The 228729-nt window shown below is 44.9% G+C and overlaps 6 protein-coding genes across 13 annotated transcripts; 1 reads left to right on the top strand and 5 right to left on the bottom strand.

The window, feature by feature from the left end:
- Positions 1-1064: 1064 nt before the first annotated feature.
- Positions 1065-22126, bottom strand: EOGT (EGF domain specific O-linked N-acetylglucosamine transferase). The gene is made up of 17 exons (XM_055805667.1): positions 21846-22126; positions 21328-21374; positions 20302-20526; positions 19346-19446; positions 18662-18770; positions 18476-18570; positions 17209-17313; positions 15960-16066; positions 14278-14381; positions 11604-11696; positions 10786-10857; positions 10160-10246; positions 8946-9014; positions 7576-7637; positions 5706-5825; positions 4631-4733; positions 1065-4250 (listed from the first exon to the last, which is right to left on the bottom strand). The coding sequence occupies exons 3-17, from the start codon at positions 20509-20511 to the stop codon at positions 4104-4106; spliced, it is 1584 nt and encodes a 527-aa protein (XP_055661642.1). The 5' UTR covers positions 20512-20526; positions 21328-21374; positions 21846-22126; the 3' UTR covers positions 1065-4103.
- A 2293-nt stretch (positions 22127-24419) lies between these two features.
- Positions 24420-42111, bottom strand: TMF1 (TATA element modulatory factor 1). Its single transcript, XM_005229962.4, has 17 exons — positions 41857-42111; positions 38135-39375; positions 36355-36458; positions 35360-35486; positions 34300-34405; positions 33508-33650; positions 32764-32930; positions 32408-32564; positions 31818-31910; positions 31027-31183; positions 30102-30294; positions 29693-29762; positions 29521-29613; positions 28354-28464; positions 27570-27716; positions 26988-27113; positions 24420-26149 (listed from the first exon to the last, which is right to left on the bottom strand). The coding sequence occupies exons 1-17, from the start codon at positions 41996-41998 to the stop codon at positions 26006-26008; spliced, it is 3321 nt and encodes a 1106-aa protein (XP_005230019.2). The 5' UTR covers positions 41999-42111; the 3' UTR covers positions 24420-26005.
- A 566-nt stretch (positions 42112-42677) lies between these two features.
- On the bottom strand, positions 42678-58389 carry UBA3 (ubiquitin like modifier activating enzyme 3). Of its 4 annotated transcripts, none has more exons than XM_005229961.4 (18): positions 58320-58382; positions 58142-58183; positions 55111-55231; positions 54037-54117; positions 50954-51036; positions 50299-50379; positions 49621-49664; positions 49268-49332; positions 48268-48423; positions 48042-48144; positions 47433-47546; positions 45901-45954; positions 45437-45473; positions 45276-45357; positions 44268-44368; positions 44078-44141; positions 43905-43959; positions 42678-43463 (listed from the first exon to the last, which is right to left on the bottom strand). In XM_005229961.4, the coding sequence occupies exons 1-18, from the start codon at positions 58337-58339 to the stop codon at positions 43375-43377; spliced, it is 1392 nt and encodes a 463-aa protein (XP_005230018.1). In that variant the 5' UTR covers positions 58340-58382; the 3' UTR covers positions 42678-43374. The 4 variants fall into 4 exon arrangements, with proteins under 4 accessions (XP_005230018.1, XP_013158952.1, XP_005230017.1 ...); XM_013303498.3 differs by having other exon boundaries at positions 58309-58363; XM_005229960.4 differs by lacking the exon at positions 58142-58183 and having other exon boundaries at positions 58320-58389.
- Positions 58390-59560: 1171 nt separating this feature from the next.
- ARL6IP5 (ADP ribosylation factor like GTPase 6 interacting protein 5) lies at positions 59561-69636 on the top strand. Its single transcript, XM_013303512.3, has 3 exons — positions 59561-59804; positions 67364-67581; positions 67899-69636. Exons 1-3 carry the CDS (start codon positions 59629-59631, stop codon positions 68069-68071), a joined length of 567 nt encoding a protein of 188 aa, XP_013158966.2. The 5' UTR covers positions 59561-59628; the 3' UTR covers positions 68072-69636.
- Positions 69122-78119, bottom strand: LMOD3 (leiomodin 3). The gene is made up of 3 exons (XM_005229959.3): positions 77695-78119; positions 74518-75876; positions 69122-72073 (listed from the first exon to the last, which is right to left on the bottom strand). The coding sequence occupies exons 1-3, from the start codon at positions 77983-77985 to the stop codon at positions 72047-72049; spliced, it is 1677 nt and encodes a 558-aa protein (XP_005230016.1). The 5' UTR covers positions 77986-78119; the 3' UTR covers positions 69122-72046.
- Positions 78120-89623: 11504 nt separating this feature from the next.
- On the bottom strand, positions 89624-226803 carry FRMD4B (FERM domain containing 4B). Of its 5 annotated transcripts, XM_055805444.1 has the most exons (24): positions 226474-226586; positions 189674-189960; positions 154174-154239; positions 153334-153428; positions 151014-151106; positions 146355-146439; positions 133723-133779; positions 132712-132734; positions 118694-118777; positions 117431-117496; positions 116318-116375; positions 115299-115385; positions 104776-104852; positions 103594-103732; positions 102940-103081; positions 101979-102112; positions 101769-101888; positions 100290-100518; positions 97016-97072; positions 95513-95660; positions 94184-94309; positions 92250-93055; positions 91555-91687; positions 89624-90098 (listed from the first exon to the last, which is right to left on the bottom strand). In XM_055805444.1, exons 3-24 carry the CDS (start codon positions 154237-154239, stop codon positions 89978-89980), a joined length of 2946 nt encoding a protein of 981 aa, XP_055661419.1. In that variant the 5' UTR covers positions 189674-189960; positions 226474-226586; the 3' UTR covers positions 89624-89977. The 5 variants fall into 5 exon arrangements, with proteins under 5 accessions (XP_055661419.1, XP_027648866.1, XP_055661421.1 ...); XM_027793065.2 differs by lacking the exons at positions 189674-189960; positions 226474-226586 and adding an exon at positions 226785-226803; XM_055805446.1 differs by lacking the exon at positions 189674-189960 and having other exon boundaries at positions 226474-226517.
- Positions 226804-228729: the final 1926 nt, after the last annotated feature.

Genomic DNA, 228729 nt, shown 5'->3' with positions numbered 1-228729 from the left:
CCTCTCATTCCCCCCGCGCATCTCCCTCCCCACCTCCACCAAATGCTTTTATCAGCTGCACTATTTGAGATACTCCTACCATAAACTGCTCAATGCCACCAACACAGAGTTACTAAAACTTCAGTCCTGAGCTCACAGAGATTGGCTTGGTCATTTTCTTCCAGCTCTAGTTTTTTCTAGGTTAACCCAACTACAACCAAGACCCATTTACCTGCTTCGAGGTACTGCTGCACCAGATGAGCGGCTCACGTAGCCATCCCTTACACCACTGCAAGAACAAGCCTGTAGCAAACAGTTTAACCCCGTGGGCTTTTGCTAAGGCAGCTGACCTTGGCTGAAAGGAGTTCGAGAGCCCTCACACAAGCCGACGGACAGAGTCCGTAGGTGGGAGGAGCAGCTCCCGTTCATATTAGGTCCGTAGCTTCAGTAGCTGCAGGCTTTGCACCCTCACACCCACACTGTGAGGGGAGACACCAAAATGCAAGAAGGATGATCAGAATCCATGAATGAATAATGAAGATCCAGACTACTTTAGCCATTTCAGGGCCAGAGCCAGAAGAGTATTTAAAAGCAGTGCTTTTACTTCAGATAGAAAGCCCAATCCATGAGGAATGTGTGCTCAGGTGTGGAAGTAAGAGCTCAACTTCAAGGCAAACACTGCAAATTGAAACAATTATTCAATGTTGAAATCAAAGAAAATTATCCACTCACATTTCACACTTCTGAACAGATAAAAAGCTCTCAAGGAGAACATTTCCTTCAGTTTCTCTCCTGCTTAAATAAAAAAAAAAAGATTAAGAGACATTCTAAACCCTGAATTATCTCATTAACGATACAACTGGTAAGAGTAACAGCAAAAATTAAGCAATTCCATTATTATTTAATTGCTTTCAAAAATGTATTGCCTTAATATTTATAATTGTCCTCTTAAGATTAATACTCCCGGTTTCCACCACCATTACAAACCATTTCTCACACTTACCCAACTTCCACGGAAGTTCACAAAGAAAAAAATTGGAAATACAACTTTGAAGACTTCTGAAGTAAAAAGGAAAGACACCATGTACATCCATAAATTATTTATTTCAAATCCTCCTCTCAGTTTACATTGTACATGAAACACAGACAATCCTGTAAGCATTCAGGATTGGCAACGTCCATTACGTCCAAAAACTAAATTCATCACACTGACACCAACATGCCAGTTAAACACAAGTAAACCGGAGAGACCCATTAAAAAAAAAACCCAAAACTAAAAACAAAAACAAAAACCCACACAGAAGTAGCAAGGAACAGTATTGCTGTAGCCTGCTAGGACAATATAATCCAGAGCAATACCCTGCCTAAAGAACAAGTAGCCCAAAAGTCTCACTGATTCCCTCAAATTCCCATCTCCGAGCAGAAAGAGATGGCCCAGATCCTCTCTTTAAGAAAGTCAGGAGCCAAATCTTTGCTGTTGTCCAAACTCTCTCTCAGGATTTATTGGCAAAATCCCATTAATCCAACTGAACCTCCTTCTGCTGCCAAGATGATTTTGCAACTGTTTGTAAAGCTAATCAACCAAAACAGTGTCTTCATGCCAGTTACATTAAGCCATAAATGCTGAAGAACGTGTTGGCTATCAACTGTTGACACGGCACTCAAATGTGCTGAAACTGGTGAATGTTGGCAGGATATTTTGCCCTTGGATTAAGTCCCCACAGCCTCTCCTCCACACATTCAGGCGTATGTTCGACCACTTGTTTTAATGAGTCCTAACACAGCTTGAAAGAGAAGCTCCTCATTAGGTCCTTCTGTACAGATTCAAGCACATGCCTGCATTTGCACACATCCTCTGCAGCGCACAAAATTAAACATACACAAATGTTTTCACAAACCAGCCTTAAAATGCCTGGCAACAAAGCCATCAGTGCAAGATTGTCTCTGAATGATTCCCAGATAAGTAAATTAGAGTATCAGTTTGGACCTCAGAACTTCAGGTTGTCGTGGCAGGAAAAAGCGAAGACGCATGATGCTATGCAGTTAATAGAGTAAATCAATTTGCCTCTAAAACCTGGCAAACTATGACCAAAAATTTAACACTTTATTAAAAACATTATCAAATATCTGAGCACAGTTCATAGTTAAATGTCTTCTTTATTTTGAGCTGGTTTCATTCAAACTCAGACATTGTATTGACTTAAGTTTTACAGGTTTTTTTTTCTTAAAAAATCCTGCAAGGTAAAAAAAACCCGACACACACACAGACACAAAAACAGGAAACTATTTCTGGAGGGTTTTTTCCCCCCTTTGTCAAGAAGTGCAATTTTGCTTGTATGGTTCTTTAAACAGTTTTATCCATCAGTAAACCAATCCACTACACCAGGAATTGCACCAGATACATTAAGGTATCAGCTCTATCTAGCTTTTCCTATACACTGCTTAAGGTTATGAGAGATCTGTATGAAAATTATCCTTACAGTAACTCATCTTCACCAGTATAGGCAGGTCAGTAAACGTACCTACACTCTGTGAAATTGCCTACGACTGCTGGAGAACGGAAGTCAATAATATCTACAATTATACCAGTGAAATGTTTACATTTACTGTAACTGTCCAGCTTTTGCATACAAACGTATGTTCTGCTTCAAGCCACTGAGACTGTATGATTATACTGAAAGCCTATCATGGGAATACATTCTGAAAAAATTCCATAATTTAACACAGAACTCTGTTTTTTTATCTCACTGAACTTGACTCTTCCACACATCCTCCTGCACCACTTAAGACAACAGAACTGCTCCCTTCCCCCCCCTCCCCACTAGCACCAACATGTCAGCTCCAGGAGGAATTTCATAAAGAACTCACCTTTGGCTTAGTATTTCCTTCACTGAAAACCGTGAATTATGCTACCGGCTTTGGAAGGATTTTCAAAAGTTTTCTAGATTGACTCTTCAATATTTTGAGAAAACAAGAATATTAACAGATTAGGCTTTTAATAACTCCAAGAAAAGGGTTTCTCACAACTCTATTTCCTTTCAGCTGCAACTGAAAGACACCCTGTACATCTTATCATTTGCCACAAAAATCTGGAAGTCTGTTCCCTTTAGCGTCCTCAAAAAGACTCGTTTTATTCCAATTTGCTCACGTTTTCCATTGCAGAGTGCTGATTTATGTGGAAAAGTAGGAAACACCCAGATTACATGAGTTTTTTAGTATTCACTAGTATTTACCTGCCTTGAGATAGAAGAATGACCTAACCTACTGAGAAGACTTGTTATATATTAGAATTTAAAATGACACGGAGAAGAGTCAAAGTTTGTATTTAAATGCAAAAACGTTAAGACACTGCTCTCTAACTTGAAAACTTTCAAAACTTGAAATACAAGTTTGCAGTGTCTGTTGAATCAAACAACAAAAGTTAAAGCTTGTTTAACCACTTTGTTCTTACAACCACTATTTTACGAAGGAAAATCTTCAAACAGAAACAACACAGGGACAAGCACAGCAATGACACGGGTGGTGGCGGAAAGGAACTAACAAGCCACCCTGGAACCACTGCATCATGTTGCAGTGACATACTGGGCAGTGTCTTACAATAGGAAGGTAATTCCTATTCAGACTTTTACTGACAGGTACAGGACTATCGTACAAAAGCATCTAGCTTCTTAAAAAGAGGAACTGAGGAGCTCTGATACACCCATTTCATTCCCAGAAAGACTATACTGAGAAATGAGGCTGTAACACTGTCCATCCTCCAGCATTTCCTCACATAACAATAGGCATAAATTATTACAAGATTAGTATCTACCCCAGAAAAATCTTACGTGAAATGCATGGACATATCTTTGCATGAAGACAAGTATTTCAGAATTTGTAATGCAAAAAATACAGCGCAAAACCCAAAGAGAGTTCTGAAAAATAGCTTTTACATATCAAAAACTCCCGGAATTAAAGAGGGATTATAAAGATAAGGTATGGTGCTAAGAAGTGATTTGACAAATTAATAATGGGTTATTTCCCTCGTAGAGGTTTACACATCTCACACCAGCATTTTGCTTTATGTTGTTACAATATTTTTATGGAGCATTATTTAAAAATAATATTTCAGTCAGAAGTCTAATTCAGAATTCATCATGTTTTACCCTAAATGGCCACTTGGAATGCTGTGAAACATGATTTGCAGCCAGAAGCACCAAGTACATAAATTCTTCCACATCAAAGGAGTAGTTTGTAAATTTTGGATGTTCTCCAAGTGTTGGGTGGTGTCCCTAGAAGAATGAAATAAGGCCTTTTAGACAGAAAAGAATTTCAAACCATCTTCCATTCAAAAAGCAAGAAAAAAAATGAGCATCTGCCATTTTAATTCATTATATCTGATCCACCGATCTGCTCTGAGGCAAAAGAGTTAGAAAAGTAACCACGTAACAGCAGGGCTATAGATGGCTTGGATTAATGGCCAATTAATTTCATTTCTCGTCTTCCCTCAGCCATTAACATCAAATGATTTCTTAATCACAACAGGGAAGTTAATTTGGTCTGAAGAATGAAAATCATATTTCAAATATCAGAACATAGATAGGTAAAGCAAACTAACTGTTAAATGCTTCAAGTTAGAGCACCCCACCTTTCCAGCAGTGGCCATTTTTACCTGATCCTGAGGGAATACTTTATTCCTTTTTCGCCAAGTGATGTAGTGAATGCCTCTCAGCCTTGCCAAATCCAGATAACAACGTTCATCTTCACAATTGTACCTAGGGTCAGGCACAAAAATCATATTTACCTACAGAGATTATACTGAAGTTTACCAGTGAAGCAGGAAAAACCTGCAAGCCAAAACGTTTGCTGTCCAGTCCTAAGGCACTGAAACCATGGACAAATTCTGCTCCAATGAAAACAAGGGCAACTATCTGTTCTTAACACGCGCCCTGGGAGGCAGTTTGAGGCACATCTGCACATCAGACATAACCCTGTCCAGCTGCAGCAGCTCTTGGACATGTAAGAAAACCCCAGGTTTCTGAACTTATTTGGAGACTGGACAAAACACTTTCAAGCCAAGATTCTGCTGCAAGGCACCAGCTCCCTAGCCTTCCCACAGCAGGGGCTTTAAGCAGAATTTCCCAGGATGGAGAATTCAGCGCTCTCCTGACAAGCATTCTGCATTTTTGTTTAGTTCTATAGGAGTGTCTGTTAACAACCATACTTGGTGTTTAAAAGGAAGCTGCTACAGAAATTCAGGTAAAACAGAATGACACATAGCTGAGCTTGGCCAGCAAGCTGGTGCTCATGTCCTAGGCGCAGAAAGGAGTACAAAAACCTTCAGGGGGATCTTAAACACCCTGGGCACACACTTTATCTAATCAATTCCCTTGGATTGCCAAAATACTGTTAGATCTCACTCACCAGGCAGAATCTGACCAGTGAGGCTTTCTTGTTTTTTTGCTATTTTCCCCAAGCAATTGTTGCCGAGGCTGCATTTTATTTGTACCACAGCATCTTAAGAAATCACAGGCTAAACTTGTATGATGTAGCGACACTGTACTTTATAAAGAAAGCTTCCTCATTTTTGATTCCCAGAAAAGAAGGCTACCAAAAATGAGGTCTAGATGAGGATGCAAGACAAACGTTCATAGTCAAACACTAGCAAGGGCGAGTGCTTCATTAACCCGTAAGAACAGATGTGAGCAGTTGTGAGTATAATAGAGGGAAAAGAGAAACAGACTTACAGTTCAAAAACAACAGCCCAGTCTGGTAGAAAGAGCAGATGGGTAAGTCCAGCTCCATGCATCCCAATGAATATATCAGAATTGTGGGTGATTCTCAATTGCTCTGAAAATTCAAGTTCCCTACAGACAACACAACAAAATGGTGATCTGGCATGCCTATCCATCTCAGCAAGAATCAGCTACATGTAGAAAAGCACAAAATTAACTTAAGGGAACACTGAAAGGGAGAATTGATTTTTTCAGGGAACAATACTAAGAATCACAAATGCTGCAGCCAACAATAACTCAGCATGGAATTAAAAGAAATGCAGACAGGTTTCAAAACTTCACAAGAGTCTGATCCAAAAAATTCATATTTTTTTCCCCCAGTTAAATTTTTGGGTGTTTTTGGTTTGGGTTTTTTTGGGGTTGGTTTTGTTGTTTTGGTTTTTTTGTTTTTTTTTTTTTGGGGGGGGGGGGGAGTAACTTGCCTTTAAAAAAAAAAAAAAAAACAACAAAAAACCACAAATCCCCTTTAAAAAAAAATCATCATTAAAAAAAAAAAAAACAACCCAACCACCAACATAAAAGACCTAAACTGTTCTACTGTTCTTTACATAATGTAGAAGTATACAATTCCTGCCTAAAGATGGAGATATCCAACCTGAACTTATGCATAGAGCATCAAGCAGAAATAAGGAGAGCAGACTTTTTTCAGCTCCTGGAACTGTCACTCTCTCCTATCCTCTGACTGTAAGCTCCAAATAAAAGTATTAATTAAATTATCAGGTGTTCCCCGAGCACAAAAGGGAAGAATGGACTAAAAACACTTAAATGTAAGAGAAGACAGACAACTGGAAAGGGAAATTACAGCAGGTTTCATTTGCGTATGAACAGTTCATACATTGAAAAAGAAGAGAAAAACGTCCTCTCAGACTATTTGGAACAGAGCAGAAAGAAACTGGCTTAAACTGCAATAAGAAAGTTTAAAGTGCTTGAACTGCTACAAGGGCAGACACCAGGGAAACCCTTCTGCCTATGACGACAGCAACGCTGCAGGATAGCTTTGGAAATCTGTAATGCTGGATGGTACTGCAAACAGTTGACAAGCACAGGAATTGTGCAAGTACCACTTGGTCAAGCTTTCAGTATCCACTCACTTTTCTGTTATTAGACTGCTCAAGTGCTTTCACCAACAAGGGAATCTGAAGCAACTCTTAACTTCCTCATGCTGTCTCTGCTTTGGTCAAAACACTGATCTCTTGCTGCTGCTTCAGTTTCTCACTCTTCCTGCATGATCCATGGCAGCAACACTGAGTAGATGGGAGCTGTTACCATTTGGCACAGGCGTACACCACTTGGAAACTTCTTTTCTTCAAGCTGTGTCTTACTGGCACAGTGCTTAGTACATCTGGGCACCACAAATTGACTTCCAGTGGAGTCTTCGGGGGCCACCAGAGCAGCAAATAAGCTATTATTCACTATTAAACTAAGGGTCATATAAAATAAGACACTAGCATCATACAAGAGAAATCCCTGTTGACCCACAGTTAGTGCAGAGCATTAGCAAAACCAAAAGGGTGATGGAAACACAGCTGGTTTTGGGAGAGAGGACAAAACAAAAAGAAAAGTGATTTCAAAACTTGTTCATCATACATTAGCTTTAACCTGAGCCTACTAACTCTAGAGATTCATTCCTAAGTAATGCATCATAGGATGGGAGCGCTTAACTAGCTCACCACCACTCCCTCAGTAACATCCTTACTTTCTTAACAGTTCTTGGATTTTGCAAAGGTTACACATCAAGGCATACACAGCGTTGCCTGCAAACGGCTTTCACCAGCAACAGGCAGCGTAAGATCACACTAGTTTCTTCTATCAACTTACGTACTTGTATTTGTAGTCTACCACTCTGACCTCCAATGTCGATACTGTTTTCAAAGCATTCACAAGCTAAGGAGAAATATAAAAAGACAATGACTTGGTGTCCTCCTTCCATTAATTCCTCCCTTGCTCTCCTGACCACTTTACACACTCCTCCTCCCCACCAGGAATTACGACGAGTAGACAGAACATGCTGTCGCTGCCACACAAAGGAGCAGTTCCCCTCCTTTTGTGCCTTCCCACACGAGATACATACGTCATTCCTGGCAGAGCACCCCTAGAGAGGAGATTCGCCTTCACTCTCAGAGGCTACTGTTGACCTTTAAATGTGCCAGGACCCAATCCTAAACCACTTAAACTAGTAGTTTTGCCAGGAATAGAGAAAAAAATGTGGTTGGATTTCCAAAAGATATTCCAATACCTAAAAAAGCAAATTGGTAGCAAGAAGGATTTTCAAGAATTCCTTAGAAGGTCAGACTCCTACTCCCATGAGAAGGGGAACCGGGTTAGAGCCTAGGCTTCTCACCTAAATGGGCTTTTTGTAAGTCTCCAATCCATAAGCCAACAGTAGAGGGAGAAGCTATGTATTTTCTTTTACAAAAGAGCAGTAAAGATAAGGTTAACTTTTCCCTTTCTGCCATATACTCATTATCAGAAAACACACTACATGTAGCGGTGTGTAGGCATGCACTGTGGACAGCCTAGCAGATAAGGCACAAATCTAGCCACCTGCACACTCTCTATTCTGCCACTGAGCTATTGCACCAAAGCAGCCCCAGTTTCTCCCTACATAAGGTGGGGATGATAACACCAATTCATTTTTGTCAGGCACTATGAGCTATGAATGAAGACAGGTTTGAAAACACTAGATATTATTGTTTTACCACAAGACAAGCTACACTGCAAGTCCACCAAGTTGCACAATTTGAAAATGTGACTGAATATGAAAATTCATGAAGTTTTGAAGACACATACTCAGACACAATAGCTTATGCATTTTAATCTGCAAGCGTAACAGGTTTTTGTTAGAGGCTTCAGTGCTAGGGATACTATAAATAAAATAGATCATCTGAAAGCAAAAAACCCTAATTTTATCAGAAGCTCTGCAGTGCCTGTTAAGAGGAAATACTTTTAGTATTACATCTGTAGTCTTCTGCTGGATATTTAAAAAGGGCAGCAAGGTTCAGTGTCTGGTGGACAGAAACGAAAACTGGGTAGAAGACATATTAGAAGAAATTAATATTAGCATTAAACATATTTGTCCAAGATTTGCCAGCAGATAGATGTCTTGGCTGTAGCTGGAAAAAGCAAAGAATCAATTCCACAAGCAAAATTTAACTTCTGATAAATTTGTTCTGAAAACAGAAAGGGCCACACCTCATTCTGGTTTAATATTTTCCGGTAATCTGTACTGCGTGCAAGTATTGTGACTCGAATTTTCCCATCCTGAAAAGAAAAAAGCACCAGTGTATTAGCTATGAGGCAGATCTCACAAAAAAACCCCCAAACACTTCCATATTTACTTTGGCAATTATCTGAGCAACTAAATATATTCCTTCTCCATGTAATAGATGATGTAACCACCTTAAAATTCACATCATATTTCCCAAGAGATTAAGTGTCAAAAACTTTGTGAAGGTCTGACTATTAACAAAGAATAAAACATTTTCTGAAAGATTTATGTTGTTCAGTACAAAAAAAAAGCCTTTGTATTACACATTATTTGGCAGGTTTTGAATGTAGGAAGGCAGCTTTCAGGATGCCTTGTGCACAAGATCCTTGGAAAAAAAATATTTTACTTCTATAACAGTTCCTCCTTTTACCTCTTTAAATTAATTGTACTCACAGGGGTAAGTGTTCCAAGTGAAATAAAGAGATTTAACTGCATGACTCCCATTAGTGTCAGCAGGAGAAGCGTAACTAAATGCCTGTGCAGTGCTTTGGATGTGTGCCCCTCAGCGATAATATGTAGGCTACTCTCTAGCAAATACTTCAAGAAGCCCAGAACTGCCTTATCCATCAATGCAGCCTCTGCAACAATTTGCAAAAACTACCAGTGTGTACAAGAGAGAAGCCCAGGGCCAGACAGACAGTACCGGGCAAGGGTCGGAAGGACCAGGCTCAACCATTTCCTTCTCTGATCTGGGCTCAACGGTACCCAAGAGGGCTGATAAAGAACAAGCCCACTGCATTGCTCTGTGGGATCCCCTCTGCTGGGCCCAAGGACAGCACCTTGTCAGCCTGCTCCAGAAGGGACCACGTGCCATGTACCTTGCTTAACTAGGAAGGACACAAAGGCCTGGAGCACAGAGAATGGAGACAGGGAAGAGATCCTAGGCTTGGAAGGAGGATGCTCTAAAGTCTGTCCTATGGAAATAAGACATGAGGGTATCTTTCACAAACATACACAAATGTTTGCTGAAGACCTTTTATAGAACAGGCTGACTTACTGGAAAAACAATCCCAAGCAACACAGGCAAGGACAAAAAGCGCATGATATGCTCTTATTCCCCACTGGGTCCAGCTTGCTAATGCTGTTTCTCTAATAAGAGCCATCAGTTCAGTATTACAATTTTGTTTAGTTATCATACCTTGGGTCCTTCTTGTGTGATATTTAACCTGTGTAACACATGCTGAGAAAATGCTCTAAATAGCCCCGTACCACGACAGCCAGATATCTGAAATTAGAAAAAAAAGCAGCTGTTAATACAAAGTTATTTTGCTCAGAAAACCTCTCTTTGTGATCAGTCTTTTGCCATTCTTATGGAAAAAAAGCCTAGTATCATGCATTGTGCTAAGCATGTCGCTATTCACTGTGACACAAGTGGCACTTTCATTTAGAAAGAAATATAACTCTCTCTAAAGTGTTACAGCCTGAATGCATGAGCTAATACCCTCGGGAAAGTCTGTCAGTGTACGAGCTCTTGTGCTCTGCAAAAATATCGGTAAGTTCACAGTGCCCACCCATTAAAGAGGGATAATATGCATCTCATGAGCTGTGACATAGGAGATTGCACATAATCAGTTACTATCAACACCTAAAGTAACTTCAAAATCCTGATCTTTATGGAAGATCATTTCATTCGGGATTGCACAGACCTTCAACGCAGTACATTTCATGATAACTCAGCTAGATACTTGAAAGATTCATTACCTCAGGTTTTATACTGTCACACATGTATGTAGTTAACACAGTGGATGGAAAAAAAGGACTCACCAATGGTGTGTTATAAAACAAGCCATATCGCATTCGAGGCAGTAATGAGAAGACTGCTTCTTTAAAGCATACCTGTAAAGAAAGATCACAAGAAGTTACACTGTGCTGCTACCTTCCACTGACAGCTGACACATCCCCTGCTCATTCAGTGGGATCTGCTTATAATGAGCTAGCAATTACACGCTCTTGCCAAGAGCGTCCTCAGTTCCTTGACTGTGCAAATGAACAGAACAAAGACAATCCTGATCCCAAAAAAGCTCTCACTTAGGATGCTACAGCACAAGTGTAGGAAGAGGTAAAAAAAAACAAAAACAAAACCAGAACAAACATGAACTAAATAAGAGGAAAATCAGTTAGAGAGTAGAGAGTTTAAGACAGACTTTAAAGGGATTTAAGAAACTAAAATGAGCTCTAAATGAAAGGTTACATTTATGGGTTGGAGTAAAAATTCTTTTAATAACAAGCAGCAGGTATACTAACAGTTGCAGGGGAAGATGAGCACCTCAGTAGGAATCAGAAGATTTAGAAAGACAGTATCATTTGAAAACCCTTAACTTCAGTAATGGGTCCTGCAGAAGTGAAACCAATACATAAATACCACCACTCAGAAGACAAAAAGAGTTAGGTCAATCTATATAAACCATAGACATGCCACAGAATTTGGTTACAGCTCTGTCTCGTTTGTAAGGCAGAAAATTCTTATTACGCAAATTAAACATGCTTTCCTCTGAAACACCCATACCCACAAGCAGCTTGAGAAGCTGTCATACTCACTACCTAGTAACTATGAATTAAAAACAAAATATAAAATTTCATACCCTTTTGGAGTCAAAGGTTTTCAAGTGTATTATTTCATAGTCAGTAAATGCCTTCCACGTCTCACTGAACAGGTCACCGTAGCCATAAGAGCTCTAGGAGGAAAGGAAAAAAAACACAAGGGCATAATGATTACATAAACGCATACAAAAACTCTTTTCATGCTTTACAAGTGCTGTATACAAGTTTTAATACACAATTTTTATGTGCATCACCACCACAGGACCTAAGACAGCCTCGCACAGAACACAGACATTACAGAACACCTAACCCTGCGTTTACAATGACAGTCAACTCAAAGTACCTGTCAGGTAGTTAATTTTCAAAAACACAGTTCTATAAATTAGCAATCTAGACAAGTTCTTCAGCAGTAGATTAGAATTTCTGAATTAGGAGAAAAGACTACCTTCTACTTCTGCCAGAGACAACAGAACACAAGTTAAATTTGAAGTAACAGAAACACAGGGATGGCAGAAGGCATGAACCTCTACTCCCAAGACTAAAAAAGCCACCTGGGAATTCAAGCGCAGCAGTAATGTTTGAAGTAAAAAGCCACAACAAGCCTGTTTCACATTTGCCTCTGTTTTGGGATAGTCACTGGCATATTGCACATGTATCACAAACTGAAGGCAATAATCCAATTTGATGGAAGAAACAGCCAGGAAACTATGTTTTGCATTACTCCGACAAGCTACCAATAAGTTTCTCTACAAGGCAGCATAAAACTTGCCCCTTCGCAACAAAACTCCGTGGAATGCTTGAAGAACCATGTACTCCCTACAACACTGGCCTAGCAGCAGGGGCTCTTGCCTTCAAATTTGTAACATTTCCTACACAGAGGGCAAAGAGCTCTTGCTCTCTGAATGTAATTAAACATGACCTCAGTAGCCCTGGTGCCGATTCTCAATTAAAGCTTCCTTTCAACTCTGGAGCTGTTTCAGGCTGCTTGGAAAGTTATGTGGAAACATTCTCAACAAGAAATTTGGGAATAAGACTACAAACGAACACAGAAACCAGCAGATATCTAGTGAAGTGTAAAAGAAGCTAAAGGGCACCAGATTTCCTTCAATTGAAGAGGCACTTCCTTCCCTGTCCTTTGCCGTTAAGTTTTCAGGAATTTTACAATCCATTCTACTTTCTGGCCATCTGTATTACGAGAACTGCACTTCCAGGTCAGAAGCAGAGAACTGATCTTCAAAGCTGAAAGTACTATTTTGTAACCCTATCTGCTTTCCTTGAAAGCGCTTTATAAACGTTGCTCTCCTCCATTTGCAGAGACAGTCTGCAAATTAACACCCAGTGGATTCCCTGCTCATCTTCTGCTTTGCTTAACCTACATCTAAGGGCATTACTGTTTAATAAGAGCAGTGCACTGATTCTACAGTACCTAGAAAGTATGGCCAAATTAATTACATCAAGGAAGAGGGATGAGCTCACGTCCATCTTTCAATCAGCACAGAGCTCATCAGCAGTTAGTTGGTGCCATCACCTGGTTGTACATGGTCATGAACTCAAGCTGTCCGAGCAGTTCAGGTTCATTTAGAACGACCGTACTGTGACAGTACTTACTTTGAATGGTACATTTGAACGAATTATTTGATTCAACAATGCGATAGAAGACAAAGAGTTGCTTTTCAAAGTAATTTCCAATGCTGTCTGACAACTGATTTTACAGGAAACCATCAGAGCTGGATTAACAGGTCCCTGTATAGCATCTAGAGAGCTTGCTTATCTGGCAGGTGCATTTATTTTAGCTTTCAAAGTGTAAAAGAACTAAAAAAAAAAAAAAAAAAAGGGTCTCTTCTAGCCAAAGAGGCTTCTCATTAAATAGCAAGCAGAGGATATTTGCAGTTCTCTATTGAACATTAGTTGTCCTAGAAAACTCAGAATTGTATGAGAACAAGATAGGAGTGGGACAACGTCATAGTCAAGAACTGTGTTATTTCTGGACTTGATTATATGTTATCTGGCATACTACAAATTGCTTAGGTTTTCATTATTTAGTTTAAGGCTCTCCTACACAACTTAAACACTGGCCAGTAAAACTAATTATTACACTTAAACACAGTCATGGTTTCAACTCAGCAGTACAGCAGAAAGAGCTCAACTTAAAAAGATGTTTTGCACGTGTCACAGCATTCTAAGAGGTGATTGAGAGAAGGAACTGCAAGAAGGCTATTTAAAGGAATTAAGTATTAGACCCACTTTTGACAGATACATTTAAGGATTTCATGTAGTTTTCTTTATTACAGGCTGCACATTGCTGATTTAGAAACATGCAAGGCTGCATGTCCTTTTAAATACAGAAGAAACAGTTTTGAGTAAATCTCCTTTCATATTCTCAGAGAAAAAAAAGACTACAGAAAACAGCATAACATGTTGAAATACTAAATATTAGAAATACAGATCATGCTTTTTTTGATATCACACCAAAAAAAGACATAATTATGTACTCACAAAGATGAGCTATGGGAGTAGAATTCAAACAGCACATGGTTTGTTGTAGAAAACCTGTTCCCGAACTATTGCTCGCACGTCTGTATTAACAGGATCCAAAAACTTATCAGTTCCACACGGCTAAGCCCACAAGAAAGCTAAGGATTGGCTACTAAACACTTCAGAGTCTCTACAAAGAAGAAACACAACTAATTATAAATATGTTAAAAGCAGACTTACAGTGTCCCACATGACTATGTTGACATCAGTACTGAAGGAATTATTGATGTGCTGTGTAATATAAAGATTGACGAAATCACAGAAGTGATGGTACATATTAACACCTGAGAAAGAAAGAATAGTTAGCAAAACACCAAATTACTCTCCGCACTTTTTATTGGTTCGTGCATTTTTTCCTTAGTAGTATGCTGCTTTTATATTAGTTTTCCCCTGCTTCTGACTGAATACTTCTTATACACCCTAAAAAAAGCAAACCTTTATAGGGAAGGAATCAAGGTAAGAAATCTGAAGTAAAACATGTTTTTAAAAAGTTCAAAGAAATTAGAAGAGCAGCCAAAAAGACAGTGTAAGAAAAAAAATAAAAATAAGCTTCACATGCTATTTCTCTTTACAGTCTGCAGCTGCTTCCTGATGCATATGAAAGCAACTACCACTTTAACAATAGCTAGACATACAGGAAACGCTAAAAACAGGCCTTGGGCACTGATCTTAGTTCTGCTTTATTTGGGTTAAGGGAAGCTCTGTCTGCAGGACTGCAAGACAGAACTTGTACTTGCACATGAGCCAAAGCCCAAGCAATTCCGTAGGTTTTTTCTCAGAGTGTTCTTGTTCATTCTTGGTTCCTTAAGCTAATACCTTAAGACCACGGTGCATAAAAAATTTCCATGAAACAAAGGAAGGAACGTAGCCCAGTTTTCTTGCTAGTGAGGACCAGATTCAAATTTTTGAACCATGTGCACACAGCCCCTGTTTCAAAGCTTCTGACCAAAAAGAGCTGTCACGACAGGAACGAGCTGCCAGGCTTCCTGTACTGCTAAAACAGCAATCTTCCCACACCTCCCCTAAAACAAAGGAGCCGCACAAAAATCACCTCCTGAGCCACTAGACCACCCTGCTCAAAGGTACAAGTTGACAGCACAGCAACTCTCCCACAATAACTGTTCAGGGGCCTGCAACAACTCTGCTTAAAATACAAGCTACTAGCCTGCAGGGGAAGAGGGGTAATCCAGTTTACAGTTGCAGTATCACAGGGTCAGAATGCTGCAGACAACTATCCAGTTTAAACCACAGCTTCCCGTGCAGCAGCTTGTTTGTATGTCTACATCCTGAACACCCTCCTTCATTAACATTTGTCTGCAAAATATGCTGCATGAACAAAAAGACTGATGAACTTCAAAAAGGGCCAGATACCACTGGCTGATTTCTAAAGATGCTTGGTGCTGCCCCTCTTTGAATACCACTTCTTCAATACACAATGAGCCCTCAACTACTGAGCACTTACTACAAGACACCCATACCTTGTGTTTCACGGTATGAAACCGGACATCTAGAAACACAGCCAAAATCAAACACACTGTACAGAAGTGTCTTTGGCACAAAGTCAAAGACTGGAAAAACACAGTCAAGAGAATGAATGTGCACGACAAGTGGCAGGAAATTTTTCTGATTTATTTTTTAATCATCTGTGGGAAAATGTAAGAGTTTTAAATTTAAGTTTCCAAGTTCATCAATGGAACTATAGGGAAAAAAGGAATTAAAAAGTCACACCCTTTTTTTAAAAAAATCATTATTTCTACAGGTGAACTTGACAATCACAAAGGCATAACGCAGATGGGCAAGTTGGATACAGGCTTTTTTTACTGCAGTACTGCAGGATGAAAAAAACTAAGGATAACAATTACCTGCATCTAATTTCATGAAGTATGTTGGCTTTTCAACAACAACATCACACTTCTCTTCTTCTAGGGGCTTGAAGTCTAATGCAGTAAATGTCTGGAGTTCTGCAAACCTATAAAGATTCAATCATACAACATTATCACACTTTAGATGTATGAAGTACATTTGTTTAAACTTAGTAAGTGTTCACTCAGTCCATTTGATTTAACAGCACTGCTGAAAGCTGGCAGAGTCTTGGCAATGATTTGAAATTGTAATGGAAGATTCTTCAGGTTATGAGCTTCAAGAGGTTAAACACCACCTTTGATCTCAGGAGCAAACAGCATCTTTGATCTACAAATCAAGGCAGAGGAGATGTAACAAAGAGCCTTAGAGCCTAGATCTGTGGGTCTATCCAACTTGATCTGCATTGCCAAAGACACTTCAGCAATATCTCCGTTGCTTTGGTCAGAATAATGAATGTAGATGCAGTATTTATTACTCCTGATCTAAACAAGGATGAGCAGTTGAGATGACAATAGCAGGTAAAGAAGAAAAGTCTTTTTCTCCTCTGCAGGTATTCTTAACTGAAATTGACCATCAATGCAAAATGAGGGGGGGGGGGGGGCAGAAATGAAGACATGAGGAAAGCACAAAACTTAATTTTTAATATGGACCTTAATGGCTCCAAATCCTTCAAGTTTCATCAATTAATGGCAATGCAGCTTTGAAGTGCCAACATGTAACCTGTGACACTTAACCAGCTACCATAAACCACCCTCTGCACTGCCTACTCAGCCTGTAGACTGTCGCCCATTCCACGTTCCAAACACAGGCTCCCTGGGAACACCACGTGAGTGTATCCAGTTCAGGTGCTGCACTGGCCCCAGCATCACCAAGGACTGTGTGAACTAGCAGACAAGTGCAAACTCCAAGGCATTTCACAACAAAACAACTGTCTCCTCCTACAGGCAGACTAGGTGTAGAACCAACATCTTGTCCACAAAACATCTAAGTGTTAGAACTTCACAAGACATTTCAGATCTTTTGCTGCTCTAAATTAGGCAGGACAATTACTACAGACAGCATAGTTCAGAACATTCTGCATAGACATAATTACCTGAAGTATCTACTATGAACTCTCAAATTGACCTCAGCAAGGAGCAACTATCTCCTCAGCATGAAATCCCCTACACAAAGCTGCTAATGCCAAAGAAAAAAATAAAAAACAATCAGTAAGTGAACTTGGAAGCAGCCTTGACAAGTGATTCTTACCAAGACTGCAGCGGGCTCTTGCGCTGACCTTCAGCCAAAAATCCTTGAACATCGAGGGTGCAATGACCTCCAATTTCCCCCTTCTGGAAAAAGTCTTCTTTGAACCTAATGCAAATTAGTAAAAGTCTATCAGCTTTTGTGCAACTGTGCTACAAATGCTTTGCAATTTCAATTACATACTTGAGCTAGTGCTGGTTAGTCTCAATGCAGCAATGTACTTTGTACATATTTAAAACCTAAGTATTTTCTTTAGTATAAATCAAACATTTCCCACAATTCCCAAATACAGCGGTGTCCTTGGAGTTCTACACATCAATTTAGAAAACAGCAGTAATCCACACAGAATGTTATTAGGAATCATTTTCACACACCCAAATGAGTAATTTGGTTAGATTTTGCTACACAATTATACTTACAGGAGCATCATTAGTTGGTGGTTGGGGTTTTTTTGTTTGGTTGGTTCTAACAACAATTCTCACCAAAATCCACCTCAGATTCCACAACCCAGTTAGTTATATAAAATTATTGTATTACATGCGAAGCATGAAGTGCAAGAACAGGCTTCATGAAATCAAATTGCCAACTAAAAGCACTGTCTAAATTAGCTCTTAGGACAGACTGAAAAGATGACAAAACCCATTCTGAAGGGTGTCAGCATCACAGTCATGAACCAGCTCTTATCAGGCCATGTGCCCAAGACACTAACTTGAAAGAGAAGGCAGAATGAAAAACGAGTGATGCCAGCATCAGTGGTACAAGTTTTTTTACCCGGTTTTCCACTATGTAGCATTTTAATTTGGGGTATGGAAGATCCCGGATCAGATCTCTCTTCAGTCTCACCGTATCTAAAAATGCAATTCCTGGTTCTGATATGAAGGCACCTGGAATAGGAAAGGTCTTCTCCGTGCCTCATACAAAACCAATTCTGCTTTGCACATCATCTGATCAAGGAAGGATGTGACTGAAGGCACAGAAAGGATGAGACTGATGACACAGAAAAGTCTTCCTCTCTTTCATCAGAAGGGAGGATTTCAATCACCCATCATCATTTCATAAAACCAAGAGCTTCTGTTTTTAAATAACCTGTACTGCTGACAGCAGCAGCAGAGAGTAATCAAGAGGTGTAGATCTCAACAGGACTTCAGCAACATGTCTCTGGTCAACAGTAAAGCCCACGGCAACAAGCACACCAGCTTTGTAAAACAAACTCTGAAGTCCTTTTCCCCGCTATCCTTTGGTTTTACTATAACACAAGCAAATCAGAGACCTGTCATGGTTTCTCTTTACAGTTCGTAAATCAATGTACAAGTTTGTTGCTCTGCAATGCTGGAGATACTGAGAACAGGTCAGAGATGAATCTCCCTGTTAAGAAAAGAACAAATAAGACTTCATCAATAAGAAAAATCACATTTAAAAACAAGTGAAAAGTATTGTATTTATCAGAAATACCTACTCTTGCTGCAGGCTTACAATGGGTTTTCATTTCATTGAGCCTCTCTTGAATGTAACCGAAGTCAGCTTGTTTCCAGAATATCTGTTGGGCTGTCTCAATGTCACTTGCCCTGATGTATGCAGGAGAGAGGGGAAAAAAATATCAAGGTCCGTTGCTCAATTCTAGTAAAAACTTTTAACGGATAACATTTTTCCCACTGAAAGCGGAACAGAAGAGCCAGACAGTTTTTTATTGACATTTAAGATGAAAAACAGGAAGCAACTTATCAGCTACATGTTAAGTGAAAACATCAATGAAAAATTAAAGCTATTCTACTGTAAAAGGGTATTATTTTTAAAAAACTTTTTTTTCTTCTGTTTTTAAAGCTAAGAAAGGAAATCCAGTTATTTTAGGAATCTGAATTCAAGGCTAAATCAGAATAATGAAAACATTATGGCAGGAAGGATTTCAAACTGTGTTTTCTTCCTTAAAAAGTTAAATTTTTAAAATCATGTTGGAAGATGTATGTTATGTATAAATACACACATATATCTCCATCACATACATATAAATATATGCACATATAACCACAAAGAATCATCCTTTAAACTCTAGATATCACAATAATGTTAAATTCACAGCTAATACGAAAGTGAGCAGTATACTTTTTTTTTAACATACTTTAATCTATACAATGAAACTTACCATCCAGTTTCAACATAATCACACACTGGGTAACTGAACCTGTAATCTGATTTGCAAGATTTCTCATAACCCCAGCAGGATTTTAGCTTCTTCAAGTATTTCTGTAACACAGAATAACTGAATCAAGTTATGCAACAGCAAAATGGGAGACAAGTTAGTTGTGAGCTCATAAACTACCTCTTGCTAATAAATCTTGCACAAAAGGCTTTTGGTCTGATCTGTTTTCAAATAAGAGTTTCAGAAACAACACCCAGATTCTTCATGCACAACAGAGGCTTCAAAGAGGACACACATGCGCAGCAACATTATCTTTGTCTTTAACACATCTGATCCAGGCCGAGTGTACCACTGCTCCCACGCAGACTTTAGAAGCACTGGCTTCTGCAGTGTTGCAGAAAGCCAGAGAAGGGGAGCATAGCTCCCACCCCCAGCTCTACAAAGCAGCTCCAGCCGAAGACCGTAGAATTGCTCCCCAGCCACATGCAGCACGGATCCTGCGGTTCACTGTCCCTGCTTCGGGTGAGCGAATTAAGTGCAACCACAGGATAAGATTAAATCAGTTTTTCATTGATTTGCCTATACTCTTGACACTTCAACAAAAGTACTACAGCATGCTAAAAATCACAGGCCTAGAAATTACTAACTGCACTTCGTTCAAACGCCTTTCATGTGTGCAAGTCATTCAGATTAAGATCATCATTTCAAGTCTGTAATAACTAGAAGAGAGGGTATAAAAATCTTGCAAAACAGTATGTTAAAAATCCAGTCCTGTGACGACATCAGATCCAGGAAGAGGCCTGTACAACTGCTTCAAAAGCAACAATTCCAATTCCCAGTGGAACTGACTAATTGGTAAAGAGACCAATTCATCACCACCTTTAACTGCTATGACTCCAAGAACAAACCACCCCAACATCACATTTGAAGAAACGAACCGAAAAAAAAAGCAAACTTACTTTATATGGGCAATGAGAGTCCTGCTTACAGATGCCAGCAATATGCTGATTATTGTGTAGAAAATACGGAATATGCTCATCTGGTAAATTGATAGCTTTGTAGCTATATAATGGCTCTTCTCGAATGCTTTTGAGTTCAGTAACGTTTGCAGCTTGGGAATTTGCCAGAATTTCTCCCAGTAGCAATCCAAATACAAGCAACATGAACATGGCAACCTATGAGCTCTGGATTTATAAAAAAAAAAAAAAAAAAAAAAAAGACACAACGTATTTGCAGCATAGCACATTTCAAGTATACAAGACATCATTCAGCCAAAGTGAGTCACGTACTCAAAGAATATGTACTTTTATTTCTGGGGTGGTTTCTTTTTCCCATGAAAAGTAAACTTTCACTAAAAGACTAGACTGTACAGCCTCAAGATTATCTTTGAATCATTAGTCATTGACGGTTATTATGAACCACCAACTCACAGTCAAACTAAAATGGGTGTGTTTACTTTAGCTAAATCCCAAGAGATCCTGAGAGTTCAGATGTGGAAACTAAGTATAGAGCATATAACATGCAGTCAGCAGGAAGAAAATGTAGAAGTGTTGGGGGGGAGGGGTGAGAAGCAGAGGAATTTTAGTTTAAAAGTAAGTATAATACATTCTCCACTTTGGGAGAAACTAATCATTAGCTATGCGGTCACAGATAAATGGTCAAACTCCAGTTGGTTTCAAGGCTTCTTGTTTTTAGTAGTTAACACCATGATAAGGAAACTTTGAATACTGAGTTATATACTTAATTATGGGCCCCCACACACCTACATACTCTAAAGCAGACTGGATACCTTTCTGATAACACAGCCCCCTCGCCAGGCACCCCTGCTTTGAACCATTAAACTTCGTGAGAAAAAAAAAAAAAAAAAAAAAAAGGGATGGCCTGTATCTAAAAGACCTTTTTTGGCATTATAATTTGCCAGAATTTGCATGCTTGCTTGCAAACCGAAGCCCTTAGCAATATTCCTACGACACAAGTCGTTTTACCTGTTTGGTTTGAGGAGAACTGCTTCAGATTTCCCAAGTGCAGAAACCTGGGGGGGGGGGGGGGGGAAAGGAAAGCGGAGTCAAACACATCCTGCCGAGGGCGGCTCCTCGCAGCAGCCCTGCTTCCCGAGAACCGCCCGGCGAGGGGAGCAGCCTCCCTCCGGCTGCCCGGGAGCGCCTCGGCCCCGCCGGGATGCGGGGATCCCCGCACGGAAGCGCTCCCCGTTCCCAGTAGCACAACCCGCGGGGACGGGGGGATCCCACCGTAGGGACGGGGGGGGTCCCGGGGGGACCGCACCGCGGGGTCTAGGGGAACTAGGGCGGATCCCACCGCCCCGCAGCCCAGCTCAAACCCACGGCAGCGCTGCGGCGGCCGGCTCCCCATCCGGCGCTGTCCCCTCGGGAAGGCGCCCGGCACCCAGCCCGCTCCGGACTGGACCCGGCCGCCGGGACCCGGCGCCAGGCCCGCAGCGCCCCCCGCCCGACCCCCCGCCCTGAAGCCGCGGCGGGCGCCTCACCTCAGCTCAGAGCCGCCGGCCCCGGGGAGCCCCGCGGCCCATGGGACCGGCCGCTTCTCCCGTTACGCGCTCGCCGACGGCCTTAATCCTCATGCCGCCGCGGCGGCTGGCGGCTGTGCGGGGCGGGGGCAGCGCGCACGGCCCGGCCCCACCAGGCTCCGCGGGGGAAAGGCGGCCGCCGGGGGAGGGCTGCGCCCCTCCTTCACACCCGCGGGGAGCGGAGCGGGGCGGGCGGCACCGCCACACCCCGTCCCGGCCCCCGCCGCGGGGAGCGACCGCGGCCTGAGGGCTGCCGCGCCGGGGCCCGCCCCACCTGGAGGCGGCGGGAGCGCCGAGCCGCCGGGGAAGGAGGGAGGAGCCCGGCCGGGCCAGGCCGGCGGCGCCGCTCGCCGGAAACCGGGCGGAGAGCGCGGGCCGGCCTCCGCTTCTCAGCGCCTCGGCCCGGCAGCCATCAGCTGGAGCCGGGGGGGGGCCGCCAGCCTCGCCGCGGCCGGGCCGTGCGGCACCTGTCCGGGCGCGGCCCGCAGGCCCGGGGGGGGCACTGGGGCAGCGGGGCGCCTTCTTCCCGCTGCCGGAAACAAAGCGCTGCCGCCGCACCGGGAGCGGTCCGGGGCGCGGAGGGAAACGGCCTTTTCCTGCCGCCGCTCAGCAGGAGCCCCCCGCCTGAGGCGGCCCCGCGGAGCCCGGCTGTCATACGGCGAGCGACAGCCCCGCCGCCGTCAGAAGCGATCCTCGCCCAGGGTGGCACGGCCGCCTGTGCCCGGTCCCCGCTCTGCCGCCCGGGCACGGCGCCCTCCCACCGCAGGTGCCGGGGGGGGGGGGGGGGGCCAGCTCTGCCGGCGCCCCCCCCCTCGCCTGCCCCGGCAAAACGAATTCATCCCAGTTCCGCGTTATCTGTAATCCCACTGCTGCAGCGCATCCACCGGGAGCCAGCTCCCGCGCCTCGGTGCCCACCACGGCGCAGGACTTCAGCTGGCACCCGTAGCTCTAAATTCAAACTACAGCTGATGTACTTAAACTTCAGCAATATTTCCCTTTCATACCAAGTGGTTCGCACGCACCCACCCACCACAAAACTATTTTTAAGTATTTTCTCAAAGAGAACCAGAGCATGCTCTTAGCACAAAATTTTATTTCACCCTGACCCAGGCTTTTTACAGTTTATACACATTTTACAGCTAAAACCCAAGGGTTCCAGTTCCACCCTGCAACAACCCATTCCCTTTCATATTCAGGATCATTATAGCCCTTAATAAAACAGATACGTAAATTTCAACAGACGTGTAGCAAGACAAGAAGAATTGACAGAACTAACCTTAACTAAATGGACACCCAGGATCCTGCACTGGTGAAGGATGCAAGGGGGGGAGCGAGCGCCAGCTCAAACAGCCCCTCATCCCAACCCACCCACGGAGACCCTCGTCACCTCCCACAGACTAGGAAATGAGCCCCCTCTGTGCAGTATGCTTGGAGTAAGCCTTTAAAGAGCATTTCTGCATACTTGCATATGCAGTGGAAATGAGGTATGTTAGTTGCTTTCAGAGGGAATATCCACAAATAATAAACAGAAGCGGACGTTAGTATTCCAGGTCCTTTCATTTTGCACGTTACTCTTCTAGGCAACCTCAGTAATAGCAATGGACTTAAGGTGTCTGAGCAGACATTGATATTTCTTCAAAACAAACATACAAGATTTAGACCAAGGATGACCATACCAGAATAAAGTCTGTTATCTTCTAACAGCCACTTTGTTTTCTAAGGCTTTGATGATTAAGACACGGTAGGCCATCCGATTCTCATGCAATCATAAAAGGTTGCACTAAACAGGAATAAAGAATCCAAAAATAGTCAATACAAATATTTACATCCACTTTTGTAAAATTTAAAAATCTAATACTCTTGACAAATGCTTTTATATCTAAAACAGTTAATGCTGACATGTTAACATTTCCCATTTACCTAAGCTCTTCCAGAAAACCCAAGATAGTCTGTGACATACTCAAAACTGCACCTGTCTCAGCCCTTCAGGAGCATCTACTCACACATTACACAGCAAGTGTTGCCTTCAGAAGCATTGGCAGAAATAGGTCCAAATAAAAGTTCAAAGGATTTTTATTTTTTTTTAAGAAAATGCTGCATGTGTCTACCAAAACTATTAAAAAATGGTGAAAATCAGAAATTCATTGATTCAGTGCAATAGATAGAAGCTGACTAGAATCTCTAATGCCAGACCCTCATTACAAATTTGGGTTTTTTTAGAAAAGGCTGAACTTCTAACATTTGCACATCATCATTTTAACTTACAGCAATTCCAGTAAGTTCCAACAAGTACTTTTACACAGTTTCTATTTGGGTTTTTGCATGGGTTTTTGTTGGGTTGTGGTAGGGTGGGGTTGAAACTTAGACCAACCAAACATGCTTCAATATCAAGGCAAAGTGTTAAATTCAGGTTTTAGAAGAAAAAAAGAAAAAATGATTTCACCTTGGTTCCCAAAACTAAAATGAAGACAGTAACAGGGCACTTCTTTCCCCGCTCCCCATGAAAAAAAGAAAAAAAAAAAAAAAAGAAAAGAAAAAGAAAGAAAGTCTTTTATTTTATTAAAGCAATTAAAGTTTCTATGACAGATGGGGATTTAAGACAAATTCTAGTGTTCTTGCTCTGTGGCTTTATTGAAATCCTCAGAGTAACTGCTCGAATCTCAAACTGAACTAGGCTTTTCCATGAACATACTCTTGCCTGTGTAACTTCAGTGACTAACTGTTCTCCCAATGAGGAATACATCTCTTAACACCCACAGAGAAGTCATATTACTGAAAGGCTTTTCTCCAGAAGCAAGTTCTCATCATTCACATCATTTCTCTCTCTCAGGCCACTGAATACACAAGCAGGAATTGAGCTCTCTAACACAAACGACAACATGCGAAGATGTGAAAAAACCCTCTCTCAATAGAGGCAATGGTATCACAAGCAAAGAAATTCAACTGCCGAGTTATTTCACATGAATAACTATCACAGCTACAGTTCTGAGATGTAGCAAAAATATCTGCTGTCTGGAATGCAGAGAGGAAGACGCAAGCTTCTTCCCCCGATTCTCAGCATTCCCAAGGGTCCAATTCAAACATTTCCTCTGACATTACCAAAAATGCAGCTAAACTTCAAGCCATGTGGATGCTATTTGACCAATACCTTGCTTAAGGAATGACATGAGAAATACTCAGCAGCCACTGGAGAATTGCTTGAAAACTATATTAAGTCACAGTACAATTCTGCAAAAAGTCTAACCCTTGCTACTTATATACAAGGAACCATGAGAGCAGCAGCAATTTATTTAAAATAAAATTAAAAAAAAAAAAAAAATCAATTTCCAGCATTCTTCTGAACTGTTTTAGCTACTATCAAAGATCAGTATCCAAATCTAGAACAAATATTGAATAGTTCAGATTTCTGGTGTTAAAAGTTAAAGACATTTAGAATTATGAGCAGAGCTGCTGTCTCCAGACAGCTCATGAGAACGCAAGCAGTACACAAGATGAAGCTGTTCAAGTCTTATCTGAGTCTCACACTCTGCTTTAGAAGACTTAGTGTAAAATAGTCAGACTAATCTGATTTGTAAGAATAGAGAATTATCATCCTAACAGATTCAGAAGTTGCAAGTACAAATACCATTTTCCCATCATAAAAATATCTAACTATGCCTCAGAAAACAAGACACTGCTATTGTTATTAAAAATTAACGAACTGATGAGATTTTAGAAAAGCTCATATTAAGAACACTTAAGAAAGACGTCTAATGTCATTTTCATAGGCATACAGAGTTTATGAATCAAGGGCTGCTTTAGTAAAACTCATGCCTTCCAGTGCTGTCTCACAAGGTACAATCATCACTTCTGCTACTGTTTACAAGTAAAATGGTCCATCATTTAGCAAAAACTTAAATAAAGGGATGACTGAAAAAAAAATTAAATATTGCACAAATAACTTAACTGCAGACAGTACAAGACACTTAAAGCATTGATTTTTTTGTCAACATATGAACTCTATTATATAGTCACATTTTCTATAATACAGTTATTTTTACAAGACATTTAAATTCAGCATTTACATAAACCATTATCTTTACAATCTGTTATCATATAATGTTAAAGAGTTCCAGCAGGAATTAATTTTGCCTTTGTTTTAAAAGTTCATCTATCTGAGTCTTGTACATGTTTTTCACATCTTCAAGATCTAGTCGGAGCTCTTCCGCTTCCTCTGCTTTCTCTCCATACATCTGAAGAATTGTATTGTATCTTTGATCCAAATCCTGTAAGGACACAGTTTGTTACCTGACTGGTTTTCAACTTAAAAAAAGTTGCTACTAGGATAGTGTTTTACACTGTTAGGGAAAATGAGTATAGCATTATCTTATCAAAGTATAATTACTTTACAGTGAAGCACATAGCAGATTTCAAAAATATCTCATGCTTTGACTTTCTGAATATGGCCAGATTTATACTCTAGATAGAAAAGGAAGATGTTCCTAAGACACAGACCCTTGACTACAGAGAATTGATGCTGGCTTCAGAGGACGTACTGAAGCACCTTGAAGTTAACTGCTACAAGCATCAATTAGCAAACTGCACTAAGTTTCACTGCAGGAATGACCACAGTTTAATGTTTCATTGCGAAATTTAACAGCCTGTATTTACAGAACAATAATTTCCAAAATTATTCCCAAACTATTTGAATATTTCAATTTACTTTCTTAAACATTCAGAGGATTAAAACAGTTGTCCCATTACTTGTATCACTGCTGCACCTCATTCAGCTTCTGCATTAGACTCCCATAAATCCATGCTATGTATCAAAACACCTCCTTTACTAAAGACTACTTCCAGACAAGCATCTTGAATGAGACAAACAAAAAAAATGTTCTTTCCCTGATTTAGCATGCAATCTTATGCACCACACATTTCTAACAACTAAGTCACTACCTAGTTATGGAGTAGGCATTTTCATATTCTACTTTATATAAACATCACAGGCTCTTTGGTCATTTATGATTAGGGACAGATTCAAATATAATCCTAAATTGATAGGCATATTCCTAAAAAACCGCAAATATGTCAATTTTATACCAGTTGCAACAGAAATACACTTACCTTTAACTGTGTACGTAATTTTGGTATTTCCTTCACTTTTTCTTCAAGTTCATCATTTTGATTTGTTAATTTAACCAGTTCTTCTGCCATTATTGATCGAGTTTTCTCAAGGTTTCCAATTTCCAGCTAAAGGTAAACACTTTTAACAATTAGGAGGAGGAAAGAATTTGGTGTATTTATAAAACACCATATTAAAACACTCTGATATAGTAATTAAAGCTTTTTCTAAAGCCAGACTATGAAACAGCACACCTCAGATGCACCCTCATTTTCTTCACAAATCTAATCAGTGGTTTGGCTTTGGGGTTTTTTTCTTTTTCAGATAGACAACTGCAGTTGCCTGGATAGGTCCTTGCCAAAACAAGAAAGGCAGCAACAAATCCTTCTCTTGCTCATCTCTACATGTACCTCCAGGGGCTTTTCTGGTTAACAGAACTGTCATGAAAGGGGAAGAGTGAACGCACTCTGCTGTGAGGAGAGGGACCAAGCTTTTTGAATATAAACCCACTAATATAATATTGATTGCATTAGCATTTATACTTATAAATGCTGTGTTTGGTTACATAAGAGTAACTACAGTACCTGTAGATGTGAAATCTCTCCTTCTTTTAATTTTAGCTGTGATTGAAGATTTTCAATTATACTTGAACCTGCTCCCATCCTTATAGCATCATAAAGATTGCTCCCACTAGTAGCTATTGGCCCAAGTGAGTGATCATGAGGATCATCCTACAAAGAAAAGGTTAGAGAAGCTTAAAACAAGACAAAAACATGCATACTTTACAGTCTTCACTCTCCTGAAGTATTACATCATTTAAGGTTTAAAAATATAGTTATCAGGAAAACACTTCAATGCTTAAAGTTTTTTAACTTCAACATTAATATTTAACATAAAAACAAAAGCTTCAGGTGAATACAGTTTGAGATAGCTCCATACTGGCAAGTTCTTATGTCACCTATACAACTGCCATTTAGCTTGGACATCAATAACCATAACAGACCACAACAGTCAGTAATACTGCCTAGGGAGCAGGGTTGTGCCCTAAACCATGATGGTTAGTAAAAATAAATCCTAAATAACTAGTGTTATTCAACTCTTCTAGATGAAATTAGACCTGTGAACTCAGCACCAACACATGCATAATTACTCCGCAATAAAAGCTGTAGTTTCACATTGTCTTTCACAGTTGTTTTACAATCATAAGACATCTTGTAAACAGGTTTCAGACATTTCTGCACAGGAATTACTTTGTCTAATGCAAATATGTTCTTGAAGAGCAATTTTCTACTAATGAAACTTCTTGAAGAAGAAAGCAAGCAAGCAGTCTATCAAAACAAAAAGGCCAGTATAACTGATCTACGATACCTGCGAGAGGAAAGATGTCTGAAGACCTGCCATGTCAACTCCACTTATGGAACTAGAGCGTGACATAGTTGGAGTACTTGAAACAGTTTCAACTGTAAATGACTTCCGGTCCTTAAAATAAAAATAATAAAAAAAGAAAATGCATACATCATCACCAGTCAGGTAAAGAAAAAAGTTTTCCAGGTGGCAAATGACAGATTCTGTAAAGAACAAACTGCCCTTTTCCACCACCAACCATAGAACAGTGTGACAGATAACTCTTCCCCTCTCCCTCACCACTAAAACATATGAAATTCCAACAATGAAGAATTTCTGTGCTACTAACACTTATGGCCTATCTTCAAGTTCTCAAAACTTTTCACGAAACAAAGACAGAAGTTGCAAGTTACACCAAAGGAATGTTTCTTTCAAGTAGCCAAAGGAGAATCAGAGGCAGTTTTGTGTGCCCAAATGTATCACAGGAAGAATATCCTAAATCTAAAAGTATGTCTCTTTTTAGATGCATGTTAATAAATTAAAAAAAAAAAAATCTTCTTCATTTTCCACATGCTGATACCTTACTGATGTACCTTCCAAACAGGCTGACCTTTTTGTACAGGCAGCATCTGAAAGTATGCTAGCCTCTGAACAATAAAGCACTTGGATTTTAGAACTGGAAGTGGTAAGAAAGCAGTAATAGAAACAGTTCTACTTGAATGTTAACTGCTAATTAGAAGTCACAAAGCTACGGACTATTAGGGACCGTTCTGTGACTTGTGACTTAAGCTGGAAAGCATGTGGTCACATGAAATGCAAAACAGGAATTCAGTGGAAGCAATGCTAAGTAGCCTAAGCAAAGAAAACAAGTAGGTCCAGAAGAAAAAGAATCCAAGAGCATTCAAAAAAGTCAGAAGATTATAACAATCATTATGCATATTTTATCCCTTCTCAGGTTAAATAGACTATTACTCAAGACTCATTTCAGCGAGTGTAACACAAGCACTTCTTTCACTGGAAGTAAAAGGCAGTCACAATACAGAAAAAACCAAGTCTCTAATGCCTGGGCTGACAGTATATACTGTGTGGCTCTAAGTCCACTTTGTTGCTTACGACAGTTTCAGATTCTAGATATCTACTAAAATAATTATAGCATCATTAAGACTGAACAGAAATATTAGGGTTCAGTACCTTCTCCTTTGCTGCTTCTTGCACAAAAATTGCCTTCTTTCTTTCCTGTTCAACTTTCATCTTCTCCATTTCTAACTGTGTAGCTAGCAGTGTCTACAAAAATAAATACAGGTTGCTAATCTGATAGCTCAGACTTCAATAATAACATAGTTAAAGCTGAAGTAGGCAATACCTTTTCTTTCTTTGCATCTTCCAAGGTTTTTGCATATTCATCTTTGAGCCCTTCTAGTTCAATCTCATACCTACATTGAGAAAAGAAAGAGGTAGGGAAAGTCACTGAGTACCCCGTGTTTACACTGGATTCATATGCTTTTAAACAAACATAGCTTCAAAGGCTTTAGAACATTATGAAAGTAACAGCTTCAATCTTTAGAAGGAAACAAAGCAGCCTTTACAAGCTGGGCAACCTTATCAATTCCTGTCAACATTTGCAACATTTTGTCAACATTTTGCTCCTCAACACTCAAAAGAAACAAGTCTTCCCGCTTGCACAAAGATCTGCTGCAGATTCTTGCCTTAAGAGATAGCTTACCCCCTTTCTACAATTTTAAAGAGATACTGTTAACCAAAATGCAACTCACCTACTGTTTTCGTTTTCCATTTTCTTCAATCTGTTTCTCTCCACTTCTAGCTGAGCCTGAAGACGTGTATTTTCTTGCCTTAAAAGACTATTCTGAGACTCAGTAGAAGACATCTGAATTTTATTAGAAAGAAGTTCTTCTGTAGCAGCCCGTTCTCTCTCAGCAGCTGCTGCTAGAAGAGTTTGAGACTCACCTAACATTAAGTAAAGAAAACCATAGAATTTAACTTGTTTTGTCAAGCATCTGTAAGACAGGCCATTTATTTATGCATCAAAATATAATTTGAGATTTTTTTAAATATACAGCTAATTTTTCTTTTTAAAAATACAGCTGGTTTCTATTTAAATAGAAATTATTTTCTACCATACAGTTAGAGGATCAAAGCAATGCAGAACAAGGAGACTTCATATTCACTTCTCCAGAACGCAACTAGATTGCCTCCAGAAAGGAAGCAAATTCTCTGGGTCCGTCTTTGGGCATTTTATGCATTTTTCATTTAAAGTAATAAATTACTACTGTATCAACAAATGTATGTCTCATTACCTATGCACTAAGTAAATGACTCCAGCCTTTACAATATAGCACATAAGCACGAGGCTTGACAACTGAAAATGCTCATATACTTTCAGTGTCTCAGCAGGCATCCTTCCTTTAGATGCTGTAAGGACATGTACACCTTAACACCTCCACTGTGCAATCATGTTACATGGCATTTTCGGGGGTGTCAGTGAATTATCTGTCCAAGAACGTTAGCTGAATACTCCCCACACCATTTCATTTCCTTACAGGAAAACATTTTGTGCTTACATCTCCTGATCCACTATCTATGCTCTGAGCAAGTATCAAACCCTGTTCATTTACCTTCAGCCATCTCACATCTTCATCAAGAGCCTCACAGTTTAGTAAAAGCTAGAAACCCTCTTACCAAGTCTGTCAGAAAGGTTCTTTTCCAGTTTTTCCCATGCAGAGGTCTGTGCTCCCAGTGTGGCTTGCAGATTTTCTATCTGTCGGAGAAGTGGCCGTGTAGCAGATGTAACGCTTTGACTTAGTTCTTGATTCCGGCTCTCTGCTTCTTGGAGTCTCTAAGATCACATATTAAATACAATTAGGCTTTACAAATCATATAATGGATTGAAAGATTAATATAGAATTCAGCTAAACACATAGCAGTTGGCTTACATTCTAAAATTACTGCATTACTGTTGGTTTACATCCTAAAATTCATGTGTTCAAAGTCACAGTAAAGTGTGAAATTCCAAAATAGAAGCCTAACATTTTTAGATACGTGATAGAGGAACTGCCCAGAATTGTCCAGCCCTCTGGACATCACCTGAACCATTCTGGCAACAATCTATCTTCTGGACCTTAAGAACAATAAAAATATTCTCAAGAAGCAGCTAAAGAGCCATTCAAATGTATTTGCTAGCAATTTTACAGGACTATCACAAACTTAATGGCTGTACTTTGTCTTATACTAAAAGGACAGTATTCCAATTACGAGGCACTATAAAAAAATGTGATTTTGTTTTCAATATGTGATTGAAAAAACCCACTTCCTTTAATATTTTTATTGCTGTTCTACACAGGACAAGTACCACAGGTAACCAGGAAACAAAGCCTTTCTTTCAGGCTATTAATGTCATGATAGCATTTTACTTTCAGTTTTTAAAAGCCCTCTGGCACATACAAGTTGGCATCATCTATTTGCTGCAGTACCTGTTGTAATTCACCAATTTCCTGGCGTAAATAGTCTTCTTTTCTTGCTGCCTGCTGTTCTGCACGTTGCAGTGCTAGCCTCAGGTCCGCCACCTAAACAAGACATCATCACTAATCTCCTGTCCAGTTAACAGTACCACCTTATTAATTGTTACAGTCCTACACCATTTTTAAACACTGTTGGAGAGGCTATGTCTGTTTACAAGTTACAGGCTTAAGTTCTGCATGCACACAAATAGTTACACTGATCTATCTATCACTAAAAATTCTGTCCAACTATATTCCTTGAACTTTGCTTTATGCTAAGAGCGCTACAAACAACACAGAACCTGTCAAAAGTAATTTCATTTAAATAAATAAAATTTGAAGTATTATAAAACAGAATTGGGATTTTAAAGCTTAGCACAACTACCACTAAAGACTGAACAAGTTGACAGAAAAGAAATCCTTTGGGTATTTGCTAAGTACACAAAAATGAGTTCCACCTTATATTGCAGCTGGTTCATTATGTCAGATGCACATACCACCTGAGTGAGTACATTTATTTGTTTAATTAAAAAGGGTTTTTTTCCACCTCATCTAAGACCCACCTGAATAGCCAAAGCTTCTTGTTGCTGCCGAGCCTCATCCTGCGCTTTCTCCAGAGCTAACCCAAGCTCTTCCTTTGCCTTCATTTCCCGACTTAGGGCTGCTTCTTGTGCCTCACTGTCCTTTGTAGCATTAGCTTTATGAAGATCTGCAAGTTCCCTAGAGGAGGAAGGGGGGGGGCGGAGAGGAGAAAAATAAATAAATAAATAAAGAGTAGTTCATTTACAGTTACTACAATGGTAACAGAAACTTTGCAAATAACTTTTGTTATATATTAACATTTCACAAGCATTGCACAAGAAATAGACACAGAAGCTGAATGTATGGTTGAGTACAGGCACACAGGTTATCTGCTTACTTGTATGCACTGTCAAGTGCTGCCTGAACACTTCTGTTCCGTTCTTCAAGGTCTTCCACTTCTGCCTGAAGTTTAGCAAGATCCTTTTCTTGTCGCTCTACAACACTGTTCAGTTGTTTAATGCTGTCTCGATGCTGCTTCTCAAGGTCTTCCTTGCCATCAAGTACCTATCAGAGCACAAACAAGAAGCATGAGACTAATCCCAGCACACTTGGTAGACAATGCCATCCGAGGACAATGACAACTCCGGCAACTAGTTAGGATGAAGTTACACAAACGACTAAACTGATCTAACACTTCGCCAAAGAGAAAGGTTTTGCTCCCCCATCTTTCCCAGGGGAGGGGGGGGAGGTCATCATCACAGTTCCACATACTTCCTCATACTGGGTCTGCTGCTTCTAAGATCTTGATTCAATCACTAACCGAGGGGGGGAAGAAAAAAAGGGAAAAAAAAGCCCAAATTTTGCTGCTATAGGTTTTCCCAGCTATAAATGTAGCGCACTGAATTTTGTCAGCCCATCTGACAACCAGCAGTGCAGGTGCAAATAAGCAGCTGGAAAGATACCTGACCATAATTTTAAACTGTTCTGAGAACACACACAGAAATCACACCTCAGTATTCCAAACACATGAAATAGAGAAATGTCCCAGAAAAGAAAAAAACCCCAGACTATCTAGAGCCTCTCTAAAAGGCTACTCTGCAGCTAATGCAAAAAGCATAAAAAAAAATTCCAAACATCTCACCTGCTTTAAATGCTGTAACTCCTCTTCCAATTCCTTAATCTTTTTATTCTGTTTTGTGTTAGTATTTTCTCTCTCTTTCTCTTTGGCTCTTAATTTCTTAATAATGTTGGAATTGTGCAGCTGCTGTTTGGAAAGCTTTTCTCCTGTGAAGAAAAGGAACATAACGCTAGTGCACATTGCTGTTACTCTGTGAACTCTCTATTCACATCTCCCCCTGATCCTCGGTTCTGTGAAAATAATAATCAAGTATGTATGGAAATGCTTACTCGTACATTTTTTTCATGCAAGCTCTTAAGTTTTAAAACTATCTTATCCCTCAGATGGCCTTGCTATGCTAAGCTATAGTGAGATAGGGTAGGCAGTGAAAGGCTTTGAAAGTAAAGCAAATAAGCTCATAGTATCAGGGAAAAAATACCAAAATAGTCTGTTAATTTAGTAACTATATTACACTTCCAAAATTAAAAAGCAGTAACGGAGAAACTGTAGAAATGGCTTGAACAATGCCCTAGTTAGACTTCTGCCAAATGGAACATGGAGCATGGTTCTGCACGTTGCTTTTACCTCACAGCACCTTTCAATGCATGCTGCAGAAAGTACCCCGCTAGCCACCTGTATTTGACTGATCCCTCCTGCTGCTCTTTGCTCTTAGCTAAATGGTTCAATTGCTCAGAAACATTGAACATGCTTCAAATGTTGTATTTTTTCCCCACATAAAGAAGGCTCTATGTGAAGGCAGTATGTTTCAAATTATTCTACAAATTTTCACTATTAAAAAAAAAATTTAATTCTCACCTTCCTCCATTAATCCTTTGATTTGCTCTTCTTTTTCTTTCAATAATTCAGCGGTTTCATTGGTATTAAGTCGAGTAGCCAATTCTTCTTTAACAGTCTTTACTTCCTAAATAAAAGGATAAAATACTTAGGGACTATTTATTAAAACATACTTGGGAAAAACACACAGTAAGTTACACTGATCACCTTTTTCTTTTCCCCTCCCTTCCTCTCAAAAGGCTTTTCTTTGAAAACAATTTAGGTTGGAAGGGAACTCTGGAGATTATCTGATCAAATCAGATTGCTCAAAGCCTTATTCCATCAAGCTTTAAAAACCTCAAAGGATGGAGACTCCATAAATTCTCTGTACAATTTCTTCCAACTCCTCCTTCCATTTAATTTTCTATACTTTAAACTTTTGCAATGTAATAAAAATAAACTGTTGTATTCCACACTGGTATCCAATAGTTTTTATATTTTGAATTACTACTGGGCCAATGCTGTGACATGCACAGTGACAAAGTAACTGTGAAGAGTATTTTTTTTTCTAGTTACAGATTTGAGTTTACTTTTCACAAACTAGTAATAAGCTAGGGAAATGTAATTCTGCGATACCAGGTCAAGAACATTTAAACTCCATAAACTTTGTTGCTGCAGACTTCTTTGCTCATTCCAAACTAATCTGTCATCAGTCCTTAACTTTCCTACCAGTTAAAACTCTAATGAAGCCATTCCCATTCTTTGCCACTTCTCTTCTCTAGTCCATTCTTTTCCCTCACACCAATGCAAATGCATATATGGGTACAAGGTAAATGACAGGAGAAGTTAAACCTTTTTTTCCCCAGACTAACTTTAACTTAAATGAGTTCCCTAACTTGGTTCACAACACAGCTGCAAAAATACATGGGTCAACACCAAGCAGCCTGGGAGGCTTGAATCATCTTATTCTAGTTACTAATACCATGAGGTAGCACCTGTCAGTCTCACGATTCTTCTTAGCTTAATTTTTATGAATCTACCCCAAGAAATTTAATTGTGTTCTAAACCAATAAACATTAATTTCACTAAAAAGCCAGACTACCTTTTTAGCTGCGTCTCTTTCTTTGCAGGCTAGCTGGAGCTTCTTTTCGGCATCCGCAATTCGCTGAGCAAACTCCTCTTTAAGAGATGAAAGGCTACTGCTCTCTTCTTTCATTCTAAACATTTCACTACATTTAAAATTAACATTTCAGAACAGTTGCATAGTTATGTGACATTCCAAGCAGTTTGCAACAGGTTGTTTTAAATGCTTTTAAAGGGGGGGGTGTTGCTTTTTTTTTTTTATTTTATTTTACTTCACATTATCCAGAAGGCCAAAAAACCACATCTATATTAGAAGTACTAATCAAAGGTCTTTATTAATTCAGTAATTTACCCATGAAAACCATGAAATGCAGATTTACCCTAAATGTTTTGCCCTTTTTAATCAAGTTCTTTTTGACAAGGAAAATTGATTAAATGTATTTTTAAGTTAAGACCAATTTAGTTACTAATACCTCCACATATTATCTGTAAATTTTTTAAACTTGATATTTGATCAGTAAACTGGTAAATCCAACTTTTCTTTTCTTTTTTTTTTCTTTAAACTGAATTAAATAATGAATTCAGGTTTTTCCTATAACCAGACCTTTTACCACACTTTCACAGCCTACATTTCAGTCAGCAAGTAACTTAGTAAATCAGGTTCACCCATCTGTATCAGCAAAGCCAGCCTCCCTTAATAGCTGAATCCAGTCTTCTAACAAAGACCTTTATTAACAGCCAAGTCTGACTCTACGTTTGTCATTCCTACTGCTTGCTTACTGAAAAGTCTTTGACTAGCCTCTTCCCAAAAGAGATTTGGCCCCAGAAATAATGTGTCTTTAAAATAATACCATCACAGCACATGCAATCATTATTTCCACCTTTCCCAAACAGTGCACATCCCTTGCAACCTTTGTTCTAGTTATAAAGCTACTTGTTTTACAATATTGTCTACGGATTGTATTACAGTAAAGTTACAGTTACACCCACTACTGTGTATATTTTCATACTTACTCTTTTAGGTTATCATAAGCTTCTTCCAGGCGCGCCTTTTCTTTACTAGTACTTAATAACTGTATTTCCCTCTTCTCCAGTTTCTCAGTTAATGAATCAATCATCTGGACAATGTTTTTACAGATAAAGATCAGATGAATGGGACAATTAAAACACAGGAGGGGCAGGCTTCCCCTTTCCCCCCACCATTCCCTCCCAACACTATTTAAAGCTGAACTTCTCAATGTTTTTAGGAATTTGAGGTAAAAGTCAGTGAAAATTATCGTGTTTCTGCCACATTAATTTAGAACTAGGCAATATTTAAACCAGTTTTCTACAGGTGTGGAAATCCTACTAAGTAAGCACATGTTGCCTAGCTAAGTTCCTCAACAAAACCATCTATAGTTAAATCTGATTATAAATTAAGTTTTTAAACAGAGCTGATAGGTCTCTTCTGTGAAACGTTAGCACAAAGCAGCAAAACAGCATCAGATAAGGGAAGAAAACCGTCAGGCAGGGTCAAAATCTCTTAGCTCACATCATCAAAATATTTTTGTAATACCAGATTTCAGAAAGGTAAATGTAGTGAAATAACACAAACATACATGCAAATATAAACAAATGAAACATATTCTATAAGTGTAATTCAACACAGCCAATGAAAGACAAAATCTGCTGTGGTCCATTACACTATTACCCACATCGTATAAACATTTAAGTTAGGAAAACTTATGGATAACAGTCCACAGCTTTGGAGTTCTCTATGGAATTTACACTGACATTCTGTAAAATTTACACAAAAAAATGCTTTCCTTAAAACACAGATTACACTGGGGTTTTAAGAACTTCCATAATAAGTACTGCTTTTCCCATATTACTAACAGAAACAGCATCAGTATTGCAAACATGCCTACAGGGCAAGGCCATCTACGTTTGGCACATAGACTGTGAGCAGAGCAAAACCCATGTCAAAGGGGCTTGGAAATTAAAAGCAATAGTAAAGGGACACTAAGTTGGCAAAGGAAATGGAAAAAAGATAGTTCATACAACACACTGGCAGAACTGGACAAAACACACTGCTTCAGAGCTCCAGCTCAGCCTTCCATATACTCGAGTATCCTACTTTGTCACATCTCCAGCCATTCTACCTATCTAAACTAGCCACACAAAATTCTTTTAATATATTCACTATCCATAACTATGCTTATCTTTTTCATTATAAAGCCTAGTACACCTTCTTTTCAAAAGTAAAGATAATTTCTGTTAAAACCAAACATTAATTTATGTAGTAAAAAGGATTTATTTACACTAGCTACTGCTATCCTCCAAGAACATGCATAATGCTCCTGGAATATAATAAAATTTTGACATTTTATAAGTCTGTAGAAAAAAACACTTTCAAATTATTATCTTGATTATTGCTCAAATATTAACAGCTTGTAGTTTCATAATTCAAACCAAAATACTTCAGGAAATCTCTTCCACCTTTCATGGGGCTGGGGGGCCCACCAAAGAATTAAAAGTAGCACATTTGACCTATCACGGCTTCCCATTTGCTAGCACTACTCACACTTCACAGTAATGATAACTAGGTGGATTAGGTGAAACCCAAAACTATTTGACCTGAGATTTCACCAGGATTATCCCACTGCAAAATATCAAGGACAGTTTTCTACAAGGTAAGGTAGTTCAGCATCAATTAATTCAATCAAATAAGGTGAATCTAATACCTATATAAGGCGATGATAGGAGTTTCATTTGTAACTAAAGGGTGTGTTTACAAAACACATTTTGCAATTACCTTTTTAAGCTCTTGTTTTTCAGTGTCCTCTTCTAACATTTTTCCAACGGCATCCTGCTGCGCCTCAGTCTCCTCTCTCACAATCTGTTCTTCAGCAGTTTGCACGGCAGCAACCAAAACATCTGGCTGCTCAGAATTAACAGGAGTTGCACTTCTCCCACTCTCTTCCATCTCAGCTTCCTCAGCATGTAAAACAGGAGCGTCATTCAAGTTTTCAGATTTATTTTTCAGGGCATCAACCGTTTCTGTCTTTGGCGCAGAAGGACTGACAGCAACAGATGCTGAAGCAGAAGCCCTGCCTGATAACTCATCATCTGAATTTATTTCACTTACACTTCTACTATCTAAAGACTGTACACTGAATGAATCAATTCTTTCAAAAGCATCAGAGGAGCAGCAGCTCTCGGTCAGTTTTTGGAAGTCATCTAAACGATTATAATCTGCACAGGCAGATGTAGATAAGAGCTGAAATGACGTCTGCATTAGATGAAGACTGGATTTTGAATCTGCAGCTTCTTGTCTTGAACCCACTGAGCTCTCACTTATTACACTTTCATGGTCCAGAACTTCAATATCACTAGTTGTGGATGTCCCCGAGGAGAAAGTGCTAATTGGAGGTGATGGAGTATTGCTTTGCCTGTCCTCAGTCTTTCTCTCCTTAGTTTCCAAACCCACGTCTTTTGCACCTGCATTAAGAGACTGTGAAGTGTTATCCAGTGCACCTCCCCTTCCATTCCCTCCTGCACTGGATTTTTCATTAACAGCGTCTTCAGGTACTTCCAAATTTAGAGCAGACACCTTTTTGTCAGTGACTTCATTTGTGCTTTCTTCATGCTTGGCATTAGATTTAAGCACAGAATTCTCTTCTATTTTCCCCTTGGGAACATCAAGGTTTTTTAAGTCCACTAGGCCAGCTACAGAGCAATCCTTTACCTCTGCCTCTGTAGGCACTGGTACTTCCAGCTGACTGGGGTGTTGAGATTCCTTTAAAGTGCTTTTCACCTCCTCTTTGGGTCTCTGTGATTTGGTTGGAGGTTTGGATACCACCGGATTTTTCTGTATACTCTGAACGTCTGTTGGAGAGAGAAAGGCACTGAAGAAGTTTTCAGATTCATCTACTACCGTCCTCCTCACCGGCTTAGTGATTGCTGTTGGCGATATTGGCTGATTCTGTGGTTCTGTATTTGAACTTAAGCCCCAGGAAGATGTATCCCATCCTCCACTTATGAGAGAATTTGTTCCTAAAACAATAAAAAAAACAGAGAGGCAAGAATACTTCAAATGTATTCTTTTTCAGTATTTGTCTTTTTAGATGCAACAGTTCAGAAAAAATGTTTTCAGTATCATGTAACAAAGTGAATATTATACATGATTACAAACACCACCACTTTCATTACTACTTCCTTACAAAGCTTGGAACCGATTTTTAGACAAAGCAAAAGAAGCTTGAGGAAGACATGAAGTAATTCTCAAGTAAGACTTAAGGTGGACACAGACACCTCTAGAAAGTAGGAGCACCTGAATGGAAACAACTTGCTCCCTCCCTGTTTAAGAGTAACTTCAGCAAAGGCAGCAAGAAACCACACCCAACTTCCACCACTAATCCAAGAGAGAATTTCAGAAAGGAGATAGAGGGAAGTGTCTGGGAAGGGGACACAAGCTCACACAACATTCTAAAAGCTGTAAAGGCAAGCGTGAAGCCTGTTTGGGCACAAAAAGCAATCATTTCCTTTGAAAAGGGAGCAAGCAAAGGGGAATATCGCTGTCTGCTTTGTATAGTTATAGAAGGCTAAGCAAAACAATCTGAAAAACTGTAGTTTAAAAGCAGAGAATTAAACAGATTACAGGAGGATGAAACAATTACTAGGTCTTGAAAGCCATCTGCCAAGTAGCACACAAACACTGCATGCACCATTGCAAAAAACTGAGGGAACAAGCTTTTAATATTTGTAGCATGTACACTGTAAGAAGGGTTCTTGCCCTTTCAATTTGTGAAATTTGCAATTTCAATTTTCCCTCAGAAACCAAACAACAGCATGAAGCTGACAACACACGTTGTCAGCAGCACACACAAGATCATAGTTTTCTTCTCCTGTGGTGAAATACTGAATTGATTAGTTCTGAAGCTGCCCTAAAACATCAACAGTTCCTATTATTGTATTTCTTGCAGGTCTTCCAGGACTTGTCAACAGAAAGAATAATAAGAATTTCAGCATCAAATTTCAGCATCCCAAGTAAGAAAGATAAATCAAAAAAATAGTATTAAAGTTGATTTTAGACCTACAAACATAATCTGGATAACATAACTATTTCAGGCTACTTAAAAACAAACTCACTTGATAAAGCAGCATCTGTTAAAAAACGCCAAGTTATAATATTTAAAGCAAACTACCACTTTTAGAAACTGTTCATAGCTGCTGGCCTCAAGATGTCAAATCAGATAATTACTGCTCTCATTGCCAAAAATACAACAAACATCTGATTTATTACTGCCCTGTCCATGATTCAATAGCTTCAGAAAAAGCTCTGCCAGTGAACTGTAACATTCAGAAAATATTTTGACTTCTTTTAAAAACAATCACATTTTCCTCGAAAAACATCTGCAGGCTGATCTTTGCTGCTTTCCTGATGAATTACAGAACTACTATAAATACTAAGATATAAAATAAATTTTTAAATTCTTTGGGCAAGTCTGAAGTTTTCATAAGCACGATGCAATCAATCTTCTACGAACAATTAGTATCGTTTAAGGTGACACTGGACTACTTGAGCGACTGCCAAGCCCTTGCTGCTACAAAAGAGAAAGACACGCAAAACTGACCCTACACTTTGCTGAACAACCAGCCTAGAAACGCTTTCAATAGTTGCAGATTTTGATTCTCAGAAATCCAGTTCTGCTGTGTGTATAGCCCGAAACAACCTCCTCCTACAACTACATGTCTTCTAGATATGCTGCACTGCACACTGTAGCAGGACGCTGTTTCCCGATGAGCTGTTTCCGACCCTTTTCTTTATCCATTCCTATCTGTAAGGCATTCTTTAGGGGGAAACGGGTTTCTAAGCAGAGGGCTCCTTTTTGCGCTTTCCTTTCCAAACAGCAGCTCGGGCCTGGTGGCTCTCAGGTCCTATGTCAGCCCACGCACAGCGGAGCCACTTCCCCATAACCGAGCCGGGACAGCCCTGCCACGGCCCCGACAGCCCTGCCACGGCCACATTCCCTCCGACAGGCACCGGGAGGTGGTAACTTGGCGCCGCAGCCAGCGGGCACTCCGTGCTTTGCGTGGGGCAGGCTTCAGCTGCTCCTCCGCAACTCTGGGGCAAAGGGAGAACCCACGCGTGCCTCAAAGAGAACATAACTCCCCCTTTTTGGCTACCTGAGAGGTTTTGTCATCTATTAGCGTCTCGGCAAAACAATAACGCCGTGAGCAGCACGGGTAAGGGGCGCAGTACCACCCTCCGCCGAGGCTGCCCGGCGGTCCCCCCCCCGCCTGCCAGGGCCGTGAGGCGCCGCGCAGGCCTCGCAGGCCGGGCTTGGGGCGGGGGGACGGCCCAGTCTCCCCGGGGGTCACCCCCCGCCCGGGTGAGGGGGACAGACCGGGCGGGGGGGACGCTCCGCCCCGCGGCAAGGGCCGGGCCGGGCCGGAGGGAGGCCAGGGCGGCTCAGCCCGCCCCGCGGCCGGCGGCACAGGGTGGGGGGGCGGCCCGCCGCCGGCCGCACTCACCGTCACCGTAGTCGGGGATGACGGCGTCGGGCCAGGGGCTCTCCTCGGCCTGGATGTCCAGCACCCGGTCGATGGACTTCTGGGCCTGCGACAGCGCCTGCTTGGCGAAGCTGGACAGCTGCGAAGCGTTGAACCAGCTCATCCTCCGCGTCCCCGGGCCCGTGCGGAGGCAGCGGCACCGGGCACAAGCAGCGGAGGCGGACGGGAAGCCCAGCTGCCCTCAGAGCCCGCGGCCCGGCGGCGGGGCCCTGCGGCGGGGCCCGGCGGCGCTCGGCGCGGCGCGGAGGGGAGGGGGGGGCAGGGCGGCCCCGCGCCTGCGCACGGCCGGGCTCCACGTCGCAAGCGGCGCCACGCGCAGCCGCCCGCCGGCGGCGCTGAGGAGGCGGGGCCAGGGCCGGGGCGGCACGGCGGGGTGGCGAGCACGGCCGCCCCTCCCGGCCTCCCTCGGCCTCCAAGCGCCAGCAGCGACCCCCGGCCCGCCGCTGTGCCGCCCCCCCCCCCCCGCTTGCGTGGGGCCTTTTAGCGCTTCCAAACACGGGGTGGTTAAACACTACCCCATTAAAAACTGCAGCGAAGCCCCCCCCTTCGCTGCGGAGTTCCAGCGCAAGGCTGGAAGATGGGAACTTTAATTGCACTTGGTAATTTAAAAGACACGAGGTTTACACGCAATTGACACCCCTCAAGTAAAACCTTGACTGCCAGTGAGCTATCCAGCTCGGCTTACAGAAAGGCCTCTGACTAAAGCAACCAAACGATGCCCTACATTTTTTAATCGAGGTTATAAACACTCAGAATGCCGACTGACAAGCCACAAACGAAGGTGCCTTTATGACTTTTTATTAATAAATACCTTAACAGCACCAATGATCCTTGAACATAATCCTGCAATGCTGCGCACAGCAGCTGCTCGCGGACAGGGAGTAGACGTGTCCGTGTTTTCATGTACAGTTGAACGTTTTGTCCTTTTGTGTTTCCTTGTAAACAAAGTAATCTCTTCCATATTTAACACCTTTCATAAAATTAACTCAATCACTACCAAATAACAGGAAAACGCTCATTTAAATCTACAGCCCTCTTGTTTTTAAAGGTGACTCAGCAAGTGTACAGGAGTGCTGCAATTGAAAACCAGATCACTGTGGTTCCTTTTTAAAGAGTCTGCTCTTTGCATAAAAATATGTGCACACATGTTGAAAACAAGACTTATGGCCACCTTGGAGCTTCCATGTGTCTGCAAGTATATTAGCATTAACATTTTGACAACAAAAACTGGGGGGGAAAAGTGTACTCCTATACATCAGAGTTCTGTACATTGATAAGCATTTATACAAATATAATCCACCAAATATTGGCTTCTACATACAATTCTGAAATATGGTGATTCGTTTGGATTACCTAACCTTCAACAACGCTAGTACTAACGTGAACATTTCAGGCTATTTAACACCCACAGAGGACGTTTGTTTTATGAAGTGGGTAGAGATTTCTCTCGCTGTATGTGCGGTTTACTTATGAATAAATTTAAGTGGTGAAATGCAGCTTGAATAACATAGTTTGTGGTGTAGTAACATCAGCAACTGCAAGTTCTTGTCCATCCACAAGCCCCAATTCTGAAACAGAAATAAAAGTTTAAGTACAGCAAAACGATGTGGTTTGTCTTTTTTATATAAATAAAAAAAAAATGCCACAAACCATAAATACAATGAAATAAAGCTGCAAACAGCTCACTAGGTAATCTAATACTCATCTAATTCAACCAGGAAACTAACAGACCTTGTCAAGAAATACATAGAACAAGTATGTTTAATCTACATCAGTTACCACCTTGCTTGTTGCAATGCCTTTCTCTGCATCTGCCAACACTTCACATTTAAGCAATTCAAAACTCATCCCTGACACACCTGACAAAGGTGTATTGCACATAAAAGGACAATGAAGCACATTCTACTACATAGTCCAAAATAAAGCTAAATATGCAATACAGAGGGATGAAACTGGCTTTCTGTTTAGAACAGTATCTTGAAAATCTACACGTGACAACTGCGTGGTACCTTTTAGTGTCTTGGAAAGATTTGGCCTTGTTCGTTCTTCAATTGAAGCTACTGTCTGAAAAAAAAAAAAAGAAAAGAAAAAAAAAAAAGGCCACAGCATTTCCTTTCAAATTCAGGAAAGTAAATTTAAATAAATTAAGATTATTAAAGACAATTATGTATGTTCAGATTACCTGTAAATAAAGTGTTTTATTTCCCCCATACATAGTTGCTGTAATTGCAGGAGATTTCATTTGCCTATATTTAAAAAAAAAAAAGCAAAACAACAACCAGAGAATCAGGTAAAAATACATTTGGAGATTACGTTTTTAAATACTGAACTATCAAAAATTATCAAGTCAGTCAGAATAGCTGCACACTTACAATGAAGCGTTATTTGTCAAGTAATCCAAGATCTCCTGCAGTTTAGCTGATGGGGAAATCTCTATGTTTTGGGGAAGTTGGCTGCAGGCTGGACAGTTCTCCTACAACAAAGTAGCACATGAATACATGTTATGTTAAATATGAATCTTAAAATGCTGCTAATAAAGTCTCAAAACTATTTGTGTTTGCTTTTTTAAAAGTTTTAGCTCTAGAAATATCAATACTGTTGCAAATATTAATTACAAAACCCAACTCTTCGTGAAGTCTGTCACTGTTCAAAGCAGCAAAGTGTTTATGAACTACAGATTTAATCTAACAAAATTTAATACTACAAACTTTCAAATCAATTTTGTCATAAGCGTATCTTTCAAAAAGAGGTTATGAGTCCCTTATTTTGTAAAAAACATTTCCCGTATTACAGGGGAAATCTGCACGACTCACTTTCAAAAAAGTACTGTTTTCCTCTGTGGGTAGCATAGCAAAACAGTCGAGATACCAATGTGGCACCAGCAGACACCACAGAAGTAGCTGTCTGAAGGACCTCCCTATACCAGAAGCTACTCTTCCAAATACTAAGAAAACTTGGCTAAAGAAGCAAAACTTAAAATATATGCTATTACATATACTATGCAATAATTTTTGGTAAACCAACGGGTAGAAGAAAAGGTTTCACTACTAGGACATAAAATACAGCATCTGTTGATCTGGAGATTAATGGTCCTGCTACTCTACGTGGACAGTCTGACACTGTCATCTCTATTAGACTCCAGAACTACAGAAGCTAAAAAAACCACACACACACCCCCAAAACTCTTACATGCTAAAAACAATATTCCAGAGAAGTAGCAGACTAGTAAAATCATAGTTTCTGCTTTTAAAACTACAGAAATATTATTATTCAGGGCTAGGGGCTCAGAGATTCAATACTGGGTTTCAAAAATACACACAAACTCTGTAAATTCAAGAAAAATCAAGGAAACAACCCTGCACGCCTTTAATGGCACTAACCTTTCTTTCAGCTTCAAATGTGTATGTGTATAATCCATCCACATCATTGAACACCAAATAGTTGTTAAGAGGAATGTAAGCACTGTAATGACAAATATGTTAGTGTTAATACATGTAATTATGTCGCAAATCATGTATGTTATTAATAAGAAATGAAATACCTTGTGGCTATTTTAAAAACTTCAGTGGCGCAAACAGCTGGAATGAGAAAAAAAACAATTTCTTCGCTTTCTAGCTCTACCTCAGAACATACAGACATTATTGCACAGAGTTGTACCAAAGAAGTGACAAAAGAAAAAAAAAATCAAGTATAACAATTTTTAAAGAGAAAAATAAAGATCTGAAGGGAACTGGCAGTTCTGTGCATTAACACCATAGATTCCACACAAATCTGAGACTACATTAAGCTTATATACTGTGTTTTCCAACTATTTTTTTTCCTCAGTCTCTTCTACTCCCTCCCACAGTCATACCTCAGCTTAAAATTTATAGAGTCACATCCAGTTTCTCTATGGAAAACAGAAATGACACTGTAAGAATCAGTCAGACTCCTTTAAAAATGACTGTTGCCTTACAAAACTCTAAAGTCCATAAAGCAGAAGTGAGATAAATTCTTCCAGCATACCTGCAATTACTGCATTTGTAGAAGCTACTGCTGGAATAATGCGTTTAACCACCCCTGTAAAAACAAATGACACAACTTAGTCTTTTCCAAGAAACTATACTGAGACACAACTTTTAGCCAGAATAATTACAGAAGGGTGTACCGAAAGGTACTTTAAACTTTCCAGGAATTTCTGTAACAATAAGATAAATGGCCTGCTGTTCGTGCTGCTCAAGTACTTCGCCACTTTATTTTAAAAATGGATCAAGCACATTAAGAAAAAGAAGGTATCACATGAAGAGAACTAGTGAACAAATTTTAAAAACATGTATTCTGTATTTAGCACTGAGTATTAATTTAAAACTCAGTTCTATTCCTCCTGTTCAACTGGAGAAATTCATAAAGGAAAGATGGTTGGGTTTGGTCTACAAGAACAGGCTTGCCAAACTGTACTGGGAACTTCATCCAACTCTTCTTATGAGCCCATCCAGTTAAAACAGCATAGCACATACAATGATATACAGGAAGATTTCCTACACATTGAAGTATGTATATTGGGAACAAGGAGGTTCACTCTTTTTTAAGGCCTGCCAAAAAGACAGCAAGTTCGTTAAGTAGTCTGAAGTTCCTCTGGCTTCTTACTATTGGCTTGTATCCCTCCATACCTGAGAAAACATGCACAGAACTTTTATCTTTGCCTTCTGCCTGCTATGTACTTTATAATGAAGCCATCTTCTAATGCTGAAAACTGTGCAGCCATCTGCATGTACATAATTATATTTTGGAATTGGAGTTCACATTTACCTTAACCAAAAAACCCAAAAACCTACTAAAGAAGCTAGTATGAACTGCTGCAAAGAAAAAAGACTATCTGCAATACACTAGATGAAATCTAATGAAGATACAGAAAGAATCAGTTCACCCTTTTTTGACAGAAAGGCACACACTGAGGTCCAAGTGAGGCATTTCACGTCAGCATTTCACAAGCATTATCAGTACTGCAAGTCAAAAAGAGAAGTTACACAAATTCTGGATATTCTGTATGAGATTCTCCACTTCTTTTTTATTTACTTAGTGTTTAAAATGCTGATTAAATGAGTGGCAGCTTTCCGCACTTGCATTTGAAGAGGCATACACAGAAGTGAAGAACAGATGCTACAGCCTTAACCAGCCTGAACTGGCATAAAGTGCTGCTGTTGCTAAAAGAGGCAATCATGTTCTTTTGTTCCTGCTCTTTGACCCAGAAAAAGTGGTCACAGTGTAATACAAATTGTGGAGCTGCTCCAGGTTAAAAATAAAATGGCAAAAAGAATGTTCAGTTTTGTCCCAGATAAGTTCCTCTGATTCATCATGAATGCCTAAACTTCTGATTCATCATCAAAATATTTGTGCTGGCACAGGAAGCAAGCGCTTGTTTCTGTTTTAAGGTGTTAAGGGAGGAAAGAACTATTTCTTCCTCAGCAGAGCTGCTAGCTTAGTCATTACAAATACAAAGAATGCCAATCCAGCCTAATTACAAATGCCACAAACTCAGTGAAATGCCATACCCTTACCTTGGGTGAGTCTGTATGTAACACCTTTAATATTAAACTGCGATGCTCTCTCTAAAGACTTCTGGTAAATCCACTGTATATGCTCAGGATCATCTCCATCCAGCGCAACACCTTCTACAACAAAGTTAAGAATTTACAGGTAAGTTACAGCTATAAGAATTCTTCAGAGATGTAGCGTTCTTTTTGTCTAAAAAAAAATTCCTTTGCTTTAACTTTGGTTAAAATGAATACCCCATTAAGCTATTAAAATGTGACCGTTTAAATGATCAAAATATAAATTCTACAAACATTGTAAATTTTAACACATTCTATATACAAACTACCTTAACTTCACAGATTTATAGAGCTGTTACAGGTTACATTTTAAGTCAGGAAAGACACTGTGAGGTATGAGGGAGCAAAACACACTAACAAATATGGAACTGAAGAGTAAGCTGAAGAGAAAAATCCATCATCAGCTTAAAGGAGGCTTAGAATCAACACAACAAAGAGCCACATATGGTTAAAAAGTAGGATTGTTTTGTTAAAAGTAGCTGTGCATACCTAACTCAAAACAAATGAATTAAAAGGAGAAATGTCCATTTAGCACCAGTGCGATATACTAATTACCTCCAAAAGGTTGCTCCTTTGGCCACTGCAATATCCTGACATACTCAATACAATGCTCTGGTAGTCTGGGCATAGATGCAATAGTACACATGGGAAAATTGACCTGGTGTGGGCAGGGGAAGAAAACCAGAAGAAAGCATGTAATACATTATATATAGTACTAGGAAAAGAAACAAGCAAATCAGAGGAGTAAAAAAACCCATGAAATATTACTGGTTGCAATTACCTGTGGTGGATAAAGCTCAAGTGTGCATTCAACACATGCTGTCATACCAGGAATAATCACACGAACGTTTCCTTTAAAACCTTCAGTCCCTCCATCTATTAAAGGTATGATGGAGCTTGGATCCAGTACACCATCTTCGTAATGTAAAAATGACATCTAACAAATAAAGGGGGGGAGGGTGTGTTGGTTTCTGTTTTATGAAATATTCTTTTTTTAAACAAGTTGCAGGAAGAATAAAGAATCCTAAGGTTTTTTATTCTTAATGGTACACAAGAGTAAATGCTTAATATACAGTTTATTTGAAAGGCACATAGTGTATAAACCACTAATGTGTCAGTGCACAGGACTTCATCTACCACCTTCATCCTCCACCTCCTCCTCCCCTTCCCCTGCGATAAATGCTATTATTTCCTCATAGTACACCAGAACAAATGGTTGGTTGGTTTGGCAATTTGGGGGTTTGATCCTTGGCTTGTTGTTTTGGGTTTTTTTGTTTTTAAATACTGGTAAATACTCAAGATCATTATTTTATAATCAACTTTGCAGTGATAAAACCACCTAGTTCAAGGACCAGCTTTCTGCTACTTTGTAGCAGCGGGATTCCAAAAGATGTCATTTACAAGTTGCAGCAGGGTAAGTACTGTTTCGGATAATGAGAAAAAACATTCACAATGGGAGCATCCAGACAGGCTGTGGAGCTTCCCTTCTTGTATTTTCAAAAGCTGACTGCACAAGGCCACAAACAACGTAATCTCACTTTGAAATTACCCCTGCGGGGCACTGCACAAATGTTGGCTAACACTCCTCAAGAAAAAGGCCGGTAAGAGAGCATGCATTTTATCCTGTTCACAAAAAGAGGAAAGAAAACAAATAGACACAGAAAGCTGAGCGTTTAAACAGCCCTGATTTCATTTTAATGACGCATTCTGCACAAATCTGTTCAATTTTAGTTATCTATACTCAAGGAATAACCAGGTTTTAAAGAGACCAAAGACTTTACCAGCATGCCATTTATCCATCTTCTTGCAATTATAGAGTCCAGCCCACAAACAATAATATGAAACTCTAGAGGGGGGAAAAAAACAGTATTTGAAGTCTATACTAATGCATACTTCTTAAGACAAAGTATTCTGTCCATAACAGTCCAGAGGAACTGACTAGTCTAACTATCTCCCCTAGATTACCTATATGATAGACGCATTTCAATTTTGTCTATTTGTTACTTCTATTTCCAGTATGCTGTAGAAGACTAAATTAGCAATCTCACTACCAGGAAAAGCAGTGAGGAGCAACAACTGCAAGGTTCCCCTAAAGCACCAGTGGGTGTTTGGCAGGCAAAAAAATACCACTTACGTCGATAGAAGCTTTCATCCATGTCTTGAATCCTTTTAAAATATCTGAGTGTAAGCCCAGTAAAGGAAGATATTTATAAAGTAGTTAAGTTTACTGTCTTCTATTTGCAAACATAAAAGCCAAAACATTATCTAATTTATTACTATAATTTTATGTGACACTTTTTGAAAAAACCTAAGTGATTGAAGGATTTGAAATTCCCATAGCTGTAGCATCTGACCAAACAAATAAGGGACATAATTAATAGTCATACACGTGAGAAGGCTCAGCAGGCAAACTATTTAGGCACTCAAATATATGGTCTCACAAATTCCTCCATCACTAAGTGTTGTCCTATGTTTATAAACTAACGTCTCCTACCAGTACATACTCAAAACACTCTGGTGAATACATCTGTAATTCTAACATATAAGTGAAAATTTGAATATTGCGTTTGAATAAAAAGACTCAGTGGAAACGTACAAAATACTTTCTTAAAGCTTAATCTTCTTTCCCCGTGCATATTTCCTGTATGTTAATGTCACTAAGAAAGAATTCTTAATCACCAGCTGAATGAATCTGTTCTTTACTGCACGAAAAACAGGATGGCAGCAAAATACTTTAGATAGTCTTACCACCTACAGAGTTTTGTAGGTTTTTGGAAGCCTTCAGGGCTACTACTACTCTATAAAAGGATACGCTACGACAGCACAGTTGGGAATGCGGCTGTTCAGGAATTCTGCTGCAACTTCTGCTTTTGGTCGCCCCACATCCTTTGGTCTGGGAAAAAACCGAAGTGATTTGAAAGGCATTATTTTAGTAGATTGAATCTTTCCAGACTCTATGTATTGCAATACTGAATTAAGTGACTAATTGTTATCGTAGGACAATTTATTGATATGGATAGTATTAAGGCATCCCTGTGAAGCATCAGATATGAGAGCCCCAGAGTTATCTAAATATGTCCTTGTAACTACAGTTACCAGCGCCAAAAAAAATAATTAAAAAATCCAACAAGTTATCATTTTGCTTGGGAGAAAAGGGTATCAGAAAAATTGATATCTCAATCTGTGTCCATTATTCTTTGGTGCCACATTTTCCATAGTCATTAGCTGTATTTGAATGGTATGGAATATATGTTAATTTTCTTCATGCTCAAACTATGACAGCACAGATCTCAAAACCAGAGGGAATCACAGGCAACATTCAGTTAATTATGAGTACTGCTGTGATCTGAAAGTTCAGTCACCTTTAGCGACAACTTGTTCAACCAAAACAATGATCATATTCACATATTTTTTTAGGCACATATAAAAAAAAAAAGTGAAAGCCGAATTGTGAAAATATCACTTACCGAAACAGAAACTGTCGGTTAAGATTAGAAACATCTATAGTATCCATGTCAATAACATGGATCTGTCTAAAGCCAGACAATGCCTGTGAAAAGAGATAGCCAACTTCATTTAATAGGAAATTAAATCCTTACAGTGCTCCAGAACTCATTCCACGTGCCAAAAAAGCAGCCTTTGGAGGAACAAAGGTATTTGCTTTTCATTCCCTGTGCAGACAAGTATATTGGCATTCTTTGTTAAAAGAATGGTCTTTGCTGGGTTGCTAACAGATGGAAACACTAGTATTTCAATAGTCAAAGACAATGTTCTACTGAATGCAATATTGCTTTAGCCTACCTAAGCATAACACAGGGAAGCCAACAGTAGACTGAACCATTAGGGGAACTTTCAATACTCCCTCACAACTGGAATAAATCGAAAGCATTCATTGGGAGGAAAAAAATGCAGAATTTGAATAAATACCATAAGCACTTCTTTGCTTGCCAGGAATAGAAAAACAGAAGTTTAATTCCTCTACAAAATTAAGTATTTGAACATTCACCGTTTTTCATAGTTGGCCTAAATGAGTCTGGTCTATTCACCCTCAAATCACAGTTCAAAATAAGCCAGCATTCTTCACCATATTCAATGCTGGAACAGAACGCAAACACAAGAAGTCACCTCACTATCTAAGAACATGCTAAACCTCTTGCAGGAGTTCTACCGGATCTCTGCATGCAGGAGATCGCTACATTTGGCAAATAACTTTAAAGGAGAATTGTTTTAAAACTGTACTGCGGGTCTGATCTGATAAAAGTAATAGCATCTGTCACACACAAAAAACCAATGTGAATTGTGTTTAAAGGGAAATAAATGTTGTAAAACACTGAGATTAGAAAAAGGAAACGTGTTACAATGTTCTGAAGTGACTCCAAACAAATTTGAGTCCTGTACCCCATGTTTTTTTCTTTTAAGACTGAATCTTGACATATATATATATATATATATATATATATATATATGTAAAGACTTTCAAACTTTTCATTTTACATTTTCTGAATAAACAGAGCCATCCCATTCATAGCAAGTACTGAAAATGCTATATCGGGAAACTGATTAAACGAATGAACAACAGGACTAAAGTATCCCACAATATGAATTAATTTCTCTAAGAAAAGCAGGAAGAATTTCTGTATGTCATCTTGGATACCCCTGGTGCTGAACAAACGTTTTGTTTCATTGATAGATGCTCAATATTATCACAGCTGACTGGGAGAGCCTGCTAAAGAGAAGAGCAAGCCTGGGACATCATGAACATACAGATTGAAGTCTTTATCAAATTTATATTTGTTGTCCCAAAGACATGAATCCATGTGAAGAGAATCTAGATTTACTTATGAACATACCTTTCTGAAAATGATAAAAATAAATCATGATAACTTAAAACTTTTTTTAAGGGATGGGAACTGAGCACACACAGCAGACTTATGAAGCCCCTTATTCCATACAAATCCTCCTTCTCAAGGAGTTATCAACAGACTGAATTTGTTATGTCCCAATAAACCCATAAAACAGTAGCTCTGGGCTGAGGTTAAATTCACCAGCACTAAATTCCCAAAGAAAGAAAATTGCCTTGGAGCTGTCATAGTCTCTTCAAGTAAAATCCTGCTTAAGCACTGCAGTAACAAACCAGCAACCAGAACAAGAGTATATACAAGTGCTGGAACTAAGTTCCTAAGATCTGGAATGCGTGGCTTTAAATGGGGCTACTGATTTATCAAGCATCTCAAGCTCGGAGGTAATCTGTGGAAATACTGAAACAGCACTACATAAATTCTATAGTAAAATAACACTTATGCGTAAGCGTTGGTATTATGAAATAACAATTTCTTTCTTTTATAAGTTATTATATTAATCCACACATTTTCCAGGGAATCCCTAAGGACAGAAATTCTTCTTATTAAATAGAAGCATGGAAAAGTAACGTATTAGTCTAAGCTACCAAACCCAAATAGGATGGCAACAGTGATGCATTGTGATAAATACGAGCATCTGTGAGGATAAAACCCACATTAATAGGATAATTACATTCATACACATTTATTGGGTAAAGGTCTGATAGCAAACGATCCCATGCATTTTAAACACTTTAAAATTGCTTTTCAGAACACATACTGAGAGAATCCATTATAAGCTACAAGAAAACTACAGAATACCTTCTGGTAATCTGTACACCAGAGAAGTACTGTAATATTCCTTCCCTGTTCTTACACTATTGCCTATTCCTCCTTAGCCATTTCAATACAGAACAGCGTGAACTGGCCTGACTCAGTAAAGCTGCCATTATACAGGTTGAACTCAGGAATACAGATCCAACTCTTGAGTGTTCAGACTCTGCAAACAAGCTCCAATTTACTGATTTTGAGTAACCAGAAAATCTAAAACCCACTACTTGTGAAGGCCAAACAGACATGAAAGTCACCATAGACAACCATAAGTCTGGCTCTACTAATTTCACTATGAAAGAACAAAAACAATTCCAGCAATTCTAACCTCACTTCAAATTAATCCAAAGATGTAACATAAACTGAAATTAAATTCAACTTTGACTCTTAATACTGAACTTTGCACTAGCTACTTAGGGCAGTTTAAAGTATTGCTTTGCATCTGAAAAGATACATTTTAGCCACTGTATTCCAAACAACACTTCCTTGTATTATTATGAGCATGGCTTGTTCATGGTTTCCCTCATTTCCCTAGATCTGGTAATCAGGGGAAATTACCAACATTAGACCATACGCTGCAAGTGAATTTTTGTCTACACTTTATAAACAGCACCATGTCATCCCTCATGACAAACTTTGAGATAGCTAAATAAATAAATAATACATAAGGTATTAGACTACCACCTGTCAAGCTTATTAACAAAGTGTATTCTTCAAGTATATTGTCTGTATCGTCATGTATTTTATACATTTTCAGGAGAACTTAGAAATTTAGTAGCTATATACAATCAAAAATGCCAAATTAGCAAAGTAAAAAAGATAATTTCCTCAAGGAAAAGAAGAAGACTCTAGGAATCAAAGGGTGAAAACTGAGTAATTACCAGGTTTTTCAGGAGTTCGCATCCTAATCCTCCTGCTCCAATAACTAGTACTTTACATGTGCTTAACAAAAACTCAAGAGCCTGTGGAAAATATAAAACAAAAAATTAATACACTAAATAGGAGAAAGCACAATTTGTCCTTTGCTTCATAACCCTTATAAATATGTTACCATACATTTTCAGTGCCTAGTAAGTTTCACATAAAACAACCTAGATCAATAAAACAGTTTGTGCTTGCAGGAGTAATTTACATATCGGACTTTAATCAGCTGTTGAGTTAATGCAGTTCCTATATACCAATTTACAGAAAAGTAAGACCTCTGTAGGTATCAGTATTCTCTTTATACTCATTTTAACCGTAAAAAAAAAAGGCCCACCCTTATAATTACTCGGTTTAAGGAGTTAATGTTTTCTTCCTCCAAATATTTTACCGATACATAATAAAAAATAAATCTAAACAGGCAGACAACATTGCTGGCCAAAAAGAACCCAAATTTTTCACTATATAACTGCTTTCTGTGAACTGTTTTACTAGACCCCAGCCTCAAAGTAGTAAATAACAGAACAGTACATTAAAAAGGTAACAGTAAACTGTTTGTACAGAATTCAACGGTAAGGTCTGAAACAAAATGTACCAAAAAAGGAAAGCAGAATAATTAATGGAGTCTAAATTTTGCTTTTCCCTACTAAACATCTTTCCCAATTCTCCGAGTACTCATATTAACCTCAATCCCTTCTTTAAGTACAAGAAATTCCTTACTCTATCTCGTTATTTAAAAACAGAGAGACAAATGCTGCTATTTTTCATGTGGAACTCAAAGGCAGCATAATTCATATGTTGTTGTATATTCATATATACGATGACAGCAAACTTGTAGTTGACAGTGTAGAAATACAAGTTTATAAATAAGAATACAGTATGCCCTTCTAGAATCACAATATTCAATTGATTAAAATAAAAGCTTTTCATGCAGTTTTAGTATTCATACACTGCTGGTGGTCAATTCATGAAACTGTTTACATTAGTTTGCAACACACGCTACAGATTTTTTATTTAAAGTAAGCATTTCTCACTTGAGTGCCTGGCTCGAAATCAGGATGTGTGAATGGTCCAGATCGCTCGAGGAACTTCCTTACATGGTTCCAGCGACCTTCCCAGTCTCCAGTGTCCCCACACCCACCATCAACAGCCATTCTGCACAGAACACAGTAAATTCAGCTGCAAAATCATAGAAAAAAAGGCACACCTCCAAAATGTTTTTTTTTCCTTATATATCTTAAATATACCTAAATTATTGACCATTCATACAAATGCATCGGCATATTCTTTATGCATTTAAGTTACATGCATGAACATTTGCATGAGTGGGTTTTATTTGTGGAACTAGAAAGCAATAATACAAATATGCATAGAAGGGGAAAACCCCAGGCATTTCAATAAATCCCACTGATTTAGCTCTGTTACTAGTAAAAGTTGACCTGAAGTGAAAAAAGGGTCTAGCCTTTTTGCTTTTATTTCCCTCCTATTTCAAGACAGAGGTTATCCCTTTAGATTTTGAGGGTGATGGTTTTTTCATCAGTCAAGTATCCTTTTTTTGGCAAACTTTTTAAGTTCATAAATTGTATTCAGAATTATCAGTATGCAACTGCAGTTGCAAGGCACTGAATAAGTAACAGTAACATGCCCCAACACTGTCCTCTGAATCTTCATAGTAATTTATTTAAACAAGAGTAAAAAAAAATACAAATCCTGAATGCTCTTCACCCTCAGTTGGAAGTAATAGAATGTAGAACATCCCCATTTTTCAGTCCCCTCCTGAGCTTGTCAGTGGTAGCAGTCTCACTTGGAGAAAACAATGTTTGCAATTATCTCTTTTAAATTTTCAAGACAGAATTTTATATCAAAGACTCCACTACCCTTTTTCTGCTTTTGCAGGTCACTTTTAGTAGTACATAACTATAAATTTAACCTGTTAAGAGACTTACTGGAATAGTTCAAAATCAGCTTTCAAGTAATTTTCTAATGTAAGCTCATCAGCTACACAGAAAAAGCCCTTCTGCAACTGAGCGTACTTCCCCTTTTTAAATAGGAGCTCCGCTCAATATATATTATGAACGATTGTGCTCTACATTAATACAAAACTAAGCTTGTTATGAAAGAGCTCTGCCACTCCTGTGTATGAAAGGTTGTGTCATCATTAATAAGAAGCATTATTAGCTTCCTCCTATGAGGTAATATGAAGAACGCCTGTATCAATAACCATTGGGTAATGTTCAGATTTTATTATTGCTACCTGGTGATTCATCTCAAAATAAAAGGAAAATGTAGTGAAAACGTCTAGACAGCAAATGCCTTTATCCTCACATAATTCAGAAGATGGACAACACAGTACGTCTGTAGTAACTTTAACTTGCAGGCAATTAATTTTGCAAAAGATTTTCAGTAACAAGGAAAAAACTTCACTGAACTACAGGAATAAACACATCATAATTCGCCTATATTTTGGCTGCAGATTGAACTCATTCCTGGTTAAGTGTTGACTTTAGGTAAGCTACTGTATTAGCAGTTAAGTAAAATCTACAAGATTTATTTGAATTCATAAGTCTTTTGACCTTTGACTTGCACTTTTGTACCTCCCCCAGTTTTCACAGTAATTTGAAAACACATTATTTTGGGAAACAGCATGAAGAAATACAACACTCCCTCTGCTGAACCCTGGGCTCATCTGTTATATACCAGTTTTCAGGATGTGCATTAAGCACTAACTTAAGCAAATAAAATAGGTCAACATACATCCCAATGATTACTTCATGGATTATACTAGGAATTTTAACTTTTCTGGAAGTATGTACAGAAACTATGCTTGGTGACATTAAGAACAACTTTTTAAACCCTTTTATATAGTCCATATAAACAGCCATTAAGCAGCAGTAATCCTTTTCTGTTTAGATATGTATTTTTCTTTATATGTGATAAAATGTAACATCTAGTTTCACTTTTGACATTATACTACATTTTGGTTTCTACTGGGTTGGACATTGTGGAGATCTGAAAAAAAAATCAATAACTCAACCTAAGGTTTTCTGTTTAACTTCAGATACAGGTTTTTTTAAAGTATTTATTTTTGCGTTGCTACAGCATTACCAGGTATCTGTATTATGAGAGTTTAACAAAATTCTTATTTATTCCATCAAATTAGTTTTAAATTTTGTTTAAAATATCCGAGCACCACAGTCCTTATGTTGCTTTAGGCCCAGACTTTTCCCTGCCACCTCCCCATGTCCAAAGCTTCATGCTTTTGAGGGACTTCGCATGCACCCTCCCCATCCAACATGCCCAAGGACTTTTGTGACCCTCACCCCGACACACACATGCACTGCCTGCGAGTCCACTGCTCGAGCAGGCAGGTCTGATTTGCGATCTTTGGGAAGAGGGACACAAGCAGATGGAAGGGAGTAATTAAGGGATGGAAGCAGATGAGGTTAAAGATTTCCGAGCATTAGTTTTCAAGGCCATTAAGACAGATGTGTAGAATTTAGGGTTTTTAATAAGCAGAGGCAACAGTTCTGTAGCCTGAATTTTTAATTTTCAGCCAAAATTTAGTCACCTGCTTCTAGCCTAAAGGCCCTCCCCAGGTCCCTGACCGGCAATGCAGCTTTTTCCACTCCTGTCACAAAGCTCTTCAGCACACCAGCCTTTACTCATGCGAAGCTCCAAGCCCGCAACTCCCATCCCCGCTCCGGGTGAGCCCCTTGGTCCTCTCCCCAGGAGATTCCTCTTCCCCAGTCCTTGCTGATCAAGCACCCTTTCGCGTGCCCCCTCCTCACACTGACCGACCTAACACCTTTCCTCCGGCTCCCGGTCCCCGCCCGGGCCCTGGCCTGCGCCACCCCCGCCCCTCTCCGCCTGCCAGGCCCCGGGCCGGCCATGCACGGTCGCCCCTGCCAGCGGGCCCCGCAGCCCTGAGCTAACCCGCAGCCTCCTCCCAGCCCACACCTTTCCTGCGGGGCTGCGGCTCGCCCTGACCTACCAGCCGCCCCTCAGCAAGCGCTGCCTGCCCCTGCCCCGGGCCAGGAGCCCGCTCGCCCGCAGCCCCGCACTAACCCATCCGCCAGCAGCTCCTCTAGCCTCCTTCTTTTCTTCTCCCTAAAAGAGAGAGAATAAAAGAAGGGTCAGTATCGCGCTACAGAGACCGGGGAGGAGGGAGAAGGGACCCCGGGGCCCACCCGTCCCCGGGAAGCAAGGGAAGGGACGGCCGAGCACACACATACAGGGCACTTACGGTTCCTCACCATCCGCCATATTTCCCTCTGCTTCCCACGATGCCCCGCAGCGCCTCTATAGGCGGTGCTTTCCCAGAGCGCCGCCACTGTTGCAGGCCTATAGAGTTGGGGAAGGCGGGATAGAGCGTCCGCCAGGGGCGCTCATCACCATGGCAACAGGGAGGCGACACCACCACCCCTCTCGGGCCCCACCGCTCCCCGAGCCCCGATGGCCGCGGCCTCGCCTGGGCCGGAGAGCCTTCGGAGCCCCAAGGGGCAGCCCCAGCCCGCGGAGGGGACCTGGCCACCTCCCTCCCTCGGCCTGGAGCGCCCGGCCGCAGGTTCTCCCTGTGCCCAGTTCCCTGATGCTTCCCGGGAGCCTCAGGGGCACAGGCTGTGGCCATCGCGGCGCTTTAAAGCCCCCGGGAAGGCTAGAGGCCAAACGTGGAGGGGGGGGCAAGCCTCAGGCTGCGCGCTGCCCACCAGCACGCTGCCTTCTCCGCCTGAGCTGTGTTTTCGGTTGTTTTTTGTGTTCTCAGCGTGCCCTGGGCAGAGCCCAGCCTCACAGGCCGCCCTGAGAGCACACACAGGCCAGCCTCTACCTGCCGGAGCCTTTGCTCTAGAGCTGATGAGAGGAATGGTGTCTAAGCGCAGGGCAGGAGGCAGAGGAGCAGGGCTGCAAAGGCTGTGCCTCAGGCTCTTAAAACTACAGGAATCCAAATCTTTCCCACTTGAGCTGTGAGAAGCAGCTGCCAACCTCTGGTGTTGCGGTGATGCGTGGCTTGCTGCTGGCCTCCATTTTGAGAAGGGCTTTGTTGCCCGCCATGGCGGTCCGGTGAGGCTGGGACCTTGCGCCGTGCACGTGTGGACAGCGTGTACCGGAGCCGTGGGGAACAAAGCACCGAGAGCAGCTGCCCTCGCCTGGGCTGCGGGAGCTCGCCCCGCCGGGGCTGCTGGCACCGGCCGGCCCCCGGGCCGGGGGCTGCCCCTCGGGCAGGGCCTCCCTGCCATGGCTCGGCACCCCCAGCGCCCCCTCGGCCGGGGCAGCCGCTCCGCGGGCCCCGCCGCGCTCGCACCCCGACTGCCCGTCTCACAGCTGACGCAAGCCGCGTCCGCCATGCGGCATTACATGGCCGGCATCCTTCGCTGAGGGAACAGGGAGGAAACAAGGGCTGCACACCGCCCGCGGGCAGCCGCGCCGCGCCCCCCTGCCAGGCCTGTGACGGGCTGGCGGCGGGGCCGTTCTGGCGGCGGGGCCGGGGCCGGGAGCCGCCCCGGGGCGGTGCCGCGGAGCTGCTGGGCCTGCGCGGCGGCGGGGCGGCGGCAGCCATGGAGGTGCAGGTGGCGCCGCTGCGGGCCTGGGACGATTTTTTCCCCGGCTCGGACCGCTTCGCCCGGCCCGACTTCAAGGACATCTCGAAATGGAACAACCGGGTGGTCAGCAACCTGCTCTACTACCAGACCAACTACCTGATGGTGGCGGCCGCTGTCGTCTCCATCGTGGGGTCAGTGAGTGGGCCTCGCCGCTACTGGCCGGGGAGGGCCCGGGGGGCGGCGAGGCCCGGGCGGGTGGTGCTGCGCCTCGGGTGGGGTGCTGGGGGTGATGTCTTCCTCTGCCTCTTCTCAGACCTCCGATTCACCGGGTGCCGCTTAAAAAAGGCCTAGTTACACCTCCCTTGTGGAAGGGGGGGGCTTGTTAGGTTCGGGGTGGGGTTTAGGATTCATTTGTTGGGGGTCTGAGCCACCTGAGGACTCCCCCGTGCCCCCCCATGGCAAGCCCCCTGGCCCAGGGGAGGGGGCTGCAGGCACCCAGCTTGTCGCGGGGCTGTGTGGTAGGTGTCACCGCTCTGAAAAACCGAGCGGCGTCCTGTGCGGTGATGTGTGCTTCCTCGCGCAGTCTGGCCAGTGTGAGTGCTCAAGCTGAGATAAGCTTCACTTTTAATTAAAAAAAAAAAAAAGATTAATTTGGCTCTGTGTTACAGTTCTAAGCTTATGGCCAGGGGACAGAGCAAGCCTTTTTTATTTCTGAGCTACAGCATGTTGAAAACCTTTAATATAAAATAAATAAGGCACCCATTCATTTCATCTTGGTGGGCAGGATTGAGACCTTCGAGGCAATACCATCTGCTGGGATGATGTTCTGTCAGGCTCAGCTTTCCTGAAGAGAATTAGGAAATAACCTTATAATCATGTTTTGAATCAGTGCCTGTGTGACTCTTCTTCAAGTTTTGCTTTAGGGTCTTTGGTCAGAAAGCTCTTAAGCAAGACACGCAGCAGAGGCTAGCGGTTAAGCTTTTAATGTGGAAACTGGAATACTCCACCTTCACAACAAACAATGCGCAAATGCTTAAATTGGAGAATTGCCCAGCCACCAGGCCAGAGTGGTTTGGGCTGAAGCGCATCTTATCTTGTATGATGCAGAGATTTAAAATTCTTCCCTTAAATATATATTTATTTTTTTTAATTAAGCAGTCTGCATTGTTAGGGCTTCTAAACCTGTTGACCCAGCATCTAAGTTGGTGAAGATTCTCAGTGTTGCAGAGATCTTTGGCCTGTGCTCTGTGAAAGTATAGGCTGAAAACCCTGCTTTTTCTTCCTGATGTATATGATGGTTAGAGGTTTGGCATAGCGGCATAGGCTTTCTTAATTTTGGTGGGGATAGGTTGCAGTCAGCTAAATAGACTACTAGACTGGTAAAATGAGATTACCACCTTGGTCTAAACTTCTGTGTTCATCTGTCCTTGTTTAGCAGTGGGATGCTGTAGCTAGCCATAAATAAGTAGGTAGATCTTAGTGGCCCTGGAGAGCAGTGGGACAGCTCTTCTACCCAAAAAGGTGGGGAAGAAAATGTCAACAGTTTTGATATCTCTGGCTGGAAAACTGGGATGGTAGCACCTTTTACTAAGTCTCCTAAATTATGTCTTTTGAACGCTGATCTTTTTTTCTTCAGATCAAGGCTGGTATATATCCCACTTATTTCCCAGTATTTTGCTGGGGTGGGAGGTGGAGAAGGAGGGCCACAGGAGATGAAGATTACTATCAGAACTGCAATTCTAATATCTTAACACTAACTGGTAACCCTGTGAGTTGAAAACTTATGAATGAGGCACATCTAGAGTGGGATCTTGCTCTTAAATATTCTTTTATTGCATGTCTTAAAGCCTTTGGTATATGATGAATCTGATTCTTCTAACACTGAAGTAAAAGAGGACAGGAGAAGAACTCTAAAGGAAACAGGAGAACACTTCAATAGAGGAAAAACTTATCAATTTCTTTCATTAAAAAGATTTTTTGCCTGGCCAGACTGTGGTTTTATGGGAAAGTTATAGAAAGTTCTCCTGATAAATTTAAATTGATGACTAAGTTGTTGTCTTATGCTCCATTCTGCCAAGGGCAGGAATGCCTGAGTGATAAGTGATGAATCATGGCTTTTTAGGAACTCCAGGGCTGTGTACAGGCCTAAGGGCAGGATTATTGAAACTGCTAATGTAGTGGTCTTCCTGTGATCAAAACTAAACTTAGCCCATGACCAACTCTACCTGTTGTTAAACCATCTAATTATATAGACAGACTTGTAATGCAGAGATGTATTTTCAGCTACTGTAATACCTGGTAGCTGTGGTGGTGCTGAGCTGACATGGAAATTGTAGCCTAGAGCTTTCTTGATACAGGAAGTACAGTGCTTATTGCCATGGCTTCAGTTTACTGGCTCTTGTTCAACAAGGTTGACCTCTCCAGTCTTTTACCATCTCACTACAAGGTACTGGAATAATATTACTGTGAACGTAGTGGAATTGTAATGGTCTCTACATCATCATTTCCTCGCCTTTCTTCTTCCATTTGCCTTCTCTGATAGCTACTCTTACATGTAAATGATCTCTGCTTTGCAATAAACTAGTTTTACTTTCAGCCTATGGGACTAGATAGAAAATAATAAATCAGTGAACAAGAAACTAAAACTACTGAGTTAGTGCTGCTCTTCTAATGCAGGCAGGTGGTAGCAGCCTTGTTATCTTCCACCCTGCTCTGCAAATTCCTTTAAGAATTAATCTGGACTAGTGTGCTTGCCCAGCCCTGCCGCCAACCCCACACCCCCCCCCCCCCCCCCCCCCCCGGCCAAAGTGTGTTGCAGTAGACTGCTGATGAAAATGAAGATCTTCACTAAATGAAATTGTGCCCTTTCTCCCAGTTGTATAGGAACTGGACTGCCTGTTCTTACTCTGAGCCAAGGTCCTGCCGTTGAGTGCTGTACAGATATTTATTATTAAAATCAGTGCCTCCCACAACAGCTTGCAACTCCCCTCAAACAATCAAGTTTGTTTAATAAGTGGAATTTGTCTGTATTTTCACCTACTCCAACAAGGCTTCTCTGTCTTGCAGTTCAAACTTAACTACTTAAACTGAACTAATTTCTTCTAGGCCTTTGTTGCCATGTGCTTGCTAAAAATTGGTTTCTAAATCTAACAGTATTAAAAGCTGTACTGGATTTCAGAGTGCCACGTCTAAGAGAGTCTTCAGCCTCTTTGGGCATAATGTCTTCCCTGCAGCTTGAGGTTTGATGTCTCTTTCCTTTATCACTTCTTCTTTAAAACACCTACTGCCCATCTGCACAACCCCAGCAATCAATGTGTGTGGTTGTTTTGAGTTTTCTTTCTCCCCCCCCCAGACCACTACCCTAGCTGACGTGCTTGCAGTGATTGCCTTGCCAACATGAAGACTTCGGAGCAGCAAAATGCTTAGTTTCTCTAATGCCTAATGAAAGATTAAGCACGAGCATGCAAAACACATTATGATGCAACATATGTTTTAAAGCAATGTTAATACATAGCTTCATAAAGGTCTGGCAATTCTGAAGAAATGAATCTGTTTCCTGTTCTCAAAGCAATGTAAGTGAGCAATAGTAAGTAAAGAAGCATCATTAAATCTGCGGATGCTGAGGGCTGTCACCTGGGACAACATGCCATATATAGTTTTTAAGTGCTGCTTCTAGCTACATCTGTATAAACTCAGTGAAGCTGGAAGTATGGGAAGAGGAGACTCAGAACTTTGAAGTTATTTAAATCAATACAAATGAGGAAGGAAGCATTTAAAAGTTCTAACCTGCCCACCACTTGGAACATGATGGAGCAGAAGGTCTTCTAAAAGGGAATTTTCATGCTTATTGTATGTAATGGCCTAACTGAGCTGCTTCAAGTAAAAAAATGTTCTCAATGACTGCAAGTCTGATGCTTAGTGCCTTTGTTCAGGCTTGCCTGGTCACGTGCAGAAGAAACAGATGTGACAGCAACTGCTGAATAATCACTCTGAGACAGTCATCTAAAATGGAGATGACTTAAGGATGAAGCTAGCTTGCTTTTGCTTTTTATGTGGCTATCCTATTTCTGGGCTCATGCTGCTAGAAGCTTCTTGTCTCACACAAAGGATGCATCTTGACCTTTTTTTTTCCCTTACGCTTTAGCTGTATATTCTCTCAGTAACCGCTCACTTCTGCTATAAGGCTGTGCACAACTGCAGATAGGAAATAACCTGACAAGAAGAGGTGATGTAGTAAGTCACTGGAAGCAGAGCTCTTTGGGCTTTCCTTTCTTGTGATGCATGAAAAAGAAATGTCATTTTTATACCAAAGAAATGTGAATCTGGTAAAAAAAAAATACATATATATATATAAAACATATTCTGCTTTTTCTGCCCAGAGGTAGCTGCCAGTACTACTTCCCACAGAACTGCACCCCCAGCTGCTGGCATCTCAGCTGTATTCTGATACTACTTCCACAGATAGTGTCCAGTGGGGACATGTGGCACAGGACAATGCCTGTGTCCTGCAGCAAGGCAGGATGTTTAATGTTCTTTATTTTTCCCATCTCTTTACTTTGTATCAAAGCAGATGTTGAAGGAAACCTGGTCTCTGAAGGGTGGTAGGAGTGTGATTGCATGTCAGCCTACAACACTGCTGGAACTGAATCTAGGTGACAGCTTTTTCTTGCCAGTTTGTCCCAGCTGTAGTGAAGGTCGCAGCATCCTACCAGAGTTATACCTTGTTCATCACAGAGAGCAATGAAGGACATAATCTGGTTAAGGTGCTCTGGGTGACTAGCACTCCCAAAGTGCTATGTAGTCCTGCTGTACTGACTCCTTTCAGGGTTGCGAAAGTCAGTGGTTTTCTTCTCCAACCCCCAAAAGAGTTTTTCTTCCCCTAAGTCATCTGAGCAGTGTAAACTCAAGTTACCTCACTGCTGCCATGCTAATAGTTCTGTGCATTACGTTTTTAGGTATTTGAGAAGTCTCATAAATCCCTGCTAAAGGGAATTATATTTAGAAAGTATCTTGTAACATACTTAATGGCTGGTCACTTACCTTGTCTCCGCAGCTTTGAAAGATTTCCAGCCTGAGCATGAATTTGGCATATTGTGTTCTGATCTTTATGTAAATAAGATCAATATCAATGTTAGTGGTTCCAACTATAACGTGACTTCTAGGGCTGTCATACAGCCCTTTTTTTTTTTTTTTTTTTTTTCCCAAACACTAGTGTTCTAAAATAACATGTCTGTGTTTTTTCCTTTTTAGTCTTTAGCTATTGTGTTAGCGAGAGCAGTGTGCCAACAGATCTAAGCAAAACTGGATAATGGAGGTCTGCCTTCCTGAAAAATGGCTTGGCTGGAAAAGAAGCTTCTATGTACAGATTTCTCAGAGAGTCTTTAGATAGTGCTGTGGGCGAGTCAAGCAATAAAGGGGAGCTTGGCATATGACACTCTATCCAGTACTGTAATCAAGAGTACTGAAGTCTGTGGACACATGGCTGATAATTTGAATACCAGTTTTTAGTAGCAACTGCTATCCCCATCTGTTTTCATGTGGCTCTGAGTGACTTCATGTGATACTTATGTTCACTGTTTCCTTGTACGCGTTGGAATGCAGCCCACTTCAGAAAACATGTAATTCAAATAACTTTCCCCAGGGAAGTGGGATCTTTTGAATGCTTTTCTGCTCCCCCCCCGCCCCCCCTCCCCGGCCCCTTCATATCCCTTACAGCTAGTCAGTTACACAGAACCTGTGTAATACCAGAAAGTGCTATAGAGCAGAGAAGTCTTTGGTCTTTTCCTCATAAATATGGAGGCACTGCTCTTCTGTACCGGTTTCTGAGGTTGTAATGAAAGTAGAGGGAAGGGTAGGGAAGATAGAGCTTTGAGAGTATTTATTAGACACATGAAAAATGTAGAGCAAAGCTCTGCCTAGCCCTTTGTTAATTGCAGGAGTATCTTGTCCATAGATTTGTGGTGACAAAAAATTGGTTGCTCTGAGGTGTCTGAGTAAGTTTGGTCATTTCTGCTGCAAGATAGCTGTGATGTGGAGGTAACTTCTACTTTTAAGAATCTCCTGTGTTCAGTAGTTCCTACGCAAGCCAGTCACTAGTGCAGTCCAGTCACCCTTCTCCTGCTGCAAAGGAGCACAAATTAAACTGATTTCCTTCCAGAGCAATGCTGTTCACATTTTCCAGCCTGGAAACTTTAGATTGACAATTCAGAGCTAAATATATTCTGGCTGGCTACAGGGAGTGACTCAGATGCAACAAGCAAGTCTGCCCTATCACCACTTCCAAAAAGCCCTGTTGGCTTTTCAGCATGAGTAGCAGAAGCAGGTGGGGAACTGGTCTGAATTTTAATCTCTTTTCATCCAGTTGTCCCGTCTCTTGTTGGCACAACTGACTTGAAAGAGTCAAGAGCCAGTGTCTGCTCTGAAGTAATTCTTGGGGGTTCTTCCTGCTCTAGGAAAATACTCTCTGGCACTACAGGTAGAGTGTTGGCATACCAGTCCAGCAACAAATTTCTTCTGCCTGTGCTGGATGTGAAGCACAGACCACAAACCATAGCATCCTCCTCAGCAGTGGGGTGGAGTGGTGAGTCATTGTGCCTGTTAGCTTTGGAACAGTAAGACTGACTGCAAAGCCTACGAGAAGAAATCTTGACTACCTCTGGCTTTATCATGGCAGTTATGCTGCTGTTGGTTGTAACAGCTCAGCCCTCAGCTGCTGTAATTAGATCAGTGCACGTACAAGCAAGTAAATCAGAATGTACATGAAGTGACATAACTTATTGCTATACAAGTGAAATATAAGAGAGCCTGGACTTTGTGCATGTACAGAAACAAACCAAGCAAATTTTATTGCTGAAAGTCTGACTCTAAACAAGCTCTAAATACTTGGGAAGGTGGTTTGAGCAGGTGATGTTCTTGCCCTGGTCCAAAAAAGGGACTTACTGTTTATAGTCCAAAGCTGATCCACTTGATGGCTTGGTTTGCTTGGTAACTCTGATAACAGTAATAGAACACAAACCTCAGCAGTGACTCTTGCCAGGCCTGGCTCTTCTTCCTACAAGACCTTTATCCCATACTCTGGTTCCTTCTGACTCTCAAGGCATGCTTCCTTGAGCCTGGGCTTCCATCTGTTGTGCTGATGGTGGTAAGCTCCTTCTGCAGGTACATAAAATTATTATATTTGGGTGTAAACCAATAGAAAAGTTAAATAAGAAATAGTGAAATAACTTGCTTTACTCAAGGTTTTCCTACCTTACCCATTTTGCAAACCTAGACAAGATAATAAGAAAAGCTAGTTCATCTGAAGGCCTAGACTGAGCCTGGTTTGGTCGTGCGTAGGGAAAAGAGCAATCCCTTGAGCAACTAGTTATCTCCATCTGCTCTTGGGATTTTCTAACTCTGGGTCTGATATCGAATGAAAGTACAGGTAAGGGTCCTAGTGGTAAGTACTTCTGTTGATGAGGTGCTGCAGGAATTCTCATTATCCCAAGCTATGCTCAGGAAGAGACTGTAAAGACAATGATTACCTGAATTCACTGCTAAGGGTTGCTTGTTCAGTTGTACTTGCTGCTTTATTTAGGTTCTGCCTAAAAATCTGAGGTTGATAAAGGTCTTGACAGCAACAACTGAGTTTTTAATGCCTTACCTTCCTAGTAATGAGTTACCAGTGAGCTAGATGTTTGCTATATGGACACAAGTCATGAAGGCTCTTAAATGGGGTGCACTTTTTTTTTCTCTCCCCCCTTCTCTCCAGATTTCTGAGTCCCCTGAATATGCTTATTGGTGGTACTGTGGTGGTGCTGGTGTTCATGGGGTTTGTGTGGGTATCACACAACAAGGATATACTCCGCAGACTGAAGAAGCAGTACCCAACCACATTTGTAGTGGTCATCATGCTGTCTAGCTACTTCCTGATTTCCTATCTGGGAGATGTCATGGTGTTCATGTTTGGGATCACGCTTCCTCTCCTCCGTAAGTATTTTTCCTCTCCTCTGGGAGGCTAGGGCCATGTGACTTGAGCTTTGTCAGATAAGTCTGCAGAGTCTGAACTGGTGGTTGCCTTTACTATCTATTTAAATGATCCCAAAACAAAACTGTGGGGAAGGGGGCACAAAACAGCACAAGCCCTCTTTAACGTTATTATTAAATGGGTACCTGTGGTTACTTAGGCAGTCATTAAGACTTCTTCCAGTGATGTCATGGCATTAGAGTGTATCTTAAGATGAATGCTGCAAAAACTATGCATTCTTTGGGCATTAACAATTAATAAGTGTGTTTCTGTCATGCAGTGATGTTTGTCCATGCTTCTCTGAGACTCCGAAACATAAAGAACAAGCTGGAGAACAAAATGGAAGGAATAGGCTTGAAGAAGACCCCAATGGGCATCATACTGGATGCTCTAGAACAGCAAGAGGATAGTATCAACAAACTGGCTGACTACATATCTAAAGTGAAGGAGTAAGCAGCTGCAACACAGCATTTTTACCTGTTGCAGGAGTGTAGTTGCTATTTACTATTGTTCAAGCTTGCTTTCAGTTTGTGTACAAAACAGGAAATGCACGTGGTACAGATTAATAGTTGCAGGATACAGGTATTCCAAGCATCTTCAGGGCTCCTCTGAGAACATAAGAGCAGCAACTTTTTCTATTGTATAGCAAAATGTTCTGGTGTTTACACAAATACATACTAACTTAAACGTGTTTGCTTGTCTCTTCTTGTGGGGGGTAGAGGAGGAAGAGATGGAAACCTTTGGAATGCAATCTCTTAAACTGTCTTGTAGCAAATTTGTCTATTAAAAGTAACACACCTTTCATCTCAGCTCTACAAGGTGGCAGTTTAGCAGTTTATGCTGGGTAGCACCCTCAGGCTGGCATCGTTCAAGGTGAGCTGGGATGTATCAAAAGTAGGTATCTCTTGCATCCTCCACATCCCTTACTCAAGTGGTCTGTATTGAGACCACGTTTGATAGCTTAATTGGCAAGCAGTAAAACTGTGCAATACTTGTAACAAATATGAGTTCCTGTCCTCACCTCACATTCCTCCTTTAGCAGTCGGGAAACAGTCTAAATAGATCTAAGCATGAAGAATATACCTGGCACTGTGCCTCTGTCAGTTCCAGTAAAAAGCACCTTTGGTCTCTAAAATCTTGATATAGAGGAACTGCTCCTCTCTGCGGGAGAGTCAAACTTCCTGCATACTAGTGTACTGTGGCCAAGCATGGAGAAATAAAAAGTTTTCAGATATGTTGGATGATCTAGGTTTCTACCCTATTGATGTTTTTGAATACTGCTACTTTAGGACTTACCTTGTTCTGCTTTAGTCTGTATAGGCTGTTTTGTAGATGGAGGTGTATGTGTGTTCTCGAGCGTGGGTTATCTTTTTCTTTCTTCTGAACCAGAATGCAAAGGTATAAGTAAAACATGCATCTCACTGACTCTGTACTTCTGACACCCTTCAAAGGAATAAACTGGATTTCAGGTTTACAAGTAAAAGCAATAAATGTCAAGATGCAGTTCTTGAAAATCCATTTCAAATTCATGAAGATATTTGCCTGTAACAACCAAAAGTGGTGTGGGGGATTCTTTTATATATATATATTTTAACTTAACTGCTGGCTCTGATGGAATAATCTTGATAACAGGAGCTTACCAACAACAGGGAGGGAAGAAGTTGTCCAGGTGACACTCCATTTCAAATGTTCTTGCATTTCTCTTTTCTAACAAAGTAATTAGTTGAACAAAAAGGCAAGGATCCTTAAAGTTGAAGCTTTTATGTAACTTACCATGCTGTTTCCATAGTGAACTCTGTAGAAATCTGAACATGTCATTCCATTAAGTGTTAAAGTGATCAGTATTTATTGAAAATGTTTGTATATTCCAGCTGAAGAGTCAATGGGCTGTTCCTCACTTGTAGCGCATGGTCTTTTTTGAAAACTGTTTCCACACTTAAAGAACGTAGTAGCTTATGACTTCATCATTACTGTAGAATTTTAAAAACTGCACAGTTAAAAATAAATTCTAATGGTGATTACTGAGCGCATTTATTTCAGGTTGGGGAAAGGGGTTGGAAGCTTGAGCTGGTCTCTGTTTGTACGGTTGGTGGAAATCCCTGGAGTGGCGGTGGGAGACCTGTTGTCACCCTGCTGCAAGCCCATGCTTGAGATTAAGCTGCTCGCTTTGAGCGCTGAAGTGTCTGAATTGACTTTGTTGAGGCACGAGGGACCTCTGAGCTGCAGGAATATTACAGCCTTGCTCTTGCTCCTTACAGAGGAGTAGTACTTAAGGCATTTGCTCATGCTCTTTCCGTCTCTTATATAACTTTACTTAACAGGGATTTTTCATTTCTTTTAATTACCTGAGAGGGATTTCTGCTTCTAGGATTACTGGGAGCTGTGCCTTGAGCAGTACTAGGAAGCCAGCTCTGCTGCAGTCAAACTACTGGTGTGATCTCTTACTGAGCTGCCTCCCTCCTCCTGCAATGGCTCAAGAGGCTGCTGGGTGGGAGCACGCGGATCAGAGCAGGGCTTCACAGGTCCTGCTGTATATTCCCTGGGAGTACCTGGCAGCTGCGGCAGCACTGCTGCTTTGGCTGCTTCTGCTGTAGCGGTAGTTTGCGCCTGGCAGCTTGAGTTGGAGATTATAAAGCACTGTATTATACTTTCCTTTGTCCTTCCGTGTCCCAGCTGCACTAGCCTGGCCTTGAACCCAGTGTAGAGCAGTGTGCTCAAAGAGCTCTCGGGGAGAGGAGAGTTGCTTATTGCACTTGTCATTTGCTGCTGTTCTCCATGCGAGGGCTTGGATGGAAGTACCAAGTTCCTTCTCTTTCCTGCGTTTATCCTTTACGAAGAGACAGGGCTGTATGAAACAGGTGCAACGGAAATGTTACTTCCCTTTTAATGACTCTCCCCTCCCCCTTATGGGATACTGAAAAACTTACTTGCTATGTGTTAGACAATACATCAACCAGGTTTCCCAGGTTGTTACAGTTGCGATGTTACAGCTGCAGACAAGCAGAGCCGAGAAGGAGCTTTACAAGTTTGGAAGATGGGAGATTTGAAAGAAACCAAGTAATAGACACAGAAAGGGCAAGGACAAATGAAAATTTGAACTAACGATAGTGGAGTCCACCTTGCATTCAAAGAGGTCCCAGACATTGCTGATACTACAGGACTATTGTAATAAACATGGGATGGGGGAGCAGGGTAGGACTGGGATTTAGCTGCCAGGGGAAGGTTGCTAAGAGTTACAGGCAGGAGCAACTCACCTGAAAGAAATCCTGCTGGGAGCTGCAAAGATGTGCCTTTTGAGCATGTGTATCAACCACTGGAAGGCAGGGCAGCTGCATGTTAGCAAAGAGAAAGGCTTTGTTCTTTCCCTGTGCCTTTAGCTGTAAAAACCAAACAAAACCCCAAAACAAAGTGGTCTCTCATGGATGTGTTCCACAAGAAGGTGACTTACCTGTAGCTGCTTTATAAAAAAAGTTTGCAGCAAAATATCTGATGTGATTAAAAGGGAAGGAAAACAATTTCACAAAAATCAAGGAAGAACTGAAGTTGTGTATATGCAGGTTTAACCCCACCCAGCCCTTTTAGAGGTGAGACATGCTCTTCACACCCCGTACTAGGACGAATGATGCGTTTCTTAAACCTCTGGCAGAGAGAGGGGGAAGGCTTATCCTCCTGCCACATGAACAGTGTGGAGAGAGACCCGAAACAACATTTCAGTGAGCTCCAAGGTCACTGTAATTAAGGAATACATCATGGAGAGAGATGAATCTTGGGGAAAGATATCATTTATATGCTGATCAGGTACAATACCAACTTGACTATGTTCTGAAACAGAGGTAGTTTGAAACCATCAAGCCAAGGCGTTTGATGTACCAGAGCAGCTGTTCTGTTCGGTGAGCATCTTGTTAGCCATGGAAGTGCTGCACACAACTTAACGAGAGAGCTTTATTTTATTTCTGTTTCCTTAGCCTAAAAAATGAAGCTGTGTACATGGAAACCAAATACATTTCTCATGGACAAGAGAAGAATAAGGGAGCATGTGTGTGAAAAGAAAGATAAGATAAAGCACAGCATGTTCCTGCAGAATCTGGCAGCAGAAGGACAACGTGGAAGCAGAACAGTTTGCTGACAAATAGAAAGACAAGGTTATTGATGCCTCTGAGAAAATACTCCCACAACAAACTGGAGCCTCAAATCCACTTGGCAGACAGATGGCAGCGGGATTGTTTGATACCTGATGGAAACACTTAGCACTGACTTTTCCCATGCCAGCCATTTTCACCACACTTACAAAAGTGTGTATTGCAAGCTTTGTTCCCAAAGAGTCGTATATACCACCTGGGTTCTGCAGAAAACATCTGCTGAAACAGTTGTAAGCAAAACTTGAATAGTCTTTATTCCAAGTTGTTTTATCCGGGTCAGTCTGGTCTCTCACTCCAGCTGCTTTGGCAATGGCACCTGGACAAGGACACTAAGTATTAGGAGGAGGAAATTTCTCAGTCTTATTTCCCAAGCCAATTTAGTTTAATATAAACCTTCAGAAACTGTAAAAAAATCAACAGTATAACAGCTGGGAGCTCCAAAGGGCTGCATCCGTTTGGGAATTTATTTTGGGTTTAGTTCCCCATTTGCTGTTTGTGATGCTTAATGCCCAGTAAATCAGTTTTCAAGCAGCAAGTCCTGCGACAGAGCGAATAAATGCCCAGCTTGGCTCAAGCAGTAAAACCCCATTTTAGAGATGAAGCTGAGGATATCGAGGGAAATAAGGAGTTACCACATAAGGGGGAGTTACTGCAGGCAGGCGGGAGTAACACTGTAATGCCCCAAATCCAAGCCACGTAGCCTGATGACAGAGGACAGAAAAAGCCCCAAAAAAGCCCAAAACCAAAAAAAAACCCCAGCAACCAAAAACCAACCCCCAAACCCCACTATGTGTCCATTGCTTCATCTCTTTGTGGGCTGTGATAGCATTGTTATCTAGCCCATTTAGGATGGGCCATGAATTGATCCCTCTGCCCCAAACCCCACAGCCCTCGTTTATAAAAGCCTCCCATGGTTTTGGGGGGGAATGGCTGGGGTTCACTACTGCTCCCTGGCAGCACCTGGATTTCCTAATCGTTTGCTGTGCAAAATGAAGGCTGTGCCCAGCAGAGCACCACAACCCCAAAACTTGGTTTAGGGGCGGAATGGTCATGTTAAGGGTGGACCAGGGTCAGAAGGCACTGCAGAACCTGCCCCTGCCAACATTTCAGGACAAACTACTCTCTCTGGAATTACTGAGGGAATAATTATTTCTGTGTAGGTATAAATGAAAGCAAAATGTGGCCCACTGTTAAAATATTAAACAAAATATGAATTACAAAATACTACTTGACCATTTTTAATTGCAAAGGATTTTCTGCCCTGTCCCTCTAGTGTTAGCAACACAAACACATGCATCAACTGCACTAGCTACGAATAGATCTGTCAGCTTTTAGTATTTCTTGAATGATGGTACAATGCAAGGAACTATAACACTTCAGGAAAACAAAAGGTTAAATCTGGTGGCCAGCATTTTGAGAAGTGGCCCATGAATTTGGTACCCAAGTAAGAGCCAGGCAGTTATTGCAGTTTGGGACTTGGATTCTCAAAACCACAATGATGTTGAGCTCACATTTACACTGGAGTTGTGACCACTGAGCACTTTCAGTGGCAAAGATTTACTTGAAAACAAATATAAAAAAATGGTGTGGTATAACTACTTTCTTCTTATAACCTTGCTCCACCTTCACCGCTAATGGATCTAATTTTTTTCCTGTTAGCACTAGGCTACATTTCAGGGTGGGTATATCTGTGTGCCTCAGGTAAATTTAGCCCCGATCCTCCCTGCGTTTTATCAGCTTATTGACAATTTTTTCAACCTGGTATTTTTAAAAATAAAAAAAAGAACACCGTTTGGGCCTTTTGCCACCAAGAAGTATTTCAGAGGACCAACTGTTTTATCTGAAATGTTTTTAGGCAACTGTAAATATGCGTTACGTCTTCAGGCAGCTGAGAAAAAGCATCTTGTACTGATCCTGTTGTTGCAAGTCGAAATGTAAGGCTCAAACACACAGAAAAATATTGTAGCAAGGGTTTTTGGCAGTATCACCATTACAGATAGTAACTCTATAGAAAGAAAATAAATCTTAAAGAAATATACTAAATTTCCCCTCACACTAAAGCTTTTAATTTCATGTAAAGCAGCCCAACCACCAAAAGCGGTCCCGGACCACGACTGTACTGCAGAGCCTTGCCCCGGCGGGTGGGCGGCAGCGCTGAAGGAGCCTGGCAGCTCCAGCATGATGCTGGAAACCCGGCTCCTGCCTTTGTGCAGGTTCTTAGGTGACTTAGGGGTTAAGCTACGTTGCTGCCAGTGTTTGGGTTTATCATTTATGAAATGGGCTAAGTGATGGTGCTTTCCTGCTTGTGAGAGCTGAAGAAAAACACAGCTACTGAAAAAAGAAACATGGGTTTTATGGGGGACTGAGAACAGACTAATGTGAAAAATAGTACCTGTTACTCTCCTGAAACAAACATCTTATAATGGCACTTGCCTATCATAACTAACAGGCTATTATTAGTAGCTAACCTTGAGTTTCTGTGGTTTATCTCCCAAGTAAATTTCCTTTCTTTCACTTTTACGGATGTCGACAAGGATGCGCGAGGCCCTTGCTGCCATTTCTGGGTGCCAGCTGTACCCTAGTTTTGCCCGGGGGAACCACCACCTGCATCCCAGGGATGGCAGCCTGATGCAAAACGATGACAAGGCACATCGGGTGCAGGTGCAAGCCCCCCTGAACAGTCAACATTACAAACGCCAGGTCGGGGGCGCACTGGGCAAGCGCGATTCCCACCCCTCAGCACCACCGCCGAGCACTCACCGGTTTAAGATAAGCGACGTTACTCTGACGAATGTCATTTAGTAGCTGATCTCTTGGGGTTATTTCAACCAGGGGAGGTGGCCTTCTCCTGGGAACGGGTTTAAGTGTTTTGATGACATCTCTGAGGTTGGTTTTCTCAGCAGGTTCAACGTACTCCGGCACAGCAGGTTTGCGCTGAATCTTCTTCAGCTTGACCACTTTGAAGCTGACGGGCTTCTCTGTGCACGGCTGCTCAGGGGCTGGCTGCCTCGCGCTCTCCTGCCTTTTGCTCAGAGACACAGCTGTGGGGACGGGAGGTTTGGGGGCTTGCGGGGGTTCGTGCATCCCCAGCTGGGGCAGCGGTCCCCCCAGCATTTCCCACATCCCTGGAGGCAACCCAAGTCCATTTTCCAGCATCGCTATCAACTCTCTCTGCTCTTTCATTTGCTGCTGCCGTTGCTCCTCTTGCCTCTTTTGCCTCTGCTTGTCCAGGTTTCTGCTGAGCAGGTTGGTCACCACCATCCTGGGCCCCGGCAATTCAAAGTGATAGCCCATTTTAAGGAGGGTGGCATTGGCTTTCAGCAGCCTGGCGATCTCCATTTCTGCCTGGTGGCCCAGCATGCTCCGCTGGTTGTGAAAGCGGAGCTCCGTCAGCGTCTCGTTGTACTGCAGGCATCTCATGATAGCAACGATCCCTTTGCCAGAGATGAAGTTGGAATCGATGTTCAGCGTGGTGATGCTCCTGTTCTCCCGCAGCATGTTGGCCAGCGCAAACGCCACGTTGTCGTCAGCCCCTACATTGGCCAAGCTGAACGTTTTTATATTTTTATTCTTTTTCATAGCATTGACAAAGTCTATCAGCATTTCTTTGGGGATGTTTTCTATGTTGTTCAGGTTGAGCTCCTTCATGTCTGGGTTGTTTTTTCGGACTTTCTCCAAACTGTCTTCTAAATTGGTTTGATTTCCTGAAGGCCTGGCACTTAGCTTCATGAAGCTGGTATCCAATGCTAACTTTTGGGGGATGTTTAATTTTGATATTTTCTTTTCATTTTTATTTGGCTTTTGTGTGATTTCTCCTGATTCTGTACCTGGTTTCTTACTTATCCGATCGCTGTGACTGTTCTCATCGGTGCAAGTCTCCTTTGTTTCCAATTCAGGCTCATCTTCCTTTTCCTCCTCTTCCTCCTCCTCTTCCTCTTCCTCCTCTTCCCCTCTCTCCTTATCACTTCCATCTTTCTTTGCACCCCCAAACTGTGTTCCTGAGTTGGACAAGTGCTCATTTTGGTACCGTCTCTCTTTTCCCTCTGCTGCTGGCCCCCTCCCGCCGGCCACCTCACCGCTGCCGCCGGCCCTTCCTTCCACCTCCTCCGCAGCGCTTCTCTGAGGAAGACAAAAACAGCTGAAATAATTGAACATGGCTTTGTTACATTAACTTTCTGCTCAAATAAGCATGTAACGGCTGGATTTAGATACCTCTATGCCCATACATTATAGAATAACCCTCAAAAGTGTCATTGCCTGTCAGCCAGGGCTGTGCTGGCTTGCCTGGGAACACAGGGACAATTGCTCTTAAAGCAGCTGCAAACCAGTTTCTCATCTTTGCCTTTAAAATTAAATCCTGACAATTAAGTCCTGTACATATTTAATGCTATGTTAAGGTGGTTCTTGAACCCTTCTGGGAGTTAAGAGTCTCCGATCCGAAGTGTCTTTCTGGATTTTGCATAATTTTTATTGTTTCCTCGACAAAAGAGAAAGTTTTATTTCCTATGCTACAAACCACTGCAAATCATTGCTAACTGCTGGCTGTTTGCTCAGCCCCAGGAGGAGTGAAGGAGGCACATTGTAACAACAGTGGAGTCATCAAGCACATGAGACAACAAGGCTCTGGTACCTGCTGGAGCATCACAGCTAAAGAAGCATGTCAGTGAAGATAAAGCAAAACATTAGCTCAGTTTTATTTTGGGTCCAGAGGTAGGGAACTGGACGCTAAACACAGCTGTTGCAAGGCAGCGGGGCTTCTAGCATCAAAATAAAATTATTTGCAAACTCCCACCAGCTCCAGAGACCTTCCTAGCTGAGTTTTTTTTCAAGCATTTTTTTGCAAGTGGATCCTCCATCACTGAGAAATACGGATGAAGCACTAATAAATAATTTTCCCAAAAGGTTTGCACTTGTTCGGGCAAGGCAGTGTCATAACTTGTGGTTCACCTACAGTCAGATAAGACTGTGGCAGTCACTTCTGCCCTCGGGGCTGCGGTTCCCATTTGCTGTGGTAGTGGCTGGGTTTAGCACCCGATCACTTGACCAGTTGCAAATGCAGCAGGCAGCTCTACGCTCACATTCCAGGTTTAACCTCAGAAGTGTTAGAAAAACTTGTTTCTTTGAGGGTAAAAGTGTTGCACGGGAGGGAAAAAAACACAGATTTCTCCCCCTCCCCAGAGGCAGCCCATGAAATCTGCCCTGGGAAGTCTGTGATGAACTGTGCTGCTGCGTAATAGCAAAACCATTAGTCTTTAAAAAAAAAAAAAAAAAAAATCAGTTATCTTAAATTCACTTAGGTTCAGGTATGGCTTGTTTTGTCTGGCCATATTTCCATTTTATTAACCTGTTTTAAAGTGTGGCCTTCATCATGAAAAATATCTAAGTATGACCTTCACTTTATTTCAAAGTCATAGGGATAGTAGAATAAATTTAAGTCCTGTATTGAAAAGGGTTGCACTAGTTTGTGGAGTTTGCATGCTTGGTCATTAGTGAATGTTTCACATTGTTAAACACAGCGTTTTGGGGTTTTGTCCAGTATGACATTAAATTCTGTCAATTAATTAGTTTAATACATATGATTAACATAGTCTTCTATGGAAAAGCAATATGGTGGTTTTCCATACGTAAAGTCAAACAAATCTGAGTTACATCCTCCAAACCGATTTTATGACAATTTCTCAGTGATTTGCTTCACTGAAAGGATTTAGGATTTTCTTATATTAAAAAGTTAAGTAAATATTTAGGCAAAGCCATTTAAAAATTGCTAACTCTGACATCAATCCAAGCTGCATCCTGCCACTGCTGAGGCTTTTAGGATGGATTTGAATTTGTTTTCATCCCTTATGTAAGGTACGGTACAAACAGAGGCAGGTTAAAGTATTAAAGCAGATCCCACAGCAGATGCATAATAAATATTTGTGATTTTTAGCTCGTTACCTCAGAGGGCAGGAGAGTGACGGGAACTCTTTCATCCTCGAGCATGCGTCTGGATGCCTTCTGCCAGTACAGGTAGTCAACCAGGGACCTGTGGTCGAAGCTTCCCGTGGGGGGTTTCTCCGTCTGATCCCTCTGTATCATCCCAGTTGGGACTTCAGGGTCTGGGGCCATGACTTCCATCTCACTCTGCAGCTCCTTTAGCTCCTCAGGGGACAGGTTTGCCAGGATTTCATCTTCATCAATGTCCTCAGGACACACTTCTTCATCAGAGTTTTGGCCGATTTCAGACATGTTCGTTCTTCTTGTATTATTTTTTAAACCTAAAGAGAAAGATCAATGTTAAAGGAAAAAATTCTTTCCCCCCCCCTCACTAGCAGTAGTTCAATCGGTTAAATGGACGAGTTCATGTTTTGGTCATGAGCTGTGGCAGCTCTCGATCTCAGTGCGGGAGGCAGACCGCGCAGCTAAGTCTATATTAAGCTGCACTTGGCTGGATAAAGAGAATTTATGGCGATGCTGCCATGCTCCATTTTCAGCAACTTGTCAGCTGTGCAAACCCCTCTGACATTTCAGTGCAGCTGGTGTGTCCCCCATTGAGTAAGGCGGGAGGCAGCCATTTTCTAGAGGATTCCCGGGGCCCTGCGCCTTTGGGCGCTTCACCCCACGCTCCAGCTGCCGTAGCGGGGTGGAGCGGCACTAGCGGTGCCTGCAAGGTGTGTGGGTGAAATCCTGCACCGTGGGAAGAATCGGCACAAGGTCTCCATGTCCATAACATCTCGGACAACTCAAAAGGGCTGGGGACTGCAGGCCCTTCACCACCTTTAGCCAGGGCTAAACCCCAGACGTTGCAGGTGGGTTTGGTGCGGACACAGCCATTGTGCCATTGATGAGCTCTCCCAGACACCAGATCCTGGTTAAAATACAATCCTCCAAGATGGAAAGAGGCAGGGGAACAGTCGGTACAACACGGACAGGGGTCCATGTGGGGACGGGCAGCAGCCCTTTGAACCAGCCCAAGTGGTCCCGAAGGGAACATTTCCCACAGCACATCCATGCCCTGCTCCCAGCCAGCCAGCCCAGGGGCAGTGCCAATGCCCTGTTTCTTGACTGGTCTGCCTCTGTCACAGATGTTATTTGCACTGTCAACAGATCTTGGCTGACGGTTCACTCTGATTCATCCTTTTCCTAGATTATACCATTTTTTTACAAAATTAATAAGCAGCGTCAAAGATTTACTTTGCTAATGTTCATAGAACTGATGTAACTATAGAAGATTAACCAAAATATATTTTTTTTTCAGCAAGAGACCATTCCGTCTAAGAAGTATCACATTCTTTGTTCAGAATATTTTACAGGCTTCTCAATTTAAACAGCACACCAGTCTCCAACACCACTGTGCTCATGGCTGCTTTGTAAAAGCAGTGTAGCATGGGCAGGTAGTTTCTCCAATACGGTGCAATTTCAGTACACCGCAGTCTGGGCTGTTCATTGGATTAGGAAGAATACCTCTCAATTTCAAATATTCTTCACAGGGGGTATCAAATCAAATCCTCACCTTGCAACTGCATCTTTCCTAGGAAAGAAACCACAGGCAAGAGGCTGTGAAATCAAGCCCCACCAATTTTTAAGTCATATTTCTTGTTACAGTCTCAACTGCACTCTGCTGGAGTTTGCCAGCCACAAAATAGTCTCTGCATGACAATGCTCTCTCTTTGCTGTGTTTTGTAACAAGAAACATGGTGTTCAAAGCTCTGTTAACCTCTATTAAAAAGCCATTATCCAAAGGTCCTCATTTAATTAATGCTGTTACACAGCAGGGAAGGCAGCAAAAATTTAAGAACGAAATAAGTGGTAAAGGAAAAAACAACAAACCTCCAAGCCAAGAATGTAACAGCTCCATTTGGTATGTCAGGGAACAGCCTGATTTTATATTTTGCAGTAGCAAGCACAACAGCAGACCCACACATCAATCTATCTGGTCTAGCAGTTTAACCCCCAGCAATTGCTGCCCATAATAGAGTCCATAAATGGTTTCCTGATGTTATCATATAAATCAGTGCTCTCTGTAGCTGGTATGTTATTCTCCCAAACGATGCTGTTTGGGTCACAGAAACTGTCTATCCAGTGGTTACTTATCGCTTGCTAATTTCTTGACTGCAAAGCCCCTGGCCACCTTCTTGTATTTCCATGATCTTCAGCCAGGCCATCTTGGGCCATGGTCTTATCAGATCTGCTAAGTTAAGTAGGGTCAAACCCATGAAGTCCTCTCGAGAAGGAAAACAGGGATACTGAGAACACTATCAGGTATTTGAAAAGCAAGTTTTCTTCTAAGTAGAAATATATCACTTGTCAATACCATGATTAGGAAACACTACACTTCTGGGAGCAATGCCTTCTCCATCAGATGCAGAGCGAAAGGCTGCCTGGGTGACACCTCTCCTGGTGACACATGTGCTAATCCCCCAGATTTCCAAGGTGGGTATCACATTTTGCCTACTTTAGGTCTCCTCCATAAATTACCTCGAGTTCAAGATTCACTTCCTTTTCTAATACGTTGCTTAGTGTTTCGGTGTGCTGGAAACGGCACGTTAAGGCAACAAACACCACCCCCCAGGCTGGGGACACACTCATGGCCAAATCTAGAAGTCTTTTCCAAGGCAAAACTCCCATCTTCTTCTGAATAACACTGGCAGGTATTCCCCTCGGAGTTTTGTAAAATAATCGCTCGTTCCTCAACCTTCATTAAGACAGGAAAGCCACTTCCATCGGTAGCACTTGCTATTTTCACACCAATTTGACACTTGCTCAGGAATCTCGGGCTAATAAGCTGCTGCAGGAGGTGCTCTGTTACGCAAAGGCAGAGAGCTGTGCCAGCCAGCAGCCACGTTCAAAGGAGAAAGAGAAGACAAGAGGTACCTGCAAAGCAATTCCTATGGGTAGCAGCTCAAAATTCATGCAAAGTAGGTACCTAACAAGTGTTAAATAAAAGCACTTTATCAGCAAACTGGTAGAAGAAAAGGTCGGCCCTTGGTAATGAACAATTCCTACTTATTGCTTACTGTTTCTAAGGGAGGTACTCGCATGTGGATGAACTCTTGCGTGAAACCCAGCAGGCTCTCATGCAGGATTCTTTCACTCCGTTGGTTTTGCTTATTTGTGCATTTCCTTCAACACTTGGAACCTATGTCTCTCGAAAGCAAAAGGATTGACAAGTTTATAACTCAAATATCAAGAGGGGCCGACCCCTGTGACACCATTTGACATGAAGCAGGCCATCAAACCATGCTTCAAGTGCCTAAAATGTCTTCTGTTTTTAAGGTAATTGATGGGACACATGCTGATGCCAAATCCTTGAGAGCAATTTCTATAATGTTTGCTTCCATTGTTTTTGCTTATAAAACCCACATGTTTATTCCCCTCTATTATGAATCCGTGGCATTTCCAAGGGCCAAGGCATTAGCTGGAACGAGCTGCAGAATGTGCCTGTGTAACCCAACCTTGCATCGCCTTTAAGAAATGCATAGGCTTGATGGGGCAGTCTAAAATTGACAAACAGTAGCATACACCAAGCATGTCCAGCAACGCAGTGTAACGCAATACGGGATTATAAAGAGTCAGATGATGGATCTCAACAATAACAACTACTAAGTAATGAAAGCAATCATAGAGAGACACCCTGTGGGAAAAACACCAAGGATCGTCTTGGAGGGGAAAAAAAACCCCAACCCACCACACCTCCAAACTGTGACAGATATAAACATATCAGATTAAGTTTGTTGCTTAAATAGAGTAAGGACATTTGACTTTCAAAGTATTTGCCCAAGTTGCTTGATAGGGAGCTGCAAAGCCAAGCCCCCATGTGAAGGTCAGGCACGTTGGTGGCTGGCCTGGGGACGGGATGGAGCGGCGGGGACAGGGGTGTGAGCCCCTTGCCCCTGCCCCAGCCACCACCAAATCACTGCATCTCACTGCAAAGCAGCCTGGCAGTTTCCTTCGGCTCCAAGAGGAGCAAGCACAGCTGCATCTCCTGTTTCAGTGGGACCTGGGTGCCTCTAATTGGGCCCTAAAAAAGAACATTGTGATTTTTAAGATTTTTTCCCCAGTTTCTATTTTCAGAGAAGTCTGAGACCAGCTACACTGGGTCCTCCCTGCATGGTAGGAAACCACCTCTGTCATCATCCACATTCCTTATTACAGGGAAAAGAAAATGTTAAAATGTCTAGGGAAAAAGGGGGAGCATGAAGGGGACTTTGGCCACATCAGAAATTAAGGAAACAAAATTTCAGACTGGGGCAGGGTCCAAATGATCCCGCAGGGAAAAGCACAGATAAGTCAGATGTGTGTGCCTTCGTTTGCATCAAGAAGAGTTAAATAATTAGCTGATGGATTTCTAAACCATTTCAAGTGTTTTAACCTGTTTTAAGAAGATCACCCCAAACCCCATGATTTTAGGGCAGGGCACAGCTCCACATATGAATGCTGACAGTGACATTTTGCTGATGGGGGGGCTGTGGATGACACTGAGAAGAACTGAGCTGGTCCTGGGGGTCTGGGCTGAATCAAGGCAAATCTCTGCCTTGTTCAGAGCCAAAACACATTCCAACTTTCACCCTAGAAGCCCGTGTTTCAGTGTTTGCCTGCCAAAGAACAACACTACACCTTACCTGCCACCCTCCCTGCCAATATACATATGTGCTTTTTTTATTTTTTACTTTTTTTTACTGACCATGTTTTAAAGTGCTTTGAGCAGCAGCCCCAGCACAGTCAGAGGACACACAACGCCTCTTTGCACCGTGCTCATCAACAAAGCAGCAGGGCTGGGGCCAACGGAGGAAGCTTCTACTCCCAGATATCATTCATTGCACGGTCACAGGCAAAACGCTGAAACTTTCAGCACTAGTTGCATCCCTGCTAACGCGGTATTTTACTTTCCCATCTTGTGTTATTTACGTGACCTTGGTAAAGCACTCGCAAATACCTGAATATTTTCATCCCTGGGTGGTGGTTTGTGGCCTCATCTTCCCAAAGCAGAGCACCAACAGCTGCCAAACAAATGTAAACCAGCCTGTGGTGAATGAAAACGGGTCTGTGAGAGACCGTGAGCGATTTTGTTATTTTATGGGGAGCAGGTGATTCATGAGGGGATGCTGAATGTCTGACTGCGACTTCAGGGACCAAGCTACAGCTCTGCTGGGGACTTTCCACCAACAGGCAAAACCAAAAGGTGCCCTGAGCTGCCCCAACGTAGCTTCATGTGGTTTGGGACAGAGCTGAGGCTAGTTACAGCCACTCGAGGGGGACACTGACCCCCTGTGCCAGTGACCCCCTGCCCCAGGGCAGCACTGGCTCCTGTCTGACAACCACAGCTTGCCCGGACCACAGGGCAGCACAGGCAGGCAGCGCTGAATCCCACACTACCCACGGGCATCACACAGTGCATTTACCCAAATATTTACTATTATTCACCAAGGGCTTATTATTCCAAATCTGTGTGCAAGACAGGCACAGGCTCAGAGGTTCAATACTTTGCATCAGAAATGCAAGCTCAGACCTTTGGAGAAGATACTCATTCTGCACGCAGTCTGCATAAGAACCTACCTGTGGCAGCATATACAATTTAGCATTTACTACTAACTCTGCCTTTATTCTGATGATTTATCTATGCTCTGGGTTTGCACGGCAGCCTCAGGAGTTACAAATACCTTGCACTAAAACCAGTAACTATAATTAAACTTTAAAATGCCTTTTCCCTTTTTCAGCCAAATTTATATAGTTTCCCTCCAAGTGTTCTATGGCAATACTATTAAATCAGAACCGTAACAACACAACACAAGGACTCTTCAAGGACTGACAGCCATCAGCATAAGCTTTTGAACGAGCTAACACCTCCAGGTTTGTATGAAACACTGAATTCAGCACAAGCCAGATGAGATAAGAAACAGAGTCATTCTAGGAAATAGTATCACACTTCGCATTAAAGGCAGGGCGTATCTTTCTTTTATAGCATCCAAACCTATCGCAGCCCCATTCCTCCTATCATCCCGCCACTAAAACGTGCTCGCGGGCAATGATGCCAGCAAGGCCACATGGCAATTTCGTTGTGCACACATGGGGCACGTCCTTCCCTAACCTCAGCCCAGGAACAGGTGGAAGGGTTTCTTCTAGAGTTACTCCAGCTGAGCCCTGGCTGGCTGCAAACTCTTCTTCATCTGTAGCTCTTCAATGACACTCTAACAATTAAATATAAATTGAGACCCATGCCTGCCACACTTGAGACAGGCAGGAGATGCCCTGGGAGACAGAGTACATCTCTCTGCAGTCAAGGACTTGCTGAAGAATTTATGGTGATTCCCTTCATGAGGGACAGACATGGATAATGAAGTTGGATGGATGGCAAGGAGCTTCCTCTTAAAGGTCTTGCTTCTCTTTCATGAAGGCCCTGACATCTGTGTCCTGTCTCCTCCCAGGCTACAGCACTGATCACAGCTCACACCAGCCCTTCCTCCGAGGGGCAAACGTCACATCAGTTTTGACTTGCTGCGTCAGAGCCTGCAGTAATTGCCTTTGATGATAAATCCTGCTGCAGGAGATGATCCATGTGGTCCTGAATCTGTGTTTAACAGCTGTGAGGGGAAGGGGAAGGTCCTACCAGGCAAGGCAGGGGGTTGTGCATCAAGACAGGGTGCCACCAGCCTCACCCGCTGGCAGTGTGGGCATCACAGCAACACCGGGAACAGGAGAAAGCGTCTGCTTTGGAAAGCTCAGCCAGGCATTGCAGACATACCGTCCTGGCACGCAAGGGCGCTTGGCCAGTTTGTGACAGGACAGGGCAGGTGGAGGAGAGAGCTAAACAGGGGGGAAAGAGGGTGGATGACAATACAACAAATGTAAAATTGCCTTTTTCCTCTATCCAGGTCTACGGTGGGATCACCCTGTAGATGCCAACACTGGTGTCAGAGAGCAACCAGGATTTCCAAAGTCCCAACCATGCATCAATGTGGGCAAGGGACATTACTGGAACCAGCAGCCACAACAAAATCCATCATACAAAGCTCACACCTGAAAACACAGATGGACACCACGCATACGTCCCTTCCCCCAGCAACAGAAGGTCCATTTTCTCACTGCTTGGTGAAACAGCAAACATCCATATGTGCAGAGTTACCCAAGCTACATAAATCCAAATGGTAACTGATTTTAATGCGGGCTGCCCCCACATTAGAGCTGTAGGTCCCCTTCCCCTGGTCTACACGGACACCAGGTTCATTACTTCGCTTGACTGAAAAGCCATATCATCCCCAACCGATCCAAGGAATGACACTGGGCTCTCTGGGCAGTCAGTGCCAGCAGCCTGGACTTCAACATGAGAAGAACAAGGCCAAGAGCAGGGGACGTGGCAGGAAGAGAGACGATGCCCAGCACAGTGCAATGAGAAAAAGCATGCAGAACTGTTTATGTCTTCACACATTTGCAAAATATTTTTTCCCCCACCATATTTATCTCAAACAGCTGCAAAAATAATCTGAAAACTACTGTAGAAAGTTTCTATTACCAACAAGATAAAACACTCCCAATGACACAGAGTTATTCCCCAAACACAAGTTCCCTAGGGAAAAAAATAATCCATGGAAAACAGATAATTTGACTTAAATGAAATAAGCACAATTAAAAGTTTGCTTCTATTTGGTTTAACTTGATCAATTTCAATATTCGTGTGAGGTCCTGCTACAGCTAAAGCTCTTAGCTTTCTTTCTTAGAAATGCATTAAATATGATAAAAAAAGCACAAAGGAGATAAAAAAATAGTGTAAAAAGCAGAACTCTTCCTAGCAGAGGTGTTAACTCATCCAGAAAGTGCCACGGAAGTGCAGTGACGGGGCGCTTCTCCCCAGGCTCAGAAGCTCCTGTAGGAGCAGCTCTCCTGCATTAATCCTCATAACCCAGGAGATGGAGCAAACCTTCAGCCCTTGTAGGATTTCCAACCAACATCTGGGGACTGGCCAGGCCATGGTGAAGGCTTCTCACCCCACACCCCACCCCCAAGAGCCAAGCAGCCTTGCTGCGTACAAAACATCGCTGCAAATATTGCTCACGTTTAAGCTGAAGAAGTCCAACATCATAAATGAAAAGTCAGCAGAAACCTGCAGGAGTCACGTCATGTATTAAGTCATTTTGGCCAACAAGTTTCGCTTGAGTATGCTCAGGTGAATTTTAAAGATTTTTGATCTTTAAACGTTTACCTGCTCTCGGGCAGGGGGCTCCTGGCCTGAGCCCTGTCCCTCCCCAGTCCCGGTGCCAGAGGAGTGTTAGACTCCAGCAGGGCTTGCAGCATTCGTCTTCCCACATCTCAGAGCATTTGTGTTCAAAACAGCGGAGAAAAAGCAGACAGTAACTAAAAACATCAAGCACAGCTTATTTTAGCACAGTGTCCTAATGTGTTTTTAAGGATTCCTGACAAGAACAGCTTTTTCCTCTTCACGCATCAACTAAAAAGCACCCAGAAATGCTCCATTACGTACAGCTTCATGGGGGTTTTCATTTCCCATCTGCACACTCATCTCAGCAGCAGCAGCTTCTACCTTCTAAAGAGAGATGTTTGTGACGCTAAAATTGAACGCTGTGGGTGATTTGCACTGGTGTTTCACATTGTTCACCTCTTGTCTTTGTTCTGGATCATACTTAATGAGAGTTTCTAAATACTTCTTCAAACTGGAAGGGGCAGGGCGGATTCCGGAGGCTGGGATGCTCTCCTCTTCACTACGGCTGCTCAGGCACTAGATGTCCTCAGTAATCCTGCTGAGGAAGGGCTGCGGGTAAACAGCAGAAACACCAGACAGGTAGGAATTCAAAGCAAGAACAGGGAATTTGTATTTCAGCTGTGAACAAATGCATCAATTACAAGTACATCTGTTTTACCTCTTCAGCTGCATTATACAGGCCCGGTCTCTGAGCAGGCGTACATACATGTCAAAACATCGCTCCACAAACACGGTGCAACAAAGCAAGCTGGAGGTCTGCAAAAGGCAAAGTTAAGGGTCCTGGGGAACAACTGGCAAAAAACAGGTTTGCACAAGCTGCACAGCATCACCAACTCCCTTGCTGGCCATGGGCAGAGGTCCCAGGGGACGCTGTGCCCTCCCTCTCCTTCCCTAGTGCCACCCATAGCTGACCCCAGCCCTTTGCTACCTGCCCCAGGCAACAGCTGAGGAAGAGAAGCTGGATCTCATTCTCTCCTCTTCTGGGCCTCCTTCCTTGGCTCTGCACTCCCGCCCTTCACAGGCATTTCTAAGAGTGCCCCTCTTGCAGGGCCAGGCATGCGGAGGATGCCCAGAGGGGTGACGAGCACTGCACCTGACGCCGTGCCAAGCTCTGACCTCCTGGGAGCTGCAGCCAGGCTCTGAACTCCGGCACTAGAGATCTCATACCCAATATCCCCAAATAGATTACCCCAAACCCATCTCAAATCCTCATCTTCTCAACAACATCACCCGTGCTGGTCCTGTCCAAGCACGCCAGGAGGCCAGGCTGAGTGCCAGCGGTGTGCCAACACGGATGTGGTAGCTAAATCCTGAACGCAAACAGAAAAGCCAATACAAAACTCAATGGCTACAGCATTAAAATAAAGGAATGCAAACAACGCTTCAAATGGGGCACAAACTTTTTTTTTTCCCACCCCCCACACTTCATTTCCTTTCTTAAATGAAAAGCTTTGAGTGCTGATAAATAACCACCAGCCTGTGCTGATACCATTCGTCCTGGGTAAGGTATTGGACTTTGTACCAATTGGCTTCTTGCTCAAAACACCAATGTTTTGTAACAGCAGCAAGCATGATTCAATGAATGAAGAACTTGCAAACAAACCTTGAAAACTACTTGGAGAGATAGCAAAGTATGACAACGTGGGGGTATTTTTAGTAGGCATGTCTGCAACTTTGTGTTAATACCTATTTTTACCAGGAACCTGGAAAGAAGCATGAAATTCAGTGGGGGTGGTGAAGCTTATGGATGCCACAAAAAGTAGGAAATGACAAAGCGCTCTTCAGAGAGGAGAGTGAGACTGAATTACCTCCACTACTTGTGCCCAGGGTACAAAAGCAGTTGTACATCCAGAAGCCAAGTCACTCTTCCAGAAAGGTGGGCATCTCAGAGGACACAAACTCAGAAGAGGACCCAGCAGATGAGCAACACAAACCCCAACGGTCACACTCCAAATCGGAAAGGCTGCAGCAATTTTTAGGTGCAAGGAGAGATGAGCAAGAAGTATTTCCAGAAACACAAGGCCACCTCTGTGTATCGCTGCTGGGCTGAGGCTGGGCAGCAGGTCCAGGGACAGTGGCCCTCCAGGGATGCTCAATAAGCCCAGCTCGGCTCCCTCAGGGCAGCAGTGCCAGACAGGCCCCTCAAAGGCACCGAGTCCACCTCTCTCTCTCCCCTTGCACCATCAGAAATCCAGGCTTACAGACAAGTTTTGGGAGGGTCTGATCTGCCTTGGGCCAAGCTTCCCCCAGCCAAGGCCACTGACCCCCGGCACCCAACCTAACACCCCAGGCCAAAAGCAACCACACCAGGGTGATTTAGTCTCTCTTATTTTAAAGCTCTGAAATAACACACACTGCACTTTTCCAAGCACTCGAGTAGAAATAGAAGGAATGCTGAAGTGGTTTTGGTAACACACTTTTTAGTTTATTGACCTATACAAAATAATAGGTCTAAAAAATTCAGAAGTAGTAAAAGAATAAGCAAAAAGAGCTTTCGCATTTCTAGAAGGCTATACAAATATGCAAAAACAAGGAAATAAGTTATTTTTTATTTTGGTTTTGTTTGTTTAATTCCAAATCGCGACCCTAATAATACAAACGACTAAGTACCAGCTTAACAAGTGTGTCCTTCTGTATATATTACATGCTCTCGAATATTGGTAAAAAATGTCAAAAAAGTTTCAGAAACTTCTCTATTCACAATATGAACAAGGAGTAACTAATCCTTTGTATAAAAGAAAAAAAAAGAGCACCATTTATGGAATCCTGAAGCACAGTACAGCTGAGAAACAAGAGAGATTTTACTGTACGCAAACGAGTCATCGGAAATCACGCAAGATAACCCATGCCATTGTGTTCCTACAGATGGATGACGTGAGGTAGGTTTATCCCTTAGATCAAGACTGCAGTCGCTTTTTTTTTTTTTTTTCCTACACAAATGGTTTTGGGAAAATGCTGTTCTGTCACTTAGTGACTTCGCAATGCACCTGGCAGTTCAGATGGACTTGCGGTACAATCCTAATGCCCCTCATTTTAAGGCACCCGCTTGGCTGTTTGTGTTTGCATCCACCTGAAAATACTGGCCGTTACACTCGAGTTGTTTGCTGTGTGATCACTGGAGCTCCCCACTGCGGACCCTCGGTTGACTATGGCAGAGCAAAATGGAATCGTCACCCGATGAATGGGGGTCACCGTGCAGCCACCGTGAACATTTGCCTGCTCCTCCACACAATGAAGTTGTACCACGGAAAGGTCATTAAATGGGAGGTTATTAATTACACTTTATCATGGAAAAGAGAGTTCAAAGTTTACTGCTTCTGTTTCCAAACTCCACAACCACCTTTTAGCTTTACACAACATGTGTCAGCAAATTCTTTTCTTTCCAGAACAAACTTGTGGTGCTAACAAACACTCTTAACAACACCCCAAAAAAAGGATAAACTCATTCAAACCTCCATAATAAAAAAAATAATAATCCAGCCTTCCTTCAAGTAATGTTCCAATACTGATTAAGTCATCCTTTGCCTCACTCACACACACAGTATCTATCCTTCATAAGCTTACGAAAGTCCTTCCAGGTCATCATAAGCCATGGCAGAATAAATTTTCATTTCTTCTTTCAGACATCAGAATTGTGCTCCTAGAATTCCTGGTTTTTCCATAAGAGTCTCCTTTTTGCCTTTTTTTTTTTTTTTCCCTCTGAGGTTTGCCTTCAATACCTTCCAATCTTCCCAAAAAGTGCTTGCTAAATATAAATACTTCAACCAAGTGCTGCATCTAGTCATCGATTCGACTGTGGCTTGCTCTTCCTCGTGGAGGCTATCTGGATTCAGAAAGAAATGCCGGTCATGGTAAGACTTTGTCATTTTTTGCTACAGTCCCTCTTCATGCTGAATTTCATCTTTCCCAGCAAAACAGCCTGCTTCCTCTTCTTGTTTGGTTTGGAAGTTCCACCCGAGACCTGCCTGGGACTCACAGCACTTTGTGCAAGGCACACAAGGGTACGAATGGGGGGCTGCAGGCAGTCTACACGAGCGTCCCGGGCTTTGAATCCTCGTGCCAGAATAACCTCTGCTCGTTGTTGTGCAAGTCGTCTTCCAGCCGGCTGTCCTCATTGCCACCCAGTTGGCTTGGCTCCGCGTACACTCTGTAAGAGAGACAGGGCATCAGGGCTCCGCGGGAGCAGAGGGTCTTCCCCAGGCCCCCAAGTGCTCCACCAACTCACACAGCTCCCTCGGGCTTGCAGCAACACTGGCTACTGTGAGTTCACCCCAGCGCGATCTGGATGCAAACACAAACCCACTTTTTGTGCTGTAATTAGTAAAATTGTGCGCAACGGGAACTCAGCTGCTATAAATTGTCAAAGACTGTAGGGCGCATTGATTGCTCGTTTGCCATAATCACATTAAAATAGAAAATAAAAGAGATGAATGATCAGACAAGCGATCCAGAATATGGAAAATTAATAGCTAATAAACCTAATTTAGATAAAGCTGCCAAAATAAGCAGAGTTTCAGAGCTCGATTATAGGAAATTAAGAAATTAGTAGAAACTGTATTTTTAAATGCTGTTACTGTAGAGCTTTTAAATCACTGCAATAGAAAAGCCCATGCCGTTAAGCTTAGAAACAAGGATCTAGCAGAAGCTTGTATATATTTTCTTACACTTCCATTTATTTTAAAACAAACAAAATAAAAAATTCAGTAATTTCACACGTCAGCCTGGCAGCAAGTGCAAACTGCAACCCACAAAGCAGGAGGCACACATGTGGGGTACTTACTACGGCTGGCTACATTAGCATAAACGTACTGAAACGTGACAGCATTTGTGGGGCAGAGCCATTCCCCTGGGCAGGAGGTCACTGTCCTCACTGCTAACAGCCAGCCAGTGATAGCAGGGGGAAGAAACCTAAAACATCAAGTAGAAGTAGCGAGAGACTTGCAGGAATTTCTGCAAGGCCAGTGTGGACCCTGGGCTCCCTGCAGCCTTCGGGAGAGCCCCCATGAGCAGGGTGGCTCTGCAAGCAGCTGCACAATCTGCCTGGTGCTCGGGTTAAGCTCCCAAGCGAGATGCGCTGGTAATGTCATATCACCTTTAAACACCAGCGCTCAGACACGAGGTTGAAAAGAGGTGCTTCTTTTCCTTGCTTTTTTCCTAAAGTTTATCAGCACAGGCACTACAGCTTCAGAACCACAACAGGACTGTGTCCTGCTGGACTGCTGATGGGGCACAGGAGAAACCTCCTGCCACTGGGGGTGAGAGGGACTGGGTTTAGCGGGTGCTCTGTTCACAGTGCTGCTCCGAGCATTGCAGCTGCCAGGGATGCAAGATCTTCGATGGTCCAGCACCAGCCAGAGGAAACTGCTGTGCAACCAATGAGTTCATTCATTCATTTGACTGTTTCCCCCTTCCTTGAATATCAGCAGTACAGTTAGTGGTGGTACAACTGATCTACTCCACACAAAGACAACTCGCTCCCACAAAGTCAATCTTATAATTACTCTTCATCCTGGCCCTTTAGAATCAAGCTGATTTTCTCAGAAGTTTCAACAGCCTGTGGAACGCAGACAGAAGGGCAGGAAATCTCCATATACTCTACTTACCTGCTCTGCAAAGGAAGGTTGCCATAAACATTCGCGTAACAGCTGGCATAAGAGGAATGGGACAGCGTATCATAGTCTGAAAGTCCCAGTGCAAGTGGGTTTCGCCAGTTCCCAGCAGTGTTTGCAGAAGATGCTGGAATTAAAAAAATAATAAATTACAGCACATTAGATCTTTCTCCAGCAAAATCAGCTGAGACAAGTGAGGCAATTCTCATGAGCAGCATCTATGCAGACAATGCAAACACAAAACATGATTTGCAAGCCCTGTAAGGGAGGAAAGCACTGTGCAAGTAGTATTTTGGAGCTAGGGAATCTCTTCAAAAAAACTTCACGACCCACTCAGTGATGCTCATTGTACGGTATTTTGGAAGCCATCATGGCAACTGCATTTAGATGGCATGAAGTTTTGCACATAGCTTTAGTTGGTAAATACACTTGTTTAAAACCTGTACAGCTCTTTATGCTCCTTCGGACTACTGCACTTGCAAAGAGCAAGTGGTTTTACCCACAGAAGAAGCGAGTCTTCCCAAGCATGGAACACTGAGCTCCTGTTTGGTTCCTCATCTACCTTTCAGGACAGAGCTCTACCCTTGCTTTGACTCTGCTGACTTCATCAAGGCAGCAGAGAGGGGCAGAATTTGATGTGTAGCAGGGGCTTAGAAATAGCACTCAGCAGAGAAGAAACAGGACATTACCCGAAGAGAAAGATGACACCCGACTGCTAGGAGAGCACGGCACCTGCAGACCAGCAAAGCCCAAACTCCTTTGAGATCCTCTGTCAGACTCAAAGCCTGCCTGCAGGCTGTGACCCTGTTCCTTTTGACTGGAGGCACGTTGGTACCAGCCGCGGAGATGCTCTGCTACTAAGGCCTTGTGAATGTTTTTGGTTATGTGCTCCGTTTTAGCAACTTGCTTCCGTGGAAGCCTTAGGGTTGCATATGGGTTGTGCGGTACTCTGTCCACCTCATCCTCATGGTAAGACCTGAATTCCCTGTAACGGTCATATCCGTAATGTGCTGATGAGCGATAGGAAGGATTGACGCTGTACTGTCCCTCTGTATCACTCTCATAAACATATCCTCCATTGTAATAAATGTCAGATTCGGTGTATGGGGAATATCCAGAAATATAGTAACTAGAGGAAGGCTGTTCCTGACTTTTGTGGTAGACACCATTGCGGACATCCTTCTGGGCAAGATTTGGCATACTTCCTGAATTTGCAGCAGAAATGTTTTGTTTCTTTGACCGTCTTCGACCCCTGGTCCTGTTGTCGAGTGTCTGAGTAGTATAATACGGATTGGGAGTAGGTGTCACGCAGTAATACTCTGCACTTGACTGGCTAGTGTAGGATGATCCATCATCGAGGATCTCTGTGCTGCTGCTTCGCTGGGACTTTGAGAGGGTGAAGGCTGCCTTTTCAGCAGGAGCCTCGGACAGCAGGTGGGTTTGGGATTCGAGACTTCCACTGCGCTGCCGGCAATGGTGCGGGGAAACATCTGGCCTGAAACAACACAGATGTCAGCTGGTTAAAGGCAGTCACACGCAAATGTACACACAGAACTGGAGGGAGCACGCACAGGCAAGTCAGGCATGCCACAAACCCAGTCTTACGGTTCCACACAGAATATCTGCATCACAAGAAATTCAGCTTGGCTGAATTTTAGATTTGCTCCATCAGTAGGAGATCTCTCATAAAAATCAATCATGCTGAGTAAGGTTAATCTGTGACAGGCATACATACAGCAAAGCTCACAAACTCACATTCTGTAATGACTTACAGGAAGGTGTTCTCAGTTTTTACATAGGTAAAATGTGTGCAAATAACCGAGCTGGGAGCAGAACACGGGAAGATGGGTTTCCCGTGGCTCTGTCTCTCCAGGCTGCATCACCCCAGCCAAATAAACCATGAGCTCTTCACAACATTATCAGACTTATAGCATCTCCCCTTCCCCAGCACGGATTCTCAGGTGACTAATAATACAGGTGAGCTCACGTTGCAGCTCTCTTCCCATAGCAAGGGCACTAACTGGGTGCTCTCTCCTCTATCTGTATGCTTTTTCAGGAAGCTTATAGGAACATAATCCACAGCAGACAACTGTCAGCTTGTGAACAAGTTTTTGTGGGGAGATCACTAGCTGACACACAATACAATTTCATAAGCCTCACTTTGTTAGAAAACGAGGCCACAAAGGAATTGTAAAAAATTCTGGCTATCTTATGAGTATTTTACAGAAACCTTTTGAACACTCATTATTTGTTAAAAGTCCCTATGGGGCCTATCTGGAAATGACCTTTCTTCTCCTATAGTCTTTAATGATCAGATAAGCAATATTTGTGTGCCAGGTTCCATCTCACTCCTGATTTTGTGGACACCCATTTGTGCATGCTGCTGTTTGCCCAGACAGGGTTTGTGCTCACATGAACATCCTCGCTCGTGTGTCACAAAACTGGTGCAGGACCGTGCCAGCAGATGGTGGCTGATACTAACCTTGTGCCTCCAATACCCAGCAATGACATTTTAAGAACCTGACCCTGCTGTGGGGAAAGCTGTATGGCCAAGGACCCTTTGCCCTCTTAACACCATTTGCTTTTATTCTGCTGCTGCCTAACACAAAGCTCCCTTACTTACTGTAAGTGGCTGCTACTGTAAGCATTGCGTGTGAGCACGGGGGTTGTAGGCATGCTTCTCCCCCCATGGGGCTGGGGTGGCCGGTCCAGGGTTCGGTAAGGACTGCTGTGAGTCGAAAGCAGGTCCCTGTAACGAAGGAGACAATCTCAGTTAGGTTAAACCCCATGCAAGTCACAGCATGTGGAATAGATGGACCATAAGCCTTGAAGACTTAAAACGAAGGGCACAGACCCCAGGTAAGGGCATAACTGCATGTGCTTCCCCCTATAACTACAGAACTGTTAAACTGGAAGAAAAATCCAACCCTTTCTTGTGGTTCAGGAGAGGTCTTCACAGGATGCCCAGGACAAAAGTACGGAGCAGAAGAGACAGAGCAGATAACAGAGAAGCAAAGGAATCAGGTTTTAAATTAGAGCACATCACAGCTAAATGGTTACGTAAAGCTGTAATTCAGCTTCTGAACTTCGTGCAGAGAAGCATTCTGCTTATCTTGAGCGACAGGCAAGAAAAACACAAAGACATGACATTGCCCAAAACTTTAACACATTTTTAAAGCATGCCTTCGACAGCCTGCTCATGCAAGGCACAGTCCAAGAAGTATCAAGATCAGTGGGAAACCTTACACTGAGAACAACTAGCACCAGATGAGACCCATACAACGTGATCACACAACCATCAGCAGAGCTACTGCTGCCCACGCGCTCCACAGAACTGTTGTTTTAGCTCAGAAGTGCTTAATTTCCACAGATACATCCAGGAACCTCAGTCAGTCACTGCAGCTGGCACTATTGATGATAGCTGGCTGAATCCCAGTAACTCCGCTCTTACACAGGGAATTGCTCATCAGGACTTAATGCGAATTCTGTATGCTTTGACAGCATACCTGCTGAAATACTGATACCATCGGGAGGAATGGGTATGGTTTGGTGTTACCTGAAGCCACTAAGCACAGTCATCAGGAAAACTACAAGTTGTTTAACTAATACTGAAGACAAACCACAGAAAGAAACAAAGGATGACAGTATTGGTGAGCACGAGCAATTCCTTAAATGCAGCCCTTGCTATTCAATTTCTCACCCGTCTCAAATCTCTTCACAAAGACTACACCACCTGACAATTTCCGAGACTGTGACAACTATTTATACACACTTACAGACACTTTGGTTACTAAGTGGGAAATGTAGCTCCCATCACCGAACCTTGTAACGGCAGAGGAGTGGAGGCACCAGGCTCCACCGGAGTGCCCGTAGTCACAGGCACCATGGCAGGGGCAAGATGGAGCTCCTGCCAGCAAGGCGGTGAGCACGGCGGCAGCAAGACATGCCCTACCTGGAGTGCCTGGTTTCCAAGAGCTGCTCGTTGATGGATGACTTTCTGAGATGAATTCTCTCCACCCCGAGGGACTTTGGTGGAGGGAGCCTTGGAGAAAGCTGCGCAGAGCTGGGTCTCTGTGCTGCCACAGGAAGCGATTCACTGACTGTCGGAAAGAAATCGGTCTTTCGTTAGCAAAATCCTTGATATTTTTGGTCTGTATGCAAATCTGTGGCCCCTACATCAAAAAAACTTTGCACTACAGAGACCACAAGAGAAGCTGTGAATGTAGAAAGGCTCTCCTGCCTGCACCCAGCTCTCCTCCAGGCTGACAGGACACTGCAGAGGCTCCTTCAGATCTCAGCAGCCCTGGCTCCCATGGAGATTACACCCAGCTTGGGGCTGTGCCAGATCACAGAGTGGAACTTCCTTGGGAAAACACCTGTTTGCACACAATCCTTCCCAGAGCCCAGCAGGCAAGCTCAGCCTCTGCAAAGGCCAGTTCCTCTCCTTCACCTTCCAGCTCTTTACTTGAAAATGACGTTTTAAGAATTAGTTTTGAAACACAACCTAAAAGGGACTGACTTCAAAAGCGACCAAATGAGCAAAGACAACGGAGAGACACATTTGGCTGAAGGCAATTGGGAAGGCGCTGGTTTGATCCTTGTTCTCATTTTGCTCAGGGCACAACCCAGGTCCCATCAGAGCCAACAGGAAACTCCAACACACACATATAAATGCAGGACGAGCATCACAGAGAACGCGCTCACTAGCCAAAGCCCTGGCTCTACTTCTACTTGTAGAAGCAGGAATCAGGTGTAACTCCATTTTAAAGCAACAGATGGGTTATATCAGTCTAAAACTGGGACAAAGTGGGATGGGAATCAGGCCCTAAGTGAAAAGTGAGCAATAACTTAGATAATGTTTGTCCCCAAATAATGATTACCCGGTTTAAGGGAGAGGCAAACCAAGTCCTTTCCACCTTGTGGAACAGGGTGTGAATGTGTGTGTCTGTGGGCGTGTGTGTAAAATGAGTAAGCTGAACAAACACCGTACCCATGTGAGATGCAAGCTTACTAGGTAACAGACAAACGTAAACAGATCGTTAATATCTGTGACTATTCTGCTTTTTTGTAAGTTTTATAGTAGCTATGAGGACAGAAGGGCGGGGCAAATCCTCCCAGCTCATTAAGTCCTCCAGCTGCTCATCCATCTCTGGCCACTTCCAAGGGATGAAGGATTTGACATCCACAGTGCCCTCAGCCTGCAGGCTGGTCACCTTAAAACCAACAAACCAATCACCTTCTCTAAAGGCAACTGGGTTCAGCTTTCAGGGCAGAAACTTTGAATAACAACTAACCCATGATGAGGAAAGACATTCCTCATTAAGCTCTTTTTTCCTCTGCTGTAAAGTAATTTGTCATCGAAAGCCACCAAGACAGTATGCTAAGGGACATGGCAAGCCAAAGGAATGTCTCTGAACGGGCACACTTCATAGGAAGAAAAGGATAAGCAACATACCATCATCGTAGGTGGTTGTATCGGACAGGGAGCTGCTCTCAGATGGAATTATGTCATCTGTGGATGAAGACAGGCACTTTAAGCATAGGAGACCCAACATCCATTTCCAACTATCACATATGGTTTATTTTCTACAGCTTCAGAGCCAGATGCTACTTGTACCGCTGCAATCCGTATACTTTAGCCCTCCACAGCCTGAAGACAGCCGTGCTTTGGAATACAGCATGACTTGTTATGTTCACTGCAATTCCGCAAGCTACCTGGGTAATTATCAAAGGAGATTTTGTTCAGCTGCTGCTGGAATCAGGCCAAGATTTACCAAAGTGTTTTCCCCTCAACTTCCAACAGATCTCACAGGGTGTTTTGGTGTTTCAATAGGAGTCAAGAGCCTACAGACATGTAGATCTTGGCTGCTAGCATCTAATCTCCTCCAGGTATGCCTGAAATCCTACCACGTAGGTACAAAATGCCTTTTGAAATTTGGCATTCACTTTTGAATGTTTCATCAGCATACAAATTCTGTTTCAGTTACATTCATGTCAATCCAGAATAATTCCACTGATTTCAATCAAGGTATTGCAAATTCCGACAGCACAGGGAGCAGTAACTGTTGTAAGGATGTTCAAATTGTTTCTGTTTCCTTTGTATTCTGTTATTTATTCTAAGTGCTTTACTGCACCTACCTGGATACTACTCAATACTAGCACTTGCTCAGAAACATCTTGTCCTTGCTAAGGTTTAGAACCGATCAGCAGTAGCAAAGAAATTAGGCTGGTGATAAAAAGCAGCAATAGAGACAATTAACCCAGAGAAAAATCTGTTCCTATGCTGTTTTGGGCAAGACAGTGCTGGTGGATAAAAGGTCTGTGTGAACCTCCATGCACAAGGGAAAGGAAGCAACAACAGTCCACAGTGGCAGCCACTTTGTGTGTGACACCTGCTTCTTCCATCAGTCATCATGAACACATGCACCCTATGTTGCTCCCTTGCTGTTGCGCTTTGCTGGGAGAAAAGGTCTGGTTACAAGAATTGAGTTCTCTTCAAGAGCAGCCAAACATCAGGGCTGGCCCCTGCCCTGAAGGGACTTGTCAGACCACCGAGGATGCGCTACAGCTCCGCCTGCAACCGGACACTGGGAAAAAGCTGCGGGGGGGGGATTATTCACATGAATTTGACCATATGGTGGTGAAACAAGGAACTGGGCCCAGTGCAAGGAGGCAAAAAAAAAATTACCTGGGGGGAAGAAAAGGAAAAGAGGGGAAAAAAAGCCAGCCAAAAGCTGCACTGCTGAATGCCTGTGGGGTCTGCAAATGCTGACAACATATGGGCGAGCTCTGAATTTAAATCCCCAGTCTGTGAAAATCCCTGCAAAAGGGAACAAAACTCTGGGCTAGAGAGGAAGCAAAGGAAAGGGTGAGCAGAACACAGGGACCAGGAGACAGTCCAGTATGTCCTTCATCTCCCATCCCTTAGGGGCTGGGATGAAAATAGCTACAGTTTGATTCAATAAATCAATGTTGCTATTTAACATGTTATTTCCAACGAGTCATTCCCCAAATTCACAGGACACAAACGACTCATCACTGCTTAGCCTTCTGAAACCGTGTACCCTTAGCCAGAGAGTACCGTCAGTGATGGTGAAAAGCTTACACATAAAATCAGTTATTGAAGCAGATGACAGTTCTGCTTCAGGTAAACAAATACATGCTACAGTGCAAGCGTCAGGATCTGGAAGGGAATGCAGTTAACTTACTGCTGGCTAAGCACTCGCTGTCTTGCAGTCCCTACCTGCAGGGAAACCCTCCAAGACACAGAGTCTAGTTCCTTCTGGCTACATCCACCTTCTCAGGCAGCAAACAAGGATGCCGTGTACCAAATGTTGCAAAATGATGGGCTAAACGTTTAAGGACCGACTCCTAAGTTGCTTGTTTGCACAACAGGACAAAAACCTGCCTGCAACAACAAACAGTGACTGTGCACGGATGCTGCCCCATGGGGCTCTCGCTGCTCACTAGCCTTCAGCAGCTCCCTGGTTATTCCTACACACCACGTGTCCCAGGTAATACAGGGCCTCCCATGATTAGTATCCAGATTGGTGAGCAAGAGACTGGAAAAACAGATGTTTTCCTCATCTCTGTCAATCAGGAACTAGCTGGGCCACATTATATAGCAATCATCAACCTTTTAGAGTAAGCACTTTGTGATGATGGATAGCCCAGCGCTGCCACGGTTGGTGCTGGGTAAGGAGCCAAATCAAGCTCTCAACAGGAATGGGACATGGCAAAGCTTTCCCCAACAGAAACCTGGCAGTGCAAGGGAGAAAGGTCTCCTTCAGGGAGAACATAACGTTGGCAAAATCTCTCATCTCAAGGGTCAGTAAGAGTGTATCAATATTAACAACAGAAAAATTTTGCATTTTCTTTCCCACCTTGTAATTCCCAGGAAAAAACCCCACTAACCTCACAAAACAATATTTTCTCTGGGACAAAGAGGGAAAAAAAGAAATCAGCTAAACATTAACAATTATCCATAGATATTTTCCATGGAGGGGAGAGGTAAAACATGTCCTGAAACTGTTAACCACTGTAGAAACTAGAGGAGCCTGCAATACCTATGAGCTTTTACTACTCCCAAACGCCTTCAGTTGGCTCGGATATTAGCAAGTTTCCATGCTTTATCCTAAGAAGAAGCAAGGATCTCACCTCCCTTAGCAAAAATCGCACTTTCAGAATGGAGGGGGCCAAGGGTGTCTGCTTTCACTGTGCTCATTGGCGGCAAATGGATTTAGTTAAAAATCTATTTGCATCCATAAACTCTTGAACTTCACTTATGTCTTCCTGGAGATCAGTAGGTTTTAATCAGGTAACAAAGTCTTTGATCCTGTAGAAGAACTGCCAGGCTCTATTTTTGCTGGAGCAGAAGCACTGCAGAAGGGAGAGAGATCTCACACGTGGCAGGTTAGACAGACAACTGCACGCCATGCACTGTGAATTCACACCAGTTGTGGCTGAGATGCTCCTGCCAGCACCTTCAGTCTGTGCCTGGTGCTGGAACCTGCCTGCACTTGTTCCTAAAACTGCAGCCTGTTCTGCCCTGAGCCTATAAGCACTGCATCTAGCGTATCAGATGCAGCAATTTCACCTCATTTTTCTTAGTTAGCTACCTTGGAGAAGATAAAAACCATATAGAAAAGATGTAAACAAAACTCGTAAGTGATCCAAATAACTTTTTTGTGCCCTGTTTTCATCTGAACACAGGGAATTCTCTCGCTTACCTGGTAGAGTAAGACTTGATTTCTGGGTTGGTTTTTTGCCACACTTGATTCTATATTCATTTATGGAATTTTCTATCTCTTGCAGCTTTTTCACAGCATCAGCATACTCCTGCTTTCTTTTCTTCTTCACGTTTTTGCAGAGGTCAGGCTCACTAGCAAGTTTCTTTGCAGCTTCCACCAGCTTTTGCTGTATGATAAAATTGCTCTCCAAGTCCTGCAAAGCAGGATCCTGCAAATTTGTGAGATCAGTTATTTGCTTGTACTCTGGGTAGAAATTATCAATGAAGGTTATTGAACAGAAGATCAATTTTTGTGCTAAGGAAGTGAAATCTTGGGCGCAAAACAGAGAAATACCAAAGTTTATACACAAGAATGCTAGTATATGAAACTCTTAGATCTTACTTCTCAGACTAGTGTAAGATTATGAGATCTCTTGAGAAAGGTCCAAAGCTCTCCAGCCTGGGTGACGAAACAGACACCTAAACTCAGGTTTAGATCACTAAACCTCCTGCCCCGAGTCCAAGCCTGAAAATGTCTGTTCAAAATCTCTCTCTACTTTGGCGAAAATAAAAATGGGAATTAACATCGCCATACCTACATAACAGGGAGTTGGAGGCTTTAATGAAATGTTTGTAAACAGCTTTGAGAAGCTCAGATGAAAGGCACTGCAGAAGTGCTAAGCAACACATTACTAAATCCAGTCAGCAGAATTTTGTTTTAATAGCATTTGAGCAGTCCACATAAAATCAGTTTGCTGCAGACATGGATTACACCAGTCCTGTGAGCCAAGGCGGTGAGTTTTTGGTGAACGACAGATGCAAAGTGCCCAACGCCTACTTACTAGTTGGATGATAAAGCTTGTTAACAAACCTCACAAGGACTGAGGGGAATGATACATGTCTAGAAACTTGATATTGAATTATCGTATCTCCTGAGTCAGTCTCTGCCAGCAAAGTTCGTATTAGCTTCTTGAGCAATAGAGAGAGCTTTTATTTAGGTGGAACTTGCATTCAGCAAGAGATAAATCTCTGTCACCTGTCACACAGCTATGCTCATGGAGAGATGATTTTGCAAGAGGGACAGCGCACACCTCTGCCATGTTGGGAGTTTGAACACAATCTGAACGTGACACAAATCAACGCTCGAGAAAAGCTCATAGCCATGGGTTGCCAAATGGTGTTATGCACCCACTCTTCTCTAATTAGCAGCAAAATGCCCATTAGAATTCAAGCAGCATGCCCAAATCAGGGGTTCAGGTTAGGAAATTTTAAGGTCTTGAAACACCCAATTTCCTGGTCGTTTTGAAGGCAGCATGGCTGAAATGGGGGCAGTGCCCTCCTAAATGCCCCAGCCTATGCAAGTGGCTGTCCCAGCTGCTTCCTCTTAAACAATCAGGGAAGAACTGGATTATTTACAAGTGGCTTTGGCCACCGGTCTGGCCACCCCACCTCTGCTGTGAAAACAAACTGCAGCACTCACCTCTTCGCTGGGGAGCAGGTTGTCATCCAGCTTGAACGCTGTGCCAACACGTCTCCTGACCTGGGGAGGATCCTCCCCGGCGCTCAGAGGGTACTCCTTGGGCATCTTACCCGTCAGCTCCTGGGGAACAGAAGGAACTCCACGTGAAGGTCCCAGAGGGACAGAAGGGCTCTCACCCACCCCGACCCCAGCACAAGGTGCAGTTCTCACCGCCTCCCGCAGGCAGATTTTCTTCAGCTCCTCAACTTTCTGCAGCAGTTTTTCCTGAAGGAGTTTCTCTTTCTTCTTTAGTTCCATAATTTTCTCCTTCTTCTGTTCTTCACTGACCTCTGAATCCTGAGAGCCTGAAAAATACACTTTCTATATCACAGGTTTTGCATTTAAAAGCCTTTTCTATCTGGTTGAGTAAGCTGTGATCTACCCAAAGCAGTCCAGCCCAGCAAAACGACACGTTATTTTAAGTGCAACATCCAGCCCTCCTGTCATCCAGCAAGCAGGCTTTCAGGAAATTAGCTTTTTCAACCCCCCAATGTATATATTTGCATGGCAAGTCCCAAGTATACAGCCCAAAACCCCACCACCCAAAATATAAATCATTACATTAACAAGATCTACAATATAGTTGACATTTTGGCTTTGGCTTTGCTTTTGAGACAGACACCGAGGGTCCTCACTTGGGCTTCACCTTGAGGCATTGAGGTGCAGTAGCCAGGCTTCTACCTCCCACCTTTGCCCCTCCTCCACAGCCAAGGGAGAGACCTGAAGTCCACTCCAGGGCTGAGCTTTATTGGGAAGCATTTATCTTCTCTGCTCACGTTTGAGGAAGTTCAGGGCAATTCAGCTCCCAGAACAGGTGCTTCAGGGCAGCCTGGATTGAATTTCCCCCGGACTTTGAGACTTACACTCATGCAAGGACTGACTGGTAAACTGATATCAAGTTATTCATGGACCAAGAGTACACGGGTGCTTATCCATCTAGCAGATTTTTATTTCCGATTTAGTTATGGAGGGGAAACAGCAGATCATACCATCGATACTACTGTTTCAGATACATAACTAATACATGCCTTCACATGTGTCACCGTATTTATGGCCAGCTAGCCTTGCTTTCCCTCTTCACATACACAAGCCCCACTGTACTTCACTAGGTTGCATTTACATGAAATATTACCTGATGAGATCAAACTGCCGTTGCTGGCCATAATAAGTTGGTTCTTTGCCTCCAAAGTCACTAGTTTTGAAACTTTTGGTGTTCCCATCTCCGTCAGATCCATGGCGATATCATCCAAACTTCTGGCTGAAGGAATTTTTGCCTGAAGGAGTTAAAAAAAAAAAAAAAAAAAGAAAATGCAGCCTCATCAAGTTACCTCTAATTAACTTCAGAACCAGGGGGTCACAGAAGATGATGTTTCACACCTCATCTCCCACAAGATTAAAGGCTAAAGCAACAGCATCAGGGAGCTCAGTGTGCTGGCATTCCTCTCCCTTCTGCCCCCAAAGCCTGAACCATCTCCCAGTTCCAAATCTCTTTGCCGTTTTCACCATGTTCAAAGTGAACAGGAGAAGGAGACAAAAGAAAAAGCAGGTTAAACACTGAGATGTGGGAATTCCCTCTTCAGTGATTACAGTTCCATAGCCCTTAATTGCACACAGGCTAAGATGGATCAAATAACAATACTGTTGCTAATAGACTGCTCAAAAAGCTGACAAAAACAATGTGTACTTTTACTCTGGAGAGTAGTTCAAGCTAAAGAAAACATACAGTGAAGGGTATTCCGGAAAGGTGTTGAAACTTATGCCCACAGTAAAATGCCTTATAACTTACTTTGCTTTGCTTTCTGTCCAAGTAAAACTGATGTTGACTGATGGCCATCACCCAGATGGACTTGATCAGGGAAGTATTTGCATACCAGGTTTGCACTACCAATCCACTCTGACCAAAGGTCCTTCTTGACACTGAAATTCTGAAGTGGCAAAGATAAACGCAATTTCAAGACAAGTCCTTGAGGTTTTAATGCCCACATGCCCCTCTCTCCAGATTTCCTTCTCCCCACCACCCGGCACTGCTGCCTTTCTTCCCTCCTAACCTTCTCTTACTTTTACAAGGTTGAAGTCCCTCCTGGTCAACCTTTGCAACGGGCAGCAGTAACAACCGCTGTGCCTTTTAGCTCAGCAGCATAATTGTGGCTAATGAGACCAATGGTTGGGTACACTATAAATGCAGAAAGGGCAAGCAGACTGCCATGGGATCCCGAAAGGAGTGACCAGGCAGGATAGGGGATCTGGGGGGATCAGCAGAGCATCTCGTCACTCCCCCGGGCCCAACTGAGAGGCACAGTGGTCCTGTGCCAGAGATAGAAAGGATGGCAGCAGGAGAAGCAGGAAGGAAAGTGGAGTCAGAAATTCACCCTGGGCAAAGGCTCTTTCTTCTTAGCACAAGGAAAAGAGCCCGCGGGCGAGCTCCCACCCAAACTGGCAGGGCTCCTCTGGGCCGCTGGAGGCTCAGGCTCCGAGGAGGGAGTATTGCTGCCAAGGCAGGGGAGGGAAGAAGGTGAGCAAGAAAGGCATGTCTGGGTCCTGCAGGCTGCATTCCTGGGTCTCCTGCTGCACAGGCACGTTACAGTGGCCTTTCGGGGAAGGGTTTTATACAGTGAGCAAATGTGGCCATGACAGATAGCCCTCCCTCTGCTCCAGGAGCTCCCCTGGGGGACACATCTGAGAGAAGAACACCCAGAGCTGTAACACAGGAACAGTCACTCCAGGTTGCACACTGTGCCTGTACCTCTTCAACATCACAGCGCCGCGTGTCCATCACCCACAGGCTGCATCCAGCCCGGCCACCCTGCCAAGTGCAGGATCAGGCTCAGTGTCACAAAGCCCACAGTAAACTCAGCTCCGTGTTAAACTTGGAGGCACCCTCCCATCCCCATCTGCTAACAGATGACGACGAATCCCCAGGCTGGGTAACGACTCATCCCACTGCTGCAACCGCTTCCCCCAGCCTTACCTGCGGGGATCATGTACTTCCACAGCAAACTTCTTTTCACGGAAATAGAGATTTTCCAGCTGTTTCCATTGAAATAGCTAGGAGAATTGCAAGAGAGAAGCAGAACACTGTCACTACAAGAATCACCAGGCTCCTGCCCCCAGGGTTATGCAATTTCTGCAAATTACAATTCCTGTGTATCCTCAGCTATGCATGGGCTCAGCAACAACAACATTCATAACATCAACTAAAATAAGTACATAGATACAAACATATAGGATGCCTCTCAAGTGATTTCACACTCTTACAGACAACGCATTGCAGATTGAGGATTTTGCCTGTGACAATATCTGTTTCCATTAACAGCACATTTAATTTCACTGCTAGAGGTTCACAAAGAACTTGGGAGGGCAGCTAAAGCTGCCTTCTCTCTGATTAAATGCAAAAATCTCTATACAAAGACACCTACAGTCTCTTCCCTCAGTCAGAACATCCCCAGGGAATGGCAGCAGCTCAGGGCAAACCAAGACTTTTCTCCACTGAAGACACTGGGTAAGAGGTTCAGCATGACATTTTGGAGCAGGGGTACAACACATGCAGAGAAAGAGCAGCTGCAGGAGGAAGGCACCCCACAACACATACTCCTGTAAGGAAACCACAGATTTCCTGCAAAGTGCCAGCTGAGAGAAGAGATCAAAGTCAACCAGGGCTTGGCAGCTGCACCCGTGGGATCAGAATTTCATACGAATCCGCTCTCCCTTTGCACCAGCATTAGCCACCCTCCGGGTGGGATCCGTCAGGGGCTGCATTTGGCCGAGCTGTTCCCTGGCCCCTCAGCGCAGGTTTCTGCAGCTCCACCTCCTGCCCCCCCCAGCAGTGCCAGGGTGCGTGGGTGCACACGGAAAGCCACACAGGTGTCCCCAGGGACATCACCTGAAGATGACAGGGTGCACAGGTGCGGCACACACGTGCTGTAGTTTACAGCCGGCTGCTTTCCAGAGCTGCAGCCCAGGCGGAGGCAGCCGAGGTACTTCCACCCAGGCAGGGCCAGCGTCCAGAGGGAGATCAGCTGGCAACCTGCACGATCCAGCCGAGGCACCTGTGCCATTCCAGCGACCCCCTCCTTCCCCACAGGAGATTTCCAAAGCCTCCGAGGGTGCAGCCACCCCACTGGCAGTCCCCTGGACACGCGACATTCCCGCTGGCCTCTGCCACAACCCGGCACGCCATGCTCCGACTACGGAAGAACTTTGAGTTACAGAAAAAAATTACTAGTTACACCACACTGTGCTTGAGATATTCTTAACACGGATCGTAAATGAAACAAAACCCAGGGCATGCGCTTGCGGGGAAAACGCTGGCGCTCTCGGTGACCTTTCCCTCTGTTTAGTTAAAGCTTTCCTTTCTAGTACTACAATTTATCATTAGACCCTGCTATGTGAAAAATGCAGCAAGGGGAAATGTCATTTACTTAAACTAATCAGTCATTTCCCAGAAGACTGTGGAAGTTTTACCCTGATGCTTAAATAAGTTTATCTTTGTATTAAAAGCACCCCGTCCAATCCATGTTGCTTTCAGAAGAGCCCTCTTTATAAGTTGGCATTGAACTGTTAAATAAATACATTTTTCAAAAGTTCCAACAGCTCACGCAGTGTGTCAGGATGTTGAGCAATAGCACCCGTGGGTGCTGCAGTGCGCAGGGATCCCCAGCACGACCCCGGCCGCCCACCTCCCCTCACAGCCGCCCCCGGCACTCACCTCCCTGCAGCACCGGCCCCTTCTCCCTGGTACCACCGGCCACTCTGGGAAGCATCAGGGATATTCAGGGGTGACATGGGAAGTGTGGAGCAAGAGGCGGCCACGGTGCCATCCCTCCCCACCGGTGCTCCACCGGCTTCGCCTCCCACTGCTGACACACGCCTGACATCACCGCCGCTCCCCGCGGCAGCGACGCCTCCCGACCCACCCTTCCTCCCAGATAAAGGGAAAACCCAACCGAGGAGGGAAGAGAAGGAGGTTTCCACCGAGGGGCTGTGCCCCTTCAGAGCATGCTGAGCCCTCAGCGGGGGGCTGTGGTGGGACCCGGCATGGTGAGGGGCTGCAGCAGCCCCCCAAGCCCCCGTGGTGGCCGAGCCCCGGCCCTGCTGGCATTGACTCATGCCCGAGAGGCAACAGGTTGGACCAGAAGCATGGTGCCCTGCTCCCACGCTCGTAACAACGATGGGCGGGCTTTGACCCTGACCTCTGGGAAAAACCACTTTGCTGCCTCTTATCGGTTGCAGGTGTTGACTCCCCATCCCCTTGTCCCCTTTATCACTTCCTCTGGGTTTTCCACCACCGGACGCACTCGGCATTCCCGAGGGCTGCGGGAGAAGGGGTTGCCTGCCTGTGGGGCAGCGGGGGTGACAAGGGTCACGTCTGGCAGGGGGACAGCGTGCAGCTGCCTCATGGCCTTGAGCAGGCTCCTGCCCGGGCAGAGGGACACCAGCACTCCGAGGGGCTGGGGGGACCCTCTGTGAGGAGCAAATCTGTCAAGTGCAAATCCAACACCAACCTTGGGTGAGATGTACCCCTGATTACCTTTGGTGCTGAGGCAGGAGAGCAGGGAAAAAGAGGAAAAAGAAAGCAAAAAGAGAAGAAACACAAAAAAAAAAAAAAAAAAAGTCTTTGCCTTTTTAAAAAAACCTGCGTGGTATTGCCTCAGGGTGTGGGTAGAGCTGTGCTCCACTTCCTCCCCACCCTGTGCGATCCATCCCAGCCCAAGCGGGAGCTGCTGGGCGCCCGATGCACCGGCACATTCAGCGCAGACACTCGCCTCCACGGGGCTGTGGCACCCACGGCTGTCCCTCTGCTGCTCCACCGGGCAAGCCGGGTTCAAAATTCCGCACACAGGGTGCATTTGTGTTCCTCTGGACTGAGAAGCGCCCTGTTCAGCCATCTCACTTCAGAACAACATGAGCTCCTTAGCAATCAGCTCCTCCAACAAACCCTCCTGCAGTCAGGTCCTTAAACAAAAGGCCAGTGATTGTATGAGTAGCTCCAGAATAAGTTGTGGACTAATAATATTTATGTAGGTGCACTTAAAAATAAACATGGCTGGATTCATGAGGACAAAAAGAAGGAAAAAAGGTCTCAATACAACGAAGGGGGGGAAAAAAAGGAATAAAAATAAACTATAGTACACCGAATGAAATTCTATGAACTCCTTCAAATAAAACTTTTCTAAATTGTGGTCAAAAGGCAATACTCAGGAAACCGTCACTGCACTAGAGTCTTCCTGCTCTTCAAATACTCCCTAACTCTGTAGAGACACGTTTCTAAATCATTCCTAATTTCAATCCTACCTAAACAACATGCATATTAAAAGACAAAAGAGTTGTAAAAAAAATAATAATAATCTGGAAATCAAACTGGTTTTTGAGGGCTGGAAGAACAATTAGGAATAATTAAAATGTTTTTGTGGAAGTTTTGCAATGCATGTTCTCTTTAACCAGACGATTAGGTCCACCTGAGCTAATGAATGTTTTCCTAATAGCCTTCCCATCCATTTAGATTGCCTGATCCTTAAAAGCTCCTGAAAATTGCAGGGAGTATGGCAAGGGCTGCCTGACCATACAGCCCTATCCGACTACAGGCTGAACGTAGCCTGGCTGAGGTTGGTTTTCTGGGTCTTTCTGGAGAAGGTGGAGGGGCGAAGCTCCCTGATTGCACCTCCTTACTCAGCCCCCTCCATGCACCAGCCAGGTTCCTGCCACCCAGCTGCTGCTTTTGCCAGCCCATGACTTTAAGCTTCCTGCATTTCTGCTGCGATCCTCTTCCCGATACTGCAGAACATCCAACAAAAAGGTGTCACCCTTCTAACCTTCCTTTCCATGCAAAAGGAGCTGTAATTGTAGTCTAACAAGACACAGAGCAGACACAGACTGCTTAATAGGGAGACACCTTAGTAAAAGAAGCAACTTTTTCCCCACCCCTACCTGGCTGATTTTACATCCAGTTTTGAATAAAATGCAAGTTTGTCTGGGCCTGACAGCAGGAGCTCACTGGCTCGGAAAAACGGCCCCATCAGGATCACAGGCAGGAACTGGCAGGGCCCCCACCTTGAGACACGCCAGAGAGCTGCTCAGGGGCCCTTTGCTTAATATTCCTATAGCCTGATGCATTTTGTTTACCTTTTTTTTTTTTTTTTTTTTTTTTTTTTCGCAAGGGGGTGAAAAACCAAGAGAGAAGCTGGCTGCACGGGTAGTGCAGCCAAGTGCTGCTGCGCCAGCCCTGGGCACAGCATATGCTGGCTTTGCAGCCAGGATGTTTCCCACTGAATTTGATGGCAAATCCTGACCACAAGCTAAATTACCCAGACCTCTGAATTTCTGAATTTCCACCCAAGGGATCATTGAGCATGGAAGTGCAAACCACACTACAGTGTTAGCAGCAGCCTTCCCCTCGGGAAGCGCTTTCAAAGCAACTGGTGGTACGTGCAGAGCCTGTAAGGAGGTTCAGCAACCAGCATCCCAGGAACTGGCTGGGAACAGCAATCTCCAGACAAATCTGGCAATTCAGACCATGGAAACATAAAAAGATTTCTGCCCACAGGAATGCACCCCACCCCGGTGAAGGAAATTACCACCCTGCCGGCAATGCTGGAAGAAGGGCTGCGTTTCAGCCCCTCCGTTGCAGTTTGCTGTCTGGCATACTACCCTCAACTGAAATCTTTTTGTTTTAAATTGCTTTTCCTGGCCAGGGAGGGAAGCATTTGAGGAGATGGCACAAACTGCTCCACCTGCAGCAGCTTCTGAGAGGAGGCAGCAGACTGCTCCCACCTGTGCCAGCATAAATTGGCAGAGCTCACCTGAAGGCATCCTTCATCTCGTACATATTAAGCCAGTCCTATAAAAACCTCTTCAGTCACATTTTTTCTAACATGTGATGATCTGACCTTGCCCAGCTCTCACTGGCATTGGCATTAGTAAGAATGAGAGATGCCTCGACACCAAACACGTGTGTTTTGGGGCAGGCGATGCTCAAGCAACTTTCTGCACATCTGGAAGGAACTGAATTTCAGAGTGGTCTCATCACAGCTCTGTGTTTATTTTAAATCATCTGCGAGCTTAGCCTCTTAGGCCTAAATCAATGGCTTCTACTCAGTGAGAAATAAACACCGTAAAAGAAATCTCTCCCTAATTAGATCCGCCTGCTGAGAAGCCCGTACAAACGCCATTGTCTTCTGAACCACTCCGCAAAGCAGGACAGCAAATTTACATTAAGTAAATGTTCCACAAGGGAAAACTTTCAGCATCAGCTCTTAGTGTATGTTGAGTTAAAAGAAAAATATCAAAACATGTCCCTCCTCCAAGCTCAGGAGTGATGCACCCCAACAAAGAGGGAGTCAGGCAAAACCACCAGGAGGCTGCATGGATGAACATGCAGCTCGTGGACAAAAACACACACAAAAAGGAAGCAAGGACAGGGAGCCTGGGAAGAAATACAGAGAAACTGTCCAAGCAGCCAGGGATCAGGTCAGAAAAGGTAAAGCCCTGACAGGATTAAGTCTGGCCAGGGATGTCAACGGCAACAAGAAAAGCTTCTTCTATAGGTTGGTGATAAAAGGAAGACTAGGGAAAATGTGGGCCCTCTCTGGAATTAAACAGAGACCTGGTTATCCAGAACATGGAGAAGCCTGAGGCAGACAACTTTGTTTCCTCAGTCTTCACGGGCATGTGCTCCAGCCACACCGCCCAGCTCACAGAAGGCAAAGGCAAGGACCAGGAGAATGAAGAACTTCCCACTGTAGGGGATCATGTTCAAGACCATCTAAGGAACCTGAAGGGGCACAAGTCCATGGGACCTGATGAGGTGCATCCACAGGTCCTTGGGGTACTGGCAGATCAAGTGGCTAAGCCACTATCAATTGTACTTGAGAAGTCGTAGCAGTCCACCGATTGAAAAAGGGGAAACATAACCCCCATTTTTAAAAATGGAAAAAGGAAGACCCAGGCCAGTTGGTCTCACCACTGTACCCAGCAAGATCATGGAGCAGATCCTCCTGGAAATGATGTTAGGGCACATGCGAAATAAGGAGATCACTGGTGACAGCCAGCACAGATCCACTAAAGGGCAAACTGCACCTGAGAGACCTGGTGGCCTGCTACAACAGGGTTACAGTGTTGGTGGATAAGGGAAGAGCAACTGATGTCATTTACCTGGGCTAGCAGGAGCTGTCCCTTTGGAACCTTTAAAGATGGTCTTTAAAAGTCCCTTCCAACCCAAACCATTCTAGGATTCTATGATAAATATTACCCATTTCAAAATGAGTAAACTCTAACAAAACCACTTCTAAGAACATAATGCATTCACAACAACCTGCAGTAGAGTTGAAATTCTTGTAGATTTGAAACAATACCATAGCAAGATTAGTTCTTCTCTTCAGACACTATAGTTCATTTTATCACCAAGGAGTCACCACAGAAACACAACGAAGTGGGACAACAAGTAAAAAAGCCAGCAAGCTGCCTTCCCAAATTCCTATCCCTCAGAGGCTCACCACATACTGGCTGAACACAGAATAAACTCAACTCATACCCTAACACACATTCCATAAACAAGAGGACGCACTGTTTATCTCATCAGGGAGGATAGGGGTAGACATACAAGGGAGATCTATTCTGTTTTGAAACAGCAAACAAATTCCTGGGACCTGTTTTATGCTTTCCCTAATTGATTCAGAGGAGACTGGGGCAGGATCTTGGCATGCCACCCCATAGCAAGCAGGAGGCATCTCTCCAGGCAGGAGGCATCTCTTGGTATTAACTGCAGCCAAAGGGAGAATATGTTTGCAAAGCAGCAGGACTGCAGAGTTAATCCCAGGTCTGAGCTGAAATCGGAACAAGGGTTTCAAAAGCCGGTCTTTTTTTATGCCCTGTGAGACTTCAGGATTATAATCAACAGAGCTCAGCGTAACCTCCAGCCAGTGTGGAGCCACTATACAAAGAAAAGGACAATTTTCCTAAGTGACGCAAAAATAACTCTCCATTTTCAGTCTATTACAGAGCTGGAGCACAGCGCTCTCCTCCGTGCCCATCAGTTTGCAGTTGTCGGTGAGGGGTAAAACAGGGGCTCACTTTGCCGGAAACCAGTTCCAAAGCAATACAAGCTTTCAGGAGTAACTTACAGCAACAAAACTCCTTTCTCCAAACCATCTCAGGTCAAGCAGCAGAATATTAATAGCCGGACTCCAACCTCCCCAGCCAGCTTTACACCCAGACACACACAGCAGGTTCTCCTGGTCCAGCCCTGAGTCACGCACCGTCCTCTCCCGCAACACATGCTTCCCTCACAGATGATTGACAGTACGTGCACAGGCCTTGGCAAGGCTGGATCAAGATAAGGATCTGGAGGTTGCTTCATCCAGGTCCATCGTGCAAGTTGTCTCCTGTGCAGAGTTCTCAGCCTTGGAATTCACACAACAGTGTTGAGCCAACAGCGAAGTCTTGGGATAACCACTGTGCTTCAAGGCTCATATTTATGTCTCTTTGCCTAGAGACCTGCTTTGATAAAGCCAAAAGATTTCACTTTTTGAGGAGTACGGTTATATTTGCTGGGATTTGATTGATGCTTCATTAATGGGTGCAGTTAGTTACATACATATTTTTTATCATAATTATTATTTAAAATTTTATTCTGAATGTGGACTCTTACCAGATGCCTATGATGAACACATTAAGCAAATGCAGCTATATCTGACAGCAGCCATTAGCACTGCAGAAAAGACATGGGGGAGCAGAATAAAACCCCCTGGTGTAAACTCAGCTGGAGCACAGGCACCAATTCCTGCCCAAAGCCTCCCACCTGAAACCCAGCAGCTTTCCCACAGCAGCCAGGGTCAGAGAGGTTTGCACACCCATAGATCACTTGTATCTGTAAAATTAGCAAAGATCAGCTTGGTCTTTGTAAGACTTGGACTCAGCCCCTCCCTTTTATTGAGATAATCAGCTTCATGTATATTTAAACATTGCTAACTGGACAAGTGGAACACAATAAGGATGCTCTTTCCCAGATGGCTAGGGATAAACACAACAGCACTTTTGATCCACAGGATAACACCAGCACATGGCACTTGACTTTGGCTCCATCCCGCAAAGGAAAGCAAGAAAATTCTGCTAAATCCAGCAAAACCAACACCTCTGCTCCAAAAGACAGGCATGTAAACCATGCCTACTCCCCTCCTGCCTGCTGCTTCTGAAAGGACTGCGCTTGCTGATTCCTTGGGGATTCAGGCAAGCTATACAGACTCTTTTCTCTGTGAAATATATTCTGATACATTCATAAATATGAACAAACAACAATACTGGTTAAAAGGAGACTTCTGCCTGCTGCACCACAGGCAGCAAGGCTATTGCTACGCTGAAATAAACGGCAGTACCTCAACATTTTAACTCCAAAACCAAGTCTGGAAGCGGGTGCCTCTCTGGATCCAGCGTTTGCTTCCCCCCACCAAAAGTGATCTGATTCCAAGTGCTTCCATGGATCACATCAGAAGTGCACTTTATATTTCAAACCCTCAGACACTTTTTGTATAAAGAAACCATTTGCATATTTAGCCACGTTGGTTAAAAGCAGTCATGTGTCAGGACAAGCTGTGGCTTCAGTCATTTGTGTCCCTTCCTATTAACACCAGACACAAATCCATAAGGATACTACAGCCATATCCATCCCCACTTTTTCAATCAGCTTATTAGTGTTATACCTCCCCTCTGCATTTAGACTCCTCTTTCCCACCTTCCCTTTTCATCTCTATCTTCTGTTGTATAATTACAACTACAGTAAAGCAGACAACTAGTATCATTTCCATTGTAACACTTCCACTGCAGAGGTGAACTTTGGTTTTTATTTTATTTTTCTTAAACACAGCTCCCGGTGCATTCAGAGGCAACGCCTTGTAACGAACTGTAGCAGGGTGTGACTTGGTATCTGGGCCCTGCTGACCTTAAAAATTTTTCTTAATCTGCCTGGTTGATGTTGCAAACTGAAATCCCACAAGCATAAAAACTGCTTGGTGAAGCAATGTTTCTAGCCAGGCAGGCTGCATTTTCTTGGAAAGCATTGCTGGTCACAGCTGGACATCTGGGCTAGAGAGTGATCCGTGTTTGACCTGACCGGAAAAAATCTTGTAGATGTTGCCTAAAACCAGGGAAGTGCTCATGAGCAAGAGGAGCTCCTTGATGCTCTCCTTTGACAATTGACAGCTGCACTAACACTGACTTGACTTTCTGGGGTTCCTCTTGTGTCACTGTCATTTAGAAGAGGTACAGTAAGAGAGACCTGGGATGAAACTATGTGCTTTACTAAACAAAGGAAGGAGATACAAGATCAACCTTGGACACACAGGTATATAAATACACCAAAAGAAACCAAGTCATAGCCTGCTCTGGAAAAAGAGAAGATCAAGTTGGGAGCTTGAAGGGCAATTACTCTTAACAAGGAAGTTTTGTTAATCTGCGTTTTTTGGCACAGATACACTAAACAATATCATTTTGCAAATATAAAATTCCCTGGCAGGAAGCACACGCTTCATGTGAACTCCTGCCCAGATCATTCCCGGGGAAGAAGAACAGCAAAACTCCAGGTCCCTATCTCCTCACGGCTCAGATACTTCAACGAAGACACGACCAGAAAGAAACCACACACACCCAGCCCAACCGCACGGCTCCTGCACGTGCAGCCCCGGCGGTTTTAACAGCCAGGCGGGTTAAATCACCCTTCAAAGGCTTCCAAGGCTCAGCGCTGTCATGGGGAGATGCCTGTGGCTACAGGACCGGGTGAGCTCCCAGTGTGCTGGGCTCACAATGGGCTTTCCAAGGCTGCCGGCAGCGGAGCCTGTTGGGGCTAGCCGGCGGGGCGTCCGGGGGGGCCACCAGCACCACACGGGACCCTCTGCCCTGTTCAAACAATGTGGGAGGTTTGCTGGCAGAGTTCGCTCTGCAGGAGACACACGGGGGAGCAGAGGGGTGGAAAAACAGAAGGACGACCTCCAGCATTTGGCATTTACTCTCAGCCTCCTCTTACAATTCATTGCATCATGGAAACATAGGGCTGCCCAAACAGGCCTGCAGTTCCATGCAGTTCCCTTGTATTTCGCAGGTATCAGTGGAGCCTTTTATCCATTCACACACAACACACACCTACGAAAGCCAAGTGGATACATTGCTCGAGTACAAGGCCTTTAGTCCGGGACTTGCAGAAACCCATTTGCTTCATACTTCTGTAGTTATCCCTGGAGGCTGCCAAAATTCCTGTCCCGAGACCACCAAACTCTGGACAACACAGGAGCCAAAGTTCCCAAAGGGAATGTCTGTGATCTGTGTGAGGGAGAGTTCGACTGCCTGAGTGCCAGCAGAATTCGCCTTCTGCCTCCAACCCTTTGTCTTTTGCTCACTAGTTTAACAAGCAACAACTTGAAAAAGTATACTCTAACATGCAATATTCCACCTCCCCCCCCCCCCCCCCAAAAAAAAAAAAAAAAAAAAGGTCAGACACAAAAAACTTACTTTTCTGGGTTTAACTTTGTCTTGTAAGTCGTACTGGCCTATTCCTTTGTAACTTATGCCAAGCCACCACGGGATTCCTTGTTTATCCTGAAAAATGGACACCTACATGAACCAAGAGCTACTTAAGAAATACACAATTCCAAGACTACAGCCCATTTAATTCTGTGACAAGTATGAGTAGGTACTGAACAAAGATTTTTTTTTTTTTTGCAAAGACATTGATGTGAAGTGGATTGCTGAAGTGAGTGTTGAAATTTTCTTCCCCTGCTTTTCCAGACAGAGGCAAGAAACTGGGTGGTGGTTGTGCAAAGTGGGCAAAAAAAGCAACAGTGCTGCTGAAACGATGGGGTGTCACTTGTTGCAGGAGCGGCTGTGAGGGGGGAAGGATATGGGACAGAAAAATTGTGGTGAGTGAGTGCATCCAGGAAATTCAGGCACAGACAGCCACAGGAGGAGAGAAGAGAGCAAAGCATCAGCTCCTCAGGTACCAGTGCCATGGCCATGACTAAGTAAGGAGACATCATCTCTGCTGAGCTCTTCTGCACAAAATGCTTTGGCCCAGGCTCTGCTCTACAATGGGAATAAATGCTGCATTGCCATCACCAAAAATATTTCTCAGCATTTCCCTGCTCCAGGTACGCACCCACTAATCACCTGCCACTTAAAAGTAGTCTTTCTTACATTGCATTTTTTTCCTAATTAGAAACATCTCTGGGGAAACTATTAACTGCTTTGGATCTAGAAGTGATAACCTGTTTAATTAAGATTATATGAATTTAGCTCCTGATAGGATTACAGAAGGTTTTACAAAGATTCCTTTCTGTCTTCTGTAGCACGTAATGCTTTGCTCCTGTCTGGAAACAATTTTTTAAGAATACTGAAGTGGGAAAAATTAAAGAGGTTGAAAAATGCAGGGTCTAATACTGATAGAAGTGTACTGAATCATCAAACTACTCCTATAGGAATGTAATCACATGTAATAAGCTAAGCAATCACATTATCCACAGGCATTTACTAACCTTTACTCCATAGTAATGAACTCCATATGTTGGCAAAGCTTCTACCACTTTCATGTACCTGTAGACAGATTTATAGCATATCAGATGTTTTTCTCTGGAGGGAATAATATCTATTAACATATTTTTTTCACACGTACATTTGGGACATGCTATTTACCATTTGGATATTTTGCAGGTCTTAATAATTGAAGGCCCACATTTTCCAAAAAAAACTTAGCATCCTGGCTTGGGAAGGATGTGATACTTCAGCCCAGCTATGGAAAATGGAAAATCTCTCATACAACAGAACATTCCATCTTTTATCAGAAGGCTGAAGAACTGAAAGTAAAAATTCTGAGCTGAACACGTGTGCCTTTTGGGAAATGCTGGTGGTAAAGACCTGTCTATAATGATTCCATTGTGGTGCTCTGGTTACAATGGATAGGCTCCAGAAGTGTTCAGGCAGTTGTACGACTGTTTCATGAGGCAATTCAGACAAGCACTGAACAGACAATTTTCTCCCTTGTTCCTATTGAAAGGAGCTCCTGAATTATTGAGACACTTACAGGCATTGAGGTACGTGAGAAAAACTACAAGTTTTCTACATCATGCAACCGTAGCAGTCCAACTTCCTGGCTCATAACACATCCCGCTGCATTTATATGTAAGTACATTCAGTAATATTAACAGTAAATTAAAAATAAAATTCCACAAGCTCTGTATGCATCTTGGAAGACCTTGTTCTTTTGAAAGCCAAATTCTGAAAATTTCAACAAACACGCATTTGGGTTTTTTATACGACCTCAGGTAATACTTGCCCTTAAAAGTTTGGTTTGAAAACTAATTGATAGCAAGCAGGGTATGGAGAAGAGTCTTTCAATAAAGTCCAAAAAAATTTTTATATTTGGGGCATATGAACGAAGATACACAACCTTAACTGCAAGCCTGTGAAATCTGAAACTTCAAATAATTTAACTTTAAAATATAACTCAATTTTAAAAAAAAGACTCTGACAGATAATAATTGTAAAGTTTGGAAGCGAATGACCAAAACAGCCTGCATTACCACTTCTCAACAAAGAACAGAAGAAAAGTAAAAATATCATCTTCACAAATTAACAAGTGTCATACTCACTGAACAATGGCTTGTCCTCTGGTCAGACCTTTAATTTGTGTATAATGCTCAATTACTCTGTCCTCACTGCAAACCAAGCACAAAACCCAATTTAGAGGCTCAGTGACTTTGTTCATGTGTGACAGCATCTGTCGAAATTCAGACGCCTGCTCAGCATGCAGAGAAGCGTCCTTCTGTACATTTCTCACTCTGGTTTACATTCTGTTTCTTACTGATTTCTTTCCCACCCTTCATTAGGCAGCATGGAGCTGCCTGCCTGATCCCTGCCATCGCATACCGCGTTCCAGACTAATTAACGAATCGTTTCGGATCAGCCTGTTCTGCTGCAGATGCTGCTGCAGAATAATGGTGCTAATTGTATAAATTCATTTTCACATTCCAAAGGACCAAAACTTCAAAGGATGGTTACTGCTCCATATGTAAGACAGAAGAAGTTAAACCAGAAACTTTTTCATTCCGGTGTATTTTTCCCCCTGAACTTTCATAGGTTAAAAAAAAAAAAAAAAAAAAAATTGTCAGCAATGACCTTTTTGCATTTTTCCTGTTATGTACTTGAACATTTTGTTTTAGTGGAATGCTTAATAAAATAAGCGTTTAAGTGTCAGACACTTGGAAGCAAAGGAAAACCCAGCACCATTCATTCTGAAAAAAAAAAAAAAAAATCATAAGCATGTCCTGGTATACTTGAAAATCCATCAGATAGGCATCAAGCCTGAAAAAAATGAAACAAATGAGGGAGTCAAACTTTCACAAAGGGAATCAATTGCAAGGAAACAATATTATTGATTCATTCCAAATCCTTTAGAGCAGATTCAAGCCACATAATTGGACCTGCCTTTCTGTCTCCAGCTTTTCTAGCTTATTTTCTCCCCGTCCTCTTCAGGAGAGCAGCTGGGTGGGCATCTGGCAGCCAGCCAAGGTCAACCCACCACAGAGGCTCTACTGTGCGACAGTTGAAGAGCAAGGTGCTCTTTGCAAACCCAGGCTTGGCTGGAGTTCAGATGTCAGCTCATTCTACTGCATGGTCCCCACATAGTCTGATCCAGGAATTTCATTTGAGCAAACTTTCAATGAGGGATTTGCATCTGATCTTGCATAATTTATAAACTTCTAGAAACTGGAAATGCTTGAACATGAGCAATTAACTCCGAGTCCTATATCATACAGGCTGAAAACTTTTAAAGGAGTTTGCAAAACTGTTTAATAGTCATCTTGTCATTACCATTCGTAGCAATGATTTACATTTTAAATTAAATAGCTCACCAGTAAGCGAGTGATGGATGCTCCTGCAGTGTCTTGGTAGGAAAGACAGGCAGCGTCTTCAAGTCTTTTCTAGTGTTTTCATCACTAAAAAAAACCCACAAAAATGGCACAGAGTCACTGCTAGTGAATCATCAATGCAATCATTCATTTCAGCAGAAGGAAAGGGCTGTATTTGCTGCCCAAGAACATCGCGTTGCCCCATATCAGGCTGTCATAGCAACGTAACTCTATAGGCCCTCTCACATGACAGTGATGTATATGGTGTCATGCAGACTCATGCTGTAACTCATTACACAGACACGTGACGCTGGGGCCACTGCGGCGGGAGCACCCTATCAATATTTATTTTGCACACACTCACTCTACCTGCTGAGTGCAGAATGAGCCCTCAAACAGCTGCAGGAGGAAAGCCTCTTCCCCAAAGCAAAGGTGGTAGTGCCAATTTTTGCTCTGCTTTTCACTAAAATCCTACCTCTAGACAATATATTTTATGAAGCAGCCTGGTATTTGTCAAATCTCAGAATTTAACACTGATCTCATTCAAAACAGAAGGTTTCAGTTCATATACTTTAAAATATTTTCACTGAAAACAGCATTCTTGGACTGCTTATTCCATAGAAAGTTCAAATAGTTTGGACTCCAGGCTTAACATGGAACAAAATAAATTGTGTTGAAGTATTTGAATGCAATTTGTCACAAAAAAACCCAGCAAAGTATTTAAATATCTCTTTACAGTCATCAGGAAAATGGTTAATATTTTCTTCTTGTGTGCTCCCTTAATTAATCAGCTGAAAGCTGCACGCCTCATTTCTGCAGGATTTCTGCGTGCCTTCCCAGCAGTGCCAACAAGCACGAACATGACTTTTCTATGTAAAGAATGCATCAGTCATGTCCATCAGCATCCACCTCGACTCCTGCACCCAGGCTTTCCTTGAAGGTGCTTTCCTGCTCCCAACCTCTGTTTTCATCAGGTTGCGCTATGAAGAGATTTCATCTGAGCTATGTTCTCCCTCTTCCCTCAAAACCAGCACACTGCGCATCAGTAGAATGGACCAGAGCACAGAAATCTGTTCCACGGGCACCGCAGCTCGACCTCTGCAGCAAACCCCTACCACATTCCCTCTCACACAGCAGATGTCACATGGAAGACGCAGTAAATTAAAGCTTTTTGTTCCTTGGCGAGCAGGGGCTAATCGCTCTGCAAGCTCCTTCCCCAGCCCTGACAATGTGCCTCAACCCTGACTAGGAGGGACCACCTCTGGGGACGAGGAAACAGTTCAATCAACAGCCTATTTATTCTTCAACGTCTTTGATGAAGTTGCCAAGAAGGGGGTCAATTAGCGCTGAGGAGCTGTTGTTGCAGAGCTTTGCTGGGCCGGCACTCTTCTGCCAGGAATATGCACTTTTCTTTGCAAGCTGGCCAGCACCCAAATGCCACAAACGGGGACAGCTGGGTGGAAAATCGGGATCTCTCCTCCCAACCCTTCAAATACAGCCAATGCTCACAAAAGCTGAGAGCTTTTTATTCACCCTTTAAAAGCCCATTTTGAGTGGCTCAAAAGGCTGCTGGACATCTCAGCTTGCAGCTGAGAAGGTAGATTACCAGGGTTTTGTAGGGACACATGAAAATGCAGACAGAGCACACTATCCTGAGGCCTCCAGATACCAGAGAGAAAAAAGAAAAAAAATTAAAAAAAACCCCTCATCCCAAAACCCAAGCCCTAAGCAACCTGGCCTGATCTCACAGCTGACTCCTCTCGAGCAGGAGGTTTGGCCAGATGACCTCCTGAGGTCACTTCCAACTTCAATCAGACTCACAAGCTAACTGATTACTGAAATAAAAATTTCCTCCTATTTTTAAGCCCGACTTGTAACTGCAATGGCTGCTGCAGCAGTCAGGGCTGGCAGGGAAATACAGTGAAGCAGGAGAGACTCTGGAAGGAAGCAATAACGAAATAGCTCATTTTTACCAAACAAAAGGGCTGTTCCTCTAAATATAGATTCTCAATCCACAATATTCAGAATCAGAGGTTTAATGGTTGGTCTCTAAACCCCTAGTTAGAAACTTCCTTGCCAATGAACAACAAACCACCCAAGCAAGGGCTGAAGCACCACAGCTGATGCTGGAGGCAGGAGCTGAGCTTTGGCAGAGGCAGCTGGGCAGGGGAGACAGGTGACTCCCAAGCTGTCACCACTACAGCTGAGGGGAAAATGTGCCAAGCTCTCCTTCGCCAGTCATTACAGGGCCAGCTACCCCGCAGGCACCAAGACTCTGCAGAAACATCACGAATCCTGGCAGGTGCACCCTACCACACGCTGAAGTGCCACCTTTTGCACAATTGGTGGCCTCCAGCAGGGCTACTCGCCTTCCCAGTTGGTTTTCGGGTCCCTTGCCTCTAGACCTGGTTAAGTAGCAATTTACTTGATCCTCAAACACCAAAGCGAGGGCACTAGTTAAGCTTGAGAAATGAGCAGCAGCTCATCAATATGGAGATGTCTACCACTGAATTTCAGCCAAGCGCCAGCCAGCACACCCACCTCCCTGACAAGGTTTGTGGGCTCTGAGCTGGGACTTATCGCGACTAAAGGGCTGCAACGACATGGGGCACGTCCCTCCGGCGCTGACCCGGAACCACAGGCTCTGTCAGCAGGCAGAGGCCACAGAGCTGTGACAACTCACAGCAGAGCTGGACCTTCTCTGTTCTTCTGCCAAACTACAAACCCATCCAACTTCTTGCAATAGCAGAGAAAACACTTCTTTTACAGGGCAAAGTTGGCCCTTGGGACCTGCCTTCCTGAAGGAACTCATCCTCATACCCTGAGGTACAGATGCACCGTCCCATCCATCTGCAGCTGGAGGCAGTCCATCAAAATGGACTTATGAGGCCTGAAAGTCTCCAAGAAGCTATATGAAGATTTTTTTCCCCCTGCGTAATTGTAAGATAAAGGATGAAACCATCCTAGAAAAATGTAAAAGACCTGGGAGAAACAGGGCAGAGCTCCTTGCACGCTGGACGCCTTCAGACAGCGCAGGCTGGCACGCAGCAACCCCGATCTGCTGACTGCGCGCCTGAGGATTAGCATTTGGGATGATTCACGGCTTCAGGGATAATAAAAGCCTCAAAAGGTCCTCCCCCTCCTTCCACAGAGTTCATTATCACTTCATCTGCACTGAGAAGCCCAAGCACGTCTCCCCTTGACCTTCAGGATCACTTTCCCAAGCCCTCCGAGACCCAGCCGTTCCCCAGAGGTGACGACTCCAGATAGCAGGAGCGACGGTTTGAATTATTACCTGTTCCTGTTTGGTTTCACAGGGGCCACAAGACGATGCAGAAATCACAGGGCAGACAGCCCCAGCTCCAGATGTCCAACCGTCTGTGCTATCTACCAGCCCAACACACCAATGTTGTATCTGGCATGTCCACGGGATGCTCGCATCAGGGTGGGACGACTCGGCCGGCAGGATGGAGAGGCTCACTTGTATTTCATCTGACCTCTGCTACGGAGGGGGCTTCTTGACTGGTGGTTCTTGGCATGGTTTCAATACATAAACTGCCCAGAGTCAAGAGGACTAACATTTTTTTGGCAAAAGGTTTGTTTATTCCCCAGGAGGAGAATATAGGAAACTCATCTCAAGTATTTTTCCATTATGGAGAAGAACTAAAGAAAACCAGCAGACAGACCCTTTCCTTCCTATTCCACCCTCTAAAGGGAAGTTTTCTCTCCAGCAGATATCGAGCAGAACTTGAATTGACCTGGGTGATGTAAATGAAAAATGACATCAGATCCTCCTCGCGCCAAACCTCAGCCTGCATTCTTCTTGGTGCTGACCACATTTCATTTTCTGTCCCAACAGGAACGAACGCTGGGCAGGACACTATCCCCAGCAGCACGCCCTGCTCAGCAGTGCCAGCTCTCTGGAGACGGAAGGGCAGCTTGTCTCCAAAATAACCCACAGCAATATTTAACCACATACCGTACTTCTAATAGGAGTTCTCACATTCAAACTACTATCTCTAGCAGCAAACCAAGACCAATCCCACATGCTTCCTACAACCCACTGGCTTCACAGTGAAATTTTAGGCATTTTGCTAAAACTCCACCAGAAATATGGGAAGGAACCAAGCCAGACTATCGTGGCACACTCTGCCTAAAACACGTTACTGAGAATCAAAAAAGACATATATATTTATGGTTCGCGAAAGTGCACATTCACAGCTTATAATCAAGCAATTCCACACTCCCTGCCAGGCAAAGATTCACAGAACTGTGCCAACTGGGACCACTCCTCAGTGGTTGCCCAGGCTCTCCCCCCTGCGCCCACTGTCAAAACCAGCTTATGCCTGTTGCTAACGCAGGGAAGAGCTTCGATGTAATAAACTGTGGTTAATGAGATTAGCTTAAAACGTGAAGAGCAACAGACACACCCAGAGCAGCAAAAGCAATATACTGGACTACAACATAAAAGCTTATCAGCCCATATCATCTTTATAAATATTAACAACTTGATAAGGATAGGACTTCAGACAACTTTTAACTGACTAAAGTGATGGCAGGTGTGTCTGCCTCTGCTAAATCAAGGTCATAACACTTTATAAGGTAGGAATTTATCACTGGGGAAAGTGCACTCACTGCATAGTGGTTGTGCTCTACTCTCGAAGCCTCCTGACCTCACACAAATACTTACTCTTGTGTTGCTATGTGATCGTTAGAATAAGTCACTCCTGAGTCTTTCTAAATGTCACAATTTTATGTTCGGTTAATTCTTAAAATGAATTTTAAGCACACCATAGACAGAACTTAGAGTAGCCTTGTTTTTAAAAGTTATCGACCAACCTCCTAAGTTAACCTGAAAGTTATTTCATGGACACCTACAAATCAGCAAATGATTCTGAGAATTGCATGAGAGATACAAGGCAATGTGGAGCTTCACAGCTAAGGGACAATACAATATTACCCTGCATCATCAAGATGCTTCAAAATCTTTTTGTTATATTTAGAGCTAGCGAAATAAATACACAGAAACAGCACACAATTAGACTAGACACTTGAAAGCTTGACAGTCTTAAGTTTTCAGAGGGCTGGTCAGGTTACTCAGATGATGTTAGTAATGGCCCTATTTCTCCAGGATAACCACTGAATTCCTCTGCTATCTGATTACAAGCAATGCTGTAACGGTACAAGAACATCCCATGTTGCTGCCCATACCCCAGCCCGGTCCTAAAGTGACTTTCTAAAGCGACCAGGCTTAGGATAGCATCACCAAAGCCTCCAAGGTGCTCCCATTCCATATGTTCACAGACGAGAGAGGGCAACACGGACCATCACTCTGCAGCTGGACTGCTCCAGCAACAGGTGACTTCCCTGTAGGCTGTTGTTTTGTTCAAAAATAAATGGAAGGGCAGAGCGTGGCAACCTCACACTCCCATGGAGGCTGGACTGCCTTTCAGGGTACCACGAGGAACAGGTGGGAGGAGGAAGCAGCAAGGCAGTGGAGTGGGGGGGAAAAATGCACAGGGTTAAAAATGCAAGAGAAAAAAAGACTGGGGGTGGAAGAGAGAGCAGGGAGGGTATGGGGAGAGCCGATGGATTTAGCAGCTTTTGAGTATGTTGGAGCAGCAGGAACTTGGCAGCAGGATTTTGAAAACAGGCTCTCTGACAAATCCTCTTTTGTGACAAATGCCAGACGTTTCCCATCATTTCCCAACCTTTCAGTTTATGGTCTGCTGGCACACTCAAGAAAGTTATTTTTCTATTGAAGGAAGACCAGGATCTGGAAAGACCACGAACAAGGGGCTCCCATTGGCATGGGACAGCCGGAGCCCAAACGTTGCCCCCCCCGGCCAGCGGGGAGCTTTGCTGGGGCAGGGCTGCAAAGTCTGCCACTTGAACACCAGATAGGGACCGCCTGCTCACAGAGGTATTTGAAGGAGCATTTTTAAGAGCCTTCCAAACCCCATACGTGAAAAGGAACACGATAAGCAGTGCAGATGGCTTTTTCAATGCCAGGTTTGTCATGCATCTACGCCGCAGCCGTGCTGTGGGTTCCCATGCTGTGCTGCACCAACAGCTTTACTTTCACAGCTCCAGAGGGACCCGCAACAAACACACAGCGTGGCTGGGGCTGGGCATCCCTCTCCCACACTCGGCACAGGCTGGACCATAGCCTTGGACCTCCAGACCTGACCTCCAGCTCCAGCCCTGCTCCTTTAGGATAATTTTTCTGCTTCCTGAGCCCTGTCCAACTCAGAAGGCAGCAGCAGTGCCTACTGTTCTCACGGGGGTCTGGTGACCCTGCTCATTGGCTTTTGGAAGATGGATCAAAAGCACCAAGGAAAAAGCAACATTTCTCAGATCAGCTGTATGCATGCACCTCTCTGCCTGGGACATGGGGACTGGACAAATGCGAACATGACCTGCTCCCAGAGCCACCCTGGCTCTGGGAAATTCATATATACACTTTGCAGTTGAGGAATGGGGTTCCAAGGAAGCAGTTCTCCTTGAACTAGAAGAAGGTTCAAGAAAGAAGCTACAGAAAACCTGTGACCTGAATCTGCCCTAAATTCTCAAGTCTTCTTTTACAGCTCTTGCTGTGAAATATGAATATTCTGAGGATAAAACCCTCTGGTCCTTGCACACCACAGCTCCCACCAGTGATGGCCCGCAGTCCCATGGATCTGGCGCAGTACATCCACGTTCCCAGAGCTGCTCAGCCGTACCAATGGCACGTGCTGGCAGTGCTGCTCTCAGACCAGACGGGAAGCAGAACAGCTCTGCTTTACCTGGGGATTTACTGCAGAGCCAAAGATGACTATTCCCAGTTGATACAACGCTTGAAGGATCCCAAACCCTTCCTCACAACAACAGACTGTTATTTCTAATGTTCAGGCTTTCTTCCTGTTCACACAAAAGTCAGCTTAGCCATATTAGCGGTGGGGTTTTCGCATGTCTGACTACAGCAGCACAGTGTAAAGCTTGTTATCACAGCCCTGCATGCTGATACAGAGATACATGGAACCACAAGAAAAATAACGTATCCAAATAATGATAAAGGCCTCACAAATCTGCAAAAGCAAAAAAGCTGAGACTGAAAAGTTGTCGTTCCATTTCCTCAAAGCACAAATTACACCCCACGTGATACATCCCAACCACCATGGGAAGGAAAAGCAAGAGATATTTATTTTTGCTTTTTTAAAGCAAGGATGTTGTTTGGAGTCAGACCAGAGCCCAAATTCCTGCTCGCAGCTGATGGTGCAAGACTGGAAAAGCTCTCAGTAGACCAAAGTTTTCCTGATTTTCAACAGAAAGGAGTTGAATACCTTATAATGCAAAAGCCATGAAATTTAATTTTACAACAGGAAAAAGCAATGTGTTTTAATGCTGAACCTGTGTTTGAGGGAATGTTTAGGGACAAGGAGGACAGCATGTTTCACCTAAGGCTGCGGATGCCATGACGCTACTCCAAGGCTAACAACTACGACAGCAACATTGTCCCCTGCACAGGACGCAGCTTAGGGGATAATGAATTTTTCTGGCACCATGCTTGCCTTGTCTCCTACCTGCTTGGGATGCAGAGCACAATGCAGAAGCCCTCTCTAGGAGGCTGGGTTGTACCACTACAGCGCTGCCTCTCTGAGTTAAAAGTGCCTTAACAGAAAATAAAGAAAAGACTGTGGAGGGACAATTAAAGAGGACAAAACACAACCACCTCTTTGCTGCCCCTCAAGAAACTGTATGAATGTCACACATATGAAATCTGTAAGTGCATGTACCTCACCAAATCACCATCGTTATGTATTGATATTAAAAGTTACACTGCCATACATAAGCAGTAAATCCCATGAGATCAGATTATTAAGTTACTGAAAACATCCCTTTTTCCCTGCTTCATCTAATTCTTTTTGCTCATTTCACCCACAGTGCTTCCACCTAATTCATCTGCTATTTGAGAAGCAATTCCTCGACAGTCCTTACAGAACTGCTGTAAAATAGGAAATGGTAAAAAATCCCATTAAAATAACATAATTGCAATGACTATGTATGCTTTGGTCTGCCCTGAACTGAATCTACAAGTCGCACCAGTAGAAAAAACCACCTCTTGCTGTTAAAAAGTCTAGCAGAAAATTAGGGTCTTAACTCCATATTTTTTTCACAATTACACCTAGTTTACACAGTGAACTTCCACTTTTTATTGAAAAGTAACACACCAAGAGAGAACATTTTCACCTCAGAACTGCTGCCTAAATGCTCAGGGATGATGTTCAGCAGCTCCTTCCACCCCCTGCCCTTTGCCCACTGCCTTGCCTCAGCCACCCATTCCTCATGGTACCCAAAAACCAAACTGCAGTGACTTGAGAAGAAAAGCAAGATTTGCACACTGCTAGAGAAAAATTACTAGTTTCAGCCAGCTTTCTTTGAAGAGGATATAAAATTCAGTTAAGCAGAGCGCTCTTTGGGGAAGTGGGTATCTGATATCTGTCAAGTAGCGGATTTGTCATCATTGTATGAAATAAATAGCAAACATAACTTTCCTTAAACTTGCTAATTTACTACCTTTGTTCATTAGACCTTCCCAAATAAAGTGAAATAAATAATCACCCCCCTCAGCGAACAGGCCCCAAGTTAATAAATCTTCGCTCATCTTCTTTCAAATTAGTTGTTTATTGCAAAAGTGTGAGCTCAGGAAAGCGCGCAGCTGGGTTTGACGGAGACAGAGTTAATGGTTCATGGAGCAAGCACCTGGCAAAGATTTTTAAAGGAAAAGCATGCAGAGTCAAAGCTGAAAGGCAAAACACACCATGACTCACTTGGCAAACAAGCAGCCGTGGCGCACCAGGAGCACAACCCCAGCACCAGTGCCGAGCACTGATTTACAGCAAGGCAGACACAGCCCACGGGGAGCTGTGGCTTACACTAGAGAAAGCCTCTGTAAATATCAGTGCATGGAAAAGAAAATCAAAACCTAAACCACAGTGCTACTTATAACAGGCACCAGATGGATGCCCTAAGAGCGAACCCTATGGTGAGCCAACACCTCTTTTCTATCACCCACTGTTACATGTAGAAGGAAATCCTTGGCAGCTGAGAGAGGCACCTAGACCATGCTCAGGTCTTCAGCCTCCCTGCGTCAGACCAGCACAGGCATCTCCTTGTAAGTCATCCCCAAACACAGTGGCTCTGGAAAAGAGCTTCCAGTGAACAGCTCACAACTGGTCTCCTTCACCAACAGGGCAGCGGAAGGGGAGCAGGTCTGTGGAGCAAAAGGGGACCAGACACCCACACTGTACCCATTTCAGGGCTTTCTTTAGGTCAGCTCTAGCCTGGCCCCATCGCCTGAGCACCTCTTAGTGCTGGGACACACTAGGTGGGCTCCATCCATGCCACACGGACCCACCTTGAACCCTCTGAGACCTCTCCAGGATGCAAACCGGAGAGAGGGGAGTAGGAACAACTGGGAGCTTTGGTCCAAATTTGTCTTTCTGCTCCGACCCCAGCCCTGGACATGGCCACACATGGAGTTCTGGTCATATGGACCTGGTGAGATTTCCAAAAACAGGCTGGACAAGCCACCGCTAGAAAATCTCAGGTGTGTCCTCCATCTGAAGCTACCTTAATCTTGGGGTAAGCAGTATAGCGAACAGGTGCTTTGTTATCAGAGAATTACTAACTTCTTTCAAGCAGCTATTTGCCAGCACTGCCCGCGTTACCATTTACACATTCTTTCCTACCAAAAGGTTTTCCAAATTGTTTGGCAAAACAGTCATCTTCCCCAGTAAATGCTACTCAAAAATCTAATAGTGAGATACACTCTTAATTAGGAGCAAGCTGTTAATACCAGTTTTCTGCACCAAGACCAGGCACTTCATTTTTTCCTCAGTAAAGTTTTTAAATTCAGGAGTCTCTGAACCAATTGCTCCATAGCTGCAGTTTGCAGAGGTATCTTTCACACAAACCTTTTCCTTTTACAAACGGCATTTATCACCCACATAATGATAAACCTGGTGCCTCGCACATGTCAGCTATCAGGAATTCATTATTTAGTCTGTGTTATGTTATACCAGTCGGGAGTTATCTTTGCAGCCCACAGGCCAGAATCAAAATTGAATGTGTCAGCTATTTAAAGAAAATGGAAGCCCTCCTCCAGCAATTTAATTAACTTTCAGGGAGCACGGCTGGGTTTCAGTCCTGGAAATGTTACGGGAGAAAATACGATCCAGGATTACCAGTCAGAAAAACTTTTAAAAAGTTACCTCCCTTACACAGTCCCTGTAGCTACTCTGACTTTAATAAACATTTTTCTAATGCTAGAAGGACAGTATTTAGGAAGTCTCAGTTATAAACTGTCTCTTTCATCAAACCGCTAAGAAAAATGATACTATATACTGTTATTGTACAGCATATTCGAGGGCAGATACTTCGTCTGTAAACTAAATACAGCTAAATCATTTGTTTCCCAAGGAGGCAGGAACTCTATGTTGCATATTTACACAATGAATAATTACCAGACTGATCTATTGTTTCGCTTGCCTGCCAAGAGATTAGCTTTCTTTAAAATTTAAATAAAATTTCAAAAATTGATAGAATATGGACTTTTTTCCCAAAAAAATTGAGCCATGCCAGAAGCTGCAACTTGAATCAAATTCTCCTTCTAGAACTCTTGCATAGTTTAAAAATCACAATTTTGTAAAACCAGGCTTGCAGCTTTTTCTGTTTCATGTGCAAATACAAGCAGAGGAGCGCAATTAACTAATGCAGAGTTTCAAAACTGCTTTTAATGACTAATACTTTGCTTGAGGATCTTATTACAGGAGCTAGAGAAGAACTGATGGGAATTCATTTAAACAGAGAAGCAGCCAGCTAGAAGCCATACACGAGTTGTGAAAAACAAACATGAGCAAAGCGTTACATCCCTCCTCTCGAGCAAAACTGCCTTCCTGTGCAAGCACTGGGCACGAGAGCCACAGACTTGGAGCATCCCAGGCTTGCCAGGAACACCAGAGCTGCAAGACTCTCGGGAGGAACTGCTCTGCCCATGGCAGCCCCAACACTGTCCCATGCAAGGGGCAAAGGAATGCTGCCCCGAGTGCCCCTGCAACGTGTTCTTCATCACATACAGGGGGTAATTACTTTGCCTGGGATTGCCAGTTCAGTAAACAGGAAAAGAAACCGGGTGTGCGGTGAGCTATACCAACCATGATCCACCACCACCTTCATTAATCATTCCTCCTGCAGTCCACAGTCATTTCAGACTGCCTTTGGGAAACCAGAGCTGTCCAGACCAGGCACATGTGCAATGGACATGCTGTGGGTACAATTCTGAAGCACGTACTTCAGTTTTATCAAGATGTCTTAAAAGCCAGGGTCCTCTCAAAGCAGGACTTGGGTGGTTTACCTTGCATAAAGCCTCTCTCCAAACGATAAGGTGCATACTCTTCTCTGAACAGCCCAGCTCAGGACCCCAGGGTCCTATTGTAAACCACCTGCAAGAGCCAAACCCCAAAGACCCTGATATTTTCATGCTGCTGGTGTGAAGTCCCTCCAGAGTGACCTTTGTGGTGCAGAAATCAAAAGTTTTTACTTTCTCCGAGTGCCCATGCATGAGGTTTGCTCACTGAAAATAAACAGATTTCAAAAGAATGTGCTCACCCACTCAGCACGGCACAGGGGAGGGTGTTTCTCAGGAGATTGCTGCTCTCTGCCATCAAGACTTTATCTGAGAATTTGAGCAGCGGATTGGGAAAGGGGTTACTGCAGAGCCGCAGGAGTTTGAAGCGTTTGGACCCTGATACCGACCTGCCTGTTCCCAGTTAAAGCCAGTGGGCATGCCACACTGTGACCCCACTACTGGACGTGTCCCCATGGAAAAGCTCCCTGGGGGATGTGTGAAAAATCAGCCAAGCAGAGATCACCAGCGTTGTCCGGACTGGCCCATTTTTTCACTTCCAGAAAGCTAATCTCTAGGACTTCAGGCAATTCCTGTATTTACCTGCATTCACTCCACACTAATCCGATATAAAACAAAAAAGGAACTTGTGTGCTCTCACGTAAGCAGAAATGGTGCAAGAGCCACATTCCGAAAAGTGATTCAAGGCGGAATGGCCAGACAACAGCGAACAACGCATGCACCAACCCCGGCCACAGCAAACGGAGGCGACCACGCGCACAAGTGGCACTGCTGCAAGAACCTGTGCCTTGTATCACAGCAAGCGTGGCAGGGGAGGCCAGTCCTGCAGTATCTTTGTTAAGATATGCTGGTAATTAAGCTAGTGCTTTATCAGCAGTAGCCCAAAGGACCACTTGTGACGCATAAAATGAAATTCCTTCACTCCTGGTGTGCTCGCTAGCCCTGGGACAGCTGGCTGTGCTCATTTGCTACGGAGGCATAACATATGTTTTGTTTAACAGAGGAAACAATTGCTGCGGCTATTTTCATGCAACTGTTAGGGGAAGAGCTACGCTTGAAAATCACACTTGTGGGCAGAGTATTCTTCCCTCCAGTTTTCTTTAAATACTTCTGAAGGTAACCATGGGCAATCCACTCCTTGCAATATGTCCGCAGAGGCACGGAAAATAACCACAGACCCAGATCTTGGGCATGTGAAGCAATGCTTACAAACCTATTTATGGCAAATGATAAGGAGTCAGTGCTAAGTTTAAGCCACGTAAGGGAGGTTTTCACCACAAAGGGAGTTTTTAACCTTAACCCCTTTTCTTGAGAATTGACAGCATGTGCCACCAGCTGCTACAGCTTAACAAGTTCGTTCTTGTAAAGTGAACAGCAGTTGTCTGGTGATCTGTGCCTAAACTGAGTTAAGCTTGGGGCATCATAGGGTGTCCCTGTGAGATCAGGCAAGATGAGCAGTTTTTCTGGAGAAAAATACAGCATGCTGCAGCTATAAGCAATATACTGTGGGTCACAAAGCAGGTCTACACGTGAACACAAACAGAAATTGTCTCCGCAGCCAGCCCACCCGGTTGATCTCAGTCACAAGGACATCTTTTCCTCTCTGCAGGCATGACAGCATGCCAACAAAAAGAAGGAGGTTGTGATGGACTTCACAGAGCATGTCCATCAGCGGAGAAGGACTGGCACCTAGAGAAGAAAGGGTCTCAGGCAGGAGGACTGGCACTCACTTGACAACTGCACACTGAAGGAAAAGAGAGTCACGTCACTTTGGCAGTCAGATGTGACTTGCTCCCCGTGTTTGGGCAGATAGCTCTTCACCGAGCCGTTTCAAAGCATGGTTCTTGAAAGCCATTGTAGCTAAAGCACAAAACACACCTCTCTTCCCATATGGAAACTCAGCAAGTAGTCAAATATTAACCTGACCAGAGCCAACCCTCTGATTTTTTATTTGCTTAGTGAGCTGTTCCTAATAGAAGGTCTTTTCCCCTGGCTCTAACAGGTCAGGGTGCGACCCCACCCCCTCCCCGCAGCCAGTTAGCATAACCAGTGCGTGGTAGAAAGCCATCTCCAAGGGCAAGCCCAAGCTGATGACACAGCTTTGGACAGCTAAAGCTCAGCAACCGGGTCGCACACCAGCTACAACACAACTGTGGGGTCAGGCACGAGCAGGGAGAGGCTCCGAGGGGCAGCTGCCGAAGCAAGCAGCTCATTGACCTCCGGCACCGGCAGCTGACGGGCTCCACGTCCCTGCACGTGCTGCGGCGCTACGGGCAGGGCTGCCCACACGGGCACAAGCCACAGTGCAAAGCACAGCCTTTCTGGGGTAGGAAAGAGGGGGAACTTCCTCGCCATTCCGCTGTGGCACCCGTGTTCGGGGAGGGGAGCAAAGCAGGACAGCCTGAAAAAGCGTTTTGACTCAGAGCCTGCTCACAAAAGGGATTACTCACCCTGCAGACTCAGATGTTATCCAGCCCAGCAGCGCATTTCACTTTCTTCAGCCACTGCTGGCCGCTGGACTTTACCCCCATTTTTGATTGTTTGCAATACAATGCCAACACAGAAAAACACATCCATCAAGCACACCAGTATTAGAAAGGAAAAATGTTATTACCTGGAATAGTCCCCTTTAGCTTCCTACAATTGAAAAACAGTGACAGAATTAAAACATGATCTCTTCAAAAGTCCTTGCTTTTCCCAGCATTGTTCACTTCCCCACTCCCACAGCTCTGCAGCCGCATCCTGACCCCAGTTCCACTCGGCACAGAGCACGGAGGCTGCCTGCAAGCAGGCACAGAACTTGGCCCTTTACACTTCCAGCTACAGATAATCCAACTACACCGTAAGTAAAACAGCAACCAAAACAGGGATGAATTTCATATTGCAAATCCGATATCACTTTTACTGTACAAGCAGCAAAATACAGCGCTCTCTCCAGCTGGCCGCAGCCAGGGACAGGCTGGCTTTGCAGGGGGGTCGGTAGCTGAGCAAACGCCACTCGCTCGAGATGAAAACAGTTGGGGCAGCTTGAGCCGCTGCAGCTTTGCTGTAGTGTCAGTGTTGGTGACATTTTGTCACCAACAGCGCAACAAGGAAAAATCCCGGTGTTTTAAAGGTCAAATTTTATTTCTTAAAAAGCAGTAAATAACCCCCTTGTTTTAACGTTAATATCAAAATCTGTATTTTTGTTTAAAAAAATTAAAATAAGAGTTTAACTCTTGAGTACAACAAAACTTGATAAAGGAAAAACTGACATCGCATATTTCAACATAACAGACATATCAAAAACGTATGCTCTAAGACTCACAGGCATAACAGTAAATTTAGCTACAATATTGTACTTGTTTCTTCCCAGATCTCCCGAAAGTATTTAAATTAGAACAGGTGACAAGTGGATGGAAGCCTACCCAAATAAATGCCTTCCCTTGATGAGTTCTTCCTCTTTCCCTCCCTTTTTCAATTTCAAGCTTTGCACGTAAGTTTTTCCCCCTCTCGCCTATAAGGCGAGCCCCCTCCCCAGGTTTCCTAGCTTTCCGTCCCCCCCGCCCGAGGGATGCTGCAGTGGGCTGGCTGTGCGGGGGGCGCAGCACCCAGCGGGTCCCCGGCAGCCAGACCAGGCACTTACCTGCAGAACCAGGGCTGCCAACTTGAAGACGGTCTCGCTGTCCACCTCGATCTGCCCCTGTGCAGGGAAAGAGCAGAGCATGAGCCGTGCCCGCAGCGCTCCGCACCGCCCCGCGGCGTTCCGCACCGCTCAGACACGGTGCGTCCCGCCCCCGCAGGGCTGGAGCCCCTCCCCGCGGCCCCTGGGCTGCCCCCCCACACCCGCTGTCAGCATGGCAGCGCCTCTCCTCCTCCCGCCAGCGCCTCTCTCGCCCTCGCCGTTTGCTTTGCAAAGCTGCCGGTTATTGCACTGCGCTGGACGGTACCGCATCTGGCTGTGCGTGCCTCCTCGGGGCCTGATCCTGCACCCCGCAAACACACGACGCACTTGCCGTGGGGCAGGGAGGCAGGGCTGGGTGAGAGAAGGGTATTTTTACGGCTTGAAGCACACCAGCTCCTCAGGGCAGGGATCTGGGTTCTTTGCTGCGAGGTGGTACGCACACCCCTGATGCTAGATAAGTAGTGCTTATCAGTCACAAGGATAGCATAACTCAGCTCCCTTCGCCCCGTGCAGTCCGGATCTTGCAGGCTCCAGGTCTTGCAAGTACCTCAGAGCTGTGGTGCTGCACTCAGAAAAACCGCATGGAGCCCCACGCCTTGACACCACTGCAAAACCTGTCCTGTCCCAGCAGCGCTATGCCCACGCTGGCCTCAGAGGTGTCCAGCTGATAAACGTCAAAACATTGAAACTACAGAAAGATCCTTTTTTTTTTTTTCCCCTGCTTGCGAGCTTAAGCGCAGTCTTTCAAAGTTAGCTTCTTACCAGCAAAAAAACTGGTCTTGGTTCTATACTGGGACCAGCAGTAACACTGGAAGAGTAGAAGATGCAGTTACACTTGGGCTCTTGGGTTATCAAAGCTACCCCTTATACCTACTGCATCTTGCAAACTGTGTATAAAGGACAAAACTGAGCCCATGAGCCAGCACATGAATACAGAGATTATTTTTTCTCTTATTGACCTTTTGCAAGTGAAGGTAGTGGACATGATGCTTGTCTCCTGCCTCTAAGATCCCAACACATCCTCTGTCCACAAGACCTGTCAGCTGAATGAGGGGACAAAGCAGACTGAAAGTTTGGAAACTTTGGCTGAAATAGTGCCAAAACCAGGGCAGCAGGAAGATCTACAGAATTACATACAGATACAGGGAAACGACATCTCAAAATATATAGAGCACATCTGGAGCTGAGCTAATTTACCACAGCTGCAGGTCTGGCCCACAGAGACTAAATTCAAAAGTGAACAAACAAATAATTCAATTTTCTTGGAAAGGAAGTTTTTTTGCCAGCTTTGTCAATAAAACGTTCCGGCAGCAGCAGCACTCCCCCAGGCTGCTCTGCAGCGGCAGACCAAGAGGAATTTCCCCTTCCCAACAGGTGTGGCAACAGCTATGCAGAAGTAGCCTCCAAAGCATTCCCAGACATTTTATTAGAAGAAGAGGAGAGGCACATCACAAGTTAGGAGGGGAAAAACAAAAAAAGCTTTGAGTTCATCCTTCCTTCAGATCTCTTTCATGTTGATGCTTAAGAAAAAGGGCAAGGATTGCAGCCCAGAAACTCTTCACATAGGTGCAACTTTAAGGCACTTTGTTACTTCCAGGTCTGTATCAGGTTAGTCTTTGTCATGCATCTGAGCTGCCTTTTTTTAAGCCTAAATTGCATCTGCTCAAACAGCCTCTGAGTCCAACTGTGACAGCAGGATTACGGGAGATCAGGTCATCCCAGCACCATGCTCTCCTGCACAGGCAGGCGGGGAACCCAAGCGTGAGAAAGCGCCACTGCAAGGAACCCCTGCTCAGCAGGAAAGACAGGCTCTAGTCAGCAAAGCTGTCCTTGGACCACAAAATCAGGGAAAACAGGGCCAGAAGGGACCTTAAAGCTCATCAAGACCATTCTCCACCCCAAGGCAGAACCAGTACCAGAAAAGTTATCAAGATTTAACTGTCCAAAGGCCCTCGTCTCTTTGCTGCTGGCCCCAAGAAAAACTTTGCAGCACTCTGTGAGCTACTGCAGCCAGCAAGTCTCTGCTGACCCATAGCAATAGCTGCTGTTGGCATTACAGGGATGTTTGGGACTTAATAACCAAGTACCTCTTCACTTTTCATCTTCAAAGCACCTCACAACCATTAACTAATTAGCAATAGCAATTACAAGGCTGCCCTTCTGTGTTTATTTACTTGTTGCTAAAAAATGAGTGTTAAGAAACTCCGGTTACTTTACTAGGCTGCTATGGCATTGCCACAAACATTAAAAGTGATCACACACACCACTGCGTGGAGGGTTTTTGGAAACCAAACATGCTGAAAGGGGACTGCCTTCCTCAGGCAACAAAGTTTCAGTCTTTGCATTCACAGCAAGGGTTTTGCTGTGCCAATGTCTTCCATTTCAAATGCATTCGCTTCGAAGCTGTATTGAGGAGCAAACGGGTAAGGAGATTCTCCCTGAACTGACTTCTCTCAAACAAGGTGCTGAAGGTGTCTTGACCTGAGCAAAGGGGACAAACAGGACACCGCAGGTGCAGGGCTGCCATCACAGCTCTCCAGCTGTTGCAAGCCTCAGGTCAGGGTGGACCAGCCCTAATTACTATCACATACCGTGATAATATTATTTATACACATTATACAATAACAGTGGCAGGAGACTGGGGACATTCTGAGGGAGGCTCTGCACCAAAAAAAAAAAAAACCCACCCCCCCAAAGACCCATCAGAGAAAGAACTGCCTACCCTTTAAAGGGGCCAAAAAGCAAAGAAATGAGATGCAGGGAGACCAAAGGACTGCCCTGAGGTCATGCAGTAGCTGAGTAGCAGAGCAAGGGTTTGAAGAAAGGGATCCTAAAGCCCAGCTCAGCCTTTGCCTAACAGACTAATGCTATACAAGTGACAAGTCTCTTGGAGCCTGAGCCTGGAATTATTTTCCATCATAGTATAAAATTATTTGCCACCTGGTTCCCCAGTTGGCCATTGCTATAATGCAATCCAGCCCTGCCCTGGGCTGTCAAGGAGTCTGGGCAGCCCTTGGCTTGACACAGATCCATGCAGCAATACACGTCGCTCCGGAGTGCCGAGCCGTGGCTCTCCCTACTCAGGCAATACTTTGGATTTTATGACCATCCTTCAGCCCTAAGGCTGGCGGACAGGGATGTCTGTTTTAGCACTGCTTTAACAGCAAGGTCAAATTTCAAAAATAGAGGGGGAAAATGGCTGCAAGAAGATTAATTTGCAATGCCTGCAGTTGCCAGCGTAATTTAAGCAGAGACTTCAGCGAGCAGGCGGGGGGGTTCTGGGAACCAGGGCAGTGAGCGCTCTCATAGCTGAAGATGGAAGGTTTTCCTAGACCTATCCCAAGTGGGAGCAAGGTCACTAGCGCGAGGTTAAGTAGATGGATGTAATTCAGATAATGGAATTTGAGTCTTCTACATTTTAGATGTAAATAAGTTTAAAAGACTAGTGGCTGCAGCTCCAGGGAGGGGATGAAACTGATATTTTTCAATTAGAGTTTGTGCACGGACCAGTCATTTTAACCAGCAAGACAGATTCAGCCCCTTCTGCAGCTCTCTGACAGGCCACTGGTTTATCAAAACACTGCATTTGGTCCAGCAGATTCAAATGGTGGCTTTTGTCACACTGACAAACATCAGAAAAATAAAAGCTTGTAGCAGATGTCCAAATGGGGTGGCAATTACTGCAGAGCAGGAATAGGTTGCTATCTCAGCAGCTAGTGAAGACCAACTCCTGCCTTCAGTGCCCATGGACACAGACTTTGCCCCCGATTCAGATAAGAACTCAAGTCTTTTGCTGCACAAACATGGACTTATGTGATAAAAATCACAAGCCCAGTCATGAACAGAGCAGTGAACCCTCATCAGACACAGCAACAACACTAGAATTTACTGTCATAGAGATACAAGTCTGGAATCTGATGAAAACACAGATCAAGAATGACGATAGTCAGATGAGCGTTAACTGTGCTAAGCAAATCTTTAGACTGTAAACTCAGATTAAAGCAGATCCAAAAAAAAAGCAACAGCCAGGAACTGTCACCTTTAATTCTTTAGAGCCAGAGCAAGAAATGAAAGTGGATATGGTTTGTTCAAACCACATGTAACCTCCAGAGGTTAAAGACTGATAGCAACGTTTCACCTGAAGATTTGAGACTTGAGATACCAACACATCTCTTCCCTCAAACCAACCCCTTCAAGAATTTGTATTAAACAAAGACACCCCCAAATACACACACTACGATCAAATAGCCTCAAGACAGCCACAATATTGAATAATTACCTGTGATTACAAAAAGCTGAAAGAAGGATGCAATTAGAGGGAAAGAAAGGACCCAAATGCCTACAACAAGCTGTTGAAGCCGAGGGAGGCAATTAGCTGGGTGTGAGCCCAGCACAAGTGAACAAAGCGATGCCAGCGCCTGTGCCCTTACCCAGCACCGCTGCAATTTTCCACAAGGGATCCCGTACCCCTGCAATGCGTCCTGATGGCCAGGGGATGTGAAGGCAGGACCCTGCAGCACAAAGCTTCACAGCTTTGCAGCATTTAAGTCGCCTTTGGCAGCAGAGGCTGCAGCAAGGCGGCGCTGAGCTCGGGAGGGGCTGTTGGCCACAGACCCGGCACAAGTTGAGCAGCGCAGGAGGAACTAGGTCAGGCAAATTCAGCAACTGGCTCTGTCGGTGTGGCTCTGCCGGGTAATTACACCGAGGAGACAAACAACGGCAGCAAACAAGTAACCCTCCAACTTTAAAGCACCCGTCCTGATTGCGGGCATTTGCTTCTATATCTCAATCCTGGTGCTGTTCACGCTGCCCTGCAACACACCAGGCACCCCATCCCATTCCCTTCTGCATCGGAAGATCCAGACTTGGCTGAGCATCTCAGCTAAGGCCAGTTTCCTAAGGGCAGAAACTCTGGGCTGAGAAAAAGCACAGCAAAGCAAGCATCTGCCTCCAACACACTAGGGAGGTAAAGCAAAGCACTAAGCCGACAGGAGATGCAGAGTACAGAAGCGAATTAAAGGCTGGTCCTTCTGACCCTCCTCAAAAAAGCACTTCAATTTTCTACTCGTGCTGCATATACCCCATGGGGGACCACAGCCTGGATGGCTCAGGTGGCCTCACAGCTGCTTCACAGCGTTGAGATGGTCCAAGATGTCTTTAATTTCATCCACCGAGCCCTTCCTACCCAACATGGGGGTGCAGCCTGAGACTGAACGCAGCTCAGTGCGTGGGCAGCGGCCACCGTAGCTCCCTCCTGGCAGGACCTGCTGCTTCCCACCTCAGCAGCTCAGGGCCACCCAGCCAAAAAAAAGCTGGTAGTGCCTCGTGGTGAGCAACAGCTTCAGGTTTCTCTGTCACACCCTTTATTTTGCTGCCTCTGCCAGCCACTCTCATCCATCTCCCTTGTTTGCATTTTGTGCCTCAGCCAACACTTCAATGAAACTCCAGGGACAGCAGCAGCTACTCTGAGACTTGCCTACACAGTTCAGTGCAACAGGAGCACAAGGTGCTGCCTTTTTGTTGTTGTTGTTGTTACATTAATACAAGAGTAAAAGCAGAGAATGGAGGAAGGACATAAAGACTTCCCTGTTTGCAAGCCAGGCTATATGGCAAGCATCATTAGGCTTGTAATCACAGCCTTTTGCTTTCCTACCCCAGCACCATGGTGAGATACCCAACACACACCAACAACAGACCAGGCTGAGCTGTTGCAGCATCTTTACCCTATGGCTAGGAGATCAGAGAGCAAAACTCTCCCTCACAATTAACACTGGTAGTTAGACCGAGGAGATAACTACATCAGGAGATGCAAGGCATGAAACTCTGGCTGCAAACCAACTGAATCTTCATATGTAATGGGCCAAGCCCAGCTAGGACAACATACACCTCCCCTAACAAGAGCCCAAGAGGTCCCCAGGGCACCCCCTCCCTTTACAGCAGGCAGCCTTGGACCAACCTCAACCACTCTTGGAGGCGCTTAGTGGAGCTCCTTGACTATGCCCACAGCATGGCCAAGTCCCCCTCAAGCCACCAGTGCAGCCCCGTGGAACGTTCATGGGGTAAAAAGTAGGAGGGCCTCACGGAGACCTGCCGGCTTACATCAGCATGGGCATCCTGCCTCCTCCTCTCACATTTTGGTCACAGGCACAACCGTGCTCCATCCTTCTCATCTGTTGACATGCTGCTAGGGGGTTTGGTTCATGGAGGTGACTGCCAACACTCATGGAAGATAACAGCCCTGAAGGTGCAAAAGGCCAACGGGTCTCGCTGATCCTCCTCCAGGGCTTTACAGGGACCATCTTTCATCTTCGTGAGCAGAACAGCTAACACAGGCAATGGACACAGCACATTTTAACAGCCTTGGCTAGGAGCACACTACACTGTGTTACAAGGCTGCATGGGAACGCTCCCCTCTCCCTTGAGATGGGGGAGAATTAGGAAATATCTGTTATAAAACTTTCGAGAGCTCTCTGATATATGACTACTTTGCTCTCCACAAGCTGGAAGCCAGCCAGACTTTATGCTTGCACCAGGGGTCTGTTTCAACAGCTCTTCTTGGTGAGCACTGGTCTTCAGGCTGCCAAGTGCTTACAAGCATCGCTGTTCATGAAGCTATCATGGTACAGACTCCTCTGAAAACTTCTACTTCCTTTAACTTTTTTCTTTTGCTTTTTTAAAAGCAACTGTTACAAGTCCTTGAAACAAACGGGAAATTAAATAAACCAACCCCCCAACACTCAAATAGAGAGGGGAAAAGGGGAACACAGCCAACTTGACCAAGATCTGAGTTTACAGAACATATTTTAAGAACTGGCAAAGAGTCAACTGTATGGCTGCAGAACTATATGGAGGTTAGCTCTAATGCATAATAAACTTGACAGTGCTTTGCTAGCCAAGTAGGGTGTTATTTTTCCAAACTTGGCTGTTTTGAAAGAAGAAAAAGAGTAATTTATCTTTCCAAATTTATCATCAACATATGCGTGACCAGTTCCGACCCACTGCCTTAAAAGTATCCCAGCTACGGTCACGGGCTGTGCGGTAGCACGCTGAACATGTTACACAGCTCCCCTATCGCTGTGCAAACACACCAGCTCAGAGATGCCCATTTCACCTGAAACCAAGTGCTAGGCTTTCACTAGTTTAAATTCCAGCTGTACAGTAGATTTCAGAGATAGCTGTAAATCTAAAGCCGGCTTCTTAGAACTCAATGACAGGAGAAAAAGCTTTTAAACTGAAGTTGTCACCACTGAGGGTTTTCAGGCAGCAGTTCTCAAAACCTTGAAAGAGAGGTACATAAGGAAACAGAGCCCAGCCATACACAAAGCATCCTTCTAGCCTTTGCATCCTCCCAAAACACACATGGATAAACGAGCTTTTAACTAAGTCACTGGGAGGCCCTTCCACAGACCTGGAGATCTAAGTTTTGCCAGCTCCCACCTCCTGCTTGGTGGCCCAGGCTGTTCCTGGCAGCAGATACGCTTCTCCAAGCTCCAACCCAAAGAGCAGGGATGCTGGAGAGCAGCAGCCAGGCAGCTGGCTGGACCACACAGGGCTGAGAGGGCCTGGGGACAGCAGCATCAGACCAGGAATAAAAAAAATGGGCAGCTTGACATGAAAGGAGGGTAGGGCAAGAGGACTGGCAGCATTTGTTATATTGGCTGGCAGTCAAGGTTTGTAAACGCACCAGCGGTGAGGAAACACCGGGTGCTTTTACAAGCGCGGCAGCAAATGTTGCGTTCAGTTCACATGCAAGGAGGTGTGGGGAGGGCAAGGCCAGGAAATGCTGCGTGGGTCATGTTGGCACATCCAGCAGAGGAAGTTTATTCTTCAGGCATATAAAGCACTGGTCAAGGTGCACTGTGCAGAAGGAAGATGCTGGTGCTGATGGGGTAGTGGGTTAAGATAGGGGTGAGGTAGAAAGGAGCAGCCATGGATGCCCTGCACTCAGTGCTCAGTGACCCTTTGCTCCCGATGCAGAATTGCAACACTGCTAAAACACGATTCACAAAAGTAAAAATGAGGTCTCAGTCCTGTTGTGCTTTGGATAAAGAGGTCTCCCCCGGCTCCCTAGCTGCTTGTAGGGCCTGAGAGCAAGGTAGAGAGGGGGCTGTGCAGAGAACAGCACAGGTCATAGGGGATGCACAACTGTGGTGAGAGGCAGTAAAGGCCCCAGAGGCACAAAGGAGCTTTGGCTGTATAGAAGTGCACGGAGATAGGGGAGTGGGTGGGAAGTAGAAAGAAATGCATTTTTGGCAGCAGTGATTTTACTATCTCTCTTGTGTCCCTGCCTTGCCAAAATGTCTACAGAAATTGCAAAATGCACAAGCCCCAGATTCCTCCAACCCCTAGCAGCAAAAAGTGGTGATTTACAGAAAGGAGCAGAGAGATTTGCAGGAAGGAACATGCAGTTGAAAGGTGAGCAAAACCAGCAGGGCTATGCACTACAGAGCACAAAGCCAGCCCTCACCCTTTTCAGGGTGAGGTGAACCATTTTCAGAACGGTTATGCAGGGGTTTATTCCACTATATACTGTTCATATAATATATTACAAAAGAAAGATTATAATTAATAAAAGTATTTAATATGCTATATTATTTATTCTGAACTTTTATTCGGCTAGGAGCAAAGCCTCTCTCGAGTCATCTGGGGCAAGACAGCCAACACACACTGCCCAGCAGCTCCAGCCTAAACCCAGAGATAGCAAACTCCATCAGAGATACACCTTTCTCTTTGATTAGATAGAGACACTTCCAGGATTTCACACATAAGATAGCCCACAGATCCCTCGGAGAATACTGTAAAAACCATTCCTGATGCAGCCTCTGAACCTCTTAAGTAACAAATAAATCCTCTCCAGAGGAGGGAATGGCATGACTCTTTGCCAACGCACTGGCTGTATTCACCCAAGCCTTCAGTTGGCTCTCGTGATGCATCCTACGTGCTGGCGGGAGCCCCGACATGCACCATCTCGCATGCAGAGCAAGATCACTGTCTCACCCTCTGCTCAGGGAAGCATCGTTCTCATTTAAAGCACACAAACCATATAAGCATGAGTACCTACAAACTGCTGGGCTGTCAACACGTGTCAGTGCTTAGGAATGTCAAAAGAGCACACACACAAACTCCTCCAAGCATCAGGCCTTTGCGCCACCCTGGGTATGGGCTTTTCACACACTGTGCTCTCTGGGGAACAAGGTGCTGTGAAAACCTTGGAAACAGCTTTATGAAAGCAAAAAAACATGGCTGGCTTTTAAGCAATCTTATCCATGCAAGTCTTCCCACATGCCAGGTATTGCAGCATTTGTCCTCTGAGCCACATTCCTGGCCCACACAGAGAAGAAGCTTCATGAAAAGATCCAGGTTAGGATACTGCCCCAGCAAGGCACACTCTGGCACACCCTGTGCATTGAGGGGCACCCCTGAGCGCGTGGGCTGGGGGCAGGCTGCTGCTTTAAGATGCTGGGGTTTCCTTGCTCCATGAACAAGGCAAGAAAAAGAAAGTAGAAAGGCATTTAAAAAAAAAAGAGAAAGAAAAGCTAAACTGAGACAGGTCTGATCTCCTGGAGCTGGATTAATGACTGAGAAATGCCAGGGAACATTCCTGGCTGTCATCAGTGAGCATCAGCCTTCACTTGCTTCACCAGAACTGGGGATCTGCTCATATGCAGAAGCTGACCGCATTCATCCTGCAGCCTGTGCCTCCTTCCCCGCAGCACAACAGAGCCCGGCAGCACGGCGGGAGCGGACACGCTGTGCGAGCACATACCAGGTGCCTTTGTGCATCCTCTTGTCCACATCCCGTGGGCTTAAGTATGAGAACTGGTCTTGCATGCCCTTCATGCACTACTTGAAACCTAGAGACCAACAATTAGTTTACCAAGCAGGATAAAATATTTTTTAAATACTTCAATTGAATGTTAAAAGCCAAATGTATCTTGAAAGTAAATGAAGTGGCTTCTGCCGAAGCAGGGCTGCAAAGCCGCCCAGCACAGAGTGCTGCAGGCAGAGCAGGGCCTCTTGATTTTGTTACATGCTGTATCACCCGGTGCTGCTCGCAGAGATCCTTCTCTCAGGAGGAAGCGATGCTCCTCATCCCTCCACCGCCCACAGAAACTGGACGCAACAGGAAACCTCCGCTTCTGGCAGTTTTGCTTGCAGGAACAGGGAAGCCGGCACATTGGGTTGCTACCATTTAGAGCACAGACCTCGCAAAGCCATGGGAGGAAAATCCGAGCTAGCCTTCCTTCAAGCCTCCCCCAGGTCCTGAAGCCCTGAACTCAAACGGGTGATGCACAGTCTGCTTATTGTGGCACTCTGTGCATCATCAGCACTTCACATGCTATCAGCACTTCAGTCCAGTAATATGAAGTTATGTTGCTTGAATAATAATATTTATCCAGACAGAGATGATTCCTTATTGGTTTGATGACATGCATGTCTATGATCAGTCAGGGCAGCTTTATGCTTCTCTTCTTTGCTTTGTGCAGACGCAGACCTGTCTGGTGGAAAAGGGCCTGGGGGAGCTGGTGGGCGGCCGGCTGACCGTGAGCCGGCAGTGTGCCCGGGTGGCCAAGGCGGCCAGCGGCACCTGGCTGGTGTCCGAAGCAGCGTGGCCAGCAGGAGAGGGCAGCGCCCGTCCCCCTGCGCTGGGCGCTGGTGCGGCCGCCCCTCGGAGCCGGGGCTCAGGTTTGGACCCCTCAGCCCCAGCCAGACCCTGAGGGGCTGGAGCGTGTCCAGAGCTGGGCAGGGGCTGGGGCACAAGGCGGGGGGGGGGGCGGGGGGAGCTGGGGGGGTTCAGCCTGGAGAGGAGGGGCTGGGGGGGCTGATCGCTCTCTGCAGATGCCTGAAAAGGGGGGTAGGCTGGGCGGTGCGGGTGGGGGTTGTGTCTTCGCCCAGACAAGCCACAGGACAAGGGCAAATGGCCTCAGGTGGTGCCAGGGGAGGCTTAGGTTGGGCATCAGGAAAAAATTCTTCATGGAAAGGGTGGTCAAGCACTGGAACAGGCTGCCCGGGGAGGTGGTGAGTCACCACCCTGGGGGTGTTTAAAAGAAATATAGATGTGGCAGCTGGGAACATGGGTTAGCAGTGAGCTTGGCAGCACTGGGTTAACGGTTAGACTCAATGATCTCAAAGGTCTTTTCCAACCTAAATGATTCTATGATTCTACAAATTAAAACATTTGGGTGCAAGTATATGTGTTTATGTTGATCAGCATTTGTTTCGATAGCAGTGGCATTTTCACATTCCATCCTAAAACCAGATCCATTTTCCAGATCCAAAATAATTTGTTCTGTCTAGCTAAACTGCTCCAGTTTTCCCCAAAAGGATGACTGTGCATTGCCAAGACCTTTCACTCAGTGGCAGACATGTCAAATGGAGATCAGCTTTTTATTCGTCTTAACTAGTGAGGCCCCAAGTTCCTCAAGCATCTTTAAAACTTTAGCATGTTGTAAAAATGCACCAATTTCCTCCACTCCTCCAGAAAGCAATTCCTGTACAAAGCACAGTCACAACTTTGCCATTAACCACCTTCACGTCAGGTTTCTAATCCCACCATAAAATAACGAATACTGAATGAGAATCCTGTAAAATATGAAGCATATTAAAGGTGAAAACTTTGGCCGGCTATACCAAGCTCCACCACCAGCTCATGATACAGCACTGTTTTCCAAGAAAAGGTTGTAAGAACTGCATGACCCTCTTAGACCAACTGAATCATGAGTGAAAAAAACAAACAAACAAAAAAACAAAACCCCAACCCCCCCCCAGACGCCAAAGTTTGATATTAACTGGAAAATCCCAGAAACATCAGCATTGCTAGAGTGAAGTTCACTGAACTGCAGCTGCTACCGTACCACCAGTTATTAGGGGCATGGCACAAGCAGCTGCCACACCACTTTTTTCAGACCAAGATGTATCTGCAGCAGATCAACCTTATTTTTTTTGAGATTTTGGCCACCACATCATGAAGTAAATTGGTAAAATATATATTTTTACCAATCTGGACATTTTTAAAAAAACCAGTGGAATCTTCTTAAGCAGAGAGTAAATGCAGGAAGTATTTTAATATCTAGCTTTTAATGCTATTTTATAGAATTTATTACTTTACTACTACACTGAATGAAGGCAGGAAATCAGGGAAACAAGAAGCAAGTTCACAGCACAGGACCTTCCTCATGGAGAAAATTTGTCTTGAGACAAATTTGACTCGAGATTAGTAAAGAGATACTCACCTTGAGTGTTCACTAAGCAGTGTATAGAAGGGTACACCACTGAGACAGAGCCTGCCTGCAAAGTTACAACCCAGATTTCAAACAACTTTAAAGCTTTTGAGTATTTAAGGCTTATTCTAGTGTGGTGAACACACAGCGGGGCTGCAGAAACAGCACCAGGAAACCATCATCATCCTTACCCATTTGCCAGTGGTATCATCATTTAAGTGAAAGAGTAGAGTAAGCACGCTGAGATCTTAACACTTCAATAAGATCTAGAAATCAGATGCAACTCTTAGCAATTTTGCAGGACTATGTAGGTGGTGGAGGAGCAATAAAAGGGGGATGGACATCAAGGAGCTCCAAAGGACAGAGCGTTACCTGGTGTACACAGGACTTGGCATTCAGAAAGAACAGCTCTACTGTGGTTTTGTCCTTGAGAAAGGAAATACTTTCGATGTAGAACCTGAAAATAATAATAAAAAAAGAATTGTTACTTTCTTGAATAGGTTTCATCTTCCTCCCAAATAATTTTATTTCCTCAATGTTTTGTTCTCTAGAAATAAAATGGCACAGAGGAACTATGAGCTACTGCACTTAATTTCCTGCCTATTAGGAGAGAACAAGTAGCAAATCACCGGCCAGCAGCACACAGGGAACAACACATTCCTTGTTCAATAGATCGTAGATATCTGATGACACTTCATCTCATTTGAAAACCCTGTCAAACACCAAAGGAGCAAAGCCCATCCTGCCTATGCAAATAAAGCCTAAAGCGCAGTGGAAAAGCTAAAGTGGAAAAAGTAATTAATGCCAACGCAGATTGGGAAGCTGGCCTGACACTTTGCTGGAGGAGAGGAGCTGGCAGCAGCCCTGCATGACCTCCTCTTCCCCAGGAGAAAAGAGCAGCCACACGCTGAGACCCATTAACTTTGCTCCTAGCAAACAGGGACAAGCAAAAAAAGACTACGTGAGGAACACTTTGGGATCAGCTCCATCCCATCAGGCACATCCTAGTAGCAACGGGAACCCCAAACCCAGCTTTTTACATGGAAGGGCTGCAAACTGGCTCAGCCTTACAGACACCACTCTGTACAGTGCTCATCGCCTTCCTCCCCTTCCCTGGCTTCTGCTTCCCAGGGCCACGGGTGCATCAGAGGCACACACAAACTGAAGCAATCCCATCACTGGTTACTCTGACCTGGTCAAGGTTGGCAGATGGGTACCAGTATGTTACAGAGCTACAGCAAACATCACGTATGCCATGGGCACCCTGCAGAAAATCACACACAACCTGTCTGTGCGCTTCTCTGAGTCACTCGGGGCATCAAACCAAACAGCTCCGAGATGCATTAAATGTTGTGGAGAAAACACATCTATAATTTGAGGAGTGTGGAACTGCCAAGTCAGTTTAAAGAGAGACAAATTTGTGCGAACGTGGTCCTGTCAATCCTCCTTTAGCTGGATCTGAAAGCAGGATACTTGTTCTTCAGCTCCTTATGGAGGAGAAATGAGTTGGGTCCAGACTCTCCCACCCAATACTAGACAGAAAGTGCATTTTTTCCAGCCAAGCAAAGACTTGGACCACCAACACCACTGTCCCAGCAAACCACACCAGGGCTTCTCAGTGTCTTTCTTTTAATAGCAGGAGGACTGAATGGCCAACACAGGGCACGCAGCCCACGATGTTTATCGGAGCTAGACCGATGCCTCCTGCAGCCCCCATGGTGCTCCTAAGGCTCCTCACAGTCTCAAGCTCCGGCCACTCATTTCTTGGTGTAGGTGATTTGCAAGATACTGGACTAAGTCCACAGCAGAAGCACGGAGCACATATTAGGAAGCAGTAAATCTAGCACCTGCTGCACTTGTTAGGAACATATGCAGTATTTATGCTGTAAGTGGAGGCAATACATTAAACAGTAATTGTTTTAATATTTCGCATTCCTGCAGCATGTTCCATCAAATTAATTTTAAAGCACTCCTCAGAAAGCCTCTGCAGGATAAGGAGGTAATTTACCCATTTTACAGGCATGCAGCCCGCCCAAGGGGCAGACACAAGCTCAGCAGGCTGCCCCAGACATTTGAAAGGCTATTTGATATTTCCATGACTCACCCTCCACTGAGAACTGTAGGAGCCACAGGTACTTCCACCCTTTCTTGATCACACTGGCTATTTTTTTTTTCCCTCTCCAGCAGCTTTACTAAACTTCAGTTTACATGCACTTGTGTGTTTCTCTCCAGAAAGGCAGAGCATCAGAGGGCAGGAGGCTCACGCTTCATCCTTCCCCTACCTGCTGCCAGACCAGCCCTTCGCAGCCATGCTCCTTCCTCCATCTGCTAAGGCCTTCCTCCTCCTCCGCACCACAAAGGCAACTGTCCTCAACTAATGACCTCATTTGCAATTCCTTTCTACTAATAGCCAGACCTGGCAGAGATGTCAGGATGAGATGTCAGGCTTCAGAAGCAGGAGAGTACCCCTGGCTCTGAACAGAGGGAGCTCCCAGTCACCGCTGGCACAAACAGGAGACTGCAGGGTCCATGGAGTTAGGTAGAGCACTGGGGAGCGTTACCCCTGCCCCAGCCAGGTTCGTGCGCTCTGTTCCTTCCACGCAACAAGCTGTATGCTCTTATTGCCACGCTACAAATAGCATATTCTTCAACATATTCTCTGTGTTTGAGGACCTGGGAGGCTAAAATCTCTAGCTGCCTGAGAAAGCTGTGATGGCAATCATAAAACTTGAGCGTTTCTTTGGTTGGGGTTAATGCTGGTGGCTTGTGATGTTCGGTTTGGCCCTCTCTGTTGCAAGGTGGTCCTCTCCAAGGTGGAGTCCCAGCGACAAAGATGCACAGGGAACACCAGGCATATTTGGGAACACCATAAAGTGTATGTTCTGCTTTTATTTCTGATGTTGTCGGCATCCTTGAAACTAGAATGACGCTTTTATCAAGTCCTAAATCTGCATTAAAGAGCCCTTCACCGGCTGTGTGTACCATATGAAAACTTATGTGACTGGATTGAGTTTATGCCATCTGAAGAAGAATAATTAAAATCTGAAAGGATTATCATCTTTTTCATTACTGAACAGCAAAAGCTCAGGGCCAAGGAGTTATCAAGAAAAGGAGGTCACAACCAGATATCTGGTGATCCCAGCCCATTTCCAGTATGACTACTGGAAACTGTCCAGTGCAGCACTGAAAGACACTAAGAACTGATGCTGTTGCACATTTGCCACTTGTTATGACAAGAGCAGCTCAGTGCCCTGCCTTGTTCTAATTGTATCTCAAACCAAAGTCACACTGAAGCAGTAGTCATGGCATTTGTGGCTGAACCCACTGCAAACACTCAGAGGGCTCGCCTAGCCCCAGGTACCCCCTATCCCTGCAGCAGGGCCACCGCTGTCACACCACGTGCGGCTGGAGACGATCCAGCCCAGGGGATTGAGAGCCAGGCGCTGGGGCTCTCTGCCCGTCCCCGCCGTGCCACTCGCCCCATTCCCAGCTATGCTTTTCCATTCCAGCCATGGGCACGCACAGCCGCAGCCGTGTATTTGGGCTGATCTCCTCGGGGTTTGATTAAGGAATAGGCTGTCACAAGGCAGAGGAGTTCACATGAGGTAAGTGAACTAACCACCCAAGGCATACACCACGGAGCAAAGGCCTAGAATCGCTTACTTATCCAGAAAGTTGTAACGAAGTAGAGAGCTGCAGGTTTAAGTGGCTTTTCTGCTGGAATATCTATTTTCTACAGATCAGACAGTTTTTATATTGCCAATTATTTCTCCATCATCATCCTCCTCCTCCTGCTCTGCTCCCCATTCACTGCCCACCTCCTTGGCTCCTAAGTGCTTGTTTTGGATCTCACAACCCCACAGTAGTCAGGCTTTAAAACTAGCTTCTAGAAGTTGATCTTTTCCAAGCCCACCCCTCACACATTAACTCTTGCCCATGTTTCCGCACATCCCACCCTGGAGAGGACCACCTTGCAACAGAGAGGGCCAAACCGAACATCACAAGCCACCAGCATTAACCCCAACCAAAGAAACGCTCAAGTTTTATGATTGCCATCACAGCTTTCTCAGGCAGCTAGAGATTTTAGCCTCCCAGGTCCTCAAACACGGCGAATATGCTGAAGAACCTATCATCCCTTTTAAAATGGATTTTTAGATTTCTTTTAAAAGTGGGGAAGGGAAGAGAAGCTCTGAACTCCATCACAAATAAGCACATATTCAGCCGAAACAAAGTGCCACTTGTTTGAACCGTTCCCTCAATGACCAGGGAGCAGAGGACATAGCGAGGCGACCCAACTACACAAGAGGCTCTGCCTTGGAAGTGCTTCAAATAATTAAGCACACAAGGCATAAATTTACTGAGATATGAAAAGCAAATGAGGTCAGCCTGCTCTCATTTTCCTCATAGACTGCAAGGAAAACAAAAACTCCAACAATATTAAGAATATGATGCTTGGTCTTTTCTGCCAGCACAGCTCTGTCTCGTAGGACACGAGTGTTTTTTTCAGGCCCTTAACCAGCAGAGCTTTGCCAGCAAAAGCCCTAGAGTAATGCAATTACATTGGCCAAAATCATCACTTTGCCAGGGATTTTATTCTCTCCTGGGGACTGGCTTAAGCTGCACGAGCAAAGAAGCCATCAGCAATCCCTTTCAAGTACAGACAACCCTTAAGTAAACACGAAAAGAAAAAAGTTTAAACAAACTGTATTAAAATTTAGCACTACTAAAGATAAGCCAGGCAAAGAAGATATTTAACATATGGGGTTTTAAACAAAGAAAACCAAACACAAACCTAGGAACAATGTCCTAGTAACAGTTTAAAAAGAAGTAGGTTCCAAAGCACTTCATTTTGTACTTAAATACAAAAGAGAGCAGGACTTGTCCAGGACCTAATCTCCCTCTAAAAATAGTATATCACTTTGACATTTATTTCCTTTATCAAATCCGTAATCAGTTCTTTTAAACAAAACCCCCTGGTGATAAATAATAAACCCAAGCGGTAATGTTTTCTTTGTGGAAACAATTACTCACCTAACAGCAAAGTACAAAGTTGCCGGGCCTGGTTTCTTGGGCAAGTCATGGTCCAGGACTCTGTGATCCAGCTGCAGCCAGACGCTCTGACCTCTGTGGAAACAGGTTGGGGAGGCAGTTAGAAACTGGGGTGAGAAACAGGGAAACTGGGTCTTCTCAGGGCTCGTGTTGGCTCCAAGTGTCACTTTAAAGCATGTGATTCTATTCTGAGGCAGGCAAACATCTTACCAAATTATTTCCTTTTTTCCTAAACTTTCATATTTTGATGTAATTCACTGGTGGAGGACATTAGAGAATACTCTTTGCAGTTGTATGTTCAGCTGCAGCCCCAAAATCATAGCATGACACCCAGAAAAACTAAATATTATTGAAATACCCCCCTTTGCTATAGCTGGGGATGCTTCTGTTGACTTCTTATATCTAGCGGGGGGGGGGTGATCCATGGCAGGGGCTGGATGTTTGCCTGCAGCAGCAATGGGTCTATCTCTTTTGCTGCACAGGGGCCGCACGGCTCTGCCGCTGTACCCCCAGCCCTGCTCCGCACCACCCCAGCGTGACATAAACCCCGTTCCGAGCAGAGGGCTCACCCAGGCACGCTCCTTCCATGAGCCAGGTGTCTAAACCACAGTGCTCTGCAGCAGCTTCTCTGGCTGAAATGGGAAGGAAACCAGAAAGAAAACAAAACTCCCCCCCCCCCGACCCCAATACCCTCCCTGAGGACCCTGGGGCCAAGGGGCAGTGCAGACCCTGCGGCCGGCCCGAAAGGCTGGGGCATGGGTGCCCTCCAGAGGCCACACACTCCCTTCCAAGCACCCAGCCCAGTGCTGTACACCCAAGGCAGCCTCTGGAGTCCCACTGGTGCTGCTGGGGAAGCCAACAGCTTTTGGGTAATCCCCTGGCAACACTTTAAAGCTCACTGCGAGGAAGCGCCAGCCATCAAAAACCTCCAAGAAGAATTTCATGGCAGCTTTTCTGGGGGAAAAACGTAAGCCAAGTGCAAACAGCATCCTCAAGGGATTTACAGAAGAGCTGGAAGAAAGTATTTTCCGATGTTTGAAAGGACAAGAATGTGGCAAAAATATTCTAGGGAGGGCCCAAGATGAGAGTGGCTGGTAAAAATAACCCCCTGGTGCTGTCAGCGCTGCAGAGCGAGCGGCTCCAACCAGCTCGGTGACACCAGCCCCACACCTGGGGACAGGGACTGCCTCAGCAGGGTGGCCCCAAACACTGCTCCGACGTGACATGTAGGCGAAAGCTTCCAATCCAGGATGCCATAAAAAACAGCAACAGAGAGCAGCGGGGACTAGTACTATTCCCGTTAGACAAGAAGAGGTTTATTTAGGGGCTGTATTAGTGCACAGCTCCATTTCTCTACTGCCCTAAGCGGCTCTGCTCCAGCTTTTTTTGGGTGGCTGAAGGTACCTTCTGGAGACCCTGGTCCTGGAGAGCAGAGTCCTGCCTGAGGGTTTCGGTCCTGCGCCCAGCAGACGTGGGGAAGCATTTCAGTGCAATGCTGACAGATGAGTCTAAACACCAGCTGAGATTTCCATTAACCCAGCTGGCTCCGGGTTCATGCCATGGAAGCAGATATCCCACGGCGCTCCAGAGCCCAGCTGTAGCAGCCCACCCAGCCCACGGCAGCTGCTGGCGAAGGGTGGCAGGGACTGCCCCGCTGGCATCAGTGGTGATGACAAACTGCACCCAACATCGCCACGTGCTTGCAATATTCCAGCTGCCGGGGAGGGAGGGTTGTGCATTTTGAGCGTGTTTTGCTTTTGCAGCTCTTTTTGGGAGTCTGCAGAATAGCTTGGATACCCGAAAGCAATAGGGAATCTAGAGGAAAGCTGTTTATGGCAAGGACTAACCTCATATTCCACTGCTGCTAGGGAAGTTCAGGTTTGAAAGACTCAATAATACATTTAAGATTAAAATGCAAAGCAGTAGGAGCAATTCATTTTGAAAATAAATGAAAACCTTTTTGTTGTTACTAAAAGTGCAGAGTAGGAGAGCTCACATGGGTGTTCACATGGGAAATTATCACTGAACCTATTTTTTCACCTTGTGAGACAAACACGAAAAGTAAAAGCATCAGGAGGAAGGTATTTTACAACCGGTTTGTGCCCAGAAGATATTTTCCAATTATTTTCTGGTTTGTGCCTTCCCCTTTCCCCAGCCAAGCAGCACAAGTGCAAGGTAGGAAAATCTTTCTTCTTCAAAAGAAAAACTCAATTTTCCATCATGCTGAGCTGCCACAGTGTCGGGGATAGGTTTCACGTTGCAATAATCACACAGCTGTTTAAAAATAAATTAACATACTTACGTATCATCTATAAATGTTATCCCAAAATACTCCTTTTCTTTCAGGTTGAAGTGTGAGGCCACCAGATCCAGTAATTCCCGAGATAAAAGTTTGGGCTATTGAAAGAATAAGAACCATTTAATTCGTTTCAGTCCAGGCTTTTCATACAGAGTAAAAAAAAATTCTGCAAATACTGACTTTAAGTACACATGGCTGAGTTAAAACCCTGTAGTACAACTCAGTGCAGAAGTGGCTCCATCAGTCTCCGGGCAGCCGGATTTAGTGTCACCATGGAGCTGTGTGGGACATGCGGAGCATGGGGAGGCAATTGCATACTTAATCCAAGACATCGAAGTGCCTAGCCTGACCGCTGCTTTCTGGGGCAGAAAGGCAGCAGCTCGGGCTTTCCTGCAATTACAGCAGGAGAAAATTGTCAATTAAGAAAATACTGTGTACTAGAGGGTCTTGTGCTTTGGCTTCTGTTGTGGGAATAAAATACATTTCGAAAAACTTTTCTTCTCTTCCAAATTACAATAAACCACTACTCACAGGGGGTGTATTTAAAAACTTCATGAATTTTGGTGAAAGCAGAGCAGATGAAAAATTGAATGTAGAACTGACAGCAGATATTTTGCCCACCATGCACCAGTGTCCAAGGGAAACCCTCCTGCTAATTCAAGTCTGAGGAAGGGCACGCATGCCTGAAAGCACGGCTGTTCACTCCGCTTCTGTGAGTTGCTCCAATAAAAGATACAACTTTTCTTCAACCACCACTTATGCATCAGCCCCCAGGCAGCACTGCTGAAGAAAAGCAGCAATCTGGCACTGTGTGACTAGCGCTCAAGAGAGAGGGGTCCTCACCTGAACCAGCAGCTCCAAGTTCCTGTCATCGAGGAGATGCACCTGGCAGTGCCGGCCCTCTGTCATCTGCAAAGACAGCAACACAGCCCCCTGAGGAAGGGCAGGATCCACGGCTTTCCCGGCTTGCACCCAACCATATGTGGCTCAGGGGCAAGGGCAGCCTGCAGCAAGCATCTAATCTGCACCGATAAGTGAATCGACTCCGTACTGAGCTGAGTGTCCTTCTCCAAGGACTCAGTCTGGGGAGCTGCCCCAGCTCCCATCAGCTTTGAGCTGGAATTAAGGGTGCTTAGCAGCGCTCAGGATCAGATAACAACATAAATGATGCAAGAATTTAATCTGAGAATGAACCAGCCTGGCTAGTACTATAGCCACAGGCAGCAGGAATGGCCTTTCGTGACCAAGGACCCATGAAACCCTCCCGTCCAGCCACCCCTCCCTGCAGATGGGTCAGCCTACGTTTGGTCTGTTGGCAGAGGACCTGGTCTCCAGTCTCGGTGGAGTCTCCACCAGCACATTAGCCGTCTCCCTTGGCTAACTTCTCCCAAGTACGAGAAGTCATTGCCTCCATAGGATTCTTTATACAGGTGCTCGCACACGTCAAGACAGGTGCTCAAATTGGATGATTAAGAACGGGGTGAGCTTTGCAGCCTCTGGTGTTATATCCGGACCACCTACTTCGTATCACATTCATCTCTGCAAACAAAGAGTCTTCCTCTCTTCAATAGGCAAGCAATTCAGAAATAGCTGCACATTATGCCCTTTTAATATCTGCCCTTTGAAATTTAATACATTTCCATGAAAGCTTTTACATTATTTAAAATCTGCTCTAATTCTGGGCCTCTCAGCAGCCTCAGCAAGGACCAGCTTCGCAACACTCCCCAGGCGGGAGCTGGGGAAGGAAACCTCGCCTTTTTATTTATTCTCCCAGCCTCAGAAAGACTCATTTCCCTGACAGCGCAAGCTTCTCATGGACTATAAATTCTGAGCTGTGAGCAGAGGCTGAGGGTGGTTTGCTTAGATAGGGGGTCCCAGAGGGATTAAATGGCAACACACAGTGGTTTCTCCTTTCACATCCCTCTGGATCTGCAGGGATGGGGGACAAGGACAGGGCTCAGCTTACTGCCACCAGCATCCCCCCATCACCTCCCATCCTTGGATGCTGTACATCCAAACCTTATAAAAAGTTAAAAATAAATACAATTTAAACCTGATTGCAGTAAAACTGAAAAGAGACCTGCTGCCTCCCCGCAGCGCTGCCCTGCTCCCATGCCAGGGCTGCAGAGACACAGCCTCTTCCGTCACCACTCAGCCCTTTCAGCCCTAAGAAGCCAAATTAACAAAGCTTTATTGTTTCAACTAATTGAGCTCATTTTGACCAAAAGCAGAGAGGGATTCTCCTCCTGAGGAGCTCTGGAAACAGGTCAGAGATGAGTGCCTGCAAGCACAACTGGCTAGTGGCCGGGAAAAGGGGCTGCAGCGTCTGCGGCACCGGGACTGACAACCTCTGGCACTGCTAAACATGGATCAACACACCACCCACTGAAACAGCAATAGTGGTAAAAGGACCATTTGCAAAGCACGTCTAGCTGAAAGAAACCCCTCCCTTTTAATTTCTCCTACTGCTACGAATGTGAATTTGTACAGAAGCGGCAGATGAAGAACAACCTGTTGTGCGTGCAGGGGTGCAGAGCAAAGGCTGCACCATCAAGGAGATAGTGATGTTCTCCAGGCAAACCACAGCTGCACTCCTTGGTGCTGCACCCTGCAAAGGCATCATCCCAGAGCTGCTCCAGCCCCATGCCCTGCACTCCCAGCAAGATACCACTTCCAGTGCTTTATACTTGGGGTTTTGGAAGCAAAGCTGCACCACCCCAATTCCAGCTTCCAGCGCACTCCCTGCGATTTATCCGCTCACCAAACACACTGCCTGGAGCCCTTAAATTCACTATGATCTCATCACAGGTCCATTTATTCCCCAGAACTGAAGGTCTGCCATTGCACACTCATAACTAAGTTACATGTCACCGTCAACTAATCATTTCATCAGCCCACCCTTCAAGGTGGTGCATATTTCTGGCTCTGACACACTGTTACCAATCTGCCCCTGTTGCAAAGCACCTGATCCAATAGTGTTTTTAAATCATTTCCCATCTGTTGCTCTGAGATAGCACAAGGGTTGCCATTATTTAATTCCTAGCTGCTTTTGCTTTCACCCAGTGAAATCACATTAATCACTTCTGACTTGTAATTGTCTCAGTTTGTTGTTAAGTAAAAAAGGTTTCTATTACAGCAAACACATCCACAAAGCCTTGTGCTAAGGAGAAAGGAAGGTTGCTGGGAAGATTAAAACATGAAAAAAATACCGACCACAATCTGTGCTTCTATTCAGCTATCCAAGGTAATTACAAAGCACCTTAAAAGTAAAGCAATTAAGCCTCATGACACTCCTGAATACAGGCAAGACACAATTAGCCCCAACATCATTGATGAAAAACCTTGGACACTGCTTAAAAGCCCAATTTAGAGATAATATTCAGTATCTGAGTCTCCAGGAATCTCATCTCTGAACAAGTCATACAGCTGCTTCCCAGAGGACTGGAAAGCTCAGTCAAGAAGCTGCAGAAAATGCCGGGGTGCTCGGTGATACAGCACCGTGAAATGCCATTCCTGTGACAAACCTGACAGCTCCAGCCTGTATCCCTGGAGTTCTATGCAGCCATGGACGTGTGTCACCCCAGGAAAGCTGTCGCATGGTGGGACACAACAGCAATATCCCCAGCCATGAAAATGCCTGCTGCTGGCTGTAGGTCAAGGAAAAGGGGGGCTCTGGAGCCCTTAGTTTGCTGCTTGCACCCCTTTGCCCCCCCACCCACATCCCTGCTAAGATGCCTTCTCCACCTGGGCTTGAGTGGCACAGCATTGATACTCACTGTGTGGCACCCAAGCCCGGTCGAGGAACACAGTTCTGCTGGAGTGACCACCAGCTTTGCATTTGCAGGCTCCAGTCCCTACCAAAGCTGTGTTAACCAGGGCAGTCCGGACACCAGCCTTTATCCTCCTCTTGCAGAGCCAAGGCTGCAGCAACCAGCACCCTGGCTCCTGCAGCTGTGCAAGAGCTCACTCCAAGTATCCCCACCCCATTCCTGATGGGGCAGAGAGCACTTCACTTGGCTTGCTCTGTACTTACAAACACAATCAGAAGCAAATCATTCCCAGTTACTACTGCAGAACAACCCAAGCCCATCCTGCATCAGGAATGTCACCCATCAGAGAGGTCATCTCCAGTAGACTATTCTCGCCCCGCGGAGCTGCCCTCCCATGCAGACAGGGCTCCTATATACGAGACCATACTCACATTTTGCAAGCCTCGTTTGTACAGGGGGCAGAACCAGAAGCTTCAGAGGCTACTGCAGCCACCAGCCCATCTCACCAGGTTTGGAGCATCAGTCACCTTCCAGCAGCCCCACATTGTCTCAGCACAGGGACACAGAGGTGTGACATTGCCATGCCACAGCCATTGCCACACGCTCCAGCACAGTCACAGGTATCAATTGTCTGCTCTGGTCTTCTCTTGCCTGAAGAAAAGCTGGAGAGCTTCATAAAGAGGACTTCACCACTATAGTTTCACTAGATACAGAAAGGATTTTGGCCATGGAAGAATGCCTCCAGCTCAGCTGAGACACTGAGCTCCTGGAGCCAAAGCAAAGGACTCATTTTTAAATCCCCCAAGGACACTGGCGTGGTTTATTTCCCCACAGTATATCCACTCACAGGCCTGTTTCCTTGGGCTCAGGGAAGGGACTTGTACCGGGCTCCCTGGCTCTCAGGGCTCCTCAGAGACCCAACACCCTGGGAGCCCCTTGCAGATACATCTTCTTTCATCTTTAATTCAGTACGCCTTGCTAATCTGAACAATATAATTGATTTTCTATGTAGTTGGACCCATCCATTATGAGATGAGCACAGCTGTCTGGCTCAGTTATGAGGTGGCATGAGCAGTTTGAGATATATATACATGCATCTGGGTTTTCATTATATTCTCATTGATTTTGCATTGTCTGTACAAATGAACAATTTTGTTATATTTTTGCAACATGCCCCCAAGTTGGTCTTTTGAGCAGTTATTTTTAAAAGCCTGCTAATATTTCAGCTATTACCCAGTAAAAGAAGTAGCAGCATAAAATTCATGAAGTATCCCTATATCTTATCTCATTCCCAATAGGAAATAAGCTGAGCAACATAACGCACAGCCCCATTTTTGGCAAAACCAAGATACTGGGATGCTGGATTCTTATTTTTTCCCAAAATCACTCATATGCTCTGCACACAAGAAGGCAAGAGCTCCTCAAAAATAGAGAGAAGTGAAAAAGGAGACAAACACTGTCCAATGCAGAAATGCAGTAATATCAAAACCCTGCAGCCCCTCCTAACTTACAGGCAGGCGACTTTCAGCAAGAACCTGGTTTACCCAGAGCTTCAGTGAGAGAGACAAATAATGAAGAAACACACAATTCTCAATATATTCATATGTGGAAATTAAAGCATAGGAGAGATATTGTGATTCCATATAGCTGGTGAACATGGAAAGGTTTCATATAGCTGGGGAAAAAAACCCAAATTTTTTCCTCTATCTCACTCATAACACAAAAAATAAGACAAATTCTCCAGCTAAAAATCAAGGCAGATTTTCCAAAACACCAGTCCTTTAAAACAAAAAACAACAGCAGCAACAAAAAAAAAAAAAAACAACCACAAAACACAAAACCCAAAAAGAACACAACACAAAAACCACCAAAAATAAACCACACCCCCCAAAATAAATAATGGGAAAAAAACCCCAAACAACAACAAAACAAACAGGAAAAGAACCCAAACCTGCTTCTTGGCTACTTAAACCAATTCCCTGTGATATCCTGAGCCTGAACGTTTATTTGGGGGGGGGGGGGGGGGGGGGGGGGGGAAACATATACAGGATATTTATGCTATTTCTCTTCAGCAGAAACATCCTCCCTATTCGAAGCTGGTTGTTACATGCAATATTTTTAGACACTCATCTGTGTCATCCAGTTAGGAAAAAAATAAGAAAACGAAAAAAATAATTGGACAAAGTGTAAACAGGAAACCTCAAAAAACTTAAGCCCAAAAAAAAAGCCAACAGAATAACTCATCTCCTGAAGTATAGCTTAGGAATGGGAAAAACCTAAAGGATCCAGGTCAGAAGCAAACCCAAAGGTGTTGCACTCCCCGCAAACCAGATTTCACCTCCCAGAATGGGGCAATTTAGAGGCACCGCTCAGCGTAGCCAGCCAGATGTGTCACCGACTCCTATTTTTAAGCCTTGTTTTAAGAAAGTCTGGAGTCTTCGCTACTAGGGAAAGCCAAGAAACCTCCAAACCCTAACGACTCTGTGGCCGGAGGGGAGAGGATTATACATAAACTGCACATAATTGAGACAAAATTAGTAACTGTTTCTACCATCAAAACACTCAGAGGTCTGCGCCTGCATCCCAGCTGCTCTTATTTGGGATGTGCCACGATTCGGGCTCCAGCAGCCCCTGTGCACGCACTTCTGGCACACCAGCGTCACACCGATGGCTAACTGATGTGCCCGGGGACAGGACGGCTGTGCTGGGCTCCTGCAGCCACATAAATATGCATCGCTGGAAGCTTTAAAACCAACCTTGCCCATCCAGTAAGGCTTCATATTTTTAATACCCCAAACTCCAGGAGAAATCTTTTGCAAGTAGCAAACCTCTGCCCCCCCATTCTCTTACTCTTCTCTCCAGAGAAACCCTTTTGTTCGGGCACGGGTGTTACTGAGCTCCCACGGGGGCTCTGCCTGCAAACCCCCAGCCCCTTGTGACTCTGGGGATTCAGTCCCAGCTGCACAGAACTGCAGATACTATTTCCATGAGCTCCTTGCAAGGTAACCACATGAAATTACACTTCACTGGCAGGTGAGTAAGCTCCAGAAGATATTTTACAGGCAGAATTAAAACCAACCCTGCATTCATGCATCCAGTGATGAGAGGAAAGGGGAATCATTCTCACTAAATGGCTGCACACAAAGCCTTCAACCTGCAGTTTTAAAAGCGAAAAATTGGACCGCAGTGCGTCATTAGCACATGGATTATAAAAACTGGCTCATTTATTCCTGAACCAGGCATATAACTTCACGGTGGCTCAAGCAGTCAGAGCACTGAAGAAAATCATACAGATAACAAAAAGCAAAAGAGCAATATTCCCACTCACAAGAGGCATGTGGTGCATTTGGAAATCCATTTGCCACGCTGATCCAGCCTCCACAAAGGGGCCCCAAAATCCTGCCGTCCTGCTTTTGATCAGTGACTCAGAGGCAGCAGTGCTGCTTTGCAGGTGTACGAGCCCAGAGAACCAGCCTTGCACTTTGAATTTCATCTCAAAATCCTTACCTGAGCTGCAGTTAACCAGCTATAAAACATCACCAGTAATTTCCTGTAAGGGTTTTGTTTCCCCCCACCCCACAAACCTATAACTCATAAGCCTGTACGAGATTTCAAAGCTTAATACTGAAGCTCCTATGCTGACGTTGGATTTTCATCAGCATTTAGGAGGGGTTTTTTGGGTGTTGTGGGTTGGTTTTTTTTTTCCTTTGGTCCTGAAAACATTTAGGATCAGATCCTCAGCTGCCTTAGATCAGCATTGTTTCATTGACTTTGATTCAACTGGCTGGCTTATATCTAGCCCATAAACATGTACGGCCTGATAAAAATATGAAATAAGATGCAAGAATGTATTGCAATATGAAGCTGCCCTAACAAGGCACATCTCAGCAAAATAAAAGCCTTTGCCTATCCTTCTGGAAGGAAGGGGCCTGCATGCAGCTGGGGGGGAGAAGGAAAAAGTTATAATGGTTTAAATGACCTCAGAGTTTCCTGGTGTGTCTGTTGGGAGAGCAAAGCCTTGTGGTGTTCTAGCACTTAGAGTCGCTCAAAACTTTAAGGAATAAGCAGAAAAATAACAAACAGGACTTCAGTTTTATACCAGCATTTCTACGGAAACTTTTTAAAGGATCCACATAGGATCACACTTCTTGTGAGCCTGTTAGCAGCCTGGGGGCCTCCTTGACCCAGTGTGGGTGCCCAGCACAGTGCCCTGTGGTGGGAAGTGCTCAGGGAGGGGGCTAGAAATGCTCCACCCTCCCACAGGTAAGGATCCAGGGAAGGGAAACATGACCCCATCCCATCACAGCCCACTTCCATGCCTCTCCAGCCTTTCCATCACCTCCTTTGCCAGCAAGGAGTGCAGCACGAGGATCCCAAGTGATGCCTCCTCTGCACAGCTGCCCTCCCCTCGAAGTCTCTTGGACTCACCGATATCCCCTACAAAAGAGTTGGCTCTGGGTCTAAAACACTCAGTTTCCCCCCTGTCTGTGCACACAGCAGGCGGGGCAGCTGGTGGGTTCCCTGCTGTGGCACTGCAGCCTGGCCCACGCAGATGTGATCCCTTTGAAGGCAACTGGCAAGAGCTTCCACCAGCATTACAGGGGGCAGAGCACGTCTCCAGACATACTGACTCTCCTTCCTAATCATCAAGTCATAAAGAAACCTTTGGCTGAAGTCCTGACTCCAATGTAGTCAATGAATTTTGCTGTTAACTTTAATAGGGCCAGGATTTTGCCTTAAATCGTTATCTTGCTATTAACCTTAACAGAAGCCAGCATCTGCTTAATGTTAAATAGCCAGTGATGCACTGAAGTGGCTGGCTACATCTTTCAGCCTTCGTGCTATGGCAAACCACTCTTTAAGACCCATCCCACCTCACCAGGGTGACTCCAAGTGCCACCTCTGTCCTTCTCAAGGGCTGCAGAGCCCACACTGGCGCCGCACGCTCCCGTCCCCACACTCACGGGGTGCTCACCCACAGCAACTGCAAGGACCTTACAGAGTCATTCCCCACCTCAGGGTGTCCCTGTGCTTCTTGTCTCGGGACCAGCCAGGCAGGGACAGACACTTGAAGACCTGACTGAATACACCATGCACAGAAATTATGTTTTAAATAAGTTTTCTCCAGCATTTCTCATCTTAAGTGCAAGCTGGTACAAATGCCCCTTTGATGATGCTTTCCATGGAAATGTTGGCTCTGCTGAAGTTTGGCAAAGAGTTAGAGATAAAACACAGGGGGCCGAGAAGCTCTCTGGGTTGCATGGCACCTTCCTAAAATAACCGCGTGAACTGAAGATACAGTGAAAAAAACCTGGCTCCTGCAGAGCATCAACTGACTTTCATGTAAGTCCCACCAGCTGAGCCAGTAAAAAAATCTGGCAACGTAACAGCCCAAGTGCTCTCGCTCACCACAGGCATCATGGCTTTTCAGGGCTAAGTGCCAGCACACTTTCCATACAATTCTCCTTCTCCCCTTTTATTCTACTATTTCTCGTTGCAGGGGATGGCAAATCTAAGAGGTCTTTCACTCCCTTTATAGACAGTTTGCCAATTTGTACAGGACAACAGGCACAGCCTCTTGTGGTCATGAGCAAGATCACCCTCTTTGGAGCAAGTCGTGGGGGCTCATAAATCTCCTCCTCTCCCAAGATGCTCAAATGCAGTGCTCAGAGAGAATGATGAGCATACTGCAATTAATAAAATGAAAAAACACAAACAACACACATGCACAAAACCCAAAGAACAGTGGCAAATGAAAATCCAGGGAACAAATGAATTCAGTCTTCCTCAAAATGGTAAATATGGTGTCCCAGCCACGAGATAAAGCCCTTTGCCAAGTGCAAAACCTAAACAGGAGAGTTGCTGCTTCTTGATCTCTACCAGGAGTGTGCAACGTGAAAAACTAACCCCTCTCCTCCCCGCAAGGAAATTTTGCAGCATGGCTGCCTCTTCTGATGCTACCGATGATGTAGTGGGTGCTGCTTCCCCCATGCAGGGGTGAGGGGTTGCTCGCCCACGACCTGTGCACCAGCACACAGATGAGCACATCACAAGCCACTGCACGAGGCAGAGGGACAAACTGCTGCAGAAGAGCCTTCACTGGCCGTGCTGGCCCCATACTTTCGAGTTGACAAGCAGCTTTCAGACAGCATTTTGCCTCTCCCAACACTGCCAAAGGCCACAGGATATGGCAGGCTGTGTTATCAGTAGATGCCGAGTCCCTCTGACAGGGGGAGAGGTTAGTTAGCCATCTTCTGGAAGGAAGAGCCTCATTGCTGCATTGGGATTCTCCTTATATTAAATAAAGGTCTCATACTCTCAATTGAAATGTTTCTCAAACAGTTCCTGTCATTCCACAAGTGCTGATGTTACCATTCCTACTACTTTGCAGACTATTTAAAATAACAGCAAGAAAATTGTAGGCAGGCAACTCTACAGCTAATCCTAAAAATCAGGAAAATTAATAGGAAACAATCAGTGCAAATCTGCCACAAATATCAAGTCAGTGAAATACTTCATCCAACATCTGCTTTCCTTGGCGGAACACAGCCCATAAATTAGTGTCTGGTGGAGACGTGCTTATCACCGCCAGTGCTGAGACACTGTAGTCTGGTCATTACTGCACACAAGCCCATGGTGATGTTTTGTTCCCGTGCAATCTCCTAGGAACTTGGTGGTGATCCTGGGGGATCAGAGACCTTTCCTGACACTACCCAATGGAGAAAATGCAGTGTTGGCCCTGAAAGGGCACTGTGTGGAGGCAGCAGCATCCTCTGCCCTTGAATGAGCGGTACCCACCACGGGGCACGGCTGGTCTCCTGCCTTCCTGCGACCCTCGCTCCTCAGCCAGGAGGTTGCAGGCAAATCAGTTAAGCTCCTGCTTCTTTGCTTAAGTCTCTACAACATGAGGCTCCGGAGATATTCTGTGCAGAGCTGGTAACTTCTCCTGCGTTTCACCCCACCCATCCCTGACCCACCTGAAACAGAAACTCAGCTTTCCCTGTAACAGGCACAGTTACAGAAGACTAAAAAATTCCCCTTAGAGAAGTTTCATCCCCAGAGACCCACACTCTGCCCTTAATGCATCTTTGCCTCTGCCCTGTCTCTTTGATGGCTTTTCACAGGCTGCTGCTCTGTTCCCCACTGCATTGCTTCTCCACCACCACCACCTGCTCGCCCCTGGGTTGGGTTTTTGTGGGAAGGTTCCTGAGGCAGGAGACTTCGGTAAAGCAAGCCTTGACCAAGTATCTGCCATTCTTGCCAGGCAGCACCATGCCCTCTGAGAGCATCTAGCACCTCCTCCCCTCCTGCCCCATCAGAGTCTTGTACCCAGCTCATCCCCCAATCCTGTTCCCATCCTTCCCCTGGACTTTTCCAGCTGCTCTCATGCTTGAGAGCAGCCCCTCAGGAAACCCAGACGCCAGCCTTGAAGAGACATTAGGTAAGCAGACAATGAAAAATAATTCATTTTGAAAAAGGTTATATCACCAAATTGCCTTTAAATCTGTAACTTTCAAAAAAAAAAAAAAGCAAAGAGCAAGCAAACAACCCCAGAAAAGCCTGAAATCTTAAGCTCTCTGGAAGAAATCTAATAGTGGATACTGGCCACAGCAGGCGCTGAGCAGTGTTCCTTGGCAGTGCCGGCGGTGAGGGGCCAGCCTGCCCAGCTGCCAGCGCCTTGCCAGGCACTTGGAGGCTTTCACAGGTTTGGACTGCTCCACACTCCACTTTTAAAGCAAAACAAGCACTTGGGATCAAAGGCTCTTTCTCAACAGCCGTTACTGAGCTCCGCGTGCACTGCTGCATCTCCAGCGCCCAGCCTCTTCGTGAGGGTTTTTTTTTTGGGCAGGAGGGGTGGGGACCTTATTGATGAGACATTTAATAGTTACATGCTGAAAGGAGCTACTGTACCAGGCACTGACTGCCGTTGCTCAGGACTTATGAATCTGGGCTTTGTTCAGTTTAAATCACATCTCAGAGCAGCCTATAAGGGTAACCTCAGAAAATGGGTTACTCTTTATAATCAGGAGTTAACAGACCTCCAGCTGCGACAAAATTAGCAGAACCAAGCTTGGATTTAGCACTTTCCTAAAGCAGTCAAGGCAGCACTTACAACAAAGGCAGGAAAAAGCAGCTGTAAACACTGGGAGTAAACAAACAACCCCTTATCTCCACAATGGAGTGCAACAGATACAAAGAAATTTTTATGGATTGATCTTTCACAGGGCAAAGAAAAGAGCAAGCAAAAAGTTTTCAGCCTGTGCTACCCAAGCACCCCAAAGCAATCCTGCTTGGCTGTGTGCTGTGCTCTGGCTGCCTCCTCTCCCGCACGGTGTTTGAGTTGGGGCACCAGGTAACAGCACTAAGTAACATCATCTGTTGCTGCTAAGCACCAGCAATTAAAATATAGCCTCTTACCTCCAAATCACGCGCCCTGCTGGTTTAAAAGGACTGGAGAAACCCAAGAAGTACTCAACAGTGTGCATGTACTAAGCCTTCAAGTTTTCTGTACATTTGAGCTGGGGGAAGAAGGGAGACAGATCCCGGACTTCTTCCGTTGCCATATAATCTCAAGGAAGTGACCTTCGCATTTGTTGCTTTGATTACAGATTCAGAAACAAAAGCCCTTCCAGCGTGAGTCAGGGGACACAAGAGATTGAAATGTGCTTGTTAAAAACGGGAGGTGAGCTGGGAAAGCATTACAATTATTTTAATTTTTTTTCCTTTGTAATATTAACCCCTTTATTACGAAGCAAAACTAAGTAAAAAAAACAGCAGTTACTGACCAAAGGCACAGCACGAGGTGCCAGCCCTGGGGCAGCAAGACACCTCACTGTGGGACCCCGGGTCCCTGCCAGCCCCACAGCAGCCGGCTGAGGACCCCACGCCAGCAGCTCTGCGCTTGTTGGGAGCTGCCATCACCCCTCTGGCTCTTAAACCCCACGCATCCCCATCCAGGGGACAGAAAGGGCCTTTACAACAAAACCTGGCACAGCACGAAAACTTCAAGCTGCCTCCACTTCCAACTCCTGGGACAGGGGGCTTAGCCCCATGGCAGCAGGGAGGCTCATCTACTGACCTGAAGGTATACAGGTAAACGAAGGTAACTAGACCTGGTCTTCTCAGCACACCTGCCCTCATTCCATACACACATCTCCATAGTCCCTCGCTGCAGCAGACACCCCCCAGCACAGCGTTTCGCTGGATTTCCAAAACTCCTTTCCAAAGCACAGGTCTGCTGCCTCTGATGTGGGCTACCACACGTCAGGGAGAGAACTAGGCATGCAGACACAGTTCACACCCTTGGCCATCAATCTGAATTTGTTCTGGGGTCAGGGCTGGTCTCCAGGAGTGCAGTTTGCTGCTGGCAGAGGCACAGGAGTAAATCACCTACCTGCTGATCTGCTGCTTCCTTTGTAGGACTTTCTCTATGTGCAAAACTTGTAGTTCATCTCCTGATTTCTTCCCCTCTGGTACATCAACCTGCGAGGCTTCGCACACTGCTGAGCTCTGACACAGCCCCACTGCCTGTGTAACAGCATCAGGCAGAGCACAGGTATCACACCAAGGCTCAAAACCTGAGGTCTCCAAAAGGAATGCCAAATGCCTGTATAGCATCGCTTTTACTGAAAAGGGAGGTGGGGGGTGGTGGAACAAAACAGAAAACTGAAGAACTGCACACCCAAATCCAGGAGGTTGTAACCTCCAGAGCTGCAGCCTGACCTCCAGGCAGGTAAACAAAAGACACAAGTTCTCAAATGTACACGTTTCAAAGTCTGCAATACAAGCTTGTTCCTCCTTCACAAACACAGCCTTAGCATTATTATTTTCTTTTCCTGTGATGTGAGTATGGGTACCCCAAGTTTTTGAATCACAACACTGATTCACATCCTCTGGCCACATAAATTATGGTAGGAAAACTGAATCCAAGGAAACAGCACAGCCCAGGACCACAGCATCCGATGTGGGCTGGAGGACACAGGCTGGGGGAACACCACCAAATGCTAGCAGAGCAGGGAGGAGCTCTGGACACACACCAAGACACTTCACCTGGGAGCAACAACAACCTCTTCCCTTTAACTAGATGCTCCTCTTCAGTTATTTATGCTACCAACCGAGCAGTCACCATGCACAGAGAGGACCAAACTACAAGGACCTTTCCACCCTAACTTTTATAATCCATGGATCTATTTTAATAGGAAAAAATTAAGTTCAACACCTGGAACAAACTAACTTGCTTATATCAGGATGGGAAGCAAGATCATCAGGGTCTGTCAAACTTTTGAAAGCAACACCTCAGGGAGATGTGGCTCCCACGTGCCAGAGACACCAAGCCCTCTTGGTGCAGCTAAACTCCCCTGAACAGGAGGCTCTGAGTACTGAGCATCTGAGGCCAACATGGGGCTCCACCAGGCTGCGGAGCCCTGTGTGAAGCCGGAGCCTTACTGATACTGCTGGGAAGGGAAGCAGAGCTGCTTGGTCCACACGATCCCACAGCGTGAGTCAGCCCTGCTCCCCTGGCCTGAGGTTGCCTCTGTAAGTTATCATCAACCCAGACACCTCCAGAGGCCAACTCACCCCAGCTACCCCAGACACCTGGGATGCAGGGAGGTGCCAGAGGTGTCTCGCCCTCCTTGTTTAACGCAGAGAAACTAGCTTTGATCAAATACCCGCCTTTTAAATAGCTGCAGACCAAGAGGTGGGGTTTTTTTCCCCAGGTTACTTTGTAAAAGGTAACATTGTCATAGCCAGGAGACTACAGAAGTTCTCCACACAATGCTCAATATCACAGGTTTCATTAAAAAAAAAAAAAAAAAAAAAACCAAAACATAAGCTGGTCCCACACCAGGCAGGAGTGTGCCAGGTCAGGTCCAGCCAGCTGGATCCACACTGCACCAACAGCCTAAGGGATGGCAGCTGGGACAGTTTTGGGAGAGCGTTTCAGAAAAACAAACTTGCATTTGTCTCCAAAACACAGGCTCCAAAGCCCTAAAATAAGACGGAAAATAGACAGTGACTCATTTTTCCTTCAAGAAATGACGTGAAGGTTACCTGGGTGGTGCCAACTTCTGCCCTGCTGGGACAGCCACAGGGACAGGAATAGCTGGAGGAAGGGAAGAGCACAGCTCCTCAGAGGATCCAGGGCTTCCAAACAACTACAGAGCTGGGCTATAATTCAGCTGTGCTCTAGGCCACAGGTAATTTTTCTAAACAAGAAAAATTAAAGTTTAAACAAAATGTAGCATACCTGTAAGAGGTTCTAGTAGTGGGAAGCTGTTGGAGCAGCAAGAGTTGGGCAGGGTGAAGTCTCTGTAACTCTGAGGCCACCAGAAAAGCCCCAAGCTGGGCTTTGGGGATGGCAGCATCACAACTCCTTGCCAAAGGGTACGTAACCCTACAGCAAAGGCAGTGCACCCCAGCCTCTCTGAACAAGGCAAACTGATGCCATGTGCTTGGTATTAGAGAGGAATTACTCCCACTTTCGCTATGGCTTAGCAAACAGCAACTTGCACAGCAGCTAAGTGCACCAGCCCAACCAGATTCCTGACGGCCTTCACCTACACCAGCATATTTGCTCTCCCGAAACAGCTGTGGCTACCAAACACGTTCAGTCTGGCATCAGCCAAACAACTCTACACTCAGTATGGCAGGGACCTCTTCGCCTAGGACAGCCACCTTCCTGGAGAGACTGTTTCCTTCTTATTTTTTTCTTGTCTCTCTTACAACCTCAGTTTTCCTCTCCTGTTGCACTTCTGCTGCCTTTTTTTCCCCTACCTGTTTTTGTTGTTTCTCCCCACCCCACAACTTTCTTGCAAATTTGTGCTCAGTCTGGAGTACTGGGGGGTTCGACATACACCTGAAAGGGGTCAGAATGATTATTCTTTTTATTCCCTGGTCCCTCCCATCCCTTTCCTTGCTTACACAGCCTGTACTTTTTGTGCTATGTAATTCTTGTGCTACTCTCCTGCTCTTCCAGCTTCTTCACTCCCATCCTTCAGTCCTTTGCCTCCCTCGCACTTGCACAAGCCAGTAGCCTGCCTGCAAGAGATACGAACAAGCACGGCCCTCTCCATACCATACACCCTCTGCCCAGCCCACATCACCCTGTCTACAAGCTGCTAGCCCAACGAAAGGTAAAACCAGGACACTCAGAAGAAAACACATCCTTCGCAATGGCCTAATGGTACAAGTGCTCTGCGTAGGAACTTCTCCATCACCACCCCCCAGCTCTGCTGGCACTGCACATTTGCGCCCGATAGCAAGCTGAACACTGGGACACCCATCACTGGGACACCACCTGTTCTACATCAGCTGCAAAAGCAACCACGGAAACAGTACAGTCTTAAAACTCATGTTGCTTGTACTGTCAATGATGGCTTTTAATGGCTAAAACCAGGCTATTCTCAACCTTTTGATAACCCCACCTCTCCTTCCCCAACAGGCAGAGTAGATGCATGTTTATATGAATGACAGACCAGCTAGCGGGGAGAAGTGTATTAGTGTGTGGGAGGGTATTTAAGCTAATATATTCCAGTGCTGATAGCTTTATCCTCTTTTCAGTCTCTTAGAATGAACTGGCCTCCATCTGTACAGAAGATTAGTAGAATTACCAATCACTAATTATGACTCAGAGGTTTTAAGAGCAACGCAGACTGTACAAGAGTGGCCTGATTTTTAGAAAATGAGGAGACAAAGATAGCACAGTGTTATTTTAAGGACATGGACAGTCCAACCAAGATTACAGAGCACTGCAGTGACAACACTAGCAGAAGGAAGGAAAGCTAAGCATGCAGACAAAAAAATGAAGTATGGAAAAATCAGCACGTGCCTGAAACACGTCTAATTCACCTTTTCATAAGCCTCTTGTCCAGTCAGAGCAAGCTGGCCAGCCTCTCTGCACCAGACCAAAGACGAGATTTATCCAGGCAAGTTCATACAGTGATACCTTTGTATAGGAGTCTGCTTCTGAAAAGTGGCGCCAGCAACATTTGAAATCTAACTTATTTTGCAAACTGCGTCAGATCGAAGAAAAAAAAATATTTATACGGGCCAAAGCAGTTAGTGAATAGAAGGCACTGTTTGAAACTGGCACTGTGACACCCTGAAGGAAATGAGATGAAGTTCACAGTCTGGTTGTGAAGTTTGTCTGCTAGGGAAGAGGGAGGAGCTGTACAAAAAAAATCATATTTTTGTTTCAATAAACTCTCTCAAACAGAAAACGCTATATCATGAGGTCCGATGGAAATATGTCTGGCAGAGCGCTTTGGAAAGCTGCTGTTGGAAACGTGTAAAGCCAAGTTTAAGCTCTCGGGAGGCAGTGCCCAGAACCAGTCCTGTTCCGAGCTCTGCAAGAGGCTCCCCCAAAGCCCCAGCCGCAGGGAAGCCTCCACGTGCCGTGTTTGGATGTGACAGGAGTTTCAAGTAGAGCCAAAGCTCTGCAGGTGATGTATGAGCAGTGTCACAGCGTTAGATCAGATCTTTGTGAACAAAGAAAACAGCTGGATGAAAGCCATCGCAGCAAAGTTTTTCCAGAGCAGCCAGTAATCCCAGCGCCCAAGCTTAAGTCTTTGAAGGGGCACATATTCAGTGTCCTCCAAAAAGGTCTTCAAGTTCCCTTGTGGAAAGGCCTAACCCAGAAGGAAACCCGTGATGCTTCCTCTGAGCATCATCTCCACTGGTGTGGAGGAAGGAAAGCTCTGCCCTGGCAACACAGAGCTCCCCCTTCGTGCTCACCCTCACTGCTCCAGCACCACACTTTCCATTGCTGTGAAAAGGGGGTGGGGGAGGGGAAAAAGACGACGTCTCCAATTTGTCAGCATATTTTATAATGAAAAGTTAAGGTGTGGGCTAGTAGAGGAAACATGGTCCTCGCTATCCAAACCAACTACATTAGCACCATAGGAAACAGAAGTCTACTGCTTCCTCTCTCGCTCCTCCACCCCAGGTACGTATGGGACAGATGCACAAACAAAGCTGACTCATTGTGCTTCATCAGCAAAATCTTTTTTTTCCCTTCACACAAAGGAAATGACCTTTCAGAAGTTAAAAAGCATTTGTCCAAAAAACTCACATTAATTCAATTTACACTTTCCCACTGAAGATTGTTAGCCAAATTACCAGTGTAACCAAATAGCTTAATCACAGAGATGCTCCTATACCTGCTTTCCTGTCCAGCAGATATTGATCACAGCATGTCACCATATTCAGCAGGAGTTTGGGGACAGTTTGCCTGGTTTCTCTTCTCCGCTTTGCATCAAACAGACTGACTGACATGCATTTTAACCCTGACACTAAAGCATTCACTTGACCAGATTTTAATTTATAAGTTAGTTGCATTACCAAATAGACTTTGATGCAATGTTTCTTTCATGCTTAAAGCACAGGGGCTAATGAGGAGTGACTGTGCCGTGGGACATACGGGTGAAAATTGGCAGTCATACTGCAGGGGAAGACATGCGCCGGAATATGGTAGTGTCGATATCCCAATGGAAGTCAGGCCAGTGGTAACCTAAGTAGCTAAACACAGGATAGATGTTGATCCTGAAAACTTTGCTTTGCCACTGCTTATTAACCTAATTTATATAAAAATTTCACTTTCTGCTTTATTGCTCTATATTTAAATCCGAGACAGGTGGCCTATAAAACCAGTATGCAGAGAGCCCTGCCAAAAGCTTTGTTTTGGAAGAGTATCCGGACACCCAGAAGCGCAGCACTGTCCTTCTGTGGGCATCAGGAGGGGCTCTGGGAAGACCCCCCCAAAGCCCAGGGGGGTCAGAGCTGGCAGGCCAGAGCACTACGTGCCAGACATCCACAACAGACCACAGCCCTCGCTCCTCTCCCTCATAGGAAATGGGTACCCTTGCATGAAGGCTTCTATGCTGAATTCTCACCTAGAATTTTTTCCAAACCCTAATAGCCCAAATAACTTATATTGACTTGCTGCAGTCAGAAGGAAGATCTGTGCCAGATCTTCCATCAGCTGCCTCTGCAAGTCTCTGTTTTTTTGAGGACAGGCTTTCAGATACTCCGTGCCACGGACAAGGCAATGTTCCCTGGCACACCACCCAAGTGCTCACAGGAGCTAAATTCACACACTGCACAGCCCTGCTCCCCTCGCGTGGGTTCAGAGGTTATTTCAGACTGAAAGGGGACACCCCGTCAGCACTTTGGCTCACAAACTCCTCCAGATGAACAGGCTCTGGGCAAATAGGACATCCCTTCTCTTTTGGCAGATGAGACAGATGACGGCAAGCACCCTGGAGCAGAGACCAGCTCGGGGAAGCACCTGAGCTTGGCTTGCTGGGCTGGAGTCCTTGCACCGGTGTCCTGGTGACACCACAGACGGTAAGACCTTGGCAGGTGTTTCCTGCACACACGTGCTAGAAACAAGAAGGCTGAAGAGAAGATGACTGACAAAGGCTGGTTTGTTCCTGTTGGGTTGGGGGGGTTGTACATAAAGCTGCTAAGACAGGTAAAGGCTTTATGGTAGCAGAGAGGATTTCAGCCTGCCCTGGCTGATGGCTCTGCCCACGTGGCCACCGCTGCACCTGCCGGCTTCAAAGGACACAAGTGAGAGCCCTGTGTAGAAGCATGAAGGTGTTAGTGGCTTCTCTGTGCTGGGACTCAAGCTCGAGTCTCCCATGAGGCTAGCAAGCATTTTATATTTGAAGAAAAACTGACCCAAACCCCACCACCACCACAATAAAAAACATAGCAGCCCAGGGAGAAGAAATCCTGCTGGCTTTCTTTTCACCACAGTAACGTACCGATGATTAGAGAGGCCTTAGCAATGTCCAGCTCACCCAAAAATAGCCACTGACCCACAAAGCAATGTGAATCCCAAACACGGATCAGAGCAAACTGAAGCCTCCAGGGCTGACCAGCAGCACAAGTGACTGTCACCTCACCCTTCCCTGCACATCCCCTGCGTGTAGCTCAGGGACAAAGTTCCAACTTTTTCCTGGTTTGTTAACCATGCACAGCCCAGGGAGTCCTCAAGAGAGGGCAGAAGCTTAAGTTTAGTCAGAAGAGCTATTCTAGACAACCAGTGGTATTTTTCACACCTGGACTATGAATGTGAAGGAGTTACAGAAATACAAACATTCTTGAAGTCAAGGTGGGAAAGGACTTTGTTAAGCACCTGTCCAGGTGCCAATATTAATAAGAACACAAAGCAAAACCACGTAGCCCCTTAACTACAGGGCTTCTAGCAAAAAATTAAGGCGGCAAATGGCATCCCTGGCAGGTAGGAGACTGTTGTTATATCCATTTCACGGACAAAGAACAGGGGCATACAGAAAGAAGACAATTTGCCCAAGATAATGCAGGATCTATGGTAATGATGGGACACACAATCTTATGTCCAAGATCAGAGCCTAGTCCCATAGCCACTGGAACATCCACCTCCTTGAGAAACAACGCCATGCAGAATTCTGCACGGCAACTTCTGCTCCTGTATTGCTCCACTGCACCCAAGGTGAACAAGTGTAGCCCAGCATGGCTCGGAGCACGTCTCTGCATGCAGGGGTCATCCAGCTCAAGTCGGTAGATATTCCCATAGCTTGAAGTGTTTAAAGAAAATGGAAAAGAAAAATAATAATTGATTCAACCTCTTTCAGGGCTCCGATATCTAAATAGACCACTGACATTTAATGCTGCGTGCTCAGTCCTGCACCCACCGGGCTCAGCCACACTACCACCAGTGGTTTTAACAGCAAAAAGCCCAGGACTTCAGCACAAAAAGCTGTGTGTTACACAGCCCAACAAGGAAGAGCTGCAGGGCAGTCCCTTAGCCATGTCTCCTTAATACACCCCAAATTACCACTAGGAAATTCCTGACATTAAAACGTGAGAGTCACCTTGTTCCTGCCTGGTTTCATCTCTGAGGGATGGCCCTTGGAGCAACAGGTCACTGCACATCCACAGCAATCCAGCGACACTTTCCTTATCGCTGTGACAAAGTGTGGGCAGAGGGGAGTGGGAAAGGGGCATTGCCCATCCACCCTTTGGCTCAAGGGCCCCCTGGAAGGATGACAGAAGGACCAATCTCTTTTTTACCCATTTTCACATCCCCACTTTAGGACACAGGCACAAGAGTCAGAGATGCTCCTCAAAGATGGCAAAACAGATCAATCCACCAACAGCCACTAGGACACAGCAAGTCTGAGATACAGCCACGCTTTGTTTTGGGGTGGGGGGGTGGGGGGGTGGGAAATCTCTTTTCACTTCAAGCCAACCATCGGAGAATGGCAGCTGAACAGGCTGAATACAGCTGTTGTCAGAGCTGGTCCTTACTGAGCCATGATTCCAGCCCTGGTCCTTACTGAGCCATGATTCCAGCCCTGGAGGGATTGGGTTTGCCTCCATGGGGAGGCAGCAGGGAGCAAAGGCAGTCCAAGCTCCACACTCTCGACATGAACGGACTACAAAAATAACACCCACACAGTACAGGTGTAGCTGGATTTTATGTATAGAGAAAGAAGGGAGCCAAGGCTGCATCCCACATTTCTTCAGGTCAGTAAAGGCAGGCAGATGGGGAGCAATGATGCCCGTACTCCTGCAATCCCTAACTGCACTTGAGCCATATTCCCCAAGTGACACACGTTGTCACACATACCATGAGTATTTGCATCCATCACCTGTACAAGATGCATTAGAGTACTTGGAAGCACTTCTATCACTGTAAAGCTGTTCTACCACTCCTGGGCATACCTGAAAGCTAAATAGCAACAGATCCCTTTGGGATTAAATAGGCACAGACGTCTTTTTAGCATGACTTTCCCATGGAAATAACATCCTGACAGTTCTAGAGAGCTGTTTGCTATGAGCTGTGTCATTCTCTGTGTTGCAACACACCAGGAAGAAGGGAGAAGCAGCTTTGAAACATTCAACATAATCTAGCAAACACGCACACTGACACCCTGACCAGGCACACATCACCAGTTTACACGTGAGACAAAAAGAGACGCACACAAAAATAAGTAACTGCCAGCAAAAACAGAGCCCAAAGAGTGGCACCACCCTAACTGCAACTGGATGCCACAGTAAATGCCAGCCTTTTTGCCGGCAGGAAGGGGAGCCTCCCCCAGTTGTTGCAGGACTCATCACAGCCCCCCCAAATAGCAATGCCTTTGTAATGTCAAACACTATCATTTTACAGTCTGCTGCTGTTCAGCCACACAAACAGCAGAAAAAGCTCCAGCCAGTCTCTCCTATGGCAGCATCGTGCTCCGAGTGCCAGCAACGCAGGAGGGGGAGCTGAGCTCCGTCCCCCAGATCCCAAGTGCAAGGATAGTGACGGCACGAAAGAGACTGAGGGGCTGTCAGCTGCTGAAACGCTTTGGGATAAACTGGCTGATAAAACACATTGAACATTTAGAACACCTCCCCAAAACCTGAATTCAAACCAGACGCGCAGTGCTGGCTGTTTGGAAGCCGTGCTGGACCCCAGCTCAGCACCGATGACAGATCTGCTGGGGAGCTGCAGCTCTGGCTCCATGTGCTGCACCTCGCACCGTCCCAGCCTCACCGGCTTCGTGCTGGGGGGTCAGGCAGGTGAGCCAGCACGTGTCCATCAGGTGGCACGAGGCTCTTTTAAAAAAACAAACAAACAAAAAAAAAAAAAAAAAAAAAAACCACACAAACAAAAAACCCACACAAACACCAAAACCCAGGGTAGTTACTAGGGGGGAGCTAGGAGGTTTACCTGGTAGACATCCCGGAGGCCACACCACGCTCGCAGGGCTTGCCGGCATGCCCGCAGCCGGGCAGCGTACCACCTCCTCAGCGCTGCCACCGTCACCGTCCAGACGAAACGGCTCCCGCTGAAGAGCAGATCCTCCACCCCGCACATGAACACCGAAGCCATGAGCTGCTCCCTTGGCAAAACAAAATCCCCGTCCCGGCTGGCTGCCGCTGGCTCTCGCTCCCCCGCTCAGACGCCTGGCATGACGGCAGCCCGGCTTTATACGGCGGGCGGAGGGCAGGGGTGTCGCGCAGAGCCAGGGTCAAGCCTTAAAACAAACTCTTCTTTCACGGCGCTTCCTGGGCAGATTCCCAGGCATGCCCTGGCCGGCCGTGCCTAAAGCCGAGCCAGCGGCTGCAGTAGCTCAGCCCTACCAGCAGCTCACACAGCAGCCTTGTCCTTCTTAGCGGCTTATATAAAGCTCTGTTAAGCTCCAGTAGCTACCACTATGTTTTCTAATTAAATTTTAACCCTTTTGCCATATGCCCTGACGACAACCCCATTTAGACACTCCAAGAGAAGGGAACCGCTCGACAGCGTTAATCTCCGCTGCACCTCGTAAGCTGGGCAGGCACTTCATCACCACGTCCACCTAACGCCGCGATCTGCCTCCGATGCTTTGTTATCTGCCATACGTGGAAAACAAGCTGTTATCGTTCTCTCCCGGCTGATCCCATGCTCAAATTGTACACTAGAAATCCTATTTTAAAAGAGCACCTCCGGGAGCCAGCAAGTGGAGGAAAGGGGAGGGAGGGGAAAGGATCAGAATACCCCTGCAAAATACACACACTAACTTCTCTTCCAGCTCAGATCACAGCAGATGCCCACAGCATGGAGCCACCTCTCTGCTCCACACCTCCTCCTTGGCTGTTGCACGGTCCCGGTTAAACTCAACACCTGCTGAAGAGGTGATTTTGCTCTACTCTTAAACTAACTCCATTAATGCAACACTTGCTGCATGAGAAAAACAACGCTGCTTATGCTAGGTGAGCAATTCACAAACAGCCCACAGCAAATAAATACTGAAATAATAGCCCACAAGAGACTCCAGCTTTGCCTTGATAGCTGGTTTAAAATTAGGCAGCACCTTGCCCTTCTGGGGCTTAAACTGCTGATGCCACCCAGCCACACTTTTCATTTGTGGGCTCTTTCCTATTAAAAGCTAAGGGAAGGTGGAAGTCAAAAAGTAATTAATTTTTTTTTAAGACCCCCACAGAAGATTTTACAATTCCTAAGCTTTTCAGGATGGAAGTTGCAGGGAGCACCACATGCCACCACCAGCACCTTGCTGGAGAAACTGCTCAAGGAGCAGATTTTTTTCCTAAAACCATCAGCAAGACCGACCTGTAAAAGTAATCTCTCTTGTGTAATGAAATGAATCAAAGGGGGGCAGGAACAGCTTGCATAAGGGCTGCATGGGAGAGCTAAATCCCATGGCATTGCTGGTACTGCTTGCCCAAGTGCACTGCCAGCAAACAGCCGCTACACAGCAGCCCTGTCCCAAATGCTCTTCATGGAAGACACCCTGCATGCCCATAGCACAGGGCAAGTGTTCACAAAACTAATTTCGTTCCATATTAAATCAGCCTTCATTGTATTGCAAGAGCCTGTGCTCATGCACAGGGACACCCGCCCCCCGCCCCATGTCATAGCTGGGGTGATGTAATTCTGTAGACAGATGACCGCCTGTTTTAGACAAGCTTTGGACCTGTGTTTCTCCAGACATCACACTTTTTCCTTTTACATATAATAAAGCAAAAGCAGCCCTGGCTCCTCTTGGTGCTGGTACCTATTGGCTATGTTGCTGCCAGGGCGTTTAAATCTCTCCAAACCTTGCTTTCACTTGGGAAAACAACAACTATATTTCAAATGTATTAGAAGCTATTACAAAGCGAGCTGGTGCAGAGAGAGATACAGCTTGATACAACAAGAAGCAAGTAAAGACTTGGGCTCTGCAGCGAAATCCAACAGCCATACACCCACCCCAAGAGTTTTATCACCCTTTTGAACGCTGTCTTAGAGCTTGTGGCTGCAAGGAAGTCTTCTTCCTCCTCCTCCGGTGCTGCCCATCACCATTTTGTGTTTAGAGAACTTTAACATCAACAAAAACATACAAAATGGGAGAAGTTTCCATTGTCCACGGGGAGAGATAAATATCCACAGAGTTAGTTATTCCAATAGCCTAAGCCAGAACCACCACCAGGCTTGGCAGCGGGTAGTTGCCATTCCCTCAGATAACACTGTTTTGGAGAGGAATGAGGCAGGAAAAACTCAAATAGCATCTGTGTATTATGGTCAAGTCATATCCAAATTTAAACACAGAAATAAAAGAAAATCTGATTTTCAAGTTCCATTTCTAAAAGAAAAGGAGCTTTGTAGTTCAAGAAATAGTGCAGGCAACAGCCCTGTCCTGCGCCAGGAAAATCCAACCAACCCACTATGAAAAGTTGGAAAGCTCCTGCTCTGTGCCTGCTGTTCTCAGTGCTTTTTTGTTTTCCCTATTACCTATTCCCTATTACCAGACTGAAAAATTAAGGATGATGAGCGTTGTCTCCTTTAGCACAGCACAAGAGATTTAGTTGTTTGGGTTTTTGTTGTTGTTTTTTGGTGTTTGTTTTTTTTTTTTTTAGGTTGGTCTATGTTCCATGGTATCTTTAAATTGAACTTACATGTTCTGCACGGTTACTCTTTATGCTTCATAAATTACCATGTGCCTGAGCAATGGCCCCGTCTCAGAAGGTAAAGCCACATGTACTCAGACCCTCCCTCCTCAGTACTCCCAACGGCTTTACCCATCAATATCTCCATTATCTTGTACAGGCATTATGATCCTATAGTAAAATTATAGCTCCGCGTGTAGGCTAAAGCAAGGCAAGAACCTTTTCCCCACCCTTACTTAGGGTACATGGGATTTGAAGTCCACTCTTATGAGTAGGGGCTTCACACACATCTTGTCATCCTTCTGGATGAAGTAGGTAACAGAAACAAGCAAGTGCCGTCTGGACTTCACCTTCCTCACCCACCTGAGTACATGTGGCCACAGTCACACCGTGGTGTGCTGCCTCTTGAACACCCACAGAACAAAAAAGAGCAAAGCAAGCTGATGATGCAAAGAGCAGCTAAATGGAATTTTGAAGGATTTTGGTGTTTTCGTATGCAGCTGACGAATTAACCATTCAAATTAATCTTAGACTTTTCTTGACTTCCATTTTCAGAACCTGATTGTAAGTGGGTTCATTTGAAATAACACCTGGGCTCCTTAAGAGTCAGGACAGAGGTCACAACATTCAGCAAGGGAAAGTCAGTAGGACATCCAGACAGTTTCCAAAGGCTGTAGTATCCAGATCTCTATTCTATTCTATAAGGAAGGGGGGTAGGGAAGATAGATATCTCTGGAAAAGCCTGTAGAGGTATGTACCACTTCCAAGGGAACACTGCAGACAGCTACTGCAAATCTATTTGATGTACAGTCATATGAACCACAGGGCATTCATTTCTGGTAAGGAATAAGCCTACACACAACAGGAATCTAAGGAGAACATCACTTGAAAAGAGAAAACAGAAAACTTGATGTGTGGCAGATTCACGCTTTTCCTTATATTATTGATCGTAGTTCCGGAATAATGAGCATTAAAAAAAAAGAGAACAAGGGTTTGCTACCAACGTAACAGGAAAAGATGATCCCAAGTGGATTCTCAGGCTTCCTTGCATGTTATCTTCTGTGCCCAAATGAATGGAACGACGCTTAGCTGAATTGCTGCTTTTCTTTTCAAAGTAGCTCATATGAAGTTCACATGAATAGAGAATTCATCTACCGGTGAGACATCGGACAAGAGCATCAATCTTCCCTTACATCTACAAAGCAGTATTAACCCCTAGATACAACTTTTGATTAGACATACAGGAAAAAGGACACACACACACACACAGAGTCCCCACTGGCAGATAACGAAATTAAAGCTTTGATCATTTTTGGTCTCTGAACCTTTAACAGTAAAAGGTGAGTTATGGTGCATGTGCTCAAAATGCCTTAATTACACGGGCTAGCAGATGTCTGTCTTAACCGGTGCTTTAAAACACACTCCAATCCGTAATTTGTCCCCATACATTGACTATGCATGATTGCAACCAATATTTATAATATTCCATAGAGCAAGCAGCAAAGTTCAGCACAGACCAAGAACACTGTGACAGCCCTCGCAAGGCTGAGGAACAGTTCTGTTTCCTGGCACACATCACCATTTAAAACCTGCTGTTAGCTCAACTCCAAAGGTTCAGACCCCCAAGCCCCCATACCCTGCGATGGTCTCAGGCCAATGATAACAATTGTTGAGGTCCTTGCTAAGACCCAAAAAGCTGTGGCACCACTGAATTCCTACCAGAAACCAACTGCAGTCCCACCTCATCCTGCCACCCCCAGATGTGCTTCTCCTTTCTGAAGATCTGCTCACAGATTTGTGCGTCAGAATTTTCTGATTTTGCTCCAGCCACAAGCCAACAGCGTATGGTTACACTGCTTTTAAAAAACACGTTTAAAAAAATGCCCAAAGGTGCTGATTTGTAAGAGTTTTCATGAGCATTAACAACTGGATTACTTGGGAATCAGGACTTTCTCAGACAATGCTGAAGCTGCATATCCCCCAGCACTTTAATTCCTGTCATGAAACAAGCCTGTGAAGCTGTGAACATTAATGCAATTAACCCCAAATAAAGATGAAGCGACTTTTCAAAAATAATTTTTGCTACATTCTGGCTCTTAATTACCAACTTAAAGATAAAATGAAATACAGTCATCAGGCACCCTCTCTTTGATGTTGCAACCTCTCAGTACATAAGATGCTTAAAAAGCAGCACCGGTGCATAGGATGTCTGTAATCCAGCCTGCCCTGATTGAGAGCTTTTGAAGCAAGATTCAACTCCTAGTAAAAGGCATTTGCAAACCAGTTTGGTTCTTTGAGATTATTGGAGGGGGCAGAATCACAAGATAATCTTAACTACCCTACTTTAATCCTTTATATTAGCACAAATTTGGGGAACCTCTCAGAAAAGCCTACACTTCCACAAAAATTTATCTACTACCATTCACATTAACAAACTTTCATTTAGAAAGCACATTAAATCTGCATGAAAGGGCCATCCCACTTTCCTTTAAGGCTAATAACAGCATCCTGTGCAGGTATTTGGACCCCTCCCCAGTTGCTACACCAGGAATTTCGATTCCCAGTTTTGCCCACTGAACTGCACCTAAGGCAAGTGAGTGATGTAGCTGAAAGCCACAACTACACCCAAGATGATCCGCATCCGAGAGGGAAGCTCTGGTACCTAGTGCTCTCCTCTCTGGATGAGGCACAGCCTCTAATAAGCCTGTTTAACAGCAGCCTTACATTCTCCTAAATGAGGTCCTGACTTTTTTTCCTCCTCTCAAGAGAGCTTGGGCTGTACATATATTGCTCCACACTAATGATATAAACATAACACTGTGACAAGTAAACACATTTTTAAAGCTCAAGAGCCACAGTGCCAGAACATGAGTTTCTGGCAGTCTGTATCCCGTAGTAAAGCTAATTAGCACGTCACATCAGAAACCAAGTGCCACTGCCTTTTAACTCTATAAATGATTAAACAGCTTGCAGTCTGATTCCTCGAATGGCACATTTTCATACCTGCTGTACCTAGAACTCCAAAATCAGGTCAGGTTCAAAACAAATAGCATATGCTCCAGTTTCACAAGTCAGGGTTTGACATCTCTCGCTGCCAAGCTATCGCCATCAGAACACGTCACCCAGTTTTTTACAATACAAACATCATTTCTCCGGTACTTTTCGGCCAGTGCCTTGGGGTACTATTTGGCACAGCATGCCTGACCTCGGTGGAACCTCACAGGTCCATGCCTGTACAGTCAGGTGAGGATGCAGTTCAAGAAGTCTACACGCAATCTGGAAGCAGTGAGGACAACTAATGCATGTAATTATTTAAAGCATACCTATATACAAACTGTATTTACATTCGTATACACACATATTTCTTGGTGGGTAGAAGTCTACAACCATGTAAAGTCAGTTTCCACAGAAAAGATACATAATAAAGGGAAACACCACCCCACGTTTCTAAGCAAAGGAGGATGAAAACACATGAGAAAAAAATTATCTCCAGCTGAAAGAGGATTAGTTTCCATCACACACACACAGAGTCTGTGACTGCTTTCAGACAAAATGTGTCTTGACGATGCTCTTGCTCAGCAACCCGAGCAATGGCAGGCTGGGGACCCGTAGGAAGATCTCCCCAGACACCAGCATCACTGCCTGCAGCTCCCCAGGCATGAAGTCCTGCCCCAGGGACACCATACGGTGGGGCAGGGGATCCGTGGGATGAATCCCCCACTCCAGGATGGGGCAGGAGCCTGGAAAACTATCCTCCTCTTCCCAGCTTTGTGGGAAGGGCTTCCTTCATCAGCAGGGGAGAGTCACCACTGGTGACACGGGAAATCAATCTGCGCTAGGTGCTACTCCCAAGCCACATCTGGAGGAAATGAGAAGATCAAACAAGCACGGGGTGGAAACCTGGGGCATCCTCAGGGCTGCAGAGAAAACAACACCACTGCCGCCTCCTTCCCCAGAGCCACTGCACGGCCAGGGCAGTGACAGTGCCGCTGCAGGGGACAATTCCAGCTGCGCCAGCCTGCTGCAGTGCCAGGCCCTGCGAGGGGGAGGCACCCATGGAGGAGAGGCTGCGGCTGCCTTAGGAAGCTGCAGCAGGAAGAGCAACTGCTCTCCAAGCTGCTGATTTTGCTGTCCTGGTATCCAGCCCTGCAGCAGGTTGCTCTCACTCACATGCCAGCCGTGCCCGTGCCTCCTACCCATGGAGGCAGGGTAGGGTAACAGCCCATGGAGATGGTCCCCAAGCCCCAGGGGGAGCAAGGAGCCTTGGCAGAAGAGGGGCCGAGACCCCACTGAACAACAGGACAGACAGCTCTCACGTGCTGCAAAAATAAATGATAGGAAGGGACAAAACCCCATTGTCACTCCACACCTGCAGTCTCATGACCTCTCCCTCCCTCAAACTGGCAGAGGAGTAACAAAGTGTACAAAATACTTTTAGCATTATAGCTTTAGAGGCAAAATTATAATAGCTTCTGTACACTGACAGACCATCCTGACAAAATTTCCACCTCTTGCTCAAGTATTCAGGTGGGACAGTACAGCCCCCTGCACCTCCCACATAGACCTAAGGCAGCAGCTTCCTGGCAGCTTGGAGCAATGCCACACACCTCTGTGGTTTGCATTTTAGGAGTGCACGCCACTCGTCCTGTCCATCGCCTTCCTGGAGCCATGAAACGCTTCGGGGTCTCACCAGAGGAGTGGCAGGTTCAAAGTCTGGAGGATGGAGGGGCTGGAGTTCCAGACAGGGCAACACATCCAGCCCCGCCAGTTCGTCCTGCACCTCCCACAGCCCCGGCTGGCAGCAGGAGGGTTCCTTCCCCGGCTCTACTGGCCGGTCACTCGGAAGGGACAGCACTCCCCAACAGGTACCAAACCTGCTCAGCTTCCCTCGGGCACCGGTCCATGATGGATGCTGGCATCGCCCTGCTGCTGTCCCAGCCAAACATGGGGCAGCATCTCCTACGTTTTGAGTCAGCAGGGAGTATTAAAGGGAGCCTGAAGAAGTCAGATAATTACTTTTGGATGAAGTATTTCACGGTAGATATAAATATGTGAGGAGCATGAAAATTCAGGGCTGCCCCAGCTTTATGATTATTTTATAGCCTCGTTAATCTATGGCAAATGGGGTAGAATTACTACATAACCTAAATACCAGGCAGAGATCTACAACGCTGTAAGAGGAAGCATAAATGAGATAGTAAAGTTTCAGCATTTTGCACGATATATATGGCCACGAAGACAAAAATAACGACCCAAACCTATCAGTCTCCTGACAAGAATCTTTTAAAGACTGAGAATAAATGATGTCTAACTACTATAATTATAGCCTCGGTGCATTCATTCTCTCAGGATGAGTAACTCAGGATGCTATAGCCTCCAGAAAAATCATGACTCAGAGCAATACTCTGCCCTTGATTAGACTTTATGGGTCATGCCTAGCCCAGGAAAGTTGTACACCCAGGAATGGATTTGTCCTTCCCTACATACATGCCCAGATGACAGAGTTTAATCATGCATCCTATCCAACGTGAACCAAGTGACCATCTTGGACATTTTTGTGCTTCTCCTCCCTACTCCATTTCAGACCATAAACCCAGCCGAGCAGGATTCATTCCTGCATCCATTCAGTATTTGGCACACCAGAGCACTACTGCTGATAGAAACTTTTCATCAAAACCCACATTTAAAGGAACTGAGCCCCAACCCCACCGCCACTGGTTGGAGAGGCCAGCAGCATGGCACAGGCAGCTGATACTCTTCTAGGACCACAGTATAGTCACCTCATCTCCCCCAGGCCAGACCACCAGCATCCAGACCCACTGCTGTGGCATGCTCAAGTAAAAAATGGCCACAGGACCATTCTCTATCCAGGACTTGATCAGTCCAACCTGGAGTTAACAGGTCTTGTCACACCTGCCGTGGGTAAGTCAAGTTCACAGCCTTTTGAGGAAGAGCACTGCATTTTTCCAGCCAATTTTTGCAGAGGCAGAATCACAAACCCGTGGAGAGAGACAGCACCAGTAAATAGCAGAGACGAGAATAAATTGGTACTGTAAATCTATATCATAAGTTGCCAGCACTCTCAGTGCTATGCTTTCTGAGAATGCAGGTCTGCCGCAACGGCGCTTCTCAAGCTAGAAAGCAAAATGAACATCATTTCACAACATGTCATCGATTGCTACAGCAATTAGTGCCTCATTTTACTAACAAAGTACCTGAACAGTGCATGTTTGCTAGCTCTAGACAAATAAATGGGCAATAACCATCTAGAATTTGAAAGGAAGCAAATCAGTATGTTTTGCTGTTAGAACAGATGAGCTCTGGTGGAAGCATTTCATGAAGGTGAGCCTTGGTGCCAAGTGTTTGACCATAGGAAAGGAAACAAGTCAAGCTGCTTGTGGCATTTCCCCAGAGGAACCACATCGCTTATGCTCATAGCAACTCTTAGTGCCCTGGAAGACTAAAGCAAGCTTTCCAAAGCACACGAGTTCCTGGCTCTTCAGAAAGCAGGTGTGTGTCCAGCAGCCCTGGACCACGGGGTGCAAGGATCAGCTGCACCAAAGGAGGAAAGAGAGCAGCCATTGAAAGTTTGTTTTTATCCTCAGAAGGCCTCCAAAGTAAACAAGCAGCATGCCATGGGCTTGATCCAAAGCCCATTGAAATCAATGGAAAGACTCCAGCTGCCCTCAATAGGCTCGCAGCAAGGCCGGGCATGCCATGAGCACTCCACACGCTGCCCCACCAACCTGCCAACCCCCAATGGTTCTTCACCACCACGTCCCACACCTCCTCCTGCCAATGCTCAGTCCTCCTCTCCTCGGCCTCAACAGGCATTTTGCAATCATTACCTACTCAAGCCATTCAAAATTATATTATGTTAAAAGAAATATATATATATTGAAATAGAGGGGTTTTTCTGCCCAACCCCAGGAACACAGGTGGGTCATGAATCAATCACCCACGGAGCTGGGTCCCACAAGGTCTCTGTTTCTGCGCTGAAAACCTGAACCATAACTCTGCTCTGAACTTCATGAGATGCCTTCTGGAGTCACCACCCAGACCAGTCCTCTGCTGGCTGCCACCCCTGTATTTGTCCTCAAACTAGTGGTATTTGGAGAAGAAATCTTCACTGGTACTGCAGAAATTCAAAGTTCCTCTCACCAGGGAAGACAGGCTGAGTTTAGACAACACGTATTTTGCATGTTCAAGCTGAGCAGAGCCCCTCCAAGAGCAAGGCGTCCCGGTCCAACTTTCCTTCCCTTTTTTAAAAAAAAAGCACCAAGAGAAAGGCTTGATGCCAGCAGCACTGTATCAGCCGCCCCTGGGGTGGGAGCATCAGGAAAAGTCAGCAACACAAACAGTGAGGAAGGAAGCGGGGAGGGAAAGGCAGAGACATTGGAGGGGACAGCGGGATGGCCATGGTGGCAGTGGCCTCGGCTGCTGAGTCAGCCTGTTGGGGTCAGCAGGACCTCACCCCTTCAGAAAACAGGGTGCAGGTGCTGGAGACGGAGCTTTGTTCCTGCCAGGCGAGGTTTCCCCACATCTCCCGGCTTTCTCAGAGCCCCCCCCACCAGACACGTGTGGCACAGTGCCAGGGGTCTTGCCCATCACAGCTCCCCCCTCACCAGCACAGCTGCTGCCACAGCTGGAGGCCATGGCCAGATCCAGCAGGTAAAGCTGTGCAACCCCTTATCGCAAGGGGTGAGGACGTGGGTGCAGCGGGGTGGGTTACCCCAGCCCACTCCTAAACCAGAACCACTTGGTTTGTGGCTTACTGGGGAGAATAAGAGGGAAGGGGCAATGGCAGGAAGGGAGAGGGGACTATAGCAAAGGGCTATTGATTGCATGGACTGTTAAAACTCATCTTCAGGGGAAAAAAAAACCAAACAAACAAAAAAAAAAAAAGGGGGGGGGGGGGGACGGGGACGGGGGACAATCGAAAACAACCCAGCTTTTTTAAAGAGACTGTTTTGATACACGGCACAATTGAAGACTTCGCCATGTTACCTCAGGAGAAGAAAAACCCGTGTTCCTGCAGAGCCGTGACCCTGCCGTATTTGCCATGTAGCACTACATTTGCAAGATGTTTTCTAACCAGGCACAGAACAAATGTGCAGCAATGGCGAGGTTAAGTTTTAAGGTTCAGATATAGTTTGGATCCAGTGTTTTGTTCTGGTTTTTAACCCCTTTAAACTCTTCCCTAGCCACCTTGGCAGAGAGGGAAACAGGACAGACAGGGCTTTACCCTGGCCAGGCTCCCTGCAGTTTCTTCATCTCTCTTCTGGCCGTCCTGCAGCAACAGAAACTCCCCAACACAGAAACTCCCCAACGGGGGTCAATCTGAGACCATTCGTATGCCTAAAAAAAAAAGTTGTTCTTGCTATTATGGGCACAAATGAGAATTCAGCATTTGTTAGCAATTATCCCAAGCAATAAGTTCAGCCTCCCCCTCATACTTCAAATGGAAACAATGTAGTAACTGAGTAGTACCTGTTGGCAGAGAAACTTTTAAATAGATGGATAGGAGTGGCTGAAATGGCTTCCTAAATGAAAAATTTTCATTGCTTCCCTCCCCGGCTGCCTTTGGGATATAAAGCAGGCTTGCAAACTGCCCTTGCTATTATCAGAGCTGTGATTCAATCAGCATTTCATGGTCCTAATTAACAGGTATTTGTTTTCATGGTCATGATTCCTCATTTGCCAAGGCTGCAAAATTGTAATGCATTTTTCCCATCCTCCTTGGAGAGGACATGAGAGCTTAGCCAGGGAAAGGAAGCCATTTGGAGCAGGAAGAGGATGCTTGGAAATGGAGCTAGAGTGCTCATATTAGGCCCTTTCCGAGGTCAGGGGATCAAAATGGCATTAAATAAAAAAAAAAAAAAGCCAAAAGGGTGCTATTCTCACTCAGGTTTATGGGCAAAACTGTAGCACAAAATGCCCTTTACCTGCCTGTTTCAGCAGGTCATGCCATCCTGCCTGGCCTCTCCTGGAAGGTGCTTCCCAGGAGCCCTGCTCCCATTCTGCACTCATGGTTGGAAGGGAAGGGGACAAGGGACATCAAGCCCTGGGAAACCACAGCACCTGGTCCTCCTTTTCCTCCAGTCCTATATCAGGAGGAAGAAGAACTTCCAGCTATGGCTGACCGGGCCCTGCTACACTCAGTATCATGACCTCTTGTCCCATATACCTGTTTCTCAAGTCCTGAAAAGCCACACAAGGAACAGAGGGGCCAAACTTCCTTCCAACATGCACCTGCCTTTCCCAGGTACTGTAGGCTACGGGGTATCGGGTGCCTCAGCGGGTCCTGTCCCACCTTCAGCATCCACCAAAGCTGAGGTTGCTGTATGCCTCTTGCCCCCTACATCCTAAACATTTTTCATCGTTCAGGGAGGCAAACAGATACTTGGTTCGCAGTGAGGAAAAAGGATTGGAGGAACTGACAGGAGACAGGCAGTAGCTTTAGGGTGGGAAAAACTCTGGGAGCAGGATCTTTGGGGGTAGAGAAGGCACAGCTGTAGGATGAAAGGGGCTCCAGTGTACCATAGACTGCAAGTAGACAGAATAAAACCTCTCATTAGGGACACAGATAGAGTGACTGTCCCTCCCCTACACAGCCCTGTCCTTCCCACCCCTCCCCAAGCACTTGGCAGGACAAAGAGGTATCTGCCCCTTCTGCACAAAGGCAACAAGCTCCTTCAGCACACACATCATGGCATGCAACTCATCCCTAGGATTTGCACGGAAATGACAAGGGGAAAATAAATTCAGCTATTCAAAAACTAATCTAGTGGATGCTACATTCCCAAATTCTCTGGGAGTTAAAAAAATAATAATCAAAACCACAATACAATACAAACAAAAAAAACCAGTTACATATAATATCCTTTACCCCTTCCTCCCGCTGATTCTTAAATCAAATAAAGAACCTCACAAGAACGCAGCAGCCACTGGAATACAATTCATGTTTCTGTATTACTAAATTATGCATTGGCCTTTCAGCAGGTAAAATTGTAGCACAGCACCATCTGTTTCTCAATATGCTCGTTGCCAGATACCATAGCAGGGATTTACTAGCGTATCCCTTTCGAGGTACAGCTGAGCTGATGGGCAGAACGTTTGTCACCAGAGAAAGGGATCTGTCACCTGTCCAGTGCACACATTGGGGATATACACTACTGAAAGGTGGGGGACAGATCATTTATTTTCTGGCATACGGGACAGGCTCACAGTGCCAGCTCTAGCAAACAGCCCTCGAGGATGCTACACATCCTTTAAAATACTGTGGGAGATGGCACATTTTCCAGCTGTTTGTGCCTTGTGCCACAGCACAGTTATATCTGCAATTTCATTTCTAAGTTCAAGGGTTGCTGCAGGTTTTTCTATTACGGTTAGAAGGGGGAAGAGAAAAGCAGCCAATGTTTCTACTTCTTCAGATTGAAATTGGTTTCAAGCAGATCTCAAATAGTAACGAAATCACCAGGGAGCTCAGTACAGAGCAGACCCTGAAGGCAGCTGCCCCCCCGGGGGGGGGGGGGGGGGGGGGGGAGTTGGTGGGTGCCCAGGTCCAGTGATGGGGGTGCAGAGCCCTGCCAGCACCCAGCCGAGGGTGGGCTGCCCCATCCTACCACCCTTAGCTGGGTATGGAGCTATTGCTAAAGAGCAGACCTGGCAGGACGCTGAGAACACCACACATGCCTGACTCACCCCGGATTCCTGCACGTCTGCCTTCAGAGCAGCTGTTGAGGCTCTGTGCTCAGCAAGGACAGCGAAGCCCACCACAGCCTCGAGCAGCACTGGCACTGCAGTAGCAAATGCTTTCAGCCTGTGAGGTTCTTGGTCCGGGCTCCAGTGCCTGGCACAAGGCAGCACCCCGCACAGTTAAGCCTCCATCCCCTCAACATCCGTGGTAGACATTGCGTCCGAATGCCTGACCCACCAGGCAGCCCAGCATCAGGAACCACACCAGGAGTGGGTCTGCCTCTGGCAACATCCACACAAAGTAAGCCCAGGAGAAGCTTCTAAAAACTCTTTGTGCTTAGCCCCTTCTGACCTAAGCTCCCAGGAGCACCTCCACCAACCGCCGGAACATGCCCCCAACTCAAAGGTAGTAACAGTCTGCCAGGCTCAGGCAACTCAACTTGTCAACTCAAACAACAAGCTTCTCTCACCTGAGACTCAGGAGGCGGGTACGTTCTGGAAGTGAAAGCTGCTTGCACCCCTCACCCTCTGCCACACGCCATAAACACCTCTCCTTAACTCTGTGTCCAGGTGCTGCGCTCAGTCCCCCAGCCTCAGCTCAGGTCTTCTGCAAAGCCTCCTCCGTGGGGCTGCTGCTGGTCCAAGGCTGCTGGCCACACACCACGGTGCCCAAGCCGGTGGCTGGAGGCAGGAGAATTCCTGCAGTGCAGGGAGAAGCCGCCAAGCACCTCCCAGGGCGCCCGGGACAAGAGAGCACCTGTCAGGAGACAAAAGCAATGAGCAAACTGGTTCAGCCTGTTGCTGTCTATGCTGAAGGCCAGCTCGGCACAGGAGGTGTTTAAGTCATGTGTTTGCTCCTGCCCCAGCTTGGAAAGGGGGAAAAAAAAAAAAAAAAAAAAAAAGTGGTTTCATAGGATTTAAGACTTTCACCTAATCATTTTCAAAGGGGATATTTGATGACTTAAGAACAAGACAAGAGTTAGAACTTCAGTGCCAAGTTGTAACAAAACAAGCTCTTCCTCCTCCTCCCAGATTTTCTTTTACAAGTACACACCTCCTCTTCACAGCCCTAGTTTTACTGTTCAGAGTCAGGAATGGGGAGTCTTGTTTCCTCTTCTTTCCCCGTCCAGCTTCCTCTGCTCCACAGGCTCTAAGGAATCAGGACAACCAGCACCATTTTATAATGACCGGCCCTCACCTCCTAATTTGCCATGGAAGGAAAGGAGAGGATCCATGAATGTTTCAGGAAAGTCTCATCTGATCTAGAAGTACAACCCATGATACCTTTCTCGTGCCTTAAATATCTCAGTTCCCACAGCTGGAGGCTTCAGTAGCTGTTTCATTGCATACAGGGTGCACCATACAAATGCACCAAAGCACATGGTAGCTGGCTGTGGTGGCCCTGGGCCAGCGCTGAGCCAAGGGAAAGGCTGATCCCAAGGTGAGCCAGCCCGGCTGCATTGGGTGGCAGCGAGCACAGGAGCTGCTGGCCCATCTGGGGCTGCGGGACTCCCCCCGACTCCATCAAATACTCATGCTTCAGCTCAGCTCAAGGCTCTCTACATCTGGTCACTTTTCCTCATTTCTCCCAATAAAATGACTTTCTAGGGACAAATAAAGTTCTTAGATATCACATTCCTCATCACTGCAGCCCTCTTAGTCTGTGCTTTGCTGCGTTTCAGCTACCACTGCCTTCTAGTAGAGAACTTTTGCTATTTGGGGAGAGACTCACCTACTCCACTGTACATCCCTACAGGATGAGTGTAAAATCAGCGCCCTCAGAGGAGCCGCTGGCACCCAGAACACTTAACTCACATTTTGACATTCATCTCTGTGTGAGCACACCTCTGGCATGCTATTGGGCTGCTTTGCCTTAGCAATTTACACCTGTAGTTCTCCTGCCTTTGCTTCTCCTCACTTTTCCACACCACATATGGATTTCATCTTTCTCATTATTTCACTCATCTTCCTTTTATCCAGTCTCTTTATGGGACACTGCAAAGACAGTATCTGTTTTCCTTACAGAAATCTCATGCAACCTAAATGGGAACATTTTTCCAAGTTTTTACCTACGGTCACACAGAACAACCTCCATGTCCAAACGTGCTCACAGCAGACGTGGTCTGCAGATGGAACCAGGTACACAGATTGAGCTGTAGCACAGCTCTTCGATTATGTTTCTGGTGCCCCCCTTTCCAGCAGCTATGACTACTGCATGCCTCTATTCGTTGCAAATGTAGACCCAACCATGTTTAACAATCTTTTAAGTTCATCTCTGCAGAATCCTTCCCTCCATTAGATTAATGAAGTGTTTCTAAGGAACAGCAATATACATGTTACCTAATTATAGAAGTCAGGCTGAAGCAGATCCTTTAAACACATCCTGACTCAGCTCTTCTAACCCTACTTACCCAATCTGCCCCTCTCCACCCCCTGGGTATCCCTGACAAGCAGCTGCTCCAAGCAGCAGCACTTTGTTGCTGCAGGACCGGTCTTTCAATGGCCCAGAGCACCAGTGCCTGTTTCAAGCCTGCTCTCATGTGGGAAACCCATCCAATTCACCCCCCAGCCGAGTTTTGCTACAGCGCACCTCCTGCATCCATCCACACACCTGCTGTACAAAGAGCGCTAAAACCATCCAACACTGCTGGGATCTTCTCCCCTCTAGCTTTTCTCCTCAGCAGGCTGCAGCACACATCACTTATAGTTTAGGAGACCCTCACACATAAAACTCAAGCCTGGAGGAACTGCCCAACACGCTGCTTAGGCAGCCCCCTAGGATTTCAGCATCACCAACCTCATCTCAAAAAACGTATTTTGAATCCTAGTGATTGTGACGATGCTGACAGCTGTCAGGCAGGACTTGTACTAGTTTCAACCCTCCCCACACATCTACGTGCCACGACCACTACAATACACAAACAGCCAGAGACATAGAGGACGTTCAAAAAGCCCATCCTGAAGTATCTCTCCCTTATAGAAACAAAGCAAAACCTTTCCCCGTGCTCAGGTGGTGTGGTTGGCACAGAGGGATGTCAGCACACTCTGGTGCAGGCAGCCTGTCCCACGGGGCAGCATGGCTGGAGGGAGGATGGGGAACAGACCCAGTGAGGGCTCTCACCAGCAGGCATAGCAACAGCCTGCACACAGATGACACACACTGCCCCAGCCCACTGATTCTCTCCTGCAGTTGTTACAAACCATCCTACAATTTTATTATATAAAGAGAAATCTGATACAGGTATTTGCCATCCACCTGAGCCAGCAGTTCCTCCCCAGGATCAGTCCCTGGCCGTGCTGCAGCTCACGCCAAAAAGCTTAATACAGGGGCAGAACCAGCTGCACCATCAGTGGAAGCATGGAGATTTGATACCAAGTCGCAGCAGCCACCTCCCACAGCGCTGATACTCTTCAAAAGAAGAAAATTTACCCCTGCTCTACTTAACACACACTACTCAGTGATCAGATTCCTACCAGGCATACAGAGCATCATCAGGCTGAGGAGAAAAGGATTACACTGGTCAGGAGTTTTCAGAGGCTGTGGATGGAGAGCTGTGATCTCTGCTCCTGCGGGGATTTATCATGGGCAGTGGCTCACTAGAGGGCAGCCAGCACACGGCTTGGCTCCACCAGCCCAGACCTCACTCCACACAGCCTCGGATGACTCCAGTATAAACAGCACAGTGGAATTTGCACAAGTGATGGCGTGGTGAAGAAAAAGCAAAACAAACTCCGTATATCATGCGTGTGGTGGGGCTCAGACAAAGGCTTCGACTCCGGAAGAGAAGCACGCACATTGCTCCCAGTGCCCTGACCGCTGAAACCAGATCACCAGGCTTCAATATTCAACCCAGTTTTGGTTGTTTTCCCCACAAAAGTACCAATACTAAATGAACAACATGAGCTTTTCAGCGAAACCTCTAAATTTGTCTCCATGACCCCAGCAGACAGAGGCAGCAAGTTAATCAGCTACCTACTGAGAAAAGAATCCTACAAGTTGTTTGGTTTTTTTTTTAAAGCCATATTTATGTTTTCTTTCTTATGCCAGGCGAATATAAATCAACAAACCCACTGCACCAACCACCACAAGCAAGTCTCTCTGCCCCCAGGGAAGTCCCCCTCTGACATGGGAAAACCCACGCCCTCATGCCAGCCAGAAACAGCAAGATCTAACCCCATGGCTGCAAGATTTAATCTGTATTTTGAGTATTCTCTTGGTAAATTCTTACCAGGGCGTAATTGCCTTTGTATGGCAATGATCTATTATCCTATTAGGAAATTCCATGGGAACAGGGATTTAAAGCAGATACTGTAAGTTCTCACCCGGCTTTAATAACCTCCAGTGAGACTGATTTGCTTGTATCGATAGTTAATCAGATCAAATATTCCCAAAGGATCTTTTCCTGATAACCTGTTATTTATGTGAGGGACCAGCAACCTGACCCAAAGCTTCCTGGAGCCTTTCCCTGCCGGATCAGTCCCTCCAATGCCACCAGGCCATTCCACAGGGACTGCAGCACCCGGTGCAGCTCCACAGGTGACATGACCCCCAGTTAATCTTGGCAGTGGCCACCCTTCAATCAGGTCTGCTCCGTGTTTTAACTGACCACGTTCAGTTTTATTATAGCTAGAAGTCTGATATCTACTAGAAGAAAATTGCACTCAGACTAGAAAGGAAGAATTTAAAACACCACACAAAAGGACATTGATTTTAAAGAGGGCTATTTTCTTCCTTATTTTATAAGTTGCTCTCAGCTCTTCAAGGCCACCATGGTCCTAATTTCCAGTTGAGACTTAAGTCAGATCCCAGATGTCTCCTTGCATTTAAGAAGTGAAACATACCAACTGTATCCAAGAAATTCCCTGGGAGAAATCAGTTCTTTCCACAGCTGCTATAATTAATGTTTTCCTGCTTTGTGCATTTTAAGGGCATGTTGGGCAAGCTGGAATTTGTTTCATACACATTTTTCCCAGTTAGTCCTTTATTTCACCTGAAATCCTAGCAAGATGACAGACCATAGGTCACCCCTTACTCTGCCACTGGAGACTGAGCCCAGAGCAATCATACTGTGGGAAATAGCTCGCAGAGCAGCACAGAAAGTCAGTGCCTGAGACACCTGCAGTAACTTCAATACTTGGACAGAATGAAATATTAGCTCTTTTCCAGGACTGCCTATTATTATTTTGCCTCTCCTTGTAGAGGGATTTTCACTAATCTAGACACTTATGTACAGATTAGAAATGAGAAAGCAAGCTGGTCTGAATTAAAGACCATCCTATCACTTTATAAGTAACACGTGCCAAAACCTCAGATTGGTTGTGTTGTTTTTTGTTTTTTTTTTTTTTTTTTAATTTTATTCTCTAACTCCAGTAATTTAACAGCATATTGATTTTGAAATAATGGACAGGGCTAAGTAAGCAGGATGCAGCGGCAGCCAGGAATAACTGCTGAGTGAGACAAAGGACTAAGAAAAGAAAGAAAAAAAAAATCACTTAATCACTGTAAGTCCATAGCTTCCCCTACTTGAATAGCAAGCTTCCCATCAGTTTAACAGGGTCACTTAGAAGAAATTTTGTTTTTATCAGAAGTCTAGAAACACCTGGGTAACAAAACAACCCCAGCCCATATTGCCCAGATGCTCAAGAGTTATTTCATTTTATTCTAAAAAGAAAATTTTATATAATTATATAAAATGTATGCATGGAGTTCCATCCACCCCACAATAAAAACATTACACAGTGGTGGCCACAGTGCTTTTATGGCCGGTACAGGACCATGGGCACTGCCAGTGACATGGGGACCACAGCACCCATGACATGCTGGGGACCCAGCATCCCTCTGGCAGTGCTGGCATCATGCGGGACCAGCCCCTTCACCTTCCTCTCATACCAGCAAGAGGCTGCAATACAACAGCTGAGGGTCAAGGCAACATTTCAGGTGAATCCTTAAGTTTCGCATGTTCCAGATGGGCTTTCTGGAAATCTCTCAACTCCCAAAAAAAGCACTGCCCCCTGGGGCTAGGCAAAGCCTAGGGCCAAACTTCTCCCATTTGTTACACTGCAAAACTGCCTGTCCTCTCCTTGGAACAGGACTGTATTCTAACTAAAAACCAGAAGAAAGTGTATGAGGAAAGGATTAGTGTTAGAAATTAATTAACACATAAAGCCCAAACAAATTAGTTTCATCTCAGTTTATTCATTCCATCCCAGAGGGAGAATATCCTTCTTATCAGAGCAGCTGAGAAAGCGAGGACAAGTCTAATAAAGAGAGAAGCTAGGCTTCTGAGAGTTGTTATTTTTAACTAATTCTCCTTTTTGTTCCACATTATTTTAATTAAAGGGTTGAGATTGGAGTAAGAGCCCAATCTTGCACCAGCATTAATCTGCAGCACCCTGCAAGGCAACAAGGATCTTCACTCAAGTTGCTGAACACAATTTCTAAAGAGGCTGTTTTGATACACAGCACAATTTGAAGCCTTTACCATGTTACCTCAGGAGAGGGGGGAAAAAACCCCACCAAAACATGTTCCTGCGGAGCTGCGACTCTGCTGTGTTTGTCATGCAGCATTACATTCTCCAAATGATGTTTTCTAACCAAGCAATGAAAAAGTGAGCAGCCATGGTGAGGTTAACACCACAACACTTGCTTTCCTCTTTTACATGACCTGTCTAGATTTAGGGTTGCTTTTTGGTGTTTAGGTTTTGTTGGGGGTTTTTTTGGTTTGTTGGGTTTTTTTGGTTTGTTTTTTTTTTGGGGGGGGGGGGGGAGTACTGAAGTTACATCCACTCAGGATGAGCATCCTGCATCAGCTGGGGAGAGGGGGATGCACAGCTGAGTGACGAGGGCTCATGCTTCCACAGTCTCGCTCAACACCCTTGGAACATGCCACATCCCAGCTGCTCCCAAGGCAGGACACCTCCGCTGGTCTCTCTCACAGCTGCACAGAGCAGAGCATACAGGGACATGCCGGGACTCCAGCAGGAGAACAGGTTTTCATCTCACAACAGACAGGAGAACTCAGCAGTCAGTGGCCCGGGGTTGTCATCCCCAGGAGAGGTGATGGTGCCATTTCCAAGAAGGGACCACATCACGTGGAGAAAAAACAGGCTCCCTCCACACACCAAGCAGGAAGCACTGTTAGGAGACTCCTCACAGCAGTGTCTCCATGACAAATCCCACACTGTGTCGGGGGGGGGGGGGCGCGGAGTGGGATGGCAACACAAGGGCAGCTGCTGTGCTCAGGCTGCTCAGAGCTCTTCTTGTGTTTCATCATGCAGGAAGGAAACAAGGGGCTGAAGTCCCTGCCTCCATCAGTTGATGCAGGCTCCTGCTAACACCAGCCACAAGCAAGTTACACAAAGCAACCCCTGTCCTAAAAATTAAGGCAAGGGAAGGGTGTGCCCCAGCCCTGCATGCTGCAAGCAGGCTCAGCAGGAGCAGCTCCAGGTCCTGCAGCCATGCTTTTTCAAACACTTATCTCCTCCCAGTACAGGAAGATTTAATGTGGAGAGCCAGAATAGCTGCCCTGGGAAACCTCCCACTCGGAGATTCAGCCTTGTATTTATGAGCTGTTACTTTCTGTGCAAGCTGGGCTGTTATCTGGGTGAGTGCTGGGACAGACCCAGGCTCAGCAGCACTCCCAGCTCCATGGGTCAGTGGCAACCAGCCCCTGACAAGGAAAAAACACTGGACTGTAGTTATTTCAAGTGGTTTTCTCACTTGCCACTGTCTCCCCATTGCCTTGGCTGCTTTCATATATTATTCTATCAAGAAGCTACCTTCCAAACAAAGCATTTTTCTCCTCAGTTACCATTTCAAAAGCTCAGCACAAACCCAAGATTTAGATTTAGCAGTGACAAGTGGTACCTAAAAGCCATGCTGCACTTCAGGGAGAGTAGGGTCCCTCCCTGACACATCCACATGTACCCCCCTACAGATGGGCCAGTTTGCAGTAGCAGGGTGCCAGGCACCCAAATTCACAGTTACTGGGGCAAAAGGAAGGAAGATTTTGACACAAGAGCACAGAGGTTCAGCTGGCAGCATCCTCCACTTGTAGTTTCCCATAGCAATCAGGCATTTTAGGAACAGAGATGCTCTCCTCTCCAAAAAAAAAAAAAAGCTGCAACATTTTCACTTCTCCATCTCTGCACCAGCCAAATGGATCTCTGATGCAATCTTGTGAGGTTTCTGGTGCTTACGATTTTCCAACAAGCAGAGCTGGCAAGGCTTCAGCCCCTGACAGCCTGCAGGACCCTTGGCAGCATGCTGAGGGCTGGCTCCACTGATGCCCTGGAGCAAGAGGCAGGAGGACCTTGCTGGAGGAAGGAGGTGACACCACCCAGCACCCTGCTCCTTCGCTGAAGGCTTCTCTCTTCAGTTCGGATTCTGATAAATTATCCTGTTCTTGGGCAATAACCACTAATCCTGTTAGAGCAGACCTTGATGACAACAGCAGTGAGTCATCCCCCCTCCCCTATGAGCCCCCAGTTCCTTTCACTCCCCCTTCCAAGAGTTGATTCAAAACAGTCCCTTCTGGTTTCAAAGCTTATCTGTCCTCCTTAGCCTACAGCTCATGAGCTTGCTCTTTTCCCCCTTCCCCTTGGGAATGGCCACATACCAGCCCAGGCTGAGGGTCGAGGTGGGCACCAGGAGGGACGAGCAGACACAGTTTCTGTAATAACCTCCCTGAATCACATTTCTGAGCCCTCTGCAATCAGCCACAGTTGAATTTAGCCTGGAAAAACGTCTATTCCCTCCACCACCTGCTTATGTTTATTTTCTTTTCATTTGAACCGGTACACATTGTATCATCTAGGTGGCAAACAAAAACAGAAACTGACACATGAAGTGCAAAATGGATACAAAGTACAAAACATCAGTTACAAAAGTAAACAAAGTTGCAGCAGTGGGTTCTGCTTACTTTCTAGGACACGTGTGTGAAGTGTAGATTTTTTGGCAAAAAAATGACAGAAGAACAGGATCTCCGAGAAATACGTGCAACAGCTTAAACTGAAGGGGAAGGTGGGAAGAAGCAGCAGCCCCTCCAGCAGTACATCACCTAACCATATCGTTTACAAAGGCAAATGCAGACAACCCTGTTAAACTGGCTCAAAGCTAGTCTCACAGTGCAGTACACCAAAACTACAGGAATTTGCCCTCAAAACTTTCCTTCTAGTACCAATCTCTACACTCTGAGATCATAAAAAGCATCTAAAGTTCAAGCGAGCTTTTGGAAGTGTTAATTGAAGTCACCCACATGGAATCACATAACTAGGGGATGTAAGATAAAGCTTTGTCTAGGATAAGACCACATAAACTAGTGAGAAATGCATTATAAAGTTACCATTTGGACTACATCTCATTTGCCTTCAGAGGCTGATATCTCCAGGATCTCCTCAGCCACCCTGCAAGCTACAAACCTACCAAAGGGAGACCAGCTAGTGCAGTATCAAGACTGCAGGAGTTTAGAATTTAATATGTAAGAAAAGAAAACAAAAAAAAAAGGGTCACAAGCCTTTAACATCTGCAGATATCATGGAGATCATCATTCCCCATCATTACCAGGAAGGTTTGAGCTGCAGAAGCATCTGAAAACCCCATAAACAGACAGCACAGGCATATAAAACCCCATTCTTAGGGCACAGACCAACCACTAAATGACAGGGGTTAGGATAAAAACTTCCTCCAGAGACTGGTGAGCCCATAGCTGTTCTGCTTCAACATGCAACAGTCAGCTGCTCCTGTCCCTTAAAATTAGTTCCATCTGCCTTTACCCAAACCAACAGTCAAGCTTCTGGCATAAACAAAAACCTTACAACAAAACACCCCCTCTCTCCACACCCCACTGTGCATTCCCTGCTGGGAAGAAGTTTCCATGCTGCTCTATAGCTCTGCAAGCAAGCTTAAGCAGTCCTGTACTATTTTTTTTCTGCAGTGTGCTAAGAAGGTGGGGGCAGTTGCCTTCCAATATGATCTTTCTTCCCATTACAAGCAGAGGAGTTAAGGACAGCTCCTCCCTGGGTCCTACCAGCTTTCACCAAGAGATTAAGGACTTGCTGTGCACGAAAACTTGCAGCAAAGCTGGCCAGCACCCTGGAAGTCCCAGGCATTTTCCATTCTAGGAGCTACTTCCATCCCATCCACTGTCATTCCTTCAGACAGGGAAGCTTTGTCCCCAAGACCTCCCAATACACACCAAGGACTTTTGCTGTGCATTTTGAAGCACTTGGCAGCCAGATTCAGAACAAGAACATAACCTGTTTTGCTCCAGGAGGGCAGCCCTGGAGTGCTGGACTTCAGAAGTCTAGGGCTGAACTACACTGTGATACTCAGCTTCGGTGCACTGTGAGGATGCTTCTCAAAAGACTGGATTACAGTTCATCTATTTTGCAACTGAGCTGCCAAAGAAAAAAGCCATATTCAACAGCTACTCCTTTTTGATAAAATATTCAAAAAATAAACACTTTCCTACTCTAGTTACCAGACACATTGTGGGCTGCTCTGCATCAATGGAGTGGTATAACAGAGGGACATAACCACCTGCATCACTTGCAGCTGAAATTTCTATCCCCGTGCTCAGGAACTGGTTTGTAGATCCTCCATCTGCCATTCCCCCTGCAGCAGATTCTGCAGGATTTGACCTGCAGCAAGCTAAGGCAGATACACCCCTTTCTACAAAGGCAGAGGTACTGAGCTTCACCCTATGCAAGTCAGAATGTATTTTCAAGCCAACAAACCAGGCCAAAATAGAAAGTGCTTCTTGTTTCCAAGCTAGATTATAAAAACCATTCCAACACTAAGACAACCTTCTCATGGTCTCCACTCCCTTCCCACAGGGGAACTGAAGCACAGACCAGTGGCAAGTTTCAGAGCTGGGAACACAGCTACATCTGCAGCCCAGGGCCCCACCCGGAGCTTCACCACCTCCTCCAGGCTGCTGCATTGCTCCAAATGCAGCATATATTTAAAAAAAAAATCCTGCAGTAACTACTTCTACAGCTTTTTTTTTTGTTACTATATGCTCCAGTTGCTGTTGGAAAGAGGTTTCTGATGAAGCTCTAGGTCCATTTAACAATTCAGCTAATAATTATATTTCATTTCTCAGACTTAGCATGTAATGGAGCAGTAGACACCTGGGCTGGTAACAATCTGTCTGGGAAGAGATAGACTCCTGCTCCCAAGAGCACATCTTCCTGGGTGCAGGAATCCCCCTGCTCTGCTCTCAGCAGGAACTGGAGCTGCCAATTGCTTTTTAAAAGATGAAAAAAAAGTATCAATGTGTTTCCCAATACTTTCTCCCCTTTTGTAGTTCTCCCAAATAAAAGCAAGCTGCTTAAATGAGATGTGCACACACATAAAACAAGTTAATTAAGTCTCAGCCTAAATTGGTGAAACCAACATGCCTTAAGCAATGATTTAGTAGTTCAACACTGTGCTGCCAGACTTTCTCCTTCCAAACAGTCCTTAATCCCCATACGACCATTTAGCTCCCTGCTGAGGAGCCACTTCCAAAACTCAAGCTCTTCGAGGATTTTGTTTGAGACAGAAGCATCCCAGATTCCCCACTGACCTTAGAGCTGGAGCACTGGCAGCAGGGCTGAACAGGGGCCAGCACAGTGCTCTAACAGCAAAGGGACAAGCATCTGCTCAGACCAGCAAGTAGGAGTGTGGCAGAGGTGAGCTTTCCAGTCTCATTTAGATCAGTCAGTGAGGGCCCTCATTTCTGAGGTACCAAAGTTTCTACTGATGCAGGTTTAAAACTAGAATTCCTTCCTGCTAAAGCCTATTCTGATTCTGCTTCATCCAGTTGTCATCTTCTCTTGCAAGATGTATTTTCTCACCTTATATGAAGGAAGAGGGCAAAGAGGGGAGGGCTGGGAAGGCAGGAAACATTTCTCAGAGCTATTCAGTCATGTTTATCCAGCACGCTCGGATTCCAGTCTGCAGCCATCACAGCAGCCATCACAGCACCCAAGCACTTTTTGTACACACTGAAGGGGACTGATGACTACTCTGAAAATCCGAGTCAGTCACTGTCAGGGTGAGCATTGCTTCTGCCTGGGACAGGCTCCACATAGCAGAGGTGAGAAGGACAGCCAGAGAAGCCGAGCTGTGCACAGGTATCGAGGAGCCTCTGCACACTCCAGCCACAGAGCATGTGCTGCAGGCTTCACAGAGGCAGCGTCCAGCCTGGGCACTGGGGAGCAGGCCGGAGGAGGGATTCAGGAAGCCCTGGAGCTCAGCCAGGTCCTGCTCAGCCCACCAAAGCAAGGGGTGAGCTCCTTCCCCTTCTTCCACAAGAGCTGGATGATTCCCAGAGATGCAAACCCAGCTGCTTGTCCCTAGGCAGGGAAGAAGCAAACCAAGGCTCCCCCCCTCCTCTCTCCCCACATACCCGCCCCATTTTCCCCCTTTATCTCCAGGAAGAGCGGTGCAGGCTGCACACTGCTGTTCTCTGCCCAGCTACAAAATGGCACATCTCAACTGGCTGCATCCCAGCAGAAGCTCTGGGTCCTAGGTCAAGGAAGGGACATGGTGACAGCAAAACCCCCAGCAATGTAACACGGCATTGTTGAACTCTGACTTCTGTAAGCAGTTATGTACAGAAAGCTACTCCGGCACTCACCCAATTTTCATCTGGTTATGAGGTTTTAATTTTTTCCTTCCCCAAGAGGATTAAAGCAACAAAGAAGGAACGCAAAGGGAGAGGTGGGAGGACTGCAGCAGCATGAGGGAGACGAGGAGCCAGGGGCTCCCGCCTTTGATGTCTGGACCATCACATCATTGCAATTACTATGTCAAGGGCTATGTTGTGTCACTGGTGAATAAATCATCCAAGGAAATTAACTGCGCAGGGAGCTTGCACCGCAAGTCACAGCAGGTAAAAGTGATAAGAGAAGTCAAAGCATTTCAAACAAAGGGGAAAACTCCAAAATACTAGGAAAAAAAACTCAACATATTTAAAATAATTTCTCTAACAAATATAAGATCTGTGTGGTGTCTAAAGAGGGAGGATAGACCTCAGATTCATGTACTGTTCTTTGGGAAATGAAGCCAGTGGTTAGTCACATGCACTCTGTTGGAGATACGAAGAGGATAAAGAACTTGAGAATTTGTCTTCTACAAGCATCTGGCACTGGATTTTTCTTGAGATACCTGTTCTGATATGGTATAAAAACTACGTAATACACTAATTTTCCTTCATCACAAAAAAATACATGTTAGCTCTTCTCCCCTGCCTCACTATCACAATAAATGATCTGTAAAACATCATGATGACATAGAACCTCATACCCCACTGTGTTTCAAAGTGATCCAAACTAAAATGCCATCCCAAGTACTTGACAATGATCAGCTGATTCAAGTTCCCTACTATGGCTGATGCTCATTTCAGACAAGTAAACACATCTATTTGAAAGGTTAAGACATTTGCCCAAGATCACGGGGTCTAGGAGCAGCCACAGCTTGCACCTACCCCACTCACAGCACCCAAAGCCCATAGAGCAAACCAAGCATAGGAAACACTGCGGGCACAGGCAGCACATGGCAGTGGATGCGATAGAGCAGGGAGTAAGGTGCTGCTAACCACGGACAGCAGGCTATTACCATCCCTCTCCCAGTGGCCTTCTGCTCTCATTCAGTCTCTCCACACTCAGCCAAGTCTAATTTCCTCTGAGCTGCTTGCCCTAAGCACCACACTTCATCCCTCTCCCTCCACGCACTCCCAACCCAGAGGCGCGGCTCCAGAAATGCTTTCTAAAAGCCTGCTTTGCAATTCAGAACATCCTTAAACTCCTCCATCAGCTCAGTATTTGCCTGTAATCCCCTTTGGATCTAAAGTGTTTATACAGTATTACTTGCAAGATTTAACTCAATGATGATTAATGCAGTTTTGTGATTTTTGGCTTTATCTTGATTTCAAGGCAGCAACAGAAAGCCTAGTTTTCAGTATCTTCTGGACTTGGCCTTGAATCAAAGCACTTTTGAATTTGACAATCAGATTTACAGCCCTGAAGAGGGCTCAGCTTTTATATATATGCACATATATAAACTAGTTCCACTTTTATCCATCCCCTCATGTTTAAACCCACCTAGCAATAGTGGGAGCACAAACTCTATGATCACATTCATGACTATCATGATTATTTTAGATTGAAATCCAGCCCATTCCACTTACAGTTATTTAAAGCCCAGAGCTGGGAGTAGGAGATGTAAATTAAAATGAGAACAGCAGCAAAAGCGATGGCACCCACCAACATGAGCAAGCACAGCATGTGCCACCGCTCTGCTGCTTGCATGCCGCAGGGTAGGGAGATGCAAAGGGAGACCTTTGGCAGAGCATCGCACCCCACAGTGCGGGATCAGTGTGGCAGGACCAGGGCCAGTACTGAGAAGATGCTGCAGCTCATTACCTAGCTCATGGGAAGAGCCAGCTGTGGCACACGTGCTGCCGCTATTCATGGTGACAGCTGCCACAAAGGGCTGATACACACCCCGCAGCCCAGAGCATGCGCAACATATTGCGCCATTTAATACCTCTGTTAGGTGGAAGAGTAAGGGGACAATTTATACAGATTAGTGCCTCTGCTTTGAGCAGAGCAGGAGTTTTGCCACTTGCAGGTCAGTACCCAGAGCATCCTCCTCTCTTCCAACGATTTCAGGGCAGCTGAACCATAGCTGGTGGCAGATTCATCCCCTCCTGGCTCAGGCAACAGCTACCAGGCAGTGCACCCTGACACTCCTCAGCACTCAGCAAGCCACAGAAATAGCCTCTGCTTATAGTGCTAATTAAAATTCACACTTCAAGGCATAAAGTGGTGCTACAAGAAGAGGTCATGAAGAAGTATTACCCCACAGGCATGGTCAGCAGGTGTCTTCTTTCTAAGCGGAGTTACTGATACCATTTAACCTGGAACTGCAGCACTTCTCCTGGTTCCCAGTTCTCCGTATTGCTTAAATAACCGGCTCAATCCTTAAGGCTGATATAAAACCATTGGGACAGCATTAAGTCATTACAGTTTCTCCTTTACACCATCTGATGCTCTAACCCATACTGCCAAATACCCAGGCTTCTGCAGATCAGCGCAGGCAAACAGCCCATGCTATTTTGTGTGGCATAGGGACAAGGCTCAGCCCAGGCTGCTACCAGCATTGTATACATCTACCTCAGTTGCAAAAGCACCTGCTTTGATTCAAAGAGTATTATCTCCTCAGCATTTTATGAATTAAGCAAGCCTCAGTAAATATTTTTGATCTTGACTACTAAAGAAGTGATATGTTTTTAGCTCAAGCCAACTATACCTAATGCAGAAGGTTTTCCTCAGTCTTCCCAGGTAAAGTGGCTTGGTCTCTCAAAATCCTGGGTTCCTTCCCTGATGCAACGAAGCAAGAACAGCACTAACAGGAGACTGTCCCAGTTTTGACTGGGAACTTTGGTGCTCCTGTGCTCTCAAGCAGTTAACTTGCTTTCTGCAAGTTTTAATCAAAGACAACAAAAGTGTTATTTGCTGGCTGAGGCTATTCACAACACAACAGAAACTGTTCCTCATTTGAATTTTGCTAACTGAACTTTAATCATTCAAGCTATGGTTTTCAGTCTTCAGCACTATCCACAAAAGCAAAAGTGCTCCAATTTTGGAAGCAGGCTTCAGCTACTTGCAAGTTGAAGCACCCATCACATCTGCTGCCACCCAACCTGCACCATCCCCTCTGTTACCCTTTCACATGGAAGGTGACACTTAAATGAGATCTAGAAAGACCTCAAGCTGCCTCAACAAGAGCCACCACCTAACACATCTTCACTGCAAAAGCTACTTAAAATCACTGCACCTTCAAGCACCTTCAATTTCTCACACTGATGCATCATCAGTGCTGACTCTCCCCACCCACATAATAGTGCTCCTAAAAAGTAATTAATCCTCAGAACAGAGCCAAGAAAATCTTCCCTAGTAGAAGGCTAATTGCTTTTAAAGTCAAAGCCAGTTACACTTCCACAGCATAAGGAAACTTGATTTAGTAATAGATCGCAGATCACTTTACCAACATCAGTGAATCCTCACAGACCAAACAATGATCCCTTCAGGATCTAAAAGGGTAAAATACGCCCAACAAGCAAAATAAGAGCATTTAAGATTACTCCTATCCCACTAGAAGCAGTGTTGGGAGCAACAGGTGGGAAGATGCCTACAGATTACTCCAGCCCTTAGCCCAAGACATGACACAAACTGATTCCCTTCGACATCAGCACCACCACATGCGTTCAGTCCTGTGCAACCGCCAGCCAGGCAGCACAGACACAGAGCAGCCCAGCTGCAAGACACATTAAAAGCTCCAAGACCCTGGGAATGGCCCCGATTAGTTTTCCCCAAAGGGACTACTTTTGCTGTAAAAAAATGGGATTCATTATTTATAGCAGAAAATCAGGTGGCTCACTGCAGCTGAGGAAGCCACTTTCAATGTGGTAGATGTCTTGATATGGTGCATTGTGTGACACCTAACACACACACGGGCTTCTGTTGCCACAGTATGAAGTTTTCACTGTTTCTAGGAGGAGCTTTTGTTCCTTATTAATTTCAACAGAATCAAGGTCTGAACTCTAAATCTTCTGTAAGCTTGATAGGTGACAGCCAAATTTGCTTCTCTCCACCTGAAGTTCTCAGAGCTCTGCAGGCTACTCCTCCATATCTGGCCACTTTCCAGTCTATGAACATGATTTGATTTTTGACCATTAATTCTTCACACTGGATGGCTGACATCCTCACATCTTCAGTCCCATGTTATTTATAGCCAAAAGTCATGAACTCAGGGCACACACTATGACAAGTGACTGTTTTGATGTAGCAGTTTATTGAATACTTTAAAAAACTGGGCATCTCTTAGCCTCTCTAGGATTTGACAGGAAAGTTCAGACTGTTTGTTTTCCATTAACTCCGTAGGCACAAAGCCATGGCACTTTGCCTATACCAGCTGTATCACCTCTTGCCATTAGAGGTCAAGGAGATTTTTTTAAAAAACTTATTCTGAAGAATTCCGATCTTTCCACCAGCTTCTTTATTGCTCAAGAGATACAGCTTTGCTTAAGCACGCCAACTGTCCCAAAGACTGCTTGTTCCCATATAAGTTAGTCTATATGCTATCCCCTTCTTCAGACAGACCTGAGAATCCAAAACCAAACTCACTGGTTATTTGAAGGAATTAGGTGGTCAGAGTCACTTAGAAAAATAAGATCTAAAAACAAATCCACATGTAGTCATTCTGTAACAAACAGGACAAGCTTGGAGAATTATTATTCCTCCCCCACAAAAAGTACTATTGTCTAGGGAAAAGAACATCTAAAATACTTCAGGTTGTACTCTTACAGGTTTATCATTAGAAAGAGATCAAATTATGTCAATAAATCCTGACATGTTCAAAGGAGTACAAGGCAATTTGGGATGCACTGTGCTGGAATCATGTTGAACCCTAATCTAAGATCCTCACTCTATGATACACTAACTCCACCTGCATATGCATGCCAGCCACATACATACACAGTGCTTGAGTTTATAAGAATTTGTAGCACTGGTTCAAATCTAGTACCTCTTTCTGCCAGTTTCTTGGCTCCTGCTACAACACTGGGAAGTTGTGAGTCTGTTTAGACATTGCCAGGTCAGACTCTTGGCTGGGCAACCACGAGCAACCAGCTGTTCCCCATGAATGCCTGACCTGATGTCACTACATTTTCAACACAACTCATTAAAGTCTTTGCAATGGTCCTATGTAAGGGTACAGGGGGGAAAAATAAAGAAAAGAAAGGAAAGAGGGGAACACAAAAAAAAGGAAATAAAATGTAGCTTTAATTTATTGGTTTTGACTGTATGCCACAGTTAAACTAATGCAACCAATGTGCATTGCACTACAATTCTCATCATAAACACAGTCTCTGGGAAGGTGATGCTCTGAGCTCAAATCTCTAAACTCTCACATCAGCAGATCAAAATCTCTCATTTTCTGTCATGACAGACTTCACAGAAATCAAACCAGGTACTCTGCACAAGACAACAGCAGTCAGGTTCTATGACTGCTAACAGAAATGTTTTAAACATTTGCCCTAGTAAGAAATGTGGCATATAAATCCAGAATAGTTTCATTCTACTCTTCTACCAAAAGAAGGAAAGCAAGAGAACAGCTCACTCCCTGTATTGCTTTTCTGCATTACTGTAAGCAATTGTGTGGTTAAATAAAGTCCTTTAAAAAAACCAAACAAACCAACCCAAATGTCTATTTTGTGACATTCTCATCAATCACATAGCATTAGAGATACTCAAGGGACCCTGCTTCAGCTTTACCATGACTTAACATGGAGATATGCCACCCCCTTGCTTTATTTTACAGTCTTGGGTGGCCTTACGCTTTGAGGTTCAATAGCTCCACGGAGGGGCATCTATTTAAAAAACAACTTTACTGCAGGAAAATCTTTCCATGATCTTTTTTTGAAATACTTTTTTTTGGGGGAAAAAAATGTCAGATGACTTGTTGACTTCTGAGACATGTAGATGCAACGAGCAAAAAGTACAAATGCTGCTGATTCTCTACATTTGACCCAGAAAAAGGCACCCTTTAAAGTTCAGGAATACAGAACATTAGATTTCTTTTTCCCCTCTCAAATTTGAAGCAAAATATTAAAAATCCACAGCTACTGGGGCAAAGGAAAAGGGGAGGAAGGACAGGTATGAAAATGTAATAGAGGACAAAAAAGGTAGGAAATTCATTTTAGCTTACAGGAGTAACATGAAAATACATACCAAATATTTTCCCCTGGGAAACCAACCTTTATGCCTGGTCTGTACAAGAGGACAGCACAGCTGTGACCGAACAGGCCTGTAATTTGGTCTCTGTTGTGCCATCAACAAATACGGCATTTATGAACATACATCCCCAGAGGTGTGAATCCCACACACACAGCTGAAAGCTCATACATCTCCTGTTTGCAACCCTACCTGCTTACGCGTTTCACTTTCGTTTTGATTATTAGATGCCCACAAGCAACTATTAAGTAGATGGAAGAAAACACAGCAAAGTAAATCCCTGCTCTGCTGTTAGACAGGTCCAATAAACCAAGAACAAAGAGAAGGTGGCAGCACATGCTCACCATGCCCCTGCCAAGGATGCAAGGATCCAGGAGCGAGGGCTGTGCCAATCCCTGCAAAAAGCAGCACCAGGGCACTTACTCCCTGTGATGGGGCAGTAAACACCACATCCCTGCTCTAGTGGGACTTTGAAATAATTTACCATTGCTCTCACTACAGGTGCAAGGTATGGGTCCATTATCATTGCTGAAGATGCAATATGTATCGCATAACTTTTAAACGAGGAACTTTTAAGGGACAACCCAGGTGAAACAAGCCAGGGCTCCTCCTAAGGGCTCTTGAGGATACAAGGCCACTCTCCAAAGGGGGAAAATTAAAACCTCCCCCCTTTGCAGAGCAGGGGGAAAAAAAAGTATCACTGCCACAGGGAACTGCAGATGAGGTACAGCAGCGAGTGAATATCACAAACCATCCAAAGCAGAGCAGATGCCAACTGTCCCCAAGAACTTGTGTGGGAATAGGAGTGGCCAACACCTAGTGCTTGTCAAGATGCTCACCCATCCAGGCCAGGAACTCATCCCCTAATCAGAAAGAAAAGGCTGTTCTGAAGTGTTATATCTCCAGTGCAGACAGCCACAGACATCCAGAGGACAGGGTGTACAAACAAGTGAGGTACTTCAACAGCTGCAGCTTGTTTCCAATTTCCTACCATGGTGACATACTGAACTGCCAGGGCAACGGACCCCCATTATCACAAATGGGAGAAGCAATGAGCATTCTGTCACAACAGACATATCTAGCCTTTATTTGAAGCAAAACACACAGCTACAAGGTTTGTCTGCTACTTATATTCTTTGCCGTATCCTAAATAAAGGAAAGTTATTAAACACTTTTTTTGGACATGCCCTACAACCCCAGACCCCTCTCTCCAAACCCTTCCCTGCACCATCCCATGCACAGACACCACCTCTGGGCCAAGGAAGTCTCCAGGCAGGACTGACCTGCCCTTCACATCCACTGACATGGGGGAAAACACGTGCCACAAACAGAGCCATAAAACTTTTGGGAAAATCAGTGACCTTGCTGTTCTTCCCTGCCAGCAAGCCTGAGAAAAACATGCAGGATATTGCTCTCATTGCTGCCCTCGGCAGAAACCTCCCTGGGAATATGTTGTGCCTACCTGCACAGCTATAACTTCCATGATATGTAAATCAACAGCTAGACATGAAAATATCAACTAATTTGTGTATGATTTTGCTTTTCCCTTTATAGCCAGTGCAGTAGTAATTCAAACACTGATTTAGTATTCCATTTTTGCAAGTGCCCACACTGATTTTAAATAAGACAGCCTCAGCCTGAAACCAGCCCTGCAGAAGGTGGGTTTGCCTTTGTCTCAGCAACGTAGGAAGCCCAACTGCCACAAGACAACCCAGAAACCACACTGTGATGGGGAGGGTGCAGGGGAAAAAAAGAAAAGATGCATCTCAAAATAACTTGTGACAGTTTCCAACAAAACAGTGAGCCTAAAACAAGGAGGGAAAAGATTACATGGGAACGGAGATTTTAAGCAACAAGAAAAATGAGAAGATTTTATGCGAGTGGATCACTACAGAAAAAGAGCCACCAAAGAAGCTGTATTCCCCTAGCTGTACTCACTATGCCCAGCAGCATCTGCAGGAGCAGCATACACGTACCAGAATGTGGTCATAACTCACAGCAACATCAGCAAGTGACAGTTTTCCTGCTCACTGCAATAGCTCCTTGTATAATTTAACAAAGGCACAGGCACTGGTTTATCACATTTCTCCTCCCTCAAAGCAGCAGCATTTTTCCTAGGGTCATTTTGGAGCTGGTTTAGGTTTCAACAAAGAACTACGGTTTTCATATTTCAGTAGCATCCCAGGTTCATTGGTTGAGAGCAGCCCTGAAAGCTAGACAGCTCCAAAGAGTTTCAGATCTCACTAAGAAGCTTGGATGAGAGCACCTTGGCATACATCCCTGTGCAACGGCATGAATGTGCCTGGAAAGCCTTGAGACTTAATACTCCATTTAACACTACCAGGCATTTAACGATCAGCTCTCAGAAATACAGGGGCATCAGAAGATAACAGTCTCCTTACACATAAGGCTGTGCAACCAACACGACTGCCTGCAGAAGCGGCTAGATTTATGGGCACTCCTGGAGAGCAGCCGCGCAGTTATTGCCACACACCCACATGCTCCTGGGGACATGGATGTGCAGTCCCCACGAAGCAGCTGTGCTGTGCCTCTTCACCTTGGCCACCCCAATGGGACGTGTTCACCTGTTAAGAGAAACTGCCTTTAAGCTGAGGTAGTGAGAGAGATCATCAAAAAATTTAGGGCTTAATTAATCCTGGCTTGGAGCCTACATTTATACATCTCCTTTTGGAAGGGGGGGACCAAAGCCACGAGGTCTGTTATTCAGACCTAGGATCAACCACAACTACAGAGCAGTGTTGGACAAGTACCTGCCTGTATTCAACATCGATATGGGAATTCCTCCTCCTCTAATTGTATTCATTTCACGCAGCACAGATCCATACAAACCTCCTGCTTTGCTGCACTGGGATCTGGGGAGCTGCACCCCCCTCCCATGGCCATCCTCTCCCCACAGCCAGGTAATAGACTGCCAGCACCTCTAGGAGCACTGGGATCCCCAAGGAAGACCAAGCCATGGCCTGCCTGCCTGGCACTACAGCCGCTGCCTCCAAGGCCACTGAACGAGAGGTCATGTGCCATACCTCCTTGTAACACTGCTCCTCCAGGACCTGTCATCTTCCCATTTAATTCTAAACAAGCAGAGCAGCACAGAAAAGACCAGCTCCAATACGGTGCTCTGCCTGACATAATGGCTGTGTGAGCGAGCCAGGTTTACGTGCAGAGACTGTCAAAACAAGGGGCAGAAGTAGTTTACACTGCAGAGCTATGCATGCATTTTTAAGAACACGTGACCAGCTTTATGCTAGCAAATTTTCTTCAAGTGAATCTTTGTAGGATATATCTCAGACGTTTCCACCCTTCAGACCCTCCCCTACCCAAAACATGCTTTAATTCCAAATATCTTGCACAGCAAAAAGCTGGAGGTGCCCAAGGCTGTTTCTCAAAGTGATGCCTCAAACCATTTTGCAGACAGGCAGCTGTTTCATGGGCTGACATGTCAAACAAGCACCTCTGTACTCACACAGCAGAGCTCCCCTTACCTCCTCCTCCTCATGCAGCGTTTTCATTCTACTTGTGTACACAGATAGGAAGGAAACTGGGCAGATAATACCCTGGCAGGGGTAGTGCCTAGTTTGGTTTTTCAATATTTCTGTGAGCCAACTAGGACTTTGTTTGCAAAGCAATGACAGTATTTAAATGATGCTGATTAAAACCATTCAGTCAAGACATTATGCCTTTAGAAATACTAGCTATGTTTAATTCATGCTACAGCTTTCCCCCCACCCCCCTGAATTCAGCAATTCAGACCACGTTCCTCCAGCAAGCTAAACACACACAATGAAATTCTTGCCCCTCCAAAGCATAGAGACATGACAATATTTGGCCTTTTCCAAGGCAAGGTCTAGGTAAATCAGAGGTTTACCAGGACTTGAAACCACTTGGATGCTTCTGGACACAAGCCAGTTTCTAACTGGGAGTCAAGAAAGAAAACTTCATGGGAAAAGCCATCCCAGCACACACAGGACCTGACAGATGAGCTCCTTCAGGAGCTGGTACTGGCTGCTGTTGGAGATGGGCTGAATGAATCTGGTGGTTGAATATCCCATTTCTCAGGCACCACCTGAGACTTGACATTTTGCACAAAGTTTTTATCACCTTTGCAGTGGTCAAGCTGAAAGGGCATTTAACATAATAAGCACACGAATTTCATGGTGCACCAACACAGCAGCACCAAGTTCACTAACACATAAGCAGGACAAACCTGTTAAGCCTCCCAAGCAATTGCACTGAGATCAAGGTACTGGTGGCCTCTCATTCAAGTAACTCCCTGTTGTTTTATTATCTGGGAAGAAGAGTACCTTGTTTTGGGACAGTGATTTCTTGGGAAGCAGAGTGCCTCTCACTAGTTCCATCCCAAAGGTAAAGCTGCCCAAATTCATTCTCAGGGCACAAACAATACAGAGGGACACTCACTTTGGGGCCCCAGCTCTCCCTGCCTTTGCTCTTCCAACCTTGCACCCACACTTGTTTCATGCAAGCCACTGGATTACAGGCACTGCAACGCGCTGCCCAGTCCCACGGCAGCAACCTGCCTGCCCATCCTGACCAGAGCCAACCCCTCGCCACCAAGAGGACACACTTATCAATCTTCCTGAAATGAGGAGACACAACTAGAGCAACCCTTGCTGAACCACAGCACAGCCCTCACCGAGGGGGAGCCCCCATTTCTAATTACTCCAGCAGCTGGCAGAATGACCTGTCAAGGCTTTTTTTTTTTTCTTTGGGAGCAACATGAATTTAGTCCTGAGAAGCATTTAATTATCTGCTGCTTTACAACAGCTTCCCATTTTCCATCACCCAACTGTACTTTTTAATAAGGAGTCCACAGCAATCCAAGACACAAGTCGAGTCCAATGACAGTTTGACTGAGCACTGTTGGAAGAGGAGATGCAATTAGCAACGACAGCCTCTGCACTGAGCTCTCAGTCCCATGCAGGACAAGCTTAACACACTACTGCTTCCACTACTCTAGGTCTGATACAGCCCTGCACACAAATAACCACCAACCCAGTTAATTCCAGTGTTTTGGAAGCTGGAAGCTAACACACCAAAAGCCTTAAATTGGTTCTGACTTCAGCCAGTTCCAGGAGTTTAACTGGTCAGATAAAATATTCTGAGAGTAACTGGCCTGGGACCACTGCAACCGTGACATGCACATCATGCCTGAGCCAGAGCCTCTGACCAGCTCTGCTGTGTCTCATGCGGACAGGAGGCAGAAAGCAAAACAAGAGCAGTGCTAAGAGGCTTTGGAAGTGTTTTGACAACAGTTGAGAGACACCACACTCTTGTGTTACCTTTAACGAGTTTCCCCAAGTCTGCTCCCTCCCTTCAGCCCACAGCAAACTTTATGGCATTTTTCCTTAAAGCCAATACTCACCATAGGGTAGGAGCTCGTTTATTGCAATTCGTTAGGCTACTCTAACTCAGGCAACAACAATTCATGCTGTAACCTTCTGAAATTCTTAACAAAAAACCACTACCCCACCCTTGCAAGAAGTTAATTAAGGATTCTTTTACCTGCTCTCAGATCACAGGGCAGATGCTGCCAGACAGGTTTGCTTTCTGTTATTACCAATTTCAGCAGCAATTCATCTCTCTTAATTCCATTCTGAATATCAGGTACTCACACAGACACATATTAAATAAAATGAAATAAAGAGATTTATTGTAAACACCCCAGCAGCAGCCGCCTTGGCTGTGGTGGAGCTTGCGCAGAGAGGACAAGACAACCAAGTACACCGGGATAACTTGCTCTTCCTAAAATTCTCAAGGACATGCTGTTCTTCTGAAGCCCCCTGGCCCTCCAAATATTTGCTTGAGGTTTGCTTTATATGCACAGTTTCCTAGCGGAATGGTGAGCATGCAGAGCACATTCCTCTGCTAAGTGTCTTCTTCAAAATTTGGGTAAATACCAGCACATTCCTGCCCAGCTCACACAAACAATTTGGCTTCTAATCGCAGGAGCAGAGTTTGAAAAAACAGCTGACTATCACCCTGCTGCCTGGTTTCCACTAAAACCAAGGACATGACTTAACTGATTTTGTCCTCTGCTAATCAATATTGTTAAACTCTCAGAATGGATACATTTATCCCAATAAATGGTTACTCTTAACTGTATTATTTAGACAAAAAGGGTAGCTGTAACCATGCCAGGACATTCTAGCAGGTAAAAAAAAAAAATGTTTCCTGTGTATAAAGGACTATGCTTTACGGTAATGATGCCATTGCTAAGGTTATATTACTGTCATATTAGTACTGACAATTTACTGGAGGGTGATAAATTTGTATTTAATTTAATTTTTCTTCCTCTTGCCCCATCCTCCCCCTGGACATGGGTGTCGTAGCTGCAGAGAAATTGCTTGCAATAATTATACACTGAAGTGTCAAACAAAAAAAAACTTTTAGAACTTTTTGTACTTGAGAAAGGCACAAAGCAGCACCCATAAACACCTCTGAATCCTTCCTCCCAGAGTAAGATGCCATGCCTTACCCAGCACCTTTGTCAAGCACAGCACCAGCACATCAGGATGTAGCACAAACCACCTGGTTTCAAGCAGAAAGTCACAGTTACAACCTGGACAGACAGTTACAAGTGCTAATATATTTCTTAAAGCCCAGGCCAGTCACTAGGAGTGAGATGCTAGTGTTGAGGAACTGCATAAAGTCACAAAAAAAATGTCCACCCCCATGGATCTCATCACTATGTCTGGTCAAAGCTTCATCTGCTTTAAAGCCTCAGGTCTGCCTTGAGCACTCTGCTAGTTTTGCAAGCCAGCTTTCTGGAGCCTGGCAGGGATTTTTTATCTGAATAATTCCCTAACACAGAGCAACCCCAAAGCAGGCTTGTACCTACATTAGCTTTCTGCGCTATCACTCCTCCTTACACCATATTGAGTAGTTCTCCTGCCCTCAGGTTAGTGCCTAGCAAACATTTCTCATGGTGTTCCTTTGCACTGCCCTGTGCAAACCTCACCTTGTTTTGATGTTCATTTGCAGACCTGAGTGGTGCTTCACAGCCCAGGCAACTCTAAATTGCAGCCCTCTAGTAGTTTACTCCAGGAGTTACCACACCAGTTACAAAAACCAGCTCACACAGAAGACCACTAAAACAAGAATATTTCAAGCAGATCTTTCTAACTCCCCAAAAAGAAAATTTCAAGGTTTTGCTTTGTTTCTAACTTTCCATGATTTTTCTTGTCATGCACAAGCATCTTTTGATCCTTCCACACAGAATTAACCTCTGAATTTCAAGTCACAAGCCTCAAACAGCCCCTCATATGCTACAAGTGAAGGTGCAAGTTGCAAACACAGAATTTCCCAGGATGAAGAAACCAGTTAAGATGAGCTAGCTCCAAATGAGGGCCTCCTTTTGAGGGACAGGCAGCCCTAACCCAACATGATAACCAGCACCTGGAAGCCCCAGGGTCAGTTCTGAGCTCATTGCATATGGCATGAGTTCCACGGACTCCCACACAAGAGCCAGTGATATCACTGAATGCAGCATGCAGCCTAAAAATAAAAGGCCCTCCAGCCTGAGGTGATGGGCATGACTGCTGAAAGCTACCCTTACACCTTTCTTGGCCCCAGAGGAAGAAAGCAGGCTACACATAGGTGTTAAGATTCATCCACTACAGGCTTCCTAGCCAGGCATCACCTCCTCCTCCCAAACCTTTTATTTTTTTCCAGAAGCATGAGATATCAGCTGCTTTGGTCAGAGCAGTACCTAGAGCATTATCAGATGCTTTTTGTTGTAGAACAGGAGTTTCCACTCCCACCTGCCTCAGGATGCCATGCCTCCAGACCTAGGAGAGTCCCCATGGTATGATGGCTACAGGGTACAGAACTGGGACATGCTGGGAAGAACAGCTGGAGATATCATCTGGCAGAGAGATCCCTCTGCCCCCTCCATCCAGCATTCGTGCACATACACCCCTGCAGCACATCCCTGACACCTTCAGAGACCCTGCAGCACCGTCACACCGTACCCAGAACGGCACTTTTCCTCAGACAGGTTTTGCAGAGGAGGCCAACAGGTACAACCTATAAATTGCCAGCAGACTCCATTTAAACCAGTGTGATCTTGGCATCCTGGCAAAGTATTGCTGACAGCTCTTTAGTACAGATTACAACCCACACGTGTGGCATATTTTATAACTGCATGCCATACTATCCTGTGTGAAGCTCACAGGAAACAAAAATCCCCTTTTCCCACTGTTCTTTCCAGTTTGTTAATTAATCGAGTAGGTGGTTTTACATGTTTTAGTACAGTGAACCGGCCACTGCAGGAACATCTCAGCAGCACAGCTGACAGATCCACCAGTATGTTCTTCTAAATGGAAGTGACTGTGGAGCTTACACCTGTGGCTGCACCTCCTCCTCCCAATTCAAGGAGGGAAGTAAAGCTCCTCCTGCCAAAAAGGAACAACAATCTTCTTTTTTGCAAATAGCTGCATTTACCATTTCCTTGTTACACCTGGCAGTTCTGTAGGCACCACCTTGCAGCCTGAGGCTACAAAACTACATGGGTAGAGGGAAGGTCATACCTAAATTCCAGCTGTGAGGGCCAGGTCCCACTGTGTTGCAACTGGAGGGGTGTGCGGGACAACACTGCTAGGTCAAACCATAGTCTCCAGCCTTCCTCCTGCCCCAGTAGCCTACTTACCTCCCTGCTATATGTTGAAGGCACTTAACAGCTTCACCATTAAGTAAAGCATGCCCACAGCCCAACACACCGAGGTGTTAGCTGGAGACTCTGGTTTGTAGTAAAATTTAGGAGGCTGGATCACAGCTATAAACTTCACCGGTGCATTAAAGAAAAACACATTGAGTTTCTGGCACCTCAAAGCAGAGGTTGCAGCCTGCAGCTACTGCTCCTCTGTAAGGCCCACCTCTAAAAGACACAGAGGAGTTGCACCATTGAACTTGGAGAAGTCCCATGCCACAGCCACCTGCCCTGCTCCCTGCCCCAGGGCAGCCAGCATCTCTCCCTGCAGCTTTCACAGCTCAGGCATCAGCTGAGATGGCAGAACACATCTCCCAGGCATATCTTCACGCTTTTGCACAAGCAAGGAAAAAGAACAACACATTTTTCTTTCCCAAGACAAAGAGCCATAAAAGCAGTAAGCGCGTTTCTCCCCACACACCCCCAGCCTGCCACAGGACCGCACACAGCACAGCTCAGCCAGACTACTCATCTCACATTAAGTTTCCACTTACCTGGACTCACCAGGTGAAGCTTTCCAAGGACAAACTGCCAGGCAGTGCATCCCCTGCAGCACTTCCACTCATGCTGCTCCCCACTGCGTTCACTTAACACTGCTCGCCTTTGTTTTTCCTCCGACTGCTCTTTCCAGCTCAGTCCCACCCATGGCTAGCTGTTCTTGATTGCCTTGTGTTTTTTTTTTCTTACCACATTTTATTTTAGGACGACAGGACTATAGAACACTGCTAGTATATGTAAATACAAAACCAAACAAGTACAACTTTGCAGAGGAAGTGCCAGACACACAGTCTGCCACACAGCGCAACCCGCCACCCTGTACTCCAACAGCAGAGCTGGAAACAACAACTGTTAAAGCAAACTGGGAGTCTTATTCCTGGTGCCACTGAAATCCCACGCAGCTATGTTTTAGTCAAGAGCTAAGATGACACACTCAAATCTATTTGAATAAACATACCGTATCTCAGCTGCTGCGCAGCCCAGGCTCTGTTCGAGTAACACGGGGGAGTTGGAAGGAGTAAGGGATTGCTCTCACAGAGAGGAGCGTGGCTTGCCCCAACAAGCATATGATGCTGTGACAGGGTGTAACTTCTGAAAGATGAGATGTTAATGCATTGCTAACAACTCTTTCTGCCATTAAGCAACAAAGCTAGCTGTGCTGCCTTAAAAAAAATTGGGCTGAGAACAAGGAGGTTAAAGTTACTGTTCACACTGCCTCACTGATGCTTGAAGTGGAAGAAACCAAAGCAGCAGCCACATTAACTCAAGGTAGCAAGATACCTTCAATGTACTCAAACACGGTTAAAGATAGAGCTTTCTTTAGCCCAGCTGAATAGCTTTTCCTAAAGCTTTATCCAGAAACCTTTGTTATGAAACTTGTTTAGTGATAAATTGAGATCTGATGTGTCAGGCTACAGCAGGACCTTTTCCTTTTTTCTTCCAGGTTTCTTCTTCCTCCAGTTTGCTTTTTCACACCAAGATGTACTTTTACACACACACACACACACACAGAGACCCTTCCCCTCCCTCCTAAACCACCACATACACCCATAGCTGTGATTCACATCCCCCCTTGAACAGGGTAGGACAATCAAGAAATCCCCATCCCTACAGATCATTAGAACAAGCAGGGCAGTGTATCACAACAAATCTTCCTGTAAATCCATAGTATCGAAACAGTGGTCTCTAATGTTTTTCAAGATGAGCAAGGTTTGCAAGGGATAAATAGGACCTTTTGTACCAGTAACCCCCAGTATGCCCACATACCACCCCCTCTTCCCTCCCAGGCCAATCTGAGAAAGCCTGTAAGGCTTTCTTCTCCCTCCCCCCGTGATAATCAATTAATCCAAGTCATAACCTTCAGAAGCCTTGACACTAGCATGTCTACCAGGTTCATGCTGTTGCCTACAAAAGCAGCTGTACAAGGTTGCTTGTGTGCCCTGCATGTCCCAAGCTAACAAGAACACACACTTATTAAATTTTAAGTTCAATTCACCTTCTGTTTCATGGAAACAGACCGCTAAATGACTCTTCTCTGATTTCCAGCAGATTCTCACATCCAACCCTTAACAGCAATTCACTCTTAAGTGCAATGAAGGCTAGAACATGGAAAAGGAGTTATGCTGTTGCCAAGAAAGGCAATCTCACATGGTCAGCATTAGGAAATACCGACAGATAAGCACATAAACACTTGCTTCATGCCAGATAATGCATCAGCCTTCAAGCTGCCAAACAGACATCTCCTGGAGCTTCCCATTCCTGCCTCCCATGTAAGTGAAGTCAGGTGGGGCTGGAGGAGTGATTAGGGAGGGTTATTTCTCCAAACTTTCTCCTCTGGACAAGACCACAGGCTATTAGATCAGATGAAGAGGCAACTGATTTTCAAGATGATTGAGACCGTTATAAAAAATTTGGTGACTAAATAAATAAAAATATTCATTTTTGAAGACAGAAGGATGAACCAAGACCAAGCATTCAGAAACTCCAATACACTGGCTACATAATATATGCACACATCTCCACCCCACTAACAAGGGTGCTTACAAAAAGTACCAATTGTATTTTAGTTGCTAAAACATCACATTCTATCAACTCTGCTAAACTTTGACACTGTAGGAGGAAAGTGATTTGAAGCACATTCTGTTTTATTGTAAAATTGAGTAATATGGTACAGATTAGAAAGACTCCTACTGCAGCATATCCTTCTACATTTCCCACACTTCACCCTTCTGCTCCATACACAGCTATCATATGTGGTGCAGTCATTTCACTAAAAGATTAAAATTTTGGTCATTTAAAACTTGCTTTTAGCCAGGCTCTGCTCTCAGGCAGCATTCCTGCAAACAAAAACATGTCCTTCGCATTATGCACAAGGGATAACTCAGAGTTAAATATGCTTAAATTGCTGGATCTGCAATCCAGAGGGGTTGTAGTTTATTTTAGTTCAGGCTTCTGTTCTTCATTTAGAAAACAGAGTAAGGAGAAAATGTCAGGAGAAAGCAAGAAGGAGAACCCCCCTAAATCATTAGTCAACTGCAGCAATATCTGTGCACTGGGGACAACTTGGAGATTCCTCCTCTACCTCCAGACACACTATTTTCCATCATCACCACCTTCAGGGACAAACAGCATGACAGACCTTGTCAAGGTTTAATCTAACACACAGCTGTTTTTTTTAACTTTGAGATTTAAGATATTTTACCTTTTAAGAACTGCTTCTTTTTTTACGGGTTTGATTCAGTCCCAGCCCCTGCACGATAGCTAGCAAACACTCGTACATCTGCTTTCCATAACATCCAAGCAGGACTGTTAAGACTGTTGCAGTAACCATGTTTGTGTAACCTATACTTTTAATGCTGCCATGCCTCTAGAGGTATTATGTCACATAAAATACATCAATATGCTATGATCTCAGCCCCCAGCTAGATTATGGATGGCAGCCGCCTTTTGTGCGGTACCCAGCCCAGTTCAGAACAATGACTGACTGCTCTCCTCCTCTTCCTCCTGGTTTTCTCTACCCCCGTGGCCCTTCCCAAGCTGGGTTTGCTTCCGCCTCTAAAGCAACCCTACATCTTTCTACCACATCTATCATCCCCCACCTCTCCCTTACATGAGCCTTAAACCAAAGCAGCAAGCACATCAAGCATTCCCATATGAAACTACTCTGCAAGGTCCGACTACAAAGCAAGAGCCTCTGCTGCATTCTCGGGGCCAGGGCAGGCTGACTCAAGTGAAAACACTCTGCAACATACACACTGACTATTTTTATTACTTTCAGACCTGTTTCTAAACTAGAAAAAATGGTCTCCGCCCCAAGACACTTCTAATGTCTCCCCAAGTCTTTCTAGGACTTGTTGGGGAAGAAGGAAGAGGATGCACAACTTTTGCTGATGCTGTTTAACCTACTATTTAAAAATAATTAAGAGTATTCCAGGAGTCTGTTTCCTAATCTTATGCTTCTCTTCAGGGGGCAAGGCAGAGGGTGGAAAATCAGTTGGCTCATTTATGAATAAAGCTGGAACACCTGGGAACTGGTATTTCAGTAAAACTGCAATTCCACATCTCTAAAAAGATCATAAATACAGTATTCCAAGGGGATACTTAATTAAAACTCCAGATGGAAGTCTGACCTTAAGATTTCCATTCACTTTGAGAGGGTTGAGATTTCATCATCAATTTTGATTCTTTTGTCACTTCATTTTCTATATTTGTCAGGATTGAAATCAATCTCTTTCCAAGAAAGTTTTTTGGGAGAGAATACTACTCCAAAAATTTTTTTTATGCTGTACAGCAATAGTAACCAAGAACATGAACTAAAATGTCTGTATTTTGGCTTTCAAGAAAGTGGGTTATTTTCAGTGCAACACAAGGTAAACTGAGTAGTTTCTAAAACCATCTCTCCCCTACACAAAGATCTGAAAAAAAATAAAGGATTAATTGTATGAAAGATTTATATATGGGGAGATTAACCAGCCTATGGAATTTTCTTTCAAAGGAACTAAAGACAGCTCAGACATTAGCATGAGAAAAACAGTAGGGCTATTTTTTTAAACACATACTAGAAAGGGGTTTAGATACCCACCTCCCACCGCTAAGGCACAGCCACACCACAGCATGCAACCAGCCTGAGATGATTTGAACTGATCACTGCCCATCAGCAGCTGCAGGAACGGATCACCTGCATGCTCCACGACCAACGAGCAGTGGCTGAAATTATTATTTTGGCTCATTAACTGGATCATATAATCTCAAAACATACCTAAAGGATTTGGAAAAAAAAAAAGTCAGCTTTGACCTAGAGGAGCATTGCAGTGTTCAATCCTGTTCTGACAGAGGAATGAGAGGACCTGGGTGGATGGCAGCTTCATACATTTGAGTTCTGGGGGCATCCTGGCAAACTCTTGGGCAACAGTTTTTATAATGGTTTGTTAAACTGACAGATAACTAACAATGTAACCCCAGCAGAAAAAAAACGCATTTCTTCTCCTCCTAGAGCATTCCCTTTCCCTTGCACTAAAGTTTTGACAACTGCTGAAAATCTGAAGCTTTTCTCAGCTTCAGATTTTTATATATATATTTTTTATTTTTTTACAATCGAACAACTAGGAGTTTAATCTCTAAATAAAGAGGCCATCACATAAAAGCATATCCTTTTCGGACTTCACCCTGTAAGCAGACCATACAGAAAACAAAGGACTGAAATTACAGTTTGCATGTATTTGATGTGCAGCCTATGTTTTCCAAAAATTACTACAATTCTGAAGGAACTATGGTTTGATGGTTTGTTGTGTTGCTTGAAATAGCAAAAGAAAACAAAGATCTCTGCTTCCTATAAGCTACATCATTTAGCCATAGAACCGTTAACCATTTGCTGAAAGCACTGATGTATTACAACTGGGGGCAAGAGGAAGGCTCAATGTTTTGAAATGTCTGCAACCAAACAACAGCAGCTTTGCCTGTGGCTTTTCACCATTACATTGGATACAAACTGCTTAGCCTGTTAAAAAAATAGATACACATGCTCTAAGCCAGCCAAGGAATTGTTTCTACAACTAAACATTGTCATACAATACTGTGGGTGGTGCACACATGATAAGGACGTAGCTCATTTATCAATGATACCCAGCGACCTACTTACTGCCCTCTGCTCTTGACTTAATCATATTCTCAGCAAATAGTTCCACGTATTGACAGTCTTGCAGCATATGGCGTGGGCTGGTTTATCTGAAGCCTGATTACAAACACAGAGGTGCTGAGCCCAAGTCTCCTGTCAATCAACGCTGCCTATGATGATGTGGTGATCTAAAAACCTTGATCTTTCTTTATCTCTCATGTGGTTGTGTGTGCTCTACAGCTGTCCTCAGTTGCTCAGAAACCCTTAAATCAAAATATGGCTTCTTTATGAAAACTGTTGTCTGCAGGCAACTCTTCACAGTCACTCTGCAATCAATTCCCATGCAAAGCACAAAAGCTATTTCACTGTGGTACTCCAGTTAAGGAAAAAACAGAACACAGCAAATTCTCTAAGGGGCTAATACTATTTTATTTTTTAGGTTTTGGTATATAATCTGAAAGGAGAAGTCTGAAATGTGATTTAACCACAAGGGTCTCATAGCAAATAGCTCAGGAAAAGCCGTAATTTTTATTGCCTTGCAGCCCGAACACACAGTGTCTTTCCTTCCCCATACTCTTGGAGGGGCTGAGAGAACATCTCCCAAGCCAGCTCCTCTCCCCAGGTGCCGCTTCTCTGGGCTGGCTGTGCCATCCAGCTCACACCCACAGAACAGCAGAAGCTGGTGCTGCTGGCCCATCCTTGTCTGCTCCCAAGATGAACCTGTCACTGAAGCCAGCACAGACTAAGCAGCATTGACCACACCAGCACTGCTGAGGAACCATGTGAGCTGGTAGGATCTCTTCTCTCACCCTCCCATGGTACTGGGGTGACTCCAATCACCAACACAAACATATTCCCAGGAGGGATGGAAATTACACAGAACAGACTGACCAAAAATTGATGGCCTGAGCACCTTCTCATTTATCTGAGTGTTAAGTCAGGCACCTCCAGTCAAATGAATAAAGTCAACATCCTTTGTTAGCCATCGTCCTGCTTCAGCTTCACTACTCCACGTTTTAAAGCTAGGCACAGGCTTACAGAAACAGCAATGCCACCCTGATCAGATGTTGTCCACAACTTTAGGACCTAGAAATTTTTACACCATATGATAACACCTCCTCTACTAGTCTTTCCAGCTTAGCCTGTACAACACTGCATCTAAATGAAGGGTTTGTAGAAACCCTGGGATTGTGCATGTCTGCCTGACAGCTAGGGCATGCTGCTGTCCCTGGCTCAGCGCTCACCAGTATTCAGTGGCACTGGGACACAGAAGACACAGGGGTGCAGGGTCCCAAGTCAAAGCTCTGTCAAAAACAAACAAAAAAAAAATCACACATCAGCCCAACTTGGGAAGTACAGCCAAGGTTTCCTAGCCATGTTTTCCAAATAGCCATGACTCTCCCCCCACACCTTTTGCTACTCCTGATATTCATGTAACTGCTGTAACACAGCATCCCAGGGAGGGGGCGTAAACAAAAGACATTATAGCCAATCTGTAAGGAAAATCAATTAAGTTCAGACATCTCATTAACCTTCTAGCCTGTTTATCCCCCAGCTTTAATTTATACTGCCACTTGCAAATGGATTCGACACATTGGCCCACCGTTTCCCTGGGAAGGTGCAACAGGCACGAACACAGCCCCTGGATCCCAGAATACTCCTTTTATCCAGGTCCTTCCCTCCCTCCCTCCCATTCACTGGATGTTAAGAAGCACTGGAGGAAGAAAATAGGGTACAGAAAACATGCAAGAGCTCTTTGCAAATTATGTAAGCCCTGGGGTGGGCCTCCTTTTTACCTTCTGCTGCTTTAATTACCAGAAACAAAACGTAGACTTGCCTACACTAAGAATGCCCATCCACACCATGTCAGCCAGTCCTGCAGCAGTGACAGTCATGCTCTCAGGAGTATTTTCATGCCAGGCTTCGCTTGCATGCATTCACAGGGCTGAAGATAATAACATGCACTGAAAATAAGTTGTGGTGTGTGGAGTTTTGTTTTTAATCTTAGAGCACAAAGCCTGGGGAGGAGCCTCGATTTCTATAGCCGAGATAGAATTACAACCTTTACTCCAGGGAACTCTGTAGCAGTTTCATCTCACCAGGCAGAAGATATCCTAGCTTCAGTGAATACAAACCCATCATCCTCACAGAAAGATGGTCACCTGCACATTAGACCTCAGGAGTTCATTCATTCCTGTCATGTTTTCAAAATTATGGGATTCTAGGGCTTGTTAGAACACTGAAAGTTTTCTATACAATCCCGGCCTTTTGACTGAGAAACACATGTATTTCTAATGGACTGACATGCACATTCTTAGTAAGGTGTTTGACATGTCTAATACATCAGGATCAAACTCAAAAGATCAAGTCTGACAGTTGCACCCATCCAAGTCAGCAAGATAAATCTCTACGCAAGACAGACAAAATCTTGAGATCTGGGCAGTTGCAGGGAACAGAAGTCTTTTCAAGGCAAGCATTGCTAACTTCTGCAGAACAAACACTTGAAAGAGAAAGGGTCAGCTTCAAGAAAATAATTTAAAAACCAGAGAACACAAGTGAAAATAAGTACATTTTTCTAAATATATGTTCCTGCCTCTGTATGAGGCGTAACTAGAGCACTGCAGTCTTCCCCAGCCTGCAGACATGGCTCTCCAGCCAGTGCCTCTGCAGTTGCTCAAAGATTTTCCAAGTTATAGCCAAGTAAAAATTGATTAAAGACTTGACTGTTTCACTGCAGCTATTGGGAATCCTGCAAAAGTTACAACAATGAGCTCAGCGGCTCTTTGCTTCCTATTAGGCAAAACTCTAAATAAAGGCAGAGCTGAAAGAACACAATCCACTAAAGGAAGGACCAACAAGTCCCCCAGACAGAGCTATGCACAGCCCTCTGTTACAGCACAGCCATGCAAGCACTTTCAAATACATCTAAGGCTGGAAACCAATACACCACAGGAGATGGTGACTGGACCCTTTTGGAAATGCTGTTCTAAAAAGCTCCTAACCTGGCCTCTCCCTTAATCTCATTCTCCAGCCACCACAGGCACTCCAAAACTTTTTTCCCCAGGAGCAATATGTTGAACATACCAGTCTTCAGCTGCATTCAACAAAGCTACAGTCATTTAGCCAAGGACCCACCTAATCCCATATTTAAAAAAAAAAAAAAAAAAAGAGCAGCAAGGTCAGAGGTAAAACATCATGTTATTTTACATCGTATCCATTTCTGGCTGAGCAAGCCCAGGCCGCAAGCACACAAACACTCAGTGAAATTTAAACTGATGGGAAGTGGCACATGAACAACCAGAAACCTCATCCTTACCGTGCAGCACGTTCCAAGCGAAGTTTATCTCAATTTAGCGCAAACCCACACAAGGGCTATCTGAGCCCCATTGAAACAGGGCTGTAACACTCAAGAAAAAAAGATAATTTTCTCCAAATGGGTAGGTCTGGACTTAACTCCACAGGGGAGAGAGAAAACACGCATCAGGGTATCATGTCCGCAGAGAACCTGCGGCTGAGGAGGGGTGGAGGAAGAGAGAGGCGAGAGGAAACACACCGAGAACAATACTGGGAAAGGGACTATTCTCGGCGAGAGGGAGGATGCGAGGCCGAGCCGGAGCAAACAAGGGTAACAAAGGCCGGGGAAGCGCCCGGGCTTCCTCCGCGGGGCCCCGCGCAGCAGGGATGCGGGTTTGCCCGCAAGGATGCACGGCTGCCCGCACCTGCCCCCGGCCCCGGCGCGTCCCGTGCCGCCGGTGAACGCGGCGCCTGTCCTGAGGGAGGACGAGAGGGCAGCGCCGGCGGCCGCCCCTCCCGCAGGGTCAGTGGGGTGGGTACCCCCGGCCCCAGCACGAGGGGCAGCTCGGCTCTTGTGCCGCCCCAGCGGGGCGCGGGGCCGCAGCGGCGATGCCCGGCTCCTCCGTGCGCCCCACGGGGGATTTAACCACCCCACCCCGAACTTCCCCGAGCGGAGCCACCAGTGGGTGCGGGGGGGGGGGACAACCCCCCGTGTGGGTGTGGCCGCGCGCTCCCCTCGCGCTGCGACGGCGGGGCGACCCCCGCAGCTCCGCGCCCGAGGCCCCCCACCCCCCCTGCCCCGCTCGGAGAACAATGCGGTGCCCGGCCCTTACCTCGGTGCGGGCAGCCCGGGCGGCCCTGAGCGCTCGGGGCTGCCGGCGGAGCCCAGCCCGCCTCTCCGCCGCCCCCCGCGCATCCACCCGCGGCGGCTCCCGGCTCCCCCCCGCACCGGGGGCGCACCCCGAGGCGGGTGCGAGGGGCAGCTCCGCCCCTGGCTGCGGGGACCCTGCCCCCCCCCCCCCCGGAGGAGGGGATACCGATAGATCCGCAGCCTCTCCCAGCAGCGCCAGACCCGGTGGCGATGGATGCTCAGGTCATGTTTACATCTGTGCGTGTGCATGTGCACACGCAGACGCGGTCTCACCCCGCACAAAGCGCCGCAGCTGCCTCCCGGCACGGGAGAGGGGACACGGGCAAGTTACAGCATCCTCCCCCTCCTCCTCTTCCTCAACTTCAGCGCAAGCGACGCGTCCAGCCCCGCTCCCCGCAGGCAAGTGCGGGCAGCACCGGCGGCTCCCCGGCCGCCCCCCGGGTCCTCCCCCGCCTTTGATTTACTCCCAGCTGCAATTCACAACCTGGGCAGGAGACGCGTGTCATATCAGGGGATAGATGGAAATTTCTACGGGGCCATGGGAAGGGGGCTGGATTTCCCTAAATCCAGCTATCTCTGCTCATAACCACCCTTTGTCATCCTTGTAATGTGAAGCAGAACAATAACGGGAGTTCAAGAGCAGCCACGCCGGTATGTTACAGACACAGGCATTAACTACCATACGGAAGTTGGCTGTCCGAGTACAGCGGTGAAGAGCAGTCTGGCTATTGTTTGGGGGGTGTCAGATAAACTGGAGGTGCTGGCAAACGACGCTGGAACCAGGCTCGCCATCTGATATCTAGGACCTGTTCTGGTGGTGCTCATATTGCACCAAACACACCACTGCAGCCAGAACAGCACTTGTGAAGAAATTCACTCCAATACTTTGCTATGCAGGAGTATGCTGTTATTTTTATACAGGTTTCACAGATCCTTATTCATTCATTGAACTAAAGTTAAGAGGATCACAAGATTGCACTAGGTAAATAGGATTTTCTTTTTTTTTTTTGCCTTAGAATTATCCCATATCAGATAAGGGTTATTAGCTCCAGCAGTGCCACGTCTTCCTGTTTATCACATCTGCAGACTACAGTACCAAACTACCTGGTGCTTTTCTTAAAGCAAAGCAATACACACAGTAGAGTCACTATTTGCACACACCTCCATCTACACCCATGCAAGATGCCTTGGCTATACTGCACCCATGCCATTTTAGCAATGACCTGTTGATGCTCTCCCGCACCAGCCCAATCATGCTGATGTTCAGCCAGCTCATTCTCTTGCCTCTCCCTCATTTCTGCTTACACCCAAGGATCCCCATCCCTGGGTTTTGCTGCCATCTGACTTTTCTGGGCTTTTCCTTCCTTCATTCATTCAGTTCCTCTGGGGTTGTGGTTTGGGGACTGAGAAGTGCTCCCAGATGTTTCCCATTGCCAGGAGGGTGGCAACATCTGCCTTTTCTGCTCCAAGTTGCCACAAGCCAACAAGAGCAATGCAACAACCACCCGCAGGTCATCAGGTTTCACACATGATCCTCCAATTCTTTCTTCTGTATACTCTGCATCTTGCATCTGCTTTACTCACAGGACCTCACAAGCTTCCTACACATTCACATGATTCAGAGATTATCTGCTCCTTAGTTAGCTACATGTATCACCACACATCAGTAGTCTGCCCAATTCCCAGCTGTCATTGAGCACCGACCCCCAGTGGGCTCTGTGCTACCAAAGACTAATAACCAGTATGCAATCTCCCCCCCAAAAGATTATTCTGTATCATAAGAAATTCTAACACCACCTCCTACTTCAACCATTCAAATTCACCATACATGCAGGAAGGAGGGTAATACTTCATTAGGGGAAATTACACCAACATACTTTGATGTGATGTATGCATCCATTTGCCTTCCACAAATAAACCTAAATCAAAGTCTAGAGACAGAGGAGTGAGCTTCCTTTGAACAGAAAAGGTCAGCCAATATTTATAGCAGCCAAAATAAATGCTCTTAATCTAGTTTATTTCTGTATTATAATAAAAATCAAGAGCTTGCAGAAAATAGTGGCGATACACCTGAACCAAGTGTGTGCAGAAGATGAGCGATAGCACTGCATGACAGCAGAGAACGCCTTCTGATGTGATTGATGGAGGGATGCAGGGCAAAATTCTTCAGCTGCTTAGCCTTTGCTGGCTTTGCACTCGACCCTGGGATACCAGCCTA

This window comes from Falco peregrinus, chromosome 5 (assembly GCF_023634155.1).
Source record: "Falco peregrinus isolate bFalPer1 chromosome 5, bFalPer1.pri, whole genome shotgun sequence".
Taxonomy (NCBI): Eukaryota; Metazoa; Chordata; class Aves; order Falconiformes; family Falconidae; genus Falco; species Falco peregrinus.
The sequence above is the reverse complement of the archived record's forward strand: the minus strand, read 5'-3'. Positions and strand labels throughout refer to the sequence as shown.

Coding starts and splice junctions, on each gene's coding strand:
- LMOD3 (XM_005229959.3), bottom strand. CDS start 77,985: ATGTCTGAAATCGGCCAAAACTCTGATGAAGAAGTGTGTCCTGAGGAC. Junction 75,877..77,694: donor TCACTCTCCTGCCCTCTGAG/GTAACGAGCTAA, acceptor TGTCTTCCTCAG/AGAAGCGCTGCGGAGGAGGT. Junction 72,074..74,517: donor ACGTCGCTTATCTTAAACCG/GTGAGTGCTCGG, acceptor GTCCTTGTCCAG/GTGCCATTGCCAAAGCAGCT.
- FRMD4B (XM_005229958.3), bottom strand. CDS start 175,968: ATGGCTTCGGTGTTCATGTGCGGGGTGGAGGATCTGCTCTTCAGCGGG. Junction 116,376..117,430: donor AGAGGACAAGCCATTGTTCA/GTGAGTATGACA, acceptor ATCTGTCTACAG/GTACATGAAAGTGGTAGAAG. Junction 103,082..103,593: donor TGGACAGAAAGCAAAGCAAA/GTAAGTTATAAG, acceptor TAACTCCTTCAG/GCAAAAATTCCTTCAGCCAG.
- UBA3 (XM_005229961.4), bottom strand. CDS start 58,339: ATGGCGGATGGTGAGGAACC. Junction 47,547..48,041: donor AAAGGAGCAACCTTTTGGAG/GTAATTAGTATA, acceptor ACTTTGTTGTAG/AAGGTGTTGCGCTGGATGGA. Junction 43,464..43,904: donor TCTTTCCAAGACACTAAAAG/GTACCACGCAGT, acceptor TTTCTGTTTCAG/AATTGGGGCTTGTGGATGGA.
- ARL6IP5 (XM_013303512.3), top strand. CDS start 59,629: ATGGAGGTGCAGGTGGCGCCGCTGCGGGCCTGGGACGATTTTTTCCCC. Junction 59,805..67,363: donor GCTGTCGTCTCCATCGTGGG/GTCAGTGAGTGG, acceptor CCTTCTCTCCAG/ATTTCTGAGTCCCCTGAATA. Junction 67,582..67,898: donor GATCACGCTTCCTCTCCTCC/GTAAGTATTTTT, acceptor TCTGTCATGCAG/TGATGTTTGTCCATGCTTCT.
- TMF1 (XM_005229962.4), bottom strand. CDS start 41,998: ATGAGCTGGTTCAACGCTTCGCAGCTGTCCAGCTTCGCCAAGCAGGCG. Junction 39,376..41,856: donor CATCCCCGACTACGGTGACG/GTGAGTGCGGCC, acceptor TTATTGTTTTAG/GAACAAATTCTCTCATAAGT. Junction 29,763..30,101: donor ATGGAAAACGAAAACAGTAG/GTGAGTTGCATT, acceptor TTCTCAATGTAG/GTATGAGATTGAACTAGAAG.
- EOGT (XM_055805667.1), bottom strand. CDS start 20,511: ATGTTCATGTTGCTTGTATTTGGATTGCTACTGGGAGAAATTCTGGCA. Junction 18,771..19,345: donor GATTATGTTGAAACTGGATG/GTAAGTTTCATT, acceptor TGCATACATCAG/GGCAAGTGACATTGAGACAG. Junction 17,314..18,475: donor GTAAAGAGAAACCATGACAG/GTCTCTGATTTG, acceptor AATTTGCATTAG/GTTCAAAGAAGACTTTTTCC.